The sequence below is a fragment of the Passer domesticus genome, chromosome 2, assembly GCF_036417665.1.
Source record: "Passer domesticus isolate bPasDom1 chromosome 2, bPasDom1.hap1, whole genome shotgun sequence".
NCBI classification, from domain to species: Eukaryota; Metazoa; Chordata; class Aves; order Passeriformes; family Passeridae; genus Passer; species Passer domesticus.
In genome coordinates, this window is record NC_087475.1 from 126,004,329 (window position 1) to 126,235,925 (window position 231,597).

The following is a 231,597-nucleotide window of genomic DNA, read 5'->3' on the forward strand; positions in this document are numbered from 1 at the left end:
ATGAAAACTGAACAAATGAAAAAATGAACAATGAAAACAATGAAAAAATTATTTTAATTTCCAAGAAGGAGGAGTTCAATTAATGGTGAAAGACAGGTGCTGCTGGGTGGGACATCCCTGCTAGGCCTTGACTGCTTGTCAGGGGGCTGTAGGCAGACACAGACCTTGGATTCATGGTTTTCTAATGTGCCTGACCATTGAAAAAGAGGTGATGTAAAACAGGTCCTTTTTATAAAAAACTGGAAGGACACCTGGATAAAATCATCAACAACTTTTCCAGTATCTCCACATCTCTCAAGCTGCTCCTTCATGTGAGTGTTTATAATGCTTAGAGCAAAGTTTCTTATGTGACTAGAACACTACAGGATCAGGAATCCCTTGCTACCCAGGCTGTAATCTGCAGGATCCTGAAGAGTTTCATGGACAAACCCAGGGGGTGAAACACAACTTTAATGACAGCAGCTCCCAGAGACTCCAGAGGATTCTTTCATCAGGGTTGAATTTGATCCAAAGTGTACAAGACTTGTGTTGTGCCTCAAAGCTAATTGAGGATTCGTGGCTCTCTATCTCTCAGTTGGGAAAGGTCAGCCTTGAAATTTCCAGGTCAGAACTGCCTGACAAGGATTGAGTGTCATCCACAGCTTGGGACATGCTAACAGGATTTCTTGTTTAAAGGCAGTGTTCTAACTGTAAAAAGAGGCTAAGAGGGCAAAACTGCGAGGAAAGAGATGATTCATTCCAGTGATTTATCCTTACACTTCCAGGCTCTCAGACTAAAAGATGTTCCCTCTCATGGCACGAGGCATGACTGACCCATCTTTCCATTACTGCACTGCTGTGCTGAGTTATTGCAGTTTAGAGATGTAAACAGGACAGATTTCCTAATCTGTGGGGTTATTTGCACAAAATAATTTGTACCTTCCTGGAAAGCCTGGATCCTTGCTTGGTGTAACAGGGCAGCCCAGCCAACTTCTTCTGTCACTTGGGAAATCAAAGACAGCTCCAGAGATGAGCAGTGGGACAGACCATTTAATTATCACCAGCCTTTCTAAGCATTCCTGTTTTTCCAAGGTTATATGGCCGGACAGTTGGAATTAGGCTGCAGCCTGGGAGAACATTACACTGGCCTCCTGTGCACCATATCCCTTTCCATTGACAAACTAACACTTCTTTAATGAGATGTGCTGAGGTTGTTATCCAAAATACATTCCTTATCCCAGATCTCATCTCTAGCACCTCTCCCAGGGGTATCTGGGAGTTTGGACCCAGACATATTTGCAAATCCAGGGCTTGATCAGGTCCCAGTGAAGTCAATAAAAACATTGTTGGTGCTGAGCAGACAGGCATTAGGCTCAAAGGAAAAGTAAAACTCATCCAAGAAAATTACAGGTTCTTTTTTCAATCAAAATAAGAGAGTCTTTTCTCTCTCTCTTTAATTTTTTTCTGCTGTTTTAACTTTATAACGAGTTTAAGTAACTGAGGAAATGCTTAAATTTTTAAATGTTGAATAGTCCTGGCCCAGTGCCCAAAAAGTTAATGTGACCTTCCTAATACATACCTCTTATTAATTTTGAAACTTACTGACTCCAGTGAAGAATTTTTGGGGATGACAGAACACTGATATGTAGAAAAAGAAATATCAGGAGGTTGAGAAGTGAACTGTAGTTTGCAGGCATCACCATTTTTCTGGAAAAATGGAGAAAGAAGAATGAACACTTGCAAAACTTTGGTGAGTTAAACATTTCATAAGCACAACCTCAGGGTCATGTTAATGCAATCATTTACACAGGAATATTGATTTTTGAAGCTTTTGTGCCTTCAATTAAGCTGTTCCTTAGAGAAATGGTGGATTCGGAAAGCAGCCCCTGGAAGCTACAGGGGCAGGTCTGTGCATCCCACCACCCATCCTGACCCTGCCAAGCATTACAGGTGTGCACATCCTTTTCTTCCAGAGTGGTCAGAGGTTTATTTCCTCCTTGCAGGTGACCGTGAGGTTGGAGACCTGCATCCCTGCGGAATCCTGCAGCCAGAGAGCACCTGTTCCTGGCACTGTCCTGGGACGTGGAAACATGGGATAAATAAGCATTTTGTTTGTCGGCGTGGGGTCTGGAGCTCAGCAGGGCGAAATCAGTCGGAATCCTCAGGGGACCCCTTGCTCTCACCTTCCCAGAGCCGTTCCAGCCCAGGGAATTTGCCATCTCCATCGACAATGCCAAGGTGCAAAGGTGAGTGGGGTCGGAGCCCCAGGCAGGGGGTGGCAGACGAGGGGGGATGACCTAAGGGTCCGAAGCCACCCCGAAGGTCAGAGCGAGCATTCCCTCCTCCCGGCCGGGCTGGGGGCAGCACAGCCCCAGGGGATGGCAGCTTGCGGCACTAATGACAGGCTGGCTGCAGACAAAGACGGGAAGTTCGGGCTGCCCGGGGCAGGGGCCGGGGCCGAGCGGGGACACGCCGGGACCCGGGGCTCCATCAGCCCGGCCGCTCCCTCGCCGGCTCCGGAGCCCGGCACAAACCTCTCCTCCTCCTCCTCCTCCTCTTCCTCCTCCCCGAGCTCTGCGAGCCGCAGCCCCGGCAGGACGCGAGGTAAGCGCGGGCACATCCCGAGCCCCGCGGGCTGCCGGCGATGCGGGGCAACCTCGCGTTTTTCACACACACACATAAACATAAAAACCATCTCTCCGTGCCGTGGCCCGGCTTCCCCCGGCTCTTCTCCCTCTCTCCCGCTCACTCTCGCTGGTTTTCTCCTCCCCCCGAGCCGCCCCCCCCTCCCCCTTTCCGCCTCCCCTCAAGTTTCTCCTTCTGTCTGATTAAATGAGAAGGAAGTGTGGGAGTGGTGGTTTTGAAGCTCTCCCTTTAAGAGGCAGCCTGCAGTGACGAATTGTTGAAATTGCCATTGCAGGATGGCATTCCGCTATAAATTCATTGTTCCACCTCCTCTCATCTTCACATTTCTCTCCCTTCTCCTCTTGTTCACATCGACAGACTGGGGATAACAACAACAACAACAGGAAAGATACGGGGAGGGGGCTTTTACAGAAATCCAGGACGTTTTCCGCTTTTTGGGCTTTTTTTTCCTTTTTTTTTTTTTTTTTTTTTTTCCCTTTTTAACCATCTCACCGGAGACGATCGAGGCGGTTTGGGGTGCCTGAATTTCTTCTCTCCCCTTCTCCTCTTCAAAACAAAAGAGGGCAAAAGAAGGAAAGGAGCCCACCGGAGCCCGAGAAAGTGCCGAGTCGCAGCAGACCTGCCCTGCTGCTGCTGCTGCTGGTGATGATCCGGTGACTGCAGCGGAGAAGTGCAAGAGGAGTGGGAAGTGCTCAAACTTCTCTACTTGCCGGCTCCGAGCCGTCTCTCCTCCTTTTCCTCTCTCCTCACTTTGCCTCCCCGGCAGCAGCGATTTGGGATTTTTTTTTTCTTTTTTTTTTTTTTTGCCTCTCTCTCTCCCTCTCTCTCTCTCTTCCCCTTCCATGTGCTCCCGGCTCTTCCCTGCAGAGAAACACAAAGTTCACACGCGAGCGGCGTTTGTTGACATTTTTTTCTCTCCCACTCACACTTGACTTCGGGAGAGAGAACTTTTTTCCTTATTTTTCTTTTTTTTTATTGCCGTTCCTTTTTTTTTTTTAATTTTTTTTTTCCCCCTTCCCCTCACCTCTCCTTTTCTCCCCATCCCTTAACTCCGCTGCCGCGCTCCGCCGGCCGGCCCCCGTTATTACCACCACCATTATTACCACCACAATTCCCACTCCCGCCGCCCCGCTGCCCCGCTCCGAGGCCAGCATGCTGCCGGCGCTGCTGCTGTGGCTGCTGCTGGCCGCCCGCGCCGGCCGCGCCGCGCCGCCCGCACCTGCCGAGCCCGGCGCGCCGCCCGCCCGGCCCCCCGCCCCCGGGCCGCCCCGCGGGGCCGTGCGGCGCCTCGACCCGACCTACGCGGGGGGCGGCAGGGCGGGCTACGTGCTCTACGCCGGGGGACAGCGCTTCCTGCTCGACCTGGAGCGCGACGGGCCGCGCTGCCACTACCGCGGCACGGTGGACGGCAGCCCGCGCTCGCTCGCCGTCTTCAACCTCTGCGGCGGCCTCGACGGCTTCTTCGCCGTGGGCCGCTCCCGCTACACCGTGCGCCCGGCGCGCCGCGCTCCGCGCGGAGAGGCCGCGGCGCGGATCTACGGCGATGGCCCGGCCCGCGCCCCTCACGTCTTCCGCAGGGACAGCTTCAGCTTCGAGACGGTGCCGGCCCGCACCAGCTGCGAGACCCGAGACCCCGCCAGGCCGGCGGGCGGGGACGGGCGGCGGCGGCGGCGGCGGCGCTCCGTGTCCCGGGCCCGGCAGGTGGAGCTGCTGCTGGTGGCCGACGCCTCCATGGTGCGCAAGTACGGGAAGGGGCTGCAGCACTACCTGCTCACGCTGGCCTCCATCGCCTCGCGGCTCTACGCGCACGCCAGCCTGGAGAACCACGTGCGGCTGGCCGTGGTGAAGGTGGTGGCGCTGGGCGACAAGGAGAAGGGGCTGGAGGTCAACAGGAACGCCGCCACCACGCTCAAGAACTTCTGCAAGTGGCAGCACCAGCACAACCGCCTCGACGATGACCACGAGGAGCACTACGATGCCGCCATCCTCTTCACCCGCGAGGTAGGCATGGCCCTGGCCGCGGGCATGGCCGTGACGGCGACAGCGAGGTGTCCCTCGGGCCTGGGGTGGCCGGGCTGCCGGACCCCTGCCCACCCTGCTCGGCTTTGCGCGGGGATTGCCGCCCCGCTCATGGATCCGGCTCGTCCATCGGGCAGTGCAGCATCTCAGGGACCGGCACCCACTGCCGGGAATGGCAGAGCGCTTGAGATTTGTGTATGTCCCCTGCCCTGTGCTGTCACCCCCGCCTTGGGTTCAGTGTTGGGACCCCAGCCCGGTGGAGAGGTGGGAGCTTTGATCGTGGGACTCAGCCTGACGTCCCTTTGCTTCAGCCTTTGTCCTGTCTGTTCCTGTGAGATGTTTAACACTTTTAGAGGTGGTCCAGTCGGGAAGGGCTGATAGCGCTTCCTAAACTAGATTAGTCCCCAAACAAACCTGCTGGGGAAGGTGGTGGAGAGCAGCTTAAGGGCACAGACGTCTCGCTTGTGGAGCACATCGGGCCGCTGTTTCCAGCGAGGATAGCTCCGGCAGCCCTTGTGGTTCAGGTGTGGGACGTAAGTGCAGACCGCAGGTAAACAGGGCTGCACAGGCTGTGCGAGTTGTCCTGGATGCTGGCAAGGGGCTGCAGTCCCTGTCCTGTCCCCAGTGGATGCCCTCATCAGCCGTGGGTTGGATCTGCCTGTGTTGCCCATGCAGAGCCGTGCCAGCTTGCTCCACGCTGGGTTGTTGATTAATTACGTTGCCAGAGGTCGTTAAGGGACATTGCTCTGGTAGACATGTGGCCGAGTTTATGCAATGAAGTTCTGTAAGAATATCCCTTCAGCGGTTTGGGTTTGGTGTTTTCTTTTTTTTTCCCTTTCCCCAAGTACGAAAAAAATAACTGCATGACTTTCCGTTCATTTGAGTTCTCCGGCTTTGCTACATCGTAGGAGCCTGCCAAAAAGGATGCTTTGGATGGTTTGTGGAAGGAGTTGCTCCAGAAGGGGCGAAAAAAAGCGCCTGGCTTGCTTTTATAGCTGTAAATAGTTGAAACATTCGGTTCTGTGTCAGGCATCACTTGTACAAGAGGAGCCCTTTTTAGCAGTTTAAAGCCCATCAGTGCAATTTGCAAGCTTTCGTTTTTTATCGCTATAACCTGAATGAAAGCAGGCTACCTAGACTGGGTCAGAATGTCTTTGGGTTTGCTGTAAACATCTTTTCCAATGGCTTATTAAGCCTGGGCCAGAATCCATCCCTTCTCTCTGAAGGGAGTTTCTCCGTGCCACTATTCCCGCTTATTTCCCTGGGCTATATGACAATTCTGAAACGCTTAGGGTGGCGACAGTGAACCTTAGCAATTATTAAGTTAATTTGGACTGAGATAGGATGTGACTGTAAAGTGCACTTGCTTTACAGATGCTTAGCTGTAATTCTTTGCGTGGACACCCTCCTGGCAGAATAAGAGGGTGCTGCTAATCAGTAATCCACTTTCAAAGGCTCAAGAGAAATGCACAGACTTACCTCTCTGGGGTGTAAGTAGTGCATAGAATAAATAAATCACCACGGTTCCTGTGGTCTCCTTGCACTCTTAAGATGCAAATGTTGCTTGCATTGCTGCTCGGGGCTCCTTCATGAGTAGAAAAGCACAGGCTTGTGTTTTCTTGGTTTACATTTTAACAGCTTTAACTCTGGGATTAACTGCTCGATGCAGTTCAGGACAACTTAATCTGCTTTAATGCTTTGCTGTGTGCACACGGACATTGTTTGGCAGTGTTTGACTGAATTAAGAACCAGACTGGAGTTTCTTGCTACATGTGTTCATGATGTTCTTTGCAGAGAGAGTATGTGTGAGCCCACACGATTTTTATATGCTTACCCTTGAAATGTCAACACGAATCTATTTGCTCCCTGTGGAATGTAAACACGAAAAGGGTTAAAGGATGAAAAAGCAGTGGAGATGTTTCCTGGGGAAAACAGCCCCGCTTTGAACTAAAGGAGAGATTTTTTCCAGTTTAGCTTTTCAATGAGAGTGGCAGCAGTTGGCAGGAGAGCACCACTTTTACAACTCTGTTTTGGATGGATGAAGTTGGTTGCTAAGCTACAAGACGCCGAGCCGTGGCTGCGTGTTTTGATGGGCTCTGAATATCGTCATGCTGATTTTTGAACATCCAGATGTCTCTTTCTAAGTGCCTGGGGTTTCAGGGATTGGGCAGACGTGTGAGGTACATTTTCCATCGTTGTTTACTAACTGAGGCCACCTTGAGCCTCGTGTTGTCAACAGAATAATATTTGCAGATGGTTTGTCAGCTGAATGCGTGGCCTCAGCTGTATGGAATTGGCTCTGTGTAGATAGAATCTGCATTGTGCATGGCTGGTGCCGTACAAATCCCTAAATAATAATTAGCTTTGTTCTGGAGTGACATTTGATTGGATGGTATTTTTTTACACTAAAAGAGGGCTTTATTTGAGTTCCTATATAAAGGAAGAATCCCGACAGAATTCAGCAGTGTTGCTTCATCCTCTTTGGTTGTCTTTACTTCTTTAAAAATAAATTAGTAACCATTGATAGCCTGAGAGTGCATTGGCAGCTCTCCTTCATTATTAAATTAGTAGTGGTTACATTATATTACATAAGTTCAAATTATGGTTGTCATCATCATAATCATTCATACTCTGAAGTACTGCCTATGTAAAAGAATTTAGAAGGAAATTTACTGTTTCTGAGTTAAAACAGCCACTTACTTCTGGTCATAATCTGTATTTAATTAGCTAAGGGCTTTAAAGCAATTATCCTGCAGATCACAGTAAGTCAATATGAACATGAATTCAGTTTGGGGTGATACAGGCAACATCTTAAATCTGTTTTTAGGCCTTGTGTTGCTTGTCAATGATGGCAAGGGTCCATTTGCTGCAGTGGGTCCTCTGTTTACTGTGTAAATGCAAGGATTACTAGAGTTACTTATCTGGCCATTGTAAAAACCTTAAGTGGACACAGAAATCATCTGTCACTAAATATTGCAGAAATTTAGTTGGGTTCCAGGGTGATTTTTTAAATCTGATAATGAGAAGTGTATTTTCCCAGTGGCTGCCATCTGTCACTTTGACCCATGAGGAGCAGGATGAAGCATGACAGAGGTCTGACTTGACAGCAAGCAAACGTGATAATTTTCAGATATTTCTAAATTTCCTCAAGGCAGCTTGACCATAACAGCCTTAGAGAGTACATGGATCCCCTGCTGTTGGGCTACTTTGTGGTTGAGTCCTTGGCAGCAGCTGTAAATCTTTGGGCCACATGAATCCTGGGGCATCCTCCATGGAATATGGTGGTGCAAGGATGCAGTTCTGGTGGCCAGGTGAGTCTCCTCCACGAAGCAGAGAAGTATCTGTGTGCAAGAGGGCTTGCAAAGCTCTCTTTCCCTGGAGATTACATCACTTGTTGTCCACAGCAGTGCAGTCAACAGCAAATTTAGAGTTTATTCTGTTTCAGCCTTTTTTGTAGTGAGCAGTTTGCAGGAGCTGGAAGCAGATTATCTTCAGATTTTTATGGGTGCAACAAAACACTTGCCAGATTATTTGTCACCATAGCAAAACAGATTAGATGGGACTTGCAAACTGCATTTGAACTCACACTGTTGTTTTTCTGAGGTCCAGCCTGCTCTGCAATTATCCTCTAGAATCCATCCACTATTTCATTAGTGGCCCTTAGTTAAATTTCAAGTGAACTATTGAATGCATTTGGACAAAATCCAGCTCTCTTCTTTTCCCCCCCATTCTGAATCATCTAAAGATTAAAATAGATGTTTCTCACAGTAGATACAGACATTAGTAGCAAGAAAAAAATCCTTTCCTAAGTGCTTGTTAGCATCATCTGTGATAGTACCATCATGCCTGGCTCGAGCAGAGGGTTCATGCTAGAGCCAAAGGCCACTGTCCTGCCTTTTTCTACTCAGTAATTATATGGGGCTGGTGTGTTTGATTTAGTTTAACTGTCCATCTGGCAGTGCTGTGGAAATTTAACAGCAAGCTTTGTATTATCTCAGCTCTGTAGATGATAATTTCACTGCATGGAGCACATGCTTTCTTTGGCTCTACTTCTTTCTTCTGTCCTTTGCTTTTTTTTTCTTTTCTCTGTTATCATCTTCCAACAATTATTATCCCCTAGAAGTAAAATAAGTCACTGTACCAATGGTCAATAGAATAGATTTCATTGTTAATTACTTTTACTCTGAAGAAATTGTAGTGTGATGTGTATACCAGTTTCGTAGTGTTTTCCCCAACTTTGTTGCACATCAGATACATTTAAATAACGTCCCTAGGGAAAACAAAGTAGGGACATAACTGGTAGAGGAGAAGTTTGATTCACCCTGGTCTGGAGAGATGGTGTAGAGTTTCTCCACAAAGGAACTGTGGCTTAAGCAGGTTAAATCACACATTTTTACTTGGTCATCAATCATAAGTTTCATAAATGAAACTTCTCCTCCCCATGCAGATTCCAAATGCTTTATGTGCGTTTTGTCAGTATTTTAAAATAACCTGTAGTTTGCATAACTCTGCTGTGGTTTTTTTTTTGGTTTTTTTTTTTTTTTTTTAAATGCTGAAGCCGCAGGCTCATATTTATGATATGAACCCCAAAAGCAAATCACCTCAATTTTTAAGTTAAGTTAGTGGGGAAATGCATTTGGGTTTTGTTTTGGCAGGTATCACCGTTGTGGTTTTCCTCAGAAGGTAACCAGGCTCTGGCCACCCTCTCAGAATGTGGCCAGGGAGGACAGAGCAGTAACGCAGCCAGCCTTTCCTCACCCAGGATCCTTTCTGCCCACGTGAACATTACCTTTGAAACCACGTGTGCCATTCCAGGTTGCTGTGGCATCAGTGGAAGTTCTCCCACTTTGCAGAGGAGCTGATGGGAGGGTGGATGTGTGTGTTCTAGCACCACCTGACCCCACCCTCCTGCCCAGCCTGCGGTGGGAACGCTGCTGCAGGAAGTCGGAAAGCCGTGCTTAATTCCTTCCTCTGCTGGAGGGATTTTAGGTCTGTATCGCCCACCTCCCAGGAGAGCTCCTTAACCAGGAGGTCGTAAGCTGTTCCAGGTGTTAAGGAAACTTTCCACCCCTCTGACCAAAGGTCTGTCACTGTTTAGTGAGTAATTCATATGGTGAGAACGAGGGGAATCGTGACCTGAAGCCGCTGAGTGGAGCGCAGCGCTTGGAGCAAGGTGGTCTGGGTTCCTCAGGCACGGAGAGGAACTGTTTCTGTGATTTACCACAGGCTGTTCAGTGGGAAAGAAGAAGGATGAGCAATAGGCACCAAAAATTGGGTCCCTTCACTGACTGCACTTCAGCTGCAGCCTTGGCTAGGGGAACCTCGGGCTCAGGGACTGCTCCAGGAGGAGCCACAGCTCCCTGTGTGCTTGGCAGGAGCCTGGTATAGACCATGAAGTGCTCTCCTAAAAAAGATGCTTCCAGTTGGCCTCATCCCTGGAAGGAGTTTGTAGCTGGATCATGTTCTCACTGGCAAAAGGCTTGAGCTGATGAGCTGCTGCAAAGGGACCAGAAGACAAGTGAACAGAGCTGTACAGGTTTTAGCTGTGCTTTTCAAGAAGGTGATGTGCAGCTTGACCTGCTACAAAGCTTCATCCTGTGGGTCCCTCTCATTCTGATCTGAGAAGCTCTGTGTGCTCAGCTTCCCTCAGGGCCAAAGGTGGAGAAACATCTGAGTGAAACATCTGAACCCCAGTAGGCAAAGTGCCCTGCTGTTCCAGACTGTGGAACTGTGGCACCTTGGGACCCGCAGGATCCCAAACTGCAAGCCCTGTGAGGGATAGATAACCCAAAAGACCTGAGGACATGTTCTTCTGCCCTTAAATCCCACCAAAGTGTCCACATTGCTTCTCACATCGTGTTTTGGATCTGGTCAGTGGCCTCTGACCTAACACCAGGTTTCACTAAACAGTTTATTGCTGGTTTGAAACCTACTGTGGAACACATTCCAGGTGAAAAGAGCCTCCTGCTCCAGGCAGGACACGGTGACAGCTACCTCCCTTCACAACAAGGCCATGTATACATGGCAGCCAGCCAGCTGCTCCTGATGGATTTAGGATGCCAAGAAAAGTTGGCCTCTAATGAGCTGTCTAATTAACTACTAGACTTGTGATGTACAGCTTAGTTTTACTAAGCCATTCCTTTGCCAAAGCTTAACATCTCTTGCCTCCTGCATAGCAAATGCATTTCCTTGTCATTCTTCTGTTTTGAAACTACTGTAAAGCAGATCAACAGCCAGGCTGTTTTCCTTCTCTAGAAATATAAAAAACATTCTTTAACTCTTCTGCCACTGTTTCAAGGCAAATGAGCATCCAGATCTGAGTAGCTGATTAGCTTTCTAGTAGAGACAAAATAACCTAGAGTGAAATAATCATTGGAAACTGATTTTATGTATCACGAGTCCCCTCCTTCCTCGTGCTTTAGCTGGAGTATGAAAAGTTGAGGCTACCCACACAGATTTTTTAAGATTGCATCATTACATTGAAGCCTGTTTTTAACAAAAAGTTAAAATATTTTCCAGGGAAATAAAACCTTCTACTGTACTCCCAGAAAGTTTACTTCATGAAAGTAGTAGACTGCTTTCCAGGACTGCCCAGGAAAGCAAAAAACAAATGTAGCTATTGATTCTGGTAATGAATAATCCATAGCCAGTGTTTGGCTAAGCAGGCATGATTTTCAGTAACATCACTTGCAGTCAAGCCGGTATTGGTGAATTGACCCAAAAGCAAAGTTTTCAGAATATTTGTCTCAGAGATGCCACTTGATAGGCTGCAGTTCTGTTTTTAGTATATACTAGGAACAGAAATATATTGCAGTTCAAATCATGCAGAGGCAGGAGAAGTAAATAAGTGAATGAGACAATGACAATATAGAGGAGCCCTCAGTAATTTGCCTAAATGATTATTGATAATACCAGCCTTAGCTGCCTATGAGCATCCTCAGGCAGCCACCAAGGGCTGGAATTGGCAGGGAAAACCAGGATGCTCAATCCATGCTCTGCCCGAAGCACAGCCATGGCAATGCCCTGCTCTAGCAGCAGATGGGCAGCCCACAGACATCCCCATAACAGCTTCTGACACAGGAGCTGGTGCCAGAAAATGTTTCCTGTCCTTGTTTCCAGAATCCTTTACAAGCCCCTCTGCTCTTTCCCAGCTGGGATTTGGCAGCGGCTGCAGGACTCCCAGACTGGCCATGGGGCTGCTGAGGGACCAGGGCTTTGCTGGAGCACTGCCCAACACTTTCTGACCCCAGGGTGGGCTCTCTTCTCCTTTCTGGGCATGGCTGGTCCCACGTCATCTGAGGACACCTGTTTGCCAGCTGTCCGTGGGGAATTGGAGGAGCTAGGTGGCCTGGCATATCAGCAGTTTGCAGAATCATGTCTTTCCTGCAGTGGGATTTTCTAGGACCAGGGAGGACGTTGTAATGCAATCCTGAGCACAGATTTTGAAATGCTGAGGTGAGATTATGCTGACATTATCTCTGCCCTAATATTCCATGCTCCACACATCCCATCAGAATTAGCTCTGTGGAAGTTTACAAGATTGCCTGCTTAGAAAAATTGTAATTTTTTTTAGTTACATTTGTGTCATCAAACCTGGTGAATCACTCTGAAGTCTGGCTTTGGCTGCTGGTGTAGATTGCCAGTGTAGCTTCTGCTTGTGTGCAAATGGGAGTAAATCCTGAGTGGCATGAGGCATCTGGGTGCTGATACCATTGTGCCATGCTGGGAGCAGCACTGATGTCAGTACCTATGTAATGATGCCACCCTAATACCAGAAAAGACTGAGTGACATAGAATCTGCATGCAGGGACAAAGCCTGAATTAATGCAGTTTATACTATTTTGGCACTCCCAACCTGTCTAGCCCTCCTCCAGTAAGCTGCTTTCTGTCTGATTTATGTGCTTTTTGGTACTTGTGTAAGAATTGCAGTTCAGCTGCTTGTGTGGACTCAGGTCATATTGCTCCATCACAGAATTACAGGGTCAGTCATGTTGGAAATGACCTCTGAGATCACTGAGTCCAGCCACCTTGTGCTAGACCATGGCACTGAGTGCCAATTCCAGTCTTTCCTTAAACACCTCCAGAATTGGGGACTCCACCACCTCTCTGGACAGCCCCTTCCAATCACCCTCTCTGTGAAGAAATTCTTCTTAAATGTCCAACCTAAACTTTGAGCTTAAGATGGTGTCTTCTTGTCCCACTGATCGTTTCCTAGAAGCCAGAACTGAGCCTGAAATTTCTCCTCCATCTATGTAATACTGCTTTGTCTTTTTAGCTTGAAAATTTTCTTTGTTGGGAAAAAACACACCTTTTTTCTTTTTTTTTTCTTTTTTTTTTGTTTGTGTTTGTAGAGAGATGCTCTGTCACAGTATCTGTGCACTAGGTGTGGTTTTCTTTGACTTCAGTGAGGTTTGAATCCTGTGCTTTTCCAGGTTTGCCTAACCTGTCATAATCAGTGAACACTGCTGCTCTGAAGCCTCCTATAAGGTGTCTGTTATTCAGGTGGATTAATTATGAAAGGCTTCATAAAAGGAAGTCCTTGTAGAAACAGATCTGAAGGGAAGAAGAGAATCTTGAAAATGCAGGGGGAAAAGTGCTCTTTGATCACTTTGATAATAACATTTGTCATGCCTTGAAAGTGTCAATTTCATTCAACCACAATGAAATGTTGAAGAGTTCCAAATAGCATGGCCCCTTCTTCTCCTTCTCTTCCAAAAAATGTGTATATATGCACATGCACACTATTATTCTTCCCTCTGCTTCAACAGCACCATGGAGAAATTGCTGCTGGTGATAAAAACACAATGTCTGACCAAAGTTGAAAGACAAAACTTGATGCTACCTGCATGGTTTTTGGAGACACCCCATATCTGCATGTGGGAGAAGTGGTTAAGTTGTTGGGATTTTGCACTCTCTTATATCACTGACTCTCAGCAATCTCTGAGAATTGCTAAATACTTGGTATATTATTGGGTAAGACATTAGTAATTGTACTGCTTGGCAGATGTGGAATGAGGTTTCACATGCAGCAATCTCATTTCAGTTAAGTGGGAGTATAGGATTGGTTTCAGAAAAGAAAGCTGATCTCTGGTTCAAGGACTGATCAGGAAGCTGAAGCTTTCTCTGGGCCTTGGTTACCTTCTGTAAATAAAGAGAATTTTCTGGTTTTATTGTCAGTGAGGAAATGCTTCCACAGCCTATTTTCAGTGCCTACCTCAATGCAAGTGTGAGCATAGCAGAAATACAAATTTAACTAACAACAATTAGCTGCAACAGCTAACAACAATTAGCTGCAGAACATATCCAAAACCCGTTAAAGTCCATGGAAATACTCCCACTGACCTTACCAGGGATTGCCTTGCTGTGCTTTTAACATCTTTACCTGGAACTTTACACTGATATTTTCATCCGGGACCTGCCATTGGCAAAGGCGCCTTTAACCGGTTGTTACCGCTGGGTGTAAAAACTCATTGTAACCTTTTTTTTTCTCTTTTTTTTATTTTTCCCTTTCCTGGGCAGGATTTATGTGGGCATCATTCCTGTGATACCCTGGGAATGGCAGACGTTGGGACCATCTGCTCCCCCGAGCGCAGCTGCGCGGTGATTGAAGACGACGGCCTCCACGCAGCCTTTACGGTGGCTCACGAAATTGGTATGCAGTGCCTTTTCTGTTCCCCTGCCAAGCCAAACACTCCCAACAGCTGCATTAGGAACCAAAATACCCCGCAATTAATTCCAGATTTCCCCCGGCCCAGAGCCCCGCCTGGGGATTAGGGCTGTGTACATATGCACTTCAGGGTTAACTAATAAGGGATCAGAAGGCAGGGGAAGGCGCACAGTAGGTGTTTCCTCCCTGACAGTGGCCTTTCTAAGCAGCAGTTGAAGTGAAAATTCAAAGGCTGCTGCTACTGCCCAGAGATGTCAATGCATGGCCCTCCTGAGAAAGCTTTTGGCCCATCTGTTGTCATTTGCATGCACTTATCTATTGGAAAATAAGTCATATTTTTCAACTTGTTGCATGCGCTGTTGTTAGGAAGCTTTTCTCCTTCTACTCCCTGCAGAGAAAAGCTTTTGTGGCAAAAACCCAACATAATTCCAATGTCTTTGTAAGTGTACAGAAGTTAATTTTAAATCCTGTAATAAGTGAAATGTTATTTAGGTGATAAAGGTTTGGTCACAAAACCTGTTTAGCTTTGTTTCAGTTTCCACTTCTGTGGACAGCAGTTAAATTAGGAGCTTTGTATGTACCTTTCAAAAATGTTTAAGATAGAATTAATGACAGAAGAAAGTTTATGTTCTGGGATATTACTTCTGCCATGATACAACCCTTCAAGAGAGATGCTGCCATCTTAATAATGTTTCATTTGCTGATGTTTTGTGAACTGTGTTCACTGGAAATACATTTGCTATAAGGGCTGTTCACCTTGGGGAGTGAGCAGCAATTTGAAAGTGGAGAATGTTCTTTTTTTTTTTTTTTTAAATTCTTGGAAGGAAATAATAAGGAAAGGAGAACTTTCAGAGAGAGCCAGCTGCTGAATTGCCTTGTACCTTGTGCCAAACCAAAGTAAAGTTTGCTTTGGGAGTATCATTGCAGTGGTTCTATTTTCAAGGAGCTTGCAGGTAGAGCCTGAGATCTGAGTGCCTTGCACATGTGGCTGAGGAAACAGAGGTCACCAAGGATGGAAAATGACCTGACTCTTCAGTGACAAGTGGTCCTAACCCTGATCCTCTTATGGTTCTTCAAAGGAATGGCATCAGTGGTGGCTGGAGGAGGCATCAGGCGTTGCATGAAAACATGAAATACTGTGTCAGGATGAGTCCCCAAAGCAGAAATTTTATTTTAGTAAGCAATAATACCACAACAAAAGAAAAAATCCTCTGGATTCACTAATTCAGTGCATTTAGAGAGAGCTACAGCGGTGTAGAAAGACAGATCACATGGGATGTGGATGCTGTGAGTGAGCCATCACAAATCTGGGATGGGTTAAATGGCAAACTTAGCCTGTCATTCACAGCCAGAGTGCTGGGGACACTGCTTGTGTCCCTTGCACCCAGAAGTGATGTCTCTGCTGAGGGTCATGGGTAGGGTTGGGTGAGGAGCCCTCTTGTTGGTGGTTCTGGTGTGTGCAGAGGAAAGCATTGCCTTTCCTGCCATTTTATCAGCAATAAATACATTTTTAGGCAGATTAAAAATAAAAGAACACAGATCAGTAAAGATAGGGATGAGCAGCAAACGTTCACATTGTTACCTTGAATTCCATACAGAGAAAATATAAGCAAAAGTGAATTATTTTTAGTGATCTAGAAGCACATTTTGGAGAAAGGCCATTTTCATACCTAAGCATTTACAGGAATCTCTAAAAACTATAATTTTCAATGTAAAAAAGGCATGAATTGAAACGAATAAATAAGAACCCTAATGGACATAAAACCTCTAGTTTGAGGCTGTTTGAAATAACATCCTCTTTTTTTTTTCCCTCCTCACCAGAAGTTTTTAGAAAGGAGGGGTGTCAAGTCACAGAATGATCTTTGTGTGTGTGGCCTGAAGTGGGAGAAGCTGAGAAGAAAACACTGCTAAAATTGCTTGAGTACTTAAATTAAATCAAAGGTCAAAAAAGGATGAAAAATAAAAGTGTGGCATGGATACCCTTTAGTTAAGCACTTTGGGGAAAACCTTGCTGTATTTTATTTGGAGACCAGATTTCTTCCTGCAATCCAGAAATCTCCAAGTTCCCCCTGTCCTGTGGGCAGGGTGTAGCTTTAATTGTACAGTGGCTCAGTTCCTCAGTCTGAGGGGATGCTCTGAGCCTGAAATGTTATTTTCTTTCACTTGGAAGGTCAAGGTGAGCCACTGGCTGAAGCAGAGTCACTCTGAGTGGTTTTTGTGCATGGGGAGCAGATGCAGCATCTTTAGCATGGACTTGATCCTCAGAGTGTCCTCACTGTGACTTCCAGGGGCTCTGAATGCTCTTGCTTCCCCCCTGAAGGATCCAAGAGCATTTTCCAGACTCAGATTCTTTGTCTGGAAGGCAACCAAAGTAAATTGAACTGCAGCTCAACCCAGCAGGAGGATGCACAGCCCGGGGGCTCAGGTTGGATTGGTGCACAGGAAGCCAAAAAGCAGCTTTGCTGCAGAGCAAACCTGCTGCTTCTGTTGCCAGGGTTTCTGCCACATCACGTGGGAGACGTTTGCTTTATTTCTTCCAGATAAAATAGATGGATTTTGGCCAGTGGTTTTTGAGGGGGAGAGAATGAATGAGCAGCAACAGGCAAAACCTCCACAGGCCTGTAAAGGAGAGCACAGGAAGGAATAGATGCAAATTCTTGGTGTAAATGATTAGCTGGCAATAAAAGGTGGAAATCTTTATATAAAGTTTGATAAGGTAGGACCTAAATCTTGTCCTACTTGTATGTAGCTTGTCTGCAATGTCAAATGGGAAAAAAAGAGGACAATGCAACAAAAAACTGGAAAGAAACCTTGTAACTTTGAATTGGTAATCCGGTTTCTCTTCAGAATACAAGGGAGCGGTGCTAATGCCATAAATGTTATTTTGAAATCACAGCCTGCCAAGACATCCAGCCACCATCAGTAAATCCATATCTGGTTATTTTCTAGCAGGGGGCATGCTGCTGTCAGTTGGGACAGCAGTAGCTTCATTTTCCCAAAAATAACCCCTGGATCCTTGCCTGAAATCATCACTATGTTGTGGCATATGGATGCTTTTTTTTTTTTTTTACCTCTAGCAGCTCCTTGAACTACACCTCCACAACTTTGCAGAGCTGTCTGAGTTTAGGAACAGTATATAGGAATTCTCCAAGCATAACAATGCAGCAGCCTATTGTCTGTAAAAAAAAAAAATAAATTGAATGTTTCCTTGCTTCATGTACTTCCCTGCCTCTTGGGGACATGTGGAGGACAGCAGGTAAAGAACCTGAGATTGCTCATAATCTCAACATTTATTTAATGTTTTTCATAGGGCAGCACTACATTGCTTCTCCATGTGTCCCTTATTAAAATAACCATCAGGAAGCAAAAACAATGAGATTTGCACTCTAATACTCTGGACCTTTGGATCAGAGATTTGTTACTTTGACAGTGCTGAATTATAAACAAGTGGAGATCAACAGGATCCAGCACCAGGCACAGTAAATCAGCTGGAATTACATTTGACATATTTTGTGATGGGATGTTTCCATGTTTTGCAGCCTGGTGCTGTGTTTTGAGGTACAGTCGTGGTCAGAAGTTTGTGCTGGAGTCCCACTGTGCTTTGGCACAACCATACCACCACCCTAAACAATTTGCCATCTACAAAAGCAAAATGAGAAGAGTTCAAAGGGATCTAAGAGGAGCTACTGCTTGTTTTATCAATAGGAAATTCCCCCAAATCACAAAGGGAATCCCAGGGAAAGCCAAGAATTAAACCTGAGTTTTGATCTAGAGTCTGCTGAGTTTTGATCTGGTCCTTAAGTACAAAAGCAGCCTTCCTGCAGCCTTCAAGCAGGCAAGGCTCCAGTTCAGCTCAGTGGGAGTTACATGGCTCTAACATTTTAAATTATATTTATCTTTGTTCTTTCCATCAATCTTAAGAAACTTACTTTTTTAAAAAGAGGGAATACAGCCTTTTTTTCTCAGTGATAATGTTCATTTGACCTTTTGCAATGTTCCTACTCCTCTGTTACACAAACACTCTGGCATGCAGTTACTCCTTCTGTCCTCCTGAGTAATATGGTTTACTGATGTTCTTTCCAAGTATTTTATTTTTAGGTTATAGCTTTAGCATTGCTACGTGGAACTAATTAAACCTTTGTTCATTAGTTGCCTTTTATCTTTCACATGTGACTTTTGGGGAGGCAAGGCCAAAGGGTGGGATAAAAGCAGCCTTCAAATAAATTTTAAAAATCGCTGCAAAAATTTGCATAATAAATCATTCCCCATGTCCACCTGGGACAGCACAAGGGCTAATGGCCTGAAATTTCAGCAGGGCAGATTTGCTTTAAGCATTAGCCAAAATCATCTGAGCAGGACAGCTGAGGGCAGGAGAGAAGTGCTTGGGGAGGCTCTGGTTCTGGAGGCTCACAGGAGCCATCTGGCTGGAGCAGCTGTGGCTCAGGGGATGCTGATCCTGCCCCAGGGCAGAGGGATGCACAGGATGCCTCTTCAGGGTCTCTGCTCAGCATCATCTTCTGTGGTTATGAGGAGTTATCACAACATCCTCCACAGCTGGGCTGTGTGATGCCTGAAACCAGGGGACTGCACAGAAACTAAAGCTCAAAAATCATGGGATGGTTTGGGTTGGAAGGGGCCTTAAAAATGATCCAGTTCCACCCCCTGCCATGGGCAGGGACACCTTCCACTCTTCCAGGTTGCTTCAGGCTGGCCTTGGACACTTGCAGGAACGGGGCAGCCACAGCTTTTCTGTGCTTGGGCCTCACTGCCCTCACAGCCAAGAATTTTCTTCATATTTTAAGTAACAAGTTTGATACCAAATCTTTTCCAGCATGGTGTCTTCCTGTGGCCTTTGTCACCACTGAGGACAAAAGTATCATGAGCACTGTTAGCAAAATGTATTAGAAAGCATCATTTTCTGTAAAAAAGGCATTTTAGAAGTGAGGTATTGCTCCTGGCATCTCTACTCATGTGGTTCGCTGAAATACATCAGGATACCATGAACTCTGAGTGGGTTGGAGCTGTGGGTTGAGCTGTGTTTGAGCTGCAGGCCACTGAGGAAGGAATACCATGTCTAACTTACAGCAAACTCTGCTTCTGACTCCTTCAGTAAGAAATTAAACTGAGAACAATGTGTGTGATACTTAAAGGGGTCTTTTGATGTCCGTAGAAGAGTCAAAAAATCCTCCCACTCCTTGTTTTGCCACATGTGCTCATTTTGTGTACACTCAAAAGTAACTAAAGACAGCAATCTTTCCTTTGCCATGTTCTGCTGAACATGCAGCCCTTTGATTTCCAGGCTGTCAAGATAAAGCAGATAAAGACAAGCTTCAGACCTGACAGCTACAAATCTCCTGGAGCCTTTCTTTTCAAGGGGGATACATTGCCAAGGGCACAGAGTCTCACAGCCACATGAGAAAAAGAGTGGAGGTTGTGACTCTCATATTAGGTTTCCTTCATGACAGATGAAGTTTAGGCAAATATCCAGGTAATCGTAATTAGGCAGATTTGCTTTCTTAAAACAACAAAAAAAAACAGAGAGTACACTCATCCAAGTCTTCTCTGCTGACATACATCAGGAAAATGGCTTGATTCCTCCTCTTTGAACCCTTTTTTTTCAAAGTTCTGTCTTAATTTCTGCTTGCAAAAGCTCTCAAATTAAGCCTTCATGAACATACCCCTTTTGATTAAGAGGAAGGGTGGGCAGACAAAGCTAAGCCTTCACAAGAGCTGAAGGTGGGGCAGAAAATTAAACTGATGTCTCAAAAAGCAAACATCAGCTGTCTAAAAGGTTGCTGGTTTAAATTTTGAATAAAAATTCTTGGCTTGCCCAGCAATATTTTATTACTTTGTAATGTTATATAAAATATATCATTGCTCCACCTGCAAAGACCTGTAAAACTCTGTGTTTTGCCTAATATTTCACAGCAGTCATTATCAAAAAATATGTTATGGACGTGGTTTAGTGGTGGATTTGACAGCGTTAGGTTTATGGTTGTGCTCAATGGTTTTTTCCAGCCAACCTAAGTGATCTCTGATTTTATGATTCTGAAAGAAGTTCAGTGTTCAGCCTTGCAGACTGCAGGCTAAAGTAGGGATTGCTTTCCTCCTTGGCAGGGAGATAATACCAATCCAATAATGTAATTTTTGTGGGGGGAGACTTCTGGTGCAGCAGACAATGCAGTTTTTACATTCTTGCACTGTGTACTCCCACAGAGTTCATTCATTTACCATGAGCTGCTGTGAATTATGTCCTTTCCAAACTCCTCTGAGTTGAACAGGTGTGAAATAGGTGTCACCATCTCCTGCTTCTTCATTCAAATGAATATTTCTCTTCTACATGCCCCATTAATTAGTGCAGTGTGGACCTCCAAGGCCACATCTTTTTAATGATTATTTAAGTCTGTGTGGACACAGTGGTCTCTGATTGCCCGGGCAGAACCTTGCCTGGGAACTGCCTGTCTGACAGGGCTGATGTGTCTGTGATCTCCCACAAGTCTGTTACATCAAGCCAGCTCAGCACAGGTTTGTTTTGTGTAAAGTCTGCAGCACTGGTGGCTAAATGTCTGATTAGGGCTTTTTTTTTAATGTCTGCTCCTGAGAAGAAGCTGCGCTCCAGACTATTGTTTCATTGAGTCTGAAGAACTCTTTTAAGCCAGAAATATTAAAAACTGCCTCTGGGCTGGAGATCTAAAAGAGAGAGTGTTTTTTTTTAATCCTTTTTCTTTCATAAGGGGTTGATAGCAGTCAAAGAAAAGAAAACTGGAAGTAAAGGTCAAGAATAAAAAAAGAGGAATGGCTAGTTTTATATTCTAAGCAATTTTTTGTAAGCTTGTGTAATTCAAATCACTTCTGTTTATTAAAAAAACCACCAGCTCTGTTAATTGTTATTGCTTAGCTCCATCATGACTTCAAGAGGATTCCTGAGTGATAGCAGCATGAAGTTCTTAAGAAGGAGTCAGAAACTCACAGGAGTTAGAAAAACAGCCCATGCCAGAAGAAGTGGTTTTATTTTGACAGAGTTCCCACATGCAATCTTTGTTTAGCCAAGGGGAGAGCAGGAGGCTAATGCACGAGGTCTGGGCTGGTGATTATTAGCCCAAGGAATGTTGAGCCAGGAGCTTCCTGAACCCTGATCCCACAAGAGCCACTGACTCATGGGGGAGCCTGGGACAAATCTCTTGACCTTCTTTTGCTCCCCAGTTGTCCCAGCTGGAAATGAGGTGAAAGGCATGACCTCACTGGCAAACACGTGCTCCATCCGAGCTGAGCTCCTCTGAGAAAACAAATTACAATGCCTGCAGCATTTTCAGCCTGCTGTGTCACCTTGCATGTCTCCTGTGGTCAGAGGGAGTGCAAGAGCAGCTCTTTGACATGCTGTCCCAAGTTCTTGTCCATAAACAGGTGGCTTTTTTCCAGGAGACCCACCTTGGTTTGTGCTTTAGCAAAGCCTGGAGTTGGCCTGCTGCATGTTGTGGGTATTTTCTGCTTTCTTGTTTCTAATGCTTGAAATGCCAGTGAGAAATGTATGACAGTAATTTTGCATGCTCTTCACTCAGAGAACCTCTGCAGATAGTCTGGAACTGTACATTAAGAAAAACCAGAAATATCCAGACTCCAAGAAGTGTTTGGACAGTGCTCTCAGGTACAGGGTGGGATTCTTGGGGCTGTCCTGGGCAGGGCCAGGAGCTGGACTTGGGTGATCCTTGTGTGTTCCTTCCAGCTCAGGATATTCTGTGATTCTGGTTTCCTTCCCAGTGTTCCTGGGAATAAGAGAGCTGCTCCACCACACATCCAGCACAGCTCTGGTGCACTCCTGCTTTCCCTGCAGGGCTCTTGTGTCCTGATCCTTGGAGAGGATGAAAGTTTTAATTGACTTGTCATAATTTCTCTGAAGTATTCCACCTTGTATTAGGTGTATACCCCCCATTCCTGCAAGGTGTAGGGATCATTTTCAAATCCATTGCAGGTTGGGCTGTAGCAGGTGTTGGCCTTCAGCAGGCAAAGCTCTGAGGGGAGAATGTCACTCCATTTGGGGCTTTTTGGAGTTGGAGATGCAGGCCACCTCCTCCTTGGCTACAAGAGGGCAAACCCTGCCTCCCCTCCATCTGTTTCCTTCACCATTTTGTGCATTCCTACAGCATAACTTAACCAAGCACCATCCTGCTGGTAAAATTGTATTATGTCATTTTCACTCAGTGGGAACTGTCAGCACCAGTAAGATGCTTCATTAAGTAGAAAACAGCAGATAATCTACAAACCCATTCTCAATCAGTCATCATTTTACACAGCTGCTGGGAGCCTTTTATTTTTCTTCAATAGCCCAGTTTGACGTTTGTACTTGTACAAAATGGGGTGGGGCTAAAATTGGCTTTGTTTTCAAAAGCCTTCTGTGTAAGATTTGTATTCCTCGAGTCTTCACTTCTGTCCAGAGCTTTCTCCAGAGCTCTGCTTCCATGTAGGGTCACTTGAAGGATCAGCCTTTCCAATTTGGAAGGGAAGAACCCCACCAGAAATGCCAGAAACCACCCTCATGTCATGTAATAACATCAGCAGGGTTTTATGCATGTGGTGGTGGGGAGGGACTTCTTGAAGTAGGAAGGGAAGTGTCCCTCCCTTAATTTTTGGATGCAAAAGAATGAAGGGTACAGGTGTTAAAAGACTTTGCTGTTCTCATTTCTGTGCTAAAAAGAGGAAAACTTAGGCAGGCAGTATTTAGAGATTACCCAGCCCTGTGATATTTTGAATTTTGATTCTTTTTAATGAAATGCAAAAGCAGATTGCGGCATCATAGGGAGTTTGTCATATGCTTTAATCACTTCTAAGTCTGGTCAGAGTGCCTTAAAAGGCAAAGTTAGAACAGGGAGAAATTTAGGTTGTGGTAAGAATTAGGAATTTTAGCTCCATTAAATCCTTTGAGAGTTGCACTCACAGTGTTTGTAAGTGAATGTAAGTATTTGTCACCCCAGGACGTGTGCATACAAAATTAACTGGCAAATCAGTACGGAGAGCTAAAATCCATATATTTAATGCTATTATCCTCACTAACATCACTGGGGGCTAATTTAGAAGCCCAGACACTGACAATCAGAATTATGTATTTTGGAAATTATTCACTACATACTGCTTCTTTCCTTGTCATGATGGCTTTTTTCAATTATTTTTGAAAATTTTAAACATAACAAGGGAGATTCACAAATACTTTGGGAAGCTTCTCCTCCAAGATGCTGAAGTCTGCCAAGTAAGTGACTTGGTTTTTGTCATCCGCTGGAACAATGGCCTGATTTAATATGACAAAGTAGATGCTGCTAATGAGGTGTGTCCTCAGCTCACCCCATTTATCACTGTAAAGCAGGGAAGTTATGCTGCTCTCTCATTAAAGGTGAATCCATTAGCCTGACACTTTCCAGGAGATGACCCTGTTTCAGATTCCTCTGCTTTTGCCAAAGTATTTGGGATGAAATGTTCTGTGCTGAACAGTGGCCTGAGAAGCATTTCATTTTATTTATTTACTCTGAAATTCTCCATAGAGGCTGTCCAGCCTTTTTCTGAGGAGGGAGGCTAAATTGGAACAGTGTTATCCTCAATGTCTCTGCTCAAAGTGAAGAGCATGACATTTACCTGCAAGCTTCTCATATCCAAAGGACATTTTTTATTTGTCTCTATGAAGGAGAAAAAAAAGAAAGAGAAACTCAAGAGCAGCCCAAGCTGCAGGAGCATTAACAGGCTGTGAATATGTGCACTGTATTGTTGAATTCTGTACTTCCATGGGATGTCCTTAGCAGAAAATGAACAGTTCTGAAGAGTGAAGTACAGTTCTGCAATAAAGGGATTTGTCTGGAGAACAAAACTGCATCTTACATGCGTGAAGTGCTGCAGAGTGGTGTGGGAAATGAGCTTGTAGAGAATTTTTAAAGTCTGACAGATGATTGAAATTATCTTCTGATAGAAGATGGAAATGAAACTACAAACAAGTTTCAAAGGGTGGCCTTACAAATGAGACTAGATACTTTAGAGAAATAGAACTATGAAAGATGCACTGTAGTAATTTTAGATGATTGGTTTTAAGGCATTTACAGCATGGTGTGACAAAAGCTGATAGGCCAAGAAACACTTACAGTGTTTTGTAATTAGGAAATAGTTAACTTCTGGCTGTAATGGTGTGCATTATAACATCTGTATTGTCTCATCCTTCTCACGAGACTGAAAATGGAATAAAAGTTTTTAAAACACCTCTCAGTTGCTCCATCTCTAGGTCAGAAAAAGGCCTAATTGATAAAGTGGTACCAGAGGCTGTGACAAACTGCAATTCTGCCCTGCAGGACTGAAAGCTCCATGTCACAGAGCTCTGGAGAGTTCTGAATGGTGCTATAAAATGCTGAGCACTCTGAAAAATTACATCCTGGAGTTGCTGGTGTGCACCCAACTATCATTCCTATCCCACACTGAACCAGTGCTGAGTGCCATGGGATGTTACTCAGCCAAACTCTTTGGATCAATGCTCCAGCTTTTTTTATTCACCTAGGGCTGTTTAGTTCCAAGACAAGGACTTAAAAATTAAACTCCTTTTCCACTGAGAGACCCTCATTGCCTTATTTCACAAACATTCTGCAGTGAGGTAATTTCTACAACTGTGAGCAGTCTTACATATACAATGTATTAAATGCTCAGCCCACTTTTAGAGAATTTGCTCTGTAGGTTAGAAGTGTTGCACTGATTATTTGGTTACTCTGTCAGAGGAATCTGTCAGTTTGAAATAATAATCTTAGCAGGGAATTGTTTTGCTCAACAGCAGCATTTGTCTGGAATGAAACAAAGCTGTTGTCATCTCTTCAGAGCAAGTCTTTGTACGTAGTGCTGTATCAGATTGAAACTTGACATGTACCTCCTGATATTCAGTGTCTCAGTGCAGCATAAAAACAGCTTTATCTGTCCTTATATAGGAAGTATTGCCAAACAAAAATGGCTTTACTTACCTGAAAAAAGAAAAGGCCAGATCTTGCAGAATGTGTCCCTTTCAGGGCATCAGGCTTTCTTTTCTGCAGTGGCTTTGTCCTTATTGTTAAAGCACTCTTGATTTAGCCCTGCATATCTTATTAATCAACTTTTGGCTGAAGTTGAACATTTGGAGCATTAAGTTCAGGCTTCAGCTCTCTGCAGCTTTATTCCCATTCATTCTTCTACCCTTTGTTTAGTTGCATCTTAAATACTTTTATTTTTAGCTGTTTAAAAAGATGTAGCACCTTTCTAGACAGTTGCAGAACATTTTCACAAAGTTTTTCTTGCTGAAGGTGAATTGGAAAAACAGTAAGAAGTCAATTGCTGATAAATATAAATGAGTACAGTTCTTTTCCCTCACATGATTGTGAGCTCCAGCTGGTAAACTGGATAGTCATATAATTTAATTAATTTGTTTCATTTCCACAGGGCACTTGCTCGGGCTTTCCCATGATGACTCCAAGTTCTGTGAGGAGAACTTTGGCTCCATGGAAGACAAGCGCCTGATGTCCTCCATTCTGACCAGCATTGATGCTTCAAAACCCTGGTCCAAGTGCACTTCAGCAACTATCACAGAATTCTTTGATGATGGCCATGGTAGGTGTTGTCACTCCCTGTGTCAGCTACATGGTACTGCTTACTGTAAATCTATAATAAGAACATTTTATGGCAGCTTATTTGCTAAATATGACATTTACCCCTCAGGGAATAAGGACAGAAATTTTGTTTTCCAAAAGTAGAAATGAAAAAGCATAGTCTTCAACTTCACTCTGTAATGAATTTTAAAGTCTTCACTGTGCTCCCAAAGCAACTGCAGTTATTAAACAAACCACTCAAATTCCAAAATGCTGAGATAAAAATGACATAATTGAGTGCATGGATCAAGTTGTTATGGTAACCAAAATGCTTATGGGTAAATGTATGGTGTGTCTGCTGAATGTAAAGATTTGCTTTTAAATATTTTGTTGGCTGATTTCAGTGCTCCCTGAAACATTTTTCTCTGAGTGACTTAATTTTTTCTCTCAATTTTATTAGATCCATTAATCTGTACTATCCTGTTTTATGGTCCATATTGCTCTGGCATTGATTTCATATTACCAAATTAATTTCCACAAATGAAGAGAACTTTCCCTGTTGAGTTGCTGAGGTTACTCTCCCACCATCCATGAATGACCTCTCAGAGAGTGTAAGGAACTGTTTTCTCCTTAGTTCATGAGTATCTATCATTTAGGTGTGTGGTCTTCAAGAGTTATTGATGTGATGAAGTTATTCATAGCAAATTTGAACCTCTCATCATGTAGGTCTGTAGTCCTCTGGGAATTAATTGTATTGCTGGTGGTGTTGGTGTGAGTTCAAATGCATATTTAAGGTTTCTTTTATTGATGGATCAGCCATTCAGGGACCTTTTCTAAGTAAAAGTCTCCTATAGAAATTTATAATTTCCCTTTTTTTTTTTTAATCACAGCTCTGTCCTAACAGAATACAAACTTCCATTAAGTGGAAGTCAATATTTTGATTTCAAATGATATGAAAACTTGATCTGACAATCAATGGCCTCAGCAGCACTGGGGGCATGAATGGTGCTGAATGACACCATAAACTGGTTTTGCTCAGCAGTGGAACACCTGACAGCTGAGTGCACTGCAGACACCAGCATTACATGAAGTCAGCTTAGTAAATCCCCTTGGAAATGTCTCCTCCAAGATCAGCCAGGGGGCTGGGGAGGATCAAGGTGCTGCTTCCCTGTCTCCTGGGGCCTGCTCTGTGAACAATAAACAGCTCTGTCATGGTGTCTCCAATTTTTTAACGCTCACAAGATGACCCCAGACAACAGTTTGACATTTAGGAAGAAAAGGCTCGGTTCGTGTCCAGAGGAGAGTGACGTTTATATCCATCTGCTTTTAGCAAAGCTTTCCAAAGGTACTAATTGCCTTTATTGTCATGCCAACCACCAGGCTGTGGGATGGTTGCTTGGGACTTGGTGTGTTCAGTCCCAGTGCTCTGTGCAACCTGGAACAAGGACTGTTTGTATTTTAATTAATTTACATCCTGCTTATCTGCTTCCTGCACAGATCTTGTTCCGCCTTCTTTTTTTTTCCCCCCAAGATATATTACACATTGCATTGAGAGAGATAATGAGATGGCTTAATTAGCACTGTCAACAGCCAACAATGTTGCTCTATTCCAGGGCACAAAGATGTTCTTTGGTGCCCAGGACCGAAAAAAAAAAAAAAAAGGGAATAGCAGTATGTATATGCTCTGGATGTTGAAATGTAGTGCAGAATTGAAGCCCTCTCTGCCCTCCCAGCAGGGGCCATGACAAGCAGGAGGTTGGACCAGCTGGTGGTAAAAACACCTGCAATTCACTGCACCCTGTGCAAGCACAGACACTGCTACAGTCTATCCATGGAAAGACTTTTTTTTTTTTCCTGTGGGAAATCCTTAGGGGCCTTCCCTATCTTCAGTTTTGAATTTATCGTGTGAGATCAGCTGGAGCACCTGGCTTTGTAGAGATTGCACAACTTCTCTCAGTTAAGGAGAAGTTTGGATCTCATTCACCTGTGTTCTGGAGGGGAAAAATGCTCTATTTGCTATGTGAGCTTGTGAAACTGAAATGATTGACAGATGAGTTTATGCAAGAGTGAGACTTTTCTTTCCTTTTTCTCTAAATTTGTATTTCCAGTTGAAATCAAGTTTTATTATGGTGTTTTAAAATGCTGAAAAACAGCTCTGCTTGGGAGTTTGATAAAGTTAGGCATATGTACAAAAGCAGTGTATAATACTGAATATTGATATGCTTCAGCCTTCCCACCACTGCCCTCACATTTCAGTGGCTTCCTCCCTTCTCACAAGAGGATTTCCACTGCTGTTTACTTTTACAAAGTGTATTTTTGCCCAAATTTATGCAAAGTATGTCCAGAAACTCTAGGGAAAACCTTACTCCTCATCACATCTCTAATATTTTATATTACAACAACCCAGGGCATTTTTAATTATCTCATGACAGCTAGCACTGGCACACCTTGTCTGCTTTAAAAATTCAGCTTAATCCAGATTAAATACAAGGCTAGGGTAAATCAGGGTCAGCAAATGGAACAGGTTTAACAAGACAGTTTTTGGTTGCAAGTCATCACACAGAAAGAATTTCTTGGCTAATTGGCATTAGTCTTTAGAAGAGCAGAACAGTTGCAGTAAGTGTGTGTTTTGGAAGGAAAACTCAAGCTATTGAGAAATGGGGTATTTGGTTTGCTTAAACTCCCTGCCATAGCTTGAAATTCTATTCCATTTTGTGTAAATAGAGAGGGTTTTATAGATAGGCTTTTTTCAGCCATGATGCAAGTGAAGAACACTGGTGTGGGTTCCAAATTGAGGTAAATTGTGGTGAGTTATTTTGGCCGAGGATGAGTGAAGCTTGCCCAGACCACATATCCCTTTCATGAAGTGTAAAAGAGGTTACACTGAATAAATAGTTCTGCATGTCAACAAGTGAGGTTTTCAATGGTGAAAAAAAACCAGCTATCAGAAGATACCTAGAACATAAATTTGAATTCTCATTTTTAGAGTGTGCCAGACAAATCTTGACCACTGCAGACCTTAAAACACAAATACAAATCTTTACATTCATGCAATTTTTTCTTCCTGTTATTTATGAGTTTTTGTGTAAAATGGATAACCCTTTTCAAACTGGTTCCATAAGCAGCCAAGTATCACTCCTTAGAAGAAAAGTGCAGTCCAGCTTCAGTGGCAACATTTGTTTTGATACTAATACTTTGATATTTTTCCTTTAGCCTGGTAGAAATTTTGATTTTTCGATCTGTTTTGTTTGGGTTTTTTGGCCTCATTGGCTACAAGTCTGAGCTTTTTTATTTTTCTGGCATCCCTTTAGAAGCTATTACTATTTCTGACATCCTGATTTAAAACTCAAATTACAACTGTGCTTGCTTTGAGTCTTGCTTACATGAGTCCAGCTCACTGCTTAAATCACAAATGGATAAATAGCATGGAATGTGTTCCTAGTCTTGTGTAAAGGACTGAAAGGCCAAAAGGACCTGGGTAAACTCAGTTACACCAAGGCTGGGAATAGGCAGCTCAGCAGCAGGGTCAGAACACAGTGGAAGCAGTTTGACCTTGTGAAAACCTGATGCCACCAGAATCTTCACATCACCATCCCTTGAAGGAGGCTCGCTGTCGCCCGAACAACTTTGCAGGGAAAAGAACAGTAAAAATCTTGAGTGAACAGCCCCTTGGCTTGCTCTTGCAGGGAACTGCCTGCTGGACCAGCCCAGGAAGCACATGGCGGGCCCCGAGGAGCTGCCGGGGCAGACGTACGACGCCATCCGGCAGTGCAAGCTGGCGTTCGGCACCGAGTACACCGTGTGCCCCGGCATGGACGTGTGCTCGCGCCTCTGGTGCGCCGTGGTGCGCCAGGGACAGATGGTCTGCCTCACCAAGAAGCTGCCCGCCGTGGAGGGAACCCCCTGTGGCAAAGGGAGGATCTGCCTCCAAGGGAAATGCGTGGACAAAACGAAGAAGAAATACTACTCGGTAAGTTACGCCGCGGGGAATTGGAAAAGGTGATTCCTCTGAGGGGTTGGTTTTTGTGGGAGTCAGATGGAAAGCTGACTTGGTTTTTTGGCTCATAATTGGGGTGTTGTTGGTGAGGTTCAGGAAGTGTATTTTCTTCCTTAGGAAAGCTTTCATTCCTGGAAAACTGGACGTAGTGATTTTCTCATTCAGTAAATGGCACTTATCAGGACATGGCTTTCTGACCTGGCACGGAAAGCAAGATGAACCTCATCTCCACATTTAACTTACAGCTCTCATCTGAAAGGCCACAAGGCCCTAATTCTGATGAAGAAAAGGACAGATGAAATTAATCCAGAGTATAACTTCTGGATCAGAAAAGTTTGTGCTTTCAGTGACAAAGAACCTGTCTACTTTATATATCTGAAGAATCCCCAGCCCCATGAGAGCTGTCAGCTGCACAGTTCAGATACTTCTAAATTCTCTGGCTAGACAGCAGCCCCTTCTGTTGCACCCACAGAAGAGATGTGGACTTGCAAAGCTTTGTGAAAATATTTCCAAACTGTGGGAGCCATTCAAATCAAGATACAGCCTTTCTCACTCTTTACAAATGGATTTCTATACCCTTTTTTATGGATTTTTATGCTTCTACATGATATTGCAATACTATAGCCAATGTAGCGGAGTTGACAACTCCATCTCTTGCCAGCAATTCCAAGCAATTCCTATGCATCATAATAGTTGGGTTTGACTAATCTCAGATTAGCAGTATGGGTACTGAACCCCTTGCAGCAAGTTTAAGGGGCCTTTTTGGTTGAAATAGCAAAAAATAAGAGAGCAGCCCATGAAACCGTGGGTGTGTTCTATGAAGAGGCTGAAGGCAAAGCAAGGCCCAGCGTTGGCTTTGCACCCACAGTGCAAATGAGATGTCATCAACATGCAAATAAAAGACAGAAATTAACTTTGCTGGGAGAAAGAAGGTTCCTAAGACCTGTATCCCTGAATGGCCAACTGAAGAATTGCCTTCAGTTGAGGAAAACGTTAGCAGTGACTTTGTGGTAACAGCTCCATTCATCCTTGGATGATGAACTCACCTCCTGCTGTTCCATGTATTTTTCAGGCTTCAAGCCATGGCAACTGGGGATCCTGGGGACCCTGGGGACAGTGCTCCCGTACCTGTGGAGGGGGAGTTCAGTTTGCCTATCGCCACTGCAACAACCCAGCCCCCAGGAACAATGGGAGATACTGCACAGGCAAGCGGGCCATCTACCGCTCCTGCAACGTCACCCCCTGCCCCGCCAACGGTGAGTGCCCTCCTGCTCCACCCTCCCTCCCTCCCTTCACAGGCACTAAACACTGATTATCTGCCCTGAAACCACACAACACAGGCTCACTGTAGCCTCCTCAGATTGTATTTATCAAGGCAAGACATTAAATATGAGTACAGTATCCTAATTCTTCACCCACACCTTGCCCTGGACGCAGTAGAGAAAGTGAAAAAATTCAGTCCTCTAAAATGAAACATCATGCAAACTGTAGGCCTTTAATTCTTGTTATGCCATTGGGAGATTTCCAAGCTAAAACAGTAGAGGGATTGGAGGGCCAGTTCTAAGTGAAGAAGTGGTGTGACATAACTTAAAAATGATGTAAGAAAGAAATTGGAATAATAGATGGACATAATGATATTTGCAGCATGGTCTGAAATAGCCACTAATGATGTGAATAATTCCACAGCTAAATCCTTCCGACAAGAGCAGTGTGAAGCAAGGAATGGCTATCAGTCTGATGCAAAGGGGGTCAAGACTTTTGTGGAATGGGTCCCCAAGTATGCTGGAGTACTGCCTGGAGACGTCTGCAAGCTCACCTGCCGAGCCAAAGGAACCGGTTATTATGTGGTGTTTTCTCAGAAGGTAATGGCAGCTCCAGTCAGGGTTTCAGTCAGCTTAGAAGTATCCCATATTTTAAAAATCTTTCCCTACAACCAGGGAAAAGAATCAGGTGATGCAAATTTTTAACTGTGATCAGATCTAATGGTTTGATCCAGTGGTTGTACCTTAGGGCCAGAAAATGAGATAAGTTTTTCCATATCTCAGTATGTGAATGCATGAAAATTATGGGCCTCTCTGCACTAGGTTGTTTTCAGTAGTGGATAAAGGGCTTTCTGCCTAGAGTTTTCTGTCATTATGGGGTTTTCTGGAGGAAGAAGAGTATTAGGAGAAAAGAGTACATCTAACCCTGAACTATGTTTAAGGAGTCCAAAGTAATTCCTAAAGAACCAATTAGTGTAGGGTAGTTAGTGGTACAGATAGGTCTTGTGGTCAATTTGTTCTATCAGATGCAATCCAAACTGAAAGTTAGCTGTCCTTGCTTTTATCCTTTTGCTACATTTTATCTGCTTTTTTACCTTCAATATTAGGGAAGCTCAGTGTGCTCTGTCAGGGGAGGCGATCTGCTCTGATCTGAGTTGGTGACTTAAATAAAGAACTGTGTTTTGCCAGGTAGATCCAAACCCACAGATCTCTGTGGCAGTCTGAACCAAGTTTTATTTGCTTGCCCAGGTGACTGATGGCACGGAGTGTCGACCCTACAGCAACTCAGTCTGTGTGCGAGGGAAGTGCATCCGAACGGGCTGCGACGGCATCATCGGATCCAAGCTCCAGTATGACAAGTGTGGGGTGTGTGGAGGAGACAACTCCAGCTGCACAAAAGTCATGGGAACCTTCACCAAAAAGAGGTACTGATCTCAACAGCAAGTGCATCTTGTTGAGTAAATAGTTACTCTGCCACGTGCTGCTTGCTTTCTGTCTCTAAATGCAATTTGCTTTCACATGGGGGAAAATCCACACTGCCTGTAGCTTACTGCAGTTTCCAGATGTGCACAGTTGGCTCCTAGCATTATCCTGAAATTGGCAAAGCATCAACTGGCAAAACATTGCACCCAGCTCATTTCTGACACAAAGTGCCAGTGAAGCAGGTGAGCACCAACAGGAATAGCAAGTCATGCCACTTGCAAACCTTGCTGTGTCAGATGGATTGTAGTTCCTAGAGGACAGAGGAAAAGGAAGAGAGAGGTGAATCAGAAAGTTGTTTGGATCAGAATTATCTGCATCTCTGATATTTTGCATTTCCCATTTGTTGCTGCAGTAGCAAGTTACACCCTGAGAGTGTTTTTTCATCTCATCTATTTTGAGAGGCACTGAGGACACCCCACCTGATTTTGTGACAAACATTCCTTGTATTAGAAGTGCAAAGAAGCAGACAGCTCTTAACAGCTGAGAGAGATTATACCCAAAATTTCCTTTTCCCACTGCTGAGTAGGTGTGGAGTTTAGATAAATAGAGGAGATATCAGAAATACCATAGGCTTACTCATGACTATATCTCTTCATATCCCTTCATGTCCACTGGCATAATATCAATCTCCAGATGGATTTTTTTAAAGTCAAAATATTTATAGCATTTATCCATGAGCCATTTTTCTCTCAGAGTTCACATTCTAACTGTAATAAAACTTAATACAAGTAAGATAAATTAACTCCTGCCATGGTTTTCCCTCACCACACTGGGGGCAGTACTGATAGGCCAACCTCAAGTAAGTCCTTTCTGTCAACTAACTTTTTTCCCTCTTCAGTTCTTAAGATCATAGAAAAATTGGGATTTTTAATCATCATTTATACAGATAGCAAAATCTCAAAGGACTGATTTACACATAGAAACTTCTAGTTGACAATTTTTACTCAGAAGCAGTGACTGTCTTAAGCATCTTTTATATATGAACTTGATTTTATAACTTCCAAATTCTTACATAGCATGTTGAAAGCTACCAGAAGTTGAAATCTGACTCCTGAAATAATCTTTTATTTCTATACATTTCAACAGACTGATTAATAGCAGTCAGAAATGGCTTGGAGAGTGAATTTATCCTAAAAATAAACATAACTAATCTTCTTCTTGGTAAACCAATGACTGCTCACCTAACAATGCCAAAACACCTCTGCCAAAAAGAGTGGCTTTCCAACCAAATCAGTAATTATATAAACCAAATCTTTTCCAATTTGTAAATACTGGGATGTCTGGGAATGTCTTAAGTGAAGTTGACAGTGGGAGATGTATTTCATGTGATTTGGCAATAATCAAGCTCCAGGAAAAATGTTAGAGGGGCTCCATGAATTTCAGGGAGGCCAGATTTATACCATAGATACACTTGGAAATGGAGAGATTTATTATAATTATCCTGTGAAGTTACCATCTTACTCCTCCAATCATGCCTTTAAGTGTCATGAGACTGGCTAGAGGGTAAATTTATGTTCTAATATGATTTTGATTGGATTTGGGACTGCTGATTTATTTTTACTGGAAAAGTTGTTTGGGGCAATTCTTCTCTGCAAGTAATTGACGTTAAAATAAACCCCTGATTAAAATAGTGAAATCTTAATTGTCTGTAAACTGTTTTTACAATTTTGTTTGAAAGGGCAGTGCTGGTAGGAAAATCATCTTTCCTCCACTGAAAAATGGCAGCTCCCTTGTTGCTGTCCACTATAAACTTCAACAATCTGTACATGAAATGTACAGGGAAATTTAAATGTACAAGCAAAACTAATACTTCCCATTGCAGACAGTTGCCATGACAACATTTGTTTGTGCTTTTTTTTTTTCTTTTAAAGCAGGCAAAACAGAATCTCCTGGGAAATCTGCTTCCTAGGGTTTTTGTTTAAAAAGCTGTAAAGCCAAATTATCAGAAGTTGGGAAAGAGGAGAATTAATCTGCAGATGCTTCTCTGTGCACATGGAGCATTACAGCTCTTCGTGCAGACAGCTTGAATTCTCCAGGACTGCTTGTAGGTTTTGGACAAATGATTTTGTAACTTTAATGACATGTTTGAACTGAGTTATTCTGGCAACTCTCATGTAAAAATATTTGTGCAGTGCTGTAGAGCAGAGTCCCCAGCCTGGGATTCACACCATATTGCCCCAGCTTTATGGAGGTGCTAAATCAGTGGAGTCTTAAGTCATTGTCCCATAACTGCTGGAAATAGCAGGGGATCAGCACAAATGTTTCATTTGTAATATGTGCAGTCTCTACTTGTGCAGCCAAAAATTCTCAAAATTAGCAGTCTGTTCCTTAAACAATCCCAAAGGAGATGCCATCACTTTTATGTATTTTTCATGTATTTTCTCATTAAACCTTTCAGATATGAGGTACTTTGAGGATGGCTTTGTCACAGGTTTAGGAATGAAAACACATCTCCAGTGTCCAGCTGGTAGCTTGCAGCTATGTAAAGCCTTTAAATTGTTTTCTATATATCAGTAAAGTTAAAATAACATACTTGAGATAGTGATAAATTCCAGAACACTTGCATGTTTTGAATGCTTGTCACTTTTGGTAAAAGAGTTTAATCTCTTTTTCTAAATCCCAGTTAAGATAGTTCATAACTAGTAGAGAATTCCGTGGTGGCACAAATGAAGCCTTTGGGTGCCCCTCTTATTAGGCACTTGACGATTAATCTTTGGCTTTATAAATTTCAAAGTAAACAAATTTTTTCTCGGTGATCAAGACTATTTTTAAATGTTCCCAAGGTACCTCTACCCAGCTGTTCCTCTGCTCGTGCTTTCCTTAATCATCATTATAGCAAAGACAGCAAGAAACAGCTGTAACCAATGCATATCTCATTATCTTTTCCTTGGCAGGCAGCGCGTGCATCGTATTTCATATCTCCCACCCTTTGCTGAAATCTATAAGCTATCTGTTATTTTTCATTCCTCTGGTATCTGACCCACGTCAAACTGTCCCTAAAGCTAAAGATTAAGCAATCTGCAAGAAGTGCAGTAGAAACTGCTTGGGGAACGTGAAGAACAACACAGCAGGCCAAGAGTGGAACCTGGTTAAATTAATCTTAGGGAAAATCCAGGTGGCCTGAACTGAAATGAAGCAAGATGTTGTTGTCCGTAGGTTGGACTGAAAGATCTGTTCCAGCCTGCTCGGTCCCGTGATTCTGTGTCATGCCAGTGACTTTGTGAGGCGTTGCAGTGAGACTCTTCCTTCTTTCCCTTCCTCCAGCAAGGGCTACACGGATGTGGTGAAGATCCCAGAAGGGGCGACCCACATCAAGGTGCGGCAGTTCAAGAGCAAGGACCAGAGCAGGTTCACGGCCTACCTGGCCCTGAAGAAGAAGAACGGCGAGTACCTGGTCAACGGCAAGTACATGATCTCCACCTCGGAAACCATCATCGACATCAACGGCACCGTCATGAACTACAGCGGCTGGAGCCACAAGGACGACTTCCTGCACGCCATGGGCCACTCGGCCACCAAGGAGATCCTGATCGTGCAGATCCTGGCCACCGACCCCACGCAGCCCGTGGACGTGCGCTACAGCTTCTTCGTGCCAAAGAAGCAGGGCCAGCTGGCAAACGCCGTCCCCAGCAGCGGCGGCGGCGGCAAAGTGCCGGCGCAGGCCGCGCAGCCCCGCTGGGTGACGGGGCCGTGGCTCTCCTGCTCTCGAACATGCGACACGGGCTGGCACACCAGGACTGTGCAGTGCAAGGATGGGCACGGGAAACTGGCCAAGGGATGTCTGCTGTCCCAGAGACCCTCAGCGTTCAAACAGTGCTTGCTGAAGAAGTGCTAACCTGTGGTGGGGAGCTGCTTTCAAAGAGGTTTGAGTGAGCCGCTGTTGGCGTGCTGGTGTCAGGTCTGCCTACACAGACAGAAGCAAAGGCTTCAAAGTACTTGTGTTCAGTCTCTAATTATGGGCAGAATCTGCCTGTTTGGACCAAATGAAGATGTGCACTGCTTTAAATAATGGTAGGGTGGTCTTAATGCGTCAAAGAAAGTAAGCGTTAAAGTTGTTATAAGCCCTCTGTGTCTGCAAAAACGTAAAATAAAATAATGCAAAAGAAGAAAAACTAGTGAATGGAGGATCCTGGGATATTTGAAGGTTACAGAATCATCTCCCCTTTTTCACCTACCTCTACTACAGTTATGTCCTTAGGAAATGTCACATGTCCCCATGATCCCACAGTAGCTTATTTTATACTGTTTTGTAAATATGTTTCAGTTGGTATATCACTTTATATCACTTCCTTCTATTAAAGAAATCAAAAGACAAATTACATAAGCAAAATGATTGACCAAAGTATATCTGCAGCCCTTGTGGACTTGGTCCATCCTTCAGAAAGGGCCACAGATGTTTTACTGGAAAATGAAGAGCTTGCTGCTGGTTTTAAAAAGTGATACCTTTTGGTTTTGACAAAAGGAAATACGTTTTCGCAGTAGGAATTTCCTGACAGCGTATCATTAATGTCTGACAAATCCTGTGTTTCCACCCCAAAATTCTCAGGAGGAGCATCAGCAGCTCCTTGGTCAGGCATGCACCCAAGGAGGAGCTGGCTGCAGGGGTTTGTGTACACTGTGCTTGTAACCTGCCTGCTTCCAGCTGTGTCACAGCCTGGGCTCCTTGCTGTCACTGAGCAGGAGCTGCTCGAGCTGCTCCTCGCCATGAAACAAAGGCATACTGTGCTCTGTAAAACACTAGTTAGAGAACCAAAACTTACAGGTGAGGTCATCAAGTGTCTTCTAACTCGGATATTCTGAGGCTGTGTTCAGCTGCTTTCTCTGGTGTTTTCTCTATGGCTTCTGCCTTGAATTTAACAATGTGTAATGTACCTACATCTTTTCAAGAGGCTCTCAAGGTCAAAAAAACACAGCAAGCAGTTAATATTTTATCACTGTTTTGTCCATCGTGTCTAACTCTGGTATTCATCTTACCAGCAAAAGTTTGTAACTATTTGTCTTTTTTTTTTAATTGTTTTGTGTGTGTTTTGGGGTTTTTTTAAAGCTCTAGAAGGCATTCATGTTTTGTATATCTATCACATTTGGGAGGAAGAGGGGTCACTAGGAAGTCAAACCACATCAGGATGTGGAGGACTTGTCCAATATCAATAAGACTGTTTCCACAGCACAGGCAGTAGCTGGTAACAGTTTTCCTTGGCAGCAATTCCTGAATCCTGTTATTGTCTTGTGGAAGTTCTGTGACTGAGGCTGGGCATTTCACCTTGTGCAGGTGGAGGCCTGAGAGCAGCCCTGGTAAAATTGCTCTCTTTAATATATATCTCTTTAATAATAGGCTTTGAATTAGACCCTAAGACAACAGGTACCAAAACAAATGGTAAAAAAAACCCCACTGATGAAATAGACCCCATCTTTTACTCCTTTGTTCATCCACACAGGAAAGCAGGAGACTGCAGGAGGATTTTCAGACAAGCCTCAGCTCTAAGTCAGTGGTACTTGAGCACTGAAACACCTCAGGCTCTTCTGAAAATCCCAGGCATGAAATCAGCAGGAAAAACTCATTGGAGTGTGGAGCAAGAAGGGCAGGTCTGACTCCAGGCTGACACAAACATGTTTTTGCAACTGTGGCATGTTTGTGTGAACTCTCAAAAATCATGTGATGATTTCAAAACAGCATAGAGTTGCTACATCTACAACTGTGAAATCTGGAGAAGGATCTGGTTTTTTACCCTGCTTTAAATAAACAGTACCAAGGGCAGGGCCTCCTCCTCTGTTAAATGGATTGCCAACAAATGTTATTAATCAGCTTTCAAAAATGGTGTGGCCTTCTGTTCAGGAGTAGATCCTGTGCAAAACTGTGGATCTTGAGGAATACTTATTCTTGATCCCAATTGTAAGAACTGATATCAAGGCTCAGATGATTTGCACAGTGCTGGAAAGTAAACATTTATGCCTCCTCTGCCTGTTAAAATAAGATCACTTTGAAATGCCTTATTTTTCCTTCCAAGTAATCTAATTTTGATGCTTATATATGTATTACACATGTCCTAGAACCTCTCCAAAACGTCCATAACAGATAGAAACCATCATTAGAGGAAAAAGATCAGGAGATTGCATGTGTCTCAGCATAGACAACATTTGTCTCAGCATACAGCTGCTGCATTAAGTGGTGTTTGTGTTCTGTCATCATAGAGACAGAACGTGCAAGTATTTGTGTTTGCATCATGGAAATAATTTATTGTATATTCAGCAGGCTGAGTAAAGCTTTTGGATGCTATCTAGGCGTGCCATATGCGGGTATAAATTCAGAACTTCTTTAGATCACAAATATCTTTTAAAAATGAAAGGGTTTACTTAGAAATAAATCCGAGAGCAAACCACTGTAGTGATTTTCACCAGTGTAGCAATGAAGCAAATTAATACAAGCAAAGATGTGAGGAAGCAAAGGGGACAAAGGCAGGACCTGAAAAATGTAAGAAAGAGGGTAAGCCAACACTTGCTTTTTCAGGTGTTCCTAAATCAGAGTCCAGTTCCAAACCTTGCCTGTGGCAAGGCTGTCCCACGTACCTGATGAATGAAGAATTGCTGCAAGGGCTGTTCTCAGCTGAATCCCATGTCACTCACACTGTGACATCATTGTTTACATTTCTGCCCAGTGTTGCACAGCTGGATTCATGAAATGCACCGAGGGCATGGAAACCTGGAATTGTGCTCTGGGCACAGCCAGGAACCATCTCAGTGTTAAATTCACTCTGACTTTGGGACACGATCCCTTAGGTGAATTTGGACCCCAGAGCATCAGTGGGGTTTGCATCATCTGCTTTGCAAGTAGGATATTCTCATTAGGAAAAAGCCTGGCATCGTTGGTTTGACTGTGTACAAGAAATTAAGTTTAGCTGCCCTCCTGTGGAAACAGTTTTATCACAAGGGGAAGAGGGAATAATCTTGTGGATTAATAACAACTGTTTAAAAAAAAAAAAAGCAACACAGCACTGAAAAAAAATAAAATAATTTATTGTTTTTACAACTGGTATGTGAACGGATGTAATGAATTTATTTATTCTTATTTAACAAAATACCAATTGTGCAAATTCTATATTTAAAATGTTTTGCTATCGTCTCTGTCTCTCTTTCTGGCTCTCTTTTAATTTATGCTTCGGGTTTGTGTTGAAAGTACACCTTGTGAGTTTACATAATATATGGCACTGGTCATTTTTTGTATGATTTTATTTAGAAGACTTTCTGCATGGAACAGGAGTATCTGTGTATACACACATGTGTAGATGTATATTCTTTTTCTGCTGCCACCTTTTCCTTCGAGAAGTTGTAGCTTTTTAGTTTGATGACACCTCATGCTCCACGCTCCTTGATACACTTCAAAAAGCTCTCAACAAGCAAGTCCCAAAGGTCTGCGGGCCAAAAAAGCCCTGTAGTGGCTCCTGAAGAATTCAGAAAACAGATTGGTGTCTAAAAGGCACGTGCAGTTCATGCTGGAGGCCTCAATAATTGACCTCCAAAGCTGATCCTACCCCTTGCTTAAATTGTAGCAGAATTTCAGTAAATCAGTTCCTCTCCATGGGAGTGAAGTTCCTCTGAGTTGCCAGCACTCTTCTCTCATGCAGCTTCTTATGTTTAAATGACCACACTATAAAGAGAAAACTCCTGGGTGTCTCTATAAAATAGCTTGATAAACATGATTCGGTTTATGAGGACTGAACCATTAAAAAATCTGATTTTTCTGTTATCACTGTTTATATACATATATGAGTATGTATATATGGCTATAAAAAGTCAAAAGCCCAACTTGGAAGGCTTTGAAGTGTTTTACTTAATTGTATTTCAGCTCTTTACCCCACATCAGGCAAAATTAGATTTAAAAAAAACAGCAAAGCATGTTCCCATGAGAATAATACCTGTTTGCTTCCACTTTTCTTCCAGTTCAGCTAGTGCAGACCTCAAGGGAACTAGAAAAAGGTGCAGTGTGAGGGGAAAAATGTGATATGGACAAACCTCCAGCTTTTCTGCAGTCAGTTCAGTGACACAAATGGCTCTGCAAGGGCAGTACCACAGCCTGCACACAAACAGTTCCTCACTGCTGAAGTCACCCTGCTCCCCAGTGCCCACCTGAGTTAAATTCCAGCTCAGCCCCTCTTCTGCCACCCAGGCACTGCCCAAGCCATGAGGCTTTAGAGGAATTAGGGATGGCCAGTGGGTGATGCTTCCTCTCAAGGCGCAATCCAAAATGCCAGGGAATACACGGCTGGGCTTTGAGGATCTTCAGGGCAGGCTTTGAACAGGGTTTATCATTAATTGTGGGCTCTCAGCAGTAAGTTCAGGTGAATGTTTCTCCTCATGCCATGCTGTTTGTCACTGAGGAAGTGAAGCCTATAGCAAGAGGCAAAGTTGGATTCTCTGGGTATAGGCTGGAATTTTCCGGGAAAAAAAAATGTTAACGTGGTTTGGAGAATTTTTTCATGAAGTGATTTGATTTTTATAGAGCTGCCAGAGTGCCTCACTGCATTCATACCTGCCATGTTCAACATTTTCAAGGGCTTTTTACCTATGGGTGCCCTTATATTAACTTAGTTAGTTCAGTTCTTGTTTCAAACAACATTGCAAATGCAGATATTTCTGGTTTATTACATGCACCAGCAATGTCTCTTAATGTAAGAGAGATTATTGGATCCTCACCTAGCACCCCAAAAGGGGCTTTGGGGCTTAGAAGGTTTAACCACAAGCACAAGTTTTCAGTGATAAAAATCTGAAAAGCCCTAAACACAGGTGAGTGGTGTAAGAGCTGCTCCCCACACCACACCAAACACCCCAACACCATCCCACTGCTCTGCACTCTGTGAGTCACAGGACAAAACTCACAGCATCTTTTGTCCTGGAAGTTGTCTGTGGAGGCTCAGAGCCAGTGTAAGGACAGTAAAATCCTCTCCACAGACATCAGCCTGGCACAGACCATGTTCAGACACCTGTGGCTGAGTGCAAGTACATATTTTGTGTGTGTGCTTGTGTATGTGAGTACTTGGTGTCCATAACTCCCACGGGAAAAAAAAGTTACACTGAGTTTAGTAATGCCTACATAAATTTAGAGTTACTTCATGGCATTATTTGGCTTTGCTGGAGGTGCTTCAGACTTACACCACTGTGACAGCATAGTTTTTTCTTTATTTATAGTAGCTGGTTTACACAATTTATCATGTGAACTGTGAAATCTGCAAATAGGTTATCTTATGAAACATAGTGACAGGCATACAGGCATTGTTAAAATCCCATCAGATACAGGAAATATGCTGAATTAAGTAAGTTGGAGACAGGGTATAATTCTGTAGAGCAATAAATTTAACTTCTATTGCCAGGTCATCTGCTTAGCATCAGATAAGAGAAAATGAACAAGGTATTGCAGGCAAGACTAAGGGGAAAGCACAAAGTTTGGGTTTGCTTAGTTTGCTTCACGTGCCTCTTTGTGCACTGTTGGTGTCAGCATATTGTGGGAAGTCACTTTGTCTCCTGGCTGAAATACCAGTACCCTTTCAGAAAACAAGATGTGTCACAAAACCTATTTTTCATCCTAGTCTTTATCTAATCAGAGGGAGTTAATATTTTTAGAGCACCGCTGTGTCAGCCAGTTTACATCATAAAAATATGTTACACAAAATATAAATACCTTTGAACTGAACTGTGCAAGGTCTACACTGTACAATGACACACAGAAGGCAAGTATTTTGTTTTGTAAACCATTATATATGTATAAGTTAACAGCTGTAATCTTAAAACACTTGACTCTGTGATTTCAGTAAAAGTAATAAATACAAACTGTATCATAGGTCCAAAAGATTTGTTTATATGGTGTGTCTGGGGGCCTCTGTTTGCTCTTTGTGCCCCACTGCAGGCAGATGAGCACAAAGATCTTGAGCACAAAGATCTTGAGCATAAATTTAAGACATAAATATGTTCTATATGTGCACACTGCATTTTAGTTGTGCTGGGATGGAGTTCTAAAGTGTTTTGGGGAGTTGTGAAACAGCAGGAAAGTACAGAAGGTGGTGTTTGGTACAAGATTCATTACTATCCATCTAAAGCAATCTCAAAGCAATAAAGACCTGCCAGAAGGGATGTGTTGGTGCACTCCCTGTGCTGAGGTGGTGGCACAGAAAGGTGAGAGGTTTTTTGGGGAGACAGAGCGGCAGATACTCCAGTTGAAGTGTGGCTCTTCAGAGGCACTATTACAAAGATTTATTTTTCTAATAGAACCTTATAATTAATTTTCCATGTTGATTTCTCGCTTATCCTTTCACATTCCACAACACCGTGCTGGGAGCTTTTCTTGTTCCCAAAAATGGTGCTTTCCAAAAAGATATTCCCAAAAGTAAAAGCAAACTCATCCTGTCTAAATCTTACCCCATGTGTGTGTCTAATCTATTGATTGCTGCCATTTTCATGAATTTTGGATTTTGCCTTTTATTAACTTGGAGGTTTTGCTTTCTTGTGTTTTACAAATTGTGATTGAAATTGTTTTTTATTTACAGAAAGAGTTTATCTATGCCTAGGAACATCTTTTTTTCCTAGGCTGTTAAACAATGGCAATGCAGCTTTACAGAGCTGTCAGTACCTACAGAGGGGCCCAAGCACTTTACATAAAAGTCTTTACACCACAGGGATACATCAGTGCCTCCTCCACAGCTTTGCATAACAAGCTGCAATGTCACTGTGATCATGGCAGCTCCTGTCTCCCCAAAATTCCATTTTCATTTCCCACTTCAGAGTTTGCAGTAGCTCAGAGAAAGCCATTACTGGCAAGGGAAATCCATTGGTGTACAAATCAAATGGAGCACACACAGCATTATAGACTTTCCCAAATGTCCAGTGCTGCCATAATCCAATTACTGTGCAGGGACTGTTCTGTATCAGGCAGATGAACTCATTCTCTCTTAATGCATTTTCCATCTCATCATATTGTGACATTTCACCTCTTCAGAAACTATCTGTAATTACATGTGAGGAGCGAGATCTTTATTCCCAAGATTCTCAACTTGTAGATCCAAATCTCAATTTTATGTGGGGATGCAAGATGGATTTGATCCAATTTCAGTATTCAAACCAATCCTTTTTTTTTCTTTTTAAGAAAAGAAAATCCGTTTTGGAAACCTCCAAGTACATCCAGTAATCAAACTAAAAAATGTACAAGTCTTTCCACATTGCTTATGCTGTTACCTCATTCTCCAGTACTCTGTGAAGTTTAAAGCAATAAATCCATCATACTTAGACCACTCACCATTCTGAGCTGACCTAAGGACAGGGTTGAAAAGTAAGAGCATGGGAAAAATAATTTAACAAAAGCCGAGGAAAAAATACTCTTTTCCATGCTTGGAGGGCCAGGGCGGCAGTCTCTTTGCTTTCCTTTGATTATTCTGGGGAAAAAACCCACATCTAAGTGAAAAGTCACAGATGTTTTCTTAAGCAGCTGCTGAAGAAGGCTTTGTTGTAGCAATCTAAGGCTGAGCTTATTAAAACAGCCATTTTGGCCATTGCCACCTTAGTGACTGCTCCAAGTGTTGCTAAAGAAATACAGTGAGACAAGGAAGTTGGATGAAATTCTGGAACACGTAGGTGTGGGAGAAAGAAGGGTGAGGAACCCTTACTCATTCTGAGCTTTAAGCTGCTGGGTAGCAGGTGCTGTGCCCTCTTCCAGTGGGATGCCTCCTGTGTCTGGAACATTTTGCTTATGATCAAAGGCCAAGTGCCCTGGTGAGGTTTGCAGATGTGAATTTTGCCCTAGTAACCACATAAGGGCCATACTCACCTATTGGTGCACATAAACTACATTTGGGGAGGAGGAAAATGTGCAAATTGCACCTGACTGGCAATGCATCAGGGAGACCCATGGGGAAGCAACCCTGTAAAGCCATGGAGGCACCAGAGAGGAACATCACAGTGAGCACCAGTGATGCCTTAAGTTTTAGCCTTCATATTTTCCAGATTCTGTACTGCATTAGTGTATAACTCTGAACTTCATATAAAGTGTTAGCAAGCTCTCCTCACACTTCAGTCAGACAAAGCAATCCTTTTCCAGCCCCAGAACCAAGGACACCATTGCAGCTTCAGCCCAAAAAGTGCAAACAACACAGAATTGAGTAGAGCAATCTGGGAGGATGGGACTGCACAACCTGGAGCTGTAATTGGACAATGAACCCCAATATGTAAATAGACCAAAACTTATAAAAGTGTGAAAACTCATGACTCAAGGTTCATCTTGGGTAGAGCGACAACCAGGCTCTTGTACTGCCCAAGGTGCATCCTTTAAGGCCTTTTAATAAATATCTACTTTATTCCTTTAACATTGTCCAGCCTGTGTTCCAGGCAGCCTCCCGAGGCATCCCCAGGACGGTCCGGTCGTGCCCCAGAGCATGGGGGAGCTCACATCTTGAAATAGTTGAGAGCTGGCAGCAGGCCACCCATGCAAGGGCCGAGATGGCAGCTGCCCAACAAACAGGCCCAGTCACCTACTAAAGGTGGTCTGTAGCTAAAGGGGAGAAGAAATTACACTGGAAACTTTCCGAGAGCACTTTAAAGTGGTAGATTTGAGGCCGGGCCCTGCCCACTGGAAGCGGGCCTTTGCCGAAGGCCTCGCTGCGCTAGGCCGGGTTTAGTCCAGAACAAACAGCGCTGGGCGCATTCTGTGTGGGCTGGGAGGAATGTTTTCTCACTGATATTTATGTGGCATGCTAAGATCTGACAGCCATCCAGAGGGGGGTTTGGGGCCAATATTTCATTTTAAATACACGCTGCACACGGAGGAAGGAAAGCAACATGCAATGGCATTGCTTGTGAGGGGTGATGGGAGCGGCAGAGCCGAGACGGGCTCAGCATGGCCAAGCAGAGATAGAGGTTGTTTCGACAGGAATTTGAGCTATGAAAGGATTTAAGGGGAAATTACCAGCCAGTCTGGCATTCAGATGCCAAAATACACAGGCAGACTTGGCTGCACAGGCACGCTGTAATGCTCCTCAGCTTGGTTTCAAAAGGAGAAGGGAAGCGGCAGGACCAGGCTGTGGAAACCTCAGCCTCTCCATGCATACAGGGAATAAAAAATCTCCATCACGACACCACCCCTTTGTCAGGATCAAATCAAACTCTGAAGAACTCTATATGAAGAACTTTTCCTTCAGAGAACAGAAGAAAGAAGCAAAGGATGCTTTGCTTCCCTCTCTATCAGAATATTTCGTATTTTGGGATGAGTTTGTTGTGCATTTTTGGCTATTTTTCCCCCCAAAATAGGCCAGGTAGAGATGAAGCCAGAACCTAAGGCAAGTTGCGATGTTGGTGTGGAACAGCTTTGCCTACAGGAGGTCTCTGCCTGCCTCAGCCTGCTCAAGGCTTTCCCAGTATGGCCCCAGACTCAAGCTCCTCTTCCCCAGAGCCCACATCTTCTACCCCCGGAGCCATTTCCTTTGGCTGCATTCATAATGTGTATTTAAATCATCACCTGGTTTGTTTTCAGAGCTGGTCAGGTTTCTAGAAATATGGAAAAGAGGATGTCTAATACCAAGTAGATTAGGGGAAAGAAACCACATCAGAAAAAAAGAAGAAATTAGGAGGTGTAGTTACTTCTCATTTACAACTACAAAAGAGAAAAAGAAGGGGAAAGCTCCAAGAAGGAACAGTATCTCTGAACTGTATCTCTTCTCTCTTGAATTTGGATGTAAGCCATAACCAGGCAGTGTCCAAAAACTTTGGAAAACGCAGGGAGTTAATTTAGATCTCACAGAACTCAATATCTTGGGCTAAGCTCTAAAATATAAAGCAGAACAGCTAAAATAGAATAGAGCAGCAACAGAGGAAAAAAATACTTTCATTTTCAATTAGATACAGCAAGGAGGGAAAATTAACTAAGAAGGGAGCCCAGATGGTTTAAGATAATTTCATACAAGGTTAAATGTAACAGATAAATATAAGAAAAAAAAAATTGATTCCAAAAGGATAAATATGGATTTCCATTAGAAGCAGTAGCTGAAAAATTCATATCCCATTTTTTATGAGAACGTAGATATTGTTACTAAAAAAATGCAGCCCGGATGGGTCTAACATTTTAAGCCTTTTTAAAGCTTAGTCCATTTATTTAATTAGATATTCCAGGAGGCTCCTGTATGGAAGCAATGGTAGCTGCTATACACATTACAGCTCCTGAAGGGGTGGGAGTGAGTCAGTCACTCCTGATGTACCTCTCAATGTAACACTGGCTTTCAGAGCAAAGGTTTAGCAGGGAAAATTAAATTTCTTTGTAGACCTGCTCAGGCCAGGAAGATGCACCTCAGAGACATGGGATTTAGCATCAGCTTGATTAAAAATTAACCCCAAGGGTTAAAAGAAAAAGCCTGGCACCAGGGTGAGGCTCCCTGCTGGAGGTGCATCATGACCAAGGTTTGCAAAGGCTCCTTGAGGGACAATTTCTGTGTTGACCCCAGAAATTTGTGAGGATGAAGGGATAAATCCTGCCTGGGAGCCAGTCCTTGAGCAGGGCTGTGAGGCCAATTCACCTGACTTGGTCCTGTGAGTAAATCATTGGGACACAGCTCAAAGCACTGCAGGGAAGTAGCTGGAGTACCACAAAAACTACATTGGTGTCTATATGGCAACAGACAGAGGTTATTTTAGCAGTGTGAAATGTTTTCGGATTCCAAGAGCACGCAAATAGTGCCAGAGTAATTTGCCAGTGACAATAATGTGTGGTGTAATGCTGAGGATGAAAAGCCTTCAGCTGGGTTTGACCCAGTATAAACCATCCCTGGGTTCTACTCCAGTTGTTTGCAGGGTTTATCAACTATATCTGGGCTTTTTTCTCTGGGTAGTATCCATCCCCTGAATACAGATAAATATTAAATTATGTCTACAATTAGATTTACACTTAAAAATGTAACTTTTATTTCTAAATCATTCCAGTGAATTTGTAAATCCCATCCTTAAAGCTTTTGAAAAACATACTCTTTTTACTCTGCTATTTAACACCAGAATGGCTCCAGCCAAAACCTGAAATCCCACGCAAGGCAGATTATGTTCAGCTCTCTGGCTGTCTGTGTATTTTCCTCTCCTATGTACCTTACAAGCCAAAGCCTGAATTTAGCCCTAAAAGCACATCCTGAGCATACACTCAGGAGACCACATTCAGGATCCTGCCACCCATCATATTGAACTGATGGATTCTACCAGGATTGCTAGTAAAACCATCATTTCAAAAAAGGTTCTTTACTTAAAGCCGGGTTTTTTTTTTGGTTTTTTTTTTTTGTTTTAATGGTATAGTAGTTATGGCAACTGCTTCCTGCCACCTCTGCTGCCAAAAGCCACAATCCATCCATGAAAAAGAGCTCCTCCATCCAAACACATTTTTTCAGTGGACAGCAGCATTCCCTGGCTGGAGCACACTCTTCCCTTCCCTTCTGCCAAACAAAATGTGTAACGAATATGAGCTAAGAGTGAGGAATTAAGTGAACTCCTTACAAATGACTTTGTATTTTTACACATACATGCAAGAGAAAAGAAATAAGAACACCTCTCAAGGAGAGTTTAGGGAGAGAAAAGGGTAGTGAACCCCCAGGGCTGTTCAATGAAAGAAAATGTTTTCCTTTCTTAGAACATGTTTGGAATTCAAACTCTTAAAAGTCTTGGCATAATACTAATTAAAAAATGGGTGAGTTATTTCCCCTTTTCCCTTAGTTTTATTCTACCTCCGAGGTCAGTGGCAGGATTTCTCAAGTCTGGGGTATTTCCTGCACAATGATCAAAGTTTGCTGTATGAATTTGAAAATAAAATGTTCCTATTCTTTGCTAGTCCCATAACTCTGTTTCTATGAGCAGTTCTTCCTGGTCCTGACACAAAGTAAGTCTTAAACTTCTTGTTTGACAACATGGTTTTAGAAAAACTTTACAATTGCTTCTATAGGCTGTATTAATAACTATAATTTTCCCTCCCAGGTGTAATTCCAGTGCAGAGCTATGTGGATCTTGCTTGTCTTTCCCTTGCTTTGTCGGCTGTGACCTTTCACCACTCAGAAAATAATTAGTCCATTTTCCAGCAGATAGCTGGATGTTTTCATGCCCTCTTGTTATGGGAAAACATTGTAACAGAGCACTGGAGCAAACAGTTCAATGCGCTGTTCTTTCAAGCCCCTGTGCAGAAAATGAATTTAAATTTACAAGAATGTCAAAAATTGAGGGAATCAAGAATGAGCAGCTGCTTATAAAGCATGAACTCTCTAATATGGACCGAATTTGGAAGTTTTCTCAAAATGCATCACAACCATCATGATTCAAGTCCCTTGGAGATTTTTTGGCTGCCTGTGAGAAGATAAGGCATGGGTTCCAGGTCTAATTAGGCATTGCACGCATTGGGGTCGTTAATGATTTCCACCACAGTAGTTTCAACCGATGAGATATTTTGCAAACAAATGGCAGAAGCACAGTGTGGGCACCCAAACACACATACAGTACACAAGCTGGAAGTCACAGGAAATAGAAGGGAAGGCAACAGCAATCCAAAATTTGAGGTCAATATTATCAGCTTTACTTCATTGCAGCAACGGGAGAACCAAAAGAAATGAGAAGGCAAAACTCATACATACAATGCCATGAAATAACTGATGTTTGCATTTGCAAGGATTGATTCATTGCTTGGATTTTCTCCCAAGTAAGTTACGCTGGGTTGATCCAGGCCTAGCCTAGCTAAAAGATAGTGCTGCCATTCAAAGCCTAATCCTAATGAAATGTCCCCAAGCTCCCCTTAACTGTAAAGTTGAGCTGCAAGATTTCAGAATTTGTCTAAGCTTGCACAGGTCAAATGAAGTGGTGACAAATAGGCACCAGAAGATATCCTTCCCTCTATTTCCCTGCTGAAGCAACTGGAAGACATAAAAGTCATAATTATCCTGGTTTAAGTCACACAGTGAGCAGAACCACAGCCAGGAATGTACCGTGGGCTTCTAGGCTCCAAAATAGTGATATAAAACAACTGTTCCTCTGTTACCAGGATTTTTTACAGCTGCTTTCAGCATCAGGTTTACATTCGCAGTCATTTTTTCATTCCAGCCACCTCTTGCAGCTGCATCCACAGAAGCAGCTCCACACTGCAGACAGAGCACTGGCCCTGCCTACAGCACCTTTAATTAGTCAAACCAGGTACCTTTGCTAATTGACAGAGAATCCCACAATCACTAAGGTGGGAAAAGACCTCCAGGACCATCGAGTCCAAGCTGTGTCTGATTCCCTCCTTGCCACCAGCCCAGAGCACTGAGTGCCTTCCTTGGCCACCTCCAGGAATGGGGACTCCAAACCTCCCTGGGCAGCCCCTTCCAAGGCCTGACCACCCTTTCCACGAGGAAATTCCTGCTGATGTCCAACCTGGCCCAGCCTGAGGCCGTTCCCTCTCCTCCTGTCCCTGTTCCCTGGACCACAGCCTGACCCCCCCGGCTGTCCCCTCCTGGCAGGAGCTGTGCAGAGCCACAAGGTCCCCCCTGAGCCTCCTTTTCTCCAGGCTGAGCCCCTTCCCAGCTCCCTCAGCCTCTCCTGGGGCTCCAGACCCTTCCCAGCTCCCTCAGCCTCTCCTGGGGCTCCAGACCCTTCCCAGCTCCATTCCCTTCCCTGGACACGCTCCAGCCCCTCCATGTCCTTCTTGCAATGCAGGGCACAGAACTGCCCCATTTGACTTCTTCTGCAACTGACTGAGGCTGCACTTGATCCCCTCATGCAGATCATCAATAAAGATATTAAACAGGACTGAGGATATCAAACAGGACTGAAAAACGGGCACCTAAGAGGTACAATGCTTGTGGCTTTTGCTCCTGACCTTAGAATCACATGAACAGTGCCCCACAGGCTCTTGGTTCTCCCCAGGTTCTCAAAGATGGAAAATGCATCTCCCTTTGACCAGGCAAATCCATCCCTGGGCTCAGATTGCTCTACAAGCTGCATTATGGAACAAAGGCTGACTTTTCTGGAAGTAGATCTATGAAGACAAACACTGCTGTCATAATTTATTCCAGTGGCATGCTGTCTGCCAAGGCTGCATTACACTGCTCCTCCTATTTATTTATTTTTTAAAGCCTAAATATATAAAATAGTCGCAACTGTTTAATGGACTTTCAAGAATGTAAAAAAAAATATTTTGACACTGGGGAAGGGATTTCTCCCAGGACTTTTGGATGTGCCTCTGAACAGTGTTTATAGGTGCCTTTTGGATTCAGCAGGGAGAGAATGGGAACTTCACTCATGCTTTTCTTTTCTTTTCAGCCTGCAGTGGATGTCCGTAGTGGGTCAGCTGGACTGCACATTCCAAATGTGTGCTCCTTTCCAGTGACAAAGGGACACGGGGTTCAGATGCAGACAGCCACAATGCAGATGTCTGAGGCTGAGTGAGATGAATCTCCTTCCAGGTCTCAAAGGGCTCAAAGTGCTTGGGAGCAGTATCCTGTTTCCAAAGAGTTTTCAAGTAAGAACTCAGTTCCAAATGGCCATAATTCTTTCCAAAAATTGACTGGATGAAGGCAGGTTTGTTCTGCAGCATTTTTTTTCACTGAGCTACCATTGTGAGAATTAGTAATGTTCCAATTCAGCTTCTCTCCCTCCCTATCATCCCGCCCCTTGACGTCCTCCAGCTCTTACTTCACTGCGAAGTTATCTTCGAGCCCAAAGTAAGAAACTGTACCTCCTCTCTGCTATAGAAAATATCTCAGTGCATTCAAGTCCCCTCAGAATGCAGTGATTGTCAGAAAAATGCTTTGCTCACCTTCACCTGCCCAAAATATATTCCTGCATAGTGACCTAGTTTTTATGCTGCAACTTCTTTTCAGATTTTTTAAAAATTAAAATATGAAGTTGTTTAAAATCAACTTAGGAAGGCCTTGGAGAAATGCACAAGTTTTTGCTTCATATGGCCTTGATACACAACATCAAAGTTGTAACTACAGAGCTTTTAGAGTCAGTTCTTGAACTACATATTTGCAGTAGTTATTAGAACTCAGTATCCCTATTGCACATCCAATACTGGCAAGCCTTTAGCTTCAAGGAGCTGGGACTGTGAGATCCAAAATGTGGCCATGAAACACACAGAGGCTTTGACTGCTCTGCATTGTGCAGAATCTCTGGGTGAGGAACTCTTGTTGCTGTGCTACCAGCACAAAGGGAACCCAGCTCCTCACCCATTTGCTCTGTGTGTACCTCCACTGTCTCTCCTCTTTTGCCTTCTTTACTCCATGGTGAATAAATGTAATTGAGCCAGCTGCTCCTTTCATGTCTGTGCAGTTTTTCTGCAGGTAGCACTCAGCTCTCTTCAATGTGCTCCAGCTCATTCCCTGAAGAAAACCCCAACATCCAAACTCCTTATTTTGATTATAACCAAATAGTTAGGCAGTCGGAAAGGCAGAAGTGAGTGAATTACTGAACTCATGAAGGGGACAAGCTTGGGAGCAACTGGTGCAAATTTTTGTGTCTGGTTCCTGGGAAGCTTCTTTTCATCCTCCTACTTTAGCTGTAGTTTTACAGGCAACCACATTCAAAAGAGGAGCCTCATAAAAAGGGGAGTCAAATATTTGTGGAAGGTGTTGGATCTCTCAGCTTCTTTTGCTACCCAAATGATTTCTGCTCCAAGCAAAGGTGGTGCTCAGTGTTCTTTCATTTGTATCATTTATTATTAACATGTATTTGATTAAAATCATGAAACTCAAGTAATTGTAGAAAATTACTCCCACAGGATGTGAGGATTCCTCCTCCAGCATTTTCTGTGAACACTCTCATCTTTATGGTTTGGTATAAATTAGAGGCCACTTCTGAGTGTTTAGAGGTTATAAATATGAAAGGGGTGGGTTTTTTTCCTCCTTCAACTATTACATCATAAAATGAGAAGTGACTAGCAAAAACATGTCTTGCTCTTCCTACTGCAGAAAATAAGCTAATTTAAAAATCAAAATAATCAGCCCTGCCCATTAAAAAAGGGAGTGACAATCAGCCCCTTGCTAACACTTGTCATTCCATGTAGCTCCATAGCCTTTGGTGGGATGGCTCCACATTGCAGCCACATAAATAAAAATACCTTGGGCCCAATAACCACAGATTTATAAAGGTCAATGTACAGCTTCTAAAGAAACAAATACTTTAAGTGCAGTGCCTAATTCCTGGGTAATTTTAACCCATTTTCACAGCTCACCAAATGTCACATTGTCATGTTTACAAAAACATGAATGCTTTCATGTGGCCCAGGAAAGTCATATTTACAGTGCAAAGTTTACCTGTTGACATAAAAGTCTCCCCAGTTTTCCTGTTGGTGTAACATAGAATTATCTAAAACTATTCCTACTTTTGCACACCAAATTACAGAATTAAGCTAGAGAGCTATTTCTGAATATTATTAGCAAGTTTTGCTTGTGGGGGTGCCTGTGAGCAGAACTAAAGGTTTTTTAGTGCCATCTTTTGGGTGGTCCTAATACTACAGAACAGCTTAATCAAAGCAATTATAGATTTGCCACCATTTCTGTCCCTAGGAAGCCACGTGTTACTTGTTTCCAGAGAGTCTGGGGATGACACAAACTCAATGGGAGCAGGAATTGCTGAGAGTGTTTCCCTGCTGCACAAAGAACCACCCCCTCCAGCCCTTTCTTAGCACACAAATCCCCAAATCCCCAGCAGCAAAATATTTTCCTGTTTAGAAACACTGGGTTTTTTTCCAGCTTTGGCCAATGTTCATGCTATTTTATAAGATAATTATCCATGTATTCAGTCACACCCTATAGCACCACATTTCCTTCTCCTGCCTCTCAACATAAGACTGACAATAAACTCACTAATGTAATTGTTTCTCTTCTGTCTTTATTCAAGATTCCTTGCTAGCCCTAAAAGTAGATCCATGTCAAAACCAGACAAAACCCAAGCATTCAAAACTTCAACTTAACACTTGCCCTGACAACACAGAATTAAAAGTGCATATAAAATATAGCTCTCTGGTACCTGCTACAGGACAATTACAAAATCTAGTCATAAATCAATGGTTTTAATAGGCTTTTAAATAGGATTAGATTACATTGTCCCTTTGAAAAGGTTGGTGGTCAACTAATACTACCTTAGGCAAGAAGAAATTGAGTGTACTGAAGCAGGTAATGCTTTCCTTTTACTTTAATGGGATGAGAGGGCTTTCTACCCCCACTCCTGGACAAAGGAGACACTTCCCACAGCAAAGCCTAATTTCACCCGCTGGGGAGAGCACAGGACTTGGAGGTAGCTGGGCTTTGGTGCCCCCGAGGAGCACAGAGAGCAGGTCAGGGTTTGTCCTGTGTTCCCTGACCCAAGGCAGCACACACAGAGCTAAAGGAATTACTCATGTGTGGAGCAGCATTTATTTACAGCACTTGGCCTGGAGTCTAGAACACCAGCTGATCCTTTTTGTGCTATCTGTGAGGGTTGAAACGACATACAGAGCAACATTTTGGACAAAGCAGCCTCTCCAGCAAAATGCTGATGTCTGTAATTAAACTTATCTCTGTGTGGTAATGTTCCCCAGGCACTGCTTCCTGCTCCAAGTGCTTGTTGGAGGCTTTCTGGAAGTGTCAGAAGGTTTGCATTCCCCTACTCTTGAATAATCAAAACTGCTCACAAACTTGCTTGGATGTTGAAACAAGCTCAGGCAGGGAGTTTATGCACGGGTGGTTTGCAGCATTTTAGGAACATGGGGCTGGAAGCTGCTTCCTTCACCAGGGCATCCTTTCCTCTGCTGGGGTAGGAGGCAGACGCACGTAATTCAGCCCTGAAATTCATCAAATTCAATTTTACAGCTCTCTGTCTCCATCCCTCCTGCTGGAAAACACATCTACACATGTGCCCTCCCTGAAGCAAAAATCACGAGTTAATGTTGTCACTCCTTGCAGTTTCTGAGTGCCTGATGTCATAGCTGGAGTGTTTATAGCTTTTCAATTTGTTTCCGACACAATGTTTGAGTTTGGATCCTTTTGAGGAGGTAAAAAGAGAATATTTTTCTTGGAGAGCTTTGAAATCCAAATTGCAAAGCTGGCAGGGCCCTCTCAGTTAAATTTGGGTTCACTTTTCTGCCTTATTAGCGATTTCTTTGCACAACCTATTTTAGCTGTGTATTTACCATATAAAGCAAAGCCAGCTCAGCTGGCATCACTAGAATTATACAAATGTATGTTTTTACAAAGTGGAAAATTTTTACCTGTTTGCTAAAATACCTGATGATGCTTTGGTTTTAAAAAGTGTGCTCTATGTGACAGCTGTGCATATTTGCACTGGAGCTGGGATTTTTATACCACACTCAGTTCATAAATGGTATTGAGCAAGAGCTTCTGAGATTTTTTAAATAATCAAGAAAGGAAAAGTGGGTGAAGGAAGCTTGGAAATTGTGCTGATCTATTTTGGGACCTTGGAGGTCTCAGAGAAGGGGTTTCCCTAGATGGCTTGGAAGACACATAACATACAAGCAGAATGGTTATTGGAAAAATTGGAATTGGAATGTCAGCCTCGGAAGCCCAAGAAGTCTCCTCCAGTCCCTATCCCCCATTAAATGCCACACTTCAAGGGGACCAGCAGTGCACCCCTGAGGATGAGCCCAGCAGCAGCCACAGGACCTCAAGCACAGCTCCCTGAGCCCAAACCACCCAGATAAGCCACACAGAGGACTCCGTGCCCTCTTCCCCCACTGGCATTTCCCAAGGGACACACAGATGTGCAGCTGAGGCAGCCAGAGCCAGCTGCAACCCAAAGAATTTGGGGTTGCCTCAGCTGTGCTCCCCATGGACCCCACCTGGGCATCAGGCCAGGCCTGTTTCCCAGCAGGAGAGGGCAATGCCAGCAGGGAAGGGGGCATGATGTCCACCTTCCAGCCATGTCCATCTTATGGTCATTAAGGATGGCTGAGCTTGGCAGGCAATGAAATTAATTATTCTGATAAAAAATACCCCATGTGAAACAATGCTGCATCTTTCTGCCTGCAATATTTTAACAGCACATCTAAATATATTTGGAATTTAAACTTAAAATCTTCTGATTAAGCTGAAGGCGGAAAACAACTATGAGAGAATGAGTCAAAATACTGAGATTAGATAGAATAATACTGGGAAAAGCTTTCCCCGTGCCTGTTTTGCTCTTTCCCTCTCTTCTCAGGGCTTTGCATAAGGGATTGCATATCAAAGCAAGAGGAGAAATTGAGTGATGCTGAATGGAAGTTACACAGTTTGTAAATCGACTTTTTGATGTTTGGTCTTCTGCAGCAACAATGTTTCTTTCAGAAGACCTAAGAGCAACAAGAGTGAAAATACAGAGTTGGTTTGCCTTGGTTTACTACTGTCTGTTTATTTCCTGCTGTGTCCGTGGGATAAACTGACCTGGGGGATGGATGGGTGTTTTGTTTGAAAAGCCTCACTTCTTGGAGAAGACACTGCACATGCTTCCTCTCCATACCATTTGTAAACAGAGCATTTCAGCCAAGTTTTTATGAAGCTTTAGGGTTAGCACGATGCTGGGAGTTAAGCCTGACTATAAATATTCCCAGGAGCGGGGCCTGTGTGTCTGCTGAGTCCCCTTTGTTCCCGTTTGTGCCCCTGCACAGGGGCTGCTCCTGGGGTGGGAGGCATTAACAGTGGGATTTGCAGTTGTGCAAGAGAGGTTTTGTGCCACAGGGACAGACTGGGACAGACAGAGAGGTCAAACCTTCCAAAAACAGAAGGCAGGCTCTGGCTGCCACCGCTCAGCTCCTCTGCCCACAGCACCCACCTGGGCACCCCACACACCTCCTTGGGTTGTGCCAGGGACAGCCAGGAAGGGGCAGCATCAACTCAAATCCGATGGAAACAGCTTGATCTATTTTGTCAGCTCCTGGTGGTAGATTTTTTTTCCAAATCAGTGTGAAAGAGGAGCTCTCCTGGGCTTAGCACAGCTCTCCATTCCCCATCCTCCTGCACCACTCGAGAGCAAGGAAAAGGAGTCAGGAATTAAGGGGGGAAAAATACAGCAAGCAGGCAATATCCTGTCTTTGCTCCTCACCAGCCCACTCTAATGGGCAGTAAATTAAATTAACTTTCCCCAAGGTAACTCTGCTTTGCTTACGACAGTAACTGGTAATTGAGCTCCCTGTCTTTATCTCAATTCATGAGCTTTTCCATCTTATTTTCATCCTCCTGTTCTGCTGAGGAGGAATGAGGGATCAGCTGGCATCCAGCCCACCATGACACCCTACAGTTCTTTGTCTAAGATCAGTGTTACAACCTTTAATTTCTCTCATTTCATTGATAAAATGGAAATATTAAGCATCCCAATGTGTCAGCCACATTGTGTGATGATGTCTTGCCTCCAGCTCAGCTGACTTTGTGATTAAAACAGAAATGACATAGAGAAATTACATGGATTTAGGGAAACCTAAATCCAGGATCTAGGGAGACCTTTTTGGAGTTTGTTCCATCCCAAGACACCTAAACAATTCTTACTGACTTACATGCCCTTCTACCTGATGGCAAAGATTTCCCATTCACTTCATCCCCACATTACAAGAGAAGCAAAACTCAATGTGAAATTAGAGCCTAACATTAGGAAACAAGGGGGATTGAAAGCAGGAAAAAAACCCAAGAGGTAACCATCCCATGTCCTGTTCAAAATGTGCATAACATTTGCCAAAAGTCAAGAACCAATCAGCAACATCACAAGCCCTGTCCTGAAAATTATGGCAGAGCAACAGGTTCTGCAAATGTCTAAGAACTGCATTGATGTAACAGAGGTATTTTGTCTTATTGCTAAAAAATTGCTAAATCCCTTTGTACCTCAGGTTTTTACCTGTTAATGAAGGATAAGCACTCTAGGGCAATTTAGGAGATACTCATTACTGGCAGTGAGTTGCTCATTTGAGCCCCATCCTTACAAACCAAGAGGAAAGCCCATCCAAGCTTTTAGCACAGCACGGATTAAATGAGTCTAAGCATGTGCATAAATTGTTTGGAGAGTGGAGAGTGGTTAATCACTTTCCTTAAAGGTTTGTGCCCTTTGTTAAATACACTCACTGCCAATCAACTTCTGATTATCCAGCGTCACAGGGAGGAAGGGTGGGGGAAGAGGGGATGAGCCAGGGTGAGGGAACTGATGTTTAACTCCACTGAAAATGGTTGCTGCTAATTTTCAAATTTCTTGGCACTTTTTGTAAGCTGTATCAGCATTATATGGTCAGAAAGAATGACCAGCACATCCAGGACAGTGTGGAAATCTTACTGGACGGTGGCTTTGGAATGAGTGTGGCATCACACACAGAAATCTCAAAGGTAAAAAATTATTAATAGGTGCAAGGATGAGGTTTCATCAGGAGGAATTCCATGGGAGCTGTATCATGTCTTGCAGGGCTTGTGAAATCCTCTGTCCACAGCACAGGAGAAAGTGAGGGATCTGTTGAAATCCCAGTGTGATAAAAATATCAAAATGTCAGTGGAGCTCAGGGCACTATGAATGCACTCCCTGCCATTAGCCAAGGGACTCTGGAGCCATTGTTAAAGCTGAATTTAACTTCTGAAACACTTTTAAAGCAGACATGCCATAATGCAGCATTTTGCTTTGCCCGATTGCTTTTATTTGATCCCTGGCAGTTGTTTTGACCATGAAAAAATTCAGATTTAGGTCAGCTGTTCACAAGATATTTAGATGATGGCGCAAATTCTTCTACTACCAGAAAGAGAGACACAAAGTCAGACCTCAACAGTCTTTTAAACCACTTATTGTAGATTTCTGCAGAGTATGGACAGGTCTGAATTCACATTCTCATGCAAATATTTGACTCACGCAGCCAGAAGTGTCAGTCCAAGTTCCTGCTGAATCCCATTTTGATAAAAGTTTATAAAGGAAAGTAGAAAGAATTGGGGGCAGCTCATTTTGAGTGCACACAGGCCTACATGGGCTGTTTTGGAAAAAAATTTGGAGGCTGCCCAAATTTCTGCATCTTTATTTTTTAAAGCAATTTGGATAATCAGTTATGTAAAAGCAGAAATTACAGAGAAATGCATCACCACGTTAAATCCCATGATTCTCCTCCAAAATAAAAATGTGTACTTCTCATTAACGTGATGATGGACATTGTTTTGCTTTTTCCCATTTCTGCTGATTATCAAAACAGGCAAAATTGGAGGTTTTCTCTCTTAACCTTCTTACCCTACTAACAAAACCCAACGGTTAATGACCTCAAAATGAACAATAAATGAAAATATATAAATTAATCACGCAAAACACAAAGACATCACAGAGAAACAATCGCCAGAAATACCCATGGAAGTGTTTTTCAGAGGACTTTTTCTACAGCATCAGGTCTTTTATCCCCTATTCAATGAGCCTAATGTGCCATCTGCTGTTTAAATTCTAATTTAATTTTAATTATAACAGTTTTTGAAAGAAGCAATCATTCTTCAGCATTGAAACAAATAAGGCTGGGGTGGTTGGTTGTGTTGCCCCTTTTTTTTTTCATTTTGGAAGCAGCCATTATTGCAAACAGTAGTGAAGAAATTAAAGCTTCAGCATTGTTAATCCTGCTCAGAGACCGACAGCACTTGGGTCTGAGCCATAAAAACTGTTCTTGCAGCGCAAAAGACGACGATGTGACCCAAAAACGATGATGTGGTGGCGCTATCTGGTGGCTTACTTGGAATTACGCTGTCTTGTACTCCTTACAGGACGCGCTTTCTTCCTCCAAGCACTAGAAATTTCTTTTAAAAGACCGATTTTATGCCTTTTCTGGCTCTTTATCTACATGAAATCCTGAGAAAGGTCAGTGCGTTTCTTTCTAAGTCTTGATTCGCACAAACTGTGATCGGAGCTGGCACAGATTTGGTATAATACAGATTAAAAATACATATACAGAGGTTTCAGTGCCCTGAATAATCCAGCTAAACTCACGGGGATCGTTCATAGGAAGCAATTTAAGAATTTATAAGATGATCCAGGTGTGACAGGCAGCAAACCTGTTGTAAAAATGCCTTCCCAACACCATTTGTGTTCAGGTAGTGCAACAGAACAGCTGAGTTCTCCGCTAAAACACTTCCCTGGATGTCACATAAAGGCCAGGAAAACTTCTGTCCTAATCAGGGCACTGTAAAGCTCCCCCATAAAATGTAAGCCTTTCCACCAGGAAAGCTGGGAGAGAACCATGGAACTCTCCCATAACAATTTTTTATAGTCGAGTGCCACCTGGTGGAATATGCAAAAGACTTTTCAGACTGAAAAAGCTGTTTTAAGGTGGTCAGGATCTTTTCAAATCAGAGAACTAACATCAAAAAACAGCAGCAAAACCAAAGGTGCATCTGGCAGCTGGGTGGACACACCTTTGGTGGCCTGGCTCTGGTCCCTGGTGATCTATGAGTGACACTGATTATGCTGACAGACAAGATTTTCCTACTTTTAATTCATATATATTTGCAAGAGTCTCTATCCTGAACCAATGTAAGGTGAAAAATAAACTGTGAATATGCTTTCCTTTCTATTCCACGTTTCTATTTCCAGCCTTTTACACAGGTAATTCCCTAAATTAGGTATCATGTGCAACACCAAATTAATTAACAGCATGAATGAATGGTACGTTTATTGTGCTCTATCCTAGAAAAAGCACAGCAGAGCTGGGCACACTCAGATCTCAAAGTTAAGGGTAGAGATTGACACACATTTCCAACTCAAGTGAAAAATGAGTCCCAACTGAATGGATTTTTCTGCTGCTGATGTATTAATGGGCAGCAGTCGCAGCCTCTGGAAGTCAGTCCAGCATTTCCTGCTGTGTCCCAAAGAAAATCCCACATTTGAGGCCTACGTCTGATTTTGCTCATCATTCTGTGACAAGAGCACTTTGCTGAGCAAGTAGCTGAGAAATTGGGTTCATCTTTTCCTATGTTTCTCTGCACAGCTTTCAAACAATGCACAATTCTAGGCTTGTAAGATTTACAGGATGCCAAGGGAAATGGATGCATTGTCAGAACTTAGCAGGCAGTCAGGCTGTGCTATTGACACACACATGTGGTTCCAAGTTTGTCTGACATGGTTTAAATTAGGAAGAAAAGCCTTAGGGTTATGAGATTTAGTGGCATAAATGGGACGTTCCATCCCAAGAAAACAGTGGATACATAAAATTTTAGAAAGATTTGCCCTATCCTGAGGTTTTGCTCCTTCTGTTTTCAGCCCCTGAGTTTCATACGTGTATTAAATGATGTGTTGACAGACACAGAAGCATCTTTGTTTAATTGGGAAGCCCAGGAGTTGTCACCAACAGGTACACACATTCTGGTTTTATTCACACATTTACTCACCACTTCTCTGCCCTCCTCCTCCAAAAAGGCCTCCAGAAGCAGAAAGCCGGGGCCGTGCACATAAAGAATTAAGGGGATTAGCAGCACCACCATGCCTGGGTTATGGCTTCAAAGCAAAACATCAGCTGCACCTACGTAAACGCCTCTGTTTAAGTGACTGGAAAGGAACCATTTCTCAGAAGTACAGGTGCATGACCGGCTGCAGCTATTAGGGCCGACAAAGGGCAGGAATTGCCTGGGAAGGGGGGGATTAAAAATGAAAAAAAAAATTAAAATTAAAAAAAAATAAGTAAAATGGAAGGAAAAGCCACGAAGGCGAGCAGGGATGCGTCCCCTCAGGGGACGCAGGGCTCGGCCAGCGGCAGGTGGACGCTCCGGAGCTCCGGGCGCGGGGCACGGACCCGCAGCGCATCCAGGCGAGATCCAGCCGGGCACAAAGCACCCCGGGGGCAGGCAAGGGGAGGCAAGGGGCGCGGGCCAGCCCGCTGCGGCAGCCGGGGGCCGACCCCGGGCCGTGCCGGTGCCGTCCCGCCCCGTCGGGGGCGGCGGGAGGGCGGCGCGGCGGGGGCCGCCCGCGGGCGCGTTACGCACGCAGTGATCTCAGCGGCGGCAGCGCCGGGCTGGGGGCGGCACGGCCGGACCCCATAAAGGGCGGCGGCGAGCCCCGCTCCCGCACTCACCCCGCACGGCGGAGGCGGACGGGCCCGCGGCGCTCCGCTCCGCAAAGGACGGGAGGCTCCTCGGCGCCCTGGAAGTGCAGGCGGGACCGTCCCGGGGCTGCCGGAGACTCGCCGGAGCGTCCTCCCCGCCCGCCGCCGCTGCTGCTGCTGCAGCAGCCCGGGAAGGCTGAGGAGGAGAAGCGGCAGCCGGAGCAGGACAGAAGACAGAGGGACGCAGCGAGGGGCAGCGCTGCCCTCGCACAGCCGCGCTCCATGGGGAAGCTGACGCCGCCTCTGCAGTGACCGCGGGACGCGGCTCCCGCGCGGTCCTCCGCCGGCAGAAAGACTCAGACACCCCCCAAAACCTGAAAGCAAAAATCCCACATCTTCCATATCCATTCCTATATAAAGTGAAATAAAGAGAGGCGAAGGGCTGCGCCGAGCGATGAGGAGCGGGGGGCGGCTGCCGGCGCTGGCGCCGGTGCTGGCGGCGCTGCTGGGGCTGTGCAGCGCCGAGCGCCGGGCGCTGGTGCTGCCGCGGCGCCTGGGCGCGCCCGGCGCCCGAGAGCGCTTCCGCCTGGAGGCCTTCGGGGAGCGCCTGACGCTGGAGCTGGAGCCCGACAGCAGCTTCCTGGCCCCGGACTTCACCCTGCAGTACCTGGGCGGGCCGCCGCCGCCGCCCGAGGACGACCTCTCCCGCTGCTTCTACTCCGGCACCGTGAACCGGGACCCCGGCTCGGCGGCCGCGCTCAGCCTGTGCGCGGGGCTGCGCGGCGCCTTCTCGCTGCGCGGCCGCCAGTACCTCATCCAGCCCGCGCCCGGCACCGCGCACCGCCACGGGCCGCACCTCCTGCGCCTCCGCGGCGCCCCGCGGGCCGCCCCCGCCGCCCGCTGCGCCGTGGCCGAGGCGGGGGCCGGCGCGGAGGGGCCCGAGCCCGCCGAGCCCGCAGGTACCGTGGGGACGCCGCGCCGCCCTCCGCGGGGACGGGGAGGGCGAGGGCGGGGGTGTGGCGGGGATGCCCGGCCGCTGCTTGCCCCGCGTCCCGCCCCGAGCTGCCCACCTGGGTGCGGGGGTCGCACAAAGCAGGGGTGCGCATCTTGAGTGTCCGCGGGTTTGGGCTTCTAAACGGTGCTCTCTTGCTGTGCTCACCTGCGCTTTCCCTCCCTGTGTTTTTTTTTTTTTTTAACGCAGAAACGAGAAGCAGGAGGAAGAAGAGGTTCGTGTCCAGCCCCCGCTACGTGGAGACCATGCTGGTGGCCGACCAGTCCATGGCAGAGTTCCACGGCAGCGGGCTGAAACACTACCTGCTGACCCTGCTCTCCGTGGCCGCCAAGCTGTACAAGCACCCCAGCATCCGCAACTCCATCAGCCTCGTGGTGGTGAAGATCATGGTCATCTACGAGGAGCGCAAGGGCCCGGACATCTCCTCCAACGCCGCCCTGACTCTGAGGAACTTCTGCAGCTGGCAGAGGCAGCACAACCCGCCCAGCGACCGGCACGCCGAGCACTACGACACGGCCATCCTCTTCACCAGGCAGGTGAGGGACACCGAGTCACATCCAGCCCCACGCCCACTGCTCCCTGCCCCCTCTGCCGGGAGACCTCCGAAAAAGTGTCCAGAGACAGCCGTGTGTCACCACAGCTGCAGAGAGGCAGGCTAAAAATTAGATGAGCTGCTTTTTGTTTTATTCCTTTTTTTTCTTCTGTTTGCACCATGTCTGGTGAAGCTCACAGTTCGTGCACTGTCTTTGTAAACTCACAGATTGTGCACTGTGTTCCTGCCCCATATATTTTTAGCAGATTTCAGATGGAAATTATGCATTTCATTTCTACGTGTAACCCTCGCCTATGTTCCAGAGACAGATTTTTGCCATCATACCCATTGAAGTGCTGAATATTTATGCTCTTTCCATAAGTAAAGGCAAACTGCCAGGGCTGGATGGCTCTTGCCAAGGTTAAGTCTCTGATCTGATTAATAATGAAACTGCCTTTTTTTACAGGACCTGTGCGGTGCCAAGACATGTGATACTCTTGGGATGGCTGATGTGGGAACAGTTTGTGATCTAAACCGCAGTTGCTCTATCATAGAAGACGATGGTTTGCAGGCTGCCTTCACAACAGCCCACGAATTAGGTACTTGAAACTTTGCAAAGGCATTCCCTGGGATTAATTGAAGCCAGCTTGATGCCGTAAAGCTCAGCCTGCACCTCCCCGGAGCAGTCGGGAGGAGGCAAAGCCCTGTCTTGGAGCAGGCTTGGACTCGGGAAAGCAAATCCGGCCTGCACAGCATTGTCTGCAAGAGCTGTGTGTGTGTGCCTGCAGAAAAAAAAAAAATTAAAAAGGGAGAGAAGATCCAGTGCCATCTGCTTGAAATCTGGGAGCGTTCAGCTTCGGGTTATTAATTACAGACCAGGCTATGCGCAGCTCTAGAGCAATATTTAAAATACTGTTGGTAAAGCGTAGCACAGACTTCCTAAAGTCACAGACTTTGCTTTTCTCCTTTTCTCCAAGGCCACGTGTTTAACATGCCTCATGACGATGCAAAGCAGTGTGCTGGCATCAATGGAATGAGCCGGGATTTCCACATGATGGCATCCATGCTCTCCAACCTGGACCGCAGCCAGCCCTGGTCTCCATGCAGTGCCTACATGATTACAACATTTCTGGATAACGGTCATGGTAAGGTTATTAAGCTTTCCATTCATGTGGCGTTTGAGCTCTTGTGCTTTACTGCTTTGCTTTTTTTATTTTTTTTTCTTTAAGAGTGTTTCTGCTTCAGTGCAGACTTAACCTTTTGCATGCTGTCAGTGAATTTAGAAGAGCAAATGCAGTTTCCTTTTTAAAACTGACCCCGCAGCATCGTCTGACTTTTTTTCCTTTTTCTTTCAACTTTTCCAGGGGAGTGCTTGTTGGACAAGCCCCACAGGCCCATCCAGCTTCCTTCGGACCTGCCTGGCACGCTGTACGATGCCAACAGGCAGTGCCAGTTCACGTTTGGAGATGAGTCCAAGCACTGTCCCGACGCAGCCAGTACGTGCACGACGCTGTGGTGCACAGGCACCTCGGGAGGGCTGCTGGTGTGCCAAACCAAACACTTCCCCTGGGCAGACGGCACCAGCTGCGGGGAAGGGAAGTGGTGCATGAATGGCAAGTGTGTGAACAAGACTGAGAAGAAGCATTATGATGTAAGTAGTGAGAAAGAAATGGGTGCGCTCTCGGGTTTTGCAGAGCCGCGTGGAAACAGGAGGGATCTGCTAGGTGGGGTTGGTTCAGTGCTAACGAACAAACCTGGGCCAGGTTTTTTAATGAGCTCGGGTGGGTAAAAATGAGCATGATGATGGCTTTTATGGTGTGGTTTTGTATGGATTTTCCTGTATTTAACCCGCGTCCTGCTTTTGTTGTTGTTCCAGACGCCGGTGCACGGGGGCTGGGGCTCCTGGGGGGCGTGGGGCGAGTGCTCCCGGAGCTGCGGCGGGGGAGTGCAGTATTCCTTCCGGGAATGCGACAACCCCGTCCCGAGGAACGGGGGCAAGTACTGCGAAGGGAAGCGGGTGCAGTACAGGTCCTGTAACATCGAGGACTGCCCCGACAACAACGGTAATTTTTCCCCATTTTTGTCAGCCAGGGTTGGTGTGCTGTGGAGGAAGAGCAGGACGGAGATGATCTCATGGCCACCTGTCTTTTCTCTGCCTGCAGGCAAAACGTTCAGGGAGGAACAGTGTGAAAAGCACAACGAGTTTTCCAAGTCTGCCTTTGGAAGTGGACCTGCAGTGGAGTGGACACCCAAGTTTGCTGGTGTGTCTCCAAAGGACAGATGCAAGCTGGTTTGCAGAGCCAAAGGAACAGGATACTTCTTTGTTCTACAGCCAAAGGTATTTCAAAACTGCACCTCTTCCAGCTGATCATGAGGGGGATTTTTATTTTCTCTATGCGAAGAGTCAAGCAGTGTAGAAATATGAAATTGTCTTTTTCATATTTAAGCTGGATTATTCCTCCACGTACAGCAGGATCATTGCAAGCATGTGTTAAGTGTTTTGGCACAATCCTTCCACCTCCTCTACCCACTCCACTCTGGTTTCCTTCCCTCTCCTTCCACCAATCTGATTGCATTGAGATAGGTTTGGAAAACTCTGAGGGATCTTTGCCAGAACATTGGTGCTTTCTCATACTGGTTACTAACATGCTGACAGCTTAAAATAAACACGAGGAAAAATGTTCATCTTGCATAGCTACTTGAATTCGCTGTCATCAGATGGTGAGAGCCAGGAACTACCAGGGCGATGACACAGAGGGTTTTTGTGGAACAGCACTCCTAGAAATAAAGGATGTGCTGAACAGCATTAGAAGCATCGCTGGCAGCGTGCTTTGAGGACAGGGCTGCCTTCTAGTGACACTAGAAAGCAATGGGGCTTCTTTTGTATGAGATCAGTAAACAGTAGGTTTTTTGGGGGAGGTATTAATGAAAAGTGAGATTGTTTTCTCCTCTTACCATGGCATCATTTTGGCAAGTGAGAAGACTGCCTGTGGGCTGCTCTGGCTTTTAGTTTCCAAAGCCCTGAAAACAACAGGTGCTGTTGTTGGGCTTTCCACCCATCCATATTTTGCGTCACACCATTTCAGAGCACCGTGCATGTTGTAACCAGGCTCCTTGTGTCCCCAAGGTGGTGGATGGCACCCCGTGCAGCCCCGACTCCACGTCCGTGTGCGTGCAGGGGCAGTGCGTGAAGGCCGGCTGCGACCGCACCATCGGCTCCAACAAGAAGTTCGACAAGTGCGGCATCTGCGGGGGCAACGGCTCCACCTGCAAGAAGGTGTCTGGCACCCTCGTTAGAGCCAAGTGAGTGTGGGGCTGCTGCTCACCTTGGTGGGGAAGCTCACCTTGTCCTTTTGGGTGGGTTCATCCATTAACAACAGGGCTGCCACTCACCTTGTCCTTGTGGGTGGGATTCATCCCTTATCAAGCTAAACGCCTTGACTTCAGACGAGGTTTAGTCTTGGGCTGGGAGGCTTTTTCCTCTTTCCCTGCAGAGGACTCAGTGTTTCTCTCTTCTCCCGGGGCAGACCTGGCTACCACGACGTGGTCACCATCCCGGCGGGGGCCACCAACATCGAGGTGAAGCAGCGGAACCACCGGGGCGCGAGGCACGACGGCAGCTTCCTGGCCATCAAAGCCGCCGACGGCACCTACGTCCTCAACGGCGACTACACGCTGTCCACGCTGGAGCAGGACATCACCTACAAGGGCAGCGTGCTGCGCTACAGCGGCTCCTCGGCCGCCCTGGAGCGCATCCGCAGCTTCAGCCCGCTGAAGGAGCCGCTGACCATCCAGGTGCTGACGGTGGGGGACCTGCCGCAGCCCAAGATCAAGTTCACCTACTTCGTCAAGAAGCCGGCGCAGCCCGGCGCGGACAAAGCGGCGGCGGCGGCGGGCAAGAAGAAAGAATCCTTCAACGCCATCAGGGAGATCATCTCCTCGGAGTGGGTGATCGAGGAGTGGGGCGAGTGCTCCAAGTCGTGCGGCTCGGGCTGGCAGCGGCGCGCCGTGGAGTGCCGGGACCCGCGGGGCCGGCCGGCCGCCGACTGCGCCCGCGAGCTGAAGCCCAGCAACCTGCGGCCCTGCGCCGACGTGCCCTGCCCGCAGTGGCAGCTGGGGGACTGGTCCCCCTGCTCCAAGACGTGTGGGAAAGGCTTCAAGAAGAGGTTGTTGAAATGTGTCTCTTCCGACGGCAGCGTGCTGCCCCAAGAAAGCTGTGAGCCCTCCAAGAAACCCAAGCACCTGATAGACTTCTGCAACGCCACGGACTGCAGCTAGATAGGGCGGCTTGGGAGAAGCTAAAACTTTTTTTTTTATTATTATTATTTTATTTTATTTTTTTCCTTCAGACCAGTGCACTGAAAAACACAAAAGAGGGCTAGAGGCAGCACCTGTGTTTTCGCGTGAAAAAGTTCACGGTGAAGATCCGTTGAGGTGGGACAGTGCAAACAGCTTGAATTGGCTTTGCATCCCAAAAATCCCCTGCCAACTGAAAATTGGATGGGATAGCAGACCCATGTCTTTCATTTCTCTTTAGCAGATAAGGCCCAAAGGCATCAGAATTGCCTTTTTTAAAGTGTTTTATAAATTAAGCCAAATGTGAGCAGTGAGACACATTTCAGCAGACATTTTGGGGTTTGGTTATTTCTCCCTTCTTTTGGATTTATCTTGTGGTACTGATCAAATCCCCATGTGTAGGAAGGGGAGGGAAAAAGATAGCTTAAAATAATTGGTCAGGGCTTACCTACCTCACAAAGGGCAAAAAACAAAGATTGGAAAAGGAGCTTTAACTATGTCATTCATGGCTGCTATTGTTTCAGAGAATAGTTTTATATAAAAATAAAGCCATATTCTCTACCTGTCAAGAGTAAGAAATACCAAGCACAAATATCAACTCCACAAATCACTAGAATTTCATATTTTTTTTAAAGTACCTTTATGTCATCCCAATGTGCCTGTCCATTTCTCTCAGCCACTCCAGTGCCATTGTGGTGACATGTGTAATCCAGAGGCTTGGAAAAGTGGAAATCTGAGTCTGAATAATTGCTCTTTGTGCCTTCTGCATAGCTTCCACCGGCTTTTCTGATTCCAGCTTGGTCCTGCCTTCCTGCCAAACAGATCCACGGAGTGTGTGAGCATTCCAGTCGTGCTTTCACACTCAAACCTTTGGCCTTACCCCAGCCAATGGATATTATTTGAGTTAAAAAGGAAAAAAAAAAGCCCCATTATGTATGGGAGTGTCCTCTGTGGCCTCTGCTGGGTTTTAGAGCTCAGTCACTGATCAGGTGGGAAGGCAAAGCTGAGGGATAGCAGGTCCATCCACAGCGAAACGCCAGCATTCACATCATTGAAGATTGTGCCAGTCCATAGACCATGAGAGAATATGGCTTTCCATATGTATATAGTAAAATATATTACTATAGATTTTATATACTTCATAAGTATTTTATATTTCTCTCCCTTCTGGGAAGGGTTATAATTTGTAATAAATGCATATAATGAGCGTATTTATTTTTATACTTCTTGTCTAATGTGATCTTCTAAGTTATCGCTTTTTTAAAAGGACATATAACAAGGATAGAGTATTTATACAGTATAATATGTTACTAGAGGTAATAAATGAACCCTATAAATTTTGGAAATGGAGTGTCTTTATTTCACTGGACTAAAACCAGTCCATGGAGCAAAAAGAGCTTGGAATCTGAAGAGAATACTAAGCAAAAGGCAACTAATTACCTGTATTAGTGAAGAGGTTTGGAAAACTCTCCCCATAATGTCACACACCACCTTAAAAGAGGTAATTTTGTATTTTATTACTTAACCACTAACTCATCTATGCCAGAAAATGGAGTGCAACCATACTGATGCCACTGGCTGTAATAACAGCTTGGGGAGGGAAGCAGCGCTGTCAGGCGTGTTCAGAACCAACAAAATATGTACAAAAGCAGCAGTTTTGCCTCACTCTGGTGGGAAAGGAGCAGCCAAAAGCCAGAACCATTCATGAGCAGTCGGAGGTTTCCCTCACCAACTCCTGGAGAATTTCCCTCTCTAATTTTCTCCTGAGGCTGCTTTTCCAAGAAGCACTGTGTGAATGAGCTGTTCTAACATGTTTTATGATGTTAAAAGGGATACTAAACATCAAGAGCTGATTTTTGCTCCCTCATACGTGATCTCATCACTACTGCAGTCAAGAGAAAATCTTCTGTTGGGCTCCATCAGATTTTTGCCATGGAATTTGAGACATCGGTCATTTCTGGATACTTTTGGCTTTGTGTCATGTAAAAATCTATTAAAACTTCCTTTGCCAAAGTTTGGACTCTGTCTCTGCAGAAATAGTTCCTGTTTTATTCTATGGATAAAGTCCTGGCCCCTCTGAATTTCAGAATTCTCATCACACTTCATTGGGCATTGCTTTGAAGTGCAGAAATGCTGGGGAATATTTTATTCCTAACATTATTCAGGAGGCAGCCAATCCCTTTCTGGTTTTAGAAATAGTTCTTTGTAAATACAAGAAATAACTAAATTTATTTGTGTCTATCGATATGTATGTGCATATATATTTCATTCACCATCTAGGTTAGAAAATAACTGGGAGTTTGAAGAGAAGTTATCCTGGAGCCTGCCAGACTGATGAGATGGGAAATTGTGGTATCTGTGCTGGGTGAGCACTGTAAATGGTGTCAGAAAATGTGGAGTAGCTCATTTCCTCTGGCACTGTTAAAATAATCATGTGATTTGGTGCTTGAAATTGTCCCAGCAGTAAATGGGAAAACCCCTCAAAACTCACTGAAAAGTCAACATCTCCAAACAGTGGAGATGTTTCCGGAAAAAGTGACACTTTTGCTTTTTTCATTTTGACATCACAAGTGAGTCAGCAGATGCAAAGTGATGTGATTTCTTGAATTTTGTAGGACAAATAGGGATATTTTAGACAAAATATCTTCACCCACTATCTAAGGTATGGAATGGAGAAAAAAATACAGAGAAATTCAGAAAGGCATCATCAGAGAAATAACCTGGGCTGCCAGAACCAGAGTTGTGGCTGGGCTGTGCTCATCAGCTCCCTGTGAAATTGCTCCCACAGCTCATCCAGCTGGGAAGGCTCCTCAATCCCTGCAGGGGCAGACCTGCCTGCCAAGCACCCTTTGGAGCAGAGATCCTCCTGTGGGATGTGGCCACTGCCTGCTGAGCCCTCCAGGCAAAGGAGGTGTAATTAGGTGAAGTTTTATCCCTAGCAAAGGGCACCCAAACACAGCCGAGGGATCCAGATCCCACGGACATGTCCAGGCTTCAACAGGAGTGCAAGAGAGCACTTAGCTGGAATATTTGCATTTTGCCCCGTTCTGCACAAGCAGAGCTCTGTGTTACAACATGTGGAGGCAGAAGGAGAGCAGCCCAGGAGATTGCAGGGCTGGATGTCCCCTATGTGGTGATCTATCCCATGCTTTCCTAGCAAAACAGCTCCAAACATTCCCTCCTGCCCCATATTCCCCCTCAGAACACAAAGTATGGACAGAAGTGTTATAGATGAGTAACGAGAAGATTGGCTCTCACAATTAAGGGATGAGTATTGTGTGAATACTATGAGAAGCTTTATTAATGTATAGTTATGTTATTGAGAGGAGATTGCACTGCTGGATGTCCCTTCCATGGCGATCTATCCCGTGCTTTCCTAACAAAGCAGCTCCAAACATTTCCTCCTGCCCTATATTCCCCCTCAGGACACAAAACATGGACAGAAGAGTTATTAGATCAGTAATGAGAAGATTGGCTCTCACAATTAAAGGATTAATATTGTGTGGATATTAAAATAAGCTTTATTGGTGTATACTTATTGTGGGGGGATTGCACTGCTGGATGTCCCTTCCATGGTGATCTATCCCGTGCTTTCCTAACAAAACAGCTCCAAACATTCCCTCCTGCCCACATTCCCCCTCAGGACACAAAACAGGGACAGAAGGGAAGTCAAAACACGGTTATCAGGTTCACCAGTGGTGCTTGGAGCAGGGTGTTTTGACAAACATGGGTGCCCCAAAGCCTGGGGCAGCAGAGGGATTGTTGTGGAGATGAGGAGTTGTTTGGATGGGTTTTACAGCCCACAGCAAGCAAGAGGGATTTGTGCAAAAAGGATTTCAGCTTGGGTAAGAGAATTGCAGTTTCCTGCAACCCCTCTGCCTGGAAAATGTACTTGACAGCATCCGTGGGATAAAGGATCATCCTTGGTCCTGCTGCAGCCCAGGACCAGCAGCTGATGAGATTCCAGACCCCTGGACAGCACCTAAATTTAAATATCCAGAAGTTTCTAAATCTATTATCTTTAATATGTTGTACTTTTGTGTCATAGTGCTGCAAATCTGAATTTCTCCCATTTTATGATCTCTCACAGATATTCCAGTTGGAATCTCTCACAGTTGGAAGTTAGTATTTTCTCCAGTTATTAGCTGCTCTCAGCTATAAGATATTTTCCTGCAAGCACACAAAAAGGAGCTGCATGTTCCAAGAGGAGAGTCATATGGTAGAGATTATAATCAGGCAAGCTGAGAGCAGTGGCCATTTTAATTGTGCACCAAATATATTTTTTTTCGGTATAACTAAGGCAATTGCCTGTCCCAAACAATTTCAATGTCTGCTGCCACTTTGTGCCATTTCTCATGTACAAAACTGGGGATGAAATCAGGGATGAGAAAACAACTGTAATTCAAACATTTTGATTAAAAATTTCTCTGTCAAGCAGCACAATTTAATTAAAGATTCTAAAATATTAGCATATTTTCTAATTTGTTTTTTTCTAATTGAATACCTATACCTATAGTGGCTCAGGACAGCCCTGGTTAAACCTGAGACCAAAGGAAAATTTGCCTTCTTGTGTTTAATCTGAGTCTTAATTACATGTTTAATTAACCCCAGAGGTCAGGCTTTGGTGAGAACATTTCCATACAGATGAAACTGTGTGAGGAAAAGGGAAGAGAGAGGGAGAGAAGACGACTTTTGTGGAACTTTGAGCTGTGGAAACTTTTGAAACAGATAGTGGAGATTAGATTTAAGAATCAGGCCTGGGCAGATTTAGAAGTGAATTAAATGCAGTAAAAAGTCCATCTCCTTTTTCTCTCCCAGTGAACCAGCACACACATCAGGGAATATGCTAAAATAATGAACACTGGTGTTTTCCATTTCTCATTATCCTCCTGCTGGAACAAATGCAAAGCACAATGTGGAAGCACAGAGGGGCTCAGCTGCCTTTGATGAATTTAAAAAAATTAAAAAGCCCTCTGCACGTTTCCTCTTCACTCTTTTAATTTATAATTTTATTTATTTGCACTTTTAAAGGCATAATAGCTGATGTCAACAAGGAGAGCCCCCAGAGCAACAGCTGCCTGGCAGACAAGAGGGTCAGAGGCATTAAAAAATATAAATGTCAAAATCCTGCATAAAATAATTTTGGAGTCTGGTCTAAACTAGCAAAATCCAGGCAATTCGGAGCTAATTCTTCCATTTGCATAGGGACAAAAGCTTTCGAGTATTGAGAGGGATGTGTCAGCACTTGAAGGAGGAGATGGAGATGTTGGAAACATCAGCAATCTGCTGACATCACTTTGGGGTTTGGCAAAGGAGCCTCTCTAGCCAGGTTTCCCTTCCCAGCTCCAGGAATTTCCCTGGGGGTGCAGGGCTGTCCCTGAGCCTCAGAAGGATCAAAACCCACCCCAGCCCTGCAGTGAACCTGCTCTGGGCTCAGAGCTACTGCAAGAATTGAGTGTTTGGCATCACTCATTATTTGTTGGGGAGGAAAAAAAAAAAAAAAAAGAAGCCCAGATTCACACACTACATTCCCTTGAGAAGGTAGGTTTTTGTGGAGCAGAAAATCTGCTTTTATGGGTGGTAAGGGCACAATTTGTAAGAACAGAGAGCAGCTCCCAGTCATGCAGCTCAAACAGCTTTGTAAAGGACCTTGCTAAATCAGGAGGGGACAATTTAGTTTAGGCTTAGCAGAGTTCTGGTTTAGTGGCCTGAACTGAAGAGGAACACTGTCAGAGAGCAGAAAATGGAACTTCATAAAGTAACTTTACTTTTTTTGTCCAGGTGTTTTCATCTGTCTGTTCTGAGGGAGAATCACTTCTTTTTTAATGTCACTGATGAAGGAGGGACCCTTAGCAGAACCAAGCTGAGGGGTGAGGCTTGACCTTGTGTTTCCCAGACAGTCCCACTGGCCTGTTGTGGGGCTGGAAAACAAAAAGATGCTGGATTTTTTTCAGCACCAGGACAAACAGATCCTACAGATCGCATTCAATTTCAGCTGAACGCCAGGAAAGTGCCTCAAAGGATGGAAATAATTTGTTGCTCAAGACCTGAGCTACTAAAAGATAAAGTCTGGCACATATGTTTTTGGGGCTCCTTAGCTTTGGGGCGAAGTGCTCAGCTGCTTTTTTGGCACAATTCACATGGCCACGGGTTTTTCCTCAGTATCCTGAAGGTCCAGTGGCCGAAATCTCCTTCATGCTCTCCTTCAGTGGAGCCCGATGTGTTTTGTAGCCGGTTCTCTTCTTGTCTCACTGTGAGAGCTTGTTTGCTTTTTTGGCTGGGGGCTGTTTGACAGACTCACACAAGACCTGCCCGAGTCAGGCTTGCTCTTAAAAGCATTGCTGGCATAGTCATGTCACTGAGAACACGGGCAGGAAAAGCACAACTCCATTTGTTATAGCTGGAACAGCAAAAAATCCTAATGAAGATGCGTTTACCCTGGCCCAAATCCTTTATTCTGTTCTGAGAGCATTCTGAGCTGTACCTACAAGGCAGTTTAATTAGCTGAACTGAATTAGATTTGCATTTTCACATGGACAGGAACAGCTTCACTGGTTAAAGGCGTGTTGGCAAAGGCAGAAAATTAAATATCATTCTTTCTTGTGTGCTTCAAAAAATTAGAAATCCTCTTGGGAAGGAAAAATCCTGCTTTTGGGAAGGAAAAATCCTGCTTTTCCCCCTCATGTCAACCTACAAAGGAGAGTGGGTGTTACATACCTTCTCTAACATATATCCACTGCCTTTAAATATTTGGGCTGTCAGAAATATCAGAACGTTTCAGGAACCGAGTAGAACACGAGGTTTGCTGATGCCTCTGCCTTAATGGACATAGATTGTCACAAATAAGCATCCAACACCCTGGAGAGTCAAAATTTCACCTCACTTGCCACTGGAGCTGGCTGGAGACAATAAAAGTCACCCCACTTGCTCCTCAGCAGGGTTTGGGATGGAAAAGATGAGGAAGCCTAAGAAGAAAAAGCACATTTAGCAGCACTTTAAAATCTGAGAATGGCAGCATTGTTTGGGGAAACAATAAAGGCAGGGTTTAAACAATTAAATGTCAAACAAATGCGAAGTCTGTGTCATGCAGGAGCAGCAGTTACAGCAGTGTTGTTTGAGCTGAAATTTAACATCAAGCAGTAACCATGGGCGAGCTTTGTTCCCTAGCAATGAGATGTCTGCACATCACAGATGCACAACTCCAGAAAACTGCCAGATTACCGGATTACTCCAAGGAAAATTTCGCAATGGCCTTTGATTCCTTCCTGATGAAGTGATTTTCCACAACACTTTGCTCACTGGCAGATGAGGAGAGACTGGGGACTGAAATGCATGCGGTAGTATTACACAGTAACAATAAATGCAGTCATCAGTGTCTCGATTAAGGAATCCAGGCCTGTGGGCACACTGATAACAGCAAAGCTTCCTGAGGTCAATGAAATTCACTTTATAAATGGAATAAGATCAGCCCATTCCCCTTTGCAAAGTCATAGCAAGGAGATTTCAGCCCAGAAATGCTGAAATCAAAATTATGACTGGAAGCACTTATGGAGTTTGAAATATTCCACATTCCACAATCTGCTCCAGTTGTGTGGAGGGCAAGGATGGCACAGCAGGGGGAAAAAAACAGGGGGAGAAAACAGAGCAAGGATGGCACAGATGGCAAAGCAGGAAAATGCAGGGCAAGGATGGCACAGCAGGGGGAAAAAGGAGAGCAAGGATGGCACAGGAGCAGGGAAAAACAGGAAAATGCAGGGCAAGGATGGCACAGCAGTAGGGAAAAACAGGAAAATGCAGGGCAAGGATGGCACAGGAGCAGGAAAAAGCAGGGAGAACTCAGAGCATCCAGGGCAAGAGATTGCTGCACCTTCCCTGCCCACTCCCTGCTGATTTTTTAATGTGACCCAGGTGGCCGAGCCAACGAATGTGCCCTGGAAGAAAAGCCTGGCTGGCTGATTAGGAGCAGCTGGCTGGCTTTAGGAATTGGACTTTCTGTCCCTGTGCAGCTCTTTGTGCTCATTCCAGGCCCGTGTTTGCTGTAAGTGACGGGGTTAAGATGTTTTTGTGATGCACTCTGTGATTACTGAATTTCCTGCCTTTTGGGTGCTTACCTTTAGTGCCTTTGTTGTTCTTTTGCGTGCGTGCTAAGTGGCGAAATGATGCTGTTGGGTTGGAGATGAGGAGGTAAGGGTATTATTTGAAGTGGTTTTATCAGAAACTTTGAGAGCAGGAAGCTTTCCTGTTTTGTTTGAAATGTAAATATTGTGCAAGGCTGCAAACATCAGGTATTCTTAAAAGCTGTTAGCAGGTGCTAAAAGAATTACTGGGGATTGTAACGGCTGGTAAAGATAATTTACCTCTTACGGTTTATATTAATTTATAATTAATCTCGGTAGTGGCGCAAATAAGGAAGCATTTTGTTTTTATTGTGGCTTTTAGTTTAAAATGGGTGAAGATGATTTTTGTCACGTTTTTCCATGGCTGAGTAGGCCTTTCAGATATGCTGGGCTCCACGTTAGCAAAATGTCCTTGTGCTATTCAAGCACAGGAGCAGAGCATTAGTCTGCCTTGGTATTTGAGCCATCTGATCTTCTCCTTCTCCTCCATCTTTCTGCTTGCTTTCTTTTTGTCTTTTTCGTCCTCCCATCATGAAATTTGCACTTTTCTTGGGCAAAGAGTGCTAAATAAAAAGGTGAGAGAGAGAAAATGTATTTATTTAAGGTGAGAGAACGTGACAACTGTTTTGAAGCAAAAATTCAAACTCCCTGGTGAGATTAAGGATGAGTGTAATTTTAAAGTTATTGAGATGCTGTTGTCAGAGCAGACGAATTAAACTTTCATTTTTTAAATTTGCATATTGATATGACTTTTGATCACAGACTGGCTGGGGCTGGAAGGGAAGCAGGGGGTCCTTAGTGCTTCTCTGCTGCTGAAGATCCACATGGAGCAGCATCCAAATCCAACCTCACAGAGACTGAGGCCTTGGGACAGAGGAAAAGTTAAACCAAGCATCCCTCAGCTGTTCCTGAGTGGAGAGCAAGGCAAGCACTGCACTTCAGGAAGGGAGGAAAGCTGCACAGGAGGTATTTAGTGATTTAAGGTATATAATTATTGATTTTATTGATTTTATTCATTTAATGATTTAGGTATTTAATTCTCTTCCTAAACTGCACTTCTCAGTTTCCTCAGGGGAGAAGGATGAGTGTGTTAGAAGGAGAGGGAGGTGTAGAAATTCAGACTATCAGAACTTCTGCCTCTCCTCTCTCTTCCTGGGGCCACGCTGCTCAGGACTGGTGGGACAAGCCAAGTTCAGCCAAGCAAATCCCAAAGTGCCAAAACTCCCCGTCCCCATGTCCCTGGAGCTCATGCCCTCCCCCTGGTGACCTTAAAGGTGTGGCCTCAAAGCAAGGCAGAGGGAAAAATGGCACTGCAGAAAGCCTGAGAGCAGAATTAGGGTGTCAAGATCCCCCTTCCCTCATCCTAATTCAGCCAAAGAAATAAAAGGATCCTTTGGGAAAGGACTCAAAATAAGGCTGACATCGAAGGAATGACCTTTCCCTTTGGCTGCATGACTGAGGTGCAGTGTTTGGGGCTTGTGGATTTTCAAGAGCTGGCTGATTTGCATAGGCACAGAATTTCTTATAAGTGGAGCTGGCAGTGCTGCCAAGAGTTACAGTTTTGCCAATAATTTTCCTTGTAAAATCCTGCTCCTGCTGGGGTAAATTATTTTTCAGTGCTCTGAAATTTCTTGCATCGAGCCTCTGTCTCAGTCAGTGAATACTTGAAGTTTCATTTTACAGTTATTGGTGTGGTTTCTTAACGTGTGTGGAAAAAAAAAAAGAAGAAGTAATCTATTCTCAAGACAATTGTGTCATGATGTCCCAGAAAAAGGATGGAGCTGCTGGGACTGAGGGAGGAGACTGAGATTTCTGTAGCTCTAATTTTCTGACCAAAGCCTAGATGCATTGAAATGCTCTACAGTTTAAAAAAAAAAAATCTCTAGAATTTAGAAAAATGAGGATAAAAGACATCAGTTTCCCAAAGCCATCTGCAAGGATTTGTTTTAAAACCCAGGCTCTGAAAGGGCCCAGGTTTAGGATGGCTCAATTACAGTCCCAGACATGAAATGTCCTGCTTAAACTAATGCCTGCTCCAGAAAGATTTTATTATTATTATTATTATTATTATTATTATTATTATTATTATTATTATTATTATTATTATTATTATTATTGCAAGTGCTGGAAGGATGATTTTACAATATTTTCAGTCTGTCAGTTCAATAAATCAGTAAATATTTGGTTTTATTTCTTACAGTTGCTAGGCTCTAGAAGAGAGATTTTTTTGCTCTTTGAGGTTGTGAAGGTGGAAGGGAGAAGGGAAGGACAGAATTTAGAATATTGAAACAGGTCTAATGGAGAGAATTTGGCCAATCCCACTGTTTACCATGGATGAATACTTGTGGTCCTTAGTCCCAGAAGAATCTCATGGTTTATATCTGAGGTATTTTTCCTGTGCAAAACAAGTGCAGAGGTACTTCCCCTAACAGAGTGGGAGAGGAGAAAGCCAATTCTTTTGGGAAAGGAACTTAGAATTATTTAATGTATATTTTTTTTTGTTTTTTTTTTTTTTATAATGAGAGCAAGAAGACCACAGTTTCAGGAGGTTTTATGGGAAGAAAAATGCTTGTCTTTAAGGGAACTGCTGGAATGGTCAGCAGAGATGCGGCCTGGGCTGTCAGAACCCCCTGGTGTCTGCCCAGGTCCCTTCAGCTGCTCACCTCGAACACTTTCCCTGTGAACCCTCCCATCCCTCGGGAATCCTGGTGACAAATGGGTGCACATCAGTGTCCCCTAAAAGAGAACAAGGCCAGAGAACAGCTCCAGGCACAGCTCAGCTTCGCTGTGGCTGCTGTGGGGCATTGTTCGAGGCACAGGAGAGCTGCTGTGCCCCACAGAGCCCTGCTCTGTTCTCAGCACAGCCCGGCTCTGGAGCTCACTGACAAATAACTCCTTTTATTCTGCACATCTGGGGGAAGGGCTGCTTCCCCTGCTGGCCGCATGCCTGCTAAATAAAGCCCAGAGGAAATTGGTTCTGCGTGCTGCTGTCACAGAGGTGAAGGCTCAGCAGTGACCCCTGGCCCCCTGAACTCCAGGCACTGGATGCTCCACCGGGCTGGCAATGCCAAATCCTTGCTGTGCTCCAGAAGAGCCGTGGCCAGCCGGGTTATTCTTTAAAGGGATTAGCTGGCAAATGAGTTATAGGGGACCAGAGTCCTGCTTTCCCCCCCGTTCCCGACAGAGGTTGGGAAAATGCAAAGTAATTTAATTTTTTTTTTTAAATAGAGATGTTAGAGTGCAGAAGCTAAACTCTAAAATTATACAACAAGACTATTTTTGACTAAATTTATTCATCCCCATAAAACAACCAATGGTCAGCTGTGAGGCAAGCACGAACTGTGCTCTAAGGACAGATTTTGGTGATGAATGATCCAATTAATCAGACTCTTTTAAACCCCTTTTTTCACTCCTGGTGAAGCACCTGGGTGCTCTCCCAACGTGTCCTGTGACAAACCTGTCAGAGGGGGCTGCAAAGAGAGAAAAGTCCCGTTTCAGTGTGGATTTTGGGCAGTGTTTGACCCTGCAGAATGTGCTCAGACACCATCAGTGTACCAGGGAGGACAGGAAGAATTCCAAAGGAAATAAAAGAAGCACCGAAGCACTTGTGGCAACTCAAACCTCTGATTATTTAAGTACTTTGGGACCCATTTGCATTTAGACACAAGTAAATACATTGAAGGCAAATACAGCTGAAGCTAAAGCCTTTGTATAAATTTTGAGGTGATTGGGTGTGTGTCCCTATGGGGTTACTCATGAAGCTGGAACTGCTAAGAGAGGAATTCTGTTTCATTCAATTTGTAGGATGTAATTTGAATTTAATAGTCTTCAATGAAAGGAGGTAGGAAATTGAGGAAGGGAGTGTCTTGTTTGAACAAATCAGAGATTTGGTTTGCCTCTTCCTGTGCAAATTTCCCTTAATGCTGGATATTAGCAAATTGTTTTTCCTGCAGAGAAGTGTGAAGAAACAGAACATTTTAAAGAGGTTATTTAGGGAAAATAAATATTGAAATCCATAGTACAAAAGCTTGTTGAGATGCCTGATTTTAAATGTCCTCAGGTCTTAAAGAAAAGCAAAATCCTGTTTTATACATGATCCTAAATCCACACCAAAGAGACTTAGGGACACACATTATTAGTCATTGCAAGTAATCCAATAGGAGCTGTTTGCTTTTATGTAATTGGTGATAAATTTTACGTATATATGTAAAAAGTTATCCTATTCTAGGAAAAAAAAGTCTAACTTATGCAATTGCTGTAGAGAAATCTGAAGTTCTCGTGTCCTTCTCAGCCTGTCCTTGTTTTTGTGGGTATTAGTCAGACCTTAAACAATGATGTTTTTCGTCAAAGATAAGCTCTCAAGCAAACAGGAAGAGGGTGTAGTAAAAAGTGAACATAAACCATATACTGGAACTGCTGGAATCGAAAGATTTTATCAGCCTTTTCTTTTTTATTATGTCTGTATATTGCAATATATCCATCTATTGTTTTTTTTTCTTTCGTTGCTGTGCCCTGGCACCAGGAAATTGTATATAACACAGGGTATCTTTGTGGCCAGGCTGAAAACTGTTGTGCAGAAATTCTTTAATTTGCATGGTGAATTTATGAATTCCTTTATGAATTAGCACAGTTTGTGGCAGATACAGTTGACTTGAAAGTGATGGCCTGTGGAGAACAAATATCACAAGGAAAATCAGTTTTCCCCCACATTTATCCGGCCTAATAGCAATGAAATTTTTTCCTCTGTGTGTTTTTCATGGACTGTCTTACAGTAAAAAACCCTTCTGCAGTTACCATGTGTGATGTGAAAGCAAATCAACTGATAAAAAAGCAAATCCAAAAAACCCTGGCTGCTCTGCAGAAGCATTCACTGAACCCCTCAGTGAGGCAGATTTTAACTGTGGCTTTCCTGTACCAAATTTGGATACTGTAGAGCAAACCAAAATCCCCCAGAGGTTACAATTCATTTGGCCCTCTGGAGAAATTGCTTGGGTAATAGAGACATTCAGCACTTTGCCATCTCTTAATTTGCCTCTAATTTTGGCTCACCCTGTTTCTCTCTCAACAAAACTATGCAATCTCCTGGAAGCTTTTTAATTTCCATTCAAGGCAGGCTCTGTTGCAGCCTCTTGCTCTGAAGATGAAGCATGAATGGTAATACTTCTTTTGCCTGCCTTTTTTTGTGTAGATTTGTAATTTTTTCTAGGATTTATCCCGTAGTGTGTGCAGCTGGTGGCTCCACAGAATTGTTGCATGAATGGAGCCCTGCTCCTTCAGCAGGATGCAAACATCCTGCTTCCAGCAGCACTGGAACTTGCTTAAGTCACAGGCACCTAAAAAATCGCATAAAAAACTCGTCCCAGAAATGTTCCCTGCCCTAGGTGGCTGAAAGCTGATTCCCTGTCCTGTTCTGCACTTGCCCTTTTTACCTCAGTGGGAATCTCGTGCTCCCAGCAGTGTCTGGAGCCGCTCACCTGGGTTCTGCTGAGCTCAGGATTATTTTGCTCCCAAGGATGTGAGAGATTTGCAGAGCCAGGGCAAGTCCTGAGGTCAGACCTCACTTTACCCTTCATTTTCCAGCAGCTGCTTCGTTGTTTTCTGGAGCTTGCTGCTACCCCTTTAAAAACAAGCATCCCAAGAATTTTCTTTTGAAACAGGCTTCCCCTCTCCAAATCCAATTATACTCTTTCAGCTGGGTCATTTTCAGCCCCTGCTGCATTTTTGGTTCTTTGGGGCTTTTTTTTTAACTGAATTTATTTAAAAACATAGCCCTGCCATAGGGAAAGCAAGGGGAATTTTCACCCTGCTGATTCCCAGCTCTTCTCCAGAGCCTCTCCTGGCTCAGGTGTTTTTTTTTTTTTTAATTTTTTCCACTTTGGAAACCAGGGCAGGGCAGACAGAGACAGCTCCCCCCAGCCAGACAGGGAATGTGGGGCTCATCCCATGCAGGACATGGAGGAAATTTGGACCACCCAGGGATGGGCAGCGGGAGAATCTCAACAGGAAAAAGGAAAAGGATTCAGGATGTGGAAGTGGGAACCAAACTTTATCACTCATATTGGCTGAGATAAAGGGGTGCATTTTATTTTAGCAGTGACAGGAAAAATTCAGCAGGCTGTGAAGTCAGTGACACACCAGAGCTGCCATCAGAATTTTGGAACAAATAATTTCAGTTTAGAAGGAATAAATACAGAACGCTTTGTTAACAAACAAACAAATAAATAAATAATCTCTACAGCCAATTACATACAATTTCCCCCCCCAAGTGTTCCTGTTGTAGCCATGTATAAAGACCCTCTTGTACTGGGCGGTGAATGGGGCCAGTAATGGACCACATTGCCTTCTTGAAAAAAACTGAACATCTGTTCTTAGAAAACGTTAGGATATTTCCACATGCAGTACAACCAAATGTATTCCTTAGCTCCAAAATAAAGTACAGCAGCCCAGGGTAATTTCTGTTATCTGCTGTTACCGGGGTTTAAATGGGGATTATTTAACACCGACTTGTTTTATTTTAATTAACCCCTCCAATTCCTCTTTCAAACACCTCCTGGTGTCTGGTAGCCCTGGGTGTGAAGCGCTGCCAGGGGTGAGCAGGCTGGGTGCAGGAGGACGTGTCACCTGGGAGGATGCCACTGCTCTGCTCAGGTGTCTTTCTGCTGGAGCACTCGGCACACGCTCCTTGTGGGACATTTTGCACTCAGTGCTGCACTGCCCAGCAGAAACAACGGAACAAATCAAGTGGAGGGGCTCTCAGGAGAGAAAAATGCGTTAATTTTCGCTGTGAAATCCCATGTAAATTTCCTAAACCGCACACAGCAAGGGAGGGCAAAGAGCTTTGCTTCTGACAGCTCTCAGTGCTCCTTGCTTGCAGCCAGCAAGAGGCTCAAAGTTCATAAAATGCCTGAATCTGGGTCAGGAAATATTTCTGCTTGTTGCAAGCTGATTTCCCTGTCTGATGTGTGCTGGAGGTGTTGGGAACAAGACATCACTGCTGGGTCATTGCTCTCCCTTCTGAAAATGAGCTCTTGGGGGTCCAAAAAGAAAATTCTGGGCCACAGAGAATATCCCTGGCACTTTCTCCTGCTGTTTTGCCAGGGAAAAAAAAATCTGTGTTCCTGAGCATTTAACCCTTCTAAGCCTCATCAATTATCAACCCAAGGAGAGTTAGCAGCTCAAGAGTTCATTTTGTACAGCATTTATCTCCTGAGGTTAAAAAAGCACCAGAAACCAAGATTTACAATGCTGTTGTTGGGATTGATTCCCTTTTTATAAATTGCAAACAGTAAATCAGTCTCATGTAACATATTATGTCATCTAAACAGCTAATTTGCTTACACTGTTTCATGGTCCACCTTGGCTCTTTGGTGATTCCAATCATATGAAATTGTTCAAACTCATGGCTTGAAAATGGACAATTTTCAAAAATCTCTATTTAATTCTGCAAGAAATGCTGCTGCATGTGGGCGGCTGCACATCATGTTGAAACAGGTATTTTGAACATAAGGGAGTTAAGAATTGAAGTTTTTAAAGTATTTTACTTTTGATTAATATTATTTTAAAGCCAAATGATGTTTTTAAAAGCTGGGGCATGGAAATGCAATCACTTTGGGCGTTTTACCTCTTCTCCCCCTCCCCACTCTTGGATATGTCACACCAAATCTGAGCTTGACTCAGTCCCTTCGCTGGTGAGGTTAAAATGCAACACAAGTGAGCAGTGCAAGCAGCCAGGCTGCACCTGGCAGTGCCCAAGGCCAGTCAGGGTGCTGTGCATGGAAAAATCAGCTGTCCCAAGAGTGAGGAGGACACTCCAGGCCCGCAGCTGCCCTGCTTCAGCTCATGGAGTGCTGCCTTGTGAATGGAAGGAGAGCTGTTTGCATGTGTCTGTGTGTCTGTGGCAGGGCTTTTGTTTATGACTCTGGTCACTGTTTCCATTTCAGAAGAAATAAGATAAATCCTTTTGACATTCTAGCTCTTTCTGCTCTTGGCTCCAACTGATGGTGAATAATTCAGGTTTGGCAAAGGGTTTTGTCTGCCCTGAAATTGAAATTTCTCAATGTTTGCTGGTAAAATTTGCCAACTGTAGTGTGGGCTGCAAAGGTTTTTACACATTTCAAACGTGAAGAAAAGCCTGTGTGTTTTTTTTTTTTTCCCCAGGTCTCTATTGTTCTAATGAAACATAATAATCTCTCACTAAGCCTTTCTACCATTATAGATCACTATGATTCTCTATCTACATAATAAGTTATATTATACATTACTTTATTTCCATTTCTTACTCTTTACCTGAATGTGTAACAACATGTGTAATATTTTGGATGTGAGTGTCAAGAGACAGAACAGGACATTAAGACCTGTGAATGTTTTTCAGTGTTTTGGGGGGTTTTGCTTGTTTGGGGTTTTTTAAATGGGAAAATATAGAGGACAAGTGTTGGAGCAGATGCACTGGGTTCTTAAGTTTGCACTATAAATACTTCTAGATCAAAGAAAACCAAAATCTCTTTTTGAGACAGAAAGGTGGGGAAAAGGAAAGGTAACTATTAATGTGTAACACCTGGCTGAGCAGCACTGTGGGTACAGTTAATAATAACAGAGAGCAGGTTCAGAAAGGATCCTCTGCTACAGCCAGGCCAGGGCTCTGTCTGAATAATCACTACCAGTGCTGGACCTTCTTTCTCTGAAGATCTCTTTCTCTGAAGCTATTTTTAGCAAAACAATCCGAATACAGGATATTTGGTAAGCATCATGCATCCGGTGTTTATCAAAAATAAAAGCTCCTGCATGATTTGTGAAGCTATAAATAAAGCAAGAGGTTCCTGTGCTTTGGAATTTGCATTGTTTGCTCGAGTGGCTGCACAAGCAGCTGGGCAGCCCCAGCTCCCTCAGCAGGGAGATGCTCCAGTCCCGTCAGCATCCCTGCATCCCTCTGCTGGGTGCACCCTGGCAGCTCCCTGTCCCTCCTGCCCCGAGCACAGCAACATGAATCAACTTTAATAAATAAACACAGCGCCGACACGCACAGAAGACACATTTAAACCAAGCTTGAATTTAAATTTGTTCAAAAATCCAGCTGGTTTTTTGAGCAGTGACGACAGAGCACATGTACAGCATCACTGCAGGGCAAAGTTCAGGGTCGCACCACAGGCTCCGTTGCTGCAGCCAGTGATTAATTACATTTTAATTACATTTTAACTAAATTTTAATTAAAATTTAACGACATTTTAATGACACTTAATTACATTTTAATTAGCTGAGGCGTGCTGGTGCGGCCCGCGGCCGCCAGGGGGCAGTAAGGGCACGGCGCCCTCATTTTTGCTTTAAATTCATTTAAAAAGTGTCAATAATGAGCCAAAAACCGCCTGCTCTTCCGAAACTTCTGCAAAAAAGGGTGGGGTTTTGGGTTTTTTTGGTTGCGTTTTTTTTTTTGGTTTTGTTTTGTTTTTTTTTGGGGGGGGGGTTTGTTTTTTGTTGTTGTTTGGCTTGTTTTTTTTTTTTTTGTCTGTTGGTGGGTTTGCTGGGTTTTTTGTTGTCTTTTGGGTTTCGTTGGTTTGGTTTTGTGCGTGTGGTTTTTTGGGGTTTTTTTTTAAGCTTAGCTGATGTAAAAACAGTAATTAATTGATGTTATTAATCAGTACTACTGTACATTCAGATTTGGGTATTGACTGCATTAGATGACAGCATTTAATATTCCTTTGATCATCTGGGAATGTGAAGCTGTTTGTTACAGCTATTTCTTTAAAACTCTGTGTTTCTTAGTCATACTGTAGTTATACTGCACACAAATGCAAAAAAACAATTTTTTTCCTCCTTTCTCTAGTTCTGATCTCTATCTATCTATCTATCTGTCTATCTATCTATCTATCTATCTGTCTGTCTATCTATCAATCATTTATCTATTTACCTATTTATCTATCCAGCAAGCAAACTGAGACTTTTTTTTTTTCATTTATTTGCTTGAAATTCTCTGCAAAATTTGAGGTTTAGGTATTCAGGCATGCATGATAACAAAAAATGTAATTTGATACGTGGTAGCAGAATAATTGGTTCCTGCTTTTTGTTCAGGCCATTGTCAATTTGCAGCGTTGGTTTTAGGGGTGTTTTTGGGTTTTCTTGGTGGTATTTTTTTGTTGTTTGTTTATTTGGGGGGTTTTTGTTTGGTTTTTTTTTTTAAGGCCACTGAAATGACCATCATGCAAGGGGCAACTCATCCTGCTGCAATGAAAGCAAAGAAGAAAACAAATTAAAGCTAAGTAAGTCATGTTGCCTATGCTGTTGGTGTTCTCTGATTTAAATACTTTGTTAGAAAGAGAATAATAGTGCCTATTTAAAAAAAAAAAACAAAAAAAAAACAAAAAAAAACAAAAAAAAAACAAAAACAAAAAAAAAAAAAAAAAAACAAAAAAAAAAACAAAAACAAAAAAAACACAACCAAAAAAAAAAAACGAAAAAAACCAAACAAAAAACAAAGAACAACCAAAACTGAACAGGAACTATGATCTGATTTTTCAAGGTCTGGGATTATTTTTACTTGGGCTTTTTTTAAAATCTGCTTTTTTATTATTACTAGGTTGTTTGTTTTTTTTTTTTCCCTTGCTATTTTCTTTAAGGCAGAAAAATACGAAATTTCCTGATCTTCGCAGCTGTAGAAGATACTGGCACATCTCTTTTATAATATGATTTGTTTCAGCTGTCTGAGACTCAGCTCCTAAATTAAAAACCACCATTACCGGCTGGATTTTAGAGAGCTGATGAGTTAAATGAATCACCTGCTGAAGACACCTCGTTCTCCTGACTGCCTGCAGCTGGCTCCTGGGTAAAATGTGCACCCTGAACACCTGGGGCGAGTTTCAGTTGCTTAAATATCCAGCCCTCAGTATAGTTCAGATTTTTTGTTCCTTGCGAGGGCAGTTTGGAGCTGGCAGATCACGTAGGACTGGTGAAGCTGCAGGTAGGAACCCAAATTATGTGGGCAGGGAAAATGTGTTTTTTGGTAAATTTGGGGTTTAAAAACGTTGCCAAAATAATGCAGGAGCTTCTTTCGCCAGTGAAATCTGAAAAGGTGCAAAGTTTAATTCATTTCCTGCTGGGATTCTTCTAGGCTGACCTGAAAGGAAAGGCTGAAGGATTAAAAGGGCATTTCATTTTCTGTACTATCTGAGTTTCTCCATCCCACCTTTCCATGTCTTTGTCCTTACATTTTTTATTCCTGCTGTGATCAATTTTTATTTCTTACTCATTTTCTTACCCCTGCCTTCCCCCTGTACCTTTCAGGCTCCACCTCAATTTCTTCACCCACTTCTGATTTCAACTCACTTCTAATTATTTTCTCTCTTACTTGGGTGCTAAGGATCTAAACTATACACAAAAAGAAACCAAACATAGAGTATTGTAGAACTACATTGTCCTTGATGTCTGTGGGCAAAAAAAACCCCACAAATACTTCATAGAATTACCAGGATGGTTTGGATTAAAAGGGACCTTAAATATTGAATTCTGAGGAGGGTGGTGGTGGCTTTTGTGTGGCAGCAATCCTTGGATTTTGGTTGAATTTTGAGGGTGGAATTGAGCTGAGCAGAACCACCCCAGGGTGTGGTGCCAGGGGAAAGAATCACCCTCCTGTGGCTTCTGTCCTGGCACAAGTTTGGTGACAGGAATTGGGTGACATTTGTCACATTGAGCTGAGCATCAGAGCAGGACTCGACCTGCAAGGACAGGGTGACTGTCCCTGGATTGTGATGCAAATTAAAAATTCCCCAAGCTCACGGGCAAAGTCCAGGCGAGCTCTCTGTCCTGGCGATTTATCTGTGCCAGCTGCAGCTCAGCAATTCTCAGTTTAGATTGATTGCAAAGGCGTGTGTATATATATATATATTTTTTTTTTAAATATATATATATATATAATATATATATATTTTTATATATATGTGTGTGTGTCTATATATATAAATTTTTATTATTGAGAGAATTTTCTGGATGTTTTAAGGTTGGAAACTGGGATCTGACAGTGAAAAACAGTGAGATGCACAGAGCTGAGAAGGAAGGTGCAAAGCTGAGTGTGGTGTGCTCATGGAAAGCTGCAAGGAGAAGGGAGATGGATCTGTGTGTGTGTCCTGGCACGTTTTTGTGTGCCAGCCTGCAAAATTGTCATTTGATTGTGGGGTGAATAGAGGTTTGCAGATATAAGGGTTGTGAGAAAATGGTTTGTCCTCGTTTATCTCTGAAGGATGTGGCTGGAAACGATTCAGTTTGGTTTGAGATTCTGTGATCCGGGGAATATTTTGGTACCTGTAGCCGAGCAGGGAGGTACCCAGCGCAGCGGAGTGTTCGGTGTCATTTACACGGGGCCGGAGTTTGTATTTTAAAGGATTTTCCATGGGAAGAGCTGCTGGAAGTTGAAGGTTTGAAATGGAAAAAAAACCCCGCAATTCCCGTTCAGCGCGGCGGGAATGGGCCAGGGGATCGGGTACGGCCCTGCCGTTGTCTGCTGGGCGGGGTGCGGGTCCCGAACCCTCGGGATCGGGATGGGGATGAGAACCGGGATCGGAACCGGGACCGGGATCGGGATCACGGCTGGGAGCGGCCGGGCCCCGCGGGCGCCGCCTGGCGGACACAGCGCGGCGGTGCAGAGCAGCGCCCTCCGGTGGGCAGAGGCGGAACTGCAGCGCCTTTGGGGCTTCAACAAATAAAATTATTTAATCTTTATTATTATTATCATTCATATTATTATCATAATAATAATAATAATTATTATTATTATTTATTCATTCGTGTTCACGTTGAGCCTCTCAGTGAACCCAAGAGATAATAATGAGTTTCTTGCCAAGGGCTCCAAGCGACCAACTGCACCCATATCCCAAAGCCCCCTAAATAATTTGGAGGGGTTTTTTTTCCTAGCCTAAGCAGGGAATTCGAGAAAAAACCCCAAATTAAAAGATATGGGGTCTGAGGGGAAGAGAGGGGTTCTGAGTTAAATTGAAAAAGCACTGGGAAAAGTAAGTCTTTGGGATGTCTCATATTCTCTCCTGGTTTTTGTGTGATTTGTTCTTGATTTCAACTGCTCCCAGGGGTTTTCAACCTTTGGGGTTAAAATGAGCTGCTGAGAACGAGAGAAAATAATGGGAAAACTCTCTGGATCAGGCAGTGGGAGCCTCTGTGTAGTGCCATAACACAAAACAATGACAGACTGGCAGGGGAATACTGACAGTTTATTTCACAGAGCATTGCAGAGTTTATTTTGATCTAGCTCTAGTCTCATCCAAAAAGTATCATCCTCTGCTTTTTTTCCAAAAAAAAGGTAGCAAATATTCAGGACAGTAACAGTCAGTGCATTATGCATGAAATTTGGGTCTTGTTTAAAAAAAAAAAAAGAAAAATAAGTTAGTTGTGAAAAGAACTCTTTGTTGGTTTGCTTTTATCACTTCCAAACTTTTAAGCACTTAACCTTTCAATAAAGTCATCTCCAAGGACAGAAACAGAACATGCAGGTGATCACCAACAGATGCTGAGGTTTAACAACATCTCTCACTTGGCAATGACAATCCACCAGGAATGGTTCAGCACAGCACCACATCAAAGGGAGAAGCAACTTCGTTCTCAAAATCCCTTCAAATCCACCAAAATCTTGCAGTTCTGCAGAACAAGACACGCTGCATTTCACGGACTTGAGAGTACCATGGAGAAGGACAGCATTTGGGGAAGGTAAGAGGAGGGGCTTATTCCACTTACACTCCTAAAAACCTGGGGGAGATGCAATTGATTTGGGGTGGTGCTTTTTCAAGCACTAAAATTCACATTGTCATCATCAAAGTGGTTTTTTTGCACATAGTTAACTTGGCCACTTTTTCCCCCGACTCTTACACACAGAGCCCAAACTTCAGGGTTTCAAAAATGCCACTGGATTTCAGCCTCAAAGGACAGAGCAGCTCCAAAACAAGAAGAAACTGCTCAAGGCTGTTTCTCTCATGGCTTTGGGTGTGGAATGTGATGTATATCGGCATCTCCAAGACTGCCTTCTCCTCCTCTATTTTTTAATTTTTTTACCTTTTTTTTTTTTTTACTTCTAACCTCTGGTCTAAGAGTTTGGGTTAAAGCCTTTTGCATTGGAAATTTGCTGATGGGAGCCTCTGCCTTCAGAGCCCATCAGCATCTGCTGCAAGACCATCACTCCTTTGGAGGACGTGCAGCTTTACAGATCCTGCTTTTACAGCAAGGAGCAAATGTCTCCTTGCAGGAATAAATTATATCCCAGGGCTGCTTCGCCTTCCAGACTATTTACAACTTCTTCACCCAGGGGCATCTCCTCGGCCCAGGGAGGGGGAAGCTCCCAGAGCAGCACCACCTCCTCTTCCAGGAGGGGAGCAAGGAGTGACTGCAAATGCCACGTGGAGTGGCAGGCACTTCAGCCAGATCCCAGCAGTGATGGTGCCCATGGCACTGCCTGTCACAAGCAGAGCCCAGCCTGGGGAGAAGAGAGAAAAAAAGGGGAAAAAAAATAGAAATCAAGAACTGCTGCCAGCAGAGACCAATCTGGAGCCAATGCTCAGGATTTGCCTTCAAAACTCTGGCAGGACATTCCAAGAAGGCCATTCCCCATCGAGCATCCAGGCTTTGGGGAAGGAGGATGGGACAAGGAGCAGGTGCCCAAGTGACTGAGCCAGTGCAAGCCCTTCCCTGGCTCTGAACCTCCGCAGGGAAGGGCAGCGAGAATTCCTCTCCTAGGCAAGCTTCTCTTCTCCCAACAGCCTCCTGTGGCATCAGAGCTACAATTTCATTGCCCAGGAAAAGGGGAACGGGGGAAAAAACAAAGGAAAAGGAACCGTAACAAAATCAACACTTCACAAGAACATCACAACATTCAGCTACACAGTCGCTGCACCAGGGGAAGGGGGAGAAATGGGACACAGGTCCAAAGTGTTGCTCCCAAAACCCCCCACAAGGGGACTCAGGCTCTCACATCAAGATTCAAAGAACTTCAGCCGTAAGGTTGAGGATTTAATGAACACGGTATTTCCATTCATGCCCTGGAAAAATTAGACTCAAAAAAAAAAAAAAGACAAAAAAATTCAGATTTTCTACATATTTACAAAAACAAGCCCCCCAGCCTCACAACCAGGGAGGTGGAGCAGCCAGTGGTGGGGAGGGGGAGCGGGTTTCTGCCCCAGCAGCAGTTCTCAGAGGCTCCCATCCCACGGGAGGCAGGCAGGGGAGCACAGCCCTCAGCTGGCGCGGAGCTTGGCGTCGCGGCGCTCCGTGGGCGTCACCATCTCGTTGGCAAAGCCGTTCTCGGAGCAGAAGGACAGCTCGTCCGTGCTCTCCACGCCGTTGTTGATCTCTGGGAAGGGCAGAGAAGGCAGGGAGGTCATCACAGGGGCTTCCCCCCTGGATGGGGGGCTGAGGTGCTGAGCAATCCCAGCACGTGGCACCCCTCTGATCCTACAGGGAATTGGGAATGCTGCTCTCTCAGTTCTGAACACGATCTGCCTCCAGTTTGGAGCTCAGCTCTACAATTCAGCCCTACAAAATGCAGCCACCACCAGAGCAGAGCTGGATCCCCCCTGCCATCCCCTCCTCATCCCCCTACACCTGATGTCACTGTCACCTGTGGGAGAGAGGTACAAAGTACCTGAACCTAATCCCTGCCCATCCTGGAAAAGGACTGGCTCTTCCAGTCGCTGCTTTCACTGGGCAAAACCTGCACCCACCAAGGTTTTAATGGTCAAACATCCACCCTAAGTGGGAGTAGTTGTTTCAGAGGCACAAAACTTCAATCTGCACCCCCCAGCTCTAAGGGATTTTACGTCTAGGACATGTCAGGGAAGCTTAATTCTGCTGTGCCAAGCTGTTTTCCTTGTCTGGGCTCCCTGGATTTATACCTGATTTTCACCACCTCTGGCTGGCATTTCACACAGTAAGCAATGTTGCCTTTTTGCTCTGTCTGTGCCCAGAGCACTAAACCCTGATCCCTGCTGGGCATCTCCAGACCCTAAATACAAAAAAAAGAAAACCCATAACAAAGCTCAGGGGGTGGGGGGATTATATTCACATTCCTTCAAAGGTGAGCTTTCCAGCTTCATGCACCACATTTTACCTTTTAAAGCTAAACATTTCCATCTTTGCTCACAATTTTGCTATCTTTCTTAGAGGTGGTATGTGATAGAAACATTACCAAAGTGTTCCAACAGAAATAAACTCTGGGAGGAGCATGAGGATATCAGGAATGCCACAACCTCTAATGCCACTGAATTCCAGGTCTACCCCAACCTCATCACCGTATTTGTGGTCACATGTGCCATTATTGGGTTTTTTGGTGAGTGACAATGGGGAGTGGAGAAGATGTGGGACAGTGTGAGATGGGAAGCTAAACGCAGGATTTCCGAGCCTATCAGTGCTGGGATGTGCCACAGAATCACAGAAGAGTTTGGGCAGGAAAGGACCTTAAGGATCATCCCATGCCCGTATCCAAGAGCGCAGTGCAGCAAGGTCAGCCCCGTCCCCTGCCCCACAGCAGGAAAAGCCCCCTGCCCCACGAGCAGCCCCTCCCTCCGTGGGGTGAGAGCCGAGGGAGGCACCCAGCAGCCCCGTGCCTACCTGAGAAGATCAGCTTCTCCTTCATGATCTTGACGTCCTGGCTGGAGCGGCGCACGGCGGCGCTGAGCATGATCTGCTCCGGGTTGTAGGTCCTGATGCTCCCCAGGCGCCACCTGCAAGACAGGAGCAGGGCTCCAGGGACTGGCCTCTCCAGACACAGGAGCACCCTCAGTGCAGGAGGCCCTCGGCTCCCTTGCACAGCCCCACGTGGCAGGAGGATGTCCAGAGATTAATTACCTCAGGCATCTTTAACCACCTTGAGCACCCTAATTCCACCCGGGAATTAAACCCATGGATTGATAAATCCATAAACTAATTTCCACAAGGGCTGCAGCTGTCTCACAGCCCTCTCCAGTTGTGCAAAGGAGATGGAGGTGTTTAAACTTTTAGAGGGAACAGAATAAGAGAACCAGCCAAGTAAAGAAACCACAAATTTTCCCTCACCGAGTGCCGTGGTCAGGCTTGTGGGAGAAGAGAGCTCAGAGACAATTTAAAGTTTCAAACCTGAGACACGGCAAGCAAATGGCCTCAGATTGTGTCAGGGGAGGTTTAGATTTGGTATAGGAAATAAATATTCCTTCCCCAAGTGGGCTCTCCAGCCCTGGCACAGCTGCCCAGGGCAGTGCCCATCTTTGGAGGGATTTAACAGCCACGTGGATGTGGCACTGTGGCAGACCCTCATGAGGAGGGGAAGATGGGCTGCTGGAATAGGGGAAAACACAGCCTGGTGGGCTCAGCCAAGATCCCACCACAAGGGGATGATGTTTAGGCCAGGCTTTCATAGCCCACACCCCACTGAGCCAGCAGCAAGTCCCACTCTCCCTGCCAGAGCCAGGGATGCCCTAAAGCTATTTGATACAGAAACAGCCCGGATTTAGGGTGGCCTATGAGCTTTCTGATCTGCTGGCACCATCTAGTGGCTCACCCACACAAGAGAAGGTGACCAAAACCATCACCTCCTCCATTTGTAACCCCCTAGCCAGCCCCAGGAGCAGAAGATTTGAGGAGCCCACAAATCTCCAGCCTGGGTCTACAGCATCAGCCTGACAAATCAACATCCACAAAGGAGGTTCTGCAATTTTTTTTTTCCCAGGCAAATGTAGCTGGTGTCAGTTTTGCAGGGTTTCCACCCCCTTCCCCAGTCCCAGTGCTTGACACCGGGTGACCTGAATCAGGCTTTGACCAGGGTACAGATGAAGGCTACACAGAAAAGAAGGGGTGGGATGGCAACACGACACAACTCACAGACCCATGGACAGAAGCAATGCAGAGGAAGCACAAGGAGGCAAAAACATTGAAGAATAAAGCAAATAATTTTTTTTCTTCTATCATTATCTAAACTGAGCCACTCTGACCTGGAAGAACATATTTTTTGCCTTGGTATCCCCATTAATGTGATTGCAGGATCTCACAGGATGAAATCCTCCTCAAACTCTAAATCAGGACCAAAACACATTGGTACAAGTCTTCTCTTTGCCCACCACACCAGCATTTTCAGCATCAAGTCACTCTGTGACCAAAAGTGACCTCTCACCCACAGAGCCCAGCTCTCCCAGGGTCGTTCTGAGGCTCAGAGAGCCCAGGCTCACACGTGTGCAGGGACCAAGGGCTCTTCTCCTCCTGCCAAGAGGAGCAAGCACTGCTCCGTGCTCTCCACCTCCCGTGGTGGCTGTGGGCAGACCCAGGGTGGTAAAACACACACGAGGAGATGATGGCTCCTCTCAGAGGGTGCACTGCTCTGACTGAGCCAGGAGAGGGTCACCCCAATCCGAAATATCCTCTCACAAGGGCCACCAGTGCATTTAACCAGGATGCCACTCCGACCAACACACTCTGTGCTGCGCTCAGAAGCCTTGGGTCTCCAAAAAGCTGGTTGAATAGAAAAGAGCACCTCTCCTACCCCCTTGGACTCTGTTGTGATGGACCAGGTTTGGGACAGCAGCGTGCAAAAAGGCCAGAGAGACAGCAGGAAGGTCCTGTTCTGGGAGGCTGGCGTCAGAGCAGACCAGACGGACACGGGGTGGGAACGGACTAAAAAATACTGGGACAACAACACAGAGACAGCATACACCGGGTTAGGGCCACGGCCAGACCCTGGCGTGGGAGGGGAGATGCTCAATGCCATGGAGAGGGGGTGGGAGAGGGGCAGGTCGAGGGAAAAATGGGGTTGATGGAGCAAGCACAGAGCCAAGCCAGCTGCAGTCCCCCTCCTGTGCCTGCTCCTGCCTAAAGCTGCCTTCTCCTCATCCACCAGCAAGGGGAGACCACCCAACCTCCCTGCACCCACAGGAGGCTCAGAACACCTCGTGGACACCTGCAGGGGCCAACCCCGAGCCCGAGGCAGTGGGTGGGGGCAACCAAATCCTCAGGAATGCAAACCCATGGCACAGAGCAGGAGCAATGGAGAAGGGAACACGTGAAGAGTTTGGTTTGAGTGGGGAGGCAGAGAAGGCTTGAGTGCAAAGTGCCAGCACTTCCCTCCAAAGGGGTGGGAATGACCACTGAGGGAAGGGCCAGAACGAGGAGAAATCTGGGGTTCTGACTGATGGCACTTCAAATCCAGCAGCCCAGGCTCAGTTCCCTCCCCTGCTGCAGTGCTCTTTGTTTTCACGCTGTATTTCCAGCTTCCCAGTGGTGCAACTCAGGAAGATCCCAACTGATGAGCCAAACCTTTCCAGTTATCAGCCCCATTAATTCAGAGCAGTGCTATTTTATAAAATTGAATAGATTCCATTATTTTCTTTGGGATAGAGGCTGGTCTCAAACATCTCTGGTAAATACAGGGAGGAAGGGGGATATTTTGCATGGGATTATTTCTACAGAGAAAGCATTACATCCTCTGGGAATCTCCCAATTACAGTGTGCCCTGGGACCTCAGAACTGGGCTGTTTTAAAAGGCACTGACTCAGATCATTGTCACAGAAGGTCAGGTTGCCTTCAAAACATCCCCTGGCTTCAGCATCAGACGCCCCTGGTGCTCGTGGCAATGTCCAAACCCTCATGGTCCCCTCCTGTAGCCAGATGTTGGAAAGCATCAGAAAAGCTGCATCCTGCCCTGACCATCTGCAGTGAAGCCATAGCAGAGAGGGAGAGAGAAAGAGAGAAAGGAAGGTTGAATGAAAAAGAGAAAGAGGAGGAAAGCACCAGAATTACCTGATCATGTGATAGCTGTGAGATGCCAGAATGCAGCAGAGAGAGAAAGAGGAGGAACATGCACAACAGTCAGAGCAGTAAGAAAATAAACAAGGCAAAGAGGCAAAAAAAAGGTTAGTCAGAAGTCATCACAGTTGGTATTCCCCCTCTGGAGAGGCTGCCACGATCCTGTCACGGGGGCTGGAGCAGAAGAGCAGGAGCAGTCCCTACCATGGCTGAGGAGACAGAAGCCATGCAGAGGACAGAGGACGAGCACATTAAAGCAGTGCCTCTGCTCCCACCCACCCCCTCTTCCCTGCATGAAGGAAGCAGCTCTGGTTTGCCCCAAAAAAGACTTGGGGAAAAAAAACAAAACCAAACCAACCAACCGAAAACACACCAAAAAAATCAACCATGACACTGAAGGCCAAATGCCAAGCCCCGTTCCCCAGAGCTGAATCACATCAGCAGGTGGTAGTTGGGCAATTCTGCTCTGATTTGGTTTTGACACATCCTCAACCCTGCTGGCAACTCTTTCATGTGGTGGAGAAACTGCAACATCAGGGAAAGGGGTCTGTCCTGCACAAGGCTCTGGAAGAGCAAGCCCTTTGCTGCAGAGAAGTCCAACTTCTGGAGTAGAGCTTCTCTTTCTTCTTTCTAAGCACCTGATTTGATTTGCAGAATCATAATGTTTCCCATAATAACTCCCTGCCTGTGGCAGGGGTGTTGGAACTAAATGATCTTTAAGGTCCCTTCCAACCCAAACCATTGCATGATTCCATTATATTTCTATCTCCAAACAGGAACAAACTGATTGAAGACAACTGTAACATGTCCTTTTTGAACACTTAATGGTGGATTCTCAAAATCCCTCCCCTCTCCTTCCTTTAAAGCACCCTAATGTCTTTCTCAACATCCTTTTCCCGAAAGCATTTACAGTTTCTCTTCCACATATTTCAGGAGCAAAGGAAAGCATCTGACACTACTAATTAGTGATCTCTTGTTCTTAAAAGTGTGCATCCAATTCTCCATCCCATCTTGGGAGTGGAATTACTGTTTGCAAGGGTTTTTTAGTGAATATTTCCCCTGCTATTGCAATCCAAGAACTGAGGCTGAGGGAACTCCTCTCTCCCACCTCCACCCGACAATCTGGACAAAAACACAGGTCACAAACACACAAGAGCAGAGCTGTAACAAACTTACTTCTGGAATATAAAAACTCCTACAATTACAAGAAATGAAATGAGATCAGACGTGATCCAGATTAGGTGGTACTCGTCTGGAGGCTGCAAGACAGAAAACAGGAGCAGACCTTAAACATTTGGGTTTGTGCAATCACAGGGAGACCACACATGGCTGGAGTTACCACCGAGGAGCAAGAAAAGCACAGAGCTGCAGGGGTTAGGTATAAATCACAATATTTATGGCCTTCCTAATGCCAGGCTGTCATCCAAAACTATCAGGGGAAACTGCAAACAGGAACAATTTGAAACTCTCCCTCCTGTTTGTGTGCTGACATTTTCTCAGAGCTCTCTGGGCTGGAAGTTTTCTATCTCAGTTGTACCTCAAGGTGAGGGGCAAGATGCTGTTTGGCAATCCAAGTCTGGGGGAAAACAGGGAAATATATCCATGTAGGATCCATTTTAAGTGCAGATGGGACCTTTTGGGCACAGCCCCATGCTGTAAATACAATTTCTGTCCTTTCAGGCACTGGTAGGTCTGGTTCCAGTTGCCAATCACAGCAGCTGAGCCCAGCTGAAGCACCATCACTGGATCTCTGCTTATTCTTGTCCACCATGGGGTAGGCAGAGGTAAATCCTCAATTTGGGATTCAGAACAGGCAAAAACCTAATTTTACAATTTGGCCAAGACACAGAGGCCTGGTTTGCTGGTTCACCTGTGTGCCTGCTTCACCTGCAACTCTTAACAGCTGCTCAGCAGGTCTGCAAAGATGCTCTTCCCCCAGAGGAGAACTGGAAAAATCATGTGGGTTGAACAGGGAGTGCAATGCAATCCTCGAGGATCTCACCCAAACTGATGGGATTGTTCAAGAGGAACACCAATTCGTTACCATCCAGAGTGGGGAAACCCTCAAGCCCAGCCAAACCTCCCTGGAAAACCTCTCCCCTCCACCCCCACCCAGCTCATTTCCCGCTGCCAGCCCTTCCCAGGGTGGTGCTTACCATGAGCCAGATGGGGAAAGGCACCTTGCGGAGGAGGTGGGAGCTGTCGGAGGTGACCGAGGGGACGCCGGCACACCAGAGGATGGAGAACAGCCAGGGCTCGTTCACCGTGTACAGGTTCACACTCAGGTTGGCCATGGCGTAGTCCCTGCCAAGGCACACGCACGGGGTGACATGCAGGACCCCACCAAACCTCCATCCCTTGCCATCAGCCAGAGCCGGATTTATTTGGATTGTGGGGAGTGAAGAGTTTTTAACAGGGCGCCTCGTGGGGGCAATGGACTGATCCTGACAGCTTTCCTCACCTCCTGGCTGCTGTCTGGCACAGGCCACAGGCCATCTCAGATGCTTCCCCAGGAATGATGGACATGGTGTGTTTCTGGAACAAGCATCTCATCTGCTGATGTGAAATTAGCATCTGCCTCAGACGCCGGGAACATTTCGGGGGCAATCTGCTTAATTAAACACTGGCAGACCTGCCTCCAACATCACCTCCTGTAACTTCCATGCCCTTGTTTTGGGGACAATTGCAGAGTTACAGCTTCCAGTCTCCCGAGGTCATTTTCCAAGCAGCTAAAACTGCCAGCAGCAAACCAAGCACTGGCAATTACCTGGTACCCAGAGAATTCCCATAAATTGCTCTATTTCCTCATCTGTGAAGCAGAAGCATCAACAATCTCCCTCACATGGGCAGCACAGATTAATCCCTGCAATTTAACACTCTGAGGTGGAAGCACACAGTGCAAGACACGGACATGTCCCAGCTCTCAACAGAGAGCTCCAAAGGGGCTCTCAAGGGCAGGGCTGGTTGCAGCCATGTTGCATCCAGGTGCTGGATTTGGGGAGAATTGAGAGAACTGTGTTAAACCAGGGATGCAGCAACATTTGGCTGGGCACCACAGGGTTCAAGAAACATTCAGGTGACAGCTCTTATTTTGGAGACAGCTCAGGTGGGGTTGATGGGAGACTGGGGCTGATGAACTGGGACAGATGAGTGACTGGGCACAGAGCCCTCTCCATGGGGCAGAGCAAACAGGAGGAAAAATAAGCAGGGATTATCCTGCAGATAAAGCAGAGCCTTGGTTTTAAGGGTGAGGAGCTGGACTGACTGCTGGCAGCCATGGAAGGACACAGCAGGATCACCCAAACAGGGCCACGCTCCCAAACAGCTGCAGGCTCAGCTCTTCCCTGCTTCAGCTCTAACATGCAGCCAGCCAGCTCCTTTGGAGATATTTCTCTTCTGCAAACCTGTTTAATTTAAATTTTAAAAACCAGAAAAGCCCTACTAGAAACAATCTGCCCTCCCTGGGAGCTAAAACACCACACAGTTCACACACAGGCTGAGGCAGGACAGGAACCCCTTGCTGTGCCAGGGCCATTACAGAGAAGAGCTGATCAGCCTAAATAGATGATACAGGACAGGAGTTTCTCTTTCTGCAAAGAGAAATTTCTGAAAGCATATCCAGACTTTGGGCTAATCAAAATTCCAAGCTAGCAGCTCTGGAGCAGACAAAGGGAAGCAAAGGGCAGCTGCTAATGAGGATGAAGCAGCACTCAGAGGGAACTCAGTGTGAAAGGCCTTCACTTTTTTCCCAGAACTGTGAGTGCAATAAGAATCAGCCAATTCATCCATTTGTATTTCAAAGGGGCTCATCATATCCTGAGACAGCATGTAGAGATGTCAGAGGCAGCTGTGCATTCCCAGAAACAGCCTGGATTACGGATGATGGCTAGGGAAAAGCTTGTCCAGCTCAAGCTTTCGAGACCAAATCCATCTGGAAAGACCCCAGTGTGCAGCCAGACAGGCTGGGATGCTCAGGAAAGGATGCTGAGGGCTCTGGCAGAGGGCAGTACCTGACCTCCTCGTTGGTGACCTTGGTGTAGCGCAGGTTGAGCTTCACGATGCCCTTCTCCCTCAGGCGCTCCGCGTCCAGCTTGAGCCCAGAAGTCTGCTGGAAACCAGGAGCGACCTGCCTGACCAGCTGCCTCTCCGTGTCTGGCAGCCACATCACCTGTGGGGGCAGCAAGAAAGGGAACAGGGTATGGCAAACGTGGCTCCCAAATCTGGCAACACTCCAGCGCAGGGCATGGAATTCCCTGAGCTCACACCGTGATTCCGAAGCACATCAAGTCACCAGCTCACTCTCAAGAGGTAAAGTGGGTCATGGAATCACAGAGTGGTTTGGCTAGAAAGGGACCTTTAAACCTTTAAAGTCATCCCATTCCAACCCCTTGCCATTCCAACACCTTTCTCTAGCTCCAAGCCCCAACCAGCCTGGTCTTAATAACTCAGCGATGCTCATCTACCAAAGCAGCAGAGAAGCAGCCACATGCATTTTCAACAGGGAACTAAAAACCCGAGAGAGGAATCCCACTTCACATCCCCACATCTATGTTTTAATAATTTTTCTCTTGCTCTTCATCTCCATCTCTGTTGTGACCTTAGTGGGGACTTTAAAAAAAAAAAGGAGGGAGAATCAATTTCCTTATACCCAGAGAGAAAGAAATTCTCCTGAGCTGTACCAGGTGCTCCATTCCAAACTCTGTGCCCAGCACAACTTCCAGTGATGCCCCACTGGAGACACGCAAGGATTCATGGAAACCATAGGGATTTTGGAGATTTCCCCAAGCCCACAGAACTCACAGCCTGCTGCCGAATCCCCGAGGCCAGGATGGTTTCCAGGGTGATGTTGATGTAAGTGCTGTAGTAGGGATGAGCTGCTGGCAGGTTCTGGAAGTTCAGGATGAGGGATGTGTTGTCCTTGATCACCTCCAGCATATCCTCCAGCTTGCAGACTGACTGGTTGGCAGCCTCCAAGTAGTCAGCCCTTGAGAGAGACCCTGCTGTCCAGAAAGGGTCATTCTGGAAGCAAAGCAATCCCAGGATTACTGCCACAAAGCCAAGACACCCACAGTGCAAAGACTTTCTTACTTTTTTCTTTGTGGAGATGATTGTCTCAAAATGAAATTCAGAAAAAGGGGAACAGTGTACAACACGCTGGTTTTTATATCTTTTTTTTTTTTTAATAATCACATTAAAAAGTGATTATAACTGGGGGTCTTGAAGTTCTTTGTGGTGTCAGCCAGGCTTCAGGCCCCTTTTTCCAGAAGGGGCACAGAAAGTGGCTTAGACCAAGCCTAAGTTTAGGAGAGACAGAACTCAACATGGTCCATGCACACTTGGTCCAGTGCACCACACCACCAAGGAGATGGATCTACACCTTTCACCCTCAAAGAGGAGCTGGGCAGGAGCTGTGATCCCATGGCTCCGTGGCACCCACCTGCAGGAACCACTCTCCAGCGTTGAGCTTTTCCAGGTCGGTCCAGTTGAACATGGAGCAGTGCTCGTAGGCCCGCTCTGGGAACACCTCCTCCACGTTGGTCGTTCTCCTGAGAGTCTTGTCGTGCATCAGAAAGGGCACCCCATCATAGCTGCAAACACACACCCTCTTACAGGTGGAGGAGGGAAACTCCCCTTCCCACTCCAGCCCCTCTCACATCAAAATCCTTGGGAAGGTGTCAACGAGGCTAAAAAAATCCCCAGCATCCTCAAGAGGAAGATCTCTCTCAGATACCTGCTGGGTGTTGGCAGTCACTCCTACACTGACACAGCACTGCCCATGCCTCATCCACTTCTCCCTCAAAAATGTAAAACTCAGGTGGCTTCACCAAGAACACCCACCCTGAATGCTCATCCAAGCTTCCTCAGCTTCTGCAGCTCCCAAAAACATCAGAGGTTTCCCTGGATGCACACACACACACTCTCCACAGCAGGAAAGGAGGGGAATTTTCAAAGCCTCTCACACTGTATGTGAACATCAGGCTTTCAGCAAGATGCAAGGCTTCCAAACTACCAAAAATGCTCTGAAATTGCCTTCTCCAATTGAAAACTGGTTTCATGTCCACATGAGTTAAAATCATGCTTTAAAAAAAAACCCCCAAAACACCCCACACCTCTCAGATGAAACTAAGCAGGCAAATGCTTAGTTTTTAAGCCATCTGGATATTACAGAATAAGGACTCTGGAAAGTATAAAAAACTCTTTAAACTTTCTTCCACTCCATTTTCTGTGACCAGATCAGTGGTGAAACCACACAGGGTAGTGACAGTTTTTATCAAAGGCAGGGGAACAGGAATCAGGACAAACCCAGGGCAGCCAGCCTGGTAGCAGTGACATTTTCCAAAGCAAGGAGCCCATGTTCCTAACAGGAGACTCAGAAAAAGTCTGAAAAGAGGATGGGTTGAAATAAAAAATCCCATCTGAATTAGGAGACAATCCAGAGCTGTTTCCCAGAGGGAAAATGAAACCCAGTTTTAGAGGATGGAGCAAATGTCGCCTCAGCTTTACCACTGCCCTCAGAAGACCCTTCTCACAAAGGTCACTGGCACCTTTATTTGCTATTTCTGGCCTGTGCTGTGCCACCTCCTTCCCCCAGCCCAAAGCAACCTGCTGACACGGCAATCCCACGCTGCTGCAGTCAAAGGTTTAATAAATACAGTTAAAAATAAAATTAAAAAAAAAACCCGCTAAGGAACTGCAGAATGAAGAGTGTGGACTGTTTCAAAGTGCCAGGAGCTCGAGTTTAACATCTCACAGAAGAGCAGAGCACTGCTAAGCCTTAACCACAGTGCAGAAATCCTATGGGGCTCTTGACATTTGCTGCCTCCTTCCAATCCTCCCCTCCCAGCACCACTCAGGGCTAACCACAGGGTCTTGGCAGGCCAGGGCTGAAGCAGAATTCAGAGACAGCAATCAGAGCTTTAGAGGAAGAGATGTGGGAGGGGGTGGAAGAGAGAGAGGAACAGGCAGCAATTCCTGGTGCTTGGAGCAAAGCTGGCTTTCCAGCTGGTTTGGGATGTGGGGTGGGTGTGGAGCAGGATGTGATGGCTCTGGGGGCGTGCCCAAGCTGCCCACCCATGCTGGCACGTGTCTAGAAGGACATGGAAATATTCCAGGAGGGATGGAGCCATCCAGCCAAGGTACAAAGAGCATCTTCCTGAAGGGTAGGGACAGCAAACCTGTGCTGCAAACCCTCCCCGAGGGTGCTGCCAGCTGCACCAACATCCCACTTCTCAGTCTGAAAGGCAATGGAATTCTCTTTTTCTGAAGGCACTTGGGTGTCTTGGAGAAGGCTCAGGAAATTTGGCCATCAAGGGCATTGTTTAAGCCTGGAGTGCTCCTCTGGGATGGCTGATGAGTGGCAGTGGGGAAGGATCTGGGAGCATTTCCAGCTCTCCTCCTCCTCAAGCCCACCTTTCTCCTTGGCCAGTGTTAATGGATTCAGCCACGTGAGCCAAGTGCTCATCTGGGAGCTGGACACTCGAGTACTTGTGCCCTCACAACAGATGACAAACTCATTTTGGAAAAAAACTCAAACTGTGTAACATATTCCAATTCATACTCCATCCTTCCACAGTGACCTTCCACTCACCAGTGGGAAGAAATTCCTTCTGTTTTTAAATAATTTTCTCTCAAAAAAAATTATGCAAAGTAAAAAGAAAGCGATTAAAAATAAAACTTCCTTCTACCAGGCAAAAATATCCATCCATCAAACCTCCAAAACAGTCAGGGGAAAAAAAAAATTAAAAAAAAATCTGCTTTGAGTTTGTAAGTGGTACTGGGACAAATTGGGAGCAGGAATATTAAGGAATATGAAGGAACTGGAACAAAGCACAGCTCTGGAAATATCCCTCTCTAAATTCTAATTGGTCTTGGCCACTCAGCTCAACATTTGCCAGCAAGGAATGACTTTCTGACAATCAGCATCCTCCTTCCCTAAAGATTAATGCCAGAGGAAGAGGAGGAGGAAGAGCTTCCTCCTGGTGTATTCTTGGGATGGTTTGTCAAGGTTGGTGAAAACTCTGCTGTGCAACAAAGTCAAATTGGAATTTCTGCTCTGTCTGCACCTGGGGTATCCCAGGAGAAGTCACATTTCAGCAGCTCTGGCTGTGTTTTACTGGCATAAACCAGGCTCTAGGATAAACTACAGCCTTCTTGCAAATGAAGACAGCAAAGAGATCCAGGTTCCCTCACTTGGACAAGTCCACCTTTCCCCATCACCTCAGTGAAATCATCAGCAGCATCTGACAGAGACAGACAGCAGTTACTGGATGAGTTCTCCAGGACAGCCCTTCCCAGTGGGAAAAGGCTGCAGTGCCCAGACTCTGGATCTGCTGGAGCGTTCCTGGCTTGGATTACGCACAGGCAGCCCCAGAGCAGCCAGCAGTGACCTACCTCAGCACCACATCAGCCTGCACTCCATACACCTTCTGCTCCACTGCCTTCTGGAAGGACATCAGAGTGTTCTCTGGTGCCAGCTGTCAGGAAAACATTAAAAAAAAATAAAAAAGCAATGAGAGATCAGCAGCATGAGGGAATTTTACAAAGCAGTGTCAGCAAGGATGCTGGGAGAAGGGTTTGGAGATATCAGCGTTCCAAAATGTTATTATTCCACATCTATCTGTGCCCAAAAGTTCCTGTCTCTTCCATACCACAGACAACAACCAGAATGTGTATTCTGTAAGACACATTTTACTCCCACTTCTACTCATTCCATAAAGTCAGCTATTAGTCTAGAAATCAGAGGGTTTCTCTAATAACAAATGTTCTAGTTAGTTTTACCAACAATTAAACAAATAGCCTTAAGCCTAGAAATTTTTTCCCCGTGGCTATCAGAGAGAAGGACTCAGATTTTATTTGAAATTCCTCCCTGTTGAATGGAGCAGATGGTAACAGACTTAGGGTTTGCTTAAAATAAAAATGGTGTGAAGACAGATACTTTGCTGTTCTACAAAAGCAGTACAGTGTAGCTGCTCCCAAAACACCCATGAAACAACAGGCAGACCAGAAAAAAAAATATTGACAGCTACAGAAGGAAAACCTGGCAGGTTTTTTGCACTGAAAAACATCAAAATGAAGTTATTTTTGAAAAATAAATTAGTTTTTCCCTTTTTTTTTCAGGTTTAGAAAACATCCTGCAACATCCTGTTTTTCCACCACTAGGATCACTTCCATCAGGACACAATGAGCATCCACAAACCAGGATTTACTGCAAAGGGGAATAATTAACAACAAAGGCCCAATTGCACTATGCAAGCACAATATAATAATAAAATAATGAAAATAAGTATAAAAACTGGCTTAAGCACTTAGAGTGGCTGTAAGAGACATTTGTTTTCTGATCACTTTGCAGGCTCAAAAAAAGCTTTGGGGTAAAACAATCAGAGCAAATGTCAGCCCCAACCTTCACCCAGCTCTGGTTCCTCTGCCTCCAGCCACACATCAGCACCAGCTCCTTTCTCTGTTTGCTCAGCAAAGGCAGCACAGAGCCACGTTATCTCCCCAGAGCAGCTCCCAGCCAAAGCCAGGCTTGTTTGGGCCAGGGCAGCTGGGTCAGCCAAGGTCGGGCTTGGAGGAGCTCTGCTCACATTCCCGGAGCTGTCAGCAGAGAGCAGCAGCCACAAGGAGCTGCAGCATCCACTGGCTCACATCGCCTTGGGCTGCTGTCAGCAGCTTCCCAAGCAGCCCAGGGTAACCCTGCGAGGTGATCCTCTTGCTTTTCCCAAAAAAACCCTCTCCTCCACAGCAGGCTGGGAGAGCAGGGCTTGTGCAGCCTGGAGAAGAGAAAACTCTGGGAAGATCTCAGTGCCTAAAAGGGCTCTGAGGAGACCTCACTGCAGCCTTGCAGTACTTAAAGAGGGGCTGGAAAAAGGGGGAGCACATTTTACACAGACAGGACCCAGGAAAGGGATGGATGGGATATTGGGAATTAGGAATTGTGCCCTGTGAGGGTGGGCAGGCCCTGGCCCAGGGTGCCCAGAGCAGCTGCGGCTGCCCCTGGATCCCTGGCAGTGCCCATGGCCAGGCTGGACAGGGCTTGGAGCAGCCTGGGGTAAGGAATTCTGCCCATTCCAGAGCAGAGGAATGAGATGAGCTTTCAGGTCCCTTCCAACCCAACCCACCCTGTGATTCTGTGATTTGCCTTTAGGCAAAGACAGATCTCCCTGCGAGCAGGGGGTGAGTCCCCAGGCTGTCACCCTGACACAAAAAATTGCCTCTCCCAGGGAGTCCATCCAAACCTGCCCTCTGCACAAGCCACTGACACTCCTGACATAACTCAGCAAACATCAACCAGAAAGCCAGGAAAGCAAATTTAACCTTTTCTACCAAGAAGGAGGGAGCTGAAGCCCCAAATTAAGCATGTTTAAGGCAAAGAAGCATCTAAGTGGAGCAGCTGCTGTTACAGGAATTAATTGCTGAGATTAATGTTATTTTTTAAAAAGAACTTTATGGCCAAACTGCAGTAACTAAAAAAAAATTGCACAACCTTTCTGCTTGCATTTCTCTCTGTATCTCTCCAGGTATTCTTAAGGGATACCTGCTTGGTACAATAAATTCAGGCATGCTATGTCTAAAACCTAAATCCAGGTTTATAACAAGGGAAACAACCAATTCCTTAAGGGAAAGAAACCTTGGGGAATAAAGCAACAATTTCCAAACCTCTTCTCTTTCATAAACCCTGCCCAGGCACTGAGAGCCACGCAGACCCAGCTCAGGATTTCTAGAAGCTCTTCCTCCTCTTGTGCTTGGTTTGAGAGACTCATCCCCTGCAAAAATCAGGCTACTATTCATTTCTTCCTGCTGCAGAGACACAGCAAGTAATTTCTAGAAAATTACCACAAATGAACTCATTTTGGTTGTTTTTGTGCTTAGAAGTCCATTGCAAATGCATTCAAACAGAGACAGGAGCTTTGGGGACCTTCCTTAAAGAAGATTATGGAACTGTGTTAGAGCAGCACAGCCTGGCTGCAGATGGACATCACCACATTTGTGTTTTTCCCTTAATTAGCCAGGCCTTAAAAATGCACTCATGGCATCATTTGGTGGGGAGGTTAATGAAGAAGCCTGGACAGAAGAACCAAATTTTATTCCAAACTAACTGCAGCCACTGCAAACCTCTGGCTGGTCTAGGGGAGAGTGTCCCTGCCCATGGCAAGGGGCTGGAACAAGGTGGGTTTGAAGGTCCCTTTCAGCCCAAACCATTCTGGGATTCTGTGATTATGCACTAAAGAATCTTATCGTTCATTTAATCAACAAGATTTAAGGGAGTTTTCTAGTCCTTTTGGAAATATGGCCATAATTTTAATTTATCTTTTATTATTTTTTTCCCCTCTTTATCTCTCCAGTGTTAATCTCCTTGTGAGCCACAAACTGGACCAAAAAACCCTACAAGGCAGGATTAAAGTGGTACCTAAGAAATTAAATTGTCTTTTGTGTAAAACAATGCCCTTTGGAAGTTCCCTGTGTGGGGCTTAGTGTGGGATCTGCCAGGCCATTGCATTTCAGCATTAGTGTCCCATCATGCCAGGTGAGTAACACTCCAAGGCAGTAAGAGTTCTGTTTAAAACAGAAAATAAAACATGTCTTTAATCTCCATATTTTTGAGAGCATCTATAACTAACCCTGCCCACAGCAGGGGCTCAGAACTCTATGGTTTTCAAGCCATTTTGGGATTCTGTGACCCAATTTTTCAGTAAACTCCTCAACCTGACTGAAAAACAGTGAAAAAGCACAAAACAAACCAGAAGAAGAAACAACAAACCAACCCTACAATGGACAAGAGGATAAACTCATAAGCAAAAGCCATTAGGGATTTAATAACTAGATGCAGGAGATGAGACCTGATTATTGTACTGCCCACACAAGAAAGCTACAGCTTGATTTAATGAAAGAGGATCTGACCTGACACAGATTTATTTCCCAGACAAGCCCTTCTCCTGCTCTGGCAGAAGATGTTCATTGTGAGGGTTTGCTGCTATCCATCAGGCCAGCAGCCAGGTTAACTGCTCTCACTTTGGATACGTAAAGAAGCTGTGCAGCAAAGCAAGTGCTTCTTGATTCCACCTGCACAAAGCAGCACAAACCAAAGCTCTTTAGAAGCCTGAAGAAAAAAAAAGCCACCCCAAAGAGATGGTGGCAATGTTTGGGAAGAGAATGAGGATGGAAGAGAAGACGAAGGGAAGATGAAAACCATCAGCCAAGAGAATGCAGTGGCACAAACCAGCCTGAACTGCCCTTCTGTTTGCACCTCAAACATCTGGGCTGTCACTTGACTCTGGGCTCAAGCCCTGCTTTATTCCCACAGCAATCCCAGCAGCAGGAGTGCCTCCAGACTGTATTTGTTGTAGCCGTGCCCTGGAGAGAGTGGCAGGTGACAGCAGCACAGGTCACTACTCACCATGGGAGCCCCTCGGTGCCCCAGGATGGCTGGCTTGGGTCCCAGGGCCCTCTTCTCCATGATGCAGGGGGAGGAGATGGCCAGGGGGACGAGGTAAAGTGCAACTACAACTGCCAGGTATGCAGTGAACATCAGCATCTGCGAGGCTGGCGTGGAGAGAGAGACACAGAGATGGTCAGAAGGCTGGCCCTGACCTCCTCATGCCACAGGAGCAAAGGCAGGACTCCTCTGTTGAAGCTAATCTACCACCAGTGCCTGCAGTGTGAGAGCAGAGCTCTGTGTTCAGGGAAAAAACGTTTAAAAAAAGTAAATTATCAAATCCTGAAAGAGGTTTTCACTTCATTTTGTATTGGGAAAACAGTAAGTGAATTGCTTCAACCTCCAGAAATGTAGCTCAAAACGCTGTTGGCATTTCCACCCTTTGGGTGGGACAGAACCAAATTCTGCCCTGCCTGACGAGAGAAATAATTCAACAGTCACACACAGCTAAAAATAAGCCATGGCACCACCTCTGTGCCTCTAAGGTTTATACTGGTGGTCCACCAGGGCAAAACCACTTCAGCTGCTTCTGCCTTGAGATCTGCACCAGAAAAATGCAATAATGTTTTACTGAGCAAGCTGGAGATGCTTAAATAAATCCCTGGGCTGTGACAGAGCTGCAGTGCTTGGGGCCAGATGAGCAGGACTGCCTCCCATGCCACCCAAATTCCATTTATCAGTGACTTCCCACCAAGCCCAGACTCCCTGGGAATCTCTGGAAGGTGCTGACAGAGCAACAGAATCATCCCCTGTGCCCCACAGATCTGTGCTTCTTTGCTCCTTCTAAAAAACAACAGGCAGATCTCCTAAAATATCTGGAGCCACTTGAAACCACAGATGTTGCAGCAGGAGACTTGATTTTTAAAATTTTAAAATTATTTATTTTGCAAACTCATTAAGGCTTTGGAACTCAAGGGATAGCCTCCAAAAAAAAAAAAAAAAGAAAAAGAAAAAGAAAAAAAAAACACTAAAAAACCCCAAAAAAACACACAAAATCCCCCACCTCAAAAAAAACCACAAACCCTAAACCAAATATTTGCAATGGATGCAAGATAGAGAAGGCAGTGGTTTTTTTATTTTTAGGCCCAGCTCAGCTCCTGGCCACAGCTGATCTGGTTTCACTCATAAAGAGGCTCCTTTTTGCTTCCAGCATCTAACAGGCTCATTCACACACGTTCCCACAAGGCAGAAAGTGACTCCAGGAACTCTGCCAGGGATTTTTATCTCCATCACTCAGGGAGCACTCCAGGAGCTCAGTGACACCTTGCTCAGGGACCTCAGGCTGTGTCCTGCACCTTGGAGGTGTCACCAGCACCCAAACCTGCAGCAGACACACAATGGGATCCTCACCCAGGAGCACCCAAACACCAACCAGGCTCTGAAAATTTAGTTTAACCAGAGCAAAAATAAACCCCATAAAAATTTGTTCAGAAAAAAAAAAAAGCTGAAATGCCACAAAGAAATGGCAAGAATAGGCTTGCACCAAGGCCTGCAGCTGTTTCAAAAATATTAAAATCCTATTTTCCATTAAAAGTGACTGTAGATTCTCACAGATATTTTGGGGTTTTTTCTTTTATTTCTAAACCACCATGTCTGCACCTGTAAACTCTTTCAGGTAAGATAAATTCCATAAGCCAAATGAGTCTGAAATAATCTTAAAATCAAGAAATAGCATTTTTTTTTTCTTAAAAACAAATAAAACAATCCAGGAACAGAAAGAGAGAAGAAAAGCAGCTTCCTGGCTTATTAAAATAATTTAAAAAAAAAAGGAAAAGGAAAAAAGAGAAATGAGGGGGGAGAAAGAGAAACAAGGGGGGGAAAGAGAAACAAGAGGAAGAAAAAGAGAAACAAGGGGGAGAAAAGAAAAGGGGGGGAAAAAAAACAAGGGGGAGAGAGAAACCAGGTGGGGGCAAAGAGAAACAAGGGGAGAAAAAAGAGAAACAAAGGGGGAATAAGAAACATGGGGAAAAAAAAGAGAAACATATGGGAAAAAAGAGAAACATGGGGGAAAAGGAGAAATAAGGGGAGGGGAAAGAGAAACAAGGGGGGAAAAGAGAAACACGGGGTGGGAAAAAGAGAAACAAGAGGAGCAGGCAGTCCCCACCCTGCAGGGACACAGGAGGTACTCACTGGCTTTCTCTGTCCGTGCAAACTGCCCTGCCACCAACCATGACAGTGCTGTGACAGCTGCCAGGGCTCCTATATGCAAGAAAGGGGCTGTGGCCTGCAGGACACAAGAACAGGAGAGGAAAATGGGATTAAAAACACCCCAGCACCTCGAAAATGTGTTGGTTTTGCAGGTTCTGCTTTGGCCGTGGCTTCTTCCAAATCCTGCCATTGTCTCTAGCTACTCTGAAGGGAAAGGAGGAAAGCTCTAACCCCCTTTTAGGGGAATTTCTCCCCCAATAACACAGATATTTGGGAAAAGGGCTGCTGGAGGGAGTCCTGAGGAGGCCACAGAGCTGCTCCCTCTGCTCTGGAGCCAGGCTGGGGAGTTCACCTGGAAAAGGCTCCAGGGACAACACATTGTGGCTTTTTAGGACTTAAAAGTAAGAAAATGTGGACAGACTTTATTAGGGTCAGCTACAGTGGGACATGAGGGAACAATTTTAAACTGAAATAGTCTAGGTTCAAACTAAAAAAAAATCAGGATGAGGGTGGGTAGGCCCTGGCACAGCTGTGGCTGTCCCTGGATCCCTGGAAATATCCAGGGCCAGGTTGGATGGGGTTTGGAGCACCCTGGGCTAGTGGAAGGTGTCCCTGCCCATGGCAGGGGGTGGCACTGGCTGGAATTTAAGTCCCTTCCCACCCAAACTCTTCTGGAATTCTCTGAACACACTGGATTGTATTGGCAGGGTGCAGCACCACGACACAAAGCTGGAGATGTACCATCTGAGTCGTGTTTCTGCTCTCCAGTTCCCTGCCTAAACCTTTAAAATATCCCAATAAAATAAAGCACTTCTGAGAAATGTTAGTCACTTGTGTGAATGCCATTTCCACCCCCTGTATTTGCATAGATTTGCATACTCCCAAATGCACGTCAGCAGAAGCAAGCACCTCTTAAGCAAAATGGGCAAAATATTTTTGGACTTCTTTTATTGAGGACGAGGGGGAAAAAGGAACAGAGAGCAGATCTGTAAGAAATTAAGTCTGTAGGTATTTTCCTTTCATGTTTCTCTAGCCCTGCAAGACACCACAAGCCTTCCTTAAAACAATTTTCTCATTGCCAAGATTTCAATTTGGGCTGTGACAACCATCAGGACAGAGCTTTACCCTACAGGAATACAAAAATCCCAGGGAATTCAGCTGCACTGGCCCCTTTCCTCCCCCAGGGAAGCATCCTTGCAGACAACTCACCTGCAGTGAAATAAATACCATCTCCCACTCCTCATCCCAAAGCTGTGCTATCGATGACATGGTCACCACAGTAGTTATCAGGGTTGTCACCAGGCCAATCTGCAAGAAACCAGAGGGCATTTACAGGCTGGGGACTGTGGTTATTATAAAAATTAGGTTGGGATATATGTTATAGGTTGGGAAATGGAGAGAGAAAAGCTTTGCACGTTATAAAAGGTGTGAAAAAAGATTCACAAGGAAGGAGGTTGGGCTCATGTTAGAACAGATACTGGGGCTGGGGAAGGGACAGTGGTGGCATTGAGGTGACAGACCTCAGCCCACCATGACCTCCCCCAGCCTCCCCCTCACGTGGAAGCACTCAGAGGTGCGAGCAAAGCAGTCAGAAAGAAAATGCGACCTCCGTGGTGAAGGTAAAAAGTTCAAACCATGGAAAAGTGCCACGGAAATAACTCCAGCTGCAAAGACTGAAAATCTGGGCTGTCTGTCTAAAAATAATTCCCCACTCTCTGCCTGTGTCTGCTATTCAGCCTCTGCTGTTCTGCCAGAGCCAAAGGATGCTGCTGCAGATCCAAAACCTGCAGGGGAGACTTGGCAGCAAATTGATCCCCAGAAATGAATGGATCACATTCCAGGTGCACAGGGCTCCTCCAGGCCAATGTCAGGTTTAATACCTGGAGCAGCAAATAAAATCCCACATTGCCAACATTTACAGAACCCCTTTGGTACATGCAGACAGGATTCCTCTTTCTGGAGCCCTAATTCCCCTTGGTGTGGCCATCCTGTGTGGCACGGAGGCGTCAGGACACAAATCTCCACTCCTCCCATCAGCTCCAATTTATTGCTTCTCCTCCACCCCTCACACTCATCTTCCACTTGGTTTACAACCCTCTGCCCAGAATTACAGGAGAAAATTGGAAGGAGTTGTGTGCTTTGCCCATACCAGCCTTTCCCACACACTTTCATCTATATTTGAAGTTAATTCAGTACAGTTCCAAGAAAAATATTAACTTATTCCAGCCTTGTATCTCAACTTCCTTAGGAAGCTGAGGGAGGTGTGGGGAAGGGAAGAGATGGAGCCACACATCTGAGCTGTGATGAAAAAGGGGCTTCTTGGAAGAAGGGGAGGAAGGGTGGGAGTCCAGAGGGTAGAACTGATCACCAACACATCCCTTTTCTGGACTTACTCATCTAAGCCCACCAACATATCTGAAAAATATCATTTTCCCTGATAAAGAAACATATGTCAGAGTCAGGAATTGATAATTTATTTTGCTGCAGCAGTAGTCAGACAGTCTCTGCCTCCTCTCTCTGATTGCATCCTCTTCCCCTGAGGAAGTTTCTATAATCTCTAAGGAAAATAAAAAAAGGAAAAGAAAATGGCAGGGTGGGGGAGTGTCTGCTCTCTCTGTCCTGGGAGGTTCAGGCTCTGATCCTACTTCACGTGCAGAATTTCAGGAGATGGGTATTGGCAGAGTCAGGACTGGTCCCTCCATTTCCAGTTAGCAGACTGCCAGCTACAATGGGATCCTGCCAGCCCATTTTCTCTCCCTGCACTCCCTTTCTGTGCTCCAAATACCTTTCCTTGCGTTTCCCAGCAGTGTTTCTCAAACTGCTTCACACACAAATCCCTTTGGGCCCAGCAAACCTCACCCTGCACACCCTCAGCTTCAACACCTACATCTTCTTCTCCCAAGGCTTTCCCAGCTGGTCCCTCCAAGCACACTCTGAACAGCTTCACCTCTGCTCAGCCCCTCTCCAGGGCTGTTTCAGCACAGACAGGAGCCCCAGAGAGGTTCCTGGAGCACCTGAGCTGGGACTGAACCAGGCTGCTCTAAGCACTGATGTTCTCCATCTCCACAGGTGGCCTCTCTATCAAAAGCTTTTCACCAAATTCTCTGCCCCCAGGCTCTGATGAGCAGTTTGCTCATGAGGCCACACATGCACCACAGACATTTCATGCTCTTCCCAAGGACACAGTGACAGAAGTGCCACCCTCTGCCTGCTCCTCAGGCTCCAGCATTCCCGAGAGCCTGCTCCCCTTGGAGCTGAGATTTACCTTGTGCAGCCAGTGCAGGTTCATCTGCTGTCCCACAGCGATGTGACACAGTGCCAGGATCTGGAGGGACAAACAGAGAGTCAGACAGAGGCACATCACCACCCTTTGTGGTGTCTGAGCACGCAGGGACACGTCACCAACCGAGGGGACAGCCACATGAGCCAGCAGGAGTGGGGGCAGGACGGGCCAGCAGATCCTCTCCAAAGGCAAGGATGTGGAGGAAAAAGCTTTGCCCTGCAAGGGGCAGGGAGTTCAGAGCCTGGCTACAGCTCCTGGGGCTGCAGGAAGCAGTGCCAGCTGTATGGACACCTCCCTGAAGGTCCCAGCACCCCGGGACAAAGGGAAACTACTGCCACTTGTGCCCAGAAGTGGAAACTGGGCCAGACCATGGATAACAAAACTGTATTCCTCCCCTGAGGGTATCTGTCTTTTACTTTTGAGCATCTGAGCTCAAAGACCATCAGTTTCTCACTTTTGATTTTATGCAACTTCAGGCAAAGAGAAAGAGAAGGAGGGAGGAGTCACTTCTGAGAGAAAACTCCTCAGGTTGTTGATGGCCTGAGGAGCTCGTGGCTTTTTTAAAGCCAACAAAGCTCTAAGAAATGGATTTCACTGTACTCACCAGTAACATTGTAATGTAGGTAAAGCCAGCAGCAGTTGTTACAAGGATTGGAATGGACCAGTCACTCCAATATCCCATCCGGTTATATAAAAACCTGGAGGAGAAGTGGGAAGGGCAGATTAAGAAGGGATTCAACACCAGAACAGCTCCACTGGGGTTAGACAAGACTTTAGAAAACAGACCTTTCCAGAAAAGAGATAGGCAGCAAAAAGCACAAGTGACAACCCAGTGCTTTAATCCCTTATGGAAATTAACTGGATAGAGGGAGGCAGAGAAACCCCAGAACCCTTCTTGCAGCTTCTGACAGTTCAGACCTGACCTGGATTCAAATTTCTCCTCTGGATTTTTAGGAAAAAAAAGCCAAAACTAAAACAACATCCCTAAATTGGCTTGGATCAGGGTTGACATTATCTCCATGCAAACCCTTTGGCACAGTAAGGACAGGATGGTTCTGGGGTGGAATCAGCTTATTCAAGGAACTGGCTGGGTTTGGGGGTTTTTTTTTTTGTTGTTGGTTTTTTTTTGTTTTGTTTTTTGGGGTGGGGGGTTTTTTTGGTGTTTTTTGGTTTTTTTTTTTTTTGCCTTTTTGCTTCTTGGTTAGTTTTTTTTTTTTGGGTCACAGACAGAAATGCTGCATTATATAAATGCAGGTCAAAGACTCAATCTCCTCCCCAGCACTCAAATCCAGCATCATTCATCAGCCAGAACCTCTGGTCTGTTTGGACAAACCCTGGGGTGATTTTTGGGGCTGTCCTGTGCAGAGCTAGGAGCTGGACTCCATGATCTAATTCAGGATATTCTCTGACTCTAATTCTGTCCAGGAGTAAAGCTCTCCTGTGGGACCTGGAAAGCAAATCCTTGGCCTCAACAGGCATGGCCCAGATCCAGGTTCTGCTCAGGGAGCCAAAGAGCACAAACCCGGGGATCTGCAGGGATCCAGACGTGCTGCTAGGAAAAAAGAGGGAAGAAAGGAAAGAGGGCTCCTCTGAAGTCTGTGCTGATGCCACCACCCAGAGCTTCCTTAGCTCTCAGGCCATTTAAGCTTTTGCTCTGATGTCCCTTCAGTGCCCCTCCGAGAGCACCAGGCCTTCACTTGATGTGCAAATGATTGTTTTAAACTGCTACAAAGCAGATGAGCTTTCTCCAGAACCAAGGAGGAAAACATTTGCTACACAGACTTGCATTTATGGTCCTGCTGCAGGGGGAACACAGGCAGGTTCACAAATTGGAGCATCCCCACAGCCTGCCCGAGCTAGAGTGAAGCCTTCTGGTGCAGTACACACCTCAGACAGGGCAGATCAAGTGTAGGCACCAAAAAGGGAAATGCCAAAAGCAATAAATTAAAAAAAAATACTTAAGAGGCACAAAGCACCTCCACTAACAAGGACCTCAGTGTTAAAAGCCTGAAGCAATACATGCTGGCTCACAATTTTGCCTTGTCCTTCTAAAACCCATTTCAATCCCAGAACAGCCCTTTGGTCCTTACAAATTGAAATTACCTAACTGCTGCCCAAGCTGCCTGACACACAGGTATAAAGATGAAAAAGCTCCTCAAGGGTGGAAGAGAGTCAAAGCCCTCAGAGGTCTGGGTTGAAAAATCTCCTCCTAGAGGGTGGTGCGGAGCTGGAACAAGTCCCAGAGAGGGGGGAACTCTTCCTCCAGTCCCTCTCCACCTGGTGGGACAGGCTGAAGGTGACAGGAGCTAGGAGAGCTGCCAGGGATGAGCTCTGGAGGGCGGGAAGGAGCTCAGCAGCTCCTCACACCAATATCACAGCAACTCCTTCTCCCAGCTCCTCTGGAAGGCCCTGGCAGCAGCTCAGTGTGCCATGCCCAAAGAGCCCTTCCTCTCCTCTGGAGGAGCTCCCAGCTTGCCAAGAAATCAGTGGAGCAGAGAGGAAGGCAGCAGGAGCAAGCAGCAAAGAAATCTTGTCCAAAAACACCACCCAGAAGTGACAATGACAGGGGAACAGCAAAGGTGCTGCTTCTAAAGACCAGGACTCCATTGTGCCTCATCAGCAACAGGTTCACAGCCCTGCTGGGAATAAAATGATGCTTTCAAGTCCTTCACAGCCCGTCTGCCCCAAACTGCTCTGTTTTCACAGAGCCCAGGCAGCTGTGCTGAAGGGAAGGGTCAGGCTGAGCCTGCATGGACCCAATGGAAATTATTTCTCCCCCTCGCCTGGAACTGGCATGGCTGTAATTAAAACCTCACCCTGTGTTCTCCTCCTCCTGCCCAGCCTTTCCACAGCTGTTTTCCAGGAACCCTGCTCGACCTCTGGTGGTGTGTGGAGCAGGGATCTAGCTGGGGTTCCAGCACACACAGAGCACTGCCCCATTCTCAGCACCGAGTGGCAGTGCCTGAAATGCTGTTTTCAATCCAGAAATTTCAATTCCAGCCTCTTCCAGACCTGTGCTGCACAAGAGGGAATCCCTTCCCAGTGGATGTGCTTCCAGCACCCTGGGTTGCACGGCAGGGACAGGGCTTTGGGCTGCAGGTGACATCTGGATGTGTTAAATCCCAAATGCCTCTTGCAGCCAGAGCAGACCTGCACATCTCCCCCCCATTCCTGCAAGAATATCTGGGGACCCAAACCTTGGCAGTGCCCATCCCCAGCATTCCCAGGGCTTTCCTTAATTTCTAAAGGAATGATTTTAGCCCTCTCACAACTCTGAGCTCAGACAGAGCTGGTTTTGCACTGGAGCAATCACATCCTTTACTGAGGGTACAAACTGAAGAAGAGAGGGGCTCCAAAATTTCCTTTTAAAAAAGGCATTTTTATCATGCTGCTGTTACAAATAATCCAGAGCCATGCTAATGGTTTCACTTCACACAGTGTGGGTGTGAGCAAAGAGAAAAAACCCATTTTCTCCTGGGAGGAGCCAGCTCACATCACCATGTTGGTAAACACTCTCCCTCACACAGCTCCAGCATCTAAAGCAGATTATTTACTTAAGGGATCAGCTCCCCACTGTGCTTTAAAACACACTTTACATCTTATATTTGACAAGAAGATGATGTCAAAGCAGTTTGGTTAGAATACAGCCCAAGGTGCTGTCAAAATGTTTTAAGATGCTGCCGATAATAAAAGGGAGAATAATTTCCACCACTGGAGGCAGCTGGCAACACCCTAAATTCCAGCACATCCCACTGCAAAGCTCCTTTTCAGCTCCTTCCAACTTTGTGCAATGTTTTCCACACCCATGTGCTTCAGGCTGAATTTTTGCCATGGATATTTTGTGGAATAGCTGCAGCCAAATTGCTCAGTCACTTTCAAACCCAGCCAACCATCAAGATAAACAAACAAAAACCCAGCCACGAAGTGGAGACGTGAGGCCACGTTACATCTACACAGAGATCAGGAGAAGCAGCTCTCCTTGAACCCCACTTTTCCCTTTCTCATCATTACAGTTCCATCCAAAGGATCCGGATGAACCCAAACCTGTGTCAAGCAGGTGCATGATGGCCAAACCCCAAATTTCCTGAGGGAAGCTCTACTCACCAGTTGATTTCATTGTAGTCATTGTGAACTTCCCACCAGAAGTAAAACCAGACCAGGGTGAGGAAGAAGGATGAGGTGAGGATGAGGAACCAGAGGCGCTCCCACTGTGAAGGAAGAGAAAAGTCAGTGTCAACAGGATCCCATTTCATCCCAGCTGTGGAGACTCAGTGGAGTAAAGAGGCATTTCCAAAGGCAAATTTGGAAATGTCCCAAATTTCCCCTGGTCTGGGCAGAGGGCTCATTTATGTAGACTCATCTTATGGAGGGCTGGAAGAGCATTTCTGCAGCTGTCAAGGAAGAGGGGACATTTCCAGATGTGGAGCTGGGGTTCTGTTTGGTGAGGGATTTTTGTTGGTGGTTGTTTAGGTGTTTTGGGGGTTTTTTGAGGCAATTGTTTAATTAACTTTTCCATTCTCATGCATCTTCCCCTCCCCTGGGTTTAGCCTAAATGAGTAGTTATCACATGGTGAAGATTACACAGCAGATTAGGGATGTTCCTACTCCTTATTCCTTCCCCTGAGGTGCTCAGATCCTGCAGAGCCAAACCACCCATCCCCACCATTTATTCCTCCCACCACCACCACCACATATTTTAATTGCTTTGCAAACAGACCACACCAGCACCAACATTCAGCATGCAGGAGCATTTCAAATTCTACCCAACACACACACAAAAGAAATCCCTCAGACAAATCTGTTCCGTGCCCCTGCTCCAATACCATGGGTCAAATCCCAAACCACAAGGACATCACTCAGTGTTTTCAAAGTGCTTCCCACCAGCACCATCTCCATGGGCTCCTGGTTGGTTTTCACTCCTTGGCTTTAAACAGGCCACAAGTGTTTTCATTTCAACAGGGAAAACACTGAAATAAGTTCTGCAGGGAAAATATTCCAACAAATCCTCTCTTCCCACAATGAGCAAGGAAGGATGAAGACTGGAAAAGACAATGAGCAACTCTGCCACTATAATTCCCTTCCAGACCCTGAGCACACATTGATCTTTTCGGAAAATGCTCTTTTTTTCTGGTGAACTCTCCTGGCTTTTTAATTATGCAAAACAATGTAACCAACATAGTGACAATAGAAACATTAAAAAACACCAGGTTTTGCCTACCTTTCCATGCTAAGGGAAGAGATAATTCCAGTTAACTACTTAACTGTGAATTAATAGTATAATTATTTTTAACTGTGACTATTTTTTATTATGCATCACCCTGGATACCAATCCTGTGATACAGCTCCTCCTTGTATCCTCCATCATAGAAAAAAAAAAAATAAAAGCCAAAATAAAGCAATAAAAAGGATTGGAATGATTTCGTTTTTGCTGTGCCAAAAATGATGTTTTCTGCTAGAAATTCCAAATTCCTGGCTGTATAAGCCAAATCAAGACATCCAGTTTTGCCCAGAGAAGCCACGGCTGCCCCTGGATCCCTGGAAGTGTTCCAAAGGCTGGACAGGGCTGGGAGCAGCCTGGGATAAGGGAGGTGTCCCCTCCCATGGTGGGGTGGCACTGGATGGCTTCAAGTACATATATTTGGGGGTTTTTAGGTACCTTTTATGCCAAAGACCACAATTTCTACAAAAATCCCACCCTCCAGCTCTTTGAAGGTCACTCTGGGCTGAGCTTTGCTGATATTCATGCACTGGATGACCCTGATTTGATAAACAAGCCAAGGAAAACATTTTAAAACCTTTGAGCTTTTCCCCCTGTATGTATAAAGACAATTCCCCCCCTTATTTACATGCAAGCAGCAGAGCTTGTGGCAAGCTCTCCAAAAGCTATTTTGGGTCTGTCCTTGAGGGTGCCCTTGCCATGCCTTGCTGGTTTTGTGAAAACCCAGGCAAATTCTTCTGTCTCAAGGCATCCTTCAGTGAGTTCAGGCACATTTCTCAGTGGGCTTCCAGAAAAAAATAAAAAGAATATTTGCTCTTTAAGGTGCCTTCCAACCATTCTCTGACTCAGTGATCAACAGACACAATCAGAAGGGCCCCAAAAGGAAATTAATAGAGACAGAGACATTCTACCAAGTTGGAGATTGCCAGATTTTAAATTTTTTGTTTAAATTACAGAATCCTCCATAACAAATAAATACATAAATCAGTGTTCCACACATGTTTCTCCACCACTTTTGCACATCCCCAATCCCTACCCCATGCCAGGTGGGAGCAAAACCAGCTCCAGGTTAGGAGGTTTTGGGGAAAAAAACCCAATCCACATATTAAAGGAATTTGCTGCAGAAAAGCCAATGTTTGATTCATCTGTGACACTGGTTCATGGATTTTACCCACTCCTGTGCTTCAAGATTTAATCTTGTTTAAAACAGCACTGAAATTCGTATCACAGGGGACAGATTTTCCAATTTAGGGATTAGTTTTGGTTAACTGAAGGCTCTGCCAGTCTCTTTTGCTGCAACTCCCCAAGCCAGACAAAGCATTATTGACTGCAGTGGCACAGGAAAGCAGAGAGGCTCAGGAAGCTTATTTTATTTATTTTAGGCTCTGTAGGAGATGTTATGAGGTTTAACTATACACACACTCCCACCAACCCCTCCTACAAGGACTTTCTCAATTCTATGTTAGGAACAGGAATTTCTCACCTATTTCTTTCCAGATGATCACACATATGCCAGGAGACACTTCCCAGCATGGCACCATTTGTGAACTAAAGAAATCCTTTGACCAGGAAATCCAGGCTACCTAAATTGCCCATTTTCCTCCCAAAAAGCAGATCAGCACTGTATCAGGATTCAGAGTGTGATGAGAACTTAGAACAGATAATCAACACTTAAGATCTTAAAAATCAAGACTGCACAGGGTGAGACTGCATTGATCTGAAGTGGTTATCACTGCGTTTACATGTGCCTGTCCTCCTGACGTTAATTCTATTAATCATAGAATTAGAAAGGCTGGGAAAGAACTCTAAGATCACCAAGATCAACCATATAATTAATATTCTTCATATTATATATTAAGAGTAATAGAATTAATATTTATACAGTGATAGGATATATAAATAAACTCAATATATGTATAATTAACATTGATTTAAATTACATAATTAAGAAGTCTGTCCCAAACCCTGCCTGAGGCCTGCAGGCAAAACAGAGGGTTCAACATGTGAGACCATATTAAATTCCTTATTTTTACCACATACAGTCCCCAGGGCTGCTGAAATGCTGCACCATGAGCTCAGCTGCCCCCTCACACTTCCTCTGGACCCAGCTGGGAAGCAGGGGCAGTACAACACTCTTGGCTCCAGGTCTGCTCCGTGGAAGCCAAGAAAATGCAAGGCCAGAGCCAGCAGATTCCCTGACAGCCCACGGAGCCAACAGAGCAGAAGGATTTTGCTCCAGCGAAGCTGCTGGAGTCACCCCAGTTGACAGAAGCCCTGAAATGCCATCCTGCACCTGTGCTGCTTGCTGGAGTCCTTGTCAGCTCATCCAAGCAGGATTAGCATCCCTGAGATCCACCTACATCTCCCAGCCTTGGGAAGAAACAGCAGAGCCCCTTCCTAGGCAAACCCACGCCTCCAGCATCCTCCCTGGGACCCAGGACCCACAGAGAGCTTCAGAAGGAACTGGAAGGAGAGAAGCCTGCTCTGAACTGGGAATGGGTCTGAGGAAATGCCACTGCTGGATGGATTAGGGCTCCATTCCCACAGGGATGAGCTCACAGCACACATTCCATCAACGTGGGTGGCGCTGGGGCCCTTCCAACTGCATCCACAGGAGCTTTCCTGTGAAGGAACCCGAATGCCACTGCTGGAGCGAGCTGCAGTTCACCCCAGCACAGCTCAGATGGCAACAGATGGATTTTATATTCCCTCCTGGACTCACATCCACGGGCGAGGACTGCACCGGGCTCACAACAAACCCACTGCGCCCAAAGCTCTCCTAGAGCAGCTGAAACCACAGCAGAATCCACCTGAAGATCCCGCCCGAAAAGAAAGATCCCGCCCGAAGAGAAAGATCCCACCCAAAGACAAAGATCCCACCCAAAGACAAAGAAAGATCCCACCCAAAGACAAAGAAAGATCCCACCCAAACACAGGAAGGAGGTTGTGGGTGCTTGGAATTGAGGAGATCCACCTCAGAGCAGATGGATCTTATTCTCTTAAAGATATTTTCTTTAAAAGGCTAAGAATTGGAGAGCATCAACAGCTTGGAACAACCTGGTCTGGTGGAAGGTGTCCCTGCCCATGGCAAGGGTTGGGACAAGATAATCCCTAAAGTTTCTTCCAATCCAAAGCATTCCATGAGTCTGTGAACTCTACAAGGAGCCACCATTGGGCAGAGGTGTAGAAACCCAAAGTGTGTAGAAGTTTAAGTCAGATGAGTGCAGCAATTGGGATACATTTTAATTGAAAAAAAAAAAAAAAGGGGGGGGGGAAAGGAAAAAGGAAAAAAAAGAAGGAAGAAACTGTGAAAAAAAAGAAAAAGAAAAAAGGAGGAAAAAGGGGGGAAGAGGAGGAGGAGGAAGCCGACCCTCTTGTTTCTGGAGCTGCCAGTCATCCACCAGGAAGAAGGATCTTATTCAAGCCAAAAGTGCCTCTGGGAATTCATGGCTTTCAGTCCCTGTGGAGGACCCTACCCATTCTCTGTCTCCTGAGCACAGTGAACCTCCTGTTCATTCATTAAAATAATGAAATAACGAAATAAAAATCTAACTAGAACAGGAAGAAGATTTTTAACAATGTCTTACCCCTCCTCTACCCCCCCCCTTTTTTTTTATTTTAATCAGAAAAACTCCAGTTTTGAAAAACAGAAGCCTTTTAGAGAAAATCTAATATTTTAAAGCAATTTCTTGCTGAAGGGCTTCTTGGCTTGAGGATGAAATTTCTGCTGAGAGGAAACTGGAAGGAGCCTGAGCCTGAGCCCTCCCACAAATCTGGCAGCACACTGGGGAGGGCATGCACAAGCAGATGGAAAACAGCAGCACGTGGATCTGACCACACCAACAAAGCCCAAATGTGGGAATCTTCCTCCAGCTCCATACTGTAAACCTCCCTGCTGGAAGTTTTACGTGCATGCAACACTCAGAGATAACCAATATAACCACACTTTCAAATTTTGAAATGCAACAAGGTCAAAAGGTGTTTTATCTCCCTGTAGTGCATCCCATCCTCGTGTCCCTAAATATCCACCAGCTCAGGAACCTGCCTTTAGCAAATTAATGGGGTTTTTGAGGGATCAGTCCTGAACTATTGCTCTCTACCTCAGGAGCAAATCCAGGAGCTGGAGCCGGACTGGAGCACCACCACCATCACTCAAGTGTGTTTTCCGACCATTTTAATTCACTCCTGGATCCAACAAAGAGTTTATTTAGGAGTCTGCACTCCACTGTTTTCTGGCATTTTCAAGAATCAATTTGCTGCAGGCATTTATCAGTGTTAGCTTGGAGAGGAAAGGAGGAGAGCTAACATTTGTCCAGCAAACACAAAGGGAAAACCAACGGCGCAATTCCTCGTTTCGGGATTACCCAATCAGACCTTGTCCAAACAAACAAAATACTATCTTCAAGCAAGTTATTAAATCATCTCTGAGGATGAAAGATGACTCCATCTCCCAAGAGAACCAGAAACTGAGAATCACCAAGAACAAGTGTCAGCTGGAGTGTTTTGTCAAGGGGAACACTTGAGTTCCCAAGGAGAAATGACAAACTTTCCTTATTAACTCTCAGTATGTGAATGAAGAGTCCTTAAAGCAGTGGCTTGTTCTGAATTCCCACCCTCCTCTGGCTTCTGCTCCATTCACCACCACCCTCATGGGGAGAATCCTCTCTTCCTATCTCCAGCTGCACAACCCCTGCTCTCTGCCCCTCCTCTTCTGTTCCTGGCTCCTGTTCCAAACAGTTTGGTGTCCCCAGTGGGTTCACTTCTGTCTATTCTATGGTTGTAGGGAGCCCTCAGTGCTCAGATGTGTTCCCTCAAGTGTCCCTGGAGAGGAAAACCCACACCCAGCATTGCCATTGTTACAGCCCAGGGTGCAATCAGCCTTCACTGCCAAAAGCACATCCAGCAGCTCCATCTGGCATTGCAGAGGGACACAACTAATGGAAAGCACCTCGCACTCCAAGGATTTGAAGCATTTAAGTGAGCAGATCAATGTACTTGAGTAGCAAATGTTGGCCTCAGACCTCACACACATCCGGAGCAGAACCGAGGCACCGGGGCTGAAATTCCCTCACCTAAAGCTACAGAGGGATCAGGCTTTCATCCCTCTCTTGGACTGAATGTTCAGGAGCCCAAGGGAGCAGGAGGAAACTGCAAGACCCCACAGTGCATCAAGCAGCTCCCACAGGACTTTGTAACCTGCCCAAAGGCTTTGTTTTCTCTCTATCCAACAATCGCCACCATCTGGTGCAAAGCTCTGCTTGAACTCCTCCTCCACCTCTTGCTTTTTACTTCTCATCCTCAACTTTCTGCTCTCCCCCTGTCTTGGCTTAGTACTTCAAATTTCATAAGGAATAGGACTTTTCCCAATTGCTACAGCCCTCTCCAAGGAGAGGGAGTGACTGGAAGGATAAATTTGGGAGCACAACTGATTTGAGACAGTCTGATCACTTCAGAAACACTGCCGAGGTTTTTTACTCCTTGGCAACCCTTATGGTCTTGCACAAGAGGCACTTGCCAACCATTAAAGAAATGGGAAGAAAGAGGAAGAAATTTGGTCTGGCAAACAATGGGTCTGAAGCAAGGAGCAAAGAGAAGAAAGCCCTGCTGCTGTGGCTGCTGAGGCTTCAACACTCAACCAGATGTTTCCTAAAGTCAGTCACTGCACATCTCAGGCACGTCTTGTTTGATTATTACAAAGACCGGGCTAATAGCTCTCTGCACACCTTGTTAGAAAAGGCCATGAATGAGATTCCTGAGCCGTGACACGCTCCATTTAGAATTCCATTTAGCAGGTCACAGAAAACGGCGGAGAACATATTCCTGAAATATGTGCTCCTGCTGGGGCTGAACTGCAGCTCAACAGATGCAACTAAAGGAGAGCCAAACCTCTAAAAATATCATTGCTACACTTTGTGAAACACCTCCAGCTCCCAGAAACACAACCACAAAGGGTAAGGCTGATTCCCTCCAGGCTCCAGGCTTGCAAAGCTGGGAGCAGTGGGACAGTTTTCCTTGCCTGAAAAGCAAGGAGAGGGATCAAGGGATGCAAACTGAGGGATAACCCAGCCTGCCTGCCCCTCCCTTCCCACAGACTCTGCCAGAGCACCAGTTTCTCTCTAGGTGCCCATCACCCAACAAAGGCAGCATTTCACTGCATCCCCAGCATCCATCACAAAAAGCAAGCCTGGATGGCACCGAGATGGGAATGAATTCCTGTGCTGTTCAGACACAGAGCACAGCTGGAGCCAGGGCTCTCTCTGGCTGTTGGAGGCCCCTGGGGACTTTCAGCAGCAATAATCACGTCCTGGACCAGCTCTGCTTCCAGCAATTACGTCCTCACTCTTTCATTCAAGGCAGAGGTAAACAAAAATCCCTGAGGGAGCCTCTGATTCATGAGGAAACAGAAGAGAGCAAGAGGGGATCCCCAAGCTAACCCCCACAGCATGATTTACTCTACTTCCACAGCTCCTGATAACAAGGTTTTAACCTACTGGATTTTGCCCAGCGAACATAACCAGTGCTTCTGGACAAAGTCATGGAATAATCCAAGTATTCCAAACCCATTCCTGATGCTAACAAAGCACCATAAGCTCCTTTTTTACCCAACACTTTCATACTTGGAGGCCAAGGGGAGACAGATAATTTTTCCAGACTAAATAGGTCCAGATTTTTTTGCAGTCTTTACTGATGAGCCTCATCTAGGGAAGGAAAAAAAATACAACCCGTGGTTCTTGCAGAGACCAAGTGGCTCAGGTCCAAGGCTTGCCTGAAGTGGGGCACCTTGCTGGGCACAGCACCCCTGCTGAGCTCTCATCAGCATCAAGCAGCAGGAGGATTTCACCCTCAGAGCCTCCTGAGGGTGTCATTCCTGCTAACTCATCCCAGGCTCCTGACAGTCCTTGGCAAAGGCACATGATGTTGTCGACTTGCATTCAGCTGATGGTTCACTTTAATTAAAGCACCAGCATCCTGGGGCAAGGGGGTTAGGATTAAAAACAGCTTTAATAAAAGCAGGCTCAATAAAAAAAAAGGACTTGATAATCTACCTAAGAAACAGCCAATGAAAGCTGTTAAATGTAATGGCCTCAGTATTACATTTTACTCAAGTAATCTCAGAAAAAAAATTATCATCAGCAGGAGGAACATTTTGTGCACATCCTGGGGATTTGGGAAGGTGTTTCCTTAATGGTCAGCTTCTGGCTCCAGGTGGAAATGGGACATTTGGGCCCTATACCAAGCCTGGAAAAGATTGCAGTCTCTAAAAAGCCCAGCAAAGCTGTGACCCAACCACCCTGCACCTCAATGGATCACTCAGTGCCAGGGGAAACAGCTCCACTTTTGCCTTTACTGATCCTATTTCTGTCCTGGCCCCAAGCTGCTTCTGCCATTTGTCCAGCTCAGGCTCAGATGTGCCCCCAGCTCTCTCCTCTTGGGTGTTTATGAGTTTAATAAGCATAGTTTTACAGGAAGAACAGTGGATGAGAAAAATTCTGGATATTTATCCCTATTTAAAGAGAACTACTGCATTTCAGAATTGTTTGCAGGAATTCTGTTGTAAAATGTTCTATAAAATATCTTAAATAGTTTGACATAGATGTCAGATACAAGGGCAAATGATTGGACTGGTAGAAGAAACAGAAAGCAAGTTTATTCCTTGGACAATTTTTCCCTCGCCTCTTACCCTTGGCAGCAAATGTCTGCAAGACAAGTACTAAAAATACTTGTCATGATGCTTGGCACAAAAGGAACAAAAATGAACCAAGGATTTCTGTGCTGGTTAAAAGGGCAAAAGCATCACCAGCCAGTGCTGGAAGACAAAATCCTGACAGGAGAAGAGGCAGTGGGTGCCATTCTTGGTACCAATATCCACCTTTTCTGGATTAAACCCCAGATCAGACCCAGTTTGAGTCTAGGAGAACCTTGCTTGGTATGACCTACAAACAGCAGCCTGTGGAACCTCCACAGCAGCACGTGCAGGAGGACAGAGCTAAACCAGGAGCATCAACACCAAAAGGCAAACCAGAACATCTCCCCACTGGAAACCCACACAGCTTCTTCCTTCTCTCTCCATCAGTGGCACAAGTGACAGGCAATGACACATTAAAAAAGCATTTGCAAGGGTTGATCATCTAGAAATTCTGCCTGAAGGGTCAGCTGCTCTCCAGCTGAGGACAGCAGCAAGGAAAATGCTAAAGCAGTAGGTGTCTAAATGCTTGTGTTATTCAGAAACCACTGGAAGGCACAAAAGCGAGGACTAAAATAAGCAAAATTTATAGGCCAATAAAAGCTGCAGCCAAGAAGTGAAAAGTCTGACTTACACAAGGTCCCCTTCTCACTTCCCAGCAGCTCTGACACATCACACTCACATCACTGCTGTTGCAAGAGGGCATTTTCTGTGATGTTTATAAACTCTGGCATGGCAAAGTTGAATTATGTAACAACAACCCTGCCATGCGTGTCTGGACAGGAGCCAGGGCTTCCCCTGCAGCTATTTCCCCTCAGTACCCATCACCAGGGCTGAAAGGCAAGCAGCCAACTTGCAGACAAGAGAAACAAGTTGTTACCGTCCTGTTTGAAGCAGGAGCAAGAGCCTCAGTGCTGAAAACCTGAAACGCCTCAGTGCCTGAGTTGGAAAAGGCCCTGGAACTGCTCCATCCCCCCCTGCTCTTTCCAGGGCAACCCCTGAATGGTGCCAAGCCCAAAAAAGGGGCCCTTTTCTATTAAATCTGGTTTATTTCTCTTCATTTAAACTTGGAGCACCTGCAGCAAAAGCACAAAGGAGGCTTTGAGCAAGAGGCAAGGCCAGGGAGATGAGGAGTTCCCAAGGGAGGAATTCCTGAGTCACCTTTCCGGAACCAGAGCAAATTTAACACTTCATAGAACACCACAGGATGGTTTGGGATGGAATGGACCATGGCAGGGACACCTTCCACTGTCCCAGGCTGCTCCAAGCCATGTCCAGCCTGGCCTTGGACACTTCCAGGGATGGAGCAGCCACAGCTGCTCTGGGCACCCTGTGCCAGGGCCTGCCCACCCTCACAGGGAACAATTCCTTCCCAATATCCCAGATTGACAGAGAGGGGATGGATGAGTCCATTCCCTGTGTCCTGTCCCTCCATCCCCTGTCCCCAGTCCCTCTCCAGCTCTCCTGGAGCCCCTTCAGGCCCTGCAAGGGCTTCCTCCTGCCCACGCTGAGGGATCAGCCCAGGAATCTCCAGGGATGTCCAGTGAGTGCCCCCGGAAGCAAAGCAGCACCACGGGTGGCTGCTCTTTGGAGAGAAAACTCACTTCATTTCCTCACCACAAAATCGTTTGCAGTTCCAGAAAAGGCATTTTAATGTGGCTCATCTTCTCAGCTCTGTGGAAATGGGAATAATTATTGCTCTGCTCAAGAGCTGTGCGTTGATTAAAGCGATGGAAGGTGGCACAGAAATAACAAATCCAAACTGCTGCTCCTCCACTGTGGCAGTTGTATTTTCTGGAAAAATCCCTTTGCCAGGATTTCTCTCCTGGGAAGCTGAGAAGCCTCAGAGAAAAAGGAAAACAATATTATCTCATTTGCTTCTCCTGTGTTCTGCTGCTTTGGAATGTGGTTGGAGATTGTTTCATTGGTTTCATGTGAATTGTTTTGACTTAATGACCAATCAGTGCCAAGCTGTGTCGAGGCTCTGGAAAGAGTCAGGAGTTTTTCATGAGTATCCTTTTAGCCTTCTGTCTGTATCCTTTCTGTATTCTTTAGTATAGTTCAGTATTCTTTAATATAATATAGTACCATAAAATAATAAATTACCCTTACGAGAACATAGAATCAGATTCATAATTCCTTCCTTCATCTGGAAACTCCACAAATACAATACTGCACCTTGCTGCACTCCACAGTTTGTCCAAGCAGCAGCACAGCCAGCCTGACTTTCCACTCCCCTTTCAGAGGACAACCTGGAGAGGGCATTTTCTGGAAGTTCAAAACAGCTGGCGCTGGAAATAACCCAAAGCTCAAGGTTTTCCCTACTCCATCACTCACTGATTGCAAAACATGCCAGGGAAAAAGTGCTAATCCTCCAGCTCTCCCACGTGACTGTGGACAATTTGGATGAGCAAACTGCTTTTCACACTTTCATCTCTTTGCACAACCCAACGTGGATTCAGCAAGTTGAGATAAAACCCCTGTGGTGGCCAGGAGAGGAATGGACAGACAGATTGCAGCTTGGGGAAGAATGTAGGAAAAGAATTCCCAAAGCACCACTGGTTTGCAGCCTGGGCTTTTACAGACAATAGAAAATGTGGCTTTTGGCTTCACATTTGGGATAGATGTTAATAAAAAATATTTCCAAGCATAGAAATAGATCATGACCAGAGTGCCAACAGCACCAACCCAAAAGGGATGGGTTTTATCCCAACCACACAACCTCTCTCCTGCTTATGGAACAGAATATGGCCCAAAATAAGGCACAACCTGTGTGGTACCAAGGTATAACACCTGCATTCCATGATCCTTCTCCACCCTTCTCATGGAGCAAAGCAACTCTTCAATTTGCTGCTTGGAAGAGGAGCTTGGCAGACATAAAATGCTCTAAAGGCTGCTGACCGTGCTCAAAACCAATTTTTTCCTCTTCCTACTCTATTCAGATAATGACAAACATCTTGGACCTGAAGAAAGGTAAGATAAATGCATAGTAAAGAAAAAAAAATTGAATTTTCTGAAGTAATTTAATTTTTACGCCCCCTGCAAAGAAAGCTTTTCAGCCCATTTCTCTTATTCTTCCTGCAAGGGCAAAAACTGCTCGTGCAGCAAAACCCATGGCAGGAAAGTCATCTGCAGAGTCACTGCAAAGTCATCTGTCACCTCTGTGAGCTTTGTCATCACAATCCCTAAGCAGGGGTTTGTGCCACTGAGAAAGAGAGTTCTGGGGAGGAATGGCCTTGAACTTGTTCTGCCTTTTGCTGGGCTGGGTTTTTTCCGTGCATCTCAGAGCATCAAAACTGTTTCAGTGAGAAGCAGCTGGTGAGAAAAATACCCAGTTTTTCAATCAACAGCTGAAGCAGTCCTGGCTCTTAATTATGACTAATTATATCAAGGCACATTTGGTATAAGACACCTGCTTATTTTTCAAAATGAAAATACAACCAGCATTGCCTACACAGGAAAAGTAAAGACACATTTACAAACCTACTTGAGGGTGTCAACTGTCTGCCTGCAGGACACCCACCCCAAAAAATCCAATCCTTTGCCACAGGAAATATCTGAATTATCCACAGCTCCTGTTTCAGAGGCACTGATGGAATTTCTAAACATAGCACGTGCTAAGCCATATTTCCGATTTTTTTATAGCCTCTTCAGCAGCCTGCTTATTACTGCTCCAGATCTGCTGAGAGAATATCAGGAGTATTTCACAGAGATGCAGGAGGACTCTCTGTTCCTTCCTCTCCAAAGGCAGCCCAGGAAGCTCAGAGATAGGAGGTGCATCTGCTGTTGCAGCCCACGGGCTCCAGAGGAACCTCACCTTGGGTTTCCTCCAGCACCAAACAGGCTGCAGCTTTCAGAAGAGCCAGGAGAAAAGGAAAAGCAACAGCTCTGAAGCCAAGCAGGAGCGTTCTCCCTGAAGGATATGGGCTTTTACATGTTCTTGCTGCATTTAACACTCAGACAGGGCTGATTTGTCCCTTGCCTGTCTCATCACAGGGGGTATTTCCCAAAGCACCTCCCAGCTGTGGCCAGGAGCTCTGGGAGCAACACAAAGGATGGAGAGGACAAAAACAGGGAGGCCTGACATTACTTTTTTTTTTCACCACACAAATATTTGATGAGCAAAGCTTTCCTACCAACTGTTCATCCATCAAAGAAAAATATCAGAACTAATTTTCTCCAGTCTAGGCCCACCCCTCCAAAACATCCTCCCTAAAGCAATTACTGCACTATGCCAGAGTGAAAAAAAAGCTAAAAAAATAATAAAAGTAGTGTCAATAAATCTCCTGGCAGCAGCCTGGAAGCAGGCTGTGGCCACAAGCCAACCTGATTTACAGCTGAGCTTGCAGGAGGCAAGAGACAAGAAAAAGGTGGAATATGCTCCCCCCAGCCTCAGAGTAGGAAGCCACAGGGAGAAGATGGATGTTGGCATTCCCAGCAGGAGAATGGTTGCCAGAAGCAGGCAGAAAACCATCCAGTTTGGCCAAGAGAAAAAATCTGGACCATTTACAGGAGCAGATTGAGCTCACTTATATGATCAATTAAAAAATTAAAAATAATTTAAAAAATTACATTTTGGAGTGTGTCCAGAGAAGGGAACAAAGCTGGGAAGGGGCTGGAGCCCCAGGAGCTGCTGAGGGAGCTGAGAAAGGGGCTCAGCCTGGAGAAAAGGAGGCTCAGGGGGGACCTTTAGGCTCTCTGGGGGTTTTGCCTGGAGAATCTTGTCCAGAAGTTTGGGTTCTGCCCATTAACAGCTTGATGTTTGCTCCTCACACACCCCCCTGTTTCAGAAGGTCTCCAGCAAAAAACATGGACTTCAGAGGAACTGGAAGATTGATTTCTGTGGCCAAGTCTTTTTCTTCTCTCTGTGCTCCATGCTGAGTGCAAAACTGAGTTATTAACATGCAGTGCTCCCAGCTCCCAGAGCTGATGCATGTGGGAAACCACCAGACAGACGTGACAGCTGCCTGAGGTCGTGCAGAAATATAAAATAAATCTGACAGAATCCAACAGTAGCTCGGAGAAGGCTGAACTCTGTTTCCTGCTGGCAGGTATTTAAAAAAAGCAAATAAACCTTATCAAAAGTACCTTGTCAAAAGGATGGCCTGTGGCACACACACAAAAAAAGCTTCTAAAAACAACAAAACAGACCAAAAAAACCCCCCAAAACGAAGCAAACTAACCACACAGAAACCTAAAAACCCCACAAACCAAAACCCAACAAGCACCAGTCATGGACTCAGAATCAGCAGGGCTTACAAACAGAATCACAGAATTGTTTGGGTTGGAAAACCCAGCTCCAAAGCCCTGCCACGGGGCAGAGGTGCTGGAAAAGAACTCAGATCACCACTGGACAGCACAATTCCCCATCAGGAGCAAGCAGACAAGGCTGCAGCCATGGATTCAGGACACACCCTGAACAAACCAGGTGCTGCCACATGGGATAAGCCAGCCCGTAAAAGCAATTGCACCTTAGATGCTATTAAGCTTAATAAACTGCTCCTAAATTATTAGGTCTGGCCTGATGTAATATCCCTGGCCTGCTTTGAGCAACAATCTATACGTTTATTGGGTTATAAATTAGAGTCAACAACTTGAGCAGGGTACAAATTAAAGCTCTGCTCTGGAAGCAGAATTACCATAATGCCATAAATAGTGACACACTGCACCTCCCTTTTTTATTCCTCATTACACTGAGGCTGTGCTTTAACTTTTAAGATTTAAGATTCAATTTTTTAAGAATCCTGCAGCTTGGGCATCTTCCCTCCAACAGCATCTTTTTCAAATAAATTATCTTTCTCTGCTGGCTGAGAACACCAGGAGCAGCATCCCAGGTCAGGGCTTATTTAGTCTCCACCTTTTCCATGCCCTACCAGGAATTCAGCTTCTCCAACCCCCACCACCTCAGGTACCTGCTCCTTCAGCCTAGCTTTGCACTCCTCAATGTTTTTTTTTTTGGTGTAACATATTCAAAGAAAACTCCTCAACCTTTCCCAAACCAGAGATGAAACATCCCCAGATGCTCCCAAGGGAAAGTCACAGGAAGGGCACAGGAATCAGCAGATCTGTATCAAGGCTCAGGGAGCAGCCCAAAAGTGATAGGAGAATCTTGGAAACAACTGGATTGAACATCCCTGGACACAGAGTGAGGCCAGGGAAACACTGGGATATTCCATAAAAGTCACTCCCAGAAAGCTTTTCCAGAGGAATCGTTGCAATCAACAACTTCACACAACATCTAAGCATCCCTATTTTATTTTTTCCCCTATCCTGCAGTTCAGAAACAGGGAAAAGCTGGAATTTTCAGGGGTTCACAGCCATCTCTCTGCCTGTAAAAGGCACAACACTCTTTGTGAGCCCAGAAAACAGTTACAAATATTTCATGCTGCTCAGGTTGATGCCACTACAGGATCCTGCACTTGTTACAGACAAAAGCAATTCCATCAGGATAATCCATCCCATTTTCCCCACCATTGTTCCTACAGGAAAAGCAGCATTTCCAAGAGGAGACTGATCTGGACAAGTTGGTTTTCCATATTCACAAAGCCTCTGAAGAGATAAACAGTGACCCTGAGTTTGTCTTTCACGCTCAGAGGCCACAAAACCAAAGCCTCTGTTCACAGACAGCAAATCAATCCTGACACCCTCTCCAGACCTCTGAGAAAATTAAAATCATTTTTAAACCCCAGCAAACTCTGACATCTGGAATTTGACTGCAACAGGACCCCGAGGAGGATAAATAGCTGCAATTTTGCAGGCAGCAGTGACAGCACACAGCTACAGAGGGGCTCCTTTCCTACCACTGGAAATAATTAAATTCATATTTAAATCACCCTCCTCCCACCAAATTATATGAAAGCAAATCCACTGCAGAAAGTCCTAGCAAATAAAAAGCAGCAGCCAAACACACAAGGAGCGCATGATTTACTTCACAAGCTTTCCTCACCAGTGTCAGTGTCCCTACATAGTAAACATGGCTTAATAATAGAGCTGAAGTCCTCCTTGAGCAAAATTTTGGGAAGCCAAGGAAAACAAACCCTAATTCTATTTCAAGCCAGCGCTGTGATGACAGACAAAAGGGTTTAAACAAAGCTCAAGATGTCCATACATGAATTATTAAACTCAAAGCCTCTTTTCCACCAGTGCAAAAAGAATTTCTTGTGTCCCAGCCCCACAAGCGAGGCAAGAGTCCAAAAATTGGGCAGTGCATGAATTGAATGATTTTTCAAAGTATGTCCACATATTTGTTTTTTCTCTCCTTACTAACTCCTTCCTGCTGATCTTTTGAGGTGTTTGTAGAAGGTGGAGCCTGCCAAGATCAAGACCTCCATTACAAAGGCACCATAATTCAGAAAATATCAAATTTCCACCAGGAAATGACTTTCCACAGGTAACTGGTGGCATTTAATGCATCTCCTGATTCTGAAGGCATCCTCAAGCTTTAACTTGCTCCAACAAGGAAGACAAGACACATCCAGAGGAAACAATGATATCTGAAATTTTAATTTTCTGTTCTGCACCAGGAGTTCCCACCCAGCTTTAACACCCAGCAGCCTCTGAGGAAGTCAGTCCTGAAAAAGCAAAATAAGAAAAAAAACCCAACCAAACAAAACCAAACCAAACCAAAATAATAGCAGAAGGAACACACTCTGCCTGATTCTGAGAACCACCATGAAATTCACCCAGATCTTTTCTTTATCAATCTCAAAAATGAAATAAATAAATAAAATCTCTTTCTTAGGCTGGTGCTGTCTTTAAATCAGCATCATCAGGAACAAGGGGACAAGAACTCCTTGTCCTCAGGCAGCTCTGGTGCACATGAAATATCTGAGTTAAAGCCTTTGAGCAGCTCTGAGGAAAGGGATTTGGGCTGTTTCTCTCCTTTCCAGCAAACAGAAGAAAGGAGATCACAGAAAGAGGAAGAAAACCAGAACAGGTTAAAAAGGGAGGGAAAGAGGCGCCAATTAAATGAAAGCCACAAAGCGACATGAATCATTTCACTGCCAAGAAATGGGGGTGAAAAGGAAGAAAAAAGTTCACTCAGGGCAAAATTAGCTGTTGAACAAGCCCGTGCTGGTGGAAGCCATGCAGAAGTGGAGAAACTGGAGAGTTTCCTTTCCTGCTGTTGCTTTTTCTGCCCTCAGACACCCCGGAGGCTCCAAAGGCTCTGTCCCCTCACCCGTGGCCATCCCCACGGAGCATTTCAGCACCAGGGCTGGCACAATTTCCTCCTGGACCACATCCACCTCCTTCCCCAGCTTCACTGCAGCCTTCTAAGGAAGGCAAGCCCAGCAGCAGCTTTAAAAATCCTTCTTGCCACCTCTGGAAAAGCCTTCAATCAGTGGTAAAATTGTAATGGAGGCTTTAGAGCCATTTCAGCTTTTTACCTCTCTAATAGCTTTAAACATTGGTTGCAAGTGTTGAAAATCTCAAATTTAATTTGTTTTCAAGCCACAGAGGCACTGGACTAATAAGAAGCTGAGTGCTGGCTTCTCATAAAGCTGTTTTAGTGCTCATAACCACTTAATGTGCCAGCAGCAGCAGATGCTTCCCAGATTCTCCCTGGGGTGCAATATCCAGCTTGGTGCTGGGATCCATTTACAGAGCACAGGTAAGAGCAGCATCTTCAGGGTAAAATGACTATTCCCATTTTGAGACAAGTCAGAAGAGAGGAGAAGACAAGCCTTCATTTCCAAAGCTGTCCTGTAGTGCTTGGCAAGCCCTCAATAATTAGAAGGGGTGCAAGGCTTGAGAATAAAACAGATCCAAGAGCATCTGAAGCACAGCAGAGAAATGAGCCCAAAAAGGGCTCAGAAAAGCAACCAGAAATTCCCTCCAGCCTCCAAAGTGACAGTGGTTTGTAAAATTTTTTTTGCACTGTGTTGGGTAATTTTGCATTTTTACTGCTTTATAGCACTCCTTTAAAAAATTACTATGTTTTTTGTAGTTAAAACATGGCCTTCAATGGGCTCTACTTGTAAAGCAGCAAGGCTTTTTAAAAACTGTTTTTGTTTGAGCCTCAATGGCTCTTTCAAGTTTATCTTTTGCTAAACTCAGGGTTTTGGGAAGTTGGGATTTTGTAAAATCTTGCAATTTTGTGGGTTGTTCCCTTAGTGCCCTAGCTTGTATGGCTGCAATGTTCTGTGGAGTGCTTGGTTTGTTGCAAATAATGAGTATTTGTGGCACTGTTGGTGGCTGTTTGGTACAGTCAGAATGACCCTTTCACACTCATTATTTGCATTTTGCTGCTGCAAAGGCAGTGCCAGGCTGCTCCATCCATCAGGTCTGGGAGTGACAGGAGCATCTCCAGGCAGCACCTGGCTCCAGGTGAGCCCATCCACCACTTCTGGCAGCCCCAGAGGCAAAGGCACTCCCTTGGGATGCCACTGCGGGCAGCTCCCATGGAGTGACAGCCTGGAGAACAAGTGGCAGTTCCTAAGGAAAACAATTTGGGAGCACAGGCAGTGTATTAAATCTCGAATCACACCCAGACACAGAGGGCAAAAAAACCCCAAATTTGAACCCTGTTGCAAAATATAATTGTTGAGCAGCAGTTGTAGCTGATTTAATACATTAAAACATCCTGACAGCTCTGTGTGGCCTGGGTCACTTCTCCACCACTTTTCCCCAGCTGCTTTGAAGGAACAAGTCCAGCCCAGGAAAGCTTTGTTCCCAAGAGCAGAAAAAATGTTTTCCTGAATTTGACAGGCTTTTCTAGAAAAAGGAGTGAGAATCATGGAATCATACAATAGCCTGAGGATGTAGGGAACCTTTTAAAGCTTATCCAGTCCAACCTGCCCAGCAATGAGCAGGGACACCTTCCATTATCCCAGGGTGCTCCAAGCCCTGTCCAACCTGGTCTTGAGCATTCCAGGGATCCAGGGGCAGCCACAGCTTCTCTGGGAACCCTGGAAGCTGCAAGTGTCAAAAGCCACTTCATTGACATGAAAAAGAAACATTAAATTGACACCTTTAAAGCCAAAGGTTGGTGAGGTAAGGGCCAGGCCAAGCCTGTGTTTAATTCATCTCATAATATTCATCATTCAGGGCTTTTAATACAATTTAAAAAAAGCCCAGAGGAATACTAAATATTACAAAAACCAGCATATAATGGCAAATCCCAGACCCATCCAGAAAACTGAATAAGGAACTTGGGTTGAAAGGAACCACCAAATGCAAACATTTGGGTTTCCATCACCCAAGAAGTGGTGAGAGTTCAGCTGTTGAATTAAGAGCATCATCCTACACCCAAACCAGCACTTGGGGGGTGGAAATCCCAACAGATGCATTGCATCAGCTCTGCCCACATTCCAGAAGTGGGGAGAGGAAAGGCAAAGCTCCTCTGACTGCTGTGCTGCCTGAATTATGATGCTATCAAGAGGCATCCAGGCTGCCATGTCACACTGCTGAATTCCAACCCCCTTTTCCCAGCACACATTCATCTCCAAAGATGGAGTGCTGGCACAGAATCCCAAGGGAAAAACCCCTCATTAGCTCCTCTGACCCCACTGAACCAGCTCTGTTTTAGCTGGAAATGAGACTGAGAGCCCTGGCTGCACAAACCCCACTCAGGAAGGGGCTTCTGCAAGGATGTACAACAGAGCCAGGGCCAGAACAAAGCTCCCAGATCCTTCTCCTGCCAGCTCCCCCCAGTGCAGCTCATTTTGGGCAGCTCTGGCAGCAGGTCTGAGATGGAACCAGGAAAGGAGGTGAGGGGGGAAATGAGAGCAAGGGGAAAATATATTAAAGAGACCCCCCAAACACCTGGAGGTTAGCATTCCATAGAACCACAGAATGGACTGGGATGGAAGAGACCTTGCTGGTGTCACCACTGAGGAATTCTGAATCCCTGGGAGCATCCTGGTACCTGAGGCCTCCTGACAGCACCAACCACTGTGTGCTGCTTTGGAGGTGACTTGTGTGGCACTGGGGCTGATGCCACCAGGAATCATAGCTAATTTGGGGGTTTGCAGGGTGCGCTCTGCAGCTTGAGCTGCTTTGCCTTCAAAGCCAGCTCTAGATGATTTTCCAAGTGGCTCCTGAGCAGGGCCGACCTTTTTATAGGTGATTGATTGGCTTCTATAGCAGTTACTTATAGAATTTATAACCCTAATTTCTAATCTGGGCACCCCACCCTCACAGCCAAGAATTCCTCCCCAGAATCCCATCTATTTCCTCTGGCAGTGGGAGCCATTCCTGTGTCCTGTCCCTCCAATCCCTTGTCCCCAGTCCCTCTCCAGCTCTCTTGAAACCCCTTCAGATATTGCTTTGTAATTAAGAACTCTTGCAAATCTGAAACTTGTGAAAGTAAATACCACACTCACACTAATCTATTAATTAATTATTCCCACTGAAGACAATTAAAGCCCTGAAGCACAACAAGAGGCTCACTCCAGCTGCACTGAGTAACTGAGAGACAACTCTGAGCAGAATTTGTCTTCAATCCCAAAGAAATTAATTTCCCAGCTATTCCTTTGTTCAGCCCTGTGGGCTCATCCAAGTGAAACTGGTACAAAGATGCCAAAATAAAAGCAGAGGTTGCTTTAAATTTTTTGGCTCCTATTTCAGCCCAGGCTGAGCAGGATTCCTTTCACTTGATTTTCCCAGTTTCCTTTATACAACACACCAAGCCACCTCCCAAATATATTTGGTTTAATATATTTGCAGAGGGTAGACAGGCCCCATCCCTAAATCCTCCCATCACAAGACCAGTAATAAAGTTTGAAGTAGTGGCAACCCCAGTTTTCAACAGCTGCAGTAGGGTGAAAATTAACTGTAACTTCAGAACCACTTTTCTTTCAAAGGAACTCCTACATTCCATAATCATAAGCTGTCCAACTCAAAGAAAGCAGGAAAAGCCATTTTTTACTTATCACAAAATAAAAAACAATCAACAAACAACATATCTTTATGCAATACCAGCAGAAATTCAGCAAAAATACAGCCAAAAGGTAATGATCCTCAATTAGCTTCCACTCCCAAGCAGGTAAGCTCTGCCTGAGTCCTACAAAAGACTCAGAGCAGCTGAACAACATCCTAAATGAAAAAATATGTGAAAGTACAATACATGGAAGGAGGTTCCTGGGACCACCTCCAATTCTCCATTTCTCTGAGGGAGTGTGCTCAGGAATAGCTGTAATTCCTTTTTATCTCTCTAAGAAGTCCATGTGTCCACACAAAGCAATCTCACTAGACAACATCCTTTCTTCCAATTAAGATACTTGTCAAGTTTTGTCTATTAAACTGGAAAGGTTTCTCCAAGCCAGTTGATGGACATCAGTTAATTAAAATCAAGAAGAACAGACATATATTGGATCAGACTGGATCCAACCACTGCACTGCTTTATTTCCTTGCCCTTCATCCTCCCTTCCTCTTCCCCAAGCAGTGTCTTATGTTTTTCCAGAGTCCTCTTTCACAGAATCCCCACTGAGCTGGGTTGGAAGGGATCTTAAATCCCATCCAGCGCCACCCCTGCCATGGCAGGGACACCTCCCACTGTCCCAGGCTGCTCCAAGCCCTGTCCAGCCTGGCCTGGGGCACTGCCAGAGATCCAGGGGCAGCCACAGCTGCTCTGGGCACCTGTGCCAGGGCCTTACACTCTCCCAGGGAACAATTCCTTCCCAAAATCCCATCTGTGTTCGAGCCCAGATGGGCACAGGGCAGGAGGGAGCAGGAAGGAGCCCAGGGCACAGCAGGCTGATCCCTGCTCCTGCCACAGCCCACCCCTGACCCAGCACAGACAGGATGTGGGGCAGGATGTGGGGCACGATGACCCCGAGGCTGACCCAGCTGGCAAATCCTGAGTGCTCACATTCTGCTCCACAGAGTGCTGCCCCATCACAACACAGCCTCATTTATCCCACAGGATGGTCCAGAGGGCAAAGACACATCTGGTGACAAAAGCCACTGAATGGGATAATGTGCCAAAAGCTTTCTGCCCCAGCTTTGGTGGCAACCCAGTGACCTGAAGGCCTAGAATAAAAAAAGAATTAGAGCAAGGCGAAACTGAAGCGCCTCTCTCTTTCAAGGGGAAAATTGATAAAATCAGGGTCTTCCCCAGCTTCTACAGCACAGCTGACATCAACAGAGACTGCCTGAAACTGTGGACATGTCAGATTTACCAGCATGAGGTTGGGGCTTGTCTTCCCAGAAACAAGGCTGCACTTGTTCCTGTATCTGCCAGACAAGGGGATGCTTTGTGCAAGTCAGAGAAATGATGTATTTTTCTAATAGTTGACATATGGAAGGGATTTACCTATTTTTCCCTAAGAGAGATTTAAATGGGTTCAGTGCACTGCCAGAGGAAAACCAAATGAAGCCACAAGGCCCAGCAGCAGCTGAGTGTCCAAAGGCAGCATCCCTCTGGAGAGGAGGCAGAAGCTTGGCTTATTTATTCATTACTATTTTTTAAATCTCAAGGGTGAAGCGTTGGGGAAAGAAAATAAACAATCAGCCACCCTGGGAGTAAATTTAAATGCTGGAGCTGGCTCATCACACAAAAACTTTGATATTTCAAGCCCAGCACATGACAGACACTGGTCCATCATAGGTTCCACTTTGCCTTGTGCTGTTTATCCCTCACTTCTGGCTGGAGAAGCAGGAATCCCTGATGGCAGCAGCAAAATAATTTGGTTAGACTTGAGCACACAGCTACTAAATCCTGCAAACACACACAGAGTAAATCTGCATCAACCTCAGGGGGAAAAAAAAAAACAGTAAAATGAGAGATCCTTTCTAGATAGTGCTCAGCTACACCCCCACTTCTGACACAACTTGAGGCTCTAGAGGGTGCTGGGGAAGGAAAAGAGCCAGACAAGGAGGCACAGGCACAGAGGGGTGGTTTGCCCAGGATGTGGGGTGGTGTGAGCGGTGACAAACCAGGCGTGGCCAGCAGAGCCTGCACAGTGAGCTCTGAATTACAGGAACCAGGTTTGTTTTGCCAGAAAGGCCACAAAAAGTCACGTGAGAAAATGTCAAATGTGAGGGGACACACTGGTGAGTGAGAATGAAAGAGCTTTGTGGTGAAAGGAGCAGTCTGGGGGAGCAGAGAGCCGACACATCAACACCAACACCCATCTCTCCCCCACAAGCATCAGTAGATGGGATATTGGGAAGGAATTCCTCCCTGGGAGGGTGGGCAGGCCCTGGCACAGGGTGCCCAGAGAAGCTGTGGCTGTCCCTGGATCCCTGGAGTGTCCAAGGCCAGGCTGGAAAGGGCTTGGAGCCACCTGGGATAGTGGAAGGTTGGAATTACCTCATCTTTAAGGTCTCCTCTTGATTGCAATCAAGAGAAAGGTTGGTTTCTGCTCAAAGGGACAAGGACTGGGGTCACTTTCCTCTCCCTTTGCTAAGCATCCAGCTGATCTGATCCCATTGGAATTTGGCTGGGAATGTGAGTCCAGCAAGGACACTTTGGCATAAAGGGGATGTTAAAGTGTCCAGGTTTCTGCTGTTCACATCACCCTCAAATCAAGAGGCTGCTGTCTGCCCAGCAGCCTCAGAACCCCCAGCTGATGGGCAGGGAGGCAAGAACTGCTCTCCTTGGACCCTGGGCCATCCTTGGCACAGGCAGCCTGATCTCAACAACCACCCAAGGTCACTGGCACTGCTTTTTGTCACCCAAAAGTCAACCTTGACTCTGCAGGCACCTTCAGGAGAGCTCACAAGGAAGTGGATTCAGTTTCCAGGAGTCACAGGCTGTAAATGGACACTTCAAACAAAGCCTCAGTTGTTTCATTTTTTGTTCCATAATTCTCCCTGCAAAAGGGCCTCATTTAACTTCACTGCAGTCAATTGACTCTCAAGTGCTTGCTGACATCATCTGCAAATAAGGATCTGCCAAATAAAGGCTCAGAACTGCATGTCAAGTGGAAATTATGGGTCCAGACCAGTTCACCAGCTTTGCTTTTAACACCTCACTGTAGACATGGCACAAAGACCAAAAAAAAACCCCAAAAAACAAAACAGAATAATTTTCAAGGTTGAAATGAGTACAAAGAGTAACAACCAAAAAGCAATTAAAACCTCTAGCCATGGACAAGAAGCTGCTGGTTATACCTTTGAAATCCCACTGTGGAGCTTGGCCACACTTCTTCTGGAAACAACCTGGAGAAAAAGCCTAAATCTGCAACCAAACACTCCTAAATCCAAGTTTCCTTTCCCAGAGGAGCACACGAGGCAGTGAACAAAAATCACAGACCAGCTTCACGGCCAACAAAGAAGAGTCATTATAGTTTTCAGCTTTGCTAATCAATTTTGTTAATGAGACATGTCAGCAGCACAGAGGTTCCCAATTCCTAAAACCACAGGCATTCCTGGAACCCAGGCACTTTGGATCCCCACCCAGACCTCACAGGCAGCAGGGTCCTCTCTGAAACAACAAACTGGCAGATGACTGAAATGTCCTGTGACCAATGCCAGGAAAGCCACACCTCACAGATTTCAAATTGTTCCCTTCCCTGCTGACCATTATTTCAAAGAGGGGCATTTGGCAAGGGCCTGGAAGAACAGGACAGAGGAGAATGGCTTTAAACTGACAGAGGTCAGCGTTAGGATGGGATATTGGGAAGGAATTGTTCCCTGGGAGGGTGGGGAGCCCTGGCACAGGGTGCCCAGAGCAGCTGTGGCTGCCCCTGGATCCCTGGAATGCTCAAGACCAGGTTGGACAGGGCTTGGAGCACCCTGGGATAATGGAGGGTGGAATTAGGTGGTGTTTAAGGCCCTTCCCAACCCATTTCATGATCTACTCCCAGACTGGTTCCTTCCCCAGCTTCCCCCTCTTCCACCTTTCTCAAGGAGCATCACCACAAACTAACCCTGCTCCTTCCTATTCCTTCCATTGCATTCATTTACTCCCACTGGGCCCACATTTCCTTCTTATCTAGTTAATTTTCGTGGTCATTTTGGAACCACAAGCATCCTTGAGGCACCTCCACAAAGTCTTTCATGAGTGACAGAAAAAATACCTTCAACTTGGATAGGAAAAAAAAAAAGGATGACAAAAAGCCTTTTCCATTAGCCTGCACTCTCCCAATGCATCCAGGCACCCAGGAAGGACACAAAGCTGCAAAGTTGCTCTCCAACATTTTCTGCTCTGTCACAGTCCAAGTGTCCTTGGATGTGTTCCAGGACACCTGGGAATTCACGAGAGAGGCTGGAAAAGCAGAGTTGGTGAAGCAGGACACTGGCAAATTCAACCCCAAATGTAAAGTAAATCACTGGAGCCCATCTCCAGGGCAGCAAGGTCACATTCACTTCCCTCTGGGTGAGGAAAATCAAGGCTCCTCTGGAAAAGGGCCACAATTTCTCACTATTCTGTCAAGATCAGACAGAGAACTTCTGACATCCAGACTCCCACAAGCCAAACTTTTATGATGTCAATGCTATTTCACTTCCCTCATTTTCTTTCCTCAAAATTCACACTCATGGCTCCACACGTGGGAAAGGACTAAATGTCTGAGTAAAGACCAACACAATTAATTAACCTGGGATTAACGGGATCACAGGTTCCCATTGCTTCTTTGGGAAAAGGAGTTATGTAGTTCATTTGTAGAAGGCTAACTATAACAACAACTACACAACTGAGAGGAAAAAACACTTGCTTAGGAAAACAAGCAGAAAAACCACCTCAATTTTCCCCCCTTCTTGGAGGGAATTCAGAAAATATTGTACCTTGATGCTGTGTAAACAATCTCCAGCAATAGCTGTAAGATTGTTTTATTCACAAGCCTAAAATCCAGCACCAGAGCAGCTGCTGTGCAGAAAATTAACTGTATCCCAGTCAAAACCAGTAAGGAACTCACAGGGAGAGTCTGGAAAGACTTTCCCATGTGGGTTAAACCAGGAGTTGATTGAGCATATTCAAATCAGTCAAGATTTTATGAGAGTGGCTGCACCTTAGAGTGGAGGAGCATTGCTGTACCCAGGTGTCCAGGGGGCAGAAATCCCTGTAAAAACACATGGCTGGCTCTGAGAGCCCAAAAATCCCTCCTTTCCCCCTTTTCTTTCCCCTTTCTCCAGCTGCAGCTCAGTTCAGAGCTGGCTGTTCAGAGCCCTAAGCCACGTTTTGCAGATGCTCTGCAGGAAAAACCTTTGACACCTCCAAAGCTTTACAAATCCCAGGGCGTGTTAATCAGCCAGTCTGAGCCCATAATCCCCGCCCAGGCCCCACAGTCAATGGGTTTTGCAGACTCTCCCCCACAGGCATTCTGCCTCTTTCAGGACCACACCACAAATTCAGCATCAAGCATCCTCACCCTGACAATATTTAGGGTGCACCACAAGATTAGGCTCTAACCCTGTGGCTTTCCTGGGGTTTCCAGGACTTGGGAATTCCCATCCTTCAAAGCAGCTTTGCTGGAATAGGGAACCTTTTTGACACAGAACAAGTAGGTTCATCCCAACCCTTCTGGAAATCAAAGAGAAGCAAGGTCTGGCATGTTAATCCCAGTTCCTGAGGCTGGAACACCTCTCTGCTCCTTGCCAGTCATCCACAGGATCCTGCCCTGTCTAAGAGAGAAGTCTTGCTCCTTCATGAAGGCCAAAATATGCTATTCCCAGTTAAAACCAGTGACACTCTGCAAAGTCTGGTCTGCAGGCATCACACAAAGCAAATGCAATTCCTGCCTGGCTCAGCTGTCACAGCTTCCCTGGACAATCATCCACCTCACAGCCCCCCTGCAAAGTGAAGGGCTCAAAGGTGAATTTTACAAGATGTTTAAGTGATGTGGAAAACCCTAAACACAGCCTGGTTTTGCTTTCATTTCCAAGCATCATGGAGAAAAAAAAAATAGAATCATAGAATAGTTTGGGTTGAAAAGGACCTTTAAAGATCATCTAGCCCAGACCCCTCTAAAGAGGGGGCACCCTCAGGAACAATAAGAAAAAGCATATTGATATTTAATGGAATGACTGGATTTCCCTGCATTTAGCCCATCAATCCAACATGATTGGACACATCCATTCATGGGGACTCAGCTCTGAGTCACTGGTCACATCCAATGCTTCAGTGCCCAGCCTCAAATCAAACAACCTTGAAAGAGCCCCTCTCCCTCAGAAGCTCCTGTGCCTTCAGGCCTGTGGTCTGAAACCCTCACAAATTGAAAAACACACGGAAAAGGGCAAATGAGCCCATCCTCTAACAGCAGATTTCAGCAAAGCAAGCAATTTCTGTGACCAGTGACCCCTGGCCATTTGGGAATGAGCCCTGAAAAGTCCCAGCTCCAAAGCCCGTGGCTTAGATCATCTGTTCAGGTCATTTCACTGCTCTGGCCAAGCGGGAATTACAAGAGCATTTCACCAGAGAGTGAATTAATACACGCAGCCCAGACACAGCACTGCAATTCATTATGCTGATGGATCACAGCTCCTCATTTATCTCTGCACAAAAGGACCCCAAAAAGCCATCAGAAGCCTCAGTTGGAGGCCATGTGATGCATTTAACCAAATGGACTATCTGCAATCACACACATTTCACTTGAAGGGCATCAACCCTGACAGGCACTGCCCAGTTCATAGCAAGGGGTCGATATATCATTTGTAGATCTGCAGCTACAACATGAGCAGCAGCAGATAAAGGCAGGGAGAGGCTTTATTGGCTATCTCCCCTCCCACATCCTCACAGTTCACACAACTTGCAATTAAGAAGAGGATTAGGAGATTTGTGTTAGAAAGAAAGACCATGTTTGACAGCTCAGCCCAGCCAGTCAATAAAAGTGGCTTCTTTTTACTGGATAGATTAAAAAATTATCATTGCTGTTTCCTTTGGGAGGAAATCTCTATCCCCTCTCCCACCCAGGCTGATTTCCAGGCTGGGATATTTGCTGTGTACAAACAACAGGGGTTTGGAAGCAATAAAAAAAAAATTGCTTCCATGCACTGACTTCATAACATCCTTGGTTGAATATGTGATGAACAAGCTGTGGTTAGATCAGAAATTCCTTCCTCACACCAGCTACAGAGATTATAATGATCTGAATCACAGCAAGACCATTTCTCCTCCTTCATGTGTCTTTCATTTAAAAAAAACATTAAAAAAGAAATGAAAGGGGGTCTTGCCATTAAAGCTGAGGGCCCACAATAGAAAAAAAGGAATTCTGCAAATGTTCAGAATTTTAAAAAGAGATCAGAGTATATTGGTTGTGTGCCTCCAGCCCCTCTCTTCATTCGCAAAGGTCAGAAAAAAGCAAAAGATAATGACAATTCCAGCAAGCTGCCTCTCAAAAAAACCCCTAGAACTCAGGTGTCCAATTAAAATCCTCATTTTCGTGCAATTTTTTAACATGGAAAGCAAAGCTTGATGTACATCCATTTGAAGGAAAAAGAAAGGAATCATTAAAATTGTGGCTGTTGAGGTGCAGCACAATTCAGACAACAAACATTCACAGGCATCAGCTGAAGATATCATGGAGGCAATGTTGGGTCGTGATCCAAATTTGGATGAAAGCCTTTTATTCTGGGGAGCTTGATGTTTAACAAGAAAGCAGATAACACAGCCTGCAGCTCATTTTAGGCTTTCTTCTCCTACTCCTGCTGCTGTCTCCATCTCTCTTTTACCAAAGTGGAAGTTGAGGCCTCACAAAGACTTAAAAAACACCAGCTCAGACTGGACATGTTTTTAAGCCTGGGTCAGCTACCTTTAAACACAACAAATTCCTTTCCAGCACTAGCACAAACCAATGGAAATTCCAAGCAGACTTGGAAAGCTGCCACTGGTATTTTTTGGTAATGCAAGCAGAGGCAGATTTCACTGAAAAATTCATGGCAATTTTTCTGTAAATTTTTAGCTAAGGACTGCAATGTTCTGCTGGCTTGAAGTGGTCACCCAGACCAAGCTGAAATCAGAGGGAAAACAGCACCACCATTCCTACTTTGCAAAAGGAAATTTGTTTTTAGGCAGCACAAACTTGAGGCGTGACTTCCCAACTCACAGGGGAGCTCCCGGCCAAGCTGCACCACCAACAACGGCTGCAATTCACAACCAGGAGCAGTGCTGGCACAGGATCTGCCACACAGCCCTGCCTGCTCCTTCACAGCTGCTTTTCCAAGAGGAAATGCACTCCAGAGCCAAGAAGATCCCTGGTTATAGGCTTAAAAACAGAACAGAGGAGCCAAGCGATAGGAGAGCGAAATTAAGCATTCAAAAGGCAACCAAAGGGTCCCCTGGGAGCACTTCCAGATGAAACAGGATTTAAAGAAAGAAAAAACCACCAAATTTAACTTGTAAGTACACTTTAAAAAGCCATCCCAGGCAACATGGGAGTACAGGAGAACAGTAAAACAAAATCCTTACCCAGATGATGTAACAGGGTGGTTTTGACAGCAATGTTTTCACACTTTTCTTATCAACACATCACAAGACCTTATCCCCCAGCCCAGAACAAGAGGGGAGGTGCAAGTCAAGCCTGGATGCCCTCTGGCAGAGCTCCTACAATCTATATTTATCTATATATTTATTAGCTCTTACAATTTATATTTATCTATTTTTATATATTTAACCTCCAACAGTTTTCCCATTCACCCCCACCTTGCTCTCAGCTTCTGTTGCCTTTCTTCAAACCCCAGAAGGGTTTAGGTCGGAAGGGACCCTAAAGATCATCCAGTGCCACCCCTGCCATGGCAGGAACACCTTCCACTGTCCCAGGCTGCTCCAAGCCCTGTCCAGCCTGGCCTTGGGCACTGCCAGGGATCCAGGGGCAGCCACAGCTGCTCTGGGCACCCTTTTCCCCTACCTACAAACTCATTGTCGCACACAAGAACAGGATCATAAAGGTTGGAAAACGCCTCCAAGATCACCAAGTCCCTTCTGGGACCAAATACCACCGTGCCCACTGAAGCCACACCACGAAGGCAGGGATGCTGCAGAAACACAGGACCTACATATCCAGCCAAAGGTGTAAAAAAAAAACCACAAGGAAAGTATTTCCTTTACCACAATGTAAACAGATTTGGGCACATTCAATCCCCTGGAGCCCCATGACCAACCTCACTGTGCCCATCTCCACATCAACCATACGGGGACGGCCTCCTGCCACGGTCAACAACTCCCATCAACCATCCAAGCCAATAAATACGGAAAAAACCCAAATCTCTCATCATTTTAACCAAGATCTATGGGAGGGAGGAGGTGTCAGGCACTGCTGTCCCCTGCTCACCTTGGTGGTGTCATCATGTGACCGCTGGTACCGTTTCCAGCGGCAGCCGTAGATCCCGGTCAGACAGGACAGACATAGCTGGGGCTCGTAGTACTGCAGGGGTTGGTGTTTAACCATGCTCTTTCCAGCCCCTCCAGAGCCAGCTGCCACTAATCCATCAGCTCCTGGGAGCGCCCTGGGGCAAAGCAGAGAAAACAACAAGAAAAAAGAGGAAATTAAAACCCCGAGCGATATTTCGATACATTAACAAGCAATTTAATAATTAACCGTGTCCTCTGGCTGCTGAGAGCAGGGATGAGAATCAGATCTATTCCCAGCCCTGCCAGCATCTCCCACTCGTTACTCAATGAGACCAAGAAGTTTAATTAGTTTGCAAGTTTTGTTTCCTCCTGCAGCTTCTCCCACACCACCAAAAGCAAATGTGTTCGCAGGCGTTACTGGTGGGGAAAACCATGTGAGGACAAAAGCAGGAGGATGAGGATCTGCAGCCCAGGTGATTGGGCTCTTATGAGTGACTGAAGTGTAAAGAACAACCTGAAAATCGATTCAGAGACCTCCACAAAGCTGAAGCTGAGCCAAGCTAAAGCAGTTTAATGTCAGCATCCCATGGAGCCTGCAAAACAGTCCCAGAGGAGGAATAAACACTTCCATGCCTCCTGCAGAAGGGGCATCACAGAATCAGGGACTGTCCTGAGCTGGAAGGGATCCAGCAGGACCAAACTTCTGGCCCTGCACAGGACATGGAATACAGAGTGTGTACACACAAAATGTATGCTATAGGTATTACCCTCTCCCTTCATACACCTCTCAAGCACTCACAGGATGCAGAGCTGGACGCTGTGCTTGATCCCACACCACAGGTTTCCCACAGCTTCCTGCAGCACAGGTGTGCACCCACAGCCCCACACTGCTGCTGTGTGCATCACCAGTGGAGTCTGACAGCAGCTGAGCTTGCACAGTGCTCACCCCTCTTTGCTGAGGGTGCAGGGTGTGTAAATCCCACCCTCTCCAGGGGAAACACTTCGCCTCCTTACATGTGGGATTCCCAGGGCTCAGGTCTTGGGCAAAGCTGTGACAGCTGAGCAGCAACATCCTCACTGCCATCAGCAAATGGCTGGGATTAGGGAGATTAACCAGCCACAGAAAAGCTTTTCCTTGACACATCCCATGGAAGGAAGCCTCCAAAAGCAGGGCTGACTGTATTTTTCACTCCAGCTGATGCTGCAGGCGGTGCAGACACAGTGCTGGAGTCTGGAAATGTCAGCAGGGACACAGAGAGCTCACCCCTCCCAGCTCCTGTCTGTCTGTGTCCATTCACACTCCGTGCTGACAGCCTTGCCTGACTCTAACCAGGACTCAGCATCCCAGAGGCTGCTGTGGCTCCAGACCCAGCAGCCTGTCACCAGGCTGTCCCCAGAGCCCTGTGCCTCCCTCTCCCCAGACACAGAGGCAGCTTTGTGCTTCCAGCAGAGCTCCCCATGCTGCTTGGGGTGCTGACACGAGGTGGGCACGACCCACGCACCCATGTGTGGCTCTGTTTGTCCCCTGGGGGTGACAAGCAGGACAGAGGCACAGCCAGCCTGACTCAAGAGCTGTTTGCTGCTCACGTCCCCCCGTGCTGCTGCTGTGCCACCTCCGTGGCCTCGTGTCGAGGTCACCTCCCTGTGCCCGCCTTTCACCTCTGCTCCTGCTATTTATAAAGCTCAGCATTAGTCACTGCTCAAGCTGCCTCCCCATCTTCAGCTTCCAGACCATGCCCAGGAAATGAGCCTCCCCCTCTGCCCTCCCACAAAACCTGTCACAATGGCACAGAGACACCGAGGATGTGAAAACTGGAGATGCTGTTTAAAGGTCTTGGGCTAAAACATCCTCTCTGCCCTGTGCAGTGATGTACAAGATGCTGAGGGCTCAGTGCAAGATGTAAAAATCATTCACAGCCTATTAACAACTCCCCAGCCAAAGCCCTTATTCCCACCCTGAAAACCTAGAAGGCTGTAGCTGTTCCAAGTAATCCTGCACTAATTCCTCTCCAAAGGACAGCATCTCTCCTGGTTTCCTGTTTTAGTCATGCAAGGCAGGAGGGCAGACAGACCAGCTCATCCACAAAAGCTTTCACTGGGTATTTCATTTGATCACCCTCCCAGGGAATTATTTCTCTCCTGTCAAAGTGGGCAGGCCCTGGCACAGGGTGTCCAGAGGAGCTGTGGTGTCCCTGGATCCCTGGCAGTGCCCAAGGGAAAAGACAGCTGAAAAGGCTCTGTAAGACACCAAGTGAAGCTCCCACCCTGGTTCCTCTCACTGCAAAGACAGGCACTGTGGGAGCCCAGAATTCTAGACTGCTCTCCACAAAAACTCAGGAAAAGCACAATGACAAAAAAACCCCACAAAACCTAAGATGAATTTTAAAAAACCCACTCCTAAACACAGTGTAATTGCATGAGGCACAACCAACAAGCCAAAAATCACTCCCTCTTCTCCATGAGCATCACAACCAGATCCATCAAAGCCCGAAACGGGTGGGAAAGGACAAGACCCAGCAGGCACCCTCCCCTCCAGGCACACGGCCACCTGAGCAGTAACAGGAGCTGCAGGGACAGAAACCACACTGATACCATCTGCCCAGAGAGCCGGGCTTGGCCAAGAGCATGGGCTCAATACTTACTGCTCCTGCTTCCAGAAAGGGAGTCAGGGGAGCAGCAGAGCGTCTGCAGCACCTCCCAATCACTGTTCCCATGACATCTCCAGCTGCCGAGGTGGAGAGAGCAGCCCATGAATGATTCAGCCCACTGCTGGTTAGCATTACATACAGAAATGAAAACAGGAAGCAAGACAACAGGCATTAATTATTCAAATCCAGCAACGTGCACCAGGAGGGAGGGAGGGGGGGGAAAGAAATAAAATAGAAAGCACAAACCCACTCAGGCTCTCAACCTTGACTTTCAAGATGCATCATCTGCCAATGGCTATGAGCTTCTCAGAGCTGAATAACCACCTCATTTGTCCAAAAAGGGGGAGCAGGGTAGATTCCATCTAGAAATACAATGGGAGCATTTTCCAAAGGCTCCAGGATGCCTAATTAGCACACACTGCACTTCTGAGATACTGAAGTGGAGGTATTGGTTACACATTATTCCTTTCCAAACAGCTTTGGAGGAAAAAAAAAAAAAAAAGGAGAACTGGAGTTGCAAATTTAAAAGTGAAGCTCTCTGGGGAGATCTGGCCTAAAAATTTTTGATTTTTGTCCCTCTGAGTTAACTGCTCCATCCCTGCAGTCTCAGGGCAATATTCAGAAACCTGGACTGGAGAGGGAAGGCAGCAATCAAGACCAATCACTAAAGCACCTCAGTGCCCTCATTTTAGTGAGGGGAAGAGCAACAGCACGAGTCCTAAAGTGCTCTGAGTAATAGTGGGGATGCAGCTCCAGAGGAGCAGGTTTTACAGCCTTTCCCAAGGCTGGCTGCTCCCCTTTGATCCCCCTTCAAGCAGACTGAGGGGTGACCCCACTGCAGGTACAACTTCCCCATGAGGGGAACAGGAGGGGCAGGCACTGATGTTTGCTCTCTGGGACAGGACCCAGGGAACAGCTGGAGCTGTGCCAGGGTAGGTTTAGGGTAGCTTTAGGGAAAGGTTCTTCCCCCAGAGGGTGCTGGCACTGCCCAGGCTCCCCAGGGAATGGACACGGCCCCACAGAGCTCCAGGAGCTCCCAGGGAGGGATTTGGGGTGTCTGTGCAGAGCCAGGGATTGGAATTGATGACCCCTGTGGGTCCCTTCCAGCTCAGGATATTCTGTGGTTTTTAAAAGCCAGGCAGCTCTGCTGCCCTTCCAGCCACACCACGGAGAGCCCTGCTCTGAACACCCACCACGGATTGCTCAGGAGGCTTTGGATCAGCACATCCAAGAGAAAACCCAAAACACAGCCAAGGATGCTTCAATGGAGGCTCACAAACAATGAAATCACTGAACCATTAAGGCTGGAGAAGCCCTCTAGGATCACAGAGTCCAGCCATGAACCCAGCACTGCCAGGTCCACACCAGCCCACGGAATCCTGAAGTCTCAGGAGACGTCGGAGCAGAGCCAAGCATTTGGAGAGAGGCAGACACACAATTTTCTCCAACAGCCCCACCATCCATGCAGATGTGCAAGACACCTGTGGTCTACAGGATCTCCACCTGCCAAGGCATGGCTGGGAAGACACATCCAATGGAAAACCTTGGACTTCCACAAGGTTCCAGAGAGGAGAAACTGTGGGGAGAAAGAGGGGAAGAAGCACATGCTCTCTGGAGAGGCTCAAAACCAAAGCAAGCTCTGAGCACACAAGCTCCCATCTCCCAAAATTCAGGTCCAAGGAAACTCGCCCCACTTACAATACAAATAAACACAGAGCTATCTGAGGTTAATTTTTATGTTAAATCATTTTAAAAAGAGCTTTGGCAGATTCTACTGATTTCCATATTAAAGGAAGTGTTTTTCCTCTTGTTGGTGACTCCTGGGATCACTGTTTATCAAGAATCTCTGTAAATTCAACATCTCTATCTCTACTAAAACTTGTATCAATCTAATTATGCTTAAAACCTTGTTAAGCAAATAATTTCCCATGCCAATTAGGTGAGAACATGCCTGATAATCAATTAGCCCTATTGATATGCTTGTAAGGCTGCTTGTCAGTCGTTTCCCTAATTATACTGGAAAATCCTGATTTTCCTTAAATACTTTATAAAAAATTAAGCTATTCCAGAGCAAACTCTACAGTTCTGAGCACAAAAAAAAAGAAAAATGGCAGAGAAATCTCTATGGCCCAGCCAGGGCTGAAATCATTATCTAAATTCTTGGGATTTGCATGCACTCTCCATTGGTTTTCATAGACATTTTTTTATTAATACACTGAACTCATCCAAGCCAAAGTAATGCAATTTCATTTTCCACGTTGGGGAAAATGGAAATGGAAGAGGGTCAATATCCCCATCTGTTTAATAACAAGCTATTACTGAGGGCTGTTTGCTCTGGCCACTCCCACGGGAGGAAATCGAGATGCACACACACACACCGAGCACCATTTTCCACATTTTGCTGGCACAAACCCAAAGCATCTCAGCTTGCAAGAGCCAAGATTTCATTTCAAGGCGGGAATGGGACACCCCAAAGCCAGAAAACAGCCTCAGGTGATTCATTTTGGGGGTGGAGGATGCCCAGGCAGCGACCCAGCAGGGTTATTCTTCCCCACACGTTGTTATTCCCCACTCTGGAAATCAGGTTGGGTCAGAGGCTTCCCACCCACTTTTTCCAGGCTGAAAACATTCATTTTTACACTGATAATACTGCACAGACAAAAGCAGCAGATATATCAAAGCTCCAGTCAGCATCTATTTTTTTCCCCCCCCCGGCAAACAAACAAAAAAGATGAACTGCAGGAAAGCATCCTCTGCCATGTGCATATGGATATATGGAATATTTTGGATGAGAGCTGAGGCAGGAAAGCACAATAACCTCGTCCCTAAAGCAGAGTGCTGCTGCCTCAATGACAGAAAATAAGTGTGGGGGGAAAAACAAATTAAAAAAATGAAATAAAGGTCTACAGGCCATGTGTTGGTCCGGCAGAGCACTCACAAGGGGAACTTCCTGAGATCCCAAAAATCCATAGCTACATCCCAACCCAGGGAGAGCCTGCAGAGCCACTTGGAGTCCCCAGAGTGCCAAGGGATGACCCAAACAGACACATCCCAAATAGGATCTGGCTGATGTGGAGCCCCTGTGGGTCTGACCTGTTGTTTATTGTTCTTAAATGTTTTCTACGAAAAAAATAAATTACAGCTTTGAAACTAGGGCAGCGTGTAGTTCGGGGGTTGTGCACTTCCAGTTAATGAAAATTCAGACTTCAAAAGATAAATACTTCAAAGGGATTACAAAAGAAAAACTTAGACTTTAATCTCCCTAAATAAATAAGCACAGGACGGACTAACGCCCTCTGCTACAGAACTTCTTAATGTTTTCCACCAAGTGAGGCAGGAATGGGTGCCTGCAACTTGGAAAGGGTGGAAGAAGAGGAACAGGGCACAGGAAAAACCTGTCTAAACTTCTGGAAGGGCAATAATTAAACACAATCTCTGCTTTCTGCACCAGCCTTGAAGGTCAAGGTGTTGGCACAGCTCTGAAAACCCAAAATCTGCTGCAGATCCAAAAATATCAGGTGAGTCCACGAGCAGGTTCTGAAGAGACTCCAAGCAGCAAAGCACAGGTGGGACACGAGGAAAAACATGGGAAAGTTCAGGTCCCCTCTGCCAAAGAATTTCTGACAAGCTGAGAATAAAAAGAGCTTCCTTTTCTGGGGGCTGCTGGAGAGATGGGCAACAACTTGTGAATTTCTCCTATCTTTAAATTCTAATAAGGCTCTTGGCTTTTAGAAGCAGCAAACAGAAATGTGAAGCAGCCCGAAGTGCATGAAATCACATTTCTGGCAGAGAAAGCCAAACCTTTCCACCTCTCCAAGTCTGTGTCAGGTGGAGTCTCCTTGGGACAGCATTCCAGAAACATAGGGAGCAGCACAAGAAGCCAGCAGCTCAACAGCTAAAAATCTAAAATAGCAGCTAAGGTGAGGTGAGACACCACCAGGAGCCTGACAGGGCTGTTGATCTTGGCAGAAGACAGGGAAAGGGAGGGAATCTGAGCCACAGACCCAAAGGCACAGGCAGGAAAGCACCACACTGGGAGAAGAGGGATGGCAAGAGAGTGTCTTGAGGAAGAGACGCCATGCTCAGCCTCTGCTGTCTGACAGAGAATGTCCTGTGCTGTTGGTATGGTCTGGGTGTTGTCAAAGATTCAGCAGGACTCAGAGACAGCCCAGGTGAGAAAAAGACAGGAAAAACCACCACAGGAAGAATGAAAAGACAACAGCCGGATTCTAAACAAAACCCATGCACCAACAAGGAATTAAAAAGTTTAAAGTTTAAAGAATTAAAATGGCTACAGAACATCTTTCTTCTCCACAGACTCCAGGATCTTTGCCATCCTCGCCAAGCTGCAAACCAGAAGTCTGCACCAAACCTTACCCATTACCAGGACATTTTTGCTGAGAAATAAAGTGGAAACAGAGCTGGGTTTGAACATGCACACCCTGACAAGCAGCTTCCTCTTCAGACAAGCATTCCTCCTTCTCCTGCCTGGTTTTCCCTTTCCAAACACAGCCCTGAAGAACTGCCCATGGATGGTGCCAGCCTGTCCCACACATTCCCTGATGAAAACCTGGCTCCTGCCAGCAGGGAAAGAAAACTGCACCAAGAACCCCAGGAAGGCTCCTCTGAGAGGGAGCCAAGTGCCTCCACACCCACTGCAGGCACTGGAATGGAAACAGTAAGGGAAGGAAAGGAAAAAAAAGGAAAACAAACCCAGCAAGACTCATTTTCCAATCGATACCCTGCACATCTGCTGTGCAACTGCTGCCCAGAGAATTAGGCATGAATGTTTCTGGCTTAATGAGAGGTGGAAAGTCCTAGTTAAATGGATTACAAGCTCTTTATTTCCTATGATTGATTCCTTCCATACGGCTGCAGGAGACATTACTCACGAAAATAAATGTTCTCAAGTAGCAGAGGAGCTAAATAAATAAAGAAGAAAAACTTGCTTTGCCTTCCTGGGGTAGTGGAAGGTGTCCCTGCCCAGGGCAGGGGGTGAAACTGGGTGGGCTTTGAGGTCCATGAGGTAACTGAGGAACTCCAGGAGAGGTAAAGAAGTAAAGTCAGCCTTTCAGCACCTCCACTACAGCTTTGTGATCGCTTGAAAAACATGGAAACAAAAATCATATGGGAAAAATGAGATGTATGCACTCCCCATCCCCTCCTCCATCCCTGTGGCACAGAATATATTTAATTTTTGCCAGAGGAAGGCTAACATCCACTTTATCCCTCTTCTGTTCCAAGGAAGCAGAGGTTTGTCTCATGTTCCTAAAGCCTCCTTCCAGTTATTACTGTTTTTTTTTTTTTTCCAGTTCTGTACAAATCAGTCTCTGCTCAATGCAAGGAGAGCTTCCCTGCCATGAGGGAAAGGAAAATTGCATCCAAGGAAACAAATGGGTAACAAGAGCCAGGTTGCAACCCCAACCCCATTCCAGAGTCACTCAGCTCAGGTAAATGCCTGTCCTGACTGGGATTCCTGTATCCTGCCAGAAGCTGGTGTTGATCTTTAGGAAGACATGAATAAGGGCAAAAGGATTTCACCGTGTTTGCTGTGGCATAAATCTTTCAGGAGAAAGGAATTTTCTCAATTGACCTGGCAAGGAGTTGCATCAGCCTGAAACGCTCCTTGCTTTCCAAAAAGCATCTCCAAACTGGGCTAAGGTCACCCTGACCCAGGGGGATGGGGACAGAGGGTGAGCTCAGGAAGGGACCCACCCCTGAGGCACAGGGTCACTCCCAGAGTTAGCAGAGGAGGCTCACAGACATTTCCAGCTCCTGCCTGGACAGTCCTGCTCTAATAAAAGCACAAAAACAAGGCTCCATCTGCCAGTTACATCAGCCCCTAGCTTGTTTTCCTTATGGAAAGGCCCAGTCATGAGGGATTCACAAACTCATTTAGTGATGCAGACCCAAGGCCTATTAGTCCAAGTGCTTTCAGTCATTTTTGAGACCTTTTAATAGGATGAGCATTGATTCTCTGAGCATTAACTCACTGTGTCCCGGTGCCCTTTTTCCAGCACCAGTGACACTCTTCCAGACTGGCACACTGTCAGCACAATGATGTTTTCAGTATAATCAGGGTTGGAGTGAAACAGGGACACCTGCAGACAGCATGGTCAGGTTCTCTCACAGGCTGCCCAGAGAAGCTGTGGCTGCCTCAATCTTGGAATTGTTCAGGCTTGGAGCAGCCTGGGACAATGGAAGGTGTCCCTGCCCATGGCAGGGGGTGGCACTGGGAGAGCTTTAAGGTCCTCCAAACCATTCTGGGATTGATATCAGAGGTACCCAAAAACCTCTGGGGAGTTGGGATGAGGCTGGGGCTGGAGATGCTGGCACAAAGATCTCTCCAGCTGGGATTCCTCAAAACACTGCTCCCACCCAGGGCATTATTTATGGCCTTCAGCCCCATGCTCCAGAGAACACGATCTCAAGGCAGGACCCCCAAGGGTTCATCAGCACACAGCAGTTTGGTGGGAATTGCTCCCAGCCCAGAGCAGTTGATCCAAACATCTGGAGCAGCTAAATCCCTCAGGAGCCCAGAGGCCAGGATGCAACAGCATTTCTCTCTCCTCTGCACCACTCTAAGCTTTCTAGGAAAAGGACCAGGAAAAAGGACCAGCTGGAAGTTTTTTGGGGTTTTTAAAGTAGCTTTGTGACATCAGAGAGCAAAAAAAATTACAAATATCCAAGAGATTTGGAGCAGGGCAGGGTGCTCAGCAGCACACACTCCACACCAGCCATGCAAACATCCCTCAGTCAGTGAGGCTGACCACAAGGACACATCCATTCACCACAGTGACCTTCCCTGTCCGTCCTAAAAACACATCCATGGCACCAGGACACTGCTCAGGGCTCATCTTCGAGCACCACACAAGCAAAGAATTCAACAAAAAGGCTTCCTGCACATGTTTTGATGAGCCAGCCCCTAGGCAAGCATGAGGAAAGTGCAATTTTCAAGGCTCTGAAGACAGAAACCCCTGCCCAGGTGGGTCAGGCATCTCCCACCTGGAACACAGACCAAAAAGCAGCCACATCCCAGGGAAGCACAGAAGAGCTTTCCAGAGCACAGAATTCTCACAGAAAAGCTATTATTAATATTATTGGTCTCATACACATTTATTTAAGACGTTCTCAGGAAAATTAGCCCGTGGAACTTGCACACAAACACGGCATTTCCGGGATTAAATAGCTTTTATCCCACTTCCAGAAAGCCACTCGGGTTTTCATCCCATCAGATTAAAATCCTGCCTTGAGAGCAGCTACTGTCTGGGTAGGAGACAAGCAGCTTTTCCTTCCACCAGCCAAAATATCTTTATTTCCAGCTTATTTTCTTACCAAAACACCGGGTGATTGCATAAGTGCCTCTGTTCCTTGCTTTCTCCCACCTTTCCTTCCCTCCCCAGGCAGCGATTCCCTGGAGCTCCAGCCTCCTCCAGCCCAGCTGGAATGCTCTCCAAGAGCTGCTGCTGGGTGGGAAAAGATCAAATAAACCTCCCCCCAAAGGAAGAGCAGCTCCAGCCCAGGCTGCTGTCAAAGACTAATCAGCAAGTACAGCTGGAGAGGGGAAGGGATGGAAGTGGGAAGATTAAAGATTTGAAATAAGTCCCAAAGAAACCAGACTGAGCTTGCTCTTGAGTCGTTTTTGGGTATTTTTGGGTTGAGTAGGAAAACGTGGAGAGCGTTGAATAATTGACTTCACACTCAGTAATTTGCTGGCCAAGCCAGTTGCTGCCACTGTTTTGAACAGAGTGAAAAGGTCCTGAAAAATACTGGGATGTTCATCAAATGAAGAGGAAAGCACCCAAAAAATGATTGCTGCGAGTGGGGAATTTCAGCAAGAAATTTCAGGATGAGGCTTTATAAGCATCAGAAGCAAATAAAGCAAAAAAACCAAAACAAAACAAACAAAAACCCCCAAAACAAATGAAAACAAAATAAAACAACCCAAAACCAAAAACCCAAAAAAAAAGCAGCCCGAAAACACCAAACAAAAAAACCCCCACAACACCCAAACCCAAAGGAAACAAAAAAAGAACATCAGCAATACCCTTCTTTTTGCTAGAATGGTTCTTACACATTACTGAAAATCAGCTTTAAAATTCCTGTTCCCTGGATGAGCACACCAGGGTTTAAAGCCACCAGCATCCAGACTGGATAAACCAGAATTCCACAGGAAAAGAGCTGGCCAGGAAAGAAAGAAAATTAGAGAGGTGGATGTTTGTTTTTTTTTTTCCTGAAAAATGTTGATTTCCAGACTAGCAAAGTATAACTGGGTGCAGAAAATAGGAGAAATCTTTTTGCTATAGGAAAGCAGAAGGAAATGGCACAACAAATCACCAGGTGAATTTGTCATAGGGAAGGGGGAAAAGGGAAATAATTGAGAAGGGGGGGAGAGTCAAGCCTTTTTTGTTCCCAAATCTGGCAGTGCAGCTCTTTGTCCATGTTTCAGGAACCATTTTAAACAGAAAAGAAGAATCCATGGAAGTTTTCAAGGACAAGATGGAGTTGGATCAGCCAAGGTACAAAAAAGGAACTGGTTGGAACAAGGTGGTTTTAAGTTCTCTTCCAACCCAACCCCATTTTTAAGTAGCTCTGGTGTCACAGAGCTACTTAAAAAAATGAATGCTGAATCCTCTGGATCTCAGCATTCATTTTCCTTCACTGCAGCCAGTCCAGGCCTTCAATCCCTCCAATTCCCCTGCATCCCTTGCCATGGGAGCATCCTGATCTGGGTGAGGCATGGCCAGAACTTGAGCAGGGTTTCTTTTTGTCCTCCCCAGCCAGGACACAATTTATAAACATTCCAGGTATCCTCACATCAAGATCAGGGTCCAGGATTGAGTTTTTCTGGCTCAGGGCTCACGTGCGTCCCTTGAATTTCTCTCAGCCTCCAGGTTATTACCTCCAGCAGGTTCTCCTCTGTTCCCTGGAGCCTGATCCTATTTTTGGGTTCTCTGGGTTTATCAGCAATCTTTCCCTAGTGTGCTTTTTTTATTTCCCCTCCCCGTGGCAGCTCTCCCTTAAGCTGGTTTAGAACAGTTGTGTAAGAGGGTTACAAGGGGAAGGAGGAACTTTCTTCCCTCACCTCAATCCTGGCACGATCAGCACCTCTGCCAGACCTTTACCAACCCCAGCCTTCCTGGAACTCCTGATTTCAGAGACAAAAACCAAACACTTCACCTGCCAAACTCAGTTTTTGAGGCATTAGGTCACAGCATTTACCTAGGCAGGCTGTGAGTGTTTCTGCTGAAAAGGCACCACCTGAAGCACTCTGCCTCTGCCCAGTGCAGATCTTCAGCCAAGAAAGCTGAGAAGAAACAAGTCCATGGATCCTCAAGGCAGCAAGAACCAGACCAATAAATCCTAAAGAGGGATGAGACAGAAGATGCTACACTCATGGAAAAAAAAAAAGTCATTTTATGCTCTGTACCAGCTAAGGGCAACTGAGTTAAACTGGCTGAGCCCACAGGAATTAAACTTTCCATGTTCTCTCTGTCCTTTCCAGCTCAATAAAAAGCTGGAGAGGAATAAAAATAAATCCAGTGATTTTATTATTTTTATCTCTAAGGGGGAGAAAACTATGCAACTGCAAAGACATCTTTTCCAACCAATTCATGATTTAATTTTGTGTATTTTTGTGAATTCTGTTGGAAATTACCTATAGCAAAAATAAAATTAAAAATACTAAAAAAAAAGCCACCTAAAATATAAAAATATTAAAATAAAAATTGAAAAATAAAATAACACAGACTCAGACCCCTTGGCTCACACTCTTCTGATACAGACTGGGGTTGTGGTGGCTCCTGCTCATCCTCCATCCAGTGTTTCTGCACATCCTTCAACACCACACCAGGCTCTGGCAATCCACAGGATGCAGCTGCCAAGGTGATTCCAGCAGCTTGCTCTGAAGATAATTCCAGAGCTGACCTGAGCAGGTGGCTGGAGTGCTGAGCTCCCTCCCTAGCTGAACTATTTATTCTGTGATTTTCTAGAAGCAGGAATCACTTTCTTCAAGGAATGTAAGGAAGTGACTGGAAAGAGGACTAAGCAGGAATTTTATATTTTACCCCTCTCCTTCCAGTAGAGGAGCTAATAATTTTTTCAAGTTTTCAAACAACCTGAGGTTTACAGCCTGTATATAAACTCCAACAGAGCGAGGCTGCTCAGGTTGGAAATCTCTTTTTTTTCCAGCAGAAACCCCTCAAGCCTGACCAAACTGCTCCAAGTCATCATCTTCTCCCTCTTTCATCCTGGTTATTCACTTCCAGCTTCTTAAGGAGTTCTACACATTCCAGCAAGCTGGGGGTTTGGGCCGTGCTGCTTTCCAAGAAGGTTCATTTTTCTCCTGAGGAGCCTCTGAGAGTTCAGTTCAAGTCCTCACCCCCAGCTTGGCTCATCCTCAGCAGCACTTTAAAGAGAGTGAGAACATGTTCACTGAGCTAAAAACAAACACGCTGTCCCAGTATTTCTAGTAAAATCCACTTGGATTCCAGGTATTCTCAAAAGGACTTTTTGCTGTTCAACCTTCTGCTGAGCCCTTGAGAACTTCAAGTTTTCTCATATTTTTTTTGGTGCCGGTTCGTGCGGACTGACTAAAGCCTTGAAAAACCTTTCCCATCTCTGTTTTGGCAGACAGCTGGGCTGAGTTTCTATTCCAGGGACATTACCCAAGTGCTTTCCTCACACACCACCCACTCTTGGGCCCCCAAATCTGCCGGGCTTCACACCACGCCGGCGGAGCGAGGACGCGGAGGCGGCTCCGTGTCTCGTCTGGCTCCGTGTCTCTCTGTCTCTCAGGAGGCTGTTTCACAGCTTAGGGACATTTCCTCCCCCACACCACATCATCCTTGCCACCCAGCACCTGCTCAGCCCCCAGGTGTGAAGCCACAGCTCACCCCAGCTCAGGGGTCTCTCCCTGCAACAGGCAGCTCGGGTTTTGTGGGGGCTGGAGCGTGATTCCTCTGGAATCTCTCCTTCAGCTCAGCAGAGGCATTTTAAACACCGGCTTCTGAGAGTTCTCCCCTCAACTAACGTGGCTGCTCCCAGCCCCACATCCAGCCAACACCACAGAGCAGCTGCTGGAGGTCACATCCTGAAATCCCTGCACAGGGAGTTCCCTGCCACTGCTGGAGAAAGCTCAACCAGCCCAAAAATCCCAGAATTCCAGCACAGGCGGGTGCCAGGAAAGAGGTCCAGAGGAGGCCAAGGAGATGCTCCAGGGGCTGGAGCCAGGCTGGCAGAGCTCACCTGGAGAGGAGAAGGTTCCAGGGAGAGCTCAGAGCCTTTGCAGGGCCTGAAGGGGCTCCAGGAGAGCTGGAGAGGGACTGGGGACAGAGGATGGAGGGACAGGAGAGAGATCAGGGTGAGATGGGATATTGGGAAGGAATTCCTGGCTGTGAGGATGGGCAGGCCCTGGGACAGGTTCCCAGAGCAGCTGTGGCTGCCCCTGGAAGTGTCCAAGGCCAGGCTGGACAGGGCTTGGAGCAGCCTGGGACACTGGGAAGTGTCCTGCCCATGGCAGGGGTGGAATGGGATGATCCTGAAGCTCCCTTCCAACCCAAACCATTCCATGAATGTGTTTAAAGCTCCCAGGCCTGGTTTAGTCTCTCCACTGCAAGAACCACAGGCTCCAGGTTGATCTCTGGGAAAGTTTCCAAAAAGAAAAGGCTGCTCAGCTTTCAGACAGGACAGCCAGTGGTGATGCCAGGGAAACATTTTTGTTTTCTTCTGTAGTAATACCAAAAGAGCTGAGCTGACCCTCAGCTGGGAAACCCCAACCCTGTGGCACCAGCTTTCACCTCAGCATCCCCAGCTGCTGTTCTCTGCTCAGAGGGAATGGGACAAGATGCAGAGTAATGGGATCCTTTGTCAAGATAAGGAGAGAAGGGTGGAGATCCAGGATTATATTCCAATTTTTATTTCTATTTTTTCGTAATTACTGTTTTTTAGAGGAGTGAGCTAAGTGGATACAAACCCAAGCATCTTGAAAGAGCAAGTATCTCTGATTTTCAGAGCTTCCTCCTGTTATTGACATGACTTTAGGATAAGCAAAATACACAAACAGCAACAACCTCAGAGCTTCAGCTCCAAGCCTCGGCCAGAATCCAGGGATATTACTGGAGGAAGGAGCAGAGCACAAAGCAGACAACAAATCACCAGAAGTGTTTCACTGCTGTCTCATATCATGTTGAAGAGCCAACCACGCCATCTCTTTTGCCCCAAAAGAAAACCTAAACCATTTCACCACCTCAAACAGCAAAAACATAAGAGCAGGTACAGGATCAGCTCCAGCAGAGCCAGTGCAAACACCCACCAGCCAATCCCAGCCCATTTTCATTTTTAATTTCATTTTTTAATTCACAGTCATGCTTTGTACCAGCTGTGGAGGCTGAAGCACTGCACTCCCCAAACCAGAGCTGTCAGCAGCTTTTCTCCTCCTTTATGGGGCAAACACCCTCCCCAAGAGGGTGTTTGTCACTACTGAGCTCTTTATTTTTAGCTTGGCAGCCAGGAGTCATTTTCAGGATCCATAAACAGTGTTCAGGATCATCCCCATTTTAGTATTCTGACAAACCTGAATTTTTGCTTTAAGTGACAGTGCAGTTTATTAGTCCAAAGGATCTCCAGTTATTGCCTGGCAGGAGCTGAGCTGATTCTCATTCATCATCCCCTTACTTACAAGACAAGATTGCACAAGGAAGGCAAAGTTCACATTGATTTCCTGCTAAAATCAGGTCCCAGGGACAGAAAAGGCTTCACTGTGTATTCTCGTCTTGTGGGGCTTTGAAATTCTGCTCAGGAGATGAGCACGAGGTGGCCAAGGCTTCACCACAGAGCAGCCCAAGCCTTCTGCCTGCTTCTACCCAGAGGGAGGAGATTCCAGATCCAGGCAGAAGATCTGGAATTTAGGTTTAGGTCTAGATTTAGTTTAAGCCAGAGGATAAACTGGTTTACTTAAACCCCACCTGGAGGTGAAGAGCAGGTCAGCTGCAGCACAGCCCAAGAAAAGCTCTTTATGGAGACAGGATGAAGGATAACAAGAGCTTTGCAGCACTCTGGTTTGACCACAGCATGATCCAGGGAATCCAGCCACATCCCACATTTCCAAAAACAACACTCAATTCCCCTGAAAACAGCAATACACAATGGAGGAGGAATATTACAGCCTAAAATCCAAGGGGAACAACAGGACATCTGTGGGATTAATGCAAACAGCAGGTACAGGAGGGAACAAAGAAACCAAAAGTGATTTCACTGCAACTCCCGAGTTTACCCTCCAATAAAGTTCATCCAACTTAAAAGTAGGGCTTAACTCAAAAACTAAGCCCAAAAATTTGGATTTAACTTGAAAAAGACTCGACCTTCTGTTTACTTCTACTCAGCCTTCTGACTGCCAAGGCTTGAAAACACCAAAACCCCAAGGAAAGAGATCAAACAGCAAAGGCAGGATGGGGAAAAGCTCAGTTCCCAAAAGATCATCCCCGTGCAGAGCCCTCTCAGAGCTGCTGACACTTTTTGGCAGCTGAAGGGGGCACAGTGGGAACAGACATGACAATTCCTGCTCTTTGTACAAGCCTCAGACAGATCCAGGTGGCAGCTCCACCAGCACGAAGCAGACACGGCAGAAACAGCCTGAAATCTCCTCGGGAAAAGAGAGTTTTTGGCTAAAAACGTGGATTTGTTACAAGAAACACAAAGCAACATCTCAGTGAAGTATTTAAAAATACTTTTAAAATATGACTTTTAAAATGTAGTGAAAATACATTTGTGTTACAGCAATTCTGTCCCTCTTAGCCATCCACCTGCCTTCAGACCATACAAAATTTGCTTTATTTCAGACTGACAATAACGCACACGAAGCCTGTGGAGGATTTAACCACAAAAATCACCTCCACAGATGGAGAAAGACCAGAATCGTGCAGCAGGTCTGCCTTGCCATCGCCCTCTGGAAAACCACCCAATCTCAGGATGTTACATTCACTTTTTTTTCTTTTTTTGCCAGATTACTGAAAAATCTGCCAGAGATGCTGAATCACACATGAATCATCACAGAATTGTTTGGGTTGGGAGAGATCTTAAAGCTCATCCAGCCCCACCCCTGCCATGGCAGGGACACCTTCCACTGTCCAAGGTTTCTCCAAGCCCCAATGTCCAGTCTGGTCTGGGACAATTCCAGGGATCCAGGGGCAGCCACAACTTTCCTATCCCATAAAATCAAAGCTCTTTTTTTCTCACAGTGCACAAAACCACGCCAAAATCTTCCTTGGCTGCCCTGCAGCAACGCTTGGATGCTTCTCTGGTTGCCACAATCCTTTCTGTGCTCCATCTCTCCTCCCCCACCCAATCAGGACGTTGCAAAACAGAAAAGAAAAATTGAAAAAAAAACCATACAGAGAAGCACTGAAAAGAAATCTCACCATCCCAGTCTGCAGCACAGATGATTTCACCCCAATTACTCGCTCTTGTCATGCAAAATAAGAACTACAGGAGAAAATTCAACTCCTGATCCAGACAACACAGCAGCCAAAAATGAAGACGCTGCCCCAAGCATTTCTTTCAGAGTTTTACATGCTGGGATTGGTCTGTCAGCATGTGAGGAGTCTCCCAGAAGTGTTTTTGAGAGGAAGGCTGATATTAAAGAGCAATTATACATCTGAATTTGAGCCTTCACCCTCTGATTCAGGGGAGCCCGAGGAACACACGCACGTACAGGAACAAGGAGTTTAAAAGGGAAAAAAAAAAAAAAAAGGGAAAAAATGTCCAAGTTATGCGGAGAATCCAGGCAAAGAATGCAAATTCTGACCTACTTCTCCCTCCTGACTGGGAGAGGGCACCAGGCAGCTGCTACTGCTGCTCTGCAAGCACAGGAGAGGAGCAGGAGCCCTGCCAAAGTGCTGCAGCCATGCCCCTTCTGGAAGGTGAAGGCCACCATCCTTCTGCCCAGGCAACAAGGCACAACCCCCAGAGCCCAGCAGCAGCATCCTCCAGGGAGCTGGGAGGGCTGGAACCTTCCCACAAAAACAAACCTTCCCTCCAAGCCAGTCCCCAAGGTGGGAAGGGGACAGGGACAAAGCCATGGACACAGTGGGCTGATGCAGTGCCAGCTGTGTGGAAAGCAAAGATCTCCATGAGGGCCATCCACTGTCCCAGGGCAAGGGAAATTCCAGAGGGGAGGAAGTTGGCTCAGCAGCCCCTCCAGCAGAGGATTCCCAGTTTTATTACCCAAACTCTCAGCCACACCTTCATGAGGTGCCTGCCCTGGAGGCACTGACCCCCTGCAGGAAAATCCTGCCCTCAGCTGCCTCCTCACCCCAGCAGGACAGAGCCCAGTTCCTGATCCCAGCTGGAACCAGGGGCAAGATTCACCCAGGGCTTTCCATCTCAGAAGGGTCGAGCTTTCTGTGCCCTCCCAAAACCAGAGCAATCTTCAGGAGCCATGAGAAGTCTTCCTCCCAGCACAGAATTTTCTTTCAGGTGCCAAAAACCCCATCTGATCTCAGGGCAGGAGCTGGCCAGGTTAACCCCCAGCCTAGGGCAGAGAGTCCAAGATGTGTCACTGCAAAAGGTGTTTATTAAAGCACTGAGCTGTGGCAGCGCAAGGTGACAATAAAAGGAGCCAAGAAGAGGAGCCACCAGTGTCACCCCAACCAGAGATCCAGCTCATTTCAGTCTTCTCCATCTTGACATGGTCTTTAAGGTCCCTTCCAACCCAAATTACTACATGGCTCTAAAACTGTCTCCAGTGATGGATTTCCATAAAAACAGAGTTTTCACCAGTGTTTAGCACGCAATTCCTGTAATATATCACGCACGTTCATCTAAGGTACAGGATGCAGCATCCCCCAAATCTCCTCTTGGCATAAATGAAATTATAGACAGAGCCATAAAATCCTTGCTGCACTGGCTGGGAATTGCAATTTCAGTCCAAAGCCTGCTGCAAACTCAGATTATAGAGAAGGCTTTGTTCAGCCAGTCTCCTCCTTTTCCCTTAGGAAACCTGTATGTCAAAAGACCAATAAAGGCTGGTAATTTATTATGTGCGAAGACAGAACTGAGATGTAAGCTGAGTTTATGTTTGAAACTGTCACAGAGCCCTGGGATGGCAAGTCAGAATTGTTGTTCTCTGTTTGTACACACATAAATACCCAGGGATGAAAGAATGGCAAGGAGAGAAGAATTATCAGCACCACAGGAGCACTGGGCAGAAAAATGTGGTTCAGACTTAAAGGCTGTTCAGGGATTGTACTGCAAGAAAATAAAAAAAAAAAATCAATTATAAAAATTATAAGGAATAACATCATTTCAATTTGCAGTCTGTTTATCAGCATTGATTAAGGGAATAATTGATTTATCCTAAAGGAGAGCAGGTGAATCACTACAAGGCTTTAAAATCCTCCTCCACCATCCACAGTCGCCATACCCTGGGCTCTGGAAGCATGAGTGGTATAATTTTGATGTTTAAAAAAACCCAGAAACACACAGAGAGCATTTGGGTTTCTTCCAGCCTCCCAAACACCCAAGAAATCCTGCTCATCACCACCTATGAAGATACCCAAAGCACACCCTGCCAGGTGATTCCTCACTTCCCTCTGGCCTCTCCCTAGGGTTTGGAACATTCCAACAGCTCCTGAATAACTCCCTTGTCCTTGCCTTTTCTGTACAACTGCAGGCAGGGAAACCTTCTTCAACTCTATAGGATGCAGATTACAAAAAAGTCCCTCACCCTACAGGAAAAAAAAATAGATGGAATATTAAATAAAACATCTAATCTTTCCCACCAAAACCAGACTGTAAACAGCCTGAGGGTTTAGACAAGCACCTGGGATGTGGAAGAGACTTTCAAACCCGTTTTCTTCCCAGGTGAACTTCCTGCCTAATCCATGAACACATTTCCTACACAACCCAAGAGGAAGGGAGCTCTCAGCTCCAGGCTGGAGTCCCCAGGCACTTGAAGCCCCTGTTGCTTTGGGTTAGATGCTTGCAAGAGTTCCCAAGGAGATCTGTCCCACCAGACATTAGGGAAGTGAAGAAATTTAACTCCACATGGATTTTCTTTAGGTTGGAGGAGTTTAAGACACCCAAGTTGTGTATAAAGAATGGGAGGGGGGTAAAAAGTGTTCCATGAAAAGTGAAGTGCCTCCATTTCTAAGGAGATGGTGGGAGATCCACTGAGGGAAAAATAGAGGCAATCACACCCCAACCACTCAAAAAAAAAAGTTCTTTTTATGTAACACCACCAGCTGACAGAAGAGCACAACAGCACAGCTCAAAACAGCCAGGGAGGCAGGCAAAGCCAAGATCACCCTGATCCTGCTCCATGAAAACGTGGCAATTGCTGCTCCAGGGAAGAGACAGCGATTTTTGTGTCACAGGAAATTTTGTGCCTGCTGGATAAAGCACTGCCAGAAGCTTTGGGTCATTCTGCCCTGGTTGTGTCCTCAAGCTTCTCTCTGTAAGTGAAGGCAGAGCTTTGACTGAAGGCAGAGTTCTCCAGCTGCTGTGGAACTCTGAGGATTTCAGGAATACCAACCCATCAGATTCAAAAATGGAGCTGGAAATCAGAGATACAAGCCCATCACAACATGCCTCAAAGGCTGGACACTTGTCCCTTCTTCCATGTCATCCCTAGACTTTCTTTCAGCCAGGGAATGTGACCAGTTCTCAGGGGAATAAGGCTTCACAGCCATCCTTCCTTTTCTCCAAATTCCCCACAACTCAGCTGGGATCTTTTCCCGACCTTTTCCAAAGGCTGCACTGCTGTATTTGAATTCAGGCACTAATGCACACGGGCTGCCTTTGGGACTCCCCACAGCCTGTGCCAGGACTGGACAACCTTTTCCATGAAGAAAATTTCTCATCTCCAACCTAAACCTCCCCTGGAGCAACTTGAGGCTGTTTCCTCTTGTTCTATTATTTGTTACCTGGGAGAAGACATTGACCTTCCTCACCACTTAGGAGACAAAGGCACATCAACCCTTCCATAACATTTTGAGGGAGATAAGGATGGAAATTAACTCCCCAGCATATCTGCTTCAATGTTAATTAACTGTGTCTCTTACAGACCTGGCAGTTTTAGGAGCCTGAACTGCCCCAGGTTTTAACAAGAAGGTCACTTCTGCATCTGCTCGGAAAGCTGGATTTTGTTCCTCTCCACTTTTAGCCTTGTTAGACTCAGAATTAAAGTCTTTTCACATAGCTAAGAGCAAGATGCTGTGCTATGGACACAATGGATGAGGAGATTTTAAGTCACTATCCCCATTTCCCTTTCTGCATCCTTCTGAGACAGACTAATGCCACCCTCTGAAATTTCTCATTAAACCAAGGAGAACCAATGACCTCTTTTTGCAGTCCCAACAAGAGCAGCATTCACTAAACAAAACACAGTGGACATGGATGAGCTTTAAGGTCTCTCCAAACCCAAACCTTTCAACATGTTCTGAAAAAACCAAACAAACTGCAGAGTTGCACAAAGCAGGTTTTCCAAGAGGCCAAAGAGAGGAAGAAATTAAAGCTGTGATTTACAAAGTTGGCGATTTATGTGCTGCAAACACACACCGGGCAGGGGAGGAGGATAAATTAGCACCAACAGCCCAAGCTGACACATCTCTGCTCCTGGCCTCCTGTCACCTCTGGGACAGGGATCCAACTCAAACAGCAGACACTGTGACTCCAGCCCCGCGTCTGGGGGCGTGCCAGCCCCGGTGATTAGCTCACGCTGTTAATTACAGGATGTAAACAGTGCCCTCAGCTGACCCACAGCCAGCTCAGGGTTGGCAGCTCGGGCAGTGCCCTCGTGGGTGCACATGTGCCACGTCTGGCACCGCCACTGCTCCTGTCCCCTCCCTGCTGGGACACGGGGAATGGCTTCAAACTGACAGAATAGGTTTAGATTTGATATTGGGAAGGAATTCCTTTCTGTGAGGGTGGGGAGGCCCTGGCACAGGGTGCCCAGTGGCTGCTTCATCCCTGGCAGTGCCCAAGGCCAGGCTGGACAGGGTTTGGAGTAACCTGGGATAGGGGAAGGTGTCCCTGCCACAGCAGGGGTGGATCAGCATCATCACTGGGTGATGTTTAAAGGCCCATTCCAACCCAAAGTGTTCTGTTATCCTCTGATCCCTGAACCAATTCCAGTCCAGAGAATCCACAGCAGTTGTTTCTTCACTCACCACAAATTCTTAAACAAAGCTTCCTGTGCCACAAAAGCCCCACTGGTGTCAGTGAGATATTTAACAAAAAGGACCCCTCAGGCATCAACGTGCAAGGGCTGCCAGTCTGAGAGCAAGGCAGCCAGCAGTGGCAGCCTGACACGTGTCACCATGACCTTCTGCTGCTCCAGGAACAGCATTCCTCCAGAGGCACAGCGAGATAACACAGAGACAAGGGCACCCAAGAAGTTATTCCTGACAAACACTCGTTCAATGCCTTGTCTTGCTGTAATCTCCCCAAACTTCTTTTTGGTTTTTCATCTAAATTCCTCAGAGGAGAGCAGATCCCAGCAGCCCAGGAGACACCCGACTCTGGGAGTGAATAAAGCAATGTGTAGTTTTACAAACACACTCTGAGCCTTTCCACCAAAGGAAAAGCAAACAAATGTTCTCCTATCTCCCAGGAAGTTTGCCCTGATGTTGGCTTTCCTCTCAACCTTCCTGTAGGCAGCTTTTAAAACACGTGAAAAGCCCTGTTTCATGTTAAATTCATAACCAGGAGGCAGAGTCAGGATTCCCAGGCTGCTTTTTGAGCTGCAAACACTGAGAAGAGCAGATGAGCTTAAGTGTGGAGAGCTGGTGGTGATGGGTTGAGTATTCCACCTGTGGCATCCCTGTCACCCGTCCCACACGGGTGGGAAGATCTCGGGGGCAAAATGACTTAGAATAATGGTTGGGGTTGGAAGGGATCTCAGAGCTCATCCAGACCCACCTGTGCCATGGGCAGGGACACTTTCCACTGTCCCACACTGCTCCAAGCTCCATCCAGCTTGTGCCAGCACAAACCATCAAAGCCAAGCTTGCCTGAGCTCAGCTCAGATCACAGGTCCCTCCCAACTCAGGGTGTTCTGTGAACATTTCAGAGGGGCTTCCAGCACACCTGTGGGCTTCTTAAGCACCCCTCCCCTTCCAAAAGTTCAGTTTAAAAACTGATTTCTCCCAGAGGAAGCACCACAAGCTACCCTGGGGTCAAACGAGCTGGGCACAGCTAAGGGTGTTTGTCTCCCTCAAAGCTGCCTGTCCTTAGCAAGGCAGGCTCCATTCTCCAAACACTGCATTAGTGTGGATCAGCCAGAGCAGCACAGAGCCAGGCCAGCCCCAGCTGTCACCTCGAGGGCACCTGGCCAGTGCCAGCACTCTGCAGGGGACAGATGCTTCTGATTCAGGATGGAGGAGCCTTTGCATGGGTACCCGTGGCACTACAGCCTTGAGCAGCTCTGGTTCAGAACACCAAGCCAAAAAATAAATAAATTTGAAACCAAAACACAGAGTAAGAGTTTGGGAGTCATTTTTAGCAACAGAAATATTTCAGTTTCCCTTCGGCGCTTTCGCATTCACCCGTGGCTAATCTCTGCTCAGACACTCTCTGGTGACACTGATTTTGTGTAAGTCCAGGGATTAAAGAGGGTTATCCAGAGGGTCAAGGGCAGCCTGAACAAACAGGAGCTGGACCACAGTCCCTGCAGCCCCAGACATGGAACTCAGCCCCCATCCCAAGGGTGGGACCCAAAGGCTCCCCACGGCCTCTGCACACCCAGCTAAGGCTGGCACCTCTGGCCATGGCCTGTCTGGGACACAACAGGGACAGGACAGCAGCCAAAAACTCCCCACCAGAGGCAAGGAGCCTCCTGGAGTCCTCACACGGTTCCACCAAGACCAGCAACTCCAACACAGCCAGCACCCAGCTCCAAAGCATAAATCTTGATAATCTTTTAAAGCCTAAAGAATCCTACACAAGGAAGACCAAGTTTCCTGGATTTTTAATGGGTATCTGCTTTTAAGAGCAAATTCCACTAAGACTGATTGCAAAAATAAGAAAAAAAAAAGTTGTATTGAACCAGAATCATTAAGGTTGGGAAAGGCCTCTAAGGCTGAGTCCAGCTATTAACCAGCACCACAGTGTTGTCCTCACGTGCCACAAATCCACACAACTTCTGAGCATTCCAGGGGCTGTGATTCCACCATTCCCCTATTCAGCCTGCCCCAATGCCTGACCACTCCTCTAGGGAAGAAATTTCTCCTCACATCCAACCTAAACTTCCCCCAGCACTTCCTCCCATCCTGTCACTTGTTATGCTTGGGACACGAGTATCACACACCAATGCAAGAGGTCTCCAAACAACTGCAGGCTGGGGATGTTTATCTGTTAGCTCTGTTCCTCTGCTCCTTCCTATGCCTCTGGATCAGCTCTGCATTGAAGACTTTCCAAAAGTCCCTTCCCTGGGGCCCAAACTTTGGGGCAAGAAAATAAAAGGGATGCAAGAGAAGTGCAAACAACTTCTGCGGAGTCAGCAGCGAGTTCTGGCACCTGAACTGATGGATTTGTTTTCTTCTGAGGGACTGGAATGGGAGGAAGAGGATCAGTGCTTCAGAAAATCAACACTGCCACAGCTGGGTCTGTGGAGCATTGCTGATCCAAAGCAGGCTCCAGGTTTATTTGCCATTTCTGGACATTTCCAGTGCTGTTATCCCTCAGACAAAAGCAGTGCTTGGAAGAGTGCCTGGTATTCCACAGGACTTGTCCCAAATTTCTGCCATCTTCCTCCAGCAAGGAATGGCATGGGGAACACCACTATGGGAGTTATGGTCTCCCAAGAGGAGGGAAGGAGGAACCTCACCCTGCTTCCCAGAAATCAACCAAGAGCTCCAGATCCTCTGCCTGGCCAGCACCAGCTCAACACTTCAGTGTCTGGCCCCTGCTAAAGAGAGACTCACCATTTCCACATCCCAGATCTCCTCTAAGACTACTCCCAGAAGCATTTTCTTTATCATCTTAATTAGAAACAACACTAAGGAATCACAGAGAACAACCCAACAGTTCTGCTGCAGCAGCCACCCCCAGCCCAGCTCCCACAGCATCCCCATCGCTCCTGTGCTCCCCTCAGTGCAAAAAGTCATTTGTTCAACCACTCTTGTCCCCCTGGCACAGCATCAAACACTTTGGACACTAAACACTGGCTAAAAATAGAGCTGGCTTAGCCCAGATGCAGGTAAAGGTTTGGTGGCTGGGCTGCAGCAAGGACAGATGCTCAGATCACACTGGGACAGGCTTTTCTCATCTGTCAAGTCAGCAAACAGCAGCACTTCCAGCAGCTCTCCAGTCAGTCATCATTTCAGGGGGTTACCTGCAGCTCCTAACCACAGGCTGTGAAAAGGGCACAGAAAGGAGGTTTTAATCAGACTTCTATGCAAGAAAATCCTTTACCACTGCCCAAGGGGATGGGGCTTTCAATATCCACCACAATTGGTCCTGAAGTCCCAGGCTCCCATCAGAGCACCTCTCAGGAGTTCACCCTGTTAATTACTATGTTTGCAGTGGGTGTTGGCCTTATCAACAGGATGACTGCCCTGGCTCTGCTGAAGCATGATAGAATCCCCTAAAACAGGTTCTCAGAGCCCCCCAGGCTGCTGCTGCCTTTCCCACTTCATTCCATGAGTCCTTCAAAGCCTGTCATGGAATATTCTCCCAACTGCCTTTCCCTTTCCTCCCAGGCACAAATCACTGACAGCTCCCTGCAGGAAGCTCCTCTGATAAAGGCTGGAAGGACCTGGAATTTCTTATCTGGAGTCTGGGGGATATTTTCCAAAAGAATCAAGTCGTAGTGGAGTTACCCCTGAATCAGGTGGTTTCTTACATCCCTAAGCCTGGAATACCCACTGGTTTATCATTCCTGCATGTGGCACATGGAATTGTTCAGTTCTGACTTAAATTCACATGCCCACAGTGAAGTCCAAGTGGAGAGATCAGCATCTCTCCCATGCTGCTCTGCCTAGGCCTGGTTTATGACAGATTTTCCCTGGAAATGCTCCTGAAGGACAAATCCAATCTTATTTCTTGATGACTTCCAGGAATGGGGCAGCCACAGCTTCTCTCTGCAATCTGTGCCAGTGACCAGCCACAGTCTTGGGATTCTTGGGCATCGAAAAATGACATCAATTTAAAAAATTAATCTTGTCTCCCAAAATGGATGCATTTGAAAAGGTTTGAGATTAGGCTGGTCACAAAAAGACCAATTTTTTTTCCCCCCTAAGGAAGAAACTGGCTCTCCAAGGAGGAGACTACATGGACTCCAGGGATGAAACCTAGAAAGTCTGTTAGACTTTGCAGTCACATGTAAAATCAGGAATCACTGAGGCTGGAAAAGCCCTCCAGGATCATGGAGCCATTAACCCAGCCCTGCCAAGTTCAAGGGTGAAGCAGAAGCTGCTCTGACACTTCACTCCATCAGCACTAACACATCTGGTTTTGGCCACACTGTGATGAGGATCAGAAATAACAAAGGAAAACAAGAGAGCTGAGCAGGACAAAGGAAGGTAAAGCAGAGACTAAATCTGAGCCCATCCATCATCATCAGGAGAGCTCTTCCCACGATTCGGAGGAAGGGGAAGGAGCCACGGGGAACAATTGCTCCAAGGAAGGGGAAGCAGCATTGTTTGAGAGATTTAACAAAAAAGTATATAAACCAATCCCCCATCCCTCAAAAAAAAGGAAAGAAAAAACATTCCCATAGTCTTTGGGAAGGCTCAGCTCCACCTTGACATCACACCCCTCTCTGAGCCAGAAGGGAAGAGAAGCTGCTTTGTTTGGTTTTTTTCCCCCCAAGCTGCATTACCAGCCCTTTTCCCCAGGAAGGAAACCTTCCACACTCCCCTTCCCCTCAGTCTGCAAAGGCTGAGCACTCTCCTCATTCCAGCCCCCAGGAGCCCTGACAGTGCAAGGAAATGGGAGCAAAATGCAGCAGCTCCCCACTGGGCCAGGAACTCCAATCCTGGCACAGCAGGACCTCTGCAAGCCTTGCAGGAGCTGCCGTGGGAAATCAAGCAGACCTTTCACTGAGAAAATCCCTCTCTTTCCAGCAGGGAAGAGCTGAGGCACAGGTGGGAGAGACAGGGCTGTGCACATCCTGCGTGGAAGTGATAAAACTCCTTGCTCCATCTCACTCATCTCCAAGCTCCCCTGCTGAAACATGATTGCAGCTGAATTTTACTCCACTTAAGCCCTTCCCAAAATACCTGTGACTCCTTTGAGGTACTTCTTCCCCTCATCAGAGGCTCTGCAGAAATTAAATCCTATTAATGCATAAGTCTCATGCAATAACTGTGACATTCTGGGGATTTTCACTGGCAGGCTCAGCAGAAACCTTACCAGAGGAGAAGTCCTTCAAATGCCAGACATCCAAGACATCTGAGGCCTCGAGGCTTCTTTCTGTGCACAGGATTTAGTGCTAATCCCAAAGCTCCCCAGCCCTGCACTATCTTCCTTCCCTGCCTTGAATCACTCATGTCCCATCCCTGGAAGTGCCCAAGGCCAGGCTGGACAGGGCTTGGAGGAGCCTGGACTAGAGGAAGGTGTCCCTGCTCACAGAAGGCACTGGTGATTTCAAAGTCCCTTCAACCTAAACCAGTCTGTGATTCCATGATTCCCAGTCCCTCAAAGTAGGGGATTTTAATGGATCTCAAATGCTGCAGGAGCCTCCGAGCTCTTCACCAAGTGATGGACACATCAAATCTTTGCACCTCTTCCCAAAGCAAAGTGGACACATCTGTTTATCACCAACAAGCCCCATTATCTCTAAACCTTTCCCTACAAATGCCCTGTGTTTCAGTGCTACAGCAGCAACACCAGGGCACACGCCACTCTTTCCCTACTCCCAGGTTCCTGGAGATGCTCTGGAAGTGGTTTTCCTCCAAGAGGCACCAACTGAGGCGATTGATCTGGGCTGCCCTGGCCCAGCAAGGAGAGGGACACGGCTGAGGCACAGATGTCACCCAGCTCCACTCCCACCTCTGCACTCCCAGGTCAGGGAGGCTGACAGCCAGACCCTGGAAAGCAAAACCCCTTTTCTGAAATTCTCCCCCATTTTTTCCCTGCAGCACCTCCACAGAGGCAGAGCCCTGTTTCCAGGGAACATTTTTCCATCCAAATGTGAAGGGAAGCAGCACGTGATCCAGCTCTGCCATCTGCTTTCCAAGGGGGCTTTCTCCTCTGAAAACTCCCAGTTAAATGTACCAACCAAACAAAAAACACCCCCAAAAGAACAAGGCTCCTCTTCCTTAACCATAATAGGAAGCCCTGCAATACTTTGGGAAGCAGAAGTCCTTAAAGGGCAGATATTTTCTGTCCATTATCTGAGACATCCTTCTAGGCTTCATTAAGCACATCACAAATTTACTTTTGTCAGTGGATGTACAAATGGCATTTGAGCCAAAGATTAGGATCCCATTTCCTTCCTCTAAAGCAAAAGGCAAACACCACCAAGGGCTGCAGGGGTTAACCTTTGATTATTGCACAAGAAGCCCCAGTCCACAGCTCTAACAGGCTCTTCAGAGCTCAGAGCCCTTCCAGGGCCTGAAGGGGCTCCAGGAGAGCTGGACAGGGACAGGGGATGGAGGGACAGGACACAGGGAATGGCTCCCAGTGCCAGAGGGCAGGGATGAGGTCAGGCTCTCACTGGACCAGCAGTGCAAGGTCCTGTACTTCCAGAAAAACAAACCTTAGTGACACAGAGTTCTGTCACTGCTGTCCCCAGCCTGGCAGCAAATAAACTCACACCACAGGGAAGACCCTGGGGAGATGACATCTCAAGAGAAAACGTCCTTTATTCTCACCTTTTAGTCTGGATGGACTGAATTCTTTGGGGACACTGCATATTCCTTCAGGGACTGGACCCAGAGCAGCTTCAAACTCTCTCTGACAAACCAGTTTTCACTTGATTCTGTGGTTTATTTCCCCCAAAAAACAGCTCAGAGGTTGTCCTAAGGTGACCCACGTTCAGTCTGAAGCAGCACATTTTTGCCAGCAACACTTCAGAGAGCTGAGTGATGCCATTGGAACAACCCCCATGCTGTTCCACCCCCAGAGGGAGGTTATTCCTGGGAAGCAGAGGATCTCCCGTGCTCAGCATCCCCCCACCAGGGGAAACTGCCACTTCCAGATGGAAAGCAAGAAGCCAACACATTCCCTGCTCCCAGATTGTTCCCAGAGCCACCCCAGAGTTTGGGAACCAGGGCTGGGGGGAGCAGCAGAGGCAGGTTCAGCTGCCACGTGCCAATGGCTCTCAGGGAAAAGCAGCCAAAAATAGCTCAGACACCTCCAGCCAGCCCCATAAAACCGGGATTTCACTCCTATCCCACTTATCCATGGGATAAATGCTTCCTCCACACCCCCCAGTCACTACAAGCAGGGAGCTGAGTGGGTTTGGAGAGCTCTGGTACATTCTCAGGGCACCAAAGTGCACTCAGCCACCAGGATGAACACAAACCACGCTCAGGGAATGGTTTTAGTTGCACAACACCCCAGGTGAGCATCCCACGAGGTGGTGGAGCACTCCCTGTGTCACTGCAGCAGCAGCAGCAGCATTTTCCCATTGCCACCTTCACACCCTGGTGGTCCCAAAGATGCTCTGGGAGCTGGGATTGTTGAGGGATGATCCCAAATCTTTTCAATGTCTGACACCTTTCCTTTCAGAGCCATCATCAGAGCATCACCATAAGTTATGTCACATTATCTCAGGACAAATAATTCTTTCTTTGTGGTGCTCCAGGGTTAAAGGCAGGATAAAAAGCTCAGTCCTTCCCTGTTCCCATAGAGAAACAAGAGGGAGATGGCACAAGCAAGAGCAAAACCCCCAGAGCTCCAGGACAACCATGGCAGACAGGTTTAATTTGATTTTTCATCACTTTCGAGTTCTCTAAAAGCCAGACAAGTGGCAAACCCTTTCTTTTTTCTTTTTTTCACATTGGTAAATGATGGGCAAAATGAAAATATCAGACTCTACAAATGGTTTCAGCTCTAGAGCAATAAAAATATTTAAATACAGCCCTCATGTTGCATGGCAGGGAGAGGATTTATTGCTGTGGGACACAGGACTTTCCCCACAGGCTGCCTTCCCAAATTCCCAAGCCTCCCACCTGGCAGTGAGCCCTGGGGGGAATCCAGACACCTCAGCAGTCCCTGTGTATCCACTCACAGCATAATTTACTTCCAAGCTCAGCCACTTGCAGCAATATTTATTTTTTTAATCTCGGCTCCAGTGCCTCAGCCCAGCGCTTGCTCTCGACAGCTCTGCCATTTAGCAAGCATTAAACCTGATGGGGCATGAGACAGAACAGGGTTTTCCTCACAGCCCTGTCCAAGAGCTGACAGCCACAAGTCTTTTAGGCAGTATTTATTTCATACCTTTCCTTCACAGAAAAAAAAAAAAAAAAGAAAAAAGAAAAAATAAAAACCCAAAAAAATTAACATAAAAACAAGAAAAATGTAACAGCCTTTTGGAATCAAACATATGGGCTCAGTCACCAAATGTGGCCAATTTGGGAGCAGAATATCTCACAGGCTTCAGGCAATGCTGAAACACAGCAATAAGTTTTAGGGTGGCCAGACAAAAGCAAGCAGGGGACAGACTCCAGACTGCCCCACAATTGTATTCACTTCCAGCTTGAAGTCTCCAGAAAATCCCTTCTAAAAAGCAGGGATTGGGTCAGGGGTCCAGTTTGCAGCTCTCCAAAGGAGATCTGAAGCCACTGCAACCCCTTCCTTCCAAAGGCTGCTTTGTGTTTCCTGGCTGTAGTTTTTAAACCAGAGAAAGGTGGCAGTGCCTCAGGCCTGAGGGGCTGGAGCTGTCAGAAGCACCAAGGATGCTCCTTCTCCCCAGCTCCACAGCCAGCCCAGATAAAACCATCAGCACATCAAGTCTGGGAGAAATCAGATGGCTCTGGAATTGCACAGCCCCAGGAACTCCTGCTGCCACTCATTTTAATTCTGGCCCTTTGGGATCAGGCAGAAGCACCAACCAGGGGCTGATAAACCCCATGAGCTGCTCACACAGCCGAGAGCAGCAACTGCTAGTTGCAAAAATTGGGAACAATTTGGGAGCTGCAGGGTCAGGCTGACCTTGGGCACAGCAGCAGGGAACAGCAACCAGCTCTGGATCCCACTTTGGTCCAAACCCATCTCCTCCAACAGCTCCAGGCAGGGCTGATTCTCCTCAGATTAAGCCCAGCTCAGGCAGCCTTAAAGCCTGGCTTTGAGAGGCACAGGACACAGGGAATGGCTTCCCACTGCCAGATGGGATTTTGGGAAGGAATGGGCAGGCACTGGCATGGGGTGCCCAGAGCAGCTGTGGCTGCCCCTGGATCCCTGGCAGTGCCCAAGGCCATGCAACTCTCCACCACTTCACCCTTTGGCAGCTTCAATCCAATGTTTTCCCACCCCTGCAGAGGTCAGAGCCCTGAGGGAGCACCAAGGTGGTGCAGGAAACCTGTGCTGCCTGCACTGGTGTTCAGTGGCTGCACAAAAACCCCAGGATTTCTTTGAGCAAAGAGCAGCCTGGAGAGATGCAAGAATCCCTAAATTTAACTCACAGCATCCTTAAGTTTGGAAAACACCTCTAACATCTTTGAATCCAGCCAGTAACCAGACTCTGCTGAGTCCAGCACTAAACCACGTCCCCAAGTGCCACATCTGCAGCTCTTTTTGGAGAGGTGACATCTCCATCCAGCCTGTCCAACCCACGTGGAGAGCAGCCACCACCTCCTTACCCACACACACAGAGCACACAGCCACCAGGCAGCTGCCTTTCAGACACAAAAACCTTGATCCCAAAATTGGATCTGGAACATTTCAGCTCACAAACCTTGATCCCAAAATTTAAATTAAAAACCCCACAACCTCCCCAAAAAACCAAACCAAAACAACAACAAAAAAAGGAAAATAAATGATAAACAAATTGGAGGGGGACTTACAGAGCAGCAGCAGTCCCAGCACAATTGCTGCTTGGATGCTGTGTGCTGAGGGAGCCAGGGCAGCCTCACTCATCCCCGAAGCCCTGCTGATATTCAGGTTTAATAGTGCTGATAAGGCCGAGCTGGAACAGCTCTTACGCACTGCAGGTTTTATCTGTGGCACAGCACACTTGTTACAGACCCTCCCTTATCAGCACTGCAAATATCAGCCCAGATAAGGGCAGGCACAAAATGCCTGGGAAGGTGCAGAAACTGGAGCAGACACGTTGGGGTTTTTGACTCCTTTGGCCTCAGCTGCCCCTGTTCCTCACCCCGTGTTCCCCCCACAGCTCCACATCCAGCCCCAAAGCTGCTCCAGGAGAGGAGCAGAGCAGGCTTCAAGCCAGTCCTGCAGAGCTGTCCCTCCAGGGAACCCTGCAGATGAGCTGCAAAGTTCAGGGAAATAAGCAAAAAGCCATTATTTCCCCCGAGCTGGGAGAGGAGAAGCCAAGAGAGCAAAGTGATTTCCTCACGGGTCCAATGCAGCTCAATATAACCAATTACCCCAGAAATTTGGATTTAAGGACTCTCATGACAGAAGGGGTTTAACAGAGTGAGCTGACCCTTTCAGAAACACAGAGGACTCAAACATTTAAGCTCATTGTGCTGCTAGAAGTGGATCTGTACCTGCTCATTGCAGGGCAGCTCTGAAAGTCTGGACACTGGGTTAGAGCTCCCCAGCAAGCCCCCAGGCTTCCCTCCTGAGCCACATTCCCACTCTGACGCTGGGGTGCTCATCACATCAGCTCCAGGGGGGGATTTCCAGCCCAGCAGGAGCTCCCAGGTCCAATCCCATCTTGCCATGAACAAGCCAATCTTCCTCCTGACACCTTTCCCCAGCAGGGAGCATCCACAGGAGCCATCCCCCAACCCCAGGTGACACTGGACAGGGCACCAGCATCACTGAGGCAGAGATTCCCTTCCCAGAACGATTCTGTGCAGCTCCTGGGGCTCAGCAGAGCCCAGGACAAGGCTTGGAGCTGAGACCTGCCCAGGTACACATCCAGGGAAGGACAATCCCCTCCCACACTGCTCTCTTCCAGGGCCAGCAGCTCCATCCCTCTAATCCCACAAGCAGCTTTATTTCTCTTGGCAGAGCAGAGCTGTCCCAGGAGCCCTGGCAGGGTTTGTGTTTCACGCAGCCCAGTGACCTTGTGAGGCACTAAGGGCTGTCCCTGCCAGCATCAGGCACACCAGAGCAGGCTTATTGCCACCACATCAACATCTGCACACCTGCAGCTGGCTCACTGCACATTCCCTCAGTGCACAGCTCTCCCGGAGCAGGAGCTGCAGATCCAAACCAAAAAACGCAAAGCCAAACAAGTCCCTACGCAGATTAGGGAGCAGTTGTGATAAGGGAAAGCATCTCCAGCCGAGCTGTCAACCTTGCACTTTAAATCAGGCTTTTAATGAGGGCTGCGAGCACTCTGGGTGATTAACTCGCAGCTAAAGAGGGGCTGAGCTGCTTCATTCCCAACGCACATCCTGCCTCCAGGATCCAGGCAGGAGCAGGAAAGCAGGAGATGATCTTGCAAGCTGTCAGCCGCCACCAAGTGATGCCAAAGCCCATGCAGGGAGGGGAAATCACCCCAAAAACGAGAGCCTGCCGCCACTCTGTACTCACAAAGCATCAAATGCAGCACAGCGAGTGGTGTGGGAGCTCCCAGTCCCCAGCTCCAGGGCACAGGGGAAAAGGAGACAGCAATATCTGTATTTTTGGCAGGCATTTTGGTATCCAAGAGCTGGAAAACAGGGATTACAAATCCAGTGTCCCAAGTGGAGAGCAATCCTTGATGATGAGTGTAATTTGCACGTGAACAGGAACACATCTAAAAATAGGTGTTGGAGAAGGTCTCACCTCCCCTCTTGGCTTGATGAATTCCAGGGCTCCCAAACCCCCCAGATGCACAGATCTCAAGGACTGTTCAGGCACTATTGCTGTGCAGATCTCTAAGATCAACCACGGATGGCAAAATCTAAGCCCAAAATGCTTGAGGGAAACAGAGCAAATCACTCCTGGACACCCAAAACAGGACCCAGGAGCTGCCTCTTTGCTGGGTTTCAAACTGCAACAGGATTGACTGAGAGTCTGAAGTCTCACTGACAAGATTCCTGAGTAATTAGTAGGCAGATGGATAGCAAAATTCCCACAATACCTGCAAATAATCACTGCTTGATCAGGAAACTGCCTAAAAACCATCACCTACCTGACAGCCTTGAGGAATAATTTCTTTATGGCGCTGCTTCATGCAAGAAAGGAGAATTACAGAATCATCACAGAAAGATTTGGGTTGGAAGGGGTCATAAAAATAATCTTTTTCCATGGGCAGGGACACCTTCCACTAGCCCAGGTTGCTCAAAGTAGTTGGGAAGGGAGAGACACCCTGGATTTGAACATACACTTCCCACCTTCTCCAAAAGAGCCTTTTCTTCCTCTGAGAAAGGTCAAGGGGTTGGATGACTCTTTGCTACACCAACAGCTGGGACATGCAGGAAATATTTTAATCCCAAGGAAAGCATTAATTACCACTTGGCCAAAAAAAAAAAAAAAAAAAAAAAAAAACAACCAAAAAAAAACAATCCAGACAGCAAAATCCACCCAAATATCACAGAGTGCCCTCAGCACAGGGGTAAATCCCTGTAAGAAAACCTAAACCCTCTCTATCCCTCCCAGGGACTGAGTTTAAGCTGTATCCTGGGAAGCCCTCAGCCCCATCCTGCCCCTCGGGGCAGCACTGGGGATACAGATCCCAGTTTTACCCCCATTCCCCAATGTTTTACTCAGATAAGAGCCCTGCAGTCAGCACACGGGGCTGAGATGGGGTCACACACAGGGACACCCCCAAAAGGGCCAGGTCCCTCCCTCCTGGCAAGGTCCAGGGCAATTTCACAGCACAGCAAGCCAGACTTGAGCCTCAAATCCTCCCCAAGCTCTTAAGTGCCCTGCTCAGGATTAGCTTCCCAAGAATCTTGTGGAACACCCCGAGCATCCCCTGCCACCGTCAGGTGCCAATTCCCAACTGCTCCAAGTCAGGAAATGCAATGCATTTTGTTTTGCTGCAATCCTGCAGAACACTGACTTGATTTTAGACTTGATTTATGATTAGGTGACTGTCAGCTCAAGAGATTCATCAATACCAGCTAAGTGGCCCAAATATAATCTCCTAGAGTGGCTCAGGGACCACGTGGATGTTGGAGGGTACAACCAGTCCATTACATCTTTTTAAAGGCTACACCCAAAAATACCTATTAGAGGAAACTCTGGGTTTCACCTTGGACTATTTCAGTCACAAGCTGCTTTCCCTGGGCAAACGTGAGCCTGAAACTCAGCACAGCTAAAAACAGCCAAGGACCAGAATATTTCTGTTCTGTGCATTTCACCTCGGGCTGGGGGAGGGACAAGTTTCATTTCACCTATTTCACCTCAGCAAGGAGGAAAGGGAAGCAAAACACAGGGGCCAGACATTTATGAGGAGATTATACAAGTTGCAGCAGCATTTAAAATAAATAAATAAAGAATTAAAGGCAAGCTGACAGCTAAGGGGGAAAGTGGGAGATAAAAAGCTGCTTTGGCACAGCACCACGTGGTAAAACTCTGAAAGTGAAACAGATTCTTCTGAGCATTCCCAGCCAAGAAGAGAATCAACTTACAGTCCATCACCTCCAGGATCCAGCAGCCTGGACCCCAAGCTCCTCATGGAAAGCGTGGCTCCAACACAGAGAGGTGCAGGGAGGGCAGGAGGGTTCAGGTCTGTCATGACCAAGGAATTACACTAAAACCAGCCCAGGCTCTTTCCAAGGAGGAGATTAACCACCAGCAGGGCTCTGCACAGACGGGGACAGAGCTGGTGCCCAGATTTGTGCAGCACCCCAGGAAAGCTGTAATTTCCCCCTCTCCTATTCCCAGTTCACCCTTCAACCAGCAAGGAGAAAAAAGAAATAAAACCAGATAAGAGTCACACACACAAAAAGCAGGCACAAAAAGAAACATTTTCATTTTCGTTTTTCATCATCAGGACCAGTCCTGCCCAAGAGAACAAAGACAGCTCAATCCCCACCTGAGATGGATTCCAAACGTGGAAACATGGAATGCATGGAGGCACAGGCACAAAAAACTTCCCCAAATGCCACCCCAAAAGCTCCTTGTTTGAACACCCTTGAGGGGAACACTCTGTACCTTGAAACCACTCCTTGGCAGAAATCTTCTACAAATATTTAATTGCTTATAAAAAAGAAAACCTTTTTGTGTTGTTTGTCAGGCTGTTGAGCAATGACAGACTATTGCACCAAATATTCAGGCAGTTGTCCTGCCAGTATCTGTGGGCACTTCTGGAGGAAGTGGGGAGAACACAGTGGTTTGCTAAAGAGGAAAAAGCAGCAAAGCCAAACACCAATGTGCAGCAATTTTTTTTTTTTTTTTTTTTTGGAAAGTCAAGACATGCATTAAAGTAGCTGTATCTAATCACTGTTTATAGAGGGGCTGGCAGGCAAAAGCAACTGCCATAAAGTCTTTCAAATCCCTTTTCCCAGCACCATGCTCAGAATGTTCCTGCAAAGGGCTGTTAAGCACTGAGAGCAGGGCTGGAAGGGGAATCTTTGGTTTGGGAAGAAGGGAGGGGGATGAGGTGCCTAGCTCCTAAACCCACCCTGGTGCAGAACTCCTCTGGAGGAGGTGGCAGCTCCGTGGAGAAGGAACGGGCTCCTTGGTGTGACACTGCCCTCTCCTGAGCACAGGGGACTGCTCAGCTCACACCCAGCCCAGAACAAGGATTCTGGGGAGCCCTGAGCAGACACCCTGCAGCAAATAGGGAAAATGAGACACCACTCACCCCAGAGCAGCTCCAGCAGACCCCACAGCCTCCTCACAGCAGCAGCACCAGCTGGGATACAGGACAAGGTGAAATACCCCTTTGTGAGCTCCTTGGAGCCTAATTAGCTGCAGCCTAATGAAGCAAAGGGACTGCCAGGTGAATCCCATCTCTTTACCTCAGGAGTTGGAACTGGAGGAGCTTTAAGGTCCTTTCCAACCCAAACCATCCCACAAATACCAGCGTGAAGGTGCAAAGCATCTCAGGGATGGGGCAACATCTCAAGAAAAAGGACTTTAAAACCAGCATTGCAGACTCCAAGGAAAGCATGTTCCTACCTCACCGTGTTTGTAGGAAAGCTGCTCTCAGGAGAAGCCCTAAGTGCCCCTCCAGTCCAGCCCCACCTTCCCACACAAGCCCGCAGCTGCACCAGGAGTGTTTCAAAGGTACAACCATTGCCTTTTATCTTCAGCCTCGGGAAGACTCACAGAGCAAGTCAAAGGACAATATTCCCCCCAGGTGTGTCTGGTTAAAGGGCACCCAGACCTAACTTCCACCACCTGAGAGCATCAAAGTACTTCTGACACAAATGAGGGTGAAGGAGCCACCTGCTCCCTGCATCTTTAACCTCCACCCACAACAGCACCTGCACCTGTGAGCTACTCCAACCCACAAAAAACACCCCTAAACACAGTGATTTTGGCATGGTGATTTTAAGGCAGTTACTTGAGATCAAATACACCTGGGTACACAGTTAATGGGTAAAAGTACAACAAAGGGCTGTCCCTTCACAGCTGGTTCTGTCTCATAACCTTAATGGTTTATCAAGCAATTTATTGCCCTGCTAAAAACCAAACCCTTTGTCATTAATTCTGAGCCAGCAGTTTCTGAATCTACAATCTGACACCAAATCAATTGATCTGACCAAGACTCATTTTCCTTCCAAGACAAACACCAGTCGTGCTTTGCCGAATTATCGCAGGGAAAAGTGAAACAAGCAGAACACGCTCATTTAATAAAAAAAGTACAGCTTGACAGAGACACCCACTCTAAAATTAACTCTGCCTCAAAGCAGAGCTTGTATTTGCCTCTGAAGAAGAACCTCCTAAATCACAGAGAAATATTCTGCAGCTCCACAATGGGATATCAGCGTGAAGATGTTTCAAAGCTTGGCAGAGGAGGGTATGTTAAAATAACAGGCTTTAAGGAGTCAGGATGCATCACTGCTCAGGTGGAGAAAGGCTGGCTAATGAATTAATGGACCATTTTCCATAGCAATCTGATGAGGAAAATGGACATGCCAGACCAAATGCGAGGCAGGAAATCCATTTACCTCAGCTTTTCCCCGGCCACACCTGCCAAGTGTAAGCTGGCAATTTGTAAGGGGAAAAGAAGGAGAAGGCTGTTATCCTGCATGGGGCTGGGTGATCCAAATCCCAAAAAAGCTCTTTAAGAAGCAGCACCACTCTGACTTGTACTTGCTAATCAGCAGCAATCGAAATTTCCTGGCAGCTGGAGCATCCTGAGGAGACTCCAGCACCCTGGATTTAATGTTCTGCATGTACAATATAACTTTCTAATGGAGAAAAATCCGTACGGGCTCCTTCCCACCAGGACAAAGAGCCAGCAAAGAGAACCATAATTCATGATTTTTTAAGTTTCACATGCAGCACGGCTCTGCCTGTTCCTGACATCTATCCCTAATCCCTCTCCAGCCCCAAAATAACCCTTAAGCCAACACGATTACACACAACAAGAGCGGCTGTAAGGACCCAGCCCTGAAATCCCAAAGCACGGCGAGTCTGACACAGCCAGGTTTTTCCTGGCTGGAGAACCCCCATTTCCATCTGGCCAGGGGTGAAATTTCACAGCTTCCACACCAGGAATTGCTCCAGCAGCCCTTTTCCAGAGCAAGCCTCACATGCCGACTGCAACTCCTCCATGCCCAGTTTTCCGGGCGGGGAACAGACGGGACGCGGGTGAGGGTTTCAATAAAACAGCAACGAGACGATTTCCCCCCGTCTTCTCCCTGAATTACTTTTTTTTTTTAAATTAGTTTCTTTGCAGGCATCAAGAGAAAGTGACACCCTATTATATTCACCTTTTTCCACCCTCTCTGCTCAGTTCTCGCTGGAAATTTGGGGTCTTTAGCAGAGGCTTTGCTGCCGGGGAATGTCGCCAGGAGCCACCAGGACATCCCTGAGCATCCTCAGGGAGCTGGATGGGCACTGAGCGCTCCTCCAGCTGGACCAGCAGCAATAATAAATAAATCCCTCTTGGGATTCAGCTGCCTCAGGATTTTACAGCTCCGGACAACGGCGGTGCGAAGCCCTGGGACGGCGGGACACTGCGGATGCCATCATTCCATACCCAAACGAAGCGTTCCCTGTTAAACAAGCAGGGCCCGAAGGGGAACGGCGGTGTCGGGATGCACAGCGGGACACTTCGGGGGTCTCGGGGACCAGACCGGGACCTCTCCCCGGAGGGGTGCCCAGCCCCGTCCCCCAGCAGCGGGAGCAGCGCTCGCATCCCCAACTTCGCTCGGGATGCTGGCGGCCAGGTGAGCCACCCGTGGGGAGGGAGGGGGCGAGGAAACGCCTTTGGGGCAGGCAAAAGAAACACCTTTCGGGGCAAAGCAAGGCGATTTCGGACACCGCAGCCCCTCCTGGGGGTGCAGCCAGCCCGGCAGAGCTGTCCCACCCGCGGCAGCTCAGCATCGCCCCGCAGCCCGGGGGATGCGGGATCCCCCAGCCCTCCCTTCCCTCCCTTCCCTTTACCTGCTGCCGCCGGGAGATCTGCCAGGTTCCCGAGCCCCGCGGAAGGGCAGCCCGGCCCCGGCGGCAGGGCAGTGCCAGGGCCGGCAGGGAAGGGCGCAGGGACGGCGCTGGCACGGCCCCGGCCCCGCAGCCCGGCTCGGCTCGGCTCGGCTCGGGAGCGGGGCGGGCGCTGGGCCGGGCGGCTCCGCCCCGGGCGGCGCGGGAGGAGCGCAGCCACGGCAGGAGGAGGAGGAGGAGAAGAAAAGGAAGCTGCAGCCAGCCGTGGGGAGCTCTTCTCTTTTGGGCTGCGAGCGAACCCCCCACCAGAACTGCGAGCTGTGGTTTGGGGGGCAAGGAAAAGTCTGGGGCAGCCCTGGGATGGGGAGTGCTCGGCGCTGTGCCGGGGGCTCGGGAATGCTGAGCCCCTAAAGGGCAGCGAGCAGCCGGGAATCGCAGAATGGGCTGGGCTGGAAGGGAACTTAAGGATCATCGCGTTCCAGCCCCCCTTTCCACTGTCTCAGGTTGTTGCAAGCCCCGTCCAGCCTGGCGTTGGACACTTCCAGGGATGGGGCAGGCATAGCTTGGGGTAGGAGGGATGTTCTGTGTTCCTACCTGGGTGGATAGAGGTGGATAAAAAGGGTCAGGGCTTTGCAGCCTGATTTCTCCCCACCTTTCCAACTCACCCTTCATTTTTTCCACCCCCTTTATCACCTGCACCTGGTCCTACGTTAGATCCTGAACTCCCAAGTGTGTAGGTGGATCTGATCACACTGAGGCCACCGTGCTGTAGCATTTTGGGAAGGATGAGTGTTTTGTTGGATCTAGACCATGCCCAGGACTTGTTTTCCTCACACTGCAGCAGCACAGGTTATTTGGGATGAGAAGGATGCCCAGGCCTGCCCAGCGCTGTGGCCAAAACTCAGCTGTGTCCTGGCTGTGAATCCTTTGCCCTTCTTGATGCAAGGTGACAAAACACTTGGCTGACAGCAATGGATTCATTTTTTTCCCCCTGCAAATTGGCTATTTCCCACGTCTTTGGCCCAGCCCTGAAGTAGAGACTGATCCAAGCAGAGCAAAAGGAAGGGATGTGCTGTCAAAATAACAAGCAAGCCCAAGCCAAATGCCAGACTCCTCTTTACTGAGGCAGACTGAGAGGTCGCTGGCAACTGGCTCTTTTCCTCGGAGGAGCAGAAATAATCCTGCTGCACCCAGCAGCAGGGAAATTCTGGAGGTGAAAAATCAGAATTTATAGTCTGATCCAAGCAACGAGCAGCACAGCAGAGGAGCTGCAGGGTTGAGGTACAGGCAGCTGTCCTGGCAGCCCTTTGCCAAGTGCTTCTCCTTCCAGCACTGCTGACATTTCAGAATCACAACCCTGAGAGCTGTGATTACCTTAAATCCTGATGAAAATCTCTCCTGTGGGAGCATTTTATTTGCTGCCTGGTTTTATTTGCTCTGCCTGGTCCACGGCAGAGCTTCAGGATGTGTTTTCCTGCAGGCTTGGGGGTGGATGAGCAGAAGGGGACGGGACAGATGCAGATATTCCAAGGCACGTAACAAAGTCTGGTGCCTTTGCCAAACTTTAAACATCCTCGGTTTTGTGCCTAAGGATTGCCTTTTAACTTCAGCAGAAAGACTTCAGCCTTTTGTTAAGATCAAGGGGAAAATCTTTTTTTCTGGCACCAAGAGGAAATACTCTTCAAACTCGTGAGGTTCCAGAAATCCTGCAGATGCTCCCAGCACCAGCCAGTCAGTTCTTTACAGCATCCATTTGCTGAGGAAAATGCCTCTGAGAAGATACAGAGTTTGCACATTTTCAGAATATTTCTGTGATTTGGCTGGTTGAATCCGACCCAGGATCCTGCCAGGATGCAGGGCTGGGGAAGGATTTGTTCTCCAGCCACTCCAAGCAGCTGTGAGGACAGCAAAGATGGGCACAGGGACCATCTCTGCCCCCTGAAAGCAGCACTTTGCCTGCTAAGGGCCATGCAGTTTCAAAGAAAAGCCACTGAAGGAAATTGACCATGAATTTCCATGCAGCCTCTACGAAAACAAATGCAATTTTGGACAGGGAAGGTTGGTTTCAGATTTATAAGCTCCTTCTCCCGTGCTAAGTGCCTTGAATGCACAAAGCTAATTTAAATATCTCCCTTTGGCATGGGAGGGATTTCTGCTGTGCTCATTCCTCACATTTCCAGCCAGCTTCACTTCCAAAGGATGCAGCTGTAAAGCCCTCCTGAAAACCCCTGGACCCCTGTGACACTCCCTGTGTGTGATTCCCTTTTTAAGCTGCTCCTTTAGGACCTGGCTCAGCTCTAAACCAGGGCTGAGTTTTGGGATTTCACACCACATCCTGAAAGTGTTCTGTTACGTGCTTAAGGAAGAGAAAATTCCTCCAGAAGGCACATTTCTGTTTCCTGGCAGGGAAATACGAGACTGGCAGCTCAGAAGGGCATCAAGGCAAATCCTCTGAGGAGTCACTGCTCTGGTCTTTGGGATGGGTGGTGAGGGAGATGCTGCAGGTTCCTACAAGAGTGGGATCAGGAGGAATAGGTTGATTAATCCCTAAACTCAGCACCGGCTTTCTCCAAGAAAAAGTGTTGTTCCATCTTCTTTGTGGGCAGAAAAAAACCCTTTTCCCTCCTCCCAGGCTCACAGTGGGGGGAAGTCTTTGCTGGAGAAACACTTTCCTGAACAGTCCAGATGACCCAGACGTGGCCTTGGGCACTGCCAGGGATCCAGGGGCAGCCACAGCTGCTCTGGGCACCCTGTGCCAGGGCCTGCCCACCCTCACAAGAAGGAATTCCTTCCCAATATCCCATCCATCCCTGCCCTCTGGCAGTGGGAGCCATTCCCTGTGTCCTGTCCCTCCATGCCTTGTCCCCAGTCCCTCTCCAACTCTCCTGGAGCCCCGTTATGACTTGAGCTCTCCCTGGAGCCTTCTCAGAGATGTCAGGCCATGTTGGATGTTCCCTTCTCTGCATCTGCTGCTGCACTCATGGGCAAGACAAGGCAGGGTGTGGTGCCAGCACAGCAGACTCCCCATGGCTTTTTTGGGGGGCAGAGCGAGGAACCCCTGCTCAGCTGCCACATCTGGATGGTGGACACCGAGCAAGGCCGGGAGATTCCAACATCTCGATTTTGCAGAGAGAAAATACAGGCTGCAGGAAGGCAGGGGATGCCTGGCAGGAGGGGAGCAGAGCTGTGCCCGTGTCTGTGCCCCTGCAGAGGAGCCTGGGAGGCAAATCCCGGCTGGGGCTGCCCCGGAGCAGCCCGGGCAGGGGAAGGAAGCAGCGGAGGGACACACCATTGTTCTGCCCCTGCAGCTCTCAGGGCAAACAGGAGGGAGCTCGGCGCTTTCCTGTGTTTGTGCTGCCAATATTTTCATTAAGGTCCTTTTTCCTACCTCTCTGCAAGGCCTTTGTGCCTCTAATAAGTGCAAGGGGGGTGTTGATTGTAAGCGTCCCCTCAGGCATAATTATTTTACCATAATAGCATTTACAGGGAGGGCTTGCAGGGCTATTTTCCTGTTACATCCTCTGTATTTCAACCTCTCTTTCACTTTTTTTTTTTGCCTCCTCAGGCTGCCCCAACAAGCCCTTGTAAGGTCTCCGTCCCTGCAGCACAAGCCATGGTGAACTGGTGAGTCCTGAAGAGATAGCTGAGGGTGAAAATAGGAATATTTGATGTTACCCAGCAACTGGAAATGAAGATATCTTTTGTCCACCAAGTCAGGAAACACTGTTTGCACAAGAGCTGTGTTTGTCTGCTCTGGGGGAGTTAACCAACAACCCCTTCCAGGAGATTAGAGTGATGTAATAAACAGGAGGAAAGTCAGCAGCAGAGATTATTGGAGCAGGTAAATCAGGTCCCTGTCACCCTCAGCATCCCCTGATGACTGCACTGAACTCTTGCTGTGTGTGGGAGGAAATAACAGGTAAATAAATATGAAATAAATACAATAAATATAAAATTGAGAAGATCTGGAGGAGCCAGGAGCAGTTTTTTGTGGTGGTGGTGGCAAGGTGAGGAATGTCTGTCTTAGGATGAAGAGCACCCTGTGCTCTCCTGTCCCTCTGAAGCCCTAAAGGATGTTCCCCTATACCACTGTCTTGGGGAAACAACCCCTGGACTGGCCCCCGAGCCCTTCAAAGGGCTGGAGAATGCTGGATCTGTTCAGTGCATGCAGAGCCCTCTGGATGGAGGGGAGCTGGGCAGTCCTGACAAGGACAGTCACTGCCACAAAGGGTCCCCCAAGTGACAAGACTTAGTCCTGTATCCCAAGCTGGTGACCTTTCACTTGCTGGCATTTTTTCCCCACATGAAATACACAGTTGGAAGGAATGAAGCCATCCAAAACCTCCAGCTCCTGCTCTTAGTATCAAGCTTAGGATAAACACAAATTTCCTGTGGAAAAAAGAAAAACCCATAGTAAAAAACCATGTTGGTGTGGCACTTCAAAATATGGTTTAGGGCCATGGTGGGATTTGGTCAAAGATTAAACCTGATGATCTTGGAGGTCTTTTCCAGCCTTTATGATTCCATGATTCCAGATATATTGGGAGAACTTCAAGGCATCTCTGAACTAATTTGTTTTAAATTAAACTTTGTTTAACAGCATTTTCTAGTGCAGTCCACTTAATAAACAAATGCAGCTGACACAGCTAGGATGGAAATATATTTGTCATTGTGTGGTGCAAGACTTCCCTGCCCTGTGAGAAGGAGCCTTACCAAGAACTGCTCTGATAACATCTGACCAGAGGAGTCAGAGAGGATGAGTGTGAAGGCCAAGCCTTGCTTGCATCAAAATCCCAGTGGGTTTTGCTGGAGGAGCTGCCATCACATCCAGCCTGGAAGGCAAATCCCAGCTCTCTCCCTGGCTGCCCCGTGCACACAGGGCTGCTTTGTTCCTTCCCTCTGCTCCCTGCCCACCCAGCCCTCTCCTCTCCTCTTCACCAACACATTCATCAGAGCCTCGTGGCTGAGGCCTTTGTTCTGTGCCTGCACAGGAAGGTCTGGGCTCATGGTTCACATTCCTGCTGCCAGCATGGGATGATCTTTATTGACAAGCCCATTATTGATCCAGCTCCCTCCAGGAGGACTTTCACCTGCTCCAGCTCTGGCCACGCTGTGGATTTGCAGGTGATGTTTGGGTACAAACACAGATAGGCTCACAATCAAACCCTTCAGGGATGTGCCCTGCTCCAGTTAATATTAAACACCTCTGGAGATATCTCTGCATTTCTCCAGGCTGGGAGGAACCTGCTGCATTCTTCTCATAGCTTCTTTGCAGGTACTGAAATAAAATCCCTGTCCTGGATCCCTGAACAAAGCCCCTGTTATTCAGCCAGGTCAGGGGGAGCATCAGATTTCTGATCCTCTCCATCCCAAATTTTTCTTGGATGGAGATGTGGGGTTTGACCCCATCACAGGGGATGAAAAACCCATCCCAGCCTCAGCTCAGCCTGCCTGAGATGGAGCGTGTGTGCACAAACACTGCTGAAATTAAACTCCCAGAGTTCAAAACCTCACTGTCTGAAAAATGTTATGTGAATCCATTTCCCTCTATTTCTAATAAAACAACTTGAAAAAAAGAAAAAAAACAGCACATTTTCTTCCTGTTACAATATAATGTTGTTCTACATGATGCTGTTCCAGCAGTTTATATAAATTTCTACAAATTTAATCTGTACATTGCTTTTTGATGGGTGAAGCACAGCACCTGTATTCCTTTCTCCAAATGAATCCAAACCACCTCCCAAGCCAGGCCTGGATCACTCTGAAGATGTCAAGGCCCACACAAAGATCCTTCATCCAGCCAGGTTTGGGAAAGCCCCCAAAATGCTCATTTGGGCCCATTTCAGTTCACTCCTGGATCCCAGGCTAGGGATGTGGTGCCATCCAGGAGCTTTCACAGCCCAGAACCTGTTGGGCTCATCTTGCTCCCAGATTCCTGCTCAACCTGCCAGGAGGAGACGTTTCAGCCAGGCAGCCTCCTCAGCTGCATGGAGAGAGCAGAGCAACACTTCCAGCCTTTCCTCCCGGGCCAGACCTGCCCTGGCTTCTGCTGGATTCACCTTGAGCTTCCTCTCCTCTTCCTGGCCTTGGAGGCTCCTCCCTGCTCCAAACCTCTCGAGTTCCTGATGCTGCAAATGCACCTCTTCATCCTCCTGCTGCCAACCCAGCCCAGAAATTGCATTTCCCACCCAAAACCTCAGCTGGGGCCAAGGTCCACCCCAGAAATGTCCTCGTTCTTCACCACCATGAAGGGACCAGCACCAACGCGCTCATTTCCAGCAGCACAGCAGAGGCAGAGCCAGGGAATCTCCCTCCTGGTTTGTGGGACAGGCCAGAGAGGCCTCGAGATGTTGCTGTGACCCTGAGGTGACGTCTGGGGTGGAAAGGTCACAGCCAAGCCACTTGCAGTGTTTCCCCTCCGAGCCCAGCAGCCACCAGCAAGCTGTGCTGGGCGCTGGGGCTGTAATGAGGAGAGCAAATATTATCCTGCATAGGTGCCACCAGCTGCTGCTGCTTTGAAATGCTGGGAGAAAAGCCTCCTTAAATAGTTGGGATTCCTCCCACCAGCACAGGGATGAGAGGAATAATATTTGGGAGAGGAACACACCCCGAATGACAGCGTCTGGGTGAGGGTGGGAAGCAGAGAGCAGCCGGCATCTCCCGGCCACAGATGGTTCCCATCAAGAGGAATTTTTTCTTGTTAATCCCAAAACAAGCTTGAGATGTATTTTTATTTCAGTGTTAAGAGGAGAGAAAAAGAAAGTCTGACATGACCTCCTGTTTTTCTGGCCTCACTCCCTGCTCAGCCTCTGCTCTGAGCAAGCACAGAATATTTAGCTCATGTTAAAGGCAGGGACTCTGAGAACAGAAAATCCTGGGGTGTTCTTCCAGCTCTTCTTCACCTGGGAATTTATCCCATTCAAGGTGGAAATGGAGGTAAAAATCTAAAGCCTGGGTGTGTATTTGAAGTATCCTGTGGTGTTCTCTGGGGGTTCATCAAGGCACAGAGGACAACAAGGTGCCTGTGGGTGTCAGCAAGGGTGTCCATTCTTTCTTTTACATCTTAAACCTGCTTTGAGCACCAGGGGTGAACTCCTGAGCCAACCCACTCCCAAAGCCATCACAAGAGCTCAGGAGCATCTCTAGCTCAAAAAAGCCCAAAAAATAGTGATAAAAATTGCAATCAGTGGGAGGACTGGGAATTCATTCTACTCAAAAGACATCCCAAAAGCCCTGCTTTGAGAACTTGCCTGGCATTCCTCCATGGCCTCCCGGGCGTGTTGGGTGCCCTGGTTCCACAAACTTGCTCTGAAGAAGCTGCCCAGAGGAACCCCTTGGCATGTCCCAGGAAGTTTCCAAGGACAGCCATGGGTTGGGGATGTGGCACCCCTCCCAAATAATCAGCTGTGGGCCATCTGAAAGGATTCACATGGAAGCAGGAAACAACTTTTCCTCATGGAGTGACACTTCTGGTCCATGGTGGTGGCCCAAGCAACCCTACAAGGTGGTGATCTCTCAATGGGAATTTTCCTTCAGACAGAACTTCCTGGGATATTTACACCCCCAGATGAGACTGGGCATCCCCCTCTCCTCTCTGGCAACTCCCTGGAGTGACTCAGGATGTGCAAACACTGACTCATCCCAACCTCCCAGGAGCACTGAGCTTCCCACACGCTCCAAGACAGGGTGCTGGGAGAAGGGAAAGGCTCCATGGGGCTCCCCTGTGCCCTGAGGGAGGGCTGCAGATCCATCAGCAAGGTGAGACAGGGCAGGCTGGGGCAGCCAAGGACACTGTGCACAGGGGTGTACAGAGATAAGGGCATCCTGGTGTGGGAGCTGCTGCCCAGTATGGAAAAAATGGAGTGGGAGCTGTCCTCCAGGATGTGCTCTTCTGGCTCAGGATTGGTTTAGGAAGGAGGATTTGAAGAGCTGAGGAAGAGGAGCAGGAAATCCAGGGTTGGTGTCTGGGCAGCTGCGAAGGGTGGTGGCACTTGCAAAGTCAGCTTGGCTGCACAAATCCTGGATTTCATCAGGATGTGATTATTCCACACAAGGGTAAAAATATGTGGTTCCTGCAGCAAACAGCACCACTGAAAAAGCTGCCAAGCTCTCCAGTCTGTGACCACCCACTGCAAATCCTGCTGGAAAACTGTGGAGGAACCTGGATCTGCTCGCCAGGGATGAGGTGGATGGTTCTCCTGGAGATCTGAAATTTAAATGGACATTCAGATGCATAATTTGCCATCCTAAAAAAGGTCTTTCCTCACGCCATTGCACACTGTGGGGACAAAGCTCCCTGACCAGTTTTGTATGTGAGCCAGAGCACATTTGGCATTTCTCCTCTCTCAGCCCTGGGAAATGGTCAAGTCCAGCTCCTGTCCTTGCACAGACACCCCAAATCCCACCCTGGGCATCCCTGGGAGCTCCTGGAGCTCTGTGGGGCCGTGCCCATTCCCTGGGGAGCCTGGGCAGTGCCCAGCACTCTCTGGGGAAAGAACCTTTCCCTAAATCCAACCTAAACCTGCCCTGGCACAGTTCCAGGGTCCTGTCAGACACCAGGGTCCTTTCCCTGCTGTTCCAAGGGGGCAGGATGGAGCTGGACACATCTCCAGGTGACTCCTGAGGAAGTGAGGGCTCCTGAGTGTTCCCCCTTCACAGCAGAAGCAGAAGGGATGTGAGATGTGACATCCCTGCCCATCGCTGGCCATCAAAGATTACAGCCCAGCCAGGCCACAAGGATTGTAGGAGTCAATCCCATTTAAGCCCTTCTATTTAAAGAAATAAACTACCCAGGGAAAAAGCAGCCTAAGATTAGAAACACGCAGGATTTCCTCAAATTCCAGCCATCAGCCCCAGATTCAGCCTGAAGGGGTGGTTTGTTATTCTCCCAGAGCATGAATCCTGCACCCCAGCAAAGTTAAGTTTGGATTATGCTGCAGCTCCACCACAGACCCAAAAGGACACTCAAAGCTGGTTTAGTGCTGTTTTTTCTCTGCCTAAACCATCTCCAGTATTCCTGGATTAAAAATAGGTTTTTTTAGGCTTTTTGCACAAGCAGGAGATGTTTCCTGCAAATTCCACATCCTCAGGAGGATGCTCCTGTGCAGGAGAATCGTTCAGAAAATTTAATGCTAAGCAGGGTGGGAAGCAGAAATAAATGTTTTTTCTTTTTTCTTGTTTTGGGTAGGAAAAGAACTCAGAGACCACCCATTCCATGGGTAGGGACACCTTCCACTAGTCCCAGGCTGCTCCCAGCCCTGTCCAGCCTGGCCTTGGGCACTGCCAGGGATCCAGGGGCAGCCACAGCTGCTCTGGGCACCCTGTGCCAGGGCCTCACCTCCCTCACAGGGAGGAAGTTCTTGCCAATATCTAATCTAAAATCTTTTCCCTCAGTTAAAATGACACAAAGGATGTGGGTAACCCAGACAAAGTCACCCTATGCTTTGTGCCTCACCAGCCAGGAACTGAGAAGTCATTTGGGATTTGATCCCTGGCTCTGCTGCTTCTCCCTGAAGTGGGTGAAACTCCAGCCTAACTTACCTTAAAGCAGGAAAATATAAAGGCTGTCCCTAAAGGGATCCCAAAGGAATGAGGGATTCCTTCTGCCCCAGCACTGCAGCAGGATGGGAGCAGTTGGTTTTTCCAGGCATAGCACGAGGGGGTGACTCATTCCTGGCAGGAATTTCCCTCTCACCCATCCCCTCCTGCCCCTCTCTCTGCCTGGAGATTTCCCCCCACAGCAACAAGGGGTGAGGGCAGCTTAAGATCAGCCAAGAAGCAGAGATCTTCCCTGAATCCCCTGAGTTCAGCTGGGGATGTGTCCAAGAGGTGCCCACTCCCTCCCAGCTGTGTGTTTTGGGAAGGAGGAGAGGGGAATTCTGAATACTGGGAAGAGCTGCTCCATCACATGGGTAGGGAGACTGGGCATCAAAAGAGAGACATCTCATGTGCCACTTGTCCCTGTGGTGGCCTTGAGGTGCAGCCAGGGCTGGGCAGGGCACGTGAGGGAGCTCAGCCCTGCCAGGAAACCTCAGCTCAGCTGCATGTGCACAAACAGGTCCAGCAGGAGCCATCCAGGATGACCACGCAGCCAGGCAGCCCATGATTCACGGGATAACCATCTGCTGAAGCTGCAGTCACTCATTTTCCACCTCCACTTCTCCTCCAGGCCAAGTGGCAAAGCCACAGGGGCAGAAGGTGCCTCTTGCCATGGCCACCAAGCAGGAGCTGCCAGAGCTGGTGACACGAGACCTTAACTCAGGATTCACACAACAGCAATGGTTCCAAACCTGTGGGATTCAGTAGGGCCAGGGTAGCCTCGGGGCACACATCAGTTTCTCAAGGTACAGAACCTGGAATGAGATCTTGGAAAGCTGGAGATGGAAGGAAGAGTCCAGAGGAGGACCTGTTTTTCAGGAAAATAACAGAGAATCACAGACTGGTTGGGTTGAAGGAACCTTAAAGCTTATCCAGTTCCATGGGCAGGGACACCTTCCACTGTCCCAGGTTGCTCCAAGCCCTGTCCAGCCTGGATTTGGACACTTCCAGGGATCCAGGGGCAGCCACAGCTTCTCTGGGCACCCTGTGCCAGGGCCCCACCACTGTCACAGCCAAGAATTCTTTCTAAATATCCCATGTAAATCCACCCTCTTTTGGTTCATAACCTCATCCTACAATTGCTTACCCTGACAGATGCAGCAGCTCAGGATACAGGAAGGGCAGAGATGTGCCCCCCTCTCCAGGGGTGCTTTTCCTTCACCAGTTATCCCAAACACACCACATCTCCCTTTTTTTCCCCCCACTCTGGGCAGCCACAGCTTGGACATCAGTGGAAAATGATTCCCTGAGTGAGTGTGGCTGGATCAGCTGACTGGGCTGGCTGCAGCAATCTCGTGGTCACAGAGCTCTAAATGTGCAGCAGTGCCTGCCTAAGCCTTTCCGTTTATAGGACAGAGAGGGGAGCTGGGAGTGTGGAAATAAATCCTTTGGAAGCAGAAGGGGTTTGGAGACAGAACAGGACTCCCCAAGGGAAACACATGGGGGTGCAGAGAGGGTGGGCAGCAAGCACAAATCAGGCATGGGATGGAGCTGATGGAGCATCACCAACTCTGTGCTTCTGATGAGCCGAGGTCAGGGAAGGGCACAGAGCTCTGGGAACTGGGATGAGAGTGCTGGTGCTGGGTCCTGCCTGCCAGCCTGGGCTGGGGAGGCAGTGCTGGAGTGCTCACAGGAGAGTGAAACCCCCTGCCTGCCTCCCTCCTGCAGCCTGGCTCATCTCTCTGACCCCTGGCCTCCCCACAGGAGCAGAACTCTGGCTCTAGAATCAATCCCAGCTGACTCCCTGCTCTTCCCTGGGCGAGCTGCCATGCCATGATAAAGCAGCTCCTCCCTCCAAGGCAAGCCCCTGAGCTGCAGCTCCTTGGGAAGGCAGCCTGGTGATGGACTGTGTCAGGGAATAACAAATGCCTTCAATTCCCCCTTCAGCCAGCAGCTCCCTGCGGGAGGCAGCGTGTCCTGAAGGAAGGCAAGAGGGAGGCATCTGGAGCTGTGTGCACAGGGTAAATCACCCCGGCCAGGCTCCAAGAACCCTGACAGGCTCTAATTTCTCTCTCCTGGATAGATACAGGGTAAAACTTGCTGCTTCACTTGGTTATCCCAATGCAAGGGGCTCTAAGCAATCCCTGAGTTACTCTGCAGAGATTTTCCTCGCTGCTGGCAATTGCAAATTCAGGAGAGGAGGGGATCTGAGCAGAACTGCTGCTGAGGTTTCATCTCAAATATCCATCCCCTGAGCATGAATGTTTCGTGTCAGACCTGTAGGGGTTTTCCAGGTGGATCAGTGGGGTTTGCTGGCATTGGCACCAGCACCACTGGGGCTGTCAGCTCTGATCATGCACAGCTCAGGGCTCACTGATGACCCAGAACAGGCTTGGGCTCCATCCAGCTCAGATCCAGCTAATTAAAGGAAATAAAACAATTCCCTACAAGCCAAACCCCCTTTCCTGGGTGCTGTTTACTGGGAGGCTGCAGTTCTGGACCAGAGCTGAGTGGGAGACCTGAAGGGTATCACTGCAAACCCCCCCTGGGGGCTCCAGCCTTGTGTCCTGTAGGAAGCCAGCCCTTGCCATTCCCTGCTGAAGGGATTGCCTGCTGCTTGTGCATCCTGGCACATCCCTGGGGACACATGGACATGTCCCTGAAACAGAGAAGCTATGGCTATGGCAGTGTCCAAGGACAGGCTGGACAGGGCTTGGAGCAGCCTGGGACAGTGGAAGGTGTCCCTGCCCATGGCAGACACCATGGATGATCTTCAAGGTCCCTTCCCACCCAAACCATTCTGTCCCATTATGATTGTGTGATTTTATATGAGAGCTGCTCTGAGTCACTCCCATCCCCACAGTCTTTCTGCCAAGATTCTCCTGCAGATATTTGTCTCTCTCTTTCTGTCCCTGGAGAGAGACAAGGAAAGATTCCTGGCATGGGAAAGAGAAGAGCAGTTCACATAATCCTCGTGGCAATTGGGATTTGGGCAGCCTGGGGAACCCTCTTCAGGAGAAGAGGACCCTGCAGGTCCCTCAAAGAGAAGGAGAAGGACTCCCTCTCTCTGCTCCCAGGCAGAATAGCATCTTTGAAACTGAAACCTGGAAAGAAACAAGGAATTTCCTGACATGCTGCTCGGGCACCCATGCCATGCTCACACAGTTTGGGGTTATCTATACAATAATCTTATTTCTAGTGATAAATCTAATAAATAACAGTTGAAATTATATTTGGCAGAGTCCAAAATATGTTAAGTTTCCCTTGCAGGGCAGGTTGGACGGGGCTTGGAGCAACTTGGGATAGTGGAATGTGTCCCTGTCCAAAGCAGGGGTTGGCACTGGGTGATCTTTAAGGTCCTTTCCAACCCAAAACAAGAAAAAACAACAAAACAAAAATGCCAGGGGCTTCTACATCCATCTTTCCTTCCTTTTTCCCTCCTGACCCTGCTAGCCTCACTCCTCTTGGCTCTGCTTTTCTCCTTGCAGCAGGGAGGACTGGCCTGGAAGAGCATGATTCCCAGGGCAAGGGGAAGGGGAGACACCTCTCCCTGGCAGAGGGGGCTCCCAGGACGCACTGCTGGGGCACATCCCGGGGCTGTGCGCTGGAGACCGAGCCTTTCCTGCTCCTCCTCCCGGGACTGGGGGCTGGGGAAGGCTGGAGCCAGCCCGGGATGGTGCCGGAGCCGGGCAGCGGGGGGAGCAGCGAGACCGGGACACGGGGACAGGAACGGGAGAATGGAATGTCCCTGCCCGCCTGGGGAGAGATTCCCTGGATTCCCTGGGGCTTGGGGGGGTGGTTTGGGTTTGGGGATGCACGGAGGGGATGTCGTGGAGCTGGGTGGGATCCTGGCTGGGCAGTGCTCCCTGGGGAACCCCTAAAAGGGGAGCAGTGCCAGGGCCAGGGGCAGGGGCAGTCCCTGCAGGGGAAGCTGTGCCCAGGGCTGGTGTGGGTGGGAGCAGGGTCTAAACGAGTCCTGCAGTGCCCTAACTGGATCTGTGTGCCCCCAGCTCTCTGTAGCTCCTGAATCCCAGCCAGCCCCTCTCTGTCTCCACTATTTTTAAACCCATCTATTTCCGCTGGTCTCTCTGTTTTGGTGCAGCCTTTTCCACACTGACACTTCTGCAGCCCAGAAATCCCAAATATTCTCATTCTCCCAAGTGTTTAAGCACCAGCTGCAGTGGGGACCAGGGGAGCTCAGGGACAGCACTGCAGGGGCTGTGCTGTTTATTGTGGGTTCGTGGCACTTTCTGAAGCATGGGAAACTCATGGCCACAGCCACACAGAGCCAGAAGTGAATTCCCAGTGCAGGATCCAGGGCGTGGGACTGGAGCTGGGACTGGAGACAGAAACCCTGGTGGCAGCCAAGGCTGGAGGAGGTTTTTCACCCTGATCCCACCCTCAAGGACAGTGGTCCTGCTGCCCCAGCATGGCACCAAGGCACACAATGATCTGTTTAGCTGAAGCCAGAGCACTGGGATTTTCCAGCCAATGGGACAACACAGGTGATGAGGCCCTGAAGGACCCCTGGAGTGCACAGTGCCATGAGCCCAGTGCTTCTCATGGCCACAAGGATTTGTCTGCACTGACTCTACACCAGCCCTGCGGTGCCCAAGATTCCTGCAGGGCTTTCTGGGTGTCCCCCCCACCCTGCCCCACTTCGTACCTGCTTCCACAGGGTGACCATGCACCTTCCTGCAAATGCCAGGGAAGTCAGGAAAGCTTCAGGCAGTGATGAGCTGCTGGATTCATGGCATGTAGTGAATCAGAGACAGAGCCCAGGGTGGATTCATTGTGCATCCCACATTGATGAACTTGCCTCCAGCAGATCTAATGATTCTATTAACTGGAATTAGGGAGAAAATCATAGTTAAATTGTTAATTCATCAAGACAAGTGCCATCACAGTCACTGAAGATATTTTCTGAATTTGGGGAGGTGAATTTGGAAAATGAAGACCACAATGAACAAATTGCAGTTTCTCCATTATTTTGCATGTCCAGCACACAGCTTTGTTATTGGAAACTGACAATAACCAGACCTGGGTATTTCATATCCAACAGAAATCCTTGGAAGTTCAGAATTTGAGTGTTTCCCTCCCACTGTGCATCCTGAAATGTTCAAAACTCAGGAGCTGCCTTAAGTTCTTTGCTGCTGCTTCTCTGTGTTCAGGCAGCAAAGGAGCTTGAAATAATTCCCAACTGGATGGGGCTAAGCCAGATCCAGGCAGGAGAGGAGGAGGGCAGCTCTAAGAGGCTTTGATTCACACGTGTCTTTGTAACCACAGCGTCCCCTGGGTCCCAAACCAGGAGTGATCCCTGGGCATTCAGGTCTTGACGTCAAAGCCAACAGAGTTCCAGAAGTGCAAATGATTTCAAAGACTGAATCCAAGCTGTTTGTGCACGGCTGGGAAACATCCAGCACCTTCCTGAAGGGAATCAGGAGTGAAACAACGACCCTCATTCATCTAAACCTCCCACCCCACCTCTCCCAAGCACCTCTGCCCCAGGCTGAACAAGAGACCTTCTGTACAAAGCCAAATTCAACAGCTCTGATGCCTCCTCCAGTGTTGGGAACAGCCTGTCAGATCCAGGGACATGGAGGAGATGTTCAGTGTGCTGAGTGCTGGGCCAGCAGCTTGGAGTGTGCAGAGAGAGGCAGCTCCTGCACCTCTTCCCACTGTGGGAAGCACAGTTTGGGCATCCACACTGGAGAAAGTCATCAGCCATGGTCCCACAGGCTACTAAAACACAAAGCAGAGCCTGTTCCTGCCTGGGGTTTACAGCACAGTAACCAGGAGCAGGGAGAGAAGACAAGGATACAGAGGCTGCTCTGTAAATCCAGGTGATCCTTGGCCATGAGATCCATCTCTGCTGGATGAGATTGGAGCTGGGATAATCCCACACAGAGCAGCTCCACATCCTGGGGTCCCAGCCCTTGGCAGAGTGTCTGTGCAGGGAGGGAGACGATGCCTCTGGGACTCCCTGTCAAGTCCTCAGCATCCTTGTGGAGAAGGAAAGCAGCACACACCAGCCTGGCTCTGACTGTGCCCCAAACTCACCTTCCATGCCTCAGTCTCCCCAGATTTTACAGAGGATAATCAGCCTTGCCCAATTTTATAAAATCCTGGGACATCTGCAGATGCAGCTCTGATGTGATGAGTCAGATCTGCCTTGTGTGTCTCAGCTAGCAGATCCCATCCAACAGCCACAGAGCTTCCCTTGCTCCAGGATTCATATCTTGTGTTCTTACTACCAAGGACATGACTGTTCCCAAAACTGAACATGCCGAAGAGTTTCTAAATGCATTTGGGAAGACCAGGAAAAAGCCCTTCTAGCTTCATTCTGAAACAGAGAAAAGTTCACTGGACCATCCACAAGTTTCCTCCCTGCAAATTACAAAAGACGGAAAACAGAGAGTGTGTTTTGCTTCTAAAATTAACATCCCTGAGGCAGGAATGTGGCTCTGCAACAGCAGGAGCTGTGGCAGGACAGGGATGTGACCCTGGAAAAGTCTTTAATGTGTAGATACAGCCCAGTGGCAGCTGGAATAAAGTGTGAGTGGCTCCTTCTGAAGCTCCCAGGAGCAGGCGTCGCTCTGCAAGAATGCAGCGGGGTTGCATCATGTGGGATCCTTGAATCTTCCAGAAATCTGCCACTTCTTCCCTGCCAGATTTTCATGGGCAATCTATAAAGTAGCTGGGAAAAACACACTGCAATTTTCTGCTGGCATATTTGAAGCAGGCAGCAATATTCAGGCTAAGTGGGGTTTCATCACACAGGGAAGATGTCACTTTTTTCCTAAAGGTCTCTGGCCTTGGAGATACATCCTGGAATACATCCTGGCCTCTTGCAGACTTATCCTAAATTTCCATGTTATGGGTTAAGCCCCCTGACCCAATCTGGACCCATGGCAAGGGACATCTGCCTTCCAAGTGGGTACATTTTGTCATCCCAAGCAAAGCTGCAGTAGCTCAGATCTGGACACAAACTGGTTTGGTCCCATCAGATCAGCATACCACCCCCAGGGTTGGGGCAACCATGGTCCTGGGAAAGTGGGGAAGGATGAAACCCCTTTTCCTGTTTGGTTTTACACTAAAGCAGAGATTTTAGATTAGATATTGGGAAGGAATTGTTCCCAGGGAGGGTGGGGAGGCCCTGGCACAGGGTGCCCAGAGAAGCTGTGGCTGCTCCTGGATCCCTGAAGTGTCCAAGGTCAGGATGGACCTTGGAGCAAACTGGGACAGTGGAAAGTGTCCCTGCCCATGGCAGGGGTGGCACTGGATGTGCTTTAATAGTACATCCAACCCAAACCAGCCTGAGATCCTGTGATTCCTGCTGTATCTCTCTGGGCAGCTTTTCTGCTGCCTCTGCAAGAGCAGAATAGACAAAGAGGCTGCCAAGGCCCCTCCTAAGCATCCCTTTGCTTACACATCCCCAGCACTTGGCTGAGGAGGAGGAGTGCACACGCTGTTTGTTCCTGCTGGACCTCTGCCCAGCGCTGAGCCCAGCGTGTCCTTCCTGGGATTCATCCCTCCCCTCCTCCTTTCCTGCCTTCCAACTGCTGCACCAACCCCCCAAAGTCCCCAGGGCAGCAAAGCCAGCAGCCCCAGCCCTGTCCTGCACCAAGCCCCCTCCTTCCTCTGCCATCAACAGCGGCAGTTTTAGCACTTGGCTTGTTGGGAACCTGATTTCCAACAGGGAAAAGACTTTTAGGGACAGCAGTAGGACTGGGCAGTTGTGTGACACACTTGCACACACAGCACAGGCTGAGCCCACCCCGCCTCCAGCCCTGAGCAGTGCTGTGCTGGAAGCAGAAGATTGGCTGCTGAGGATCCCTCTCCAGGCCAGGCTCGGGTTTAGGGGCGTTTCTGTTCCCTCAGCTGGCTCCAGAATGAACAGTTTCCTTTTATATCCCAGTTTCCTGAGGGGGGAGCGTGTGGGGCTGAGCCTCCTCTCAGCTTCCACCAAATGGGAAGGGCAGGCAGAGCTCAGACCTTTCACATTCCCATATGCTCCTGGAAAATGCCAGGAAGAGAAAAGGGGAGCTCACTGCAGCTTTTAACAAGAGAGGTGCCCCACCACAGTTCCACTCCGCGCAGAGCAGATCGACCACCTGGGCATTCTCTGCTTGTGTTTTCTAATAAAGGGTGAAAACCTGGAACTGGACATTCCTTGCTGCCTTTTTCCAGTGAAGAAACTGATGTTGCAGCATCCCAAAGCCCTGGTGCTCTCACATCCTGTCCTTGAGATGGCCCCTGTGCCCGTGGGGCTGATGTGGCTGACAAACCAAGCACCTGCTTTTCCTTTTGGCTGCTTTTTGGGAGGATCCAGCCAGCCCCAGTCACTGTGAGGCAGAAGGGAGAGGGTAAGGAGTGCACATCACCAGTGCTCACCTTAGAACCACCGAGTTGAAGGTTGGAAAAGTCCTCTAGGACCACTGAGTCCAAACATTAGCCTGGAAAAGGCATCCTGGAGTCCTCTTGGCTTGCCACGACCCCAAACCAGTGCTCCTGGATCAGTGTAGGAACAGCTCAGGACCCCACAGCCCCGTGGCTCCTCCCAAGGGATTGCAAATCCCTGCAGCCACATCCACAAAGATTCCATCTCCTCCTGCCATAGCCCAGCTCCCAGGAAGGTGTGGGATGCAGGGTCTTGCAATCCAACCTGCCACCACCAGTGCTGGCTCTCTGCTGAGGCCACACAGATGTCATTCTTTCCACCCAAAAGCACCAGAGGAATTCCACCCCCCTGCCTCGCTGTGCTGGCAGGAAACCCTGTGGATTTTGAACTTTTCTCTGGGAGTACTAAACAGGGATTACAAACTGGGATCAAGGGAATCTCTCAGCACTGTGCCCTGTGGGAAAGCTGCAGCTGCAGCCCCTGTAGCCTGTCCTCCCTGGTTTGTGCACTGTGACATACCTGGATGATGCCATGGATGGGGAATTTCCTCCATGGCAATCAGATCTTTTCCTCTTCCTTTTCCTCCTCCAGCACACCTGCTGAGGAAGCAAAAGGAGATCAGTGCTTTGCAGAGGATCCACAAATTTGCCCCTTCAGGACACACAAACCCAGTGAGCTCCCTGGAAGCCTGGAGCTGGCACAGCAGGCTGGCACAGGAGTTTGGCTCTCACTGCTGCACTCCAGACAGGCCAGGGCACGGATCCACGGGGTGCAGCCTTTCTGCTCCACTGCCATCCTTTGTGTGCTGTCTGCTCACACAAAGCTGGGCCCTCCCAGCTCCAGCCAGGCCAGAGCTGGGCATGGCTGAGAGCCACACAGGGGGAGAAGGGCTGGGATGCCACTCCAGTGCAGGGCACTGCTGCCACGGTGCCTGGGGCTGCACGAGTGAGCTCACAGTGCCAAAGGAGGGTGTGCAGGGAGGAAACTGAAGTGCTGAGGCCAAACTTATCATTGAGCTGAGCCAGGAAGAAGAATTCCCCCAAAATCTTTGCATGTGAGGACCTGAAGGAGCAGGCAAGCCCTGACTAGTTCTAGAGCAAGAGAGGGATCCAGGGAGAGCTCAAAGCCCCTTCCACTGCCTAAAAGGGGCTCCTGAAAAAGAGGGAGATGGATGTTTTATAAAGCCAGAAAGTAACAGGACAAGGGGGAATGGCATCCCACTGCCAGAGGGCAGGGTTACAGGGGATATTGGGAAGGAATTGTTCCCTGTGTGAGTGGTGACACCCTGGCTCAGGGTGCACAGAGAAGCTGTGGCTGCCCCTGGATCCATGGAAATGCCAAAAGCCAGGCTGGACGGGGCTTGGAGCAAGGTGGGACAGTGGAAGGTGTCCCTGCCCATGGGGTGATTTTAAGGCTCCTCAGTGCTGGCTCCCAGCATCCCTGCCCTCCTCAGCCATGCTCCTGGAAAGCAGAGATCCTGCACCAGCACTGCCTCACAGCAGCACAGATGACAGGCTGTCTCCAGCACAGGAAAACAGGATGAGTCTCCTGGGTCACTGTGAAAGTGCAAAGCTGCTGGAGTTTATATTTAAATAAGTCCAGTCCAAAGAACACACAGTGTCTGCTTTCGTAGAAATGAACCACTCCTTCAAAAGATAATCAAGTGAATTAGTAACACTGCTTGAAACAAGGAGCCAAACAACCAGGACAGCACCAATCTGGATGTTCCATGGCTGGGCATGGATTGTTTCCCACAGAACTGGACTCCTGGTATCGTTGGATTCCACACCCATTTCCAAGCACTGCAACAACAGCTTGGAAATCTCCCTCTGCTTTGTCTTGGGGGCTGTAGGATCTCACCCAGGTCACAAAAACTTTGGGTGCATTTTAATTTAAGGCTCAGTGCATCTGCACTGCCCTAAACCCACAAAGCCAACCCATGCTGGAAATAACTCCAGACAAAAGAATCTCGAGTTCTGCCCTGCGCAAGTGCGGTTTGGAGGGGAGGAGCTGGCCTGGAGGAGGGGATGTGTCCCTCTGGCAGCTGGAACCGCTTATTACATGAGCAGAGGAGAGGAAGACGGCAACTCCCAGTTTGGCTCCCCCTTCCCAGTCCCCATCCCACCGCTGGAGGAGCTCCTACGTGGCACTGTGGGGGCTGGGAGCGCCTGTGCACAGCCTGATGCGCTTGGAAATCACTGCAGGGCAGCAGGAATCCTCCCCAGCAGCGCAGATCAGCCTGATTTGCAGAACTCTGACCCTGGACAAAACTGTTCACAGTCAGGATGAAGCTGTTTGCTGACATTTTGGTAGAATTGACTCATTTGCTGCACATTCACATCCCACTGGGGTTTTTTGTGGCTCTTATCAGGTTGTGTTGGAGGGACAGCAGGACCAGGTTGAAATATACACTTAAAACTCAGGAAAAATCTGAAATATCTTTATGCTGGGCTCCCAGCCCTCAAACACAACTATTTGCATTCTACTCCAAATTCATGTTATTGAGGCAAAGCCATTTCAAAGGACCAAAGCACAGAGCCCCCAGCGTGTCAAAGGACTTTGGTGCTGGGAGGCGGTGAAAAAAATCAAGATTAAAAGTTTAAGAGTTTATTTTAAATTTCACTCGGAAGGTGAAAAAAATCTTACATGGGAAGTAATTGCAGAGCAGGGTTTGAAGGTGGAGCAATTCAGAATTTGGCAGAGAAAAGGAGCTGATGGAAGCTGGTGGAAGTTTAAAGGAGCTTTTCTCATTTCTCAGCTGGCACATGCTGCTGCTATAGAGCAGTAACATTTACCTTGGTATTGATGGTTTGATATCAGCAAATTAATTTCTAATAAAGTCAAAATTGTCCTATAAAAACTCTGGGGGCCCATTGTTGATCATTTATGCAGACATAAAGCAAAGCTAACTTCACCAAAAGACAGTATTGTACCAAAATCTGTTGCCTAAGGTATTCCAAAGCTCTTTTTCCTAATGAATCCCTCCCTGAAGGGACCAGACTTCTAAACATCACTGTGCACCAGGTTTGTTGCAGCTGATGGAGACTATTTTTTTACAGGGAGGTCTCAAAGATCTCCCCTTGTTTGGGATGAGATGTATCTACTCACATGGCACCATCTGAACAGTTCAGATGGAAAAAAAATGTCACTTTTGGAAGCCACCTTCTAGAATAGGTGGGCTATGAAGGGGAATGGAATGGTGCTTCCAAACCAAGATGCTTCCAAGACAACAAGCAGAATATTCAAAGCCAGAAGGAAAAATCAGATGCTGTTTGCTACTACAGCAACAGGAGGCTGAGATCTGCTGAGACTCCCATCTTCAGAGGGAAGCAGAAAAGCCTGGCAGAGCCAAAATTAGGGGGAAAAATGCAATTACAGTGTGATTAAAAGGGAGACATAGACATCAATTAAAGAACACAAGGATGCAGCATCCTTCTGCTGATGTAACCATCCACGAGGGGGGTGGTACCTCAAATATCCCTCCATCCCAGGCTGCCATGAAAACAATCCTGTGCTGTCCTAAAACATGACAGGGTTGGATCTGAGCTTCAGCACTTGTGACTCAGCAGAAACCTCTGCATGGCACAGCTGCTCTGGGCACCCTATGCCAGGGCCTGCCCACCCTCCCAGCCAGGAGTCCTTCCCAATCTCCCATCCATCCCTGCCCTCTGGCAGTGGGAGCCATTCCCTGTGTCCCGTCCCTCCATGCCTTGTCCCCAGTCCCTCTCCAGTTCTCCCAGAGCCCCTTTAGACACTGGAAGGGCTCTGAGCTCTCCCTGGAGCCTTCTCTTCTCTCTTGGAGGTCACATTTCAGAGTCACATTTCAGATTCACGTTTCAGGATGGGGCAGGTGTTAAACATTGGCTGCCTGTGACTGCTCCAGTCGTGGCTGAAGCCCTTTGCACCACCCCTGACACTTCATATGGAGGGTGACAGCCCAGAAACAAACAAATCAATATATCACTACCTGCCTTTGGTGCCAACAACCATCCAGCTGCAGATGCCAGGGGCAGGGAGAGGATGGAAATAAGACGGACCAGAGCCCTGTTAGAAGGCAAAAGCACAGTTTGGGCAGGGAATAGTTCCCTGCTGGAGGCCTGGCCGGGCTCGGGCAGGGGACAGGCAGGGCAGGAGGAGGGAAGGCGCATCCCCCATCCATCCCGACCCCCCTTCTGCAGCGCGGGGCCGGCATTCCCTGCCATTGGCGGCGGGCCGGGAGAGAGCCGGGACGGATCCTCCCCTTCCTCTCCCTCCCAAGCATTTTTGAGAGGGTTTTCCCAAGTTTCCAGAAGTTTCTCCCCGGCCCCTTATATACCCCCTCCGCGGGACCGGGAGGTGCACAGGGAGCCGAGCAAAGCCGTGTCCCGACCCCGCAGGTAAGGGGGGCACCCGGGGGACCCCGGGCCGGCTGGGGGGAGACCCAACTGAGATTGCAGCAGGGCCAGGGGGGATTTTGGGGTCCTGGTTGGCAAAAAAAAAAAAAATCGGGGGCAGGGTTATGGTATGGGAGAAGGGGGTGCGGGGGGGAAGGCTGCAGTGGGGTGGGTGGAAGTGGGGTTTAGGGGTACGGACTGTGCCACGAGCTGGCTCTGCTGTTTTGAGGAAAAGCATTAAAAAATCCCCCAATCGCCTCCAGTTTGCAAGAGGTGGTCACAGTGAAGCTGCGGGAAAAGCTTTCAGAGAACGAGGAAGAGGAAAAGGGGGATAAGGGAAGCTTTGGCTTGGTGTGGGTGAAATCCTGCAGCCTGGGAGCCTGCAGGACCCTGGGCACCATCCCAGCGCAGCAAGGAGAGCTCTCCCTGCAGCCTCCGGCCACAGCACGGCCCGACCCTCCTGCTGCTGCCTTAACCGAGTGTCACATCCCGCTGGGGACACGGAAATGGCCTTCTGCCTGCTGTCCTCTGCCCTGCAGCTCTGCCCTGCTCCTGGGAGAAATCACATCCCGCCAGGAAAGAGGGTCCCGGCAGCCGCGGGGAGGGCTGAGGAATGCCACGCTGGCACTGGGCGTCCCCTCGCCCTGGGAGCACAGGAGAGGATCTTGCTGGCTGTGCATTCCCCACATTCCCTCCATTTTCACCACGGGCTCTGAATTCACCCATAATCGCTGCCGTAATCCAAGAAAGGGCAAAATTTCTCCCATCTCGGGCTGTGTGACTCAGCAGAGCCTAAATCTGACACCCTGCCCTGAAGCAATGAACTTTTCTTAAGCTGAGGATGAAGCAGTGCAGGCCACCCCCTGCTCGCAAGAGAACTACTCCTTGTATCTGTTTTCTTTCAGAAAGAAAAAGGCAAACGTTGACCTCACTATGAAACAGTTTCAAGGTATCCTTAGAAATAAACGGGAAATAGAAAACCAGAAGGAGCCTCCCCACATTTCCACTGTTTGTCACCCTAGCTGCACTTTAAAAGAGTGTCGAGGGCAGTTTTGAGCCTGTTGCACAAGTCTTTGCTCTTGAGGCAGCCGGGATGGATCTTCCCTTTAACAGAAAGGATTTTAGGTTGCAATTCCCACTCTGGCAAAGGGTCCCTGGTGGAACTGCGCACTCTCCTCGCCCGGGGCTACGTGCTTCGTGTTTCCTTCCATGTGTAATCCCAGCGGGCCCTTCGCTTCCTGCTCGGAATGCTTTAACCCTGCTGCAGCCTTTCCCTGTCTCCCATGCCAGGGACAGCCCCTGAGGCCGGGCAGGAGCAGGGTGGGAGGACAGGACCGACAAGGAACAGGACTGTAGTGTATGATGCAGTTCTTGTGGAGGATGAAGTCCCCAAAAGCTGGAGGGGGAATTTAGGGCCTGAGGAGCTGCCTGCAGGGAGGTTTGCTGAGTGAAGGCAGGAGGGAGGGGAGCTTGGGGCCAGTTATGAGCCCCAAAGGGCTTCCAGGCACTTAGGACTGCACATGGACCAGAGCTGGGGGCTCAGAGCCCTTGCTGGGGTGGGCTCACCTGCGCTGGGAGGAGATCCACCCACCTCGGGCACGAACTGAAGGCTCTGCTGGGGAAAATGAGGCTCCCCCACCTCCCTCTGCCCCGGTACCTCCCGGCAGGGCTGGACAGGAGAACCAAAGCAGAACAGAGCTGATCAGAAGTGCAGGATCTTCTCCAGGGCCGCCTCCAGCTCTGCTTGGTGGAAGCTCACGTGCTCCATCTAGTGCCAAGGAATCCGAGGGTTTGGGGCCCAGGCCGGGGTCCCCAGAGAGGACGGTCCCTGCCACGCAGTGCCTGCAACAGCCCTTGGATCAAGGGGCAGCACAAAATGTTTTCAGCTTTCCCTGATCAGGGCAGAGGTTTCTTCTGCTCTGGGGACAGAATCATGGAATGGCTGGGTTGGGAGGGACCTTACAGACTACCTTTTTCCGCACCTGCCATGGGCAGCAGGGACACCTTCCCCTATCCCAGGCTGCTCCAAGCTCTATCCCACCTGGCCTTGGACACTTCCAGGGATCCAGGGGCAACCACAGCTCTGGGCACCCTGTGCCAGGGCCTGCCCACCCTCACAGGGAAGAATTCCTTACTGATGTCCAATTTAAACCTGCCTTCTTTCACTTTAAAGCCATTCTCCCTATCACATGAGAAATACCTGTTGCTTCCATTCCCTGACCCTTCCTTAAACCATTCACTGTACATTAACACTGGAATATAGGGAAACTGCTTAGGAAGGAAGCTTTCATTCCAAATGCACACCTCTGCCTGCCAGGGTGCAGCCTGCACTCCTGAAGATTATTTGCTGCTCAGGGTGGACTTGGGATGGCTGCACCCCAATGAAGTGTTGGGGCAATGTCACTGCCACTGCAGCAAGGAGTGGGTTTCTCCGGAGAGCCCCTGGGATCTCTGGATGCTCCAGGAAGGCTCTGGCTCATGCTGATGGTGAACCTTGTTGCCCAGCAGGTCCTGGGAGGTGCTGGGTGCTGCTGAAGCCATGTGGATTATGGTGGGGCTGGCCCTCGTGGGCCTCGCTGCGGCCGTGCCCTCGGAGGACAGGAAGCTGAGCGACAAGGCCACCACGCTGGCCGAGCGCAGCACCACGCTGGCCTTCAACCTCTACCACGCCATGGCCAAAGACAAGGACATGGAGAACATCCTGCTGTCCCCCGTGGTCGTGGCCTCGTCCCTGGGGCTCGTGTCGCTCGGGGGCAAGGCCACAACGGCGTCACAGGCCAAGGCGGTGCTGAGCGCCGACAAGCTGAACGACGAGTACGTGCACAGCGGGCTGGCCGAGCTCCTCAGCGAGGTCAGCAACAGCACCGCCCGCAACGTCACCTGGAAGATCGGCAGCCGCCTCTACGGGCCCGCCTCCATCACCTTCACCGAGGACTTCGTCAAGAACAGCAAGAAGCACTACAACTACGAGCACTCCAAGATCAACTTCCGAGACAAGAGGAGCGCCCTCAAGTCCATCAATGAGTGGGCAGCCCAGACCACGGATGGGAAACTCCCAGAGGTCACCAAAGATGTGGAGAAAACTGATGGGGCCCTCATTGTCAACGCCATGTTCTTCAAGCGTGAGTTCTACCTTCAGTTCTTGGAACATGTGACCCAAAATATGCCCTGAGCCAACACACAGAATCATGGAATGGTTTGGGTTGGGAGAGGCCTTAAAAATCATCCACCGCCCCAAGGGAAGGTGGATGAATCCTAGGGCCATTGGAGGCAGCTCTTTGTCAGTGGCTGGGAACTGTGCATGGACTTACCGCCCATTCCCTTTTCTTACAAGCTGTGTTTCTCTCTCTCCTGTAGCTCACTGGGATGAGAAGTTCCACCATAAGATGGTGGACAACCGTGGCTTCATGGTGACCCGTTCCTACACCGTGGGCGTGCCCATGATGCACCGCACAGGTGAGTGGGAAAACCCCTGCCCCACACCAAGACCAGCTGGAGGTAGGATCATTGTTCTCCCCTACCCAGATTTCCACCAGCTGCTTCCAAGATTGTTTTGCCTCATGAGAGAGAACAAAGTAGAGGAGTGTTTGTTTTACTGATTCAGTCTCCCTGTAAGCAGACAGAATCCATGTTTACTATGAGCTCCTTGGCTGTTGGGAACAAATCCTGGCTCATTACACAAATGAGAGCCACAGCCAACTCCAGTAATGCTGGGCCACCTCCCAAAAGCGTGTCTTTTCCCTTCCCCATCAGGGAAAGTCCAGGCTGAATTCACCTTGTTCCACATCTCACTGTTCCCTTCTTCTGGTTTCAAGGTCTCTACAATTACTACGATGATGAGGCAGAGAAGCTCCAGGTGGTAGAGATGCCACTGGCTCACAAGCTCTCCAGCATGATCTTCATCATGCCAAACCACGTGGAGCCTCTGGAGAGAGTGGAGAAACTGCTGAACAAGGAGCAGCTCAAGACGTGGACTAGCAAGATGAAGAAGAGATCAGTGGCCATCTCGCTGCCAAAAGTCGTGCTGGAAGTCAGCCATGACCTTCAGGTAAAGGAGGTCCTTAAATAGTTGGGCCTTGCGGTTCTTTGGGATGGGAGGAAAGACAGTGGGATATTGGGTTATGCACGCCTGCTGCCCCTCTTCCCTCCTGCACTGTGTCATCTCTGGGAGGGTCACTGACCTCTTGTCTCCTCCTAGAAACACCTGGGTGGTCTGGGCCTGACAGAAGCCATTGACAAAACCAAGGCTGACTTGTCCAAGATCTCCGGCAAGAAAGACCTTTACCTGTCCAACGTGTTCCACGCCGCGGCTCTGGAATGGGACACGGAGGGGAACCCCTACGACGCCGACATCTACGGCCGAGAGGAGATGAGGAACCCCAAACTCTTCTACGCTGACCACCCCTTCATCTTCATGATCAAGGACACTAAAACCAACTCCATCCTCTTCATTGGCAGGCTCGTGAGGCCCAAAGGCGACAAGATGCGCGACGAGTTGTAGTTGGGTTTGTTTTGATTGGGTTTCTTTTTCCCAGAGCTTTGGTTTGTGTGTGTTTTTAGGGGGGCATTTTGACAAATGGGAAACACTATTTTGTATCCTTCTCGAACCATGGGTGCTATTCAGACCAGGGTGCATTGTGAGGAGAAACCAGCGTACACTTTACCTCACCCCAAACTCCAGATTGCACAAACCCACCTCCAGAGAGGAGCAGGGGAGCCTGGCACCAGAGGGTCACCGGGAGTCAGCTGAGGTGGCCACCTTGAAGCCGAGCTCCTCCCTGCACTGGTTAAGCCTCCTGCTCAGCTCTTTGCTGCTCCACCAGCCCTGCCAAGGCACCACCCTCCCATCCCAAGCGCTTCCATCCCACTGCACGCTTAGCGCCGCTGCTTTTCCCCTGCTTGGGTGTCCTGTGGCACCACTGCTGCTTCCACTTCTCTCTTCTCTCTCCAGGGGTGTGTAACAGAGCTCCAAGGGCCAGCTGTGCAGCCCAGCCCCTGCAGGCCCTGGAGCAGAGCAGAAGGCAGCACGGGAGTATGGAGATTGTATGGAGTTGTGTCCTTCTGTCCTGCCTAACCCTGCGCTCTGCGCTTGATGCTTCAACCACAAGAGCTCCTTAAGGAGAGAATCAAAGCCAAGAGCAGCTTGGATCAACACTTCATGGAGAACTAAGGGGCTTTGGGATGTCAGGGAGAGCTCAAAGCACAGCTTGGGTTTCTAGAAAGAGTAACCAGAGGTTCCTTAACACTCCACCCCTTGGGATCACTGAGGGGCCAACAGCTGTAATTGAACAGGCAGCTGTACCAGGCAGAGAACTCACTTCTCTTGGAAGTGCTCTGCATCAGCCTGTAGGGCTGGCAAAGACTCCATTCCCACTGCCAGGGCTCTCCCAGTTTGGACCAGAGCTGGTTCCAATCAGCTCCCTGTGGAGCTGACCCAAGGCACTCCCGGCTGGCTTCTCACAGGGAAGTGGGATCAGGTTCACCTCCACTTTCTTGCTTAATTAAACACAAAGCTTTAAAGCTGCCATTACCTGACTTCCTAATTATGCTCTGCTGAAAGCTCCATGGTACTTAGCTCCCTGTCAGCTGACCTGGATAAGGGGACCCTGAAAAACAAAGGTATTTATAGTTATATTTATGTCTGATAATTAGCAGGTTTCACAGCCTGATCCAGGCTATTCCCAACTTCTCTTCAAGGGATATCATCAGGTCAGCACTATTTATAGGAGCTGATGTTATCCCAGGAGCATTGCAGCACTTGCCACGCACTGAGAGACACCACAAGGCAAACAGTGAGATTATGGAGATGAGGAAAATCCACGCATCCCAATGGAATTGCCAGTTCCCTGAAACCAGCATGGAGCACCTACATGGCTTTGCTTTGTCTCCCTGCCAATTTTCCCTGCTGCCATAGAAGCCCTATACTGCATATTCCCAGGTGCTGGGAGGCAGGAGGCAATGCCAGGCTGTCCCCAAACGTGGGACACTTCCCGGTGATGCAGCGCACTGAACCCACACACAGAACGTTCTGGAGGCTGGGCTGGGGGGTGGAAAGGGCAAGAACACACTGTGGGATTTTGTGAATAATTTGCATCATGTGGATGCAGGTGTCTGATGGCTTTTATTGTCTGTTCTTGTACCACACGGTGACAATTGTGTAATTTTGCAATAAAACTTTTTCAATGAATCCCTGGTAGCTGGAATCCCTTGTAGAGCAAAATAAACTTAGGGAGGTTCCTTGCAATCCTTAAATCCAAAACACCATAAAGTGGTGGACAAAAATTACTCAATGCACAAGGTGAATTCCTATAGCACATCAGTCATGAGAAAGGAATGTTCTTAGCAGCTTTTCCCTTCACTGTTTTCTCCTGAAAGTGCAAATATCCAACACCTTAAATGCTCCACAGGTAAATGACCAATGCCCTGTCCTGCTGGGCCATTTAGCAGAATAAAAACTGAGCTGTCAGCCACAGGGACCAGCCTTCCTGACCCTCCAAACCAAAGCTCCTCCAGTTGGGATCTACTCCGGGGAAACGGAGGAAAAACTGCAGGCTAAAGATACCTTTCCCAAGGGGAAAATCCAGCACTGGCAGACCCTGCTAATCCATGTTCTCCAGTTGCTGGGATGGGATGAGCCTTCTGCCACTCACAAGCAAAACTAAAGGCACAGACACGTCCCCTTTTCCCTGGGCAAGCACACAGAGCCCTGTGCAGCTCCTCCCACACAGGAAAAGCACCACGTGCTTCCTAATTTTCACATTGGAATGACTGAAGCCACCTCCAGCACCAACCACAGCAGGATCACATCACCCTGGAACAGCAATATTGAAACTAAGGTAAAAGCTTTCCAGAGTTCCTGAGTTCATCCCATCCCCAGCTCATCTTCCAAGGCTTTTGTCCAAGGGAAGCACCCCAAAAACAGGGAACTGAATGAGCTCCCTCTTTTGGAGCTTCTTTAAACAGCTCAGGGTGGTGGTAACTCCAACCAAGGCATATGGAAAAGGTGTTCAGCTCACATTTGGAGCCACAGCTGCTCTGGGCACCCTGTGCCAGGGCCTCACCATCCTCACAGGGAACAATTCCATCCCAATATCCCATCCATCCCTGCCCTCTGGCAGTGGCAGCCATTCCCTGTGTCCTGTCCCTCCATCCCCTGTCCCCAGTCCCTCTCCAGCTCTCCTGGAGCCCCTTCAGGCCCTGCAGGGGCTCTGAGCTCTCCCTGGAGCCTTCTCTTCATTACTTGCACAGCTCTTGACTCTAGCAGTGATCAGCACTGTGAGAATTAACAGGGTAATGGACAAGGCTGGAGAGCTTTTAATCAGTTAGAAGTGGAACAATCTCCCAGAAATCCAGCCCTCCCTGGGAGGCAGCAGGAGAGATTTCTAACCATCACCATTTACCACACAGTGTCTTTAAGAATTTAGAGACAACATACAAAACCAGGTGTGACTTTTATTGCTTCAGATCTTCCACTTTCACACATTTCCTGCTCCTACAATCTGGCAGAGCTGTGTTGTCATCTTTTATATTTTCAGATTATTTCCACATTCAAATCCATATTAAAAATTAATATTGGCATTAGTCTAATATTTATATTAACTACTTAAATCTTTGCACTGAATGGTGCACACAGAAACCTGAAATCACTGACACTCTAAGAAGGCACATCTTGTTTCTGAAACTCAACCAGACTCCCAGGTGTGCCAGAGAAGCTGGCAACAGCAAGGCCAAGGCTCCCTACAGTCCAGTTTGAAATTCCAGTTCCTAAGTCACCAACCTAATTCTTGCAGAGCAAGCTCCTTAAAACAGAAATGTGGATGTGAAACAACAAAGCTTGCAACAAACAGGCTCTGAATTCCTGAAAATTTAAACTCCTTGATCCTGCACATACATTATCTCCTATGATGTGCCTGTCTCTTCCCATTCCTGCACCAGACTTCCACCAGAGATTCCCACGTTGCAGGTTAGGACAGAAGGTTTGAAATCCTGAGTGTCACTTTTGCTCTCACCTCACAAATCCACTCCCAAAGGTACCTGACCCTAACAGGAGCTGCAGTGGACACTGCCAGAAAAGCTCCCCCTTCTGGAAGCACTGGAAAAGGGACTGGGATGCAGGGAACAGCCACCAGTACTCCATGGAGTGTGTGTTGCTCATGACCCTCTAAACACAGGACTGCTGCTCCAGCTCTATCACAGTTATCTGTGCTGTATTCCCACTTTGTTTGGATCAGGATCTGGTGAAGGTCACTCCAGAAGGGGAACACAGCAACAGAATTCCTTCCACACCAAAGGTGGGAGCAAGGTCTTCCTGGAGTACATCTTGAGAAAAAAAAGAAAAAAAAAAAAAAAGAAAAGAAAAAGCACCTTCACAAACACTGCCTTTTGTGATTTTATTAAGAGATGTTTTCAGGACAGACAAGCTTCTGGTTGCAGATGTTACAAACCCTACAACGAGAAACAAAACACTCAGTGAGCTGGGGGCAAACTCTTTTCCACGACCATCATCCTATCCCAAAGAAAGAACAAGCCAAGTTTTCCAACTGAACTGCATTTCTTATTTCCTGTATTTTGGCCAATGATCCCCCTTTTTCCCACTGAGGCAGATCTTGCCAGACTCTTTGGTAAGACTTCAAACTGTGATAACTTCCTTATAAAAGCAGCCTATAAATTATTCTGATGTGTCTTCTAAGACTCTCCCAGACTGGATCCTGGGGCAGGACAGGATGGATATATGAGGAATACACTCTCTGTGCTGCCAGCTGCACACTGGCACAACATCAACACATCCAAGTTTCTCCAACTGTAATAATCCAAGGCCTCCAAATCCATGCTGTGTAACACAACATGGAACAAGGCACGTGGACAGATCTCATCTCCAGAGGAGTGTTCTGAGCTGCTCTGCCATGTGCCTTGAGCCCTGTCCCCTTTGCCCAGTGCAATGCTCAAACCCAGCTCTGGTCACTGTGCTGGGCACAACACAGCTGCCTGTCTTCCCAAAATCCCAGCTTTGTGTTTTTGGTGACCAGAAACCTTTTCCACATGGATCCTCAGCACACTCCCCCCACTTACCCCTCAGGCAGTGGGCACTGGCTGAGGCATGGCTGGCTGTTCTGGTTTGCCACCTTTCTGCTCTGAAATGGGGGTGGTGGGCAGAATCTCTTCTTTGGGTTCCACGATGCTGACGTGGTCTGGCAGAGGCTTTTTGGGGCCAATCTTTCCACTGGGGTCCCAAGGCAACATAATCTTTACTTTGATTCCCAGTACTCCTGCAGAGAGCGACAGGACAAGGGAGACACAAAATAGATCAAGAGATGAGCACCAGGATTACAAAATATCTCTCTGCACATTGAAGATCTGCTGACAACACTAACACACACGTGCTACAGCTTAAAAATCTAATTACTGAGACTTTTTATCAGTGATGTAAATTTAGGCAAGTTGGATATTCAAAGTTATTCAACCCACTGCCTTGGCTGACTGCAGTTCTACCCTCAACTCATTCTACACCTGGTTTTAAACCCTGTCCTCCTCCCCAGCTCATTTTTCTAAGAAATTCCACTTTTTTTTTAACATCCCTTCTCAGACAAATGCCTCTAAATCATCCAATGAGCAGGACACCCTGGCCAAGGCAGCCTTAGCACAGCACCACAGAACGTGGCACAGAGCAGGCTGCAATGGCACAGGGATGTCCCTTCTGACTCGTCATCGTATCATCACCGAAGGGAAGGTGCAGAACAGCTCTGGGCTGGCATCCCTGCACCAGGAGCTCTGCAACTGACTAACCCAAAGCCAGCCAAGACACACAAATCATTTGTGCTTTACCAGGAGGGAGAACAAGTGGAAGCAGGTTTAGCTGGGAAGACTGACTGACACCTGTAGCACCCCTGTTCTCTCTGCCCATCCTGAGGAGCCAGGAAAACCAGAATCCCAAATGCCAAGGGCTCTTAAAGCCAGGCAACAGGCACTTCTGGAAGCTACCACCAGCCTCAAAGGCCTCAGGACAGAAATGAGAGTGCCTGGAGAATCTACAGCCACATTTCTAACTGGAAACATTCAAACCCCATCAGCAGAGAAGTGGATGACCTGGTATGATCACACTGGCTGCTGAAGGCCCCTTGGCTTTCCTTTCCCAATTGATTTCTACTTTAGATGTAGTATTCAAATCCCACAGTGAGAGCTCAGTAGCAAAAGCCCAAGCAAACAGGATTTTTAGTCTGAACCATCCACAGCAGCACAACTGAACTATTCTGTGAGATCAGAAGTGCATCAAAACCACGTAAGTTTCAACCCAAGGATGCCAGTCCTGCCAGTGGGAAATCCCCACCTGCAGGAACGGGATGGCAGGAGCTGAGATTTTTGTGTCTCTGCAGCTCTGGAGAAGGCAGCTGACAAAGCTGCGAAGGGCTCTGCACGCCAGGCACTCACCCTGCCGGAGTAGGACGTGACGCACGGCTGTGTCCACGTAGTAATTCACTGGGTCCCCGCTGTGGATCATCAAGCCATCCACAAACTTCATGGATTTGGCCCGCTGACCTCGCAGCTTGCCGGACACAACGACCTCGCAGCCCTTGGCCCCGCTCTCCATGATGAAGCGGAGGACGCCGTAGCAGGCTCTGCAGGGAGAGGACAGCCAAGCCGTGAGCCCCTCTGCCAGACCCACGGGGCTCCCTGGAGGAATTTTACCACTATTCCAACCCCAGTTTCACGTGTCAGCAGGGCAGCTCCCATCCCTTCTCAGACAAATGCCTCTAGATCATTCACTGGCGACAGGAGGCTGCTGCTGGAGGCCCTCATGCAGCGCCACAGGACGTGACACGGCGGAGGCACCGCCACCAGAGCCGCCCGCTTCCGACTCGTCATCGTCTCATCACCGAGGGGATGAGAGCAGGGCCGCTGCCACCTGAGCCACAGCACGGCCACAAGGCCTCTGATGCTGTGTGCCTCACTCCTCCACCCTCTTATTCCCAAAGGAACACATCCAGCTTTATGCCCCACGGACAACCAACCAGACAGAACGCTCCAGAACTGTGAGCTGAAGTTTCAGTGCAGCATTACCAGGTTAAACCCTCAAACTGCAGAGGAGCTGTTCTTTGGGAATGGTACTGAGTCCCACACCTCCCCAGGGGCACTCACCTGCGCACAGCCAGCCCTCCCAGGAGCTTGTAGCGCAGGGACTCGGCCTGGGCGATGGCACACAGACCCCTCGTGGCCACCTTCTCGGCGTAGAGCTGCACCAGAGAGAACACAGCGCTCACAACGGGGCTCTGCTCCAGCCCACCATGGAACCACGGCCTGCTGGGGCTCCCGAGGTTCATCCACCTCCACCCCTGGCACAGGCAGGGATCTTCCCACTGGGCCAGGCTGCTCCAACCCGGCCCTGAACAATTCCAGGGACAGCCACAGCTTCTCTGAGCACCCTGTTCCTCACCACCCTCACATTAAATTCAACTTTTATTTTAGGAGTTTCATTCTACTCTTCTCCCTACATTCAGTCCAGTTAATCCTTCCACACTTACAGGCAGCAGCTTTATCCTACATTTCCTTCCCTGTCTAACATGATCCAGCATCTCTAGCCAAGATGGAATAAATGAGCACCACCCCAGCACAGACATCCCCCCCTCCCTCCCTGATTTGTTTCAGAGCAAGATTTCCTGGAACAGAACTACAGAATCCCTTGGGTTGCATGGACCATTTAAAGGAACCTAGTCCAACCTTCCCCTGGGAAAACACCCCTGACATTAAGGATCAAAAATAACTCCTGTTTCCCAACTTTCTGTTTCCTTCTGCAGCAGTTTCTTTATAATTTATTTTGTATTTCAGTGCAGGACCATTTTTGAGGCCAAGCAACACGTGACCCAAGTTATCCTGAAAGCACCTTTCAGCTGCCACCGTAAATCCATGTGCACCACCCAGCTCCTGAGGCAGTTTTACCTCCACGCTTCCCTCGGGGAACCCAAACCTCTTCTGCACCACAGCCGTCAGCTCCCGGATCCGGCGCCCCTTCTCTCCCAGGACATTCTGAGTTCTGAGGGGAAACAGTTACAGGACAAGTGAGCAAAGTGTCCCCAGGAGTGAGAGCGGAGCCACCCCAGCTCAGCACGGCTGAGTTACCTGGTGGCAAGGATGATAATCTCGGTCCTGGTGGGAGTGACCCGGACTTCCACTCCGGAGTATCCATCCTCAGCCAGCTCCCGAGTCAGGAACTCGTTCAGCTCCGCTTTGAAGATGCCATCAGCGACAAACTAAAACACAAAGGGACAAAGTCAAGGCCTTGTCGCGTTCTGAACCTGAGCGCAATTCACCCAAACTCCTCCTGCAGCCTGACAGTCACTCCTGACAAATTTCCCTTCCTCTGAGAAAAATCAGAGAAAACTCTGAGCTGGAAGGGACCCACAGGGAACACCAAGTCCAACTTTTACAGGAACAGCCAGGAACTGAACCCACAGCCTTGACTTTAGCAGCACCGTGCTCGGTTGGCCCAGCAGGGGGGGAAAAATGGAACCCCCTCCCTGAATTTCTCAGGAATAATCCATTCCTGGCAGGAGCCCACACCCAGCACTGCCTGACCCACAGCCACTGCTCGCGCTGGGATCACAGCTCTCTGCTGGAATTCCGGAGCAATTTAAGGGAAATAACGAGAGGGGTCGCATCCCTTTCCCAGCCCCACGGGACGCTCTGCCGGGACTCCTGACAGCCCAAACCTCCCTCTCTCCCCAGCACAGGCAGCGCCCGGTGCCCTCCGGGGGCAGCCACCAACCACAAACCCTTCCCGCAGGAAAGCAAAGCCACATCCCCGCAATTCCCGGCGCCGCTCCGCACCTCCGCGCGCGGCCGCGGGGCAGCGCCCGCTCCATCCCGCCGCCATGTTCCCCGCCGGGCCCCGCGCCGCATCCGCCGCCATCCTCCCCCGCCGCCCGCCGCCGCCCGCCGCGCTCCCGCCCCGCCGGCTGCCGGGGTCGCCGCGGGCGCTGCGGCGGGGCCGTGAGGGCGCTGCGGGGCCGCGCGGCCGCGCTCACCTTGCGCTTCTTGGAGATCTGCACCGCCATGATGAGCCGCGGCCCGGCGGAAAGGAGGGAGCGGGCCCCGCGGGCGGCGCTATATCCGCCCTCCGCCGCGCCCCATTGGCTCGCCGCTGGCGCGGCGGGCGGCTAGCGGGGCACGATGGGAGATGTAGTCCTTGCCAGGCCGCCATGTTGGCGAGGCCTGAGCCATGTGTGCGGCCCGGAGCGGCGTTAAAGAGTCAGGAGTGCATGGAATAAAACAGATAAATGATAATTCACCCCGGGCTCACGCCTGGAGACCTGCTCTTCCCGGGCGTTGCTGTCAGAGGGTGCTCTGTTGTTATCTGGGAATCACAGCATGGCTTGGTTGGGAAGTGACCTTAAAGCTGATCCAATTCCACCCCATGCCATGGGCAGGGACACTTCCATTGCTCCGAGCCCCGTGTCCAGTCTAGCCTTGGGCACTGCCAGGGATCCAGGGGCAGCCACAGCTGCTCTGGGCACCCTCTGCCAGGGCCTCACCACCCTCTCAGGGAACAATTCCTTCCCAAAATCCCACCTATCCCTGCCCTCTGGCAGTGGGAGCCATTCCCTTGGTCCTGTCACAACACATTGGTTTTTAATGGTGTAGGGATTGCAGGGGGTTACAAAAATAACAACAATAATGAGCAGAGGTGATGCAGGGCCTGTAGGAAGCGCAGATTTAAAATGCTTTTTATTTTATCATGGATGTTATTATGGTTTGCAGTTGGACCTGATGATCCTAAGGGCGTTTTCCAGCCTAAGTGATGCTGTGAAAATGCCCACAAGCGCAGCAGGAACACGAGTGGGAGCAGCAAAGCAGAGGATCCCGCTCTGCTCTCGGCCAGGGAAAATCCTGGATTACCACTAGATGTCAGTGCAGACGCTTTCCAGGCTGGGAAAAGCTTCTCGAGTGAATAATAACCAACAAATGAATCTCCAGGGATTCGCTGATGCACAGCTGGAGGGATGGCGGAGCATCAAAGGCAGGTGGCGGTGGTGGCAAGGAATTGTGTCCCCTCTGTCACCAGACACCTTTGTCTCCCCTTTGGTGTGCCCTGAGCCCAGGACTCCCTGTCCCACAGAACATCAGCCTCTGGAAAAGCATCCAGCAGCTGGAGATGTCTCTGTGCAGGGATTTGAGCCCTGGGAACTGGGGTCTCAAGTAATTTTTCAGGGAAGATCCTCCCAAGCTGCACAAACCCCTCTCTGCTGTTTTCCACCATACTTTCAGAGCAGAAAAGATCATCTATTTTTTAGGCTGAGTTTACCCAGGAGGGGCTCACCCCATGTATTTCTGTATCACACAAAGACAGCAAAAGGCACAACACGAGCAAAAAGCCTGATCCTGACCCGTGTCCCCTTTTCCATGGCCTAAAATATGTGTCCTGGTCAGCACCCAGGGCTGGAGCTGGGCACAAAGCAGGGCCTGGCTGGTGCTTGGCACCAAGGGAATGTCCCCTGTCCCCCCAGATGTGGCCTGGGGGCTCCAAGTGTGGATTTCACATCTGGGGACACTTCAGTGCCTTCCCCAAGGAGCAGTGTGGGACTCCTCCCTGAGCATCAGCCAGCCCTGGGTGATGCTCCCAGGGGCTGGGAATGGATTCTGGGCTAGCTGGAGATGTCCCTGCTCTCTGCAGGAGGGTTGCATTGCTGACCTTTAAATGTCCCTTTCTACCTGAGCCATTCCCCAGTTCTGTGAATTCACCCCTGCTCCATCCCTGCTGAAATGGAGGCTGGCAACATCCCAAAACAGCTGTGACACCCCTCTCCACAGAGAGCTCAGGTGTGGTCCAGCAGGTCCCGGTGCCTTCCCAGGCCCAGCAGTGCCTTGGATTATCCACAAATCCCACGCTGAGTGATGGACACTCAGGTTTCTGGGTCCCCCAGCCCTGCTGTTCCCCATTCCCCACTTCTTTGTGGAGCCTCACCACCGGCACAGGAGCTCCTTTTGTCCCCAAAGGACGTGCAGGGGATGGAAAAAACTTTGGGGTCGCTCCAGCCAGGACCCTCCCTGGCTCTGGGCACATCCCTGGGCTGCAGCCCCTGCTCTGGCAGCAGCACTTGGATCTCCTGGAGCGAGCAGGAGCAGAACCAGGGAAGGATGTCACCCCAGATGTGACACTTGGCAGCAGCAGCAGGAGCCCCCCCCCACCCCGTGCCCGTGGGGAGGGCCTGGCAGGTGCTGGGAGGTGGTGCCAGGTTTCCTCGCTGTGGGAGACGTGGCTTGGAGCAGGTTTGGGAAGGAGGAGCTGTCCTGCCTCCCCCAGCTCCATTCAGTGCCCAGACAGCAGCGTGGTTTATGGCAGCTGAGGGCCGTGGCACGGGCTCAATTAATCCCGCGTGCCAGCGGCTGCTCCCCGGGAAGCTGGCTCCTGTTCAGGGCAGCAGGAGGGGCTGGCAGCCCGGCCAGGGAAAGGGCCAGCACAGCTTTCCCAGCTTGATGGCACGCTGGGTTTTGGGATACCCCCTGCTTTCTGCGGGCAGGGACAGAACGTGGCATTGGGAGAGAGTGTCCTGCCTGGGAAAGTCGCCGACTGCCACTGCTGCTCCCAAAGTAAGGGAGATCCTGCTGGCTCTGCAAAGGATCAGGGAACAGCCTTGGGATCACCACAAGTACACACTGGCACAGGCAGAAGCACAGCCCATTCCTGCTCAGACACCTGCAGGATTTGGGGTGACACACTGGGCTCCACTCATGCCAGGCCCCATCACCTTCTCTGAGGATTTTGGGAATCTCCCTTCCTGTTCTTTATCATTTCCTGGTGCTCCAGGAGGATTTGGACAGCTGCATCCCTGCATTTCAGTGCAGGAACCATTGGCTAGGACAGAAATCCTCCCAAATCACCTTCCCTACGACCATCAGAGGCACTGCAGAGCTCATGAATTTTCCCAGGGAGTAGCTGTGGAAAATGAAACCCGGGGTGGAGATGGACAAGATGAGATAGTTTGCATTAAATGAATGGAGATGGGTCCTGGGAGGCAATTCCAGCAGAGAGAAGATGAATTGCAAGCACGAGTTGTAAAGCATTTGTAAAGTCTAACTCAGCCAGGAATTTTACTGCAGGAGATGCTGTACCAGAATTTACTGCTGCACTGGAGCAGCTGCTACTGCCCAAGCTGTGTAAACCCCTCACTGCTCCTCACCACGCCCTGGCACCTCTGGAAGCCTTCCTGAGAAACTTGTTCTGCCTTCCCACGTGGAGCAGCCCTTGGGAGTGGGGAGAGATGAAGGGAACAGGGCTGGAATGACAGGGAGTCAGGGCCACATTCACAGGCCTTCTGTAAACATTTCACACCTAGCAGGATTTACTGTTCTGAGGGGGAGTAAGTCCAGCAAACCTTCTGGAGGCAGGGGAAGGTGGCAGGATCCTGCAGGACAGGGATGGAAGAGGTGTGTCCAGGCAGAGACAGCTCTCAGCTGCCCCAATCCCATCTCCTTCCCTGCAGCTGGAAAAGTGGGATTGAAACTCAGGCAGCAACAGCTCAGCTCCAGGCTAAGGATGAATAACTGCTCTGGAAAGGTGTGTGGGACCCTCCAGGAGAATTCACACCTCTGAGGACACGTCAGAGCTTGAAAAGCAACCACCAAATGGGCGAAACAGAAGCTGTGCACTGGAGGTGGCCTGGATTTAACCCAGGAACTGCAGCACTCAGCAAGGTGTTAGTGAAGCTCAGTCTGACCCAGCAGCCAGCTCCACTGTAATCCCAGCCTGTCACCTCCACCACATCTGATAAATTGTTGGCAGTGTTTCAGTGGCTGCTCCCAAACAGCTCCATCACCCTGACACCTTCCTTTGGGCATCTGCCCCACTAAACAGGATTTTGCTTTGCTGCCCAGATTCACTTTAAGGACTTAAAAGAGATTATTAAACAATTTAAACTTCCTTTAAAAACAGGAAACGGAGTGAGGATGCTCTGTGTGCTGTTTAGCTGGGAATCCTGGGCTCATTGCTATTTAATGAACTGGCAGAGGTCATTCCAGCAGCTCACACCCGGCCCCACGGCTCTGGCTGAGGGATGGAAATTGAAACTTTAATGGGCATTTCCAGGAGAGCAGCTTGCCCTGGCACTGTCACCCGAGAGCCAGCAGCCTAAGCAAGTGATTCTTAATCAGTTTTCAAGCCCCAGGAAAGAGGCTGAGGGCAGGAGGGGCTGCTTTGCCCCAGCACCACGTTTTGTGATGATTTACAGGTAAGGCTGGTGACAAAGGCCATCCTCTGCTCCTCGAGGTGGGACTGCTGACAGGACAAGGGGCAATGGCTTCCCACTGCCCGAGAAATCCATGGAGCCATCCACGTGGGAAGATGACACCTCCAACACGGCTGAAGAGCACTGGGGGCAAACACCACTGAGGGACCTTGGTGAGGCTGTGAGGCTCAAATCCCAGACCCTCAATCCCAGATTTCAGCTCCCTGCTGGCACAAGGGGAGCAGAACTGCTTTGCCAGGCTGAGCCCAGGCGCTGTGGCAGCAGGGAGGGAGCTGCTGGCCCAGGAGCAGCCTGGCAATCCCCAGCTCCATGCTTTCCCAGCTTTTCCCTGTCCCCTCTGTGCCCCAGACACACAGCCAGTGATAAAACTGGCTGTTGGTTCAAGCACAAGGTTATTTTCTAGGACATTAAGCAGAACCCTCGGATGCCAGCTTGCAGGGGAGCCATGAAGAGTAACAAGACACCTGACCAGAATGCACAAGCAGAGCTGCAAACTTAACACCTCTTTTTTTCCCCCCCTTTATCTGTTAAAAATAGCTCTAGAGGGGAAGCTCAGAACAGTGTGAGGGGCTGCTGGCTTTAGAAAAAGAGCAGTTTCAGCAGAAATAGTCAGTGACCACCACCCAGAGAGCTCTGATTTTTGGTATCTCAGCCATCCACATCTTAAATTAAACATTCAAGCTGCAATGCAGCCCAGTTGTTTGGCAGGGGCTAATAAAAACCTGAAAATCTTTACCCAGCCTGCTTTTCTGTAGGAATAATACCACTAACATCCCAGAATTATCTCCATCTACGTCTGGCTAGGACTCCAGATCAATAAATTGTCTCCTCACCCTCAGATTAGCTCGGTCAGGTAATTCTGAAGGCAGCAGCAGCACTTCCCCACTGTTAGGCAGAGCAGCTCTGCCAGCTGAATTAACACGAGATTCCCTTGTTATCCCAGAGCAATCCCACTCCGACAGTGTCCTTGGGGAATAATTTGCACTGACCTCAACAATGAGGGAATTGGGAGTGCTGTATTTATTATTACTTATATTCATTGAATTTAATATTTGGATTAATAATTGGAAATAAATTTCTGTTTGGAAAGAGGAGAAAAATTGGACAAAAATAAAACTACCACCTATTTCTCTGGAAAAAACCCCAAAAACTAAACCAAACCCACCGTTTTTAGAAAAACATTACATTTTGGATTTCCCTCCTGCCACTTTCATTCCTGGCTCAGCCTCAGCTCTGATGTCCCAAGCACCCCAAGAGTGCTCAGATCCTTCCACAGAAATTCCTGGCAAGTCCAAGCACTCACTGCTTCCCCTCTCTGCCCAAAGGAGCTTCCCTCTGCAGACTTCTTCTCTCCTGTCAGTGATGTTCTCAGAACCCTACAAGACCCTTGGCCACATTCCCCTCTTTTTCCCTCCTCCTGCTGTCACACAAAGCATCCTCTCCTCATTTTTGAGGAGCAGCAATACCTTCTGCTATCAAATTTCCAAGAAAAATGACAATTCTCTTTAAAAGCCCACAGCAAAACCTGCAGCAGGAAACCCTGGGAGCATGAACAGGGGGATAGATTAGAGCTGCTGCCTCGTCAGAAACCAAGATGTTCTTATGAAGTGGGATTAATACCACAATATCCATTTTTTAACACCATAAACCTTATTTTTAAACCACCAGCTTCTCATGTCTCTTCATGCAAGTTTATTCCAGGAGTTAACCCAGGGTTGTTGCTGTTTTCCAGACAGTGCCCTCCCTCCATCCCTTCCCTTTGCTAAGCAGAGGCCCCAGTCTTAGAGAAATTAATTAGTACAGTAATTTGCCCAGGACACAGAAGAGAAGCCGAATTTGTCCCACTCTGCAGGATTCAGCTGAATAAAAAAGACAAATGGCTGTGCTGTGGGATTTTAAAAGGCTGCTGTCAGCACTCCCAATGCAACCAGACCTGGAAATTCATTCGTCTTTCACTAAACAATGCAAAAAGGAGAAGCAATTACAGTAGACAAAACTAATTACAGCAGAGCTGAAGCACAGCTCACAGCACTCACTCTTCAATCTGCATTCAAAAAGAAAAATCCAACCCCAAAACCACTCCATCAAAAAAGGTGAAAATCTGGGAGTGGAAAAAAAGCAATTTTGAAATAGAAGGGGCACTTCAGCATGGCACAGACTGGTTTTTGGACAGAGAAACCTTCAGGTGATGCTTAGCAAACAGGACATAGGGATTTGTCCAGGAATGATGGCAGTGGGGGGAAAATGAGCTCCCAGCTCCTCCTCAGTGGGGCCCATTCCATGTTCACCTCCCATCCAGGTGAGTTTTGGGTGGATGTTTGTTAGCTGCCAGAAGAACTGGAGCATGGTGTTAATTGTGCCAAGGTCTGGGGTTAAATCTCCAAGAGCTGCACTCCGTGATCCTTGGGGGTCCCTTCCAGCTCAGAATGTCCTGGGATCTTTGTGGAGCTCAACTTGAACAGCTGCTCCTTCCACAGTGAAGACAGAGCACCCCCAAGGTGAGGTTATCCCCATTTCCTGATGCTCACAGCATCCCTGCCTGACCCAGAACACTCTAGGGATATTCACACCTTTGGGTGAAATGCCAGAAGAGAATCCAAAGCCTCCTGTAAAGCCCATTTAATCCCTGGCCATGGTCCAGGCTGGCAAGGGGCAGTGACAGCTTCTGAGAGAGGCAATTCCTGATGCCCAGAGCCGCACGTCCCACGGGCCTGCCTCCTGTTCCCTTTGGATACCAGCAGGGAAATCCAGCAGAGAGCAGAAGGGAATTTCAAGAATCACTGCTTAGCACAAAGGCAGGCTGGAAAATGGATTGCAGGGAGAGAACCTGAAGTGGGAAGAGCAGGAGGAATGGGATTGGGCTGTGGGTGGATGTGGCAGACACCACCTCAGGCTTCATTCCCTGGGGATGTGGGCCACACTTGGGATTTGAAAGCCTCCATAAGCCCTTTCCAACACACAAAGCTGCCCTGGCCATGGCACAATGTTGTTTTTCTCTAGATCCTTAAGGAGGTTCAGTTTGAAGCCTCGATCCTGGAACCCCATTCCTGAGTCTCCATGGCCACTGCACAGCCCTCAGCCCAACACTGCTTAGCACAGAGCTTCTCCCTGCCAGGGAATCATTGAGGAAAATCCTTTCAGATCATGGAGTCCAGCAATTCCTCCAGCACTGCCAGGGCCACCACTGCCCCATGTCCCCAAGTGCCACGTCCATGTGGCTTTAAATCCCTCCAGGGATGGGGACTCACTGCCCTGGGCATCAATGCCTGAAAATGCTTTCAGCAAAGACCTTCCCCTCATATCCAACCTAAACCTCCCCTGGCACAACTTGAGGCCATTTCCTCCTGTCCTCTGATTCTCTTCCAGGATTCTCTACATTTCCAGCCTGGAGAGGAGAAGGCTGGGGGTGAACTCTTCAACGTGCAGCAGTACTGGAAGGGAGGGTGCCAAGAGGATGGGGCCAGGCTCTTCCCAGCAGTGCCAGCATCCCGGGAGATGCACAGGTACCTGTCAGAATCTCCCTCTCCCCCTCCTCCTTGTGCTGCAACACCAAGCAGAGGGATTTCCCACCTCTCCCTTCTGGTATCACTGCAGTGCTCTCTTTCATTTTCTGGCTGAAATGACCTGCAATGCAGAGGCTCACTTGCTGCACTGATCCTGCTGCCAGATCTGTAATCCTCAATCCCCCTGGGGAATGCCTGGAGTAGGAAACCACTTGGCATGGCAAGCACGTCAGCATTTTCCTGCCTGCATTTTTTATTGTCTCTTTGCTGCATCCCTGACTTCAGTGAAGTTTTCTTCCCTTTCATCCCCCACTTTCTCCAGCCTCCCCCAGTGCCTTGAACTGAGGTCTCAACATCCCTGAGCTCCCCCCTCTTGGACACACTTATCCAGGTGTGGGGGGACAGCACATTTACTCCCATCCATCCCAAGGTTTTCTGTGGGGCAACAGATCTGAAAATGTTAAAAACATGGGGAGACAGAACTCTTCCCTTGGCAGTGGCATTCCCTCCTTCCTGGGAGGCTCCAAAGGCTGATTGATTGAGGATTCCCTGCTAATCCTGCCCCTGCCATGCTGGGATTTACAAGTTATTAATGATAGGGACCTTGCTGGAAAAGCAGTGCAAGCTGCAGAGCAGCCAGACTTCCAAGCAGCAGAAGATGCTTTATTTAGAGAAGATGGTGCAGTTTCTGTTTTCTTTTTTAATTACTATCAGCAGTGAGAGACATTTGTGCTACAAGGGAAAGAGAACTCGCCCACTGCATCGATTCCTTTTAATATTTCCATAAAAGAAAAAAAAAAAAAAGAAACCCTGGCACAATTTGGAGTAAACATCACATTGTTTACCCCATTTCTTCTACCCAGTCTCAGTCCTATTCACCTTTTGAAAATAACTGAATTTCAGACTGGTTTGGGATGGAAGGGATCTCAGATCACCTCATCCCACCCCTGCCATGGGCAGGGACACCTTCCATGTCCCAGGCTGCTCCAAGCCCTGTCCCACCTGGCGTTGGACACTTCCAGGGATCCAGGGACAGCCACAGCTGCTCTGGGAACCTGTGCCAGATTCCTCAGAAAATCCTCAGAGCATTTCCCAGGAAATCCTCACAGGATTTCCTCCTAATACCTAATCCACATCTCCATGCTTTCAGTTTAAAGCCAAAACCTGGGAACCAAAGCAACCAGAGGAAAGCCTGGTTCTAACAGACCCTGCTGCTGACTTGCAGGGACCCACATTTCACACTCTGCATTGGAGAACTTCCCCAGATTCCTTCTCTTAACAATTCCCTATTTAAGAGAAGGAGAATTTCCACGCAGGAAACAGAGCCCTGGAGCCTTTGTGGTTCCTCAGCACCTCTCTCTGCCTCTGAGTGGTCGCTGTGTGCTGCTCACACTGTGCAGGAAAGGCACTTCAGGGACAGGAGGTTTTCATGGAAATCAGTTCATGGCAACAATGATGGGGATCACAGCACATTTCTGCTGGTTCTGTTTGGGAAGGAGAACAAGTAGAGGCATGAAGGGGGTCTGTTAAAAATGGAAGATAGGAAAAGCGGATTTGAGGATTAAAATAATTTTGAAGTCATAGAGGTGGCGAAAAGGACCCCAAGCAACAAGCAAGAAGTGAAAAGGAAAGGACAAAGCTGTCAAAGCAGCAAGGCAGGACAATAATTCTTCGAGGAGCACTATGAATCCATATAAAAAGCAGGAAAAATGGGATTTCTCATAGGAAGAGGCAGCAGGAGCTCAGGGGGAAAAGCGAAGGCCTCTGCAACAGCTCAGTGGGGAGACTGGAAGTGCAAGAAGATCCAACCCCACAGCAAAGTGCTGTGCTCCATGAGGAAAAGAATCTCCAAAACCAGGGAGCACGTGGAAATTATGGATCATTTGGCACCTACCAGCTGTGGGAAACTGGGATTAGCCCAGCAAGGAGGTGGTCACTGACAGGCAGCTTCTGAGTGCAGTGAGAAAATCCAAAATGCAGCCCACAGAGGGATACCAGAGCTGGAGAGGCTGGGAATGCAGTGGGAATGCTCCTGGCACAATTAGGCAAATCAAGCCTATTAAGGGACAATCACTCTGAAGGGTTGTTATCAATCACTCCCCTT

General features: G+C 47.3%; 5 protein-coding genes, 5 long non-coding RNA genes and 2 other non-coding genes across 15 annotated transcripts; 5 read left to right on the top strand and 7 right to left on the bottom strand.

The window, feature by feature from the left end:
* Positions 1-3,056: 3,056 nt before the first annotated feature.
* Positions 3,057-4,116, bottom strand: LOC135295076 (uncharacterized). The gene is made up of 2 exons (XR_010357144.1): positions 3,924-4,116; positions 3,057-3,486 (listed from the first exon to the last, which is right to left on the bottom strand). It is a non-coding gene; the product is annotated as an uncharacterized LOC135295076 (long non-coding RNA).
* Positions 3,484-42,463, top strand: ADAMTS5 (ADAM metallopeptidase with thrombospondin type 1 motif 5). Its single transcript, XM_064411133.1, has 8 exons — positions 3,484-4,626; positions 14,164-14,296; positions 25,739-25,906; positions 29,571-29,854; positions 30,954-31,137; positions 31,568-31,743; positions 32,392-32,567; positions 35,890-42,463. Exons 1-8 carry the CDS (start codon positions 3,778-3,780, stop codon positions 36,458-36,460), a joined length of 2,541 nt encoding a protein of 846 aa, XP_064267203.1. The 5' UTR covers positions 3,484-3,777; the 3' UTR covers positions 36,461-42,463.
* LOC135295077 (uncharacterized) lies at positions 15,719-25,775 on the bottom strand. The gene is made up of 3 exons (XR_010357145.1): positions 25,288-25,775; positions 17,383-17,487; positions 15,719-16,930 (listed from the first exon to the last, which is right to left on the bottom strand). It is a non-coding gene; the product is annotated as an uncharacterized LOC135295077 (long non-coding RNA).
* Positions 42,464-61,607: 19,144 nt separating the features above from the next.
* Positions 61,608-69,438, top strand: ADAMTS1 (ADAM metallopeptidase with thrombospondin type 1 motif 1). Its single transcript, XM_064411131.1, has 9 exons — positions 61,608-62,544; positions 62,787-63,133; positions 63,596-63,728; positions 64,107-64,274; positions 64,494-64,780; positions 65,006-65,192; positions 65,292-65,467; positions 66,257-66,432; positions 66,657-69,438. Exons 1-9 carry the CDS (start codon positions 62,040-62,042, stop codon positions 67,405-67,407), a joined length of 2,730 nt encoding a protein of 909 aa, XP_064267201.1. The 5' UTR covers positions 61,608-62,039; the 3' UTR covers positions 67,408-69,438.
* Positions 69,439-75,356: 5,918 nt separating this feature from the next.
* LOC135295653 (uncharacterized) lies at positions 75,357-86,410 on the top strand. Its single transcript, XR_010357793.1, has 3 exons — positions 75,357-75,463; positions 76,305-76,508; positions 86,230-86,410. It is a non-coding gene; the product is annotated as an uncharacterized LOC135295653 (long non-coding RNA).
* Positions 86,411-89,606: 3,196 nt separating this feature from the next.
* Positions 89,607-186,631, bottom strand: GDPD5 (glycerophosphodiester phosphodiesterase domain containing 5). Of its 3 annotated transcripts, none has more exons than XM_064411140.1 (17): positions 186,449-186,631; positions 147,208-147,382; positions 117,257-117,360; positions 113,757-113,850; positions 113,135-113,194; positions 111,079-111,177; positions 109,852-109,945; positions 107,683-107,828; positions 103,680-103,762; positions 100,726-100,876; positions 100,089-100,307; positions 99,299-99,456; positions 97,445-97,592; positions 96,465-96,547; positions 95,283-95,297; positions 92,130-92,242; positions 89,607-90,873 (listed from the first exon to the last, which is right to left on the bottom strand). In XM_064411140.1, exons 2-17 carry the CDS (start codon positions 147,322-147,324, stop codon positions 90,758-90,760), a joined length of 1,800 nt encoding a protein of 599 aa, XP_064267210.1. In that variant the 5' UTR covers positions 147,325-147,382; positions 186,449-186,631; the 3' UTR covers positions 89,607-90,757. The 3 variants fall into 3 exon arrangements, with proteins under 3 accessions (XP_064267210.1, XP_064267211.1, XP_064267208.1); XM_064411141.1 differs by lacking the exon at positions 186,449-186,631 and adding an exon at positions 149,870-149,984; XM_064411138.1 differs by lacking the exons at positions 95,283-95,297; positions 186,449-186,631.
* On the top strand, positions 136,385-137,602 carry LOC135295083 (uncharacterized). The gene is made up of 2 exons (XR_010357148.1): positions 136,385-136,763; positions 137,411-137,602. It is a non-coding gene; the product is annotated as an uncharacterized LOC135295083 (long non-coding RNA).
* Positions 186,632-191,373: 4,742 nt separating the features above from the next.
* LOC135295082 (uncharacterized) lies at positions 191,374-208,523 on the bottom strand. Of its 2 annotated transcripts, XR_010357147.1 has the most exons (5): positions 208,351-208,523; positions 204,903-204,982; positions 200,649-200,828; positions 196,735-196,850; positions 191,374-194,651 (listed from the first exon to the last, which is right to left on the bottom strand). It is a non-coding gene; the product is annotated as an uncharacterized LOC135295082 (long non-coding RNA). The 2 variants fall into 2 exon arrangements; XR_010357146.1 differs by lacking the exon at positions 196,735-196,850 and having other exon boundaries at positions 208,351-208,519.
* Positions 208,524-208,602: 79 nt separating this feature from the next.
* On the top strand, positions 208,603-214,943 carry SERPINH1 (serpin family H member 1). Its single transcript, XM_064411142.1, has 5 exons — positions 208,603-208,759; positions 211,265-211,878; positions 212,114-212,212; positions 212,572-212,804; positions 212,955-214,943. The coding sequence occupies exons 2-5, from the start codon at positions 211,296-211,298 to the stop codon at positions 213,255-213,257; spliced, it is 1,218 nt and encodes a 405-aa protein (XP_064267212.1). The 5' UTR covers positions 208,603-208,759; positions 211,265-211,295; the 3' UTR covers positions 213,258-214,943.
* A 2,189-nt stretch (positions 214,944-217,132) lies between these two features.
* RPS3 (ribosomal protein S3) lies at positions 217,133-221,924 on the bottom strand. Its single transcript, XM_064411143.1, has 7 exons — positions 221,773-221,924; positions 220,868-220,998; positions 220,688-220,781; positions 219,890-219,984; positions 219,182-219,369; positions 217,826-218,022; positions 217,133-217,201 (listed from the first exon to the last, which is right to left on the bottom strand). The coding sequence occupies exons 1-6, from the start codon at positions 221,800-221,802 to the stop codon at positions 217,829-217,831; spliced, it is 732 nt and encodes a 243-aa protein (XP_064267213.1). The 5' UTR covers positions 221,803-221,924; the 3' UTR covers positions 217,133-217,201; positions 217,826-217,828.
* Positions 218,331-218,478, bottom strand: LOC135295685 (small nucleolar RNA SNORD15). The gene has a single exon (XR_010357827.1). It is a non-coding gene; the product is annotated as a small nucleolar RNA SNORD15 (small nucleolar RNA).
* Positions 219,486-219,632, bottom strand: LOC135295661 (small nucleolar RNA SNORD15). Its single transcript, XR_010357800.1, has one exon. It is a non-coding gene; the product is annotated as a small nucleolar RNA SNORD15 (small nucleolar RNA).
* Positions 221,925-231,597: the final 9,673 nt, after the last annotated feature.

Bases quoted from the DNA above. Each gene is read 5' to 3' on its own strand.
- ADAMTS5 (XM_064411133.1), top strand. From the start codon at position 3,778: ATGCTGCCGGCGCTGCTGCTGTGGCTGCTGCTGGCCGCCCGCGCCGGC. The intron at 4,627-14,163 runs GTAGGCATGGCC...TTTCCTGGGCAG, and splicing joins CCATCCTCTTCACCCGCGAG to GATTTATGTGGGCATCATTC. The intron at 25,907-29,570 runs GTAGGTGTTGTC...TTGCTCTTGCAG, and splicing joins ATTCTTTGATGATGGCCATG to GGAACTGCCTGCTGGACCAG.
- ADAMTS1 (XM_064411131.1), top strand. From the start codon at position 62,040: ATGAGGAGCGGGGGGCGGCTGCCGGCGCTGGCGCCGGTGCTGGCGGCG. The intron at 62,545-62,786 runs GTACCGTGGGGA...TTTTTAACGCAG, and splicing joins CGAGCCCGCCGAGCCCGCAG to AAACGAGAAGCAGGAGGAAG. The intron at 63,729-64,106 runs GTACTTGAAACT...CTTTTCTCCAAG, and splicing joins CACAACAGCCCACGAATTAG to GCCACGTGTTTAACATGCCT.
- GDPD5 (XM_064411140.1), bottom strand. From the start codon at position 147,324: ATGGTTAAACACCAACCCCTGCAGTACTACGAGCCCCAGCTATGTCTG. The intron at 117,361-147,207 runs GTGAGCAGGGGA...CTTCCTTCACAG, and splicing joins CACATGATGACACCACCAAG to TGGGAGCGCCTCTGGTTCCT. The intron at 113,195-113,756 runs GTGAGTACAGTG...TTGTCCCTCCAG, and splicing joins CCTACATTACAATGTTACTG to ATCCTGGCACTGTGTCACAT.
- SERPINH1 (XM_064411142.1), top strand. From the start codon at position 211,296: ATGTGGATTATGGTGGGGCTGGCCCTCGTGGGCCTCGCTGCGGCCGTG. The intron at 211,879-212,113 runs GTGAGTTCTACC...TCTCTCCTGTAG, and splicing joins CAACGCCATGTTCTTCAAGC to CTCACTGGGATGAGAAGTTC. The intron at 212,213-212,571 runs GTGAGTGGGAAA...TCTGGTTTCAAG, and splicing joins GCCCATGATGCACCGCACAG to GTCTCTACAATTACTACGAT.
- RPS3 (XM_064411143.1), bottom strand. From the start codon at position 221,802: ATGGCGGTGCAGATCTCCAAGAAGCGCAAG. The intron at 220,782-220,867 runs GTAACTCAGCCG...GTTTCCCCTCAG, and splicing joins ATTATCATCCTTGCCACCAG to AACTCAGAATGTCCTGGGAG. The intron at 219,370-219,889 runs GTGAGTGCCCCT...CTCTCCCTGCAG, and splicing joins GGAGGGCTGGCTGTGCGCAG to AGCCTGCTACGGCGTCCTCC.